This window comes from Oryctolagus cuniculus, chromosome 1 (genome assembly GCF_051225735.1).
Source record: "Oryctolagus cuniculus isolate XC-2025 breed Fujian yellow rabbit chromosome 1, ASM5122573v1, whole genome shotgun sequence".
NCBI classification, from domain to species: Eukaryota; Metazoa; Chordata; class Mammalia; order Lagomorpha; family Leporidae; genus Oryctolagus; species Oryctolagus cuniculus.
The window spans coordinates 233,209,696-233,483,864 of NC_142867.1; the positions used below are offsets into that span (position 1 = coordinate 233,209,696).

At 62.6% G+C, this 274,169-nt stretch overlaps 3 protein-coding genes across 5 annotated transcripts; all 3 read left to right on the forward strand.

Moving 5' to 3' along the window:
• The first annotated feature begins 482 nt into the window (after positions 1-482).
• Positions 483-51,089, forward strand: NCS1 (neuronal calcium sensor 1). The gene is made up of 8 exons (XM_070058088.2): positions 483-891; positions 24,137-24,161; positions 36,314-36,452; positions 37,633-37,711; positions 38,394-38,482; positions 38,766-38,843; positions 42,343-42,460; positions 48,201-51,089. The coding sequence occupies exons 1-7, from the start codon at positions 828-830 to the stop codon at positions 42,439-42,441; spliced, it is 573 nt and encodes a 190-aa protein (XP_069914189.1). The 5' UTR covers positions 483-827; the 3' UTR covers positions 42,442-42,460; positions 48,201-51,089.
• Positions 51,090-70,766: 19,677 nt separating this feature from the next.
• HMCN2 (hemicentin 2) lies at positions 70,767-212,255 on the forward strand. Its single transcript, XM_089306779.1, is given in 101 exon segments — positions 70,767-71,160; positions 86,834-86,904; positions 88,002-88,160; positions 88,929-89,051; positions 97,863-98,034; positions 98,462-98,568; positions 99,335-99,455; positions 102,198-102,461; positions 105,119-105,263; positions 105,723-105,844; positions 107,865-108,137; positions 109,066-109,207; positions 109,617-109,744; positions 110,128-110,241; positions 111,849-111,998; positions 118,751-118,936; positions 119,419-119,514; positions 119,768-119,895; positions 122,306-122,450; positions 124,238-124,350; positions 124,450-124,609; positions 125,542-125,707; positions 134,904-135,031; positions 137,025-137,279; positions 137,931-138,017; positions 140,223-140,417; positions 141,246-141,376; positions 141,598-141,724; positions 142,002-142,128; positions 142,586-142,740; positions 143,634-143,912; positions 145,075-145,356; positions 145,877-145,985; positions 146,159-146,328; positions 149,814-149,968; positions 150,375-150,471; positions 150,976-151,071; positions 151,863-152,039; positions 153,887-154,044; positions 154,596-154,719; positions 155,036-155,211; positions 155,806-155,902; positions 156,009-156,128; positions 158,554-158,715; positions 159,514-159,795; positions 160,654-160,821; positions 161,828-161,941; positions 162,298-162,384; positions 163,332-163,523; positions 164,240-164,413; positions 164,525-164,638; positions 165,049-165,191; positions 165,513-165,663; positions 166,286-166,501; positions 167,806-167,919; positions 168,243-168,430; positions 168,850-168,946; positions 169,898-170,059; positions 170,185-170,298; positions 170,874-171,076; positions 171,768-171,849; positions 173,701-173,832; positions 175,717-175,860; positions 175,934-176,093; positions 176,170-176,294; positions 176,613-176,796; positions 179,132-179,229; positions 179,652-179,918; positions 180,417-180,607; positions 181,011-181,092; positions 181,179-181,315; positions 181,729-181,870; positions 181,951-182,095; positions 182,956-183,083; positions 183,617-183,773; positions 184,483-184,604; positions 186,612-186,776; positions 189,125-189,232; positions 189,506-189,640; positions 189,982-190,116; positions 190,926-191,116; positions 192,359-192,572; positions 193,281-193,415; positions 194,232-194,422; positions 195,750-195,831; positions 199,673-199,942; positions 203,857-204,006; positions 205,347-205,484; positions 205,572-205,693; positions 206,032-206,269; positions 207,195-207,257; positions 207,314-207,386; positions 207,388-207,437; positions 207,727-207,761; positions 208,037-208,083; positions 208,085-208,167; positions 208,745-208,873; positions 209,451-209,771; positions 210,238-210,357; positions 210,858-210,984; positions 211,601-212,255. Coding segments are annotated over 101 exon segments (15,228 nt in total). The 5' UTR covers positions 70,767-70,907; the 3' UTR covers positions 211,947-212,255.
• Positions 212,256-223,582: 11,327 nt separating this feature from the next.
• On the forward strand, positions 223,583-264,420 carry ASS1 (argininosuccinate synthase 1). 3 transcript variants are annotated; one of them, XR_016225984.1, is made up of 16 exons: positions 223,583-223,618; positions 227,849-227,909; positions 228,904-229,013; positions 230,574-230,642; positions 233,080-233,268; positions 236,784-236,840; positions 238,387-238,461; positions 240,842-240,912; positions 241,243-241,273; positions 245,185-246,848; positions 247,538-247,622; positions 248,126-248,190; positions 256,090-256,221; positions 259,813-259,969; positions 263,084-263,149; positions 264,163-264,420. XR_016225984.1 is itself a non-coding variant. In XM_051840798.3 (16 exons), exons 3-16 carry the CDS (start codon positions 228,909-228,911, stop codon positions 264,206-264,208), a joined length of 1,239 nt encoding a protein of 412 aa, XP_051696758.2. In that variant the 5' UTR covers positions 223,583-223,618; positions 227,849-227,909; positions 228,904-228,908; the 3' UTR covers positions 264,209-264,420. The 3 variants fall into 3 exon arrangements, 2 of the variants coding, with proteins under 2 accessions (XP_051696758.2, XP_089177507.1); XM_051840798.3 differs by having other exon boundaries at positions 245,185-245,275; XM_089321381.1 differs by lacking the exon at positions 223,583-223,618 and adding an exon at positions 223,921-224,066 and having other exon boundaries at positions 245,185-245,275.
• Positions 264,421-274,169: the final 9,749 nt, after the last annotated feature.

Here is a 274,169-nt window from a genome sequence, read left to right on the forward strand (position 1 = left end):
CAGGCCCGGCTCCCGGGGTAAAGGTCCCCGGGCCTGCCCTCGGCCCTGCCCTCCTCCCAGGCCCGGGAGCTCGCCAGTACCGGCGCTGGAGCCTGGGCCCGCGAAGGCCCTCCCTCCGAGTCCCTTCCCACCCTGGGCTTGGAGGTCACCTTCCCCCAGGCCCCAGGCGACACCCGGCAGGGCAGTGCCCGCCCGCCCTCCGAGCCCCACAAATCCGTGTCGAATGAATGAACGGCGCCGGGCAGGGAGGCACCCGGCCTCCTTCACGCCGCATCCTCTCCCGGCCGGGGCGCGGCCACCCCCGCGCGGCCTGGCTCGGGGCGCGCGGAGGCCCGGGGCGGGCGGGTGCGGGGCGGGAGGTGGCGCCGGGCGCTGAGTGGCGGCTCCGGGCCCACCCCTGGCGCGCCGGTGCGGGCGGGAGGCGGGAGGCGGGGAGCGCAGGGGCGGCGGCGCGGGCGAGCGCGGCAGCGAGCATGTGCCGCGGAGCCCAGTAACCAGGGACGACCGCGGCCACAGCGGCGGCGGCGCCCGGCCCAGCGCAGCTCCGCGCCGCGGCGCCCGGACCGCCCGGGCCCGCGCTCCGGGAGCCCCGGCGCCGCCAGGCAGCCGCGCAGCCGCCCGAGCCCCGCGCCCCGGGCCCCGGGCCGCGCGGGCGCGGCGCAGACAAAGGCGCGGCTCCGGCCCGGCCCGGCCCGGCTCGGCTCGGCTCGGCCCGGCCCGGCCCGCCGGCCTCCGCGCGCCCCGCCCCGGCCCGCGCGGGTCCGGCCGCTCCCGCTGGGCGCCCCGGCCGGGTTCGGCCCGGGGGGCGGGGGCCGCGGCCGCCGAGGATGGGGAAATCCAACAGCAAGTTGAAGCCTGAAGTTGTGGAGGAGCTGACCAGGAAAACCTACTGTGAGTGCGCGCGCCGCGACCCCTGCCCCGCACCCCTCCCCCGCCGTCGCTCGGGGGCCTCGCCCCGCCGCCGCCTGCACGCCGCCACCTTCCCTCCGGCACTGCCTGCCCCGCCTGCGTCCCTGACCCGCAGCCGCGCCCCCGCCCCACACCTGGCCCTATTGTTCTGCACCCGCACCCCGGCCGGGCCCTGGGCGGGTGCCGCCTGTCAGCACGCGCAGGGGGGCCGCCCCCGGGCCGGGAGGGCTCCCCAGCCCACCCGCGACCCCCTCCGCTCGGTGCCATCGGCAAGGGCAGGGGGCGTGCGAGGGCGTGGGCGGTGGTCCCGGGAGGGGGCGCCGGGGCGCAGCGTGGCTGGGGCTGCGCGGAGCCGCCTGGCAGAGCGCGGCGGGTGGGTGATTCATGGATCACGCTGCGAGCTCGGCCCGTCGCCCCCTCCCTGGCCCCACCGCGTGTGTTGGGTGCGGGGTGGGGTGCAGACCTTGCAGAGAGCTGGTGGCGGGAGGCAAAGGGACCTTGTGGGTTGCAGCGTTTGTAGGCTGAGCCCTCCTCCGGCCCCGTCTGACCACCATCCTCTCTGTCTTCCGTCACCACCACACCGGGAAATGGGTTTACACTGGGTGCAGCCGTCTGTTTGATTCCCTGGGCGCGTGGGCAGGGGGAGGGTCTGCTCCTTCCCCCATCTCTGGGTGCATCCTGGGGCTGTTGTCTACCCGCCCCGCTTCCCAAAGCCCCTGCCTGTCCGCTGTCTGCACCAGGCACCCCCACGTGCCAGGAAGTCCTGGGCACTGGGTCCCGACTGCCCCGTGCTTCTCTGGGGACAGGGAGGGAGGGGTGGCTGTCTGGGATGGAGGGGCCTCTGTCTGGGGGTTTGACTTGGAAGGGGCTTGGGGCTCGGAAGCCGATGCCGTGAGGACCCAGCCCCTCTGCACCACCCTTGACCGCCCACCCCCTGTGCTGCTGGAGGCCCGGAGGCAGCCTCTCCTGGTGCATTGCACAACCTCTGCTCCCCCACCCCCCAACTCCATCCGTCTTCCGGGCTCGTTTGCAGGTCTGTCCGAGCCCACGCGTTGGCTCCCTGCCCCTCAGCCCTGCGTGTTTGAACAAAGGGGATTTCCTGAGTGGGCGCTGGGACTGGTGCTCCCGGCTGGGAGTGTGGCACGGAGACCCCACACCCGGGCGGTGCTCCCCGAGGGGCTGAAGCTGTCCGGCCTCAGCTGCTCTCGGCTGCTGCCGTTTGGTGAGATGCGGGGCTCTCCTTGAGCTGAGTCCAGGTGTGGCCCCCAGCCTGCGGGCGGGCAGGCTGCAGATGGGGCTCGCGGGGGCCTGGGCCTGGGGAGGCATGGAGCCAGGGCTCCTGGAACTCTTTGCCTGCGTGCGTGGTGGGCGCCCTCCCCATCTCCGCTTACAGATGAGGACGCCGAGACTCGGAGAAGCCGAGCGGCACGCGTGGTCCCCAGGCGGTGCCAGGACTCTCACTCGGATACATCCCGCTCCAAGGCCGTGCCAGAGAGAGACGGCGGAGCTCAGGCCGGGAGCCCTTCTGTGGGTTTCCTTCAAGCTGTGGTGGTGGGGCCTAGAGGGGAGGGCAGGGGGCCCGGCTGCTCCTTGTGTCCAGCCCCCTGGCCCTGCGCAGATCCGGCTGCTTGGAAGGAAGAAAGCCAACTGGGCTTTGCTAGGAGTGGCGTCCACTGCTGGCTGGGCTGCGCATAAAGGCCTTGGGAGACATGGAGCCGTCCTGGGCAGGAAGGGAGAAGGCCTGGGCACTGTCTTCCGGGCCGGTGTCATCAAGGACTTGGGTGCAGTGCCGGGCCCCGTGGCCGGCCGTCGCGTTCCCCGGGGTCACACGTAGTCCACCCCAGGTATAGCAGAGAGGGCCACCTGCGTAGACTTCCTGGGGATGGGGGGCGGAGTCACCTGCTGTTGTTCCCGGGGCGCCTGTGAGTGTGTTGGGGGGAGCGAGAACAAAGCGCCCAGGAAGTGCTTGCAGAGGGTGGACTCTCCAGAGAGCTTGTTAAATCGCAGGGTGCCTGGGCTGCTCGCCCACATCTCTGCTTCCTTAGGTCTGGGCTGGTGCCCAGGCATTTGCAGCCTTGACAGGTGTTTGTCGTGCAGAGCTTGGTGCTGGCACGAGCTGCGGGGGTTCCAGGCCACCTTGTGCTCAGCGGGGAGGAGGGCGTGGGGAGCCCCTGGTGTCCTCATGGGAGCTGTCAGCGCCCGGTGACTCCCGGTGGCAGGTGGCGAAGTAGGAGAAGGGATGAGGCTGCAGCGGTGTGGCCGTTGCCCCGCACGTGGGCATTTGGCTCCCAGCGGCTGGAACCCTCGGTCTCGCAGACCTTCCTTCTCCTTTGCAGATGAGATTATTACATTATCAGGGCCCCCTAGACCGGTCCCTGGCATGGTATGGTTCGTGCCCCGCCAAGACCTGGAGAGCAGTGGTCAGCATTGCCCAGTTTCCTGGAGGTCTGAGCCGCTGTCCTGCAGCTCAGGAGTGTCCCTGGGTGTCCCTGGGTGTCCAGGCTGCAGGACAGGCCATTCGTCTCTCATCTGTGAAATGGGTATGTTCACGGCCCCTGGCGCCAACAACGATAACTGTTGGTCCATAGTGTGTGATGAATGGTCATTAAATGTTAGGGGCATTATTATTTATTTCCTAAATTTTATTTATTGTGCTTGAAAGGGAGAGAGAAATAGAGACACAGAGATCTTCCGTACATTGGTTGACTCTCCAAATGCCCGCCACAGCTGGGCCAGGCTGAAGCCAGGAGCTAGGAGCTCCAACTGGGTGTCCCATGTGGGCGGCGGGGGCCCAAGCACGTGTGCACCCCCCAGTGCCTGGCAGGGTGCGCGTTGGCAGGGAGCTGGGTTGGAAGTGGAGCCGGGAGTGAACCCGGCCCTCCAACATGGGAGGTGCCCTAAGCGGTGTCTCCTTCGGCGCCAGTGCCCGCCCCGGGGGTGACGGGTCCTGCCGTTGCTGTGACCTGACAGCGCGGCTTCGACTCCACCTGGTCTTAAGTGTGGCTTGGATGGGGGGGCCTCTCCTGTCTCCCCACGCCCTGGCCTTTGTGGGGGCTTTGGTGTGCCCGGGTGGGCAGGGGCCTGCTTTGTGAAGTGGCCTCCTCCAGCCCCCATGCGTCGCGTTTTAGGCCACCCTGACCTGCTCAGGAGACAGAGAAGGGAACGAGGGACATCCCTCCTGCCCCCAGCGGAGACCTGCCAGGGAGCCCAAAAAACTGAGTCCTCCGCGGCGGTCAGAGCTGCGCCAGCGCCCGCAGCCCGGCCTGCCTCCCTGTGCAGACCTCACCCCGGAGTGCTAGCAGGCGCCCAGGGACCCTCCGTCCAGGGCAAGCGGGTGGTCGTCTCCTGTTCTTCGGCAGCGCTGGCTCTGCATTGACCTTGCCTGCTAACCTTGAGTCCTGATGCCCGCGATGGTGCCTGGCGCCCGTTGTAGCTTGTGGGGGAGGAGTTTGTGGAGGGAGGAGCAGCTTGTGGGGGAGGGAGCACTTGTGGGAGAGGGAGTAGCGGGGCGGGAGGAGCAGCCTGTGGGGGAGGGAGCAGCTTGTGAGAGAGGGAGCAGCTTGTAGGGGGAGCAGCTTAGAGGAAGGAGCATCTGGCTGGGGAGGAGTAGCTGGGTGGGGAGGAGCAGTGTGTGGGGGAGGAGCCAGTGAGCCGTCTGGGCAGGCAGCTGCGTGGCCTCTGTGACCCAGAGCAGGGAATGGGTCCCTGGCCCTGGGTTGGGTTCCAAGTTGGGAAGAGCAGATGTCGCCGCGTGTGGCTGTGCGGGGTCTGTGGGGTCTGTGGGGTCTCCCTGATCACACTCCCCCCTGCCGACTCTGCTCAACCTGGAGTGGGGGCTGGGCTGCATGAGGGCGCCTGGGCTGGGCAGGGGGAAGGCAGCAGGCGGCTTCTGCAGTGCCCATGCAGCCTGGGGGCTGGGGGCTGCCCAGGGAGCCCCTCCCATATCCCCCCCAACCGCGCAGTCACAGAGAAGCTGAGGTCGGACTTCGCAGCGGGTAGGCCTGGCAAGAGACATCACCTGTCTTACGAAGCAGGCGCTCAGATCCTGGAGAGCGGCTGTGTGACCTTGGGCACGCTGCTTACCCTCTCTGAGTACCGGTGGGCCCCTCGCTGATCGCTGACCACACCAGACTGATGGGCCCGAGAGGGCTCCCACACGGAGGGAAGCTGGCTCGGGGCCAGCCGGTCTGGGGTTCAGGCCTCTCTTGGCCCCAGCTCATGGAGCACCTCTTTCCTTCTCTGGCGAGCAGGTGTCCTGGGAGGCTCCGGTGGCGCACTGAAGGGTTTACCGTGGAGCCGTGGGGCAGGGGGAGCCTGCCCCCTTGTGCAGAGAGGAGGGGGCTGAGGCCCACCCTCTCCTCCCGGGACCACCCCCAGCCCAGAGGTGCTGGCTCCGTGCTCTGTCAGGAGACATCTTTCTCCTGGCCTAGGCCTCAGGGTTGGCCCCCCAGGCGTGGGGCAGTGGGCGATGCCAATGGCTTGCAGTCCAGGCTCCCGTCATGCCCTGAGGGCCACAGGCAGGGGTTAGAGACCCAGGCCTGGCTTGGGAAGAGCCTCCTTGGCTGCACTCCGAGGCGTGGATTGGGGGCCAGGGATAGAGCCTGGGGCCCCCCCGGAGGAAGGGGGCTCAGCAGGACCTGGTGAATTTGCCGTTGTCTGCTCTGGGTTTCCCAGCTTTTAAGCATTTGGGGCACTCAGATGCATAGTGTGGTGCAGCCTACAAGTGCAACATAGTGTCATCATCTGCTCTCCTCCCAGAAGTAGCCCTGTGGGGAACACCTTGGTTCCATTGTTTTATGTACAAGGTTGGTTATTTACCTGAAAGGCAGAGTGGTGGGGCGGGGTCCTCCATCCTCTGCAACAGCTAGGGCTGGACCAGGCCCAGGCCAGCTCCTGGAACTCCAACCTGGTGTCCCCCTTGGGTGGCAGGGAGCCACCTGCTGCCTCCCAGGAGCAGGGAGCTGGATTGGAAGCGGAGGTGGTTGGAGAAGCTGTGTCAACACCTGCCCTTGTATTTCATCTTTTTTTTTTTTTTAAAAAAGGATTTATTTTATATTTTATTTGAAAGGCAAAGAGAGAGGAACACACACACACACACACATCTTCCATCCACTGATTCACTCCCCAAATGACCACAACCACTGGGGCCGGGCCAGGCTGAAGCCAGGAGCCTGGAACTGCATCTGGGTCTCCCGCATAGGTGGCAGGAGCCCAAGCGCTTGGGCCATTTTCCACTGTTTTCCCACGTGCATTGGCAAGGGAGCTGGGTCAGAAGTAGAGCAGCTGGGACCTGAACCTGCGTTTCATAGGGTGCAGGCATCGCAGGCAGTGGCTTAACTCACCACGGGACAGCGCTGGCCCCTGCTGTGCGGCGTCCTTTGTAGAAACACCTCTGTTCCGAATGTTTGAACATGTTTCTCCTTGATGATGGTAACCAAAAAGGGGCTATGGGCTAGGGAAATTCTGAAAGGCTTTAAACATGTATGTATATTTTTAATTGTGTTTTTTTTTTTTAATTTTTTGACAGGCAGAGTGGACAGTGAGAGAGAGAGAGAGACAGAGAGAGAAAGGTCTTCCTTTGCCGTTGGTTCACCCTCCAATGGCCACCGAGGCCGGCGCACTGCGGCCGGCGCACCGCGCTGATCCGATGGCAGGAGCCAGGAGCCAGGTGCTTCTCCTGGTCTCCCATGGGGTGCAGGGCCCAAGCACCTGGGCCATCCTCCACTGCACTCCCGGGCCACAGCAGAGAGCTGGCCTGGAAGAGGGGCAACCGGGACAGAATCCGGCGCCCCGACCGGGACTAGAACCCGGTGTGCCAGCGCCGCAAGGCGGAGGATTAGCCTAGTGAGCCGCGGCGCCGGCCTAACTGTGTGTTTTAAAGGCAGAGGGAGAGAGAAAAAGAGAGAGAGAGAGAGAGAGAAGGAGAGAGGGAGAATCTCCTATCCACTGATTCTCTCCCCAAATGGCCTGCATCACTGGGGGACCCAAGCTGGGAACCCAGAACTCAGTCCGGGTCTCCCATGTGGTGGCAGCAGCCTACCAGTTCACCTCACCTGCTGCCTCCCAGGGTGCGGGTTTGCAGGAAGCGGGAATGGGGAGTGGAGCCGGGACTTGAGCCCTTGGACTCGCGATGGGATGCGCCCCAAGGGGTGTGTTGCTGCGGGGCTGTACTCCCGGCCAGGCCACTAGAGGGCTTTAGTCCCGGTCGGGGCTCCAGATTCTGTCCCGGTTGCCCCTCTTCCAGGCCAGCTCTCTGCTGTGGCCCGGGAGTGCAGTGGAGGATGGCCCAGGTGCTTGGGCCCTGCACCCCATGGGAGACCAGGAAAAGCACCTGGCTCCTGCCATCGGATGAGCGCGGTGCGCCGGCTGCAGCGCGCCGGCCGCGGCGGCCATTGGAGGGTGAACCAACGGCAAAGAAAGACCTTTCTCTCTCTCTCTGTCTCTCTCTCTCACTGTCCACTCTGCCTGTCAAAAAAAAAAAAAGTGGCTAAGCCGCTCTCCAGAAAGCGCGTTCCAGTGGACACTGCCAGCGAACGTGGCTGAGATGGCTGAGAGTGCGCCTGCTTCCTGGCAGTGCTGCCCGTGCGAGTATTGCTTTTCTCAACCAATGCCAATGTCGTGGGGAAGACGAGGGAGGCTCGCGGCTGCAGCGGCCGTGTCTTTGGTGGCTGCCCTGGGCGATCCTGGACGCTTTGAGCTGCAGGGGACTCTTGGGGTCATTTGATCCAATGCCCTCATTGTACAGATGGACAAACCAAGTACCAGCGACAGGAAGTGTCTCCCCCAAGGTCACAGGACAGCTTTATCCCAGAGATCTCTGCCTCTTGGGTATGGGTGCTCCTGGTGTGTGTGTGTGTGTATGTGTGTGTGTGTTTTAAAGATGTATTGATTTGGGGCCGGCGCCGTGGCTCAATAGGCTAATCCTCCGCCTTGCGGCGCCGGCACACCGGGTTCTAGTCCCGGTCGGGGCGCCGGATTCTGTCCCGGTTGCCCCTCTTCCAGGCCAGCCCTCTGCTGTGGCCAGGGAGTGCAGTGGAGGATGGCCCAGGTGCTTGGGCCCTGCACCCCATGGGAGACCAGGAAAAGCACCTGGCTCCTGGCTCCTGCCATCGGATCAGCGCGGTGCGCCGGCCGCAGCGCGCCGGCCGCGGTGGCCATTGGAGGGTGAACCAACGGCAAAGGAAGACCTTTCTCTCTGTCTCTCTCTCTCTCTCACTGTCCACTCTGCCTGTCAAAAAAAATTAATAAATAAATAAATTAAAAAAAAAAGATGTATTGATTTGGGGGCCGGCACCGTGGCTCACTTGGCTGATCCTCTGCCTGGGGCGCTTGCATCCCATATGGGCGCCAGGTTCTAGTCTTGGCTGCTCCTCTTCCAGTCCAGCTCTCTGCTGTGGCCCGGGAAGGCAGTGGAGGATGGCCCAGGTGCTTGGGCGCCTGCACCCGCGTGGGAGACCGGGGGGAGGCACCTGGCTTCTGGCTTCGGATCGGCATAGCTCCGGCCGTGGCGGCCATTTGGAGGGTGAACCAACGGAAGGAAGACCTTTAAAAAAAAAAAAAGATGTATTGATTTGGAAGGCAGAGTTGGGAGGGGCGGAAAGAGAGAGACTTGCATCTGCTAGTTCACTCTGCACATGGCTGCAATGGCCAGGGCTGGGCCAGGCTGAAGCCAGGAGCCAGGAGCTTCCTCCAGGTCTCCCACGTAGGTGCAGGGGCCCAGGGACTTGGGCCATCCTCCACTGCTTTCCCAGGCCATCAGGAGGGAGCTGGATAGGAAGTGGAGCAGCCGGGACTCGAGCCAGTGCCCATATGAGATGCTGGCATTGCAGGTGGCGGCTTAACCGTCTCCAATCACAGGGCCGGCCCCAGGATGCTCGTGTTGTGGTGTGGCAGGTGAAGCCACCGCTTGGGATGCCTGCATCCGGGTATCAGAGTGCTGGTTTGAGTCCCAGCTGTTCCACTTCCAACCCACCGTCCTGCTAATGCACCCTGGGAGGCATCAGATGATGGCTCAACTGCTTGAGCCCTGCCGCCCACGAGGGAGACCTGGATGGAGTTCCGGCTTCGGGCTTTGGCTTGGTCTAGCCCTGGCTGTGGCTGGCATTTGGGGAGTGAACCTGGATGGAAGATCTCCCTCTCCTGCCAAGAGCAGCAGAGTGCTGAGGGCTTGGGGGCCTGCTGCGTCCTGGCCGAGTGACCCTGGAGGCCACGCCCCTCTCTGAGGCCCAGGAACCTCCTGGGTGAGATGGGGATGACAATGACGCCTTTCCCGGGGCAGACCCAGGGCCAGGCACGTAGTAAGTGCTGAGCGCAGGCTTTCCCAGGAAGGAGGCGGCCTGGCTGGCTGCAGTGGGGGCCGGTGGTTCCTGGCCACTCCCCCGGGGCAGGCCCAGGGCCAAGGCCTCTGCTCGGGGGGAGTGAGTGCGAAGGGGGGGCGTCTGTGCGTTGAACCCAGCTGGCGAGGGCTGGTTCTGTGCCACCTTCCACTGTACCCTGGATCCCCAGGGACCTTGGGGCGGGCACGGCTCTTAGCTTCTGCGGGCTCACTTTCCTTTTTATATATATATAATATATATTATTTTATATATTTTATTTATATATATATTTTTTATTTGACAAATAGAGTTAGACAGTGAGAGAGACAGAGACAGAGACGAAGGTCCTCCCTCGTTGGTTCACTGTCCAAATGGCTGCTACGGCCGGAGCTATGCCGATCTGAAGCCCGGAGCCAGGTGCTTCCTCCTGGTCTCCCTTGCTGGCACAGGGGCCCAAGTTCATCCTCCACTGCACTCCTGGGCCACAGCAGAGAGCTGGACTGCAAGAGGAGCAACCAGGACTAGAACCTGGCACCCATATGAGAGGCCAGTGCTGCAGGCGGAGGATTAACCTAGTGAGCCACAGTGCCAGCCCCTGCAGCCTCGCTTTTCTAGGGGGAGATAAGAAGAGAGGTTTTCAAAAAGTTCACGGAAAACCCAGATGGTGCAGGAGCCGGGCAGGAGCTTCCAAGATTCTTTGCGCCCAAATCAACGGATCCTTTGTCTCCATTTTTCCCTATGAACTTTCTGTCGTACACTCACTGAACTTCGGGGCTCTGCTCTGCGCCCCGCTCCACTCTCCAGTGGCTGGGGCGGGGGATCTGCAAGGGACGGCACCTGGGGTCCAGCGCTCAGCTCCCCGTGACCCAGGCCCTGCTGGTGCCGCTGCCTGCTCCCAGGTGCCAGTGGAGGTCCCTGTTTTGCAGATGAGGCTGGGGCCCAGGCACAGTGGAAGCTGGCTCATGGCCTCTAGGCTGGCCAGGGTCCTGTCGTAGATCAGCCACTGACCTCTGTGACCCTGGAGCCCACACACCTAATCTCAGAGCCGTGGAGAGGGGCCTGGTGCCCAGGGGAGGTGCTTGGGCGCTGGTGTGGGTGCAGCAGGCACTGCCGATGGTGCTACCAATGGCGTGCAGCTCCCAGCCAGAGCAGCGGGTCCTGGCCTGTGCTGGCAGTGTGGGCGAGCCCCGTGGGGCTGTGCGTGAGGGCGGCGCCGGGCAGGTTGTAAATGTGAATGCGCCACAGACAGGCCAGGAACTCGCGTGGGAGCTCAGCTGCTGGCTCGGGGCCACACGACGCTGCTGCCACTTCGTGGTGCCCTCTGCCCTGGCCTGGGGGGTGGTGGTGGGCGGCCCTGGAGCCCCTTGGGTGGTGTCAGGAGCGACGGCAACACCGCCACTTGCCCAGTCTGTGGCCGTGAGTACAGAAACTGCACACCCGGAGTAGGGAGTGTCCTGCCCATTGCACAGACCGAGAAGAGGAGGCCTGGACAGGCTCAGGGTGTGCCCGAGGCCTCCCCGGTGGTCGCCCCCCCCCCCCCCAGGAAGGCCCAGGTCGTGGAGCTGCCAGAGCCGTGCCTCTCGTACCCTCTGTGAGCCTCGAAACCTGCTTCAGGTGGTGAGTGCTCTTTCCCTGGAGGCATCCAAGCACCCACAGGAGCTGTGCACTGACCAGGCAGCCGGCTCCCTGGGCTGGCTGTGAGGTTGCACGGTGGCTAGGGTCCTTTGTTTTCCTTAAAATTTATCTATTTGGAAAGGCGGAGTCAGAGAGAGAGGGTGAGACAGGGTGAGAGATCTTTTATCCACTGGTTCAGTCCCCAGATGGCCAGGCCCAGTCTCCCACGCGGGTGCAGGGCCCAAGCACGTGGGCCATCTTTGCTGCTTTCCCAGGCCACAGCAGAGCTGGACCGGAAGCGGAGCAGCCGGGACTCTACTTGGGCCCATCTGGGGTGCGGGTGCTGCAGGCTGCAGCTTTACCCACTGCACCACCGCGCTGGCCCCTGGTTCCAGGTGCTTTGCCCCCGAGAGGGGCCTGGGGGCTTCCTCCAGCAAGGGCAGGAGAAGCGCACTGACGGCACGGGCAGTGGGCAGCTGCCCCACCCCCCACCCCGCCGGCACCGTGCCCTGGAGGCTCTCAGCCTGAGCCAGCCTGGGGGAGGCCCCGGGCTGACCTTGTGGCTGGCACTGTGCCCGTGCGCTCAGGAGCAGCGTACCCCCTCTGACAGTACAGGTGCCTCCCCTGTTCTTGGGAACCTGCATGGGGGGCCGCAGAGCAGGGTGTAGCCCCAGGGGAGGTGGCAGCACCCTGGCTGCCCCAGGGGGTGTTCCATGAGCAAAGCGAGAGACCAGGTCCTCAGGGGTGCCAGGTGGGGGCCATGGGTTGTGCAGTGCACAGCGTGGAGCCACAGACAGGGCAGGCCTGGCCTGTGAGTGTCACCTCTGAGATGGGGTGGGGGTGGAGTTGCCGGGGAGCCTGGGGGTCCTGGGTGTGGCCCGCCCCTCTGTGGCCTTTGTGAGATGGGAGCCATCGCTTATCAGCCCCAGGGTGCCCTGAGCACGCTGCCTGCAGGGAGGCGCTCCTGGCCCGGGCAGGAGCTCCGGGCAGCTGCTGGCTTTGATCCTTCTGGGCGCTGGCAGAGGCCCCAGGAAGCTGGCAGGGCGGCTGGGCCACCGGGCTCTGGCCCCCGGCGGGAGGAATGTGGCTTTGAGGAATGCTGGGCACAGGGCAGAAATAGCTCTGTCCTGTTTCGCTCCCAGCCTGGGCTCTCAGCCGGGAGGGAGGTGGCCCGTGAGTGCCACCTCCTGTCCCAGCCTCGGGGCTCGGCCCCCGGCCCCCCTCAGCTCTGGCCTCTTTTTCTTTTTCTTTCTTTCCTTTAAACCAACAAGCTGATGCGGGCGCCGGAAAGCTCCGGGTGAGAGTTCAGGTCCCTCCCCTGCACCCCCAGGCCCCCGCAGAAGGAACCCAATTCGGCTCTGTGGGCTCCTACTCAGGGACCTGCCAGGCTTGGGTGGCCGGGGCCCGGCTCCTCCGCTCGGTGGCCTGGGACCTTGCCCAAGCCCTTTCCCGCCGAGCCTCCTGCCGTCACGTGTGCAATGGCAGATGATGGTGAGCCTGGCCCAGGAGTGGGTGGGTTCCTGTGAAGGCCAGGCTCGTGTGTGTGAAATGGGCAGTGGGCGGGGCCGGTGCTGGCGCGTGGTGGGTAAAGGGTGCTTGCATCCCTTATGGGTACCGGTTTGAGTCCCGGCTGCTCCACTTCCAATCCAGCTCTCTGCTGTGGCCTGGGAAAGCAGTGGGAGATGGCCCAAGTGTTTGGGCCCCTGCACCTGCATGGGAGACCTGGAAGAAGCTCCTGGCTCCTGCCCTTGGATGGGTGCAGCTCTAGCCGATGGCGGCTGTCTGGGAAGTGAATCAGAGGATGGAAGATTCTCTCTCTCTCTCTCTCTCTCTGTAGCCCTGCCTTTCAAATAAATAAATAAATATTTTAAAAATAAAAGTAATATGGGCAGTGGGCACCTCTCTCAGTTGGGGGGTACAGGTGGGGGAGGTCCGGTCCACGGCTCCCGGGCGGCTCCCGGGCAGCTCCCCGGTGACCCTGGGCACAGTCGGTGGAGGCGTGCGTCCCCAGGAAGGGTCCCCAGCCTAGCCAGTGTCACCCTCAGGCCTGAGGGCGATGGCCTATTTGTCCCTGCCACTCCCCTTCAGCAGTGGATGCTGGGAAGACGGGGCCACGTCGATGGCTCACCGCTGTGTCGCCGGCTCCTAGGGCAGAGCCCGGAATGAATGAAAAGACAGACAACTGTGGCACCTTGCTCTCGGGGTGAAGCTTCTCCTCGTCCCTCCCTGGGCCCCCTCTGCCCCTGGCCTGGGGCCCCTGGGCCTCTGTCACCTGCCGGGAAGCCGCGATGGGTCCGAGGCGCTAGCCCGTGAGGGAACCGGCCCCCCCTGCTCCCGGCTTTTCAGAGGAACCAGAAGCTCCGTGTTCAGAGGCAGCTGGGGCTATTTTTGGCGCCGTGGGGGAAAGCGGAAGCTCTCCTTCTGCTCCCCGCGATGCCGTGATGTGCGGAGCACAGGAGACGCCCAGCTGCGAGCCCGGGCTCCTGCCCGCCTCCCGCTCTGTGGGCCTTGGGGTCCCCAGCCTGCCCGGGCGGCTGTGACGAGAACGTGAGGCTCAGGGGCTTGGGCTGTGAGCCCCGATTCACTGGCTCCAGCCCCGTGAGAAATGTTCTGGGCTGGCTCAGCCACCGAGGCCCGGCGGCTCCGGGAGCCCTGGGGTCCTGTGCAAGGCACCTCTGGACCCGGGGGTGCCCAGGCCACCCCCTAGAAGCCCAGTTTGGTGGGGAGCACTTGTCAGGTCAACAGTCAGGTCCAGAGAGGTCAGTGCACGATGCGACGGGAGCCTGCTGGTCTGGGGTGCATGGGGGAGGGCTTCCTGGAGGAGGGGCTGTTTCACTTGAGTGTTGCCAGACCTCCCAAGTTCTTTGTTGTTTCTCTGAAATTCATAAATGACTGTTATTCATCCTGCAGGTTTTAAAAAAGTTTATTTATTTAGAGAGAGATCGCCCATTCATTGATTCACCCCACAATGTCCCCAACAGCCAGGGCTGGGCCAGGACCAAGCCAGGAGTCTGGAGCTCCATCCTGGTCTCCACATGGGCGACAGGGACCCAAGGACTCAGGCCATCCCCTGCTGCCCTCCCAGGGTGCGCACGAGCGAGAGGCTGGCATTGGGAGCGGAAGTGGGCCTCGAACCCAGGGCCTCCGATGTGGGCTGCAGGTGTCCTGAGTAGGACCTCAATGACTGCCTGCCCTGTCCTGCATTTTGTTTGCTAAATCTGCCCGGCCCCCCGCGGGAGGGGTCGTGAAGAAGGCTGGGGGCCCTGGCGCGCGTCGGTGGGGCGCTGGGAGTGTTGCAGGTCCAGGGACGCTGCCTCCCAGGCCTGGAGGCCCCGAGGCCCCGAGCCAGAGCCTGGGCCGTGCTGAGCCTCAGCTCCCGGAGGGAGGGGCCTGGCGAGTGCCAGGCCTGGGCGAGCTGCGGTTCCCCTGTGTGCTGCAGAGGTGCAGGGGGCGCAGGTGCAGAGGCGGGGAAGGGAGGTGGCCCCGAGCCTGCCCGCTGACCACTGCGGGGGCCGCCCCGGGGTCTCTCCCCACTTCTCCCCTGTGCTCTGCCTGGGCCTGTCTTAGGCTTCCCTGCCGTGTTAGCTGTGCCGGAGACCAGCCCAGCCCCTGCCAGCCCCTCGTACCCCGCCGTGGAGGGAACTGAGGCAGGAGTTGGGGTTGGGTGGGGGGAGGGGATGCTGGCCAGGAGACTCCAAGACAGTGGGGCGGGGGAGGAGGCAGCCTGGCCCCGGGAGGCCCGGCACAGCCACGCACCTGCTGCTGTGCCGCCTTTATTTATTTATTTTTAATTTTATTTTTAAAGATTTATGTATTTGAAGGTCAGAGTTACACAGAGAGAGGATATGCAGTGAGAGAGAGAGAGAGAGAGAGGTCTTCCATCTGATGCTTCACTCCCCAGTTGGCCACAATGGCAGGAGCTGCATGGATCCAAAGCCAGGAGCCAGGAGCTTCTTCTGGGTCTCCCACGCGGGTGCAGGGGCCCAAGCACTTGGGCCCCCTTCCACTGCTCTCCCAGGCCAGAGCAGAGAGCTGGATCGGAAGTGGAGCAGCCGGGACTGCAGGCCAGGGCCGTACCCGCTGCGCCACAGCGCCGGCCTCCCGGCTCCGTTCTTGATTCCAGCTTCCTGCTAACACAGATACTGGGGGGCAGCAGGGATGGCTCTCAGGGACTCGACAAGGCCCTGTGTCTGGGGCACTGCCCTGCCCCCGGTGCCCCGCCCAGGGCCTGGTCCCTTGACAGTGCTTGAGAATCAGTTGTTGGATGAGTGAAGGGGGGAAAAAAATCTGTTCCTTCCGCCGGCCTCTCTGCTCTTCCCACTTCACAGATCAGCAAGCTGAGGCTCAGGGAGAAGGACTCAGTAGAGAGGAGCTTTTCCGACGGGCAGGTGGGAGGCTTCCGTGTCTCCCGTGGTCTGACCTTGGCACGTGCACCAGGCCCCTGGCTGGGCCCCAGAATCTTCCCCGAGCTCTCGCAGGCCCCACGGAGGCAGCAGGTGTGGCTCACCCGTCTTGGGGTCCCCTCTCTTGGAAGATCCCGAAGCTGGCAGCAGCGGTGCCCGGGGCCCAGGGCAGTTCTCGGGGCCCCGCCTCGTGGGGGGGTGTGCGTCAGGGGTGGCGTCGGGGGCTCTGCTGGCCAGGAAACGATGCCGACCTTCAGAAAGGCTCAAAGTAGCTGCACCTGCTTCCGGCGTGAGCACCTGCTGTGTCGGGTCCCGCTGGGGCAGACGGGACGGCGCTGGCAAACACAGGCGACCACAGGGCCCAGGCCGCCCCCCGGGCCCCTGGCGCTCACGTCTTTACCTCGTTCCTGCGCGCACAGTTGTGGCCTGTGTCTGCCTCGACACCCGGGCTCGGAGAGGTTGAACCACTTGCCCAGCATTGCACAGCCGGGAACCGAGGGAGCCGGGGTGACCGGGCCCTGTAGTCGGAGCAGGCGGTGCCTCCCTGGGGAGTCACAGAGGCCAAAGATTCAGTACCTTTAAAAAAAAAAATAGAGAGGCAGAGAGACTGAGAAAAAAAAGAATGCCTGCCCACTGGGCCACTCCCTAAGTGCCTGCACCTGCCGAGGCTCGGCCAGGCTGCAGCCGGAGCCGGGAGCTCCCTCAGGTCTCCCACGTGGTGGCAGGGACCCGGCAGCCTCGCAGGGTGCACATTCGCAGGAAGCTGGAATCAGGAGTGGAGCCAGGACTCGAACCCCAGCGCTCTGGTGCGGGATGCGGGTGTCGCAAGCGCCAGGGCAACCACCCGCCCCCCATTTCGCACCTCTTTAAGGGGGCGTAGCAGCTGGGCGACCCCCAGAGAGTGTTTGTGTGATGGCACCACAAGCCTCTCCCCCAGACCCTGGCGCGGGGCCCGGCCGCGCCGCAGATGAGTTTTGGGCCGTGGGGAGGTGTCGCCACCTCTGGGAGCCTCAGTTTTCCAATCTGGGAAATGGAGATAAGCAAAGCCCCCCCACCCCACCCCTGCCTCGCCGAGCGAGATCCGCATAGGCCACAGGCTACGCCCAGGGCCAGCACACAGTAAGCGCCTACTAAGCGGCAGCTTTGTTCTCAGAAGCCTCTAGACAAAGTGCCTTTCCTGGAAAACTTGGGGGAAAATTGTTTAATGGATACAGAAATTAAAATCATTGCATCTGCTTTATTTTCAGAGTAAAAGACGCGCCTGTAGCGGTGAGGCAGGCCCCCCCCCCCCCGGGCCAGGGCATGGGCTGCAGCTAAGCCTCGCTCTTCATGCTGCTTGGATTCGGCCCTCGCCCCTCAGCGCTCCTGTGGGGGACCCCTGTGGGCAGCCCACCGACTCCCCAGCCGTGAATCCCGCCCGAGGTGGGGGCCATCACTTGCTTGTGAGCGAGATGCAGGGAGCATTCTCAGCCCCATTTCTCAGATGAGAAAACTGAGGCTCGGGCCCAGGAAATGGATGGCAGAGATTCAAGTCTGGTGACCCTGAAAGTGAGGAGCGGGGCGGGCGGGGGGCCTGTGGTTAAGCCGCCCACTGGGACGCCCGCATCAGAGTATTTGGGATGAGTCCTGGCTCCAGTCTTTTTTTTTTTTTTTTTTTTTTTGACAGGCAGAGTGGACTGTGAGAGAGAGAGACAGAGAGAAAGGTCTTCCTTTGCCGTTGGTTCACCCTCCAATGGCTGCCGCGGCTGGTGCACCATGCTGATCTGAAGCCAGGAGCCAAGTGCTTCTCCTGGTCTCCCATGGGGTGCAGGGGCCCAAGCACTTGGGCCATCCTCCACTGCACTCCCGGGCCACAGCAGAGAGCTGGCCTGGAAGAGGGGCAACCGGGACAGAATCCGGCGCCCTGACTGGGACTAGAACCCGGTGTGCCGGCACTGCAAGGAGGAGGATTAGCCTAGTGAGCCGCAGCGCTGGCCGGCTCCAGTCTTTTTAAAAATAAAAAAAAAAATTTTTAAGATTTACTTATTTATTTGAAAGTCAGTGTTACAGAGAGAGAGGACACACACACACACACAGAGAGAGAGAGAGAGAGATCTTCCACCTGCAGTGGCCAGCACTGGGCCAGCTGAGTCAGGACCCTGGAACTCTATCCGGGTCTCCCACGTGGGTGCAGGGGCCCAAGCACTCGGGCCATCTTCCGCAGCCGTCCCAGGCGCAGTAGCAGGGAGCTGGATTGGAAGTGGAGCAGCCGGGACTCGAACCAGTGCCCGTGTAGGATGTTGGCATCACAGGTGGTGGCTTTACCCGCTATGCCGCAGCGCCGCCCCCCCCCCCCCGGCTCTGTTCTTGGTTCCAGCTTCCTGCTAATGCAGACCCTGAGAGACAGCAAGGGATGGCTCTTGTCTTTGGGCCCCTGCCACCCACGTGGGAGACCCCAGCTTGAGTTCTGGGCTCCTGGCTTTGGCTTGACGCAGCCCAGCTGTGTGGACGTGTGGGGAGCGAACCAGTGGATGGGAGAATGTCCGTCACCTGACTCTTGCTGTCTCTCAAATAAAATAAAGAACAACAGAAAAGTGAAAGTGAGCAGGGTCAGTGCACCCAGGAGGAAGACGGAGGCAGGGCCTGGCTCTCGCGCCCGGGGAGGCACAAGGAAGGGGCACCTTGACGGGCAGAGCCGGGCACTCTCCCCCCACCCAGAGACGCGCATGCCAGGACCTTTGAGTCACGGGGACCAGGCTTCCGCCCCTGTTCCTCCACTGCTTCCGTTTCAGAGGGGGCAGTGCGTTGGCCGCGGCCACACAGTGACCAGGTAGACGTTGGGAGGGGCCCCAGCTCCTGGGGACCTTGGGCAGGTGGGACTGGGCCTGAGTTTTAGGGGGTGGTGAGCAGGTGTCAGAGCTGGCCCAGGCCTGGCCCGAGGCTGCCCGTAGAGTCGGGGCCCGCCGTCCCCTGCCGCGGGTCCCAGCCTGCCCGGCGGGTACAGTGTTGACAGCCCCACTGTGTGGGCAGGCGGGCCCGCCCGTCCCTCCTGCCGACATCCCGAGCCGTGCGCCAGCCCCAGCAGGAGTGTGGGCGGCAGCGGGCGGAAACAGCAGGCACCCGGAAGGCTGTGCTGCTGCCGCCTCGGCAGGGGGGTAAGGAGGGGGCCATAGAGCCCCCCCGGGCAGGGGCAGGGCTGAGCGGGCAGTGGGGGCTGGGGGCTTTGGGGAACCCGCGTTTCCTGGGTTGGGATGAGGGGCTCTGGCAGTGCCTGCCTTGGTGGGTGTGCCCCTGGGCATTCTGGGAAGGAGGCCAGGCCTGGCGTGGGGGCTGGGGGTGGCAGGGGTCCCAGGCTCTTCTCACTCCAGCAGAGGCACTGAGTGACAACCACAGCCACCGAGCCGGCGCACTGACCTCTCAGCGCCAGGCAGCACCCTTGGGTGCCCCCTTCCCACAGGGCTGCCCCTCGGGGTGGGGGTGGGGGACCTGGGACCCAGCCTGGGCTGTCCAGAGCCTTTACCCTGCTCTGCCCTTCCTGGGAGGTTCATAGCAAAAACTTTGCCCCCACATTTTCTTTTCTTTTTTTTTTTTTTAAGATTTATTTATTTATTTGAAAGTCAGAGTTTCACAGAGAGAGAATAGGCAGAGAGAGAGAGAGAGAGAGGTCTTCCATCCGCTGGTTCACTCCCCAATTGGCCGCAAACAGCCGGAGCTGCGACAATTTGAAGCCAGGGGCCGGGAGTTCCCTCCGGGTCTTCCACATGGGTGCAGGGCCCCAAGCACTTGGGCCATCTTCCACTTCTTTCCCAGGCCATAGCAGAGAGCTGGATTGGAAGTGGAGCAGCTGGGTCTTGAACTGGTGCCCATATGGGATGCCAGCACTGCAGGCAGTGGTTTTACCCGCTACACCACCGTGCTGAGCCCCCCTACATTTTCCTGCTGCCTGAAGATCCCTTTGTGGAGTGGGGAACCTGGAGATGGTGGGGGCCCGGCTCTGTGGACAGAGGGGAGAGGTGAGCTCCCGGCTGCTTCCCCGGCTGCAGCCCCGAACTCACCCGCTCTGCCAGGCCGCTCTGAGCTGCCGAATTCTCCACTCACTTCTCAAGAGCCAGTGGCCCTGCCTGCTCTGAGCTCCTGCCCCCTCCTACAGGAGCGGGTTCCAGCTTGGAGTAACCCAGCCCGCAAGTGGCTACCAAGGGACGATGGCCCGGAGCCTCTTCTGAGGCAGCTACCGCCTGGCGTATACATTTAGATTGGGAGGCAGAGAGACCTAGAGAGAGAGAGAGAGAGAGAGAGAGAAAGAGAGGAAGCGCTTCATCTGCCGGTCCATTTCCCAAGTGCCTGCGACGGCCAGGACTGGACTGAGCCGGAGCCGGGCGCTGGGAGCTGGGGGCAGGTCTCCCACGTGGGCGGCAGGGACCCGGTCACTTGAGTCACCACCTGCTGCCTCCCAGCGTCTGCCTAGCTAGGGAGCTGGAGTCCAGAGCTGGCCTGGGGCCTCACACCCAGGCCCTCCCCCGCGGGACGCGCCCCTCGGCCGCCCGCCCACCACCCACGTCCTGGGTCTCTGAGGAGCCTGGGCGTGCCGGCCCGAGGCAGGAGTGCAGGAGAAAGGCAGCTCGTTCTGAACGCTGGCCAAGGCCAGGCGTGATCCTGACGGCAGACAGGTGAGGAGCAAGCCCTGGGATGCTCTAAACCCGGCCCAGTGGGGTGATGACGGCCGCAGCCTCCCGGGGTTCATCCTCTGGCTCCTGCACGCAGCACACGGGCCGACTCCGCGGGTGACGCCGGGGGCTTAGCGTCCTGCTGGGAAGAGGAGGAAAAGTCTCCTATGGAGCCCTGGCACGTTCAGTCCATCCTTTGCAGGATTACAGCTGTTGTCCCGTCGTACAGATGAGCACACCAAGGCCCAGAGATGTGGCATTGCCCAGGACCAGTTAGGGCAGGGAGCCCGGCCTGGAGCCTGTTCTCTGAGCCACTGCGTCCCAGCCTGGTCAGGCTCCTGTCTGACTCCATGCTGGAGAGCAGGTGGGAAGGCCATGGGGGGCCAGGAGGGCTTCCTGGACAGGGACTGCCCGGCGGGGTGTTGCAGGTGCGCAGGTGAGCTAGGTGGGCGGAGATGAAGGGGCCAGTACCTGGGCACGAGGCTGGGGCCACCAGAGGGGCTTAGTTGGGTCACCAGCTGGGCGGTGCTCAGGGGACCCCGGGGGGCTGCCCGTGAGGATGGCCTGCTTTCCTGCCTGCCCTGGACCCCCACCGAGGGAGGCCGTGCCCTGTTAATTTCACACTGGGTGGAGGCTGGGGGGGGCGGTGGCCGGAGCCCAGGGTCCCGCATACCTGCCCCCTCCCCCCAGTCTCTGTCCATCCTCCCAGCACCTGTAGGGCAGGACCCCTGAACCCCTGGTGTCGTGGGGGGTGCACAGCAGTGAGGAGCGCAGATACCCCCAGGTCTTTATTTTGAAAAACTCAAGGCAATCGTTGGAATCAGTGTGGGATGGGTCCTGTGCCTCCACCCTCTGACCCATTCCCTGTGCCCCCTCCCTCTGGCCCATTCCCTGTGCCCCCTCCCTCTGTCCACACCCTGTGCCTCCTCCCTCTGGCCCGTACCCTGTGCCTCCGCCCTGTGCTTTGTCTCTCTGGCTGGTGCCCTGTGCCTCCTCCCTCTGTCCACACCCTTTGCCTCCTCCCTCTGGCCCGTACCCTGTGCCTCCGCCCTGTGCTTTGTCTCTCTGGCTGGTGCCCTGGGCCTCCTCCCTCTGTCCACACCCTGTGCCTCCTCCCTCTGTCCACACCCTGGGCCTCCTCCCTCTGTCCACACCCTGGGCCTCCTCCCTTTGGCCTGTACCCTGTGCCTCTGCCCTGTGCTTTGTCTCTCTGGCTGGTGCCCTGCGCCTCCTCCCTCTGGCCCATACCCTGTGCCTCCGCCCTATGCTTTGTCTCTCTGGCTGGTGCCCTGGGCCTCCTCCCTCTGTCCACACCCTGTGCCTCCTCCCTCTGTCCACACCCTGTGCCTCCTCTCTCTGTCCACACCCTGTGCCTCCTCCCTCTGTCCACACCCTGGGCCTCCTCTCTCTGTCCACACCCTTTGCCTCCTCCCTCTGTCCACACCCTGTGCCTCCTCCCTCTGTCCACACCCTGGGCCTCTTCTCTCTGTCCACATCCTTTGCCTCCTCCCTCTGGCCCGTACCCTGTGCCTCCGCCCTCTGGCCTGTGCCTGTGTGTGTGTGTTTCTGGGCCTCCCCACCTGCAGCCTCTTCAGCCTCCCAGAAGCTGCGGTGTCCTGGCCCTCGTCCGTGAGTCCTTGGGGGCGCATCTCCGGGGGAGAGGGGAGTGGCACCGTTGTGTGTGGCCTCAGCGCCGTGGTCACGCTGAGCACGTGGTCAGGAGCCCCTCCCACCTGTAGCCGGGTTTTCCCTCCTGACCCCATCCAGGCATCGCAGGGACATTTGGTGGCCTTGCTCTTCAGTCTCTTTCCAGAACATTCCTCTGGCTTGTTTGGTGCTGACGCCCGGCGACGCCCCGGCTCTGCCTGCACTCTGGGTTTGTCTGATTGTGTCCTCACGGTGGGACTCGTGGCAGGAGCGGTCCGTGCACAAGGCTCCCCCTGGCTGCGTCATGTTTAGGGCGTAGGGCGCCGAGTTGCCCGCCACGGGGGCATCACCTGGAGGGTTCAGCAGGTGCACGTGTGCCGTGCGTGAGGCGAGCGCTGGCAGCTGGACGGGTGTTGTTGCTTAGAGCGTGGCCAGGTTCAGCAGGAGAAGCAGGGTGAGATGATACAAAGAGTAAGTAAGCATGGCCCGTCGGACGGGAGCGTAAGGACCGCGGAAGGCGGCGTGGGAATGGCTCAGCTTCTGGAAAGCCAGACAGAGCGCTCGAGAACACGGGCCTCCGTGTTGGCCGTGACCTTGGGTTTGTTGCTTGGGTCACCTCCCCTGGGCTCAGGTTTCTCTGCGGAGCAGTGCTGACCTCCAGGTTGGGGAGGTGGCTGATAAGAAGGGCCGGGGTTTGGACACAAGCCCGCCTGACCCGGGCAGGCGGCAGGGCTGGGGACACATGGCCAGGCCCTCAGAGAGGCGCCGTGCTCTGCCTGTCTCCCCCGCCCTGGCCTGAGACCCTCCAAGGCTTCCGACAGTGGAGCCGTTAGGATGCTGGCCCTGGCATGGTGCCGGGGACACCTGCAGGCCTCCGCTGTCTCCCGAAGGTGGATCCACGGCTGGAGGCAGGGGTGGGGCGTCGGCCTCCCCGCCAGACGCCGGCTCATGCCACTGCCGACCACCCTGTTTTGGGGACAGTTTTGGTGGCAGATGGGGGCGGGCGGCAGACCAACCAGGGCCCCTCCTCCTGTCTCTGAAAGCTGCTGTCTCCTGGGCAGGGGGTGAGGAAGGAGAGGGAGGCTGAAGCAGGCCCTGGGGGAGGCTGGACGGAGATGTTCGGGGTGGGGGGGTCAAGGGGCAGTTGGGACTCCCAAGCTTGGGGATCCCAGGGAAGCCCCTCTGTGGCCCTGGGAGGCTGCCTGAGCTCAGCCCAGCTCCTGCTGCTGGTGTCATGCGATGCCACCCCGGGCCACGCAGCTGGGAAGCTGTGGTGTGGTCTGGCTCCAGGCCCGGGGCTCTGCGTTCCCGCCTGTGCCAGGATGGCCACCTGTGTCTCCGGGTTTGGGCTTCTCGCATCAGCCCCGGAGCCTGGGGCCCTCCACCGCCTGGCGTGGGTGGTCCCTCCAGCCCCACGCCTCAACCCCTGCCCACCCCGGGCCCTTTGCCAAAGCTGCCTCGTGGAAAATTGCATTCTTTTGCACCAGGGCTGGTCGTCCAGGTAACTGGCACCTGCCGCCTTCGCCTCGCTCCCTTTCTGCCTGCTCAAGTTCACGGCTCTTTCTCAGTCTCCGATTTGGGCTTGTGGGAGAGGAGGGGGCAGGTGTCTGACCCGGGTTCCGAGCCCTACACCTGCGTCAGGTCCTCCGCCTGCCACTTCCCGGCCTCTTTGTGCCTCAGTTTCCCCGTTTGGAGCCCAGCAGAGGGACACTCTCTCCCCTCAATGCTGAGCCGAAGCACAGCCCCCGGCTCGTGGGGGGCCCTCGGCGCTTGGCTCACGTGGTGAGATTCCCTTGCCGGCTATGCTGCTCCCACCTGGTCCGCACCAGCGATCCAGAGACCCCCCCGTGGTCTGCCTGGGCTTGTCCTGGGGAGAGACTCGGTCACTCGGCCTCCACCCAACACTGCTTTGTTCATCCATTCCTCATTGTGCAAGTCCACCCAGCCCAGCCGCATGCCTGGCCCCATGCGGGGTCATCCAGGAACTGTCCTGTGGTCCAGCAGGGCTGACTGTGGCCTCGGTGGCTTCCCACCGAGGTCGGTGACTTCGGAGAGAGCAGTGCATGGGTTCCGACTCCAACTGACTGAATACTTCCCAGAAACACCGTTTCGTTTGTTTCACGGTTCAGTAAGGAACAGCTATTTGGGCTTGGCTGGGGGTGCAGCCGCTTTCTCTGGCTCATTCCAGCTTTTGGTTCGGGCTCTGTTCACTGGTGACAGGCGCTGGGGTGGGGGTGGAGAGGGAGGGGAGGGCAGTGGGTCCGTGGGGTGGAGGAGGGGCTTGGTGGCGCCCCTGTATGTCCCCAGGACGGCCGAGTGCCTGCGGGGCCCAGGAGGAGACTTGGAAGAGGGTAGGCCAGGGTGGTGTCCCACAGGGAGAGGCGGGTCTGGGGGTCTTTGCTGCATCAGGAGGGGCCGGTGCTGTCCCCTGCTGGGCGGCCGGACACAGAGCCCTGACCGTGACTGTTGACCAAGGGCATATTTCCTTGTGCCAAGCAGGTAGTGTCGACCCTGTGCTGTGGGGCGGGGAGGGCAGCAGGAGGTCCCCAGGAAGTGCCCCCCCCGACGCCCCCTCTAACGGCCCCTCTTCTGTTTTCTCTTACAGTTACTGAGAAGGAGGTGCAGCAGTGGTAAGTGGCTCTGCCCAGAGCTTCGGGAGCGGGGTGCTTGCTTCGTGCTGATGGGGAACGGGGCAGGGGTGCAGTCCGGGTGGCTCAGCCACTGTCAGTGTCCTGGGGTCACCTGCTACCTACGTAGCTTCACTGAGCCAAGTTGGCGCTCTTGGTGATGACTTTTTTTTTTTTTAAAGATTTATTTGAAAGGCAGAATTACAGAGAGGGAGAGACAGTGAGAGAGAGAGAGAGAGAGAGAGAGAGAGAGAGGTCTTCCATCCATCCACTGGTTCACTCCTCAAATGACCACACGGCCAGGGCTGGGCCAGGCCGAAACCAGGAGCTTCTTCCGGGTCTCCCACGTGGGTGCAGGGCCCCGAGCACTCGGGCCGTCCTCTGTTGCTTTCCCAGGCCCCTTAGCAGGGAGCTGGATGGGAAGTGGAGCAGCCAGGACTCAAGCCCGTGTTGGGTGCCGGCACTGCAGGCTGTGCTACAGCGCCAGCCCCTGATGGTGGTCTCTTGCCTGGACGGGCTCTTTAAGGACCACCAGGCTCTGCTCCCCTGGGGGTCTGCATGAGAACCAGGGAGGAGCCTGGCAGGGGTTAAACCACCCCAGCCCCTCGCTCAGGGCTTGCCTGCTCGTCTGTAGCGTGATTGATGAGGCTGGGGCTTCCCTGGGGGTGCCAGCTCCCATCAGTCTGTGCTGCCTGGAGCACTGTGCTAAGAGGGTCCTGATGCTGTGTGTGGTGGAGCAATGAGAGGTGCAGCAGTGAGGGAGTGGCGGGGTCTGTTATGGATTAGTGATGTCTGCCCTGGCTGGGGAGGGGAGGATAGGGGCTGTTTGCTGTCATTGTGCATTGTGGAGCAGCCAGGAAGACCCCCCACCCCCCCGAAGGCAGGGGAGCGAGGATGCGAGCTTGGAGACCTCCCATGGCTGCCTGCACGGCTCTGCTGACCCCTTGCTGCACCCAGACCCTGGACGGGTCTGACCGCGTCCTAGGTGGAATGTATGGGCCCCACCTGCCTCCCGCCTCACTTCCCACTTCTCCGCTTCTTCCCCAGAAATATCCCCACTGCTAGGCCTTCACCCTTGCAGCTGCCCGGTCCTGGAATGCCCACCCTTCCGTCCTGGTCCCTCCGAGCTCCGTCCCTCTGCAGGCTCAGCCTGCTGGGGTCCACTCTGACCTCGTGCTTCCCTGGGACGCTCCGGGCGGCTGCAGACATGGCCTTCGCTCTCTGCCGGTCCCCTGCCTTGAGGCTGCTGGACCCCCGTTGGCCACAGCAGGCTCCCAGCACCCAGTCGGCACTGCCCTCGGTGTCTTGAATGCCGCAGCCAGTGACTCCTGGCAGCAGTCCTGGCCAGGCCCGGCTGACCGCCGCACGTGGCACGTGAGGAGGCCGAGCTCGGGTGGGGGTGCAGCGTGGGCTCTGGCCTCCCGTGTGATGGAGCAGGTGTAGCAACTCCTGAGGAGGCCCAGGGCCGGGGAGGGCAGTGGTTAGAGTCGCTGCCCAGCCGTTAAGAGCCCTCGTCCCCGCCGCTGCTCTGGCCGGGACTGTGACAGCTGCCCTGGGGACTTGGCATCTGGGAAGCAGGTGTAGACGGTTCCCTTCGTGGCCAGGGAGAAGGGCAAGGTTCTCCCTGGGGGAGACGGACGCCCCCGGGCACTGCCGCGCCCTCCGGCCTTTCCTGCCCCTGGGCTCCCGCGGAGTGGGTCCTGCTGCAGTGTCCGGGGACCAGGACAGCGAGACCTGCTCGAGCTGCCTGGGCACGCTCCCTGCCCGCGGCCGGCCTTGCCTCAAGGTCTCTCTCTCCCTTTCCCCCTCCCTCCCTCACCCCCCCCCCCCCCCCCGCTGACTGTGACAGAATGAGCTCCGCCCACTGTGGAGGGGAAACCCAGGCCCTGGGAGGTCCAGGTGATCCTCGTGGAAAAGGCCCCGTGCTTCTGTGCCAGAGAGAGAGCGAGAGCGAGAGAGCAAGAGAGAGAGAGAGAGAGAGATTGAGTGTGAGCGAGCTCCCCTCCTCTGGCTCACTCCCCAAATGACTGTAACAACTGGGGCGGGGCTGGGCTGAAGCCAGGCACCAGGAGCTTCTTCTGGGTGTCCCACCTGGGTGCAGGGGCCCAGGGACTTGGGCCATCCTCTCCTGCTCCGGCCCCAGGCCAGAGCTCCTGAGTGTGGCCTGGCTGTTCCCCGCCTGGGCCCTCGGATCCCCTCGCCTGCGCCCCTCTTGTCCTCGCCTTGGGCCAGACCCACAGTGGGCTCGGCAGGTGCTGCCTCCTGCCTGCCCCGCGGGTGGCACCCGGGAGCACCTGCGAGCAGAGGCGGGCAGGCTGCTGTCCTGCTCGCGGCCTCTTTGTGTCTTCCTCCTTGGCAGGAGCCCTGATCCCTGCTGGCCCCCACCCCGCCCCGCCCTGGGCTCCTCACCTGTCCACACCAGCACTCTCGACGCCTGCCGCCCCCTCCCCCGCCCCACCCCAGGCTCACTCCCTGCTCAGAGCCTCCGCCCTGGCTGTTCCCCCTTCTGTTCCCTGGGCCCCCCCGCCCCAGCGTGGCTGGCTCCCTCTCCTTAGGCACGACCTCCACTCCCGCGTCGTCCCTCTCACTCTGTGCTGTCTTGGCAGCTGCTGAACAGGACTCCCGTGTCAGTGTGTTCCGTCCCTGTCGCAGTGAGCACAAGTGGAGGCTGGGCCAGAATTCAGGCCCTGGGAGAGGGGATGTGACGCCTGGCTGGACCGTGTCGGGATACCCGCCGTGTACCCCGTGCAGTCCCCAGCTCCTCTCTGGTGCGGCTGTCGGAGGCGCAGGGGGAGGCGCAGGAGTCGAGGGGTGAGCAGCAGCTGTCGGTCCCCCAGGGCCCTCGCTCACACCCCAGGAGGTCAGGAGCCACCTTGGAGGCTGAGAAGGAACAGCAGCAGGTGCTGGGCCCCTGAGGGTGACTGCGACATTGCAGCCACCTGGGAAGTGATGGGGACGCCATCCGGGCCGGAAACAGCAGGGCACAGACTGGGAGACGCGCAGGAGGCCGAGGAGGAGGGAGGAAGCCGGCCGGTGGGTGGGGTGTGCGCTGGGCGGCAGGGCTGTGTGCGATGTTTCTGTAATACTTTCTTTTGCCCAAAGCATTTTGTTGGTTTGAGAGGCAGGGGCAGAGTGACAGAGCGAGAGAGGGCAAGTGTGCACCCCTACACTTGTTCATTCTCCAAGTGCCCATGGTGGCCAGGGCTGGGCTAAAGCCAGGAGCCGTGTGGCTGGCAGGGACCCGACTACACGGGCCATCACCGCAGCTGCCCAGGCTCTGATGCAGGCTGTGGGCTCCCAAGCAGCGTCTACACCTGCCCCTCTCCTAAAGTTTCTATTTCCAGATTCTCTGAAGGGTTTGATTGCTTTTGTAATAAACAAATATCCCAGTGTCGTAATAAAAATAGTGGCTGGTGGGGTGGGCGTTGTGGGTGGCAGCAGGTGGCCAGCAGGTGCGGCTCAGCAAGACCCCCTGCTCCCCTGGGCTGTGCCCCGCGGGCAGGGCTGGGGAGGTCCCCTGTGGGCCGCACTGCCCCGGCCCTGCAGCAGTGTCGCGAGAGGGAGTGGCCGCATTTCCCAGTTGAAGCTGAGGCTCAGAGGGCTGGAGACAGCTGCCCAGGCCACACATGGCTGTGTGCGTGAGTGTGCGTGCATGTGTGCGATGGAGTGTGCATGTGTGGGGAGTGTGTGCATGAGTGTGAGCACACGTGAGCTGGTGTGTACACGTGTGCACGGGGAGTGTGTGCATGTGAGAGTGTGCATTGGGAGTGTGCACAGGGAGTGTGTGAGCACATGTGAGCTGGTGTGCACACGTGTGCACGGGGAGTGTGTGCATGTGAGAGTGTACATTGGGAGTGTGCACAGGGTGTGTGTGCACACGTGAGCTGGTGTGTACATATGTGCACGGTGAGTGTGTGTACACTTGTGAGCTGGTGTGCACATGTGTGCACAGGGAGTGTGTGTGAGCACATGTGAGCTGGTGTGTACATGTGTGCACAGGGAGTGTGTGCATGTGAGAGTGTGCATTGGGAGTGTGCACAGGGAGTGTGTGTGTGCACATGTGAGCTGGTGTGTACATGTGTGCACGGGGAGTGTGTGTACAGTTGTGAGCTGGTGTGCACATGTGTGCACAGGGAGTGTGTGCATGTGAAAGTGCATGTGTGTGCACAGGAGTGTGTGTGAGCACACGTGAGCTGGTGTGTACACGTGTGCACGGGGAGTGTGTGCATGTGAGATTGTGCATTGGGAGTGTGCACAGGGAGTGTGTGTGAGCACACGTGAGCTGGTGTGCACATGTGTGCACGGGGAGTGTGTGCATGTGTGAGTGTACATTGGGAGTGTGCATGTGTGTGCACAGGGAGTGTGTGTGAGCACACGTGAGCTGGTGTGTACATGTGTGCACGGGGAGTGTGTGCATGTGTGAGTGTACATTGGGAGTGTGCATGTGTGTGCACAGGGAGTGTGTGTGCACACACGTGAGCTGGTGTGTACATGTGTGCACGGGGAGTGTGTGCATGTGAGTGTGTGCATTGGGAATGTGCATGTGTGTGCACAGGGAGTGTGTGTGCACACACGTGAGCTGGTGTGTACATGTGTACACGGGGAGTGTGTGCACATGTGTGCAGTCTGGCTCCAGCCCTCTGCCTCCATGGCTCAGGCTATTGGGCTTGAACCTGCCGGCTCCTTGCTCTGGGAAACCCGCAGGACTGAAAGCCACCGGGGAGCCCGGGAGGGGTCCTCCTCATGGTGTCTGGGGCCTGCCGCAGGCCCCCGGGAGGCCGTGCCTGGCTGCTCTGTGCTCTCTGAGTTCCCCGTCCCGCTGCTCGTGCCCTCCCTGGCACTGCACAGGGCAGCTGCCGTGTGTGGCCTGGAGGAGCCGTGGGCTGGGCTCCCAGGAGCACCCTGGACGGCAGGATTCTGTCAGAGCGAGAGCCGGGCTGCAGGGCCCTCCGAGGACTGGAGGCCAGGCCGCCGCGCGTTCGTTCCGCGCTGAGCAGTGGCTGTGCTGGGCCAGCACTGGTCCCGGGGGTGTCAGAGGTGAGGGAGAGGCTCCGGGGGCCTTCCCAGGCTGGCGCTGCTGACGGGGTCGGGAGAGCTTTGCAGTGGCCCAGTTCCTGTCCCCCTTCGCTCTGAAGGAAGCCCGGGCGGGGTGTGTGTGCCGTCATCCAGTCTGGCCTTCTCCAGCCTTGCCTGCCCGCCGGGGCCAAGAGCTGCTCCCACCCGCAGCCGAGCGCATCGCCCACGCCCACACGGCTGCAAACCGCACAGGGCCCTGGGGCTCGGTTCCCAGCCTTTCCCCGACTATGTCCAAGCCTGTTCCTGCCCGTTCCCCAGCACGGTTGTGGGGGCGTGGCCTCCGTGTAAATGCTCCGGCTGGGTTACAGGTTGAGGGGTGGGGCCCAGGTCAGGGAGTGTCGGGGAGAGCCTCCCTAAGGGATGGCTGGCAGGGTAGGGCAGGGCAGGCTGGGTCGTCCATGACATCCCTGGCCCTCGTGTGTGGAGGACCTGGTCCCAGGCTCGGCACGTGGCCAGTGCCCAAGACCCCGTGCTGCTGGCGCTCAGCTCTCGTCTCTCCAGGCTCGCTCAGGTGCCTTAACGGCAGGTGCCAGGTTGGTTCCCCTCTCACAGGTGAGGAGACAGGCCCCGGGGAATGGCACCTGCCCAGGGTCTCACACAGGCCAGGGGTGGAGCCGACCAAGCCAGGTCTGATTTGGAAGTCGAACTCTTCTGTTTTAAACTTTCAAAAAACTACATTCCAGCCATTTAGTACGGAAAATTTTTTAAAAAGTACATTCCGGGGCCGGTGTTGTGGACTAGCCGGTTAGGGCGCCGCCTGCAACACCAGCACATCAGCGCCTGTTCAAGTCCCGGCTGCTCCACCTCCGATCCTGCTCCCTGCCAATGGCGCAAGTGTCTGGGGGCACTGTCTGTCTGTCAGCCCCGGGGGAGACCTGGAAGAAGCTCCTGGCTCCTGGCGTAGGCCTGGCTCGGTCCTGGCCGTTGCAGCCATTGGGGGAGTGAGTTGAGCAGCGGATGGAGGCCCCCTCTCTCTCTGCCTCTGCCTCCCCCTCTGTATCCATGACTTTCAAATAAAATAAGTGCATCTTTTAAAGAAGCACATTCTTTGTTCTTATTTTTTTAAGAGAGACAGAGAAACCTCTCCTCTTCTGTTTCCCTTCCCAGATGCCTGCAGTGTCCAGGGCTGGGCTGGGAACGCCCGCCAGGGCTCCCACGTGGGAGGCAGGGGCCCAAGCACTTGGGTGCAGATGAGGGGGCTGGAGGGGAAGTGGGGGCGGGACCTGACCCCAGGCCCTCCACTGTGGGGTGTGGCACCCCCATGTCAGCCTCACCTGGCGCACCACAGCGCCCGCCCCTCCAACTCCCTTTTTACCTTGGGGAGTTCCTGCAGGCTGATGCAGCCAGTGGAGGATGATCGTAATGATGATGCATAACGGAGAGACCCCTGCCCCCACTCCTCTCCACCGCCTGCCTGAAGCCCTGGCCCGAAGGGAGGGGCCTGCCTGGGGGCGCCCGGGGCCATCTGTGCTGCTTGGAGAGTGGGGGACCCCGAGTGCCAGTCTGCAGTGACACTCACTCGTGGGCCTTCCCTGCCCCCTCCCCGGCGCCTGACCTCAGCCAGCGGTGATGGGAGAACTCCCGTCCCCCGACCTGGTGTCCAGAGTCAGCCGGCAGGTGCAGGGGAAGCCAGGCTCCCTGCGGGGCTTCGGGCCCCTGCTGGTGGCTCGGGGGTGCCAGGGAGGTGGGCAGATGCTGGGGACCAGCCCCCTCGGCCTGTCCTGCCTCCGTTCTGGAGTCTGGGATCCGGTTTAGCCACCCCGTATGCTAGCCTTGTGCTTCTGTTTGACTTTCACTGAGCACCTACTGTGTGCCGGGCACAGCGGAGGGCCCTGCAGGCCCGGGGGTGAGCTAGAGGCTGCGGTCCCTGTGTGCTGCCCCGTCCATCGCTGCACAAGTGCCACAGGCATTGGCCAGACACAGCTGTGGAGATGCCCCTGCCGCTGGGCCCGGGGAGAGGCGCTGAAGGCTGGTGGGAGTCAGCCGGGCAAGGTGGGCTGAGCAGAAGACGGCCCAGAGCCGGGGGAGGGGACACCCCCTTCAGGAGCCTCGACTTCCCCATCTGTAAAGTGGGCAGATCGTCCATTCCTGCTGGTCTCGTTGGGACAGTTTGGCGCAGTCGTACAGCTGATGGTCAGGGGTCCGGGGGCACTGGGAAGGCAGGGACCTGTGCAGCCCCCGTGCTTGCAGGGCCCTCAGCGGCCAGGCAGGGGCGCTGTCCCGCTGACTCGCAGTCTCCACAGACGGTTTTGCTTGTTGTAACTTGGAGGGGGTGGAGAGCGACTGGCGTCTGTTGGGCGGAGGCCGAGCATCCCACAGGCACGGGACAGGACCCGGGGGCTGGGCCCCTGTTGCCAAAAGTGCCAGGGTGGGGAGCCCTGACGTGGTCGGAGCCACTTCTCAGACCCGCAGGGAAAGGAAGGGCATTCATTGCCTGGGGGTTTGCTCAGGGCCCTCCCACGGTGACAGGTGCCGGCCAGGCCTGCGTCCCCAGGCGCCTGGCCAGTCTTCTGTCAGCAGCAGGTCTGCGGGAGAGACGGAGGAGCCGGGCCTGTTGCAGCCTGAGCCTGGGCCCCGGCTGGGCACGGCCCCGTCCCTGGACTTCCCGGGAACAATCTTCATCAGGAGGCAGGTGCGCCCCCAGGGGGCCCTATCGGGGAGCGGGGTGTGCACCCGGGCTGGGGTCCTGACGCAGCCAGCCAGCGGGTTAGCCCAGGGCCTGCGCTGCTGCCCTCAGAGCTGTGCCGTTCTGCAGGGTGACGCAGAGGGCTGGGGGCTCCCCCTGGGGGGTGTGTCTCGGAACGCTCAGACCCCGCCCCCTCTGCGGCAGCCGAGGCAGGCGCCTTCCTCCGCCCTCTCTGAGTGCCAACAACCCGGTTACGTAATATTTAGGTAGCAGCCGCTGTACCCAGGCAGGCGTCTGCGCCGGGGAGGTAGGATCTGAGCGCTGTTCTGTGGATGTGACCTTGGGCCAGTCTCGCCCCCTCTCTGGGGCTCCCAGCGCCCAGCCCCATGGGGCTCATGGGCTCCTGCCAGAGTCTCTGGGGGGTTCCGTTCCTGGGGGCTCAGGACCCCTGGGTGCTTCCTCCGACTCACCCGACATCCCCCCGGGCCCCAGCACTGCAGGGTGGGGGAGCTTGTGTTCCAGTGGGCGCCACACCCGGAGGCAGATGATACAGTGTGGCCGGTGCTGTAGCAGGAGGGACCCTCCGGGGCCTGGGCTACTTCCTGGAGGAGGCCCCGTGCGAGCTGGGGCCGTGCATGGGAAACGAGAGCTGGTGTGAAGGGAAAAGTGATTCTGACGCGTGTTAAAGGGGCAGGAGGGGCTCCTCCAGGGTGATGGCGCAGGTGGTGTGTTTCTGTTGCACGCGCCCTGGGCGACTCGGAAGAGAAGTTGGTTTTGGCTCTGGTCCAAGGTCAAGGAGTGGCCTCCAGGCTGGCAGGGTCCAGAGCCTGCCTCCCGTCTGCTCCCTCCACTTCTTAAAAAGCCCCCCACCCTGACGACCTTGATGGTCACATCAAGCCCCACCCCCACCCCCGCCTCCTTTCGCCCCAAGATTTAGTTATTTGAAAGGCAGAGCGACCAAGAGAGGGAGAGAAGACAGGTCTGCCACCCACTGGTTCCCTCCCCCGATGCCTGCTACAGTCGGGGCTGGGCCAGGCCGAAGCCAGGAGCCGGGAACTCCAGCCTGGTCTCCCACCTGGGTGGCAGGGGCCCAAGTGCTTGAGCCGTCTTCCTCCACTGCTTTCCCAGGCACATAAGCAGGGAGCTGGATCGGAAGTAGAGCAGCTGGGACTCGAACCGGCGCTCCCATACAGGCTGCTGGTGTTGCAGGTGGCGGCTTAACCCACTGCGCCAGAAGTCTGGCGCCATTTGCACCTGTTAATGCCCCGCAGAGGGAATTAGGCTTGGACAGGACGAGCAGGCACTGAGTTGAGTGATCTGGGTGCCCGCACCCCACCTCAGAGGCCGGGGTTCCTTTTCCAGTTCTGCCTCCTTCCCAGGGCCAAGTTCAAGGACAAGCCTCCAGGCCAGCCGGGGGTCCCTGGGCGGGCAGCGGGAACACGGGCAGCGCCAGGGCTTAGGGAGGCACTCGGACAGAAAACTAAAGGCTCCTAGAGGCAGCTTCTAGGGAACCCTGGCTTCTCGCAGGCCCAGCGGCAGCCCTGGGGCTGGCAGTGGGGGGCCTGCGGGGAGGCTGGCTCAGCGGGGAGCCCATGATGGAGCAGAGGTCACTGCAGGGGCCCCCCCCCGCCACCCCAGGAGGCACCTTGCGCCAGAAGCTGGAACGCAGACCCACCTGGGAGACCTGGCCCTGGCTTTGGTCAGATTCAGCCCCAGCTGGGAGTGGACGAGTGGATGGGGGTTCTCTCTGCGTTCTGTCTCTGCCTCTCGAACAGTGAGTTTCAGAGGGGACAAGAACATAGCAGGTGTCAGGACTGTCCCGGTAGGGGAGGGGGATGGGTCTCAACTCCGCTGAATCCAAGGGCGAGCAGAGGCTGTGGATGGAGTTACAGGTGGGGGTGGGGATGGGGGTGGGGCCTTGCTGTACTTGTTGGAGGTGGGACAAGGACTTACACGGGGTGGGGGGGTGATGAGGAACTCCACCAGCAGTGGGTGGGCCAAGCTGATCTAGTGGGTTCTTGCTGCTCTACGCTCAGCAGGTTTAGATTTTGGGGGGCTCAGCGCAAGGCCTGGAGGAGGAGGTGGGGAGGAGGCCGACAGGTGGATGGGGTATGGGCAGAAGGAGCTGCAGCCCGCTCTGTCCTGCTTGGCTTCCTCCTGGCGTGGCCCATCTGAGGCCCTGCCTGGGGGCTGAGCCAAGGCCAGTAGACCCCGGGGGTCCTGCCGGATTGGGAGGGGGTGGCAACAAGTGCAGTGGGCCTGGAGGCGCCGCGTGCCGTGCCTGTGCCGATGCTGGGGTCGCTGGCTGACCCCCAGGGCCAGCTGACTGTTCGCCTGCAGGCCCTGAGTCCCATGCGTTGCTGTGGCCGCACGCCTGAGCCCTGGGTGCTGCAGGGCCCGCAGCTGAGATGTGGCCCCCCTGGGACCTGCTGCTGCGGATGGAGGGAGCGAGGCACCAGCCCGGGAGGCTCAGCGCCGCGCCTGGTGTGGCCCGTGGTCGGGGCGCTGCTGGGCCTAGGTGGGGCAGGACGGGCTCAGACAGGCCCTGTTGAGGGCCTTGTGCTGGCTGTGGGCACGGCTGGCGCGGTCGGGTGCCTGCTCCCACCCAGGTGCCCCCAGCCTCACCCTCAGCCCACCCTCTCTCAGCCCGTGCATCTCCGCCATTCCGTTCCCATGTGTGGTGTGGCTAAGCCGCCACGTGGGATGCCACGGCCCATCTCCAGTGCCTGGGTTCGAGTCCTGCCTCTGCTGCCCATCCGGCTCCTTGCTAATGGGCCTGGGGAGGCAGCAGGTGCTTGGCCCCTGCCGCACACGTGAGCGACCCAGATGGAGCTCCAGGCTCCTGGCTTTGGCCTGGCCGAACCCTGGCTATTTGGGTGATTTGGGGAGTGGACCAGCAGATGGGAGTTTTCGCTTTCAGATAAATATGTAAGAAGTAAGAGGGGTTTCCTCTCCATACCTTGCTCCTGGGGCACGCGAGGAGAATCGGGAGATGGCCGGGAGGGGATCTGGGAGGCAGCCCTGGGGCTGGGGATAGCAGAGCCCTCCCCTTGGCTTCCCGCCGGGTGCCAGCCCCCTGGGGGAGGGCTCCCCGCTGCACGCAGGAGCGTGGTCAGCTGTATGAAGTTCGCGGTACTGATGGACAGACTGCGGTGGGCTCGTGCTAGGATGGGTGTGAGGACCGTCACTCTATGTAAGTGAGGAGGGTGAGGCTCAAAGAGGTGGGGGCATTGCCTGAGGTTGCACAGCACTGTATAGCAGAGCTTTAAACTGGGCAAAGCCACACCACCATCTGCCGCCCAGGGTTCAGGAGGGTCCCTGTGCTGGACAGCAGGACCCCAGGGTGGGCGAGCCTCCTGGAACAAACCAGGGTCCCCTCTGAGCCCCCTCTGCTGCCCCGTTATCTGTCTGGGAACAGGCGGGGCCGGGGAGAGGGTGTGCAAATGGGAGGAGCCAGCTGCTGGCCCCCCGCGGTGCCTCTTTGGGGCCTGGAGGGGCGCAGGGGTGGGTCTCATGCACGAGCGTGGCTCACGTTTCAGCCCCCTGTGGGGATCACAGACACGCGTGACTGGGTGCTCTGTGTGCAGAATCAGGGCCGTTCCCCATGTCGGCTCTCGTCCTCCCTATGCAGAAGGGGCTCAGGGAGGGGAAGTCACTTGTCCAAGGTCAGAGGTGGAGGTGGGAGTGACCCCAGGCCCGGTCAGTGGGGAAGTCACTTGTCCACGGTGAGAGGCGGAGGTGGGAGAGAGCCCAAGCCCGGTCAGTGGGGAAGTCACTTGTCCACGGTGAGAGGCGGAGGTGGGAGTGACCCCAGGCCTGGTCAGTGGGGAAGTCACTTGTCCACGGTGAGAGGCGGATGTGGGAGAGAGCCCAGGCCCAGTCAGTGGGGAAGTCACTTGTCCACGGTGAGAGGTGGAGGTGGGAGTGACCCCAGGCCTGGTCAGTGGGGAAGTCACTTGTCCACGGTCAGAGATGGAGGTGGGAGAGACCCCATGCCTGATCGGGAGGGGCAGTCACTTGTCCAAGGTCAGAGGTGGAGGTTGGGGAGAGCCCAGGCCTGGTCAGTGGGGAGGTCACTTGTCCACAGTCAGAGGTGGAGGTGGGAGTGACCCCAGGCCTGGTCAGTGGGGCAGTCACTTGTCCAAGGTCAGAGGTGGAGGTTGGGGAGAGCCCAGGCCTGGTCAGTGGGGAGGTCACTTGTCCACAGTCAGAGGTGGAGGTGGGAGAGAGCCCAGGCCCGGTCAGTGGGGAAGTCACTTGTCCAAGGTCAGAGGTGGAGGTGGGAGAGAGCCCAGGCCTGATCGGGAGGGGAAGTCACTTGTCCACGGTGAGAGGTGGAGGTGGAGTGACCCCAGGCCTGGTCTGTGCCCCCGGTCCCCGGGGAGCTGGGAGCTGCTGGCAGGTGGGTGAGCTCGGCACCTGCTCCCCGTCTCACCTGGTCTGCTTCCTGCAGGTACAAGGGCTTCATCAAGGACTGCCCCAGCGGGCAGCTGGATGCCGCCGGCTTCCAGAAGATCTACAAGCAGTTCTTCCCCTTCGGGGACCCCACCAAGTTTGCCACGTTTGTTTTCAACGTCTTTGATGAAAATAAGGTGAGCTGCGGGTGGGCGGGGCCGTGGCCAGGGGAGCCGCCTCCCCCCTGGGGGCAGCCGCGGGGTCGCCACACCCACTCTCCCATGCCAATGTTCCCTTCCGGAGAGGGAACACACACGCGTGTGCGCACTCCCGTGCACACAGACCCCAGCCGCTCACAGATGCGTGCGCATGTGCAGTGCAGATGCACACACAGATGTGTGCAACCCTACATATATGTGCTCAATGCACAGGAGACGAGGTCTACGGAGGCTTGTATATGCACACACACACTTACGCACACACTGCACACCCTGCACACACACACACAGGTATGGGCACACCACACGCAGGTCCACAAGGGCTCTGCAAACTGTCCGTGGATCATGTGTGTTATGGGAAGCTGTGTGTGGTTTCAAAGTTGTTTTGCCTCCAAACAAGCTTACCTTTCAATTCGGTTTTCCCGGGAAGTTTTGAAACCCCTTGTTCACGGTACACGCCTGCACACGTGTGCATGCGTGTGCACCCCGACTTTTCCAAGCACGAAAGGCGGATGCCTCCAGGGGTAACGTGGGCTTGGTCATCGTGACTGATGGACGCAGGACGCGCGGTCCCCGGGGCCTTCCCCAGGGAGCCCTCACAGCAGCCTGTGGGCGTCTGACCTTTAATGCCCCCACTCTGCAGATGGGAAAACTGACACCAAGACTCCGACCCTGTGGGGTCTCTAATGTCTGCCACTCGCGTTTCCAAAGCCGCTGCTCACTGCCACATGTGTCCTGTCCTGGCCACGGCCTTCTCATTGCTGGCCTGGCCACTGCCGGGGGGCTGCAGCCCTGCACATCCCCCTGTGACAGGTTTCCCAGCTCTGTGTCACTCATGGGTGGACCTGCTGATTCTCCCAGGGCCCCTGGGTGGGGCTGAGGTGTCTGGGCCCAGGCCCAGCGTTTGTGGCTGGCTCCTGATGAGCGAGGGTGGGGCTTCTGGCTCCGCCTCCTGACCCAAGGGGCTCAGCCTCACCCCTTTCTCCGTCCCCGCTCCCCACCCCCCTCTGCCTCCCCTTCCTCTCCTCCCCTCTCTCTGGTCCCCGCTGTCCATCAGTCATGGGTGTCTTTCCTGCTGCTGTCCTCTGTTCCCTGCCTCCAAGGTGCAGCCTGACCAGGTGGCCCAGTGCCCAGCACGGTCTCCTTTCTCTCCCATCAGGATGGGCGGATTGAATTCTCTGAGTTCATCCAGGCGCTGTCCGTGACCTCGAGGGGGACCCTGGATGAGAAGCTGCGTTGTAAGTCCTGCGCCCTCCCTCCCAGCCCCGGCCGGTGGGGTGCAGTTCTCTGCGCTCACCAGGCGGGGGCGCCAGACACCGTGGCAGTGACCACAGATGGCCAGGGACTGCTGCTCTGGGCGGGTGGGCCTGAAGACCCCGTTCCCCTGCTACCGTTTGGATGGCTGATTTCACCCACTCACTTATTCGCTAAGTCACTCAACACACGATCACGGCGGGGAAGGAGTAGACAGGTCCCGGAGCCACCCTTGGTGGAGTCCGGGGCTGAGCTGAGACAGGGAGAGTTGGGGGCAGGGTGGGGGTGGAGGGGGGGCAGGTGCTGGGCCCTGGGGCCTGAGGGCCTGGAGGGACAACAGAGCTCCCTCCGTGGGCAGAGACCCTGCGGATCTTTCTTTTGGAGATAAAGGAGGACTTTTTGTAGCAGCCCCCTCTGGAGGTGTTATTTCCCTAGGGAGACCTGGAACCCTTGTGGGAGGGGAGGGAGGGGACCAGAGGAGCAGAGGCTTTGGCTCTGGACTGGGTCCGAGGCCCCTGCCCGGCAGAGCCAGCGCCCGTCGTGGCTGTGGCCTGTGTGTCCCCGCCTGTGCTGCTGGCCTGGGGGGTAACAGGGCCATTGACCCCGGCTTCCAGTGGGGGTGCGGAGGGCAGGGGGTGTGGCCCAGCCTCTACCTGTCACTTCCAGGGGCCTTCAAGCTGTACGACCTGGACAACGACGGCTACATCACCAGGAACGAGATGCTGGATATCGTGGACGCCATTTACCAGATGGTGGTGAGGCCGAGAGGGCCAGGAGGGGGTCGGGGTCGGGGGGCCCTGCGCAGCCCTCTCCTGCCTTGGTCAAGAGTGGGCCAGGTGGGGGCCACTGGCCATCGCCAGCTGCCCTAGACAGGCGGGCGGGGCTGGGCGGATGTCGCCGAGCAGGATGGCGGAGATGGGGGGTGGGAGGGAGAGGCGGCCTTGTCTGGAGCCGGCCCTGCTCCAGGGCGCGTGTTTCTGGCTGAGCACCTGAAGCCCCCGGGCCAGGGCCCAGCCCCGCCTGGTCTGTCCCTGGCAGGGGAACACCGTGGAACTCCCCGAGGAGGAGAACACCCCGGAGAAGAGGGTGGACCGGATCTTCGCCATGATGGACAAGGTGAGCGGGCGCGGGGCTGGCCCTCCACCGGGGCGGCGACCCTGGCCCTGGGCTGCTGCTGGCCCTGGGCGGGGGGCACTGGCTCACAGCGGGCCCAGGCCTGGAGTCACCGCCGCACGTCGACAGCTCTCCGCACGAGACTGCTGGAGTTTCACGTTTGTCCCAGGGGTTTTCCTTCATCGACCTGGATCCCTTTGGAATTCTGGGCGAGTCTGGACTTCAGGGAATAACAGCTTCAAGTGCATTAAATAAAGTCCACGGAGTCCAAAAAAGAAAGCTCATTTTTTGGGCCGTAGCTACCGAGCCTGTCCAACAAAGGGCCCGTGATGAGTGCCCCGTGGGCTTCTGTGGACACACGTTCAGTAGTACGAGGAGGGGGCGGTGGGCTCCACCAGCCCGATCCCCGAGCCACGTGGCTGGGCCGTGCTGGGGGCGCCGGGGCCCCCGCCGTGCACAGTCGCAGGTGTCGCTGGTCTAGCTGGGGCTGGCCCTGGCTCATCGCTGAGGGGCTGGCGAAAAGGACTGAGTTCCTCCCCTTCCGGCTTCGCCCACTGCTCAGCTTGGCCCCCAGGCCCCAGGCTAATGAGCCCTGCTTCCTTCATGTTTTATTTAAGCACGGAGAGATCTCCCGTCTGCTGGTTCACGCCCCAGGTGCCCAGGGCCCCCAGCCAGGGCGCAGGACTGAGTCTGGGTCTCCCACGTCGGGGGCGGGGGTCCATCACTGCTGCCCCCGCCCGGTGCACATCGATAGGAAGCTGGACCTAAAGCAAAGGAGCAGGGACTCGAACTGGGAGATGTGGGCGCCCCAGGTGGCATCGGATGCTTGCCCGACCCTTCTTTTTTTTTTTTTTGGTCAGGCAGAGTGGACAGTGAGAGAGAGAGACAGAGAAAAAGGTCTTCCTTTGCCGTTGGTTCATCCTCCAATGGCCACCGCGGCCGGTGCACCGCACCTATCCGAAGGCAGGAGCCAGGTGCTTTTCCTGGTCTCCCATGGGGTGCAGGGCCCAAGCACTTGGGCCATCCTCCACTGCACTCCCGGGCCACAGCAGAGAGCTGGCCTGGAAGAGGGGCAACCGGGACAGAATCCGGCACCCTGACCGGGACTAGAACCAGGTGTGCCGGCACCGCAAGGCAGAGGATTAGCCTAGTGAGCACTGGCCCGAACCCTTCTTCAAGTCAAACCTTTTTCAAAAGCAAAAATTCCTTTGTTTTAAATGCAAATTGAGGGGCCAGCACTGTAGCTTGGCAGGTGAGGCCTCCGCCTGTGACACCCGCATCCCGGGGCGAGAATCAGCTGCTCCACTTCCCATCCAGCTCCCTGCTAAGGCGCCTGGGAAAGCAGCAGAGGGTGGCCCAGGTGCTTGGGCCCCTGCACCTGCATGGCAGACCCAGAGGAAGCTCCTGGCTCCTGGCTTTGGCCTGACCCAGCTCTGGCTGTTGCGGCCATTTGGGGAGTGGACCAGCAGGTGGAAGATCCCTCTGTCTCTTTCTCTCCCCTGTCTGCGGTTCTGCCTCTCAAATAGCTAAACAGATGGATCTTTGAAACAAAATGCAACATTGAGGCCATGAAGGCAGGAAACCCTTAAAAGCAGACAAGTGTCTGTGGCCCGGGGCGAGTCCTTGCTTCTCGCCAGCTGCAGGTGCTGGCCTGAGGCCCGCCCGCCGGAGATCAGGGCGTGTCGGGAGGACCCTCAGAAGGTGTGCTGGCCTCAGCGGAGCCTGACCGGGAGATTCACCAGCTGGGTGTGGAGCAGGGAGCAGCGCCTCCCTGTGCCCGAGGCCACACCTCCCTCGAGCCCCCAGTGTGTCCTGCCCTAATTTTAGGAAGCAGAGCAGACCCCAACCCTGGCCTCTGACTTCCCCGGTCTCCGTCTGGCGTCCTGCGAGGCGACCGTGCCTCAGTTTCCTCACTGAGACTGCCTGGGGCCAGCTCCTCCCCCACCATCTGAGGGCAGCCGGGCTGTGCCTGTCAGAGCCGTCCTCACTGCGCGCCCTCCCCAGGTGCCTGAGTGCAGCCGGGGGTCCCGGGCCTTTTCCTTGTGGTCCCGCAGTCTCCCTGGGAGACACCCTCTGGCCGCAGTTCCCCCTCCCCACTCAACACCCTGTGCCTTTATTTTATTTTATTTTTTAAGATTTATTTATTTGTTTGAAAGACAGTCACAGAGAGGCAGAGAGAGAGAGAGAGCGAGAGGTCTTCCATCTGCTGGTTCACTCCCCAAATGGCCGCAACAGCCAGAGCTGGGCCAGAGCCAGGAGCCAGGAGCTCCATCTCCCATGCAGGTGCAGGGGCCCAAGCACTCGGGCCATCTTCCACTGCTTTCCCAGGCCACAGCAGAGAGCTGGATGGGAAGTGGAGCAGCCGGGACTCAAACAGACGCCCATGTGGGGAGCCGGCACTGCAGGCGGCGGCTTTACCTGCTACGCCACAGCGCCGGCCCCTCCGCTGCCTCCGGGAGTCCAGGACAAGCAGCTCCAGGGGCGGGGTCTTCCATTCCTTCTTTTCTTCTTAAAGGTTAATCCACTTGGGGCTGGTGCTGTGGCATAGTAGGTTAATTGCCTGTGGCGCCAGCGTCTCATGTGGGCACTGGTTCTAGTCCTGGCTGCTCTGCTCTCTGTGTGGCCTGGGAGAACAGTGGAAGACGCCCGGTGCCGGGCCCCTGCACCCGTGTCGGGGACCTGGAGGAGGCTCCTGGCTCTTAACTTCAGATTGGTGCAGCTCCGGCCATTGTGGCCATCTGGGGAGTGAACCAGCGGACAGAAGATCTCTCTCTGTCTCTCCCTCTCACTGTCTGTAACTCTGCCTCTCAAATAAGTAAATAAAATCTTTTTTAAAAAAGATTAATTTATTTGTTTTGAATGGCAGAGTTGTAGAGAGAGGGAGACAGAGGTCTTCCATCTGCTGGTTCACTTCCCAAATGGCTGCAATGGCCGTGGCAGGGCCGGTCTGAGGCCAGGAGGCAGGAGCTCCATCCGGGTCTCCCACGTGGTGCAGGGGCCCAAGCACTCGGGCCATCCTCTGCTGTTTCCCAGGCTGTTAGCAGGGAGCCCGATCGGAAGTGGAGCAGCCGGGGCGTGAACCTGTGCTGCAACAGGGGGTGCCGGCGTCTCAGGTAGCGGGCTAATCGCTGCGCCACAGCGCCGGCCCCCAGGGGTGGTTTCAGTCCCTTCTCGAGTGACCCCAGAGGCATGCGGGAGGCCGTCAGCCCTGGGGGCTCCCTGCTGCTTGGGGACCTCAGCTGCAGCCGTGGAGCTGAGCATGGACTCCGGGCGGCTCCGGCCAGCTGGGGGAGCTCTCCTGGGTGCTGGAGGAAGCCGCACAGTGGCTCCCAGGCCTCAGGTGAGGGACTGGACCCAGCGATCGGGACGTGGGCCCTGCGCACCCACGCTCTGAGTGCTTCTGAACCTCGTGGCCTGGCCGGGGGCGTCTCCTGGGTGCAGCCCTGGGCCCCTCTCCTGGGGGGCTGGGGGGCTCCGCCTTCAGCCGCCTCTCTCTTCCCAGAACGCCGACGGGAAGCTGACGCTGCAGGAGTTCCAGGAAGGGTCCAAGGCGGACCCCTCCATCGTGCAGGCACTGTCCCTCTATGATGGGCTGGTATAGTCCAGGGCCCGGAGCTGCGGTGAGTGGGGGCCCCGGGGCGAGGGTGGCGGTGGGCGGGGCCCTGGGGCGGGGGTGGTGGTGAATGGGGGCCCTGGGACGGGGGTGGTGGTGAGTGGGGGGCCCAGGGTGGGGGATGGCGGTGAGTGGGGGCCCTGGGGCGGGGGTGGCGGTGAGTGGGGGCCCCGGGGCGGGGGTGGCGGTGAGTGGGGGACCCTGGGGTGGGGGTGGTGGTGAGCGGGGGCCCTGGGGCGGGGGTGGCGGTGAGTGGGGGCCCCGGGACGGGGGTGGTGGTGAGTGGGGGGCCCTGGGGTGGGGGATGGTGGTGAGTGGGGGCCCTGGGGCGGGGGTGGCGGTGAGTGGGGGACCCTGGGGTGGGGGTGGTGGTGAGCGGGGGCCCTGGGGCGGGGGTGGCGGTGAGTGGGGGCCCCGGGACGGGGGTGGTGGTGAGTGGGGGACCCAGGGTGGGGGATGGTGGTGAGTGGGGGCCCTGGGGCGGGGGTGGCGGTGAGTGGGGGACCCTGGGGTGGGGGTGGTGGTGAGTGGGGGACCCTGGGGTGGGGGTGGCGGTGAGCAGGGGTCCTGGGGCGGGGGTGGCGGTGAGTGGGGGGCCCTGGGGTGGGGGATGGCGGTGAGTGGGGGACCCTGGGGTGGTGGTGGTGGTGAGCGGGGGCCCTGGGGTGGGGGATGGCGGTGAGTGGGGGCCCCGGGGCGGGGATGGCGGTGAGTGGGGGCCCCGGGGCAGGGGGTGGTGGTGAGTGGGGGCCCCGGGGCGGGGGGTGGTGGTGGGGGACCCCAGTCACAAGTCACCAAGAACTGGCAGGGAGGCACCTGGGTTCCGCCCGGGGACCTGGTCTCCCCCGTGGGTGCAGAGCAGCTGTGTCTGTGCTTTCTGCAGACCAGACTCAGCCTGACTGCCGGTCTCCTGGGGCTGGAGACACGCGGAATTCCAGCCTCGGCCGGGGCCAGAGTCTCCCACCGGCTCTCTGAGCAGCCAGAGGAAGAGCTGTGTCGCCCCACAGCTCCCAGGGGCTTGGTCTCTGCCATGACTCTAAGTGCAGAGTAACAGTGGGGTGCAGGGCTGAGTGACAGCGGGGCCCAGGCTGAGTGACAGTAGGTACAGGGCTGAGTGACAGCAGGTGCAGGGCTGAGTGACAGTAGGTGCAGGGCTGAGTGACAGTGGGTACAGGGCTGACAGCGGGCACAGGGCTGAGTGACAGTGGGTATAGGGCTGAGTGACAGTGGGCGCAGGGCTGAGTGACAGTGGGTATAGGGCTGAGTGACAGTGGGCGCAGGGCTGAGTGACAGTGGGTGCAGGGCTGAGTGACAGCGGGCCCCTGTGCAGAGTTGCAGTGGGCCGTGTGCAGTCACAGCGGGCCGTGTGCACCGCCGGTGTCGCTGGTGGAGGCCTGGATTCCGTCCTCACTCTCCTGCCCCCTCTCTGTGTTCCGCGGGGTGGGCTGGGGGGATTGGCAGGGCCCACGCCCAGGCTGTGCTCCTCTGGTTGCTGGCCGCAGGCGGGGAGCGCCCCAGCCAGGGGCTCCGCCTGTTTCCCAGAGCGCTCACCGGTCCATCCTCGCAGCCCGAGCCCACGAGGGATCCGTCGCCCTGGTCCTTGCTGCGTACTTACGTGTCGGGTGCACGGTGTCACCCCCACGCGGCGGCTGGTAGAACAGACGTCAGGGGTGTGGGCACGGCTTGGCTGGGTGGCTGCCTCGAGTCCAGCTGTGGGGAGGGTGACTGCCCTCCCAGGCTGCCTGGGACCCTCCCCCGGCCCGCCAGACCCCTCAGTCCTGACCAGGTGGGGCGAGCGCCGACGCCGGCTGGGGCCCTGCTTTACCGGGCGGTTCCGCCGGGGGCTGATCCGCTTCCTGGCTCGCTCCTGCGGTTGGGCCACCTCTGCGTCCCCGTGTCCCCCCTGGCCCCGGGCTGGCATCTGCCTGACACAATCACTGTTGATGGCTACATAGTATTCCATTATAATTTAGCCAATCCTGTGGCTGGGCATCCTGGGGGCGGGGCTAGAGTCTTGTTTCTGCTGTGGGCAGATTCGTGTGCGGCGGTAGAGTGTGGCTCTGCGCCATCTCTGCCCTCCCGCACACCCTCACGCCGGGTTATCTGGAAGCAAATTCCAGACAGCCTGTCCTCTCACACGTCAGTATTCTAGGACTTCTTTCTTTTTAAGATTTTATTTGTTGGCCAGTACTGCGGCTCACTAGGCTAATCCTCCCCCTGTGACGCCGGCACACAGGGTTCTAGTCCCGGTCGGGGCACCGGATTCTGTCCCGGTTGCCCCTCTTCCAGTCCAGCTCTCTGCTGTGGCCCGGGAGTGCAGTGGAGGATGGCCCAGGTGCTTGGGCCCTGCACCCCATGGGAGACCAGGAAAAGCACCTGGCTCCTGGCTCCTGCCATCGGATCAGCGCGGTGCGCCGGCCGCAGCGCGTCAGCCGCGGCGGCCATTGGAAGGTGAACCAACGGCAAAGGAAGACCTTTCTCTCTGTCTCTCTCTTACTGTCCACTCTGCCTGTCAAAAAAAAAAAAAGATTTCTTTGTTTACTTGGAAGTCAGAATTACAGAGAAGCAGAGGGGGAGAGAGAGAGAGAGAGAAAGAGAGAGAGAGAGAGAGAGAGAGAGAGGTCTTCCATCCACTGGTTCACTCCTCAGATGGCCAGAGCTGCACCAGTTTGAAGCCAGGAGCCAGGAGCTTCCTCTGGGTCTCCCATGCGGGTGCAGGGGCCCAAGGACTTGGGCCATCTTCCGCTACTTTTCCAGGTCAGAGCAGAGATCTGGATCAGAAGTGGAGCAGCCGGGACTCCAGCCGGTGCCCATATGGGATGCCAGCACTGCAGGTGGCAGCTTTACCTGCTACGCCACAGCACCGGCCCCTCTACGATTTCTTTTGGAAAGATATTCTTCTAAAAATCTATGGAGCCAGCCGGCGCCGTGGCTCAATAGGCTAATCCTCCACCTTGCGGCGCCGGCACACCGGGTTCTAGTCCCGGTTGGGGCGCCGGATTCTGTCCCGGTTGCCCCTCTTCCAGGCCAGCTCTCTGCTATGGCCAGGGAGTACAGTGGAGGATGGCCCAGGTGCTTGGGCCCTGCACCCCATGGGAGACCAGGAAAAGCACCTGGATCCTGGCTCCTGCCATCGGATCAGCGCGGTGCGCCGGCTGCAGCGGCGGCCGTTGGAGGGTGAACCAATGGCAAAAGGAAGACCTTTCTCTGTCTCTCTCTCTCTCACTGTCCACTCTGCCTGTCAAAAAAAAAAAAAAAAATCTATGGAGCCAAGGATTCGGTGACCCCTCGTCCCCTGCAGCCTGGAGCTGCCGTCCTGGCTTCCTGTGAGCTCACCATTTTCCCCTGACTGCCTGCCGGGATCAGAGCCTGCAGCAGGCGCACGTGCGTGCGGGGGGCTGGCCCCTCGGCCCTGGTTTGACCTGTGCGTGTCCCCTTCCCTGCCTGCTCTGGCTGCTCGTTGAGAAGCACGCTCTGCAGTGCTCACCGTGGCAGCCGGCAAGCCGGCCGAGGACTCCCTGCATCGTGGTCAGCACGCGCCTCCTCTCCCGCTCTTCCGGGCCGTGACCTTGGATCTGCATTTGGGATTCAGTTCGGCCCATGCTGGGGAGGACAGCTCACGAGGGGTGTTCTGCTCTGCGCAGCCACCGGGAGGCCCTGGCTTGTGCCGTCGGTGGTCACCGCTTAGCTCCCGTCACTCGGGAGGGCGTGCGGCAGTGACACTGTGCTGATGACGTGTCTCCCTCCCTGGCGTCTGAGCTGGGTGAATTCTGCAGGGGAGACTCCCGTCGACTGCTTATTCCAAGGCTGGGTTTTCTTTTAATTTATTTATTTGAAAGGCAGAGTGAGAGAGAGAGAGAGAACGTCCATCCAGTAGTCTGTTCCCCAGATGGGCTGGGCCGGGACAAAGCCGGGAGCCTGGAGCTCCATCCGGGTCTCCCACGTGGACAGCAGGAACCCCAGGGCTTGAGCCACCACCTGCTGCCCTCCAGGCTGGGCGTCAGCAGGAAGCTGTGTCAGAAGCAGAGCCAGGGCTCGAGGCAGGCACTGCGACACGGGTCGCAGGCACCGCGCTGTGCCACACAGCAGCCCCAGCAAAGTTTATTTATTTTTTTTCAAATAGCATGAGTTTGTGGACTTAAGCGTGTCTGGTGAGCCTCATGTCCGCACAGCCGTGGGGTGCGGTGTGCCATCTCGATGCTTGCGAGCGGTGTTCAGCGATCAGGTTAGGGCAGCTGGCCTCTGTCACCAAGCATTCCGAAACCTCTCTGCGAGCTGGTTTGAACTAGTCAGTGCCTGGCTGTAGCCCCAGTCACCACACTGTGGGCAGTGACCAGGAAGTTCTTCCTCCCGTCTGTCTACTCCCGGCAGACACAAGGCTCTGGAACATTCTTTCATGTGAGCTTCAGATAAGCTCCCCGCACAGCAAGGGCCGAGACGCACTTTAGCTGTCGCAGGAGGAGCAGGGCACATCACGAAGGTTCGCGGGACACGTGGAGGGGTGGCCAGGGCTCCCGGTGCTGGCGTGGGCCTGAGTGGACCTGACTGTCCTTGCTGAGGGGTTCAGGTGCTCCCTGGGGGCACTCTGCCCCCACCCCGCCAGCACCTGTTCCCTCTTTCCCATGAGCCTCTCGGTTCCCTCCCTTTACACCGGGACCGCAGTGGCCACCCAGCCGTTGTTCTGCAGGGTTCTCCTGCTTCCTGCTCCTTCCAGGGGCGCTACCCTCCGGCCCCTTGCTTCCTGGGAGAGGAAGCTGGTTGCCCGGCTGATGTCTTCAAGTCTCTTACAAACTCAGCGGCTCTGGGATCAGCTGCCGGCACAGGTGGTCACATGGGGACGGTGCTGTTGGGCATTGCATCTTGGAGGTGTTGGGGACAGCTGGTGGCGGAGGACTGTCCAGGGTCAGGCCCCTGGATCTCTGTGTCTGCGAGTTCTGCCCGTCTGTCTCCCTCTGGGTCCGTGACAGGGAGCAGGTCGGGAGGCCATGGGGGAAGCTCGGCGTGTACCCAGAGTGCTTTAGAACAAACCTACCCAGGCGGGCGTTGTGCCCAGGGTGAAGCCCTCATCCCGTATCCGAGTGCCTGGTTCGAGCCCCCGCTCGGCTTCCCATCCACTCCTGCTAATGCACCTGGGAGGAGGCTGATGATGGCTCAAGTACTTGAGAGACCTGGAAGGAGCTCCTGGCTCCTGCCGTTGCGGCCATCTGGGGACGGGAGATCTGTCACTGCGTTTCACTCTCCCCATTTCCCCCTCACTGCTCCTGAGCCCCCGGCCCCTGTGCCGTGTTTTCTGTCTGCGTTGGCGGCCAGCAGGTGTCCCTGCCTCCTTCCTTTTCGTAACGGGGTGCTCGCGGATGTGTTGGTCTACTGCCTTCTGCTTAGCCATTTGTCTGCGAGGGACATTTGGGCTGTCTCTGTCCTTTTTTTTTTTTATGTTTATTTAATTATTTTTATTTCTTTGAAAAGCAGAGAGCTCTTCCATCCTCCCCAGAACAGCCGGGTCAGGCCAAAGCTGGGAGCCGAGAGCGCCGTTCTGATCTCCAGCATGGGTAGCAGTGGCCCCAATACTTGTGCCATCCTCTGCTATCCTCCTAGGTGCACTAGCAGGAAGCTGCATTGGAAGTGGAGCAGCCGGGACTCGAACCGGCGCCCACAGGGGACTCCGGCCCCTTGTGGGTTTCTCTAGGAGAAATCACAGTGCCCAGGGGTGGGCCAGCTCTGACCCCGCGCCCCCTTGTGTCTTGCAGATGTCTGGGGAGCCTCCTCTGTGCCCTGAGGCCGCCTCTGCCCCCACACCCCCGAGCCTCCCCGCCTCCCTCGGCCTCTGCACACAGCCAGCTGTCCTGGACGCGGGAGGCCCCGGCTGCCCTCCTCGCATCCCGCACCCACCTGCAGCCTGAAGCCACCGGCTCGGATCCATCGCCAACAACCTCTGCTTGTCCGGAAGACGACAGCACGCATCGAAGCCGCCCCAGCTCTCTCTCACCACCACGGCCCCGGCTCCGGCTCCTCCCGCTCTCCTGTGTGCACGTGCTCTCCTTGTTCATTCCAAATAGACGTTTTAAGGGGGATACCACCCCCTTCAGTGGGAGAAGACGCCGGCCGACAGCTGGGGAGGAGGCCTGGGGGGCCCCCACCCCGACTCCACCTCCGCCTCCTGGCCCGGGGGCCCCAGGGATGTCATTAGTCCTCCCGTCCTCGTGGGCGGCCAGCACGGCTCACCGCGCGGACGAGAACCTGCCGCCACAGCTGGTTGTGGGCCGCCTGAGGATTTTATATCGACGTATACAATGCAGACTTTTTATTTATTGGTTGGTAACCGTTGCTGCTGCCTCGCGTGTCCAGGGCCCCAGGGCCACGGGGCCCCCGCTGACATGTGCCCGCCCTCCCCACCTGCCCTGCTCGCTGGGGGCCGTGGTGGCCTGCAGCGGCTGAGAAGCCAAAAAACTTTTTTCTTTCTCCCCCGGATTCCGCACTTGATGTTTAGAGTGGGGAACGGCAGGCGCTCCTTGCTGCCGCCCGGGGGTCTCCGTCTGAACCCCTCCCTCCGCCTGCGACCCCCCCCACCCGAAAAATCACCTTTGCTTCCCCAGAGCAGGGGCGGGGGCAGGGTGGGCTTGCACTCAGCGCCTGCGTTCTCTCCCTCTCTGCTCCCCTGGCCCCCGTCTGCATTTTTCCCACGAGACCGAGCCCATCCGGCAGCCGGCACTGCTCCCTTCTCAGCTCAAATGCTGGCATAAGAGGAGGGAAGAAGGTTCCAGCCGCCCCCTGCCCTTCGGGGCCCTGGCCCCTGCACCCCCGCAGGAGGCTCCTGGCTCCGCCGGCTCCGCCTGCCGCTGACACAAGGCGACCCCAGAGCTGCTGCAGGCTTGAGGCCGGGGTCTGAGCTGCCCCCATCTGCAGAGCCGCGAGGCCAGGCCTGGGTGACCGGGACCTCCTGTGCCGGTGCTGCGTTGTTCTGAGGCTCCTGCCTGCGGCTGGGTTGCTGCTGCGGCCTGAGGCTGGGTCCGCAGCCCGGCCCGGTTCGCTCCTCGGCACAGGTCCCCAGACACAGCAGCCGAGGCTTGCTGGTGTGCGGGGTCTGTCCCAGGTGCCAGCTGTGTCCAGTGCCACACCTTATCCCTCCCTGCGGATTCCCCGGCCCCCGAGTTCCCTTTGAGCCCGGGTCTCATCCCGGCCAAGGGAAAGCCTGCGGGGGATGGGGAGGGGCGCCCTGGAGTAGCCCCGTTGCCTGTCGGGGGCTGGCCTGGGTCTCCTGTTCTTGCGTCCCCTTTGCAAAGTCACCGCCTGCCCCCGTCCCCGAGAGGAGAAAGCTGGTCCTGGGAACAGCCTTGGTCTCTACTCTGCCCGCTCGGAGGCTGGGTCTCCCCCGCTCATGAGCCCCTCACCGGAGGTGGTCCTCCACCGGGACAGTTGTGCCGGCTGGGGCTGGCGTGGCTGGTCCCTGTTCTCTGAGCTGCTCGGCCAGCCCCAGCAACGCCCCCTCCTGCATGGGCCGACCCTTTGCCGAGACCCCTGTCGGGAGGGCAGCAGCAAACCCTCCCCTCCCCCCCAGCCAGGATGCCTCACCTGTTCCTAGGCCAGCTCCAACCAGGGACATTAGGGCGGGGCGTGGACCTGGGGACCGAGGGTGGTGGGGGTGGGGGGCTTTCCCAGGTCAAATTACTTCTCTGTGGCCTCTGCTGGGCTTCGTGGTCAGATGGGGACGGTGCTGTTAGGCATTGCGTCTTGGAGGTGTTGGGGGCGACTGGTGGTGGAGGACTGACCCGGGTCAGGCCCACGGATCTCTCCTGTGGCCCAGGCCTTCGTCCCAGCCTCCCTCCCTTTGCTCGGTTTGGGGCCGTGGATGTGGCTCCCGGCCTTAGCAGTGTACCCTTGGGGCCTGCGGCCCAGTGTTCCTGGCTACACCCTGGCTACCACATTCACTTGAGGTTGCCTGGGAGAGACCCATTTCTGTGCCCTCGCACCAGGTCTTCGGCTGTGGCCACAGCCTCAGATCCTCTGCCTGGCTCCTCCGAGACCGCCCCAGCCCGAGGCCAGGCCCTGCGCCCTCTGCAAAACCTCTCTCCTGGACCAGTCTGCCATGGCCTGCCCACTTCCTCCCACTCTGTTGAGGGTGACCTGGGAGAGGGTGGCGGCGTGTGACACCTAGGCAAGGATGTGGGGTCCTCTGCACTGACATCGCCTCCCCTCGGCCAGCCGACGTCTAGGCAGGTGCACTGGGCATTGGGGGGCTTTGTCTCTTCTCTGGGGGGGGGCCTGGGATCCCTCCTGGACCCAGCAGCCTCTCTAGAGAAAGTCCTGCTCCCGCCAAGGGAAAGCCGCCCTGTTCCCAAGGTGGTTTCAAGTTTTTAAGGGAGCCAAGGAAGTGTGGGGCGCCCCCTAGTGGTTTGCATTTGGAAGTGTTCGGGGCCCCAGCTAAGAGGGAAGCTAGAGTTGGGGAGGTGTGGAGGGGCCCCGTGTTATGGGCAGTGTCCCCCACCTCTGCTAGGCTTTCCTGGGGGTAGGAGTTAATTATCTAAGGGCACTGTGATGGGACGTCTTGCCCCTCCCACTCCGTTTTTTTTTTTTTAAATATCTGCGGAATAAACCCGATGGTTAATTTTTGAATGAATAAAATGCTTTTGTTGAATAAACAGCTGGTCCCATCTTGTCTTGCCTCTAGGCTCAGGCTCTGTCTGCTGCCCAGGATGGGGGATACACAGGCCCCCTGCCCACACTCCCCCTGCAGCCTGGGCCTCTTCTCCAGGGAGGCCACCCCTGCCACCCAGTCTCTGGGGCCAGTGTCCTCGGGCTGTCCACGCCCCCTCCCTCCCCGAGAGTGTGGGCGTTGTAACCAAAGCCCCTCGTGGGGATGCCAGCTCCTGGAGGTGTCAGCTTCGGGAAGGCACTCGGGCTCTTTGCAAACACGCAGTGGAAGGCACCGGCTCCAGCTCTGGCTGTCTGTCTCCCCACCTGCTTACCCTGGCGGTGCCCCCCGCAGTCTCTATGGGGTGCCGTCCTGTCTGTGTCCCTGGCGTTGTGGGCTGGGTCAGGCCCAGGCCCAGGCCCCTCCGGTCCCCTGCTGTATGTCGTCCGTGTCACGCCAATTAAACAGCTTCCTGGACTTGTCCTCAGCTCCCCGTGTGGCCTGTGCTTTGTCTGTCTCTCCTCTCTGCCGTGCCGTTGTACCCTTGCTCCCCTCACGCCACCTCTCGCCTTGGGCACTGTATGCCGGTCCCCGCCAGAGTGCCCGTGCCCGTGGGGGCCCGGGGGAGGGTGGTGGTCCACCAGGGCTGCAGCCTGGGGTGAGGCACCTGCTTTCCTGCAGGGTTCACAGGTGGGGGGTCTGGAAAGGGCTTCCCTTGCTTAAAAATGGGTGGGAACATTGGCCTGGGCGTGGCTCTCGAAGCCGAGGCCACACCCCAATTCCTTGGGGACCTGCTGCGGCCCAGGAGGCCGGCCCCAGCCCTCGGTTGGGTGATGGAGGCTGGGGCCGCGGTGCCTACCTTTCTGACAGGTGCCTGGCCTGGCTGATGCCGTGGGTCTGGGGGCTGCACTTTGAGACCCTCTGGTGGGACCCTTGCTCTGCGGGGGTCCGGCCAGCCTGGCGGGCGGGGCGGCCCCTGCTCTGTCCCTGGGATTCAGGCTCATTACTCACCCAGCGGGATGTGGGGATGTGACTATGACTGTTCGCACCTGTGACTCACTGGTGCTGAAGGCCTGGGGAGGGGAGGTGCTGGGGGAGGCGCCCCACCGTGGGGGCTCTCAGGGGGGCGCCCGACATACGGCAGTCGCTGCCCTTCATAGGGGTTCCTCTTGGCCTGGACCCTGGGGGTCTCGTGGGGCCTCCTCCCCAGCTCTGCTGAAATAACCAAGCGTTGGCCCAGGGAGTGTGGCCCTGCCACGTCGCAGGAGGGGGGACGAGAGAGAAGGAGGTCGCAGCTTGCAGAGCGCGTGGAGCAAACACAGATTCAGAGCGCGGGGGAGGGCAGCGTTGGATGCAGGGCTTAGCTGCAGCTCAGAAGCCCGCTGCTGGGGGCGGGGGGTTAGCCTGGTGGGTAAGGGCCCACGGCCACTGTCACCGCCTGGGTTTCATTCCTGGCTCCGGCTGCCAGCTTCCTGCTGGTGTGCACCCTGGGAGGCAGCAGTCATGGCCCAAGTGCTTGGGTCCCTGGCACCCACGTGGGAGACCAGGTGGAGTCCCCAGCCTCTGCTTTGCTTGGCCTGGCCCAGCCCTGGTCGCTGCAGGCTGGGGGGGGGGTGAACCAGCGGATGGGGGCGCCCCCTCACCCGCCCCGTCTCTCAAATCTATAAATAAAAGTGCAGGAAGAAGAGAAACGCATTCCTCTTGGCCAAAGGCTGGTGCAGGTTGAGCAGGCCATGTGGCCTGCCTTCGCTGAGCCACCACCTCTGCTCCTCCCCCGCCACCTGGCCACCTCACCGACTGCTACCACAACACCAGGTCTTGGATTCAAATTCTGCCACACATCTGACTATCCACCAACGGGAGAACAGTCTTATCCCGTAGCTGCCCGTCCGAGGGGCGGGGGGCGGGGCCCATCCGGGGGCAGGGGCGGAGCCTGCCCAAGGATGCTGGGGCCCCGCCCTGTGGCTCAGTCTTGGGGCTCCCAGGAAGCCCTCCAGACGGCCCTTTGTCTTCCCCGCGCCACCCGCCACTCAGCTTGCTTTGTGCCTGAGCCACAGCTCTCTCCCCGTCCCAGCTTCCTGTTGAGGGCAGCCTGGAAGGCAGCGGATGACGGCCCAGTCCCTGCGCCCCGTCACTCAGTGGGAGAGCCGGCCGGTTCCAGGCTCCTGGCTGTGTCCTGGCCCAGCCCTGGCTGTCGTGTGCATGGGGGGGGGGGTGATCCGAGATGGAAGCTCCCTCTCCTCCTCTCTCTCTGTCTCTGTCTTTTACATCAACTGAAAAGAGAGAAAACATCTCACTAAATGGGATCCCACAGGCCCCGGCTCAGGGCACCACCAGGCACGCGGTGGAGCTGAGGGGGTGAGGAGAGCCGTGCAGACCCCTGCCCTGTGGTGCCACCCCTGCCTGCCACCTCCCTGGGTGGCCCCTGCAGCCTGCCCCGCCCCTCGGTACACCACACAGTGACAGCTCCCGGTGGTGTCCACCTGCTGCTGTCCACTCCTGCCCAGCAGGTGCGGGGGCAGAACCGCTTCTCCTCCAGGCTCCCTGGGCTGCAGAGCTGACCCGTGTGCTGCGCGTCCCTGGCTACCCCCCCGGGGGGCAGCTGGAGATGAAGGTGCAACGGGAAAGGAGCTGATCTCTGCCCGCCCCCCCCCCCACACCTGCGGCTCTGGGGGGGAGGTGTCTTCCTGCCCTTGAGTTGCCCTTGATGGACGGCAGGACCTAGATGAGTGAGCAGGAGAGGTTCCTGCATCCCAGCAGGGAACAGCAGGTGCAGAGGCAGATGACAGGAAATTGACAGACGGGGCAGCGGGGACGCAAACGGAGTTAACAGCAGGTGCCGCTGGGGCAGGGAACCGCCGGATCCTCCCTAGGGCGGAATCCACTCCACACCCAGACAAGACCGCACGCTGAACGCACAGCCCCGAAGGTGGGCTCGCCTCCGCGACCCCTTCGGGTAAGCACTCGCAAAGCAACGACAGCGCGGAGCGTGCGGATAGTAAGAGCCGCGCGCTGGACCGGACGCCTGCGCCGAGCTACGCGCACCTGCGCTCACATTCACGCCGTACAGCGGCGCCCCCTTGAGGTCAGTGCGGGTATCACCGCCCCACCTTCCACAGCGGGGCTGCTGCGGCCCCGCGAAGTGGCAGGTGCAGGTTTGCACTGGACAAGGGGCTTCCCGCGGATCGAACGATCTTGGGTCCGAGGCAGGGAGCTGGGGGAGGCAGCTCTTGTAAGTCTTCTTTTTCTAAGCCCAGCCCAGCCGGTGGCCCTGGTTTCCCAGTTGGGGGGGGGGGTGAGATCTGCAGGGGCCATGGGTGGGGAGGCAGGGACAGGGCCTGTGCCCAGGGAGGAGGCTCCACTCCCAACCTGCTTGCATCTGAGTCCTTGGGCCCTGTTCCCAGTTCTGCAGCTGTTGTGTGTGGGCCACAGGGGGCCAGGGGACATGCGGGCGCAGGGATGCAGGTGGCAGGTCTGGCAACGTCCCAGGGCCACTCCTGGGCACACCTGGAGCTGCCCATGAGGCTGAGCCCTTGGCGCACCCACAGCCACGGTGGTGACTATGGGCGTCCACAGCAGTCACTATGGCACCCACGGCGGTGACTATGGCACCCACGGCGGTGATTATGGGCGCCCACAGTGGTCACTATGGCACCCACGGTGGTGACTATGGGCACCCACGGCTGTGACTATGGGCGCCCATGGCGGTGACTATGGGCACCCACGGCTGTGACTATGGGCGCCCATGGCGGTGACCATGGGCACCCACGGTGGTGACTATGGCACCCACGGCTGTGACTATGGGTGCCCACAGCGGTCACTATGGCACCCACGGTGGTGACTATGGGCACCCATGGCGGTGACTATGGCACCCACGGCAGTGACTATGGCACCCACGGCTGCCTCCTCACTCCGCCTCGTGGTGGCTCTGCAGCCCTGCACCTGCGCGCTGGCCTCCGACACCCAGTCAGGGAGCTCCTGTCACTACCCCCACCTCCAGCTGAGAACAGGGTCCCCCGAGGTCTCGCCCATGCGGCCGCCCGACTGGCCCTGGGGTTCCTCGCCTTCCACCTGACATCCTCTCCCTGGGCTGGCCAAGAACCAGTGCTTTCAAGAGTCTGGAATTGGCTGGCGCCGCGGCTCACTAGGCTAATCCTCCGCCTGCGGCGCCGGCACACCGGGTTCTAGTCCCGGTCGGGGCGCCGGATTCTGTCCCGGTTGCCCCTCGTCCAGGCCAGCTCTCTGCTGTGGCCCAGGAGTGCAGTGGAGGATGGCCCAGGTGCTTGGGCCCTGCACCCCATGGGAGACCAGGAGAAGCACCTGGCTCCTGCCTTCAGATCAGCGCGGTGCGCCGGCCGCAGCGCGCCAGCCGCGGTGGCCATTGGAGGGTGAACCAACGGCAAAAGGAAGACCTTTCTCTCTGTCTCTCTCTCTCTCACTGTCCACTCTGCCTGTCAAAAAAAAAAAAAAAAAAAAAAGAGTCTGGAATTTTCCACTGGGCCCCAGGGCTGAGCCCTCCCACGAGGCAACATCAGCTTCTGCAGGCTGAGCGGGGCTGGCGTGGGTGCCCTCAGCCTCAGCCGCTCCCTGTCAGCCGCCGTGTGGATTCAGGACCCCAGCAGTCTCGGGGGGCGTGGAGGGCCTTCTCTCCACTCTCTCCGCCTTCTCGGCTGGTCTCCAGCCTTCTTGGGCCACCACCTTGCTGTGCTGTCGGCTGCGGAGTCAGTACTGGGAGGCAGGGGGTTTCTCCTCTCCCCAGGTGCTCCGTGCCGGCTGTGAGGTCGGGGGTAACACTGCACAGGAACCCCTGGGCCTCGGTGTCCCCCTCTGTGAAGTGGGGACAGGAGTCGCAGCTGTCAGGGAAACGCGAGGGCTGAAGGCCAGCACCAGGGAAGCCGCAGGTGCCGCTGTCCTTACCCAGTCCCCTCCTCTGCAGGTCCCACTTGGCCCCTCAGGGATGGCTCAGCTTTGATTCCGTAACCTGGGCCACCCAGATCCTGGCTCCAGTCCATAGTTCTGGGGAGGGAAGACACCAGAAATCGGAAGCCCCTGTGGACCAGTCAAGACCTGAGGGAGGCGCCCCAGGGCCAACGGGGCCTCTGCCCTGTGACTCCTGGCCCCCGGTCCCCACCCCAGGAGTAGCCCAAGCGCCTAAAATCCTCCAGGTGCAGAAGGTCACGCGGGGCCCAGGGCAGCCACGGAGCCGCGCTCAGGTGCGGGGCGGGGAGTGTGGGTGGTCCGTCCTCAGTCCTCAGAGCTGACCCCGCCCTGGCCTCCCCACCCTGACTCCGCCTTGAGGAGCCACGAGGACCCAGGCAGCACGAGGAAGTGGGCACCCTCAGTCCCTTCCAGACCACTGTCCCCACAGGAATCCCATCAGGGCCACGGCCAGCAGCCCAGGCTCAAACCCAGCAGGGGAGGCGCCAGCGGGTGGCCCCCAGAGGCGTCTGGTCCCCGCTCCTGTGTGTGCGGACAACGGGAAAACTCACCGAGGGGTGGCCTTGAGGCACCAATGAAGATGCCCACATCGCCTACCTGGGTGCCTGGGTTTGGTCCTGCGCCCGACCCCTGCTTCCAGCTTCCCGCTCACGCAGCTCTTGGCGGGGGGAGGGGCGCAGCAGGTGATGGCTGGCATTGGCAGGCGGAACACGAATCCAGGCTCTCCCAGACGGAATGTGGGCATCCCTGGCGGTGTCCTGACGGCTGCACCAAGCACTCTGCTTCCGACCCAGCCCCCTGCTCGTGTGCACCCTGGAGGCAGCAGGTGATGGCTCGAGTACTTGGGCTCCTGCCAGCCATGCAGGCACCCGGATGGAGCTCTGGTTCCTGGCTCCCATCAGGCCCAGCACGGGCTGCGGCAGGCATCTGGGGGAGTGAGCACCCTTGCCTTGCTTCCAGCCTCTGCCCAGCGCAGACGTGTCCTCTGCCTGTAGTTCTGTCTTTGGGAGAATGCTACGTCCATGAAAACACAGGGCACGAGCTCCCGGGAGTCACGCAGCCCGCGGGGGGGGGGGGCTGCCCCCACCCACAGTTCCTCGCTGTGTCTTGCTGAGCAGTGTGGCTGGGCCACAGTGTGTGCATTCAATAGTTGAATGGCATGTCCAGTTCCGGGCAGTGATGGACAGCGTCATCTTCCACTGCTTTCCCAGGCCACAGCAGAGAGCTGGATCAGAAGTGGAGCAGCCGGGACTAGAACTGGTGTCCATATGAGATGCTGGCGCTGCAGGCGGCGGCTTTACCCACTACGCCACAGCACCAGCCCCGTCTTTCTTTTTCTGCTCCTTCCTCGGCGTTTCGGGGTGCTCAGCACACGGATCCCACACAGGTTTCGGCAAAGCTGTGGTCGATGGGACAGTGCTATGGGATTTTGGCTGGCAGTTGCCCGTTAGTAACACATAGAAATAAGATTGGATGGCCGGCACTTGGCTTAATAGGCTAATCCTCCGCCTTGTGGCGCCGGCATACTGGGTTCTAGTCCTGGTCGGGGTGCCGGATTCTGTCCCGGTTGCCCCTCTTCCAGGCCAGCTCTCTGCTGTGGCCCGGGAGTGCAGTGGAGGATGGCCCAAGTGCTTGGGCCCTGCACCCCATGGGAGACCAGGAGAAGCACCTGGCTCCTGCCATCGGATCAGCGCAGTGCGCCGACCGCAGCACACCAGCCATGGCGGCCATTGGAGGGTGAACCAACGGCAAAGGAAGACCTTTCTCTCTGTCTCTCTCTCTCTCACTGTCCACTCTGCCTGTAAAAAAAAAAAAAAAAAAAAAAAAAAAAAAAAAAAAAAAAAGAAAGAAAGAAAGAAAGAAGATTGACTTTTCTGTGGTGACCTTGATCTTGTCACCTGGCTGAGTCTACTTCTGGGTAGTCACTGGAATTTTCTACGCCGACAGTCCTGCCATCTGAAGAGCAGTGCCGTTGCTTCTCTGTTCCAGTCTTCAAGCCTTTTGTTTTCCCTTGCCCTGCGGTACAGACTGGGGGTTCCTGTGTGATATCAGACAGCAGTGGCGAGAGTGGACAGCCCGGCCTCGCTCCCAGCCTCAGCCGTGGCTTCTCGATTCCCGTCCACTCTTATCTGCTGAGAGCTGTCTCGCGAGTGGATGCTGAACTTTGCCAAATGCTTTCTCTGAATCCATTGATCCAGTCCTGTGGTTTTCACAGTTGATTACACTGCTTGCTTTTTCTTGTAAAGATTTATTTATTTATTTGAAAGTCATAGTTACACAGAGATAGGAGAGGCAGAGAGAGAGAGAGAGAGAGAGAGAGAGAGAGAAAGAGAGAGAGAGAGAGGTCTTCCACCCGCTGGTTTGCTTCCCAAATGGCTGCAATGGCCGGAGCTGGGCCAATCCGAAGCCAGGAGCCAGGAGCTTCTTCCAGGTCTCTTAGGTGGGTGCAGCGGCCCAAGGGCCTGGGCCATCTTCCACTGCTTTCCCAGGCCACAGCAGAGAGCTGGGTCAGAAGTACAGCAGCCAGGACTCGAACTGGAGCCCACATGGGATGCCGGCACTGCACGCAGTGGCTTTACCAGCTATGCCTCATCACCGGCTCCTACACCGCTTGCTTTTGACCTTGAACAGGTCTTGTCCCCTAACCCCATTTGGCTTTGGTGTACTGTCCTTTTGATGTATTTATTTTTATTTTATTTTATTTTATTTTATTTTTATTTATTTATTTTTTGACAGGCAGAGTGGACAGTGAGAGAGACAGAGAGAAAGGTCTTCCTTTTGCCGTTGGTTCACCCTCCAATGGCCGCTGTGGCTGGTGCGCTGTGGCTGGTGCACCACGCTGATCCGATGGCAGGAGCCAGGTGCTTCTCCTGGTCTCCCATGGGGTGCAGGGCCCAAGGACTTGGGCCATCCTCCACTGCACTCCCGGGCCACAGCAGAGAGCTGGTCTGGAAGAGGGGCAACCAGGACAGAATCTGGTGCCCCGACCAGGACTAGAACCCGGTGTGCCGGCACCGCAAGGCGGAGGATTAGCCTAGTGAGCCGTGGCGCTGGCCTGATGTATTTCTAAATTTGATTTGCTATTATTTTGTTGAGGATTTTTGCATCTATGCTTGTGAGAAATGTTGGTCTGCAGTTTTCATCTATTGTGTGATTTTGGCTTGGTATCTGGGTAATACTAATTCTTAAATTCAGTTAGAAAGTGTTCCCTTATTTTTTTAAAAAACATTTTAAATATTTTATTTATTTGGAAGACAGAGTTACAGAGAAAAGTAGAGACAGAGAAAGAGATAGAGAGGACTCCCATCTGCTGGTTCACTCCCCACATGGCCGCAGTGGCTGGAGCTGGGCCCATATGAAGCCAGGAGCCTGGAGCTTCTTCCAGGTCTCTCAGGTGGGGGCAATGGGCCGTCTTCCGCTGCTTTCCTGGGCGCATTAGCAGGGAGCTGGGTTGGAAGTGAAGCAGCCGGGACTCGAATCCGGGCCCAAAGGGGATGCTGGTGCCGCAGGCTGGGGCTTTAACCAGCTGCACCACAGCGCCAGCCCCTCCCTTCTCTTTGCTGAAGGACTGTTTTCTTTTAATATTTGGGATAACTTGGTGGTTGGCCATGAGGCCGTGAAGTCTTTCTTTGTGGGAGATTTTGGAGCGACGAATCCGGTCCCTGAGCTGCAGGATGAGTCAGATGATTTATTTCATGCTGGGTGTAGTTTCAGTGGGCTCTGTCCACTTGGTCTGCCTGCTGGGGGGATGCAATGCGGTCATGTGGGCCGTTCCCCTCACACTGCTAACATCTGGGAGGCCCGCGGTGACAGCCCCGCTTCCAATCCCAGCGCGGATCATCACTCTCTTTCTTCCTTTGTCAGTTTTGCTGGAAACTCATCAATTTTATTAACCTTGTCAAAGAGCCAGCCTCCTGTTTCTCTGGGTTTTCTCCACGACTTTTCTCATTTCCACGTGATCGACTTCCGATGCCACCAACTTTCCCCCGAGCGCTGCTTTACCTGCGCCTGGAATATTTTCATTCATTGTACTTTCATTTTCATTATGGATTTCTGCTATAGTTGGAGAACATAATTTGTATATTTTACTTCTGGTCAATTCTTAAAGATTTGTTGTGACCCAGGACCAGGTCTAGCTGGTGTGACTGTTCTGGTCGCAATGACAAATGTGTATTCTGATGGTACTGGGTAGGAGGTTCTCAAAGTGCCAGTGAAATACAGGTGGTGCATGGTGTTCAGTCACTCTGGATTTTTGCTGCTTCTGTAGCTACTGGTTCTGTCGGTCACTGAGGGCAGCTGGGCCATCGAAGGCATGAGCCAACCAAGTAGAAGGGGCAAGGCGTGACTTCTGAAGGGGGGTTGGCGTGGTTACCCACGAGGCCGAGCCACAGCCTGGCGCTGGGTCCCCAGAGCAGCACTGGTGGCCTCACCTGCGTCATCGTGGAGGTGGACACACGGGCTCCCCCCGGTCTCCCAGCAGGGGTTCATGGCTGATTGATGGTTGCATGTCAGATGTCACCTCTGTACACCCAAACACTTGTGCGCCAGGAACTGGCTCATCGGCGGATTCGGGGTGACCCTGGGAGGACAGAGTGGCTGCAGCCTCTCCCCCTTAGCCTCCCAGTGGCTACTCTGTTTTCCCTGAAGCTTTGTGGGTGGGGAGAGGCAGTGGGTGCAGGAGCTGGGACAAGTGAAGGGAGCGAGTTTATCGGTATTTTGAGAAGAGCTCATCAGGGCCAGTGCTGTGGCAGAGCGGGTGAAGTTGCCGCTTGTGGCGCTGGCACCCCACGTGGGCACTGGCTTGGGTCCTGGCTGCTCTACTTCCCATCCAGCTCTCTGCTGTGGCCTGGGAAAGCTGCAGAAGACGGCCCAAGTCCTTGGGCCCCTGCACCCATGAAGGAGACCCAGAAGAAGCTCCTGGCTCCTGGCTTCTGACTGTGGCCATCTGGGGAGGGAACCAGCAGATGGAAGATGTCTGTGTCTCCCCCTCTCTCTTTTAAAAACTTAAAAAAAAAAAAAAAGGAAGCGCTCATCACTCTTAGGAGGTTAGGAGCACGAAAACTGGGAGGGAGAGCAGAGCTGCAGGGGGCGGGGGAGGCCAGTGGGAGCAGGGCCTGGGGAAGCGGAGTGGGGGCTGCGAGGCGAGGCCCCGCCTTGCTCATCTGAGCCTTGAGTCACACTTGCGCCTGCAGGTCAGACAGAGGCCACCCAGCCGTGCAGGGCGTTGGCCTGGGCACACCCTACAGGCGCCTGGCTGGGGGGCCGGGCTGTCTCTCTTTCCTGGCCTGGGAGGTATGGAACCTCGCTTGCCCCGCCAGCAGCGGGGACTTGGCGAGAGAACGAGACACAGGAACCCGGGGACTCGAGTGCTCAGGTCCTGCATTTGGAGCGGGCCGCTTGCTCCGGGAGCAGTCGGCAACCCCCTGGGTGGCACAGTTTTCTCCTCACATCAGAAGATGTGTCTTTTCCCTTCTTCAAGTCCACAGCGCTAGGAGCAGCCGCGCGGGGCGGGGCCTTACTCAGAGATGTTTGGAAAGAGAAGAAGCGGAGGGAAAACCCATCCCAAGCCCTGACCCGCCCTGTCCGTCCCTCTGCTCCGAGCTATAAATGGAAGGCAGCTGTGGCGCCGCAGTGACTGAGCGCCTGCTGGATGCCAGGTCACTTCACAGGTAGTGCTCGGGTCAGCACCTCCAGAGGAAGACGACCAACCACCGCTTGCTGGTCGGCGGCTAGGATTGGCTTGGCCTTTCTGTACTCTGGGGTTTTGCGCCTTTTAACAGTAAGTCAGCTGCCGTCAACAGAAAGACAGGGGGCCGGTGCTGTGGTGTAGCTGGTAAAGCCGCTGCCTGTGGTGCCAGCATCCCACATGGGAGTCCCCCCTGCTCCACTTCCCATCCAGCTCTCTGCTGTGGCCTGGGAAAGCAGTGGAGGATGGCCCAAGTCCCTGGGCCCCTGCACCCGCGTAGGAGACCTGGAGGAAGCTCCTGGCTTCAGGTCAGCACAGCTCCTGCCGTTGTGGCCATCTGGGGAGTGAGCCAGCGGATGGAAGCCCTCTCTCTCTCTCTCTGCTTCTGCCTCTCTGTAACTCTGCCTTTCAAATAAATACACAATTTTCTTTAACGAGAAAAGATCCGGAGGCAACTCCCAAATAAACACAACATACATCCACCACCACTATCTAGGATTTTTCTTACAAATGGACAAAATCCAACCTGAACGAGCCCAAGCAAGCAGGAACTCGGCCTCTCACAAGATCTCACCCCGCGTGTCGCAGCTTCCCTGTGGTCGCTCTCTCCTCCCGGGCTCTGCCGGCTTCCTTCTCTCCCACTGCACTCCGGCTCCTCCCCACGGAGCCGCTTCCCCTGAGGAAAATCCCAGGGAAAAACGTTGATTGGCTCTGTGTGGGTCACATGCCCATCTCTAGACCAATCACAGCCGCTGGCGGGGTGGGAGCGTGTGATTGGCTCTCCTGGGCCACGTGACCACTCTGTTGGGGGCGGAAGTCTGCCGGAGCCATTTCCGAGGGAATGGAGCCGAGGTCTCATTGGGTCCCTGGAAGCCCCGCTCTGCTGAGGTAGGCGGGGCATCTCTGCTCGCGCGTGCGCAGTTACTCCCTTTGCTGCCCGGCGGCGGGAGGCCGTGGCTCGGTGGCTCGCTCGCTCCGCTTCTGCTGACGTTCGATTTTGCTGTCGCTGCTGCTCTGGGGCTTCCTTGTGACTGGCTCGGGACGCAAAGGCCGGCTTGGCTGTGTGCGAGGAGTGGAGCCGCGGGCGCACCGGAGAGGCGGGGAAGCCAGCGCCTGGCCTCGGAGCCCCGCCAGGGCCCGTCTCCACCGCGTGCACCTGGCAGGCGCAGGGGAGCACGTGTTTCCCAGGAAGCGGGGGTCCCAAGCCCCCCGACGCTAGTGGGGAGAGGTCCACGCACGGGGGTCCCGGCGCCCCCGCGGCAGGGCCTGGGCTCGGCCTCTTGGCGGCAGAGGGAGGCCCCCGCTGGCCCCGCGGAGCCCTCGGTTGGCGGCACTCACGTTACCCGGCTTTTCCACTCTGCCCCCTTCAAAAACGTGGTGATGAAATTCGTAGAGCGCACTACTCACTGTTAATTACTTTCAAGTGTGGAGTTCGGCAGCGTTTAGGACATCCACAGTGTTGCGCAACCATCACCACCTCTAGTTCCAGAAACTTCTCATCACTCAAGGAACCCTAGATCCAGGCCCTGCCAGCCCCAGGCAGCCGCGGCTCTCCTGCGTCCCCCAGAGCTGGCCTCTTCTTGGTACCGACAGATTCCGCACTGCGATTCGGCGTGCGTGGGATCGTGCACTTGTCCGCAGGGGTCACCGAGTGGCCGGCCGGCTGGGCTCGCCCGGGTGCTGTTTGGTGCTGACGGACGCCCTGCTGTGTGGCGTGCGTCCGGTTCTGTTTGCACTCATCCCTGGCCCGGCACACGTTGGGGCTGTTTCCGTCTCTGCCCTGCTGGGAAGGCTGCCGCCCTGAGCGCCGGCCGCTGTGCGGGTTTTGGTTTGAACGCTGTTTCCGACCCTCCGGGGTGCAGACCTAGGCGTGGAGCTGCCAACCCCAGGGGCTGCCCATCTGTGTCCCTCTGCCCTGCCCTTTCTGGCCTGGCATTTTGAAGTGCTTTGGGCTGGGTTGTCCTCCCGGCCCTGCCCCTCTTCGGGTCCCTAGCGGGCAGCGCGCAGCCGCTGCTGGGTGACAGCTCTCTGCTGAGCGGTCCAAGGAGCCAAGTGCAGCGCACGGGGCCTCCTGCACCCAGTCCTCTGTCTTTGTTCAACACAGAGCCGGGGCTGCTCATGTCGGGCCGGGCGTGGAAGGAAGGAACCATGGCTGTCACGGGAGGGGTCCCAATCCTGGGGGCAGGTCAGGCCTTTTTGGAACTGCTGCCTTGAGTGGCCCTGTCCCTGACACGGGGAGTATCCAGTTCTAACCACATTCTTCAAACACAGGAGGGAATTGTTCAAATAATGGAAGAGTATAAATTAAGGATAACTTTTTAAAAATATTTATTCATTTATTTTTTATTTGAAAGGTAGAGAGAGAGAAAGAGGGAGGTCTTCCATTCGCTGGTCCACTCCCCAAATGGCTGCAACGGCTGGAGCTGGGCTGATCCGAAGCCAGGAGCCAGGAGCTTCTTCCCTGTCTTCCATGTGGGTGCAGGGGCCCAAGGACTTGGGCCATCTTCCACTGCTTCCCCAGGCCACAGCAGAGAGCTGGATTGGAAGTAGACTAGCTAGGTCTCGAACCAGTGTCCATATGGGATGCCAGCACTACAGGTGGCAGTTTTACCCAGCATGCCACAGCACCTGCCCAAAGGGTAACTTTTTAAAAAAGCTTTATTTTATTTATTTGACTGGGGAGGTGGAAGAGAGACAGACAGACAGACATCTTTCATCTGTTGGTTCACTCCCCAAATGGCCACAACAGGTGGGGCTGGGCCAGTTTGAAGCCAGGAGCCTACAGCTCCATCTGGGTCTCCCTCACGGGTGGCAGGGGTCCAAGCATTTGGGCCATCTTCTGCTGATGTCCCAGGCACATTAGCAGGCAGCTGGACCTATGGGATGCCAGGCGGGTGGAGGGGCCGGCCCTGTGGCACAGTGCGCTCATCCTGTATCTGCCGGCATCCCATATGGGCACTGGTTCTAGTCCCGGCTGCTCCTCTTCCAATCCAGCTCTCTGCTACGGCCTGGGATAGCAGTAGAAGATGGCCCAGGTCTTGGACCCCTGCACCTTGTGGGAGACCCAGAGGAGTCTCCTGGCTCCCGGCTTTGGATCGGCACAGCTCTGGCCATTGCGGCCATTTGGGGAGTGAACCAGTGGATGAAAGACCTTTCTCTCTGTCTTTCCCTCTCACTGTCTGTAACTCTACTTCTCAAATAAATAAATAAAATCTTAAAAAAAAAATAATGGATGGAAACTGGGCTTGGCTTTTTCTGGCTCTATCCACACCTACAACACTTAACTCACAGAACTTACCACGCGCCAGATGCTGGACCTGGACTCCGGGCTGTGGACGAGAATGTGTCACACGCGGTTTCTGTTCTCTGGGGACACTTCTCGTGGGTCACTTTCTGCAGTGGACCACCCCAGACCTTTCCACAGAGGGCCTCGGCACCTGTCCTGGGGTTTGTATTCCAAACTTGGCCCATAAGGAGAAACCTAGGGATAGACAGTTTTTAAATCCACATGAGGTCACTGTACGTGGTTTTGTGTTTATTGCCTGAATAGAAGGATTGGAAGGAAGAACAGGAGGAGGGCGTGGCCTGGTGAGAGTGCAGAACAATGTGGCTAACTAGGACGGGCATGCATGCCTTTTTTATTTGAAAGGGAGAGAGGGAGAGAAATATATCTTCCATCCTCTGGTTCATTCCCCAAAAGGCTGCAACAGCCAGGTTTGGGCCAGGATCCAGGAACTCCTTCGAGGTCTCCCGCGTGGGTGGCAGGGGCCCAGACATGTGAGCCGTCCTCTGTTGCCTCCCAGGTGCATTGGGAAACTAGATCTGACATGGAGCAGCTGGGACTTGAACCAGTTTAACCCACTGTGCCGCGACACTGGCCCTGGGAAATGCATTTTTACATAGCACGCAGGGCAGCTCCGACGCTTGCTCCCTGTGGCGCACTGTCTGCGCTGGCCGCCTCCTGGTGTCACCACGGCCGCAGATCCTGTGCAGGTCAGCCTGGCACTGAGTGGAAGAGAAGAGCCTCCTTCTCCCTTCGTCTTTTTTTCCTGGAAGCTTTCTGGTTCGGCGCCTGTGCATAAGCCTGTGCATCACCTCCAGTGCTGTGGTGGGTGGTGTGAGGTAGGGACCCAGGTTCCTGGCTTTGCTTCTTCCCGTACGGAGATGCGGCTGTTCTAGCACCACTGGTTGATAGGAGACTTTCTTTTTCTCTGTGCCACCTTGTGAGAAATCACTGACCATGCACGTGTGGACGCATTTCGGGACTCTGTTCTGTCTTAGTGACCTGTCTGTCTTTCCCTCTGCCTGTGCCACACACCTTAATTACTGTCCTTTAGAATGAGGCTCCAAATCCGCCAGTGGCTGTCCTCTGACCTTGCTCTAGTGTGTCTGTTCTGGGGACACACACCCCTCCATGTCTTCTCGGCCAGACCGCCATCAGATGCCGTCTCCCGGCCCAATCCCTGGCAAGGGGGAATGGGGCCACAGGTGACCTCACGGGGGAGTAGGACTACAGGTGACCTCATGGGGGAGTAGGACCACAGGTGACCTCATGGGGGATGGGACCACAGGTGAACTCACAGGGGAGTAGGACTACAGGTGACCTCATGGGGGAGTAGGACCACAGGTGACCTCACAGGGGGTGGGACCACAGGTGACCTCACAGGGGGTGGGACCACAGCTGACCTCATGGGGCTCCATCTGGGTCTCCCTCACGGGTGGCAGGGGTCCAAGCATTTGGGCCATCTTCTGCTGATGTCCCAGGCACATTAGCAGGCAGCTGGACCTATGGGATGCCAGACGGGTGGAGGGGCCGGCCCTGTGGCACAGTGTGTTCATCCTGTATCTACAGCACCATCATCCCATATGGGCACTGGTTCTAGTCCCGGCTGCTCCTCTTCCAATCCAGCTCTCTGCTATGGCCTGGGATCACGGGTGACCTCATGGGGGTGTAGGGGGCACCGGTGACGTTGTCCTTTGGAGTAGGGAAGAGGCCACCTTTCCTCAGGTCGCATGGAGGAAGTGTGGACGTCTGGACCAGAGGACCGGGATGGGGACAGCCTCTCCAGGAGGAAGTGGGCAGAGTTGAGGGTGGGAAGGCAGCAGTGCCTACCAGAGCTGACCGGAGAGGTCGTGGAGTTCCTGATGAGGGGGACAGGGCTGAAAGCCTGAACGGGACAGGTGGCAACCCTGAGCCCCTCGGCGACGTTCTTGCCGGGCACAGCGACAGTGATGAAGACGACGCAATGACCATCGTGACAGCAGGGCTCAGGACAGAGCGAGGCGGGCTCCTTCCCCCCGGTCGACAGCATCAAGGGCTCAGCGCTACACGCGAGCTCCGTCCAGGGCCCGGGGTCAGGCCTGGGTGGCGGGGAGTGAGTCTTGGCGCGGTTGGCTCTGCTGTAGCTTTCTCTTGTTTGTTCTGGAAAACATGGGGATGGGCGAGCGTTCTGTGTTTCTGGACTGCACAGATATTTCTTGGGATGGCCTCAAACCATTCCTATGCTCCATGTGACTTGGAGGCCAGCTCCGGAGAGGGCCTGGAGCAAGCAGTAAATCATCCATGTGCCTGGCCGCCGGCAGCACTCAGCAAGGCTGTGTGCAAACCCCCAGCGTCCTGCTTGTCCTCAGTAGCTCCGCTCTGAGTGTTTGTGGGTTCCTCCAACTTCTGCTCCCTGGCCCTCCCTCCGTGCTTCCTGGAGGCAAGAACCAAGCCTCCACCCTGTTTCTCCTCCTGGCCCCGCCGGGCAGAGCCACCTGCCCGGTCCCCACGGCTGCAGCTCTGTCCCCTCTGTGTCTTGGTGAACCTCTGACAGGTGCCGAGGGTCTGCAGTGCGCATGTGAGCAGGTGTTGGTTCTGGGAGCTCTGTTTGCCGGGACTGGGGGCGCTGGCACATCCGTCCACCCTGGCGCTCTTGCTCTTTCCAAGGAAGACAGCAGCTCCTTGGGGTCGAGGGCTGGGGTGGGACGGGGGCAGCAGGGCATGCTGGACTCACAGAGGGTGTGTGATATGGGCCAGACCTGAACACAGAGCTGGACATAGGGAAGCAAGGGAGGGGCCGTCAGTAGGGACCAGCCATTCTTTTCTGGCTGGCCAAGTGTCCAGAGCCCTGGGTTCAGATCCAGCCCTGGTGTAGGCACAGTGGACAAGACCGGATCCCTGGGCCTGGGAATAATTGCGCACGCTGCCTTTAAGTAGACGGGCCAGCGGGGCTGTCTGTGGCAAATATGTGGGGTTAGGAAACTAATAGCCCCGCTGAGGACGCTCCTTCTGGAAATAGAGGAAGAACGTGGATTATCTTGAGTGCAAAAATGTAGGGCTCCCAGGGGGCTCTGGAAACTGGCTGATGAGGTTCGCTCGTGTTTCCACAGCCCTCTTGCCATTCCCAGGAAGCCCTGAGCACCCATGGCTCCCATGGCCTGCGTGCCACCCCGGGGAAGGCAGGCAGCCTGGCCAGACACTGCTCCTTGATGGAGCCGTGGCGAGGCCGGGCGGCTCGAGAGCGTCCCTTGCAGGAGGCTGTGCCGAGCCGAGCTCGGATCTCCTCTCGCATCCCTCCAGTGTCTCCAAGAGCCCCAGGTGGTGGGGCTGCAGGGCCCCTCACTCCATCCCAAATCATTCTACAAGTGGGGAAACTGAGGCCTGGGAGGGGAGGACTTGGCTCAGGGCTGGGACTCCCTCACCGGTGAGGTCAGCTGGAGGAGAGCCGCGTGCTCCCCTTGGGGGCTGGCTGTGCTCCTCACAACTGCAGAGAGTGGATTTATGGGCTCCTGGCGTCTCCGAGGACTGCACTGCTGCCGCCGCGGCCCAAGATGCAGACTGGACCAGGCCGTGTCCCCACCCGATGGCCTTTAAAAGCACCCCTTTGGAAAAACTCAGGAGGGTCTGCAGGATATGTAGGGTCCTTTGCGGTCTGGCCTGTGTCCCCTCCGCTGCCGTCAGGCTCCGGGCACACTGGGCTGCCCGCTGGTGGGTGCCTCGTGGCTCCCTGCCTTGGCAGTGCTGTCCCTGCCCCCTGAATGCCCTTCCCTGTTGTTCATGACAGCGTCTCAGGCAGGCTCTGTGGCCTCCTCTGACCCTTCAGGCCAGCCCTGCCTTCTGCTAGCTCCCAGTGTCCTGACGATGCCCCTGGTAGCGCTTGTCTCGTGGACTTAGGGCTGCTGGAGGACACGCCTCGCCTCCCGGGGCCGGAAGTCTGTCTTCTGCAGGCCCCGCGAGTGCTTGTGGAGTGAAGGACCTGACTGTCCCCACAGGTCCCTGTGCAGAGCGTGAAATGTCACCGTCCGCCTCCTCCTTCCGGTACGCTTTGCTTCTCACAGCTGGGGCTTCTCCTCTGTCTCCAACAGCTGGCCTGGCCCTGCCCAGCCTCTGGGGCCAGTGGAGGCCTTGGCACAGGGAGCGTTAAAGAGCCAGGCACAGAAGTACAGGTGGCTCAGCTCCCGGTGAGCTGGGCTGCAGGTTCTACCCCACTGCTGGGTCTGTGCACTGACTTCAGCCATCGCCTTGGAGTCAAGTGGGGGTCCCTGGGGAGACCTCTCCCTGGGACCCCAGCCCTGGCCTGGAGCCGACTCTCTGCGGATGTGTGCGGCTCCCCTGTGGCCAGTGTCCTGCTGCCCAGCTCCTCTGGTGCCTGCTGTCCCACGCAGTGCCAGGGCACTGGGCTCCTGGTGCCGCAGAGCTCACTGTCAGGGCGGCAGCGGCAGAGCCACGGCCATGACCCTGGCAATGTGGTGTGAGCAGAGCTGGGACGGGGGTCAGGGCTGTGAGGCTGTGGGCAAGGTGCTGAGCCAAGATGAAGGGGAAGGAGATGTGGGGTGGGGCGGGGCTTCCTCCCGGCCAGAGCTCTGCTGCCCCTCTTCACAGACCCAGAGCCCTCGGCCATGTCCTCGGGGCTCTCTGTCCCCATGCCGGGAGAAGGGTGTTCTGGGCACAGGGATTGAGGGTGAGGGGGCGGGCTGCTCTGTCATGTGACGCTCACGCCAGGCACGCCCACAAACGCTGTCCCTATTTTATTACTCCGGTAACGTTTAGTGAGGCCCCATCAGGTGCCGCGGCCTGGACTGGGGACCGGGGAGGGGGGAGCCCTGGGAGACTCAAGACCCACCCTGCTCTCTAGGCCAGCAGGGAGTGAGGCCGGTGTCAGCCCTGGGGCTTGACACGAGGCTGATGGGACGGTGCAGGGCTGACTGCCGCCCAGTCAGATGGCGGAGGACAGGGTCAGGGAGGGGATGGCTGACCCCCCCCCCCCGGCAGCACTTCATGGGCATCCAGCACCTGCACGTGTACTCCCTCCATAGTATGAGTGTGTGTGCGTGTGTGTGTGCGTGTGCGTGTGTGTGTGTGGGGGGGCCTCCCTGAGCCCCAGGTTCACCAGCTGACCTGGGGCAATGTCTTTTAATACTTAATCGAAGTCTCAGGCCCAGGCGGTCTTTCTAGATCTGGCTTCTAATCCTGTCTTCACCACGTGGGAGCCAGGTGACATTAGGCAAGTGACTTCCTCTCTCCGGGCCTCTGTTTGCTCCTCTGTAAAATGGGCTCAGGGCTAGTATTTCCCTCCAGGGTTTCAGTGAGCATTCAAGGAACTAATAACTGAAAATGCTCAGCACATGGTAGGGGCTGATAAAATAATTTCAATAATTGGGAAGCAGCACCTCCTGTAAGAAAAGTTGTGTGCGCATGGGTTGGGGGAGTTTGGGGTGGGTGGGTGGGTAGAGCAAGCCACAAAGTCTAGGGCTAACTGGGGGGGGGCAGGGCTGCACTGTTGCGTCCTCCCCTTCCTGCCCCCGCAGCTGGTCGGCTCCAAGCCCGCCAGTCAGCGGGAGGCGCAGGTGTCCGGGATGTCCGGCAATCTCCATCTCTCGTCGCCTTGGCCAGGGCCCCGCGTCCTCCCCTAACCTCAGGGCTGGACTGGAGAGCAGTGGGGCTGGGAAAGTTTGAGTCACGGTGGGGGGGAGTGGAGGAGGCGGGCCCGTGACCCTGAACGGGGTGGGCTCTAGGACCCGCCTCGGGCTCCCAGCAGGGGGACCCCGCCGCGCGCCCCTGTCCTGTGCGCACCGGCCCGACGGCGCAGCGAGGCACTGAGGCACCGCGCGCTGCAGCGGCTGCCTCGCCGCGGCAGCTGCTGGGCGCACCCGGGCCGCCGCGCTCCTCCACCCGTGCGCCTGTATCGCGGCGGCCGCGGCCAATCGGCCACGCTCAGCATGAAGCCTCGAGCGCTGCTCCCGCGGCTGCTGCTGGCCGTCTCCGCGGCAGCGGCGCTGGCCGGCGCGCCCGCCACTGCGCTTCCCCCGGCCACGGGGGACGCCACCCTGGCTTTCGTCTTCGATGTCACTGGCTCCATGTGGGACGACCTGATGCAGGTGATCGATGGCGCCTCGCGCATTCTGGAGCGCAGCCTGAGCAGCCGCAGCCAGGCCATCGCCAACTACGTGCTGGTGCCCTTCCACGACCCAGGTAGCGCCCCGCGTCCCCTCCCGGGCGGGCGCGGCACCCCGCGCGGCCCTGAGCATCCGCTGCTGGGGCGGGGACGCCTTCTTGGGCACCTGGGGCAGGGCCTGACCTCACCCTTCCCTCCCCTCTCCCCTCCCGCACCTCGGGGAGGGCGCTGTCAGTGTGCGTGTGGCAGGTAGCTCAGCGCTTCAGTGCCACTCTGGGCCGAGACTCCAGCAAGTGACCCCACCTTCCTGACCTTATCTGTCCTCACCCAACAAACGGCGAGAACGCACCCTATCCAGGGCCCCGCATTTGCCTTTTGTTAATTAAAATGTACCCCGGTGTGGGACTGAGGCCAGAACAGCCCCAAGAGGCGGGCCTTGGGGACAGAAATGGGACCCCTGTGAAACCCAGCCCAGGAGCTGCGTGCTGCCTCCCTCACCTGTCTTCCCGCAGAGACGGGCAGTGCCCCTCCCGCCCCGCTGTCCGCCACCTGCTGCCGCAGCCCTGCTACCCCACCCCCCATTCCTGGCAGCTCAGCCTGGGGTCCCTGGGCAGGGGGTGGGGAGCCCTGCACTGCAGGACCAGGCCCCCAGCAGCCGGACTGCTTCTCCTCCAACGCTCTTGGGTCATTTTGAACTCACCGCAAAGCAAGGGGGGACGGACGGAACACAGCCGCCGGCTTGCCCCTGGACCCTGCGGCGTCTCTCTGCGTCTGTCTAGCCCTCGACCCAGAAGGGCCGCTAGAGAAAGCGCCCTGCAGAGGCAGATTCCTTGCAAAGTTGCCTGGCGATGGGTTTTTGAACTGAGAAAATACACGGTGAGCGGGCGAGTGCTGTCTGCTCATGAGCCCTTCTAGAATGAGCTGTGTTTAATACCACATCGCTGCAGGTCCTGGAGGGATGGGAGTGGTGGCCAGACACCTCCCTCGCAGGCCCGCACTGAGCTCGCTGTGCAGGGCCTTGGAGTTGGAGCTGCTTCCTGGAGTGGCGTGGTGGGGCAAGACGTGGCGGCTCACAGCACAGAAGCCAGGAGACCAGGAAGAGATTTATGGGAACGTGGAAAGGACAGGCTGGGGTCGGGAGCAGTGGGGAGGGGGCACTGCGAGGAGGTAGGGTGTGAAGTGTGTCCCGGGGCCCAGCTAGGACACGGGTATGCCTCTGTCTCCTATCCCCCCCTTCTCTGGATTGTTCTTGGGCTTCCAAAGACATCACCTGAAGCAGCCCACAGGTCACCTAACACACGCCTTCACCCTGCAGTTGGAGCAACTGCGACCCAGGACCCCAGTGAGACTCCCCAAAGGCCACCTGGCAGGGCGATGTCATTGCTGGTTCCTAACCCACATTCGTCTCTAACACGCTTGGCTCCCATCGCAGGGCGAGACAGCAGCCTGCTGGGGCCAGACCCAGCGTCCTCACCGCCCTGCTCCGGCCGTCAGCCGCTTGCAGGAAGCCCTCCTTCCAGCCCCCACCTGTCTTCTGTGGGTGAGGCTGGAGGTGCAGCTCCCCACCAGCCAGAAAGCTCAGCCCGTCACCCCGACTTCTGTGAAACAAGGCAGCCAGTCCTCTTCCAACATCCCCCGACCATCCTTTTTGGAGACACCTGCAGGTGCAGGCGTTGGAGCAGCCATGGAACCAGGAGGAGGCAGGGAGCCCACAGCCTGCGGGGGACAGGCTGCGGGGGTGCAAAGTGACACGCACTGGCTCCGGTCCCAGCTCCGGTCGCTGGTCAGTCCTCAAGGGAGGGGACGGACAAAAGGCTCTCCGAGGGGGGTGGCCTTGGAGCTGAGCTTCAGGAGCACAAATGAAGGTTTGCCTGGCAGATGCGAGGCGCTGGGGAGCCAGCAGGGATGGAGGACCCCCCCCGGGGGGGGGAGGTTCATAGAGCTTGCTGGGTAGTGGCAGGAAGATGGCCGGGTGGCTGACATGGAGGGACAGGTGTGCGTGGGAGCTGCAGCGGGGGAGTGAGGCCGGGAAGCCGGGAGGGGCAAGGCTGGATCCCGGCGGGCTCTGGGCTGAGCAGCTGAACGTGGATTTCCTTCTATGGCTGCGGGCAGCCGCTGCGGGCTTCTGCTGGAAGTCTTGAAGCAGCAAGTGGAGCTCGAGCCAAACAGCCCCCAAGGGCTGCCTCCTCCAGGAAGCCTTCTCCCAGCCCCCAGGCAGGCAGCAGTGGCCCCAGAGTGGACAGGCTGGGAGACCGACCAGAATCTGCTTTGGAAAGTTTTGTTAACGTTTCTACGTGGAAAAAAAAAAAAAAAGGGGACATGTTTCCAGATAGGAAAGTTAGGCGCTCGCTAATTGCTTCTTTCGGCTGAAAATTTCCTTTGTTTCTGGTTTTTCTCTAAGAAAACATTACAGAAAGCCCTCTTGTGGGTCAGTCCTTGTCCTCATCTTTGGTTGCTTTTTCCGTAGGATTGAAGTTCCTCGAAGTGGAATTCCTAGGCTGCTTTTAACGCGCCGAGTGGGTGGGCAGCTCTTCAAGTTGTTTTCTAGAATGTTCCAGGAGTTTAACCTGGGTCCAGAGGTCGGTTTTAGTGCTGCTGCCCCCAACCCTGGGAATTGGAATAAAACTTTTTTTGGTCCTAGTTCAAAAGATGCAATGTGTTATCTGCTGTTTAACGGCTAGGGAAGTTTGGTCCATTTTCAGATGTTCACTAGGGCGTGTGTGTGTGTGTGTGTGTGTGTGAATTTCTTTTCTTGTAAATTGCCCATTTCTTTGCTAATTTTTCCCGGGGGGGGGGGGCTTTCTGGTCTTTTCACTTGCTGTGAGGACTCCGTGCTGCTGACATTAGCTGTTTCTCGCTGTGTGGTTATTTTCTGCTGTTTCCTTGTTGGCGTTGCCTCCGCTGCTGTCTTGAAGTTTTCAGTGTTTAAGTGGGGGAATCTGTGGAGTCTGGTGGTTTCTTCATGTGCACGCTTAAAAGGGCTTTTTAAAATTTCCCTATCACAAAATCAGGGATATTCTTGATTTTTTTTTTGTTTTCTTTCTTGGCATTTAATTCTTTATCCTAGAACTTAAAAAAAGATCATGCTTGGTGTAAAAAAGAATCTGAGATACTCTAGAATGGGCTAGTCCGGTCTATCCAATAGTCCTTCCTTTCTTTCTTTTTTTTTCCTCAAGCCATGCCTCCAGTGCCTGTTTGAGACCTGGCTGTTTCACTTTTTTTTTTTTTTTTTTTTAAGATTTATTTATTTTTTTGAAAGAGTTACAGAGAGAGGTAGAGACAGAGAGAGAGCAGTCTTCCAACCACTGGTTCACTCCCCAAATGGCCGCAACGGCCAGAGCTGTGCGGATCCGAAGCCAGGAGCCAGGAGCTTCTTCGGGTTCTCCTATGCGGGTGCAGGGGCCCAAGCACCTGGGCCATCTTCTACTGCTTTCCCAGGCCACAGCAGAGAGCTGGATGGGAAGAGGAGCAGCCAGGACTGGAACTGGTGCCCACATGGGGTGCTGGCGCTTCAGGCCAGGGCTTTAACCCACTACACCACAGCGCTGGCTCTATGTCCTTTCTTTTTGTTCATTTGGAACCTGCCTTACGCCCGGTGGCTTGCTCCACTAGGAAACTCTCTGGCCTCCCACTCTGTCCTGTGGTGATTCAGTCCTCGTGCTGGGTGCACATTACGTTAACCATCGGCTTTATGCTATGTGCCAACAGACTGACTTCTTCCTCATATTATTCTTTTACAATGCTGAATCAGTCTTTAACTTTGGGTCTGTAAAATGGTTGTGAAGGTAGTACAGAAAGGTCCCACATGCCCAATAACCAGTTTCCCCTATGATTCAAAATTTACATTATGTCATACTCATCACAATGAATGAATGAATGTTGGTACACTGCTATTAACTACAGTGCATATTTTATTCAGATGTCCTTAGTTTTCCTTTATAGATTTTATTTACTTATTTTTATTTGCGAGACAGAGACCGATAGACAGCAAGAGATCTTCCTTTACTGGTTCATTCCTGAATGCCCTCAACAACCAGGGCTGGGCCAGGTGAAGCCAGGTGCCTGGAACTCTGTCCAGATCTCCCATGTGGGTGCAGGGTCCCTGCCATCAACATGACGAGCTTGCTGGCCAGCTCGGGCAGGACCTGCCAGGACTGCCCACTGGGAAGTTGCTGTCTCACTCTCTGCTCCCATCCTGGACTCTGGCAGGAAGTCCCTGTACAGCCCACCCACCTCCTGGGGTGGGCCTAGTGCCTATGGAAATCATCTGGGGTTCTTCTGCCAGGAGAGCTGTCTTCCCCATGTGTTTATTTATTATTCATTCACGTGTGTGTGTGTGAGCATGGCATCATGGGTATTTATTGTATCCTTGGGATTATCATCCAAAACCACTTGGTTTATTTTGTGGCTCAAATTTTTCTTACTTTGGTCATGGGGAACTCGCTCAGTTGGCTCCCATGTCCGGTTGGGACACCCTCATGGTTGTGTTCGTGGTGTTTAAAAAAATTTCCTTGATTAATTTTTATTTTTTGTGCTCTTTCTGGCTTTACGGCACGATAAGATGATCCGGGCATCATCTGTGTTTCCTGCCCCAGTCATAGAATCAACCATCTCTCAGCCCCAATTCCTTTAATGGGAAAGTGGTGTTAGATACCACAGTGTGGGTGTCAAGGGTGCTTGTGGCCACTGGGCTGTAGGTGCTTCTAGACTGTCTCTGGCTGATGGGACGAGGGGCGGCGTGCTGTGTTTGTAGCTGGTGTCTGCACCGGTAAGGGCTTCTACATGTAACTGTCTATACTGAGCTCCCCGTGAATTCCTGCTGGTGTCTCCAAGTCTCGGTTGTGACCACGTGGGTCCCTGTGGCCCCCTTCCCACTCACGCGTGGCTTACCTGCACCTGTCCCGACGGTGACGGCCCTGGCTTCCACCTCCCACCACCCCTTTGCTGAACTGTCGTTAGCACTTGCAGGTGCCTGCACTGTGTGGGAACAGCATCGAGGGCCTGAGGACAGCCCCCCGCCTTTGGCTTTGCAGACCCGCCACGTCCCAGGTCTCCGAGGCCAGCTCACGCCCTTTCATTCATATTCTTCATTTTCGGAATAGCCTCGTGCACTTATTCTTTCAGATGAAATATAGAAAAGCTTACTAACCCCCCCCCCCCCCCCCCGTAATTCCGCTTGGTGCTAAATCTTGATTTGGGGCAGAAGTCGCCTTTAAGAAATCCAGTTGTCCCCGAGCAGACGTGCCTGTGCCTCTGCTCATGTGTTTACTTCCCCTGGTAAAGATTTATAGGCTTTTTTCCTTAAAAGTTCCACCCATTGCTTTTAAAGATCATTTCTAAATATTTTGCTTTTTGTTACTATTTTGACTGGGAATTTTTTTTTCATGACATTTTTTGCCAGTGAGTATTGCTAGTATGTTGGAGAGCAGTTTGTTTTCATACATTTATTTGCTTTCCAGCCTTTTACGGCTGCCTTTGTAAGCTCGCTTTTGGGGTGTAATTTCTGAACCGTTCTGGGCTGCCAGGCATAGCCTGCCCAAGTCATCACACCGTCTCTTCTTCTCCAGCTCAGTATCTCGTGCATTTAACGTGTGCTGTGTACACAGGGTCTTGGGAAAGTTTGTGAAAAGCAGGTTTCATGTCAATTCATGTTTTAATTCCATTTCAAACAGACGTTTCGGAGGGCCCCTTCGGGGTGAGCGGCTGGAACACTCGGGACGGTGCCGGCTCCAGGCTGCACGCGCGCTCCTTTCGTCCCTGCGTCTGCCCCGCGCTGTGTGTGACGCTGGGTCCTGGATTGAGCTTCTTGTCATCAAGTGAAGGAAGATGGTTTCGTTCCTAATTTAAAAAAAAAAAAATTTTTTTTTGACAGGCAGAGTTAGACAGTGAGAGAGAGAGAGGCAGAGAGAAAGATCTTCCTTCCGTTGGTTCATCCCCCAAATGGCCACCAGGGCTGGCGCGCTGCGCCAATCCAAAGCCAGGAGCCAGGTGCTTCCTCCTGGTCTCCCATGGGGTGCAGGGCCCAAGCACTTGGGCCATCCTCCACTGCACTCCCGGGCCACAGCAGAGAGCTGGACTGGAAGAGGAGCAACCGGGATAGAACCGGCACCCCGACCAGGACTAGAACCTGGTGTGCCGGCGCCGCAGGCAGAGGATTAGCCTAGCCCTGCACCCACATGGGAGACCAGGAGAAGCACCTGGCTCCTGCCTTTGGATCAGCGCGGTGCGCCGGCCGCAGCGCGACAGCTGCAGCGGCCATTGGAGGGTGAACCAACGGCAAAGGAAGACCTTTCTCTCTGTCTCTCTCTCTCACTGTCCACTCTGCCTGTCAAAAAAAAATTTTTTTTAAAAAAATTTCACAAAACCCCAACCAGGGGCGAGTGGTGAGGATCCACAGGTGCCTCTTCTGGCTTTGACCAGCCGCTCTGGCACCTGGCTCCTGCCGGGAGAAATACGTTACTAACTGGGATCCGTTTGTGTGAGTGCGTTTCCTGTGTCGGTCCTGGCACGGCTGTGGACGGTGCCGTGAGGTCGGGGGATTCGGGCTGCCCGTGACGGTCTGAGAGCTCTGCCTCCCGCGCCTGGCGCTCCGGCTTCGCATTCCTCGTCACACGACAGCATCAGGGCTCAGTCCTGCCAGCTCATGGTGCTGGTCCGTTTCCTTCGAGGACGGCGAGATGACCACACGTTTAGAAAATAGCCTAGCACCACTACTGCCAGACACGCAGACGTGTTAGCATTCTGGTGGTGTTCCAGGGCTCGGGTCTGCGTGCACTGTGTGCGCTGGCTGTGCGGTGTGTGCTCTGTGTTGTGTGTATTTGTGATATGTGTATACTGTATAGTGTATGGTTTTTGTGTGTGCTGTGTGTATACTGTACACGCACCATGCGTGCTATTTGTGTGCTATATGTGTTTGCTGTGTGTACACCATGTGTGCCTTGTGTACTCTGTGTTATGTGTATGTGTTGTGTGTTGTGTTTTATGTGCATGCTAGTATGTGCCGCATGCATGTGCCATGTGTGCATTGCATGCACTGTGTGTGCTGTGTACACACATGTGCTGTTGTAGTGTGTGTCTGTGTATGTGCCATGTGTACACATGTGCTGTGTGTGTACTGTATGTACAGCATATGTATGTTATATGTGCCGAGTGTGCACTGTGTGTGCTGTCTGTACACGTGTGCTGTTGTACTGTGTGTCTGTGTGTACACGTGTGCTGTGTGTGTACTGTGTGTACAGCATATGTATATTGTATGTGCTGTGTGTGCACTGTGTGTGCTGTCTGCACACGTGTGCTATTGTACTGTGTGTACTGTATGTGCTGTGTGTACATGTGTGCTGTATGTGTTGTGTGTATACGTGTACTGATTGTATTGTGCATGTGCTGTGTGTGTACTGTGTGTACACCATGTGTATATTGTATGTGCTGAGTGCGCACTGTGTGTGCTGTCTACACGTGTGCTGTTGTACTGTGTGTACTGTATGTGCTGTGTGTACACCATGTGTGCTGTATGTGTTGTGTGTACATGTGTGCTGTGTGTGTACATGTGTACTGATTGTATTGTGCATGTGCTGTGTATTATGTGTGTATGTGCAGTGTGCATGCTGTGTGTATGTGTGTTCACTTGTATATGTACACACCCCTAATTTTTAAAGTCCCAGCACAGAGAGCTTTGTCGCCATGCCCCCCGTGTCATAAGTCATGGCTGTCCTTCAGCGTCAGGAGCGTGGACCCCCACTGCGCGGCCACCCGAGGCGCCCAAGCACTAGGGAGCGATCGTGTTTTCCAGGCGGCCCGTCACTGTCCAGTAAACGCGCAGCTTGCAGCGCTGTCTTGGGCGGATTCCCTGCCATGAACCACGCATCGGTTTCGGAGGTGCCCCGTTCCTGTGGTCCCGGCAAACTGCCCTCCAGTGCCGAGCCGCTCGGCCCTCCTGCAGCCAGCGCGAGCCTGGGCTGCGTCTTCCCACGTCCCTGCAGCCTCAGGGACCCCACTCTGCCCCTTCCTGGAAGTCTGACCCGTGGGAAGTGATGTTCTGCTTCAGTCTGCACGCGTGTGCGTGTTGGAGCGTTCACCGTCGCCTGCGGGTGGTGCCCCGCTGGCCCTGCCCAGGGCGGAGGGATCTGCGTCCCCCTGGGCGGAGCACACAGGCAGACAGCGTGTGTGAGTGGTCCGCACGCTCGCCCAGGGCAGCACGGCCTGGGCTCTGGGGGCGAGCTCCAGGTTGCCTGTGCGTGTGTGGGGTCCTCACTGTCACCCCCGAGTGCCACTGCCAGCGGCCAGCCTGTCACCGGGAGCTGGAATGAAGGGAGCACGCCCTCCCTTAGCCTGGCCCGGAACTGCTCGGAGGCGGGGCGGCGCATCCCTGTCCTGCCGCGGCCTTGTCAAGCATGTGCAGGGCAGGGGAGCCAGGCTTTGGGGGCTGCAAGAGGTGGGCAGAGGGTGGGGAAGGCTGGGGGGGCAGCATGTGTGGGGGGCTGGGTGGGGCTGGGTGGGTGGGGCTAGTGCACTCTGCTGTGTGACCCAGGCTGGTCGCAGGTGCACCGTACTCACCCACTCAGGCGGGGTCCTTGAGGGCTCGGCGAGGCCACACAGGCCCGCGACGAGCAGCCAAGCTGGGGTGGCGATCACGGCCCATGGTGCTCCTCAGGGAGTGACGTGGAGTTGCGGGGAGAGGAGCTGGGCGGCGGGGAAGGGTCAGGCCTGGGAACAGAGACGCAGTGGCCCTGAGGCGGGCGTCTCCTGGATGGGACCACAGCAGGTGGAGCCGGTGGGGGGGGGCACTCAGGCAAAGCGGGGCCCGGGGGCTCAGGGAGGGAGGGGAGGCCCGGGGAGGAGGCCCTGAGTAGGCTCAGCTTCTGGACTCCTGCAGAGCAAGGAGAGGACAGAGGAAGGTCCTGGGGCAGCTTCGGTCTGGGCAGAGCCTCCTGCCCAGCGGGTCCCTGTTCTGGGGAGGTCGCCATGGGAGCCACATCTGCCCGGACCCTGGCTCTGACACAGCAGAAATTCTAGGAGCTCCCAGTCCCTCTGCCCAGCCGCTGCCTTTGAGTGAGGGGGCGCCGTTTGCCCACAGTGTGGCCGAGTGGGACTCTGCCTGGGGTCCCTGCGGCCAGAGGAGGGGGCACACAGGCGCCAGGGATCGAGCCCTACTTTGAGAACGAAGGGGGGGAGGGCAGGCCCTGGGAAGTGTCCTCGTTGGAAGATCCGAGACTGGACTCGGTGCCTGGCCGCAGCCCTGACGCTCTTCACCCAGAGCTGTGTTTGTTGTGGGGCAGCGGCGAGTGGCCGACTTTCCGCGGGCGGAGGATGGCTGGGCGCGTTGCAGTCGCTCCTGCTCTGGGCCGGGGACTGGGCTCTTCAGGCCCGAGTGCTCCTCCATGTCCCGCAGAGTCCCCGGGGCTGGCCACGCACCCTCCTGGTGCTGCTCCCGGAGGTGTGGGCCAGGCTTCTGGGGCTCATATGCTGCCGGGCGCTGGAGGGGAGCCACGGGCAGGGGTTTGATCCTCTGTGCAGCCGACCGCACGCCACATCTGCCCAGCTGTTTGGCAAGTGGCCACCTTCAGTCACGAACCTCCTCCCTCCCCCTCAGGAGCAGCAGTGAGGGCCTGGGGGGTGCTTTTTGGGTGTCTGCAGCTTCGTGCTGGTTGGCAGCTTGGATCAGACCAATTCAGAGTTGAGTTCCTCTGAGTTGTAATTCCTCGGGCCTCAATTTTTTCCTCCGTCAAATGGGGACAATAAATAGTAGGTGCCCCTCTTGGCATCTGGGAAGCTGGTCCTGCCCTGAGAGTGACGGGATGGGTGGGCAGCGGCTGGGGCTCCAGGCAGGGAGGGGGAGAAGTCACACTTGTGTGTATAAACCTGCACTTTCCTGGGTTTGTTTTGAACTTGAGGTGATGATCCCAAAGCCTTACCTCTGGGCTTTGCTGCCCCTCTCCCCGCTCTGCCATCACCAGAGGAGTCAGGGCCACCTTGGTCAGTCTGGCTGCCCTGCCTGGGCCTTGTCCACCTCTCTGTGTGCCCCAAACGGTCGCATGCGGTTTCCAGCCCTTCGGATTGGTTCCTCTGAGTGACAGGCGCCAGTCTTTGGCCGTGCGAGGCCCAGAGACTTGGGCGGGTTCGGCACGTAGCAGTATCGGTTGAGTGTGAACCAGGTCGCCGGCCCTGCGCCAGGCACGGCCTCTAGAGGGAAACAAGGCCTGGGTCCTCCCTGGAGCCGCCCCAGCAGCCTGGACTCCACGGATGCGCTGACTCCCCCGCCCAGGTGAGCAGCACCGATGGCTCACTCTGCGCTGGGACCCTCTATGGTGTAGGAGCCAGAGGGGGTCACTGCCCGCACGAGGTTTCCCAGCAACTCCTGCGCTAAGCCTTCCCCGCCCCGGACCCCAAGGGGCTCAGTCTGCAGGAGCCTCAGTTCCCCCACCTTTTAAAGCGACAGGGAGGGTCGTCCTCGGCATCGTCGTGTCGGGCACCTGAGTTGGTGGTCTTGTTTGTTTTGTCCAAGTGCACTCTTGCTGGACACAGGAGGAGCAGCTGCGTGGGCAGAGGCCACGCCTTCCCAGCTGCACAGATCCTAACCCTCAGGACCTGCCGGGGGTCGGCCAGCGTGAAGGGGCCATGCAGGTGTGAGCCAGTGAGTGCTCTTGAGTGGGCGAGGGGCTGGGGTCACTCAGGTGGGGCCCATTGTAATCACAGGTGCCTTGTACAGGAGTGGGAATAGAGGAGGGCATGCGACTGGAGAGAGAGGGAGGAGGGGAGAGACAGAGTGAGAGAAAGTTGGAGAGGTTGGAAGATGCCCCTTGGCTGAAGATGGAGGAAGGCGCCGTGAGCCCAGGCAGCCGCCGCCCACCGAGGCCGGCAGAGACCAGGAATCGCGTCTCTGCTGGAGCGGCAGCAGGAGCCCGGCCTTGCCACGCCTCCGTGTCAGGCTCCGAGCTGCAGGGAGAAACCCGCATTCTTTGCAGGTGCTGCAGCGGGAGACTGAGCCAGAGGCCGCCGGGAAGCCTGCCCCGGCCTGGAGCCTAGGGGATCCCCTACCCTGGAAGCTCCCCAGGACAGGCGTTGGCCACACCCCCGGGGCAGGGGGCAGCTGTGCAGGGAGGCCTGAGCCTTGCTCAGGGGGAACCCGGTCTCCCTGAAGCACGCTGCTCGCTCCCAGAGGCAGGATCCCCAGGCCGTGCACGGGGATCTCCCCACCCTCAACCCAGCTGACCAGACTGGGTTCTCAGCCCTGCACAGTTGTTTACAGAGCAGTGAAAGTAAACTAAAAGAAAAGAAGAACACAGATGGCAGGGACTGACGCAGGTGGCCACCGTTTTCTCTTGGTGAGTAGACCCATGTAGATGCCCACCCCACCCTCCCCTCCTCTTCTCCAAAAAGATTTCTTTAAAAGGCAGAGCTGGAGAGAGAGAGAGAGGGAGAGAGAGAAAGAGAGAGAGAGAGAGGGAGAGGGAGAGGGAGAGGGAGAGGGAGAGGGAGAGAGGGAGGGAGGGAGGGAGGGAGGGAGGGAGATCTTCCATCTGCTGGTTCACTTTACAAGTGGCCTCAACAGCCAGGATTGGGCCAGTCCGAAACCAGGAGCTTCACCCAGGTCTCCCACGTGGGTGCAGGAGCCCAAGCACTCGGGCCAGCTCCTGTGCTTTCCCAGGCACGTTAGCAGGAAGCTGGATCAGAAGTGGGGCAGCCGGGACTCCAGCTGGTGCCCGTGTGGGACACTGGCATTGCAAGCAGTGGCTTAACCCACTATGCCGTGACGCTGGCCCTGGCCTTTGGCTGGCTGTCCACCAAAGAGCAGCCCCTGACCCTGGCCCGACCCCGTAGGGAGCACAGAGACCCCTGGCCGTGGCCCCTCTTCCCGCTGGAGCCGGTTCTCCTGTGATACCCACCTTCAGCAGCTTCCTCCTCCTCGCCGTCCTGGGAAGAGGGAGCGGGAGCTCGGCGAGCCCTGGGCCAGCTCCGGGGACTGCGGAGTGCGGGGGCCACGGCGTGGGCAGGACAGGGAGGGCTGAACTGACGCTTGCAGGACGGGGTCTCAGGCGAGAGGTGGTGGGGATGGATCTCTGAGCAGGGGCGCCCGGAGCTTCCTCTTCCGGCCCTGGAGTGGGGGCGGTTAGGGACAGGAGGCCACTTCTGAGGTCGCTGTGTTTGCGTCCAAAGCCTGCGGCGCCAGTGCCTTTGCCCAGGGCTGGGAACTCTGCTCTTGGGAATGAGGCCTGAGGGTGTGGCTGGGCGAGTCCTTGGACATAAAGATCGCGCTCTGTCCACTCTGGAAGCAGCAGACCGAACAGCAGGAGTCCGCAAGGTGGCTCTTAGGTATTTATACAAAGCTGCTTTTGCAGTTACTAAAAGTGATGTTGCACTGAGTAGCTAACCTGTTGTGCGGTGAAAAGAATCAGGTTAAAAGTCCTTGTCAGGGGTGGGGGCAGCTGAGTCCCACGTCAGAATCCTGGGGTTTGAAACCTGCCTCCGACTCCTGACTCCAGCTTCCCGCTAATGCAGACCCTGGGAGGCAGCAGTGTGGGTCAAGTTATGGGTTCCTGCCACCCATGTGGGAGACGCTGCTGGCTTTGGCCTGTCTCAGTCCCGGCTGTCGTGGGCATTTGGGAAGTAAACCGGTGAATGGAAGATTTATTCTTTCTCTCCGCCTCTCAAAATAGTATAGTTATACATCCAGACTTCCTGCGTATGCACTTTTGTATTTTGTGTTTACGTAACTACAGAGTTTGAAGGCCACAGGCGAAAATGGAAGTGACTCCCCGGGTGGCAGAAATACAGGGGCCTCTGGCCCTGCCTTCTGTTTTCTACACATCGGGAACTTCTCAGTGTACGGGCCCAGGGAACAGGGGCTCAGGGGGGTTCATGTCCTGGCCATCTCCCAGCTCTGCCACCTACTGCCTGTGTGTCCCTGGGCGACTTCCTGACCTCCCTGGGCTTCCATTCTGTCAGCGTGGGTAAGGCGCGGGCAGCACGTGGCCTGGCGCTCAGCAGGTGCTCAGTGAGAGTCGGGGCGTTAATGTCCCAACAGCGTTTCCCACGCACTGAATGCCGATGACTCCCTAGTAAGGAAATAGCCAACAGCGAGTGCGGCCGGTGCTCTTCACAGTTGAACTAGAACCCGAGGAGCTCGTGTTGATTTGACCATCTGTGTGGTGGGGAGCCCCGCTGGGGCACAGCCGGGCTCGCGTTCAGAGCCACAGTGCCGGGCCCTTGCTCTGAGCCAAGCTTACCTGCTGGCGTGCGTGGCTCGTAGGCAGCTGAGGTGGTGTTGGTATTGGCCTCATTTGACAGATGGGAACACTTAGGCTTGGGCCAGCGAACTGAGCTTGGAGAGGCCCCACAGCTGGTAGAGGATGGAGCCAGGAGGCCGGTTCCGTCCATCTGAGGTCAAAGGTTGAGGGCTGAGCTGGTGTGGCAGAGGTCAGAGGTCATGGGAAGGTCTGGTAGGTGGGGGCGGGGGCCAGGGGTTTCCAGATCCTTCCCTGGTAACTGAGGGTGAGAGTGAGAGGATTCCTTCTCGTTCTAAGACCCAAGGTCTGCTGAGGAGCTGGTGTGTGGGCAGTTTTCTAGGGCAGCTGGGATTGGGAACTCTTCGACTGAAAATAGTCGGTTGTGGCAGTCAGAACAAGGACGCACACGTTTTCCTGAGAAAGCTGATGTCCCCACGGCCTCGCAGAACCCCCACGGTGGATTCCAGCCCTGGTTTGTGCTGCAGGAGCCTTGGCTTATGTTGGCTATGGCTTTCCATGACTGCTTTTTTTTGAACCCATAAAAATTTTATTTATTTATTTTCGTTTTATTTGAAAAACACAGAGAGAGAGAGTCAGAGACAGATTTATAGAGAGATCTTCCATCTGCCGGTTCACTCCCCCAAACGCCTACCACAGCTGAGGTTGGGCCAGGCCAAAGCCAGGAGCCCAGAACTTAATCCGAGACTTGCGTGTGGGCGGCAGGGACTCAACTACTTGAGCCGTTGTCTGCTGCCTCCCAGGACGCACAGAGCAGCTGGCACTTGAACCCAGACATTCCAGTATGGGATGCAGGCGTCCCAAGTGCTGTCTTAACCACTGTACCGAGTGTGCGGCCAAAACAGTTTTTTTTTGAAAAAGATATATTTTTTATTTGAAAGTCAGAGTTATACAGAGAAGGACAGAGAGAGAGAGAGAGAGAGAGAGATGAGAGAGAGAGAGAGAGAATGAAGAGAGAGAGAGAGATCTTCTATCTGCTGGTTCATTCCCTAAATGGCCACAATGACAGGGACTGGGCCAGGCCAAAGCCAGGAACTTCACCTGGGTCTCTGACGCGGGCGCAGGGGCCCGGGTACTCGGGCCATCCTCAGCTGCTTTCCCAGGCACATGAGCAGGAAGCTGGATTGGCAGTGGAGCAGCCGGGACTTAAATAAGTGCCCACATAGGATGCAGGCACTGCAGGCTGTGGCTTAACCTGCTATGCCACAGCACTGGCTCCCGACCCCTGCTTTTAAAAAGTGTTTTATTAGAAAGCATTTCAGGTATATACAAAACAAGGGTAAGAATGTAACGAATCCTCATACAGCTATAACCCAGCAGCTCCAAATATACACATGAGAAAGGCGGCTTCGTCTCCTCCCACCAGCCTTCCTCCGTGGTTACCGGCTTGTCCAGCTCTCATTTCGTGGGCTGGATTGACACGCGTTGACATGCGCACGTGTTAGCAGTGCAGTTTGGACAAACCCTCCCCTGTGGAAGCCCCTCTCCCGGCACAGCACACAACATCTCTGCTCGGGCGGTCCCTGGCCTCTCTTCCAGCTCGAGTTCTCCTGGCCCCTGGGCCCTCTGATCTGACTGTTCTAGAACTTCCCACGAGCGGCACGATGTCCAGCGTGCTGTCTGGTGTCTGGGTTCCTTCGTGTCTCACTGTGGCACGGCCCGTCTGGGTAGCCGTGTCTGTGTTGCTGCTGGGTAGAACTTGGATATGTGCACACCCCACAGTTGCTTTTCCACACGTGGGTGGAAGGGCGCTGGGCTCAGTCTGTTTTGGCCTGGTGTGAACACGGCTGCTAGGAACGCTGGGTCATGCGGCTGGAGTGGACGCGGATGGTCGGTTCTCTTGGACTAGGGTTGGGCTGGGTGGATGACGTTGTAGACACTTATGTGTTTTTTTTTTTTTTCTATTTATTTATTTGACAGGTAGAGTTATAGACAGTGAGAGAGAGAGAGACAGAGAGAAAGGTCTTCCTTCCGTTGGTTCACCCCCCAAATGGCCACTACGGCCAGCGCTGCGCCGACCCGAAGCCAGGAGCCAGGTGCTTCCTCCTGGTCTCCCACGCGGGTGCAGGGGCCCAAGCGTGGTTTTCTAAAGTGGTTGCACTATTTTGCATTCCCACCGGCCGTGGGTGAACACTCCAGAGCCTCCAACTTCCTCGCCGACACGGAGGGAAGCACAGCCAGCCTTTGTCATTTTCACTGCCGACACCGTTACACGCCGGAGATCCTGGAGGTTTCGCTCTGATCTGTCAGCCTGGGGCTGGGTAGTTGCTGTGCGTGTTCTGAGATGCATCGGGTGTTTCTCAGAACTTCCTCCTCACCGAGAGTGGCTGGGGTGGCAGAGTGAGGGGCTCTCGGGGGGGCCCTGGTCCAACCTGAGGTCCCGGTTGGGATCTGCTCGTCAGGGTGGGGGCTGGGAGTTGCCTCCTGCCTCTTCTGTGGGCTCCCCTAGAGCTTGGAGCCTGGCCTGGGACTCAACCCATCCGGGCTTCCTTCTGTCTCTTCCCTGCAGACATCGGCCCCGTGACCCTCACTGCAGACCCAGCCGTGTTCCAGAGGGAGCTGAGAGAACTCTACGTGCAGGTGGGCTGCCCCTGGCCTTGGCCGCTGACCCTCTGAGCTGCTCTTCACCGTTCACGCCAGACTCCCAGGCCTTCGCCCCAGCAGGGGCTAGAATGGGGCTTTCTCCTCCTGCCCTAACTGGCCTCTTAGCCCTTCCTGTGGCCCGCACCCCGGCTCGGGGCCTGCGGGTCTCTCGTTGTTGGAGCCCTTGTGACTGTGCTTGTCCCTGGCACACAGTAGGTGCTTATTGTTAGTGGACGAATGAAGGAGGCGAAAGGAGGAAGCATCGATGCCCGTTTGCAGGTGGGGTGGTGGCCAGAGGAGCTGGGGCAGGCCGATTCCGACCCCAAAACCAGGGCAACACTGGGTCAGGTGCCCCACGGCCACCTGGGCTCCTTGGCCACCATACCAGATGCCCTGGCTCAGCACCTGTCCTGTCCCTGCCCACTGAGACCACCAGCTTCCGGAAGGCAGACTCCCAGGTGTGGGTCTAGTTCACGGCCATGGTGACAGGCCCCACATACGTGAGGGCTCACGCTCGTGGGCTGATGAGTGAAGTAGGAAAGGGGCAGCTCCCAGGGCCCAGCGCCTACCCCTGGACACTTCCTGCACGCACACCCCGCTGCTGGCTGTGCACGCCTGGCCGACGAGCTTGTGCTCCTGGGCGTGTCTGCTGGGCAGGAAGGGCGGGGTGGGTATCGTTTGGGGCCAGTGCTGGGGCAGATTCCAAAGAGGATTTGGGGAGGGGTCAGCGGCTTGGATGCTTCCCACACGGCACTGCCCCTTCTGGGGCCCCTCTACCCCGTCAGCCTTCGCTAACACGTGGCTGCTCTGGCCACCTGTGAGATGTCCCTGTGGCTCCCGTCCGCCCGCCGCATCCGTGGCGCTCATTACTGGTAACGTCTGCCCCCGGGGCCGGTTTGCACAGGGCTGGGGCTGAGGCACTCGCGTGGGTGCCGGCTGCGGGACGCTGCTTGCTCTGCTGCATCGCCTCTCTGAGCGGCTAGGACAGAGACGGTTTCAGCGGCCCCCAAATCCCATTGGTTTCTGAGGTCTCCCAGGGTGGGTCCTGGCTGGAGGAGGCGGGCAGCCGTCGCTGACATGCCCCCGTCCTCCAGGGAGGTGGCGACTGCCCGGAGATGAGCGTGGGGGCCATCAAGGCTGCCGTGGAGGTCGCCAACCCCGGCTCCTTCATCTACGTCTTCTCGGACGCCCGCGCCAAGGACCATCACAAGAAGGAGGAGTTGTTGCGGCTCTTGCAGCTTAAGCAGTCGCAGGTGAGTGCGCCGGCCTGGGGGGCTGGCGCGGGGTCACGCAGCGCCCCCAGAGGAGCCTGGTCTTTCTCTCTGGGAGCCTTGGAGCCAGCCTCTGGCAGCCACAGCCGCCACCTGTCAGGCCCTGGCTGGTCTGGTGGATTCCAAGTGTGTTCCCAGGCTCCGGGCCCTGGTGTCCTTGTTCTTGATAGAAACCACACTGCCCTACTCTGTTCACACCCTGTCACGTCCCTGCCATCCATCTTCATCCTGCGTTGCCTCTGCTTCTGCTCCCTGCGGCTCGCCGCCCCTCTCCGTGGCTCAGGCGTGGCTCAGGCGTGATGTGGCTCTCACAGCCAGGGCTGGGGGAAGGGATGTGAATGGGGACCTCAGGGCTGGGAGGCAGGCGCTGCTGTTTGTCTAGATCCCACTCAGTTCTTCAGGCGTCTTCTGATGCAGCCCCCAGGGCCAGGCCGAGCTCAGTTGACCAGCTGACCGCCATGCCTGTCTTTGTTGTAGATTTCGTAGTAGCCGCTACTGCGTTCTTGGCCCTGGCTGGTACTTGTCCTGAGTCATCTCCTGATCCCCGTGGGCTGGGTACTGTGGTTAATCCCTTCCTATGGTGGTGTCCCCGAGCCCAGAGAGAAGAAAGGGCCCACCTCAGGCCACTCCACCCTGTGGGGTTCCTGCCGCACACACACAGACACAGACGCACACACGCACGTGCATACACACACAGACACACACGCACACCTGGAGCAGCTGTGAGCCGGCTGCATGGCCGTCTTCCAGGTGGTGTTCGTGCTGACGGGGGACTGTGGTGACCGCACCCATCCTGGCTACCTGGCCTACGAGGAGATTGCTGCCACCAGCTCCGGGCAGGTGTTCCACCTGGACAAGCAGCAAGTGACCGAGGTGAGCCTGGGGCAGGAGCAGCTGCCGGAGACGGGGACCTGAGCAGCGCAGGTTGAGTGGCAGTGGTGGCTGAGCCGTGGCGAGCGCCGCCCCGTGGCGTCAGAACCCACGAGGCAGGTGTGTTGGGTTTTGCCGGTGCAGGTGAAGAGGCTGAGACCGGGGCAGCACCTGGGCTTGGGCCTGCGTCCGGCAGCTGCTCCGTGGGGCAGAAGTGTGGGGGGGTGTCTTCCGAGATGCTCCCAGGGCCCGCGAATGCAGGGTGGGCGGAAGGGCAGCAGGGACCAGCAGAGTCGGGCCTTGGCAGGAGGGGGCTTGCGTGGCTCTCTGGCTCGAGGTGCCCAGTGTCTGCCTCCAGGTCTGGCCTGTGGGCTGGGCGCCTGTGGGCTGGGCGTCCACTCCAGGCTCCATCGCGGTGGTCTGGCTTTCCCTCCCCCTCCTTGCCAGCAGCGATGGGACGTGGTTAGCAGCCACGCTCTGGTGTGAATACGTGGTGTAAATACGCTCAACGTGGCTGCTTTCACGCTGCTGTCCAGGGTCGCCGAGCAGAGCGGGGAAGCCACGGTGCCAGTCGGCTTTCTCAGTGCACCCCGGACCTGCCCAAAGCAAAGCTGACCAGCAGGCCCCTCCCCGCCTTCTCTGGAAACACCCAGGTCCCTGCTTCGTTGCCTGTGTTCTGTGTTCACAGCCTGGGTCCCCCCCTTGTCCACGACTCCCTTCCTGGCTCGTCTCTTTGCTGTTTCTTCACTGCCCCCACCCCGAGCCTTGGCACCTGCAGCACGTTCTTCCAGCCCCCCCCCCATCCCCCCGGCTCCTCATCTTCCCGGCCCCAGCAGCGCGTTCCCAGGGAGCCCTTCCGTGACCTCCTGTCGAGGCTCAGTCTCCTTCCTTACCCTCTCCCAGCTCCCTGTGCGGCTTACTTTGGGCGATTTTATGAGCGAGCAATCATCTCGTGCTGCTGGAGCGTGCGCGCCCCATGTGTGCCACATGGGTCCCATTTGCCACCGAATCCCCAGCACCTTGTGCAGAGAGCTGTGCGTAGCAGGTGCCGGGTAAGTGGTAGGCGTGGGCTCCGCCGCGCCAGAGGCCCTGGAAGGAGAGGAGCAGTGTCTCTGGAACCAGCCGTGGCCTCCGGCCAGCCCTGCTCTGCAGGGTTTTGTGTATTGTGTATTTATGAGCTGAAGAGAACGGTCTCCAGGGCCATGTTTAGATTAGCGTGCCCTAACTCCCTGCTGACAGATGGCGTTTACGGTTCTCTGCGACACATTCGGCTTTCTTTGCTGGCATGTCAGCCTCCCCAGGCACCGAGCCCCAGGCTAGCACGGGAGGCGCTTCAGAGCGGGAGGGATGCCTGTCCTCGCTTTGGGGAGACCTAGTGAGCAATGCCTGGGACTGGGTTCCTGCTTAGGCGTGAACCAGGCGCAGGGTAGCCAGGCAGGTTGGGGGAGGATGGCTTGCTCTGGGACAGGGCCTGGCTTGCCAGCCTCTCCCTCCAGGCAGGAAACGAACCCACTAGTTCCCGCCCATGGTACCCAGCTTTTGGCCGTGGGAGTCTGGCTGGATGAGTGTGTCTGACTTGGTGGGGACGTGGATGGCCAGGATCAGCTGCCCTTGACAGGAATGGGTCCCTCTGCTTCCTGAATGCAGAGCTCTGTCATGCATTAGCCTAATGCCTTGGACCCAGCCCTTTCCAGATGTTCTCAGACACTCGGCGAGCCTGGGAAAGCGACAGCGGCAGCCAGGGCTGTGGTCATCCCGCCCTGGGAGAGGCGTAGGACGCCTTCACCCAAGCCAAGGGGGCTCCAGCTGGGAGAAGGGCGGTCCATATGTTCGCTTGCACTCGTGTACTGAGCACCTGCTGTGCCAGATGCAGTGTAAGGTGTCGGCGGCGGGGAGAAGGCGACCGAGCACAGCTCAGGCTCTGCTCTGGGGTGGAGTCTTCCCACCTGTGGAGTGGCCTCCCCGGTTCCAGGAACCCCCGGTAGGGTCCTAGGGGAACCAAAGGAGGGAGAAGTCCCTCTCCTCGCAGTAAAGGAGGCAAGGTGGCCCAAGGGTGTGCACCTGTGGCCAAGACACAGCCAGGCCCAAGGGCCCCCTTGCCTGGGCACAGCATCCCACAGGCTCTCCACCTCCCACTCCCCATCCGCTCTCCTCTGCTTTGCCCCCTGTCCCCGGCACACGACACATACGCGCCAGCACAGCCAGGTACAAATGGCAAACTGCCCAGGTTGTATACATCAACTAGGGGGAGGGGGACTCGCCTTCCAGGGCAGGGAGGGCGGGGGCGGGGCGGTGAGCAGGTGGTTCCCATTAAGGGATGCAGAGGGGCCCAGAGATGACCTCATCCTTGACCCTCCCAGGGGGTAGTGGGGTGGGGGAGTGGCTAGAACTCAGAGGAGACACCTGGCTCTAGACTTCAGCACTGCCAGCTGCCTTCAGTGTGGCCTTGGCACGGTACTGAGTGGGTTAACAAAAGCCCTGTGGTGAGGACAAATGGTGGACAGTGCGTGGGAAGCTTGGGCTCCCAGAAAGCCCCCTGAAGACCTGGAGCCCAGTCTGCAGTGGCTTCTTAGCCAGGGATCCGGGAACCAGCCCTGGGGCATGGGGCTCTCGGTGCCCCCAGCCTGGTGTCCACAGCTGGCCCTCAGTTTTCTAATCTGTGGCTCTGAGGCTGCTGGGCCCCTGGCCTCGCTCTGTACTTCCTCAGCCACCCTGGCTGTCACGGGTCCTGGGGCCGATGTATCTGCCATGGAGGCCCCACCACAGCCATCTGGCAAGGGCAGCCAGAGCACTGCTGGCTCGCAGGCCCCCCCGCCCCCACATCTGGAAGCCATTGCCTTCACCAGATAAACATCGCGCTTGCTTAATGAGGTCTCTGAGCCCAGGAAGCTCCCCGGGTTCCGCTCTGAAGCCCCGGGGTGTCCAGGGGTCTGGAAGGCCTGGCCCTGCAGGGGGACAGCTCCCAGCAGTGAGATGCTTCCTGGACAGACCCCCCCACCTCCTGCTGGGGTCTCTGGACTTGTACTCTGGGCCCCAGCCCTCTCCATGATAGCCAGAGCCGTTGGGCGCCCTCCTTCCACCAGCATGTCCCAGAAGGAAGTAGGGATGCTGCTTGCGACACAGTAGCAGCTGTGACTTGCCGGGTGACTGTCAGCTGGTGCTGCCACCACCGCGCGGCGGCTTGCAGGGTCCTCGTTTCCTCCTGACCCCTGGCAAGGCCTGGGCCCCCAGAGAAGAGGCTGTGGTTACACCCAGAGCCGTCACGATGTCCGGGCAGTCGCCAGCTGCTGTCTGCCTCTCCGGGGGCCTCTGTGGCTGCTGCTCCCCATCTCCTACCCCTGCATGGACCAGGAGCCCTGACCCCCTTCTGTGGCCCAGCCAGGTGGGACTCTGTTGAGAGATACACGACTTAGAAAGCTGGGCAAAGCAGACGGCAGGAGCTCCCGTCTAAAAACAGATGCGTTTGCAGAACACAGAATTCTTCTCCTGTGGTAACTGAAAGCTTGCCACATATGTTCTAGCTGAGCAAAACATAGTCCGTTTCTTCCAGTTCCCTTCCTTTCCCTTCTGTGGGAGAGCAGCAGGAGAGGCGAGGGACCCTGACTTAGAGCAAGGACGCCCACGAGGTAGCACGAGAGACACCACTTTCTAATCCCCTGTCCAAGGCAGACATTGCTAATCCATCACAGAACTTTTCTAACGGAGGCTCCATGTGACTTCACGTTTCTTCCTTAAACAGCATTCCAGAGAGCCGTTTCCAGTTGATTGGAATTGGCAGGCGGGAGCTTCCTGCCATGCATGCTCAGGTATACGAGAGCTCTTCAAAAAGTTTGTAGAAAAATGGAATTAAAAGATGTGTTTATTTTGGTGCAAGAAATTAGAAATCCATGCATGGCTTTTTCATGATACACATTTTCTGTGAACTTCTGGAAGATCTCTCATCTATTAAAGTCGTGGCATACCTGCTGCTTTTAAATGATTTTCACTTAAAAAAATTACTGTGGGTTGGCTGTTTGACACAGCAGTTAATTTGTCACGTTGGATGCCTGGGTTCCTGTATTGGAGTGCCTGACCTGAGTCCTGGCTACTCTGCTTCCGAGCCAGCGTCCTGCTAGTGCACACTTTGGGAAACAACAGATGATGGCTCAAGTCCTCGGGTCCCTGCCACCCACCTGGGATTTCCTGGCTCCTGGCTTTGGCCTGGCTCAGCTCTGGCCATTGTGCACATTTGGGGAGTAAACCAGTGGATGGAAGATTCTCTCTCTCTCTCTCTCTCTCTGTCTGGCTGCCTTTCAAATAAAAATAAATTAAAAAACAATTTAAAATTAGATTACTATGAAAAAGTTCAAAGATATGGAAAAGCTACCTGGATTCAACAATTGTTAACTTTTTGCTTTGCTTGCTTTATCTGCCTTGTTATAGCTCTTGCTAAATCCTGACACCTTATCCATATAAATAATTTAGCATGGGGTTGTTTTTTTAAGACATAACCTATTCCAACATAACCTATTCTATTATTTTAAAAAGTAGTAATGATTCCCTGGTATCGTCTGCTAGTCCACATTCTGGTTTCCCTAACCGTCCTCACCACGTCCTCCGTCGCGGGTTTCGGGATGTCATGGTTGTGTGCAGTGGCCGCGTCTGCCGCGTCTCCTCGAATCTGGAGCTGTCTGCCCTTTCTGTGGACGCTACGTTGTGGAAGAGGCGTGGGCCTGTGCCACGTCCCCGGTTCTGCACGTGGCGGACTGTCCATGGCGTCACGGCAGGAGGCGGATGACGTCTGGTGGTCCCCCTGTCCGGCATGCTGAGTTTGGTGGGGTGAGTTGGTGACAGGCAGCCCCATGTGGGTTTCCCTTTTGGACCCCAGTGGTCTGCAGGGCGATGCTGTGGCTCTGGCTCTGGCGGCTGCTGGGTCTCCCATCATGCTCTGCAGGGATCCTTGCCTGGAGTGACGGCTCCCTGGTTGCACCGCCCCTCCCACACTCATCAGTGGGCTTCCTTCCAAGGACTTCTGTTCATGGGAAGGAATAAGTTGGCATTTAATTCTTTGTCCTAGAACTTAAAAAAGATTCATGCTTGGTGTAAAAAAGAATCTGAGATACTCTAGAATGGGCTAGGTCCGGTCTATCCAATACTCCTTTCTTTCTTTCTTTTTTTTTAAGCCACGCCTCCAGTGCCTGTTTGAGACCTGGCTGTTTCACCTTTTTTTTTTTTTTTTAAAGATTTATTTATTTATTTGACAGAGTTACAGAGAGAGGTAGAGACAGAGAGAGCAGTCTTCCAACCACTGGTTCACTCCCCAAATGGCCACAACGGCCGGAGCTGCGCGGATCCGAAGCCAGGAGCCAGGAGCTTCTTCCGGGTCTCCCACATGGGTGCAGGGGCCCAAGGACTTGGGCATCTTCTGCTGCTTTTCCTGGCCATAGCAGAGAGCTGGATGGGAAGAGGAGCAGCCGGGACTAGAACCAGCACCCATATGGGATGCCGGCACTTCAGGCCAGGGCGTCAACTCGCTGTGCCACAGCGCTGGCCCCGTGATTCCTGTTTAATTCTCTTGAATGCAGGAGTCACTGTTACTAGTGGCAGGTGGGGTTTTACTGGTTGAAATTTTGCTCTTTTTGGGGTCCCCTTGTGGACACGTGGATTATAGACCCCGATGTGCTCCGATTGACTATCAGTTACTCTTCCTTGAGAGAGGAATTACTCCTTTCTGGGCTCACGTTGCCCAGATGTAGCCCGCGGGGCCTCCTCAGGCTGCTTCCTGCACCCTTACGTGTGTCCCCTCTCTGCTCAACGAAGGCATCCTTGTACATTGCCTGCCAGGACCCGGGATCAGCCGTTTCTCCAGGGAACCCTAGTCGGGAAGGACATTTAGAAAACAAAATCGGTGGAATTTGGGGGCGTTATCTTTTCTGGACTTATCTGTCTTCCATCTTCTATCTATCCATTGCTCTATTTTTTTATACTGATGTTTCTTTCTTTCTTTCTTTCTTTTTTTTTTTTTTTAAAGATTCATTTATTTGAAAGGCAGAGTGACAGAGACACAGAGAGATCTTCCATCCTTGTTTCACGCCCCCAATGGCAGCAACAGCTGGAACAGGAGCCTGGAATCCATCCGGGTCTCCCACATGGATGCAGGGGCCCAAGCACGTGGGCCGTCTTCTGCTGCTTTCCCAGGGCGTTAGCAGGGAGCTGTATGGGATGTGGGGCAGCCGGGATTTGAACTTGTTTAACCAGGCAGTGGCTTAACCCGTTGCTCCACAGTGCCAGCCCTGATACTGATATTTCAATTCAAATTTCACATTGCAGATTTTTTAGCTTAGTTTATTTGATTTTATACTCATAGCTCTCCATTAACATTTGGTTGTAAGAGGAAGTCTTGGTTCAGAAAATACGGTCATCTTTCCTTATTTGCTTTATCCTACAGGATACGTAGCACAGTTTCTAAATCTCGGGGCTGGCAGTTTGGCCAGCCCCAGGATCCCTTTGCAGTTCATTTTGTCCTTGGCCCACCTCCCACGGAGACCAAGACGGTGGGCTCAGGGCTCTGCAGCTGTTCTCGGTGTGTGGGGGGGGGAGGGTGCTGATTTGCACAGTCAGCTTCGCTGGGCCCTTGCTGCCGTTGTGAGGTTTGCACGGGACACTTCTTGAGGTCACTGGGCCTGGAGTGAGATGACCCAGGCCAGGCGGTGGGCTCCTGTCTCTCCTTCCTGGTTTCCTTGCCAGTACCAGGGAGGCGGGAGGCGTGGCCATTGGGAAGGAGGGGGCATAGCTGAGGAGGGAGGAGGATGGAGCAGGGCGTCTGAGAGGTAACCCAGGGGAAGTGCAGTGTGCACTCTACCGCCCGCAGGCCGAGAGAGCTTCCCGGTGCCTCCCCTACATGGTGAGCTCAGGCCGGGATCCGCAGGGGCACGGCGAGTGCCCCTGGAGGACAGGCACCGTCTCCCACTGTTGTCTGTTGCTGCAACAGCGCGTCCTAGATGGGGTAACTTATAAGGGAAGTTCTGTGGCCATGGTCCTGAGGCCTGGGAGGTCGGGTCAAGTACAAGCACCTGCTGGGAGGTTTCTTGCTGGACCACCACACGGTGGGGGGCATCGCAGGTGCGGCAGGGCCCTGCCGCGTCCCCTTCCTCCTCTTAGAACGTCACTGAGGCCGGGCTGGAGGCCCCCCCTCCTGACCTCGTCCCTTCCCAGCGGCCCCCCACACCCCCTGCTTGCCACTGCCATGAGCGTCTGAACTTGGGCATCGCGTTTCTTGTTTCTTTTCTTTTTTAATAAGTAAATCATAATAGTTATCATTTACTTATTTAAGATTTATTTATTTATTTGAATGACAGAATTACAGAGAGGCAGAGAGAGAGAGAGAAAGAGAGAGAGAGAGAGAGTGTCTTCCATCCTCTAGTTCACTCCCCAAATGGTCACAATGGCTGGAGCTGAGCCAATCTGAAACCAGGAGCCAGGGGCGGCTTCTGGGTCTCACAATAGTGCAGGGACCCAAGCCCTTGGGCCATCTTCCACTGCTTTCCCAGGCCACAGCAGAGAGCTGGATCGGAAGAGGAGCAGCCGGGACTCAAACTGGTGCCCATATGGGATGCCAGCACTGCAGGCGGTGGCTTAGTCCACTATGCCACAGCACCGGCCCTGGGCATTGCTTTTCTAATCTGTGAACTTTTGGAGGGCGAAAATCTCATGGAAAAATGGAATTAAAAGATATGTTTATTTCGGTGCAAAAATAATTGAAATGCATGCATACAAGAGGTCTTCAGAATATTCCTGGAAAATGTGTGTTATGAAGAAAAAGCTGCATGGATTTCACATTTTTGGCATCCATAGAAACTTGTCTCCTAATTGCACTTTTCCGTGGATTGTTTTGAAGTTCTCTAGTTTTTAAACCTTAGCAGGCACAGATCCAATAAGTGGACGAGGGGGGTGCAAACTGCAGCCGAGCGGCGCACACAGGGAGCAGAGCCTGCTCCAGGCTGTGGAGGGGGAGACTGTGAAGGGGTGGAGCCTCTTGCAAGTGGGGGCTGGGGTCTCCTGGGGGTCCAGCCTAGCAGGCATGGAGGAAGTCGGGGATAGGGACCTTGGGTCAGCTGGGTGAGAGCCAGGACACAGACACGGGTCTGGGAGGTCATGGTAGGGATTTGGAGGGACTCAGCCGTCCCGCGTGCAGATGGGGCAAGGGTTGTTAACCTGGGGGCCTGTACTCAGGGGGGTCTTTGAGGAGGTTTGAGAGCCCCTGAAACTCGTGCCCCAAGCGTGTGCCCGAGAGCCTCCTTGCCTCTGTCTGCTCCTCCGTGGGACTTGTCTGATTTGAGAATGAGCAAGTAGTTGGAGCAATCAAGGGTTCAAGACTTCTCAGTACTGCTGGTTCTGCACCTCCACCTTGGGGAAGGGACTTGGGGCTGGGCCCTGGTGGGAACAGTCTGAAGCCTTTGGGGTGATTTCAATCTCCAGGGTTCATCTGTGTGTAAAAGCCACCAGGCAGGCTTCCTGGAGGAGGTGGCTGTAGAAGCATACCCAGCTATTCTTGCATATTCCCTCTGAGGTGAGTCCTCTGACTGCCTCGACTTAGATGTCCCAGCCCAGAGCCCACAGCAGCCAGGAAGGTACAAGTGTGAGAACTGGGCCTGGCGGAAGGCAGTGAGGAGCGGTGGCCTGGGGTGGCCTGGATGGTTTGCGTGCTGCCTGCAACCTGAGTAAGGAGCAGATTCTGCACACAGCTGGCAGCTGGTTAGGGACCTGCCTCGGGCCAGGCACAAGTAAGACATCACGGGCACCTGCTGTTAACAGCTTTTCCCACTCACCTCTTAGGTGCTGAAGTGGGTGGAGTCAGCGATTCAGGCCTCCAAGGTGCACCTGCTGTCCACAGACCACGAGGAGGAGGGCGAGCACACGTGGAGACTCCCCTTTGACCCCAGCCTGAAGGAGGTCACCGTCTCGTTGAGCGGGCCAGGGCCACAGATCGAAGTCCGGGACCCGCTGGGTATGAACTGCTGGGGTCTGGCCTCTGCCGGTGACGGGCTGCAGAGCGAGAGCCAGGGAGCAGGGGTTCAGAGAGAGACGCAGGCCCAGGGGTAAGGTGCACGAGGCAGCAGGAATTGGAGGAAAGACTCAGCGGGGTCCTGGAGTCTCCAAGGGCAACAGCCCGTGGTGTTTGGTCCTGGCCTGCTGGCCCACAAGGCTCGGCGAATGCCACGAATGGCTAGGTCTGGAGGCCAGGTGTGCAGCCTGTGCCCAGGGAGCCATGTGGCTGGGTGCAGAGTGAGACAGAGGTCCGGGCACTGCCCACGTCCCTCTAGTCCGGGCTGGGGAGACTGGTGCTGGTGGGCGGGGGCTCCGGGAGACAGGACGGGACCCCGGAACCCCCAAGAAAGGGTCGGGGACTGACTGGTGGCTTGGGGCTTGCACAGGGAGGATCTTGCAGAAGGATGAAGGCCTCAACGTCCTCCTCAACATCCCCGACTCGGCCAAGGTCGTGGCTTTTAAGCCTGAGCATCCTGGGCTGTGGTCCATCAAGGTAGGGGTGCCGGGTGCGGGGCCGGGGAGAGGCCGACTCTGCTGAACCGGAACCGTTCCTTTCTCCTCCGAGGGGAGCCTGGGCAGTGGTGTGGGCATATCAATAGGGGTAACGGGTCCAGAGCAGAGGAGAGGGCTCTGCTTTTCCTAGGGGAGCAAGTGGAACAGTTTGGGCTTGGTAAGCAGGGCTTGGAGAAATGACTTCAGGGTTCCCCTGACTTGGGGCTCAGAACCCTGCCCTGTGGAAAGCACAGGAAAGAAGCTGGGACAACTTTGGGGAGATGGCTCAGAGGCACAGAGCTGGCGGGGGACAGGGCCTGCTCAGTTCCGGGAACTAGAAGACGTGCTTGGGTGGAGCAGGCTGCCGCCCTGGGGAGCGGCATTTACAGAGCGCCTACGGGGTGAGGTACTGCAGGGGAAGTGGCAGCACCACCCGGCTGCATCTTTGAGCCGAGAGCTCTAACCCGGACGCGGACGGCGAGGTGGGGAGTTGGCCATGCAGGGAGCAGAGGGGGCTGCAGGGTGACAGGCAGGGCTGCTCCAAGAGGCCCACTCAGAGTAGGCTTGTGGCTGGGGCTCTGCTTCTCCCCTGGGGGAGCACCGTGCTGGGCCCCAGGGAGCCGGAAGTTCATCATGTTGTCTGCCAAGGCGGGAGAATCCCAGTTGCTGACCTGGGGCTGGGTCAGGTCCACGGCCTCCTGCCCTGCCTCTGGGGTGCTGAGGTGGGGTGGGGGATGCTGCGGTGACGTGGGCGGGGCCTCCGCTAGATCTACAGCAGCGGCCGCCACTCGGTGAGAATCACGGGCGTCAGCAACATCGACTTCCGAGCCGGCTTCTCCACGCAGCCCTCCCTGGACCTCAACCACACCATCGAGTGGCCCTTGCAAGGTACGGTGCTGCCCTGGGGCCATGCTAAGCTGCCTTCCTGTGCCATGGGCTTGGCTCTGGGCATGGTGGGCAGGTGGGGCCCGTGGCTGTGCGGCTGTGGGATGACATTGTCCCAGGTCAGGAGGATGCACACTGAGCCCAGGCCAGCACCTTGCCCTGGCCCTCAGCCCACGTGACGGGTGGCACACACCTTTAGGGAACCTCCTGGATGCCATGGGCCCCTCAGGTTGTCCCCTTTCTTGCTGAGCTCACCCCTTCTCTTTTCTTTTTGTCCAAACATGTCCCCCATCTTCACCTTTCCAGCAAATAGCAGGCTGGTCCAATCAAAGAAGGGGCACCAGGGAGCTGACATGATGGCTCAGGAAGAGGGGGTGGTGCCTCCCCATAGAACAGATGTCCTGGTGGGAGCTGGCTTGGCCTAGGGGGTGCCAAATGGAGTAGGAGGCGCAGGGCCACTTTCCTGATGGGGTCTCAGGTTGCCTGTGGATTCCCTGTGGCTCCACCCGGAGAAGTCGGGGCCACAGTACCAGCAGAGGTGTCTGGCTCAGGCTGCCTGAGCTCCGTGCCAGGAAATCCCATCTGGGAGCCAGGTTGGGGGTCTGGAAAACGTGGTCCCTTGCAATGGGGCTGGTTTTCGGATTTTGCTGGGACCAGCTCTGAAGAGAGACAGGTGGGGCGTGGGCCAGGTCAGGCTGAGTCGGGACGGGAAGCGCGACTCAGCACTGCTGTTGCAGCTGCGCCTCCTCTGACGTTTGTCGTTCTGGTTACAAGGATTGCTCCCCTCGCCAGGGCAGCCGTGATTTCCTGAGAGTGAAGCAGGGCCACCGCTTGTCCCCTGGTGGTTTTGCCAATGTTGTGAAGTGGGAAGAGCGGGGAAGCTGGCACTTCTCCACAGCTAGGAGGGGAGAGGAGTCCTACGGGGTGCTGTCCCCAGGGCCGGTTTCCAGACTGAGTGGGACAGGAGCCCACAAGGGACCCTCTGGGGTTTCTGCTTTTGCGAAGATGTGGGTCAGAGACAGAAAAATAAAGATTAGCAGCAGGGTAATGCAAATGATGACTAATGGTTGACACTTGGCCCCCGTGCTGTGGACTTTAGGGCACGGGGGAGACTGTGGCTTGGCAGATGGCGGATGCCTGAACTGTTGCTACGTTATGTTGGTTGGAGTCTGAACTCCTATATTTTTATGTGGGGCACTTCAAAAATTTGGGAAAAATGGAATGAAAAGCTAAGTTTGTTTTGGTGCAAAAAATTTTTCAGGGAGCAGGTGTTTAGTGTAGTGGATAAGATGTCTACATCTCTTTTGGAGTGCCTGGGTTTGATTCCTGGCTGTGACTCTCAAGTCTCGTTTCCTGCCAGTATAGATCCTGGGGGACAGCTGTGACGGCCCCAGTAGCTGGGCGTTTGTCACCTCTGTGGGAGACCTGGCTTGAGTTCCTGTCTCCTGGCTTTGGCACTGACACAGCCCTGGCCAATGCAGGCCTTTGAGGAGTGAACTGCTGGGTGGGAGCCCTGTCTCTCTCTGCCCCTCTATCTCCCTTTGTCCTTCTGCCCCAAATAAATAAAAATTTTAAGAAATTTTGAAATCCACGTGTAGCTTTTTAATCTGAATCTTTATGCGCTTTTTTGAAGACCATTTGTATGCATGGATTTCAAAATATTTTTGCACCAAAATAAGCTTGACTTTGAAGTCCATTTTCCTCAGACTTTGTGAAGTACCCCCGTGTGCCCTTTCCAGGTTATTCAATGCTCCTTCGAGAAGTTTAAGGCATTTCCTGGGCCACACCAGCCACAGCCACAGCCCCCAGCTGATGATCTCTGAAGGATAAAAATAGTCAGTCCCTGTGTGTAAAGGGAGAGACCTGATCAAAACTTCCAAGCCAGCTGAGGACGTAACAAAGCCCGAGCCCTGGCCAGCGCCGCGGCTCACTAGGCTAATCCTCCGCCTTGCTGTGCTGGCACACCGGGTTCTAGTCCTGGTCGGGGCGCTGGATTCTGTCCCGGTTGCTCCTCTTCCAGGCCAGCTCTCTGCTGTGGCCAGGGAGTGCAGTGGAGGATGGCCCAAGTGCTTGGGCCCTGCACCCCATGGGAGACCAGGATGAGTACCTGGCTCCTGCCATCAGATCAGCGAGGTGCGCCGGCTGCAGTGCGCCAGCTGTGGCGGCCATTGGAGGGTGAACCAACGGCAAAGGAAGACCTTTCTCTCTGTCTCTCTCTCTCACTGCCACTCTGCCTGTCAAAAACAAAAACAAAAACAAAAAAACAACAAAGCCCGAGCCCAGCCCTGTCCCTCCTGGGGCAGCGTGCAGAGCCCTGCATTTCCATGAAGGTGGAAAAGAGAACTGAGTACGCAGAGAGGTTGGGCCTGTGTCAGTCAGTCCCCAGGGTAGGCACATTGGCTGGGGCCACCCTCTGAAGCCTGTCTGATGACAGCTGACACTGGGATGTGGGGACAGAAGGCAGCCCCTTCCCAGCTCCGTCCCGAGGGTCCAGTCTACAGGGTGACCGAGGTGCCAGAGCTCCTGGAAGCATGCAGGGTGGACAGTGGCGTTTCAGGACCATGGACAGTAGCAGACCCCAGCGCCTTTCCCACCCCCAGCGTTAGTTGGCCCAGGAACAGGTGTAGAAGGTGGGGAGCAGGTAACAGAGGGCCGCGCAGTGGGGACCCTGAGGTGTGGTCCCAGGGCCCCTACTTGAGGAGGTTCACGGCGCCTGACCTTCACTCCTCACCCCCACCGCTGCAGGAGTGCCCATCTCCCTGGTGATCAACTCCACGGGCCTGCAGGCCCCTGGCCGCCTCGACTCGGTGGAGCTCTCCCACAGCTCAGGGCAGCCCCTCCTCACGCTGCCTACACAGCCCCTTGCCAACGGATCCACCCATCGGCTGTGGGCGGGGCCACCCTTCCACACCCCTCCAGAGCGCTTCTACCTCAAGGTGAAGGGCAAGGACCACAAGGGAAACCCCGTCCTCCGTGTCTCTGGAGTTTCCTACAGCGGGGTGGCCCCAGGTGAGTGGTTGGCTCTGTGGGCTCGCAGGCCCATTTCTTCCTGGAAGCCTTCTATGATTGGATCAGTTCAGTAAATGTGGGCAGCTGTCCCCTGTAAGGTGTCATACTGAAGACTGAGGTGCTTCCAACGTGGCCCCCAGGTCACGGATCTAGAGAAAGCTGACGCATCTTTCCGTCTGCCCACCGTACATCCACCACCTACCCAGTCACATATCAGCCTTATCCACCCATTCGTCCATCTCTGTTGACCTATTCGTCTGTCTATCCAGCCACCCATCCATCCATACACCCATTGATCCGCCCACCCTCCCACCTACCCACCCATCCATACATACATACATACACCCATTGATCCACCCACCCACCCATCCATACATACACCCATTGATCCACCCACCCACCAATCCATCCATACACCCATACACACATACACCCATTGATCCGCCCCCCCATCCATCCATCCATCCATACATACACCCATTGATCCGCCCCCCCATCCATCCATCCATACATACACCTATTGACCCGCCCCCCCATCCATCCATCCATCCATCCATACACCCATTGATCCACCCACCCTCCCACCCACCCACACATACATACACCCATTGATCCACCCACCCACCAATCCATCCATCCATCCATCCATACACCCATTGATCCACCCACCCCCGATCCATCCACCCATCCATACATACACCCATTGATCCGCCCACCCCCGATCCATCCACTCATCCATCCCTCCACTCACCCACATATCCGCCCATCCATCATCCATCCATCTGCCTATTTATCTCTCCATCTACCCCGTTGATCTGTCCATATACTCACCCAGATACCCATCAGTCTACACGTCCACCCATCTGCTCATCCATCCGCCCACCCTGCCGCCCATGCATCCATCCAACACTCATTCTGATCGTCCTCTCTGTACCATGGAGGCTACTGCATGTGCTGGGCACTGTAGCTGCAGCGGTGGGCAGGGCAGACGTGGGGATTTGCTCTTCCCTGTCGTGATCAGGATCCCAGTCAGCATCGTGCCAGTACTCCCTCTGCTCGCTGTGTTAGTACTCCGCATGCATGGCTGTTTGCAGTCCAAACACGTGCCGTGGGCTAGCTCACCGAGTGCTCACGCCGGTTCTGAGACACGCCCCTGTTTTATAGATGAGGGCACTGAGACCAGCTACCTCCAGGGTTGGTTATTGAGGGTTATGTGAGCCTCCCAAGCTTTCCAGGTCTCCCCATAGTCCTGGCAGGGGGTATTTGGGCTCCCTGGCCGCTCAGCCTCCTAACTGGGTGCCACTGCCTTCCTCCCACCTACTGGCCCCTTCCCCTGGAGGTGGCCTGGGAGGAGCTCCCGGGGTGGAGGATGTCATTCTTTGTGGGGACCTCTGGGAGACACAGCCCCCTCTGTGCACTTGTAGTGGGGTTGTAGGTGGGGGGGAGGGCCAGCTGCTGAGGGCGCCCTGAGGTACACGACGGTGGGCAGCCCTGGGCCTCTTCTTCCTGGCCCCTCCCCGCTTGGCCTTTACAGCTCTGAGGAGCAGCGTGCATCCGGGGGCTTTGCAGGCTGATGAACAGCCTCTTTCCCACGATCAGGCCGTTGGAGTCCGGCTCTGGCTCTGGTCTCCGTCTCAGCTTTGATTCACGTGGAGGCAGCGGGGGGGGAGGGGGAGGGGGTCTTCTCTTCTTTCCCCGCCGTTCCTGTCTGGAAGGCTGGGGCTTGGCCTGCCAGCAGGTGGCTTTGGATTTGGAGACGTGGGGGTGGGTCTGGGGTCCCTGGGCCCGTTCAGCTCCCAGGAGGGGGAGCCTGGGCCGGCTGGGGCGAGGCTTCCGCGTGGGCGAGCGGTGGCTGCTTGGCACGCAGCTGAGGACGTGGCTGGCTGGTCCAACAGCCCTCTCCCCCGGGACGTGGCAGGCAGCCTGGTGCATGATGTCACCCGCCGCCCTCCCCACTCCCAGCTCCGGGCTTCTGGGAGGTCTGGTGCATTGTGTCACCCTTGGAGCATCTCGCCCAGCTCCTCTCGGCTCCAACAGGGAAGGGGAGGGTTGAGTGCACCCCGAGATCCCCCAGAACCCGCTGATGGCCAAGCAAAGAAGAGGGCATCACCCCTAGGCCAGAATTGGCGTCTGATGCGGGCCCCAAGAGGCTCATCGTGAGCTGTGCGATTTCACCGAAGTCTCTCGTTTTGTCTCAGAAATGTGTGTGAATTTTGCATTCGCAGCCGCGCCCCAAGCGTGCTGATTTTTAAGTGGCAAGGCTTCCCCAGCAACCCAGGCAAAGGGACAAGTGCACGGCCCCAGCCACATTCCCGGGGTCAGGACTGCTCCCAGGCAGTGGGGGCTGTAGAGTCCTGAGTGAGCCTTAAAAGCAATGCCAGCCATGACGGATGGGGAGTGCCGTGTGCTCCCCACGCACCACTTACGCCAGCTCCTCAAACATGATGAAGTCATTGCCGTGACTCCATTTTACAGAGGTGGCAACTGAGGCTTTGAAAGATGAAGCCATGTGCTCTTGGGGACCACTGAATGGGGGAGCCAGGGATTGAACCCCGTCTGGCTTTCTGGCTCCCGATTCGTTTGTGGCCGGGTGTCTGTTGCTGGGTGTGGCCAGGGTGGGCGGTGGAGGAGTTCTGAAGGCTGGTCCTTGGCTCCAGGCGCCCCCCTGGTCAGCATGCCGCCCCGGATCCATGGCTACCTGCAGCAGCCCCTGCTGGTCTCCTGCTCTGTGCACAGCGCCCTCCCCTTCCGGCTGCAGCTGCGGCGGGACGGAGCCAGGCTGGGCGAGGAGCGGCACTTTGTGTGAGTGGCTCCCGAGACCCTTACGCCCTGCGGGGATCGCGGGGGAGTGGGGGGCAGGAGGGGGACCTTAGTCTTGGTTGTATCATCCCCGTGGACAACCCAGCTCAGGGATCGCCAGGGTGGCCGGGGATGTGGAGGGTGGTTCAGGGACTCCCACCTCTGCTGGGTCATCAGCCCGTGCAGGGCCTCCCCGGGGCTCATGCGGGACCCAGCTGCATGAGAGTCAGGGCAGGACGGACCCGCCCCATGCATGGGAGTCCAGGACACAGACGGGGCTTGACCAATGTCACACCGCGTACTGTGGAATGGGCACATCCTTGGCTGCTTACCTCTCGCTAAGGGGACTTGGGGCCTTCTCGGGGCAGGATTCAGGGGGCTGAGGCCCCCGAGGGCCAGACGAGGCTGGGGGCCCAGGCTGGGGCCAGCGTGATTGCGCGTCTTGCTGATCTTCGCTCACAGGGAGTCAGGAAACAGCAGCTGGGAGATCCCACGGGCCTCCAAGGCCGAGGAGGGGACGTACGAGTGCACAGCCGTGAGCAGGGCTGGGACCGGCCGAGCGAAGGCCCAGATCGTGGTCACAGGTCTGTGCCCGGGGCCCCTCGCAGCACCCCTCCCCACAGTCTTCCCTCCAGGACTTCCTCCCGCCGAGTCTCTGTCTTCCGGGCAGCATCAGAGGGAGCCCACCTGCACTGCCACCTGCCTGCATGCCTCTCTGGGAGTGGCCGTGGGTCCCAGCTGGGGGAAACTTGAGAGCCCTGGCTTGGGCCGTGCCCGCCCTGTCCAGCCTCAATCCCTTCTCTGACTTCTTGGCCCTGCCCCCGGGGCTTGGCCACACCCCCAGGTCCTTTCAGGAGCCCCTGTCCATCTTGTAGTCTTGATCCCAGAACACCTGCGGGGCTCTGCCTGGGAAGGCTGAGGACACCCCAGACAGTCTCGGAATAAAACTGGCTTTACTATTTTTTTTTTAAGGCTTATTTATTTGAAAGGCAGAGTTACAAAGAGAGAGAGGAAGGGAGGAAGAGAGATGGAGGGAGAGAGAGAGAGAGAGGGATCTTTCAATTGCTGATTCACTTCCCAAATGGCAGTAGCAGGCCAGGTTGAAGCCAGGAGCTTGGAACTCCATCCGGGTCTCCCACAAGGGAGACAGGGGCCCAAGGACTCGGGCCATCTTCCGCTGCTTGTCCAGGCCATCAGTAGGGAGCCGGATTGGAAGTGGAGCCGCCGGGACGCGAACCGGCACCCACATGGGATGCCGCTGCGGCAGGTGGCGGCTTAGCTCGCTGCGCTGCAACATCAGCGCCTGTGTTGACAATTTGGCACCTAAGCTGTCTGGTTGGGAAGGAACCCAGGGAGCGTGCAGTCGCAGGAGAGCAGGCTCGCTGCTGACTGCAAGGCTGGGAAACTCCGGAAGCAAGCAGGAGCCCGGGGCCCCCACCTGCCGTTGGATTCACTTCCGCACAGCCCTTTTCCTAGGTCCTACAGAGTCACAGATGCTTGTCACAGCCTGGCTTGTCGTCATGTCACCACGCAGCCAGTCGGCGCGTGCTTCTGCGGCAGTCACTGGTGACATTTCGCTTCCGATAAACAACGAGGACACGGGAAGGAGACATTTGGCCATCTTTGCTTTTTCTCTTATTTGGTTAAGAGCTGAAACTGACTTCGAGTCATTCTGACATTTCATAGAAACGGCTAGATTTTGGGGGCCAGCGTGGCAGCCCAGCGAGTAAAGCCTCTGCCGCTGCCCCTGCAGTGCCGGCGTCCCGGTGTCCCGGCTGCTTCGCTTCTGATCCAGCTCCCTGCTAATGGCCTGGGAAAGCAACTGCTTGGGCCCCTGCTACCCATGTGGGAGACCCAGAGGAAGCTCCTGGCTCCTGACTTCAGCCTGGCCCAGAACAGCTGATGTGGCCATCTGGGGAGTGAATCAGTGGGTGGGAGACCTCTCTCTGTCTCCCCTTCTCTGTAAGTCTGCCTTTCAAATAAACAATTTCTTTTTGAAAAGGTAGATTTTCCTGTGTAATCCCAGTCCATTACCAGGAAAACCCTCCTTCTGCTTAGGTTTGCCCAGAGCAGATGTCCCGACTTGCCCCAGGATGGGCAAGTCTCTCATGATTCCGGGTGGCCGCAGAGCCCAGCACGCGTGTGCATGGACATCACCGTCCCTGGAGCGTGTTGCCTGCTGGCTCCAGGGCCTTGTCCCTGTGCGAGGTGACCTCTGAGATGGTCCCTTCTGTGTCCAGGTGGCAGCGCTCTCAGCTCTGCTCCGCCCCCCACCCCCCCGCCCTGAATAACAGCTGGGCCGTGGGAATGGGGAGTGGCTCTCCCTGCTGGCTGCTGCTTTGCAAGGCTTTCATTCCTCAGGGTGGGACGGGGGGGTTGGTGACGTGTTAGATGCTGCGGCCGCTGCAGGACGCACGCACAGGCACGCGGCCCGGGAGGGTGCAGGAAGAGTGGGGGGTGTCCCGCCCAGGTGGTGAGCAGATGGCTGCGGAGGGCTCTGCTGGCTGGTGCTGGGGCAAGGGCGGGCCCTGAGAGCCTGGATACTCTCGGGCATCTGTGCCTCAGCCCTTGCGTCCCCCTCCACCCCGTGCCTGTGTCCCACAGACCCCCCGCCACAGCTGGTCCCTGCCCCCAACGTGACCGTGTCCCCCGGGGAGACCGCCATCCTCTCCTGCCGCGTCCTCGGAGAGGCTCCCTACAACCTGACGTGGGTTCGCGACTGGCGAGTCCTGCCAGCCGCCACCGGCCGGGTCACCCAGCTGGCCGACCTGTCCCTGGAGGTCGGCGCTGTCATCCCCAGCGATAGCGGGCGGTACCAGTGCATGGCCAGCAACGCCAATGGGGTCTCACGGGCTTCCGTCTGGCTCCTGGTGAGAGGTGAGGCCCTTCCTGCCACAGCTGTGCCCCCCCAGAAGCCCACCCATCCATCCCCCTGCTCCGACACAGTCTCTGGCAGGCAGCCACAGCACATTCAGTGCTTTCTGACCCCCTAGGGAAAGGGGCTTCTACAGCCTCCTAGCCAAAGCCAAGTGGTCCTCGTCGTTGGAAAGTTCTTCCTAGCATCTAGCCTAAGTTTCTACTGCTACAGGCCAAGCCAATTCCACGTGTCTTGTCCTTTTCTCATGCCATCTAGCTGTCCCCTTGTCTCCTCCTCCCCCTCCCCGTTCCCGCTGCATATCTAGGGCACTGGGTGAGAGGTCGGAGCTCAGGGTTCAGCAGAGATTGGGCAGCCCTGCAGGGTGGGAGCACAGGAGGCAGAACGCTCACCCTCTCTTGTGCCAGTGACTCTGCCTGGGGCGTGTTGAGCAGGATTCCAAGGCCAGGTCTGGGCTCTGCAGGTTGGAGATCTATTAGTCATGCCTGTCGCAGGTGTGTGTGGTGGGGTGCCTGCCGTTTCCAGATGAGCTGGGTTCAAGCCTCGCAGGCCTGTTGTCCTGGGAACTTTCCCAAGTTTAGGGCTGATATTAGGGCAGACCTAGGGGCCTCAGGATCACCACAGGGAAAGCTGTCCCCGGCTCCAGCAGCTGTCCCCTGAGGCGCTCAGCCCAGAGCAGAACCCTGGGAGCTCGATGCTTCCTGCCGGCAGGAGGTGGCTCCCATGTGGGGCGGCCAGCTGGTCTACCCCAGGCCCCAGAGGATTCTGGTCTATCCCAGAATCCAAGGGGAGTCGGGCCCTTTGGGACCCTGCTTCCCTGTCCTGCCCGTCTGTGGCTGCAGGGAGGGGGAGAGCCTGGGCCAGGTAGCGGATGGCACAGCCGCTCTGATGGGCTTGTCCCCACCTGTCCACTCTCCCTCTGGGCCACAGAGGCCCCGCAGGTCAGCATCCACACCAGGTCTCAGCACTTGCCCCAGGGCGTGGAGGTGAAGGTCAGCTGCTCAGCCTCGGGATACCCCACCCCCCACGTCTCCTGGAGCCGCGAGGGCCGCGCCCTGCAAGAGGACAGCAGGTAAGGGCCCCCCACACAGAGCTCTGGGGCTGGCACAGGCGGCCGAGGCTGGCTAGGCCTGGGCTTCTTGCCTGGGGTGGGGGGAGGGGGGCGGGGCACCCTTCTTCCTGTGGTCATTTGGGGGACAAGATTGCTTTGGAAATGCAGCAGTGGCCGTGGGGTCAGGGGCTCGGGCGCCAGGATCCAGCAGACCTGTGCGGGAACCTTGCTTCTCCCTTCAGGCTGCGTGGCCCTGGGCAAACACCCTTGCCTGTCCGCGTTTCGTGAACTAGAATTAAAGGCCCTGTAGGTAAAACGCCTGGGGCACAGCCCAGCTGCCGGCAAGCGCTCCGTGTGGGAGAGCGGTCGCTAGGGACGCTGCTGCTGGTTAATTCGTCGGTAGTGATGAACGTTTTTGTGGCTGACTCAGAATCCAGGTGGACGCCCAGGGTACGCTGATCATTCGGGGCCTAGCCCCTGAGGATGCTGGGAATTATAGTTGCCAGGCCACGAACGAGGCTGGGACGGACGAGGAGACGGTCACCCTCTACTACACAGGTACTGGGCCCAGCGCACCTGCAGGAGGAGGGCCTCCCGTGTCCACTGAGCGTCTGGGCTGGGTCAGGCCGGGGGCACAGCAGTGCACACGTGGCCCCCTGGCCGGGGGGAGCTGGCCCAAAGCCAACAAGCAGGGGGCTGCGGATGGTGCTTTCCTGGGATGTCAGGGTGATGGGGGAGGGGCCGCCACACGCAGGGCCCAGCACGACCCTCCGCAGAGGTGACCCCTCTGCTGGTCCACAGCATTCCAGGCAGGGGCGGCGGGAGGGCAGTGTGGAGTGAGGGGTGCTGGCGCGGATGGCGTGAGGGGCTCCCCAAGGCTGTGGACTCCTCACGCTGGGCCACATGCAGGCTGGTCCCCAGCGCCCCCCCCTCCCTTGCAGACCCCCCGTCCGTGTCTGCCGTCAGCGCCGTGGTGCTTGTAGCCGTTGGGGAGGAGGCCGTGTTGGGGTGCAAGGCATCGGGGGTCCCCCCACCCCGGGTCATCTGGTATCGAGGTACGAAGGTGGGAGAGGGGCCTGAGGGGGGTCGGCTTTCCAGAAAACGAGTAGGGGTCTGGGGGGGGGCAGCACGGGTCCAGCAGGCCCAGCTTCTCCCCAGCCCGGTTCTGCAGTCGATGCTTGAGTTAGGAGCGGGATGGAGTCAGACCCAGATTCGAATCTTGGCTCTCCGGGGTGACCTTGGCGTGACTTGGAGTGTCTGAGCCTCAGTTTCCTTCACTGTCGAATGGGGCATTCCAAGATGGATTTGGTTGTGTGACGTGTTTAGAAGGAGCCAGATGCACCACACCTGGTGGTGGTGCTGAGGCCAGCGTGAATTCTGGAGAAGCAGGAATGGGGTAACCGCGGTTCGGAGGGCTGAGCGAGAGCGTGTCCAGTGTCTGCACGCGGCCCTGGGCGGAGCTGCTGCTCGCTTGTCAGGGCTGGGGGCCACTGCTTCGGCCCCCCTGGACGTGTCCAGGGCTCCCTCCCAGGGATCAGTCAGGACCACCGATGAGGCCCCTCCCACCGGTGGGCTCTGCTCTTTGCAGCACCTGTCGGGGGTCCCGGCCCTGCAGACAGGCAGGGCAGGCGCTGTCAGCACGGGACTGCAGCATTTTGCCTGTGGCCTGCCTAGTGTTTATGACGCTGCCTGCTCTGGCCCCGGGCCCCCTCCTCCCAGCCCCTTTTGAAAGGGGGCTTGCAGCGGAGTGCCGTGCAGCCTGAGAAGGCCTGGCATCCGGACACGCTGCGGCGTGGGTGAGCCTCGAGGGCATGCTAGGTGACAGGAGCCAGTCCCCTGAGGACAGATCCGCCAGGCGTCTGCCAGTTCACAGGGACAGAGAGTGGAGTGCGGGTGCCGGAGGCTGGGGGCGGGCCCGGAGCTGGATGGAGGTGACGGGCACACAGTGTGGAGGTCCCTAATGCCACTGCAGTTAGGACAAGATGAGATGTTTTATGGGATGTATATTTTCCTGCAACGTAAAATACAAAATTAAATTGAATATAGGAAGGAGCGGGCAAGGGTCAGGGGGTGTGTGAGGCCCCGGGAAGACGGACATGTGGGGCTACGGCCACCTCAGCTCCCGTGTCTGGGTCTGACCCAGTGGGAGGCCCAGGCACGAGTTCCTGGGTGGTGAGCCTGACAAGCTGGGGGTTGGCTGGGCCTCCACTTTGGTCTACAAGGGGCTCAGGGAAGACCAGCCTCATGGGGTGCAAGAGCCTGGCATCTGGGAGGCTGGAATTACCGGCCTCTGTGCGACCAGGGGATGCCAGCTGATGCTCTTTTTTTTTTTTTAAAGACTTGTTTATTTGAGAGGCAGAGTTATAGACAGAGAGAGAGAGGTCTTCCATCCACTGGTTCACTCCCCAAATGGCCACAACGGCTGGAGCTGGGCTGATCTGAAGCCAGGAGCCAGGAGTTTCTTCTGGGTCTCCCACATGGGTGCAGGGGACCAAGCACTTGGGCCATCTTCCACTGCTTTCCCAGGCCATAGCAGAGAGCTGGATCGGAAGGGGAGCAGCTGGGACTAGAGCCGGTGCCCATATGGGATGCCAGAGCCCCAGGCCTAGCCCACAACCCCACAGAGCCGGCCCCGACTGACTCTCTTTCTTGTGTGGTCCAGGCGGCCTTGAGATGATTCTGGCTCCTGAGGGCTCCACGTCGGGGACGCTGCGGATCCCAGCGGCTCGCGAGAGGGATGCTGGGGTCTACACCTGTCGAGCCATCAACGAGCTGGGTGACGCCACCGCGGAAATCCAGCTGGAGGTCGGACGTGAGTGTGCCCCGCCCTGCGGCTCCTGCCCCTGGCTGCCATTGTGGCCTCGGGACAGGGTTGATGGAGAGAAGCTGGCGTGCGTGTCGCGGCTCCCTGCGTCGCACATCGCCACACCCTCTGCGGCTGGAGCCGTGAGCGTTTGTTCTTTCCCATTCGGAGGGCCAGGCATCAGGCGTGGCTCAGCTGGACGGTTCTGGTGCAGGGCCTGCCACGTGGCCACCATCGGAGTCCCCTCCAGGCTCACTCAAGTGGCTGTGGTGTGAGGCTTCCATCCCTTGCCACGTGGGCTTTCCCCAGGGCAAGAGTGTGGGCGGGCAGGATGGAGAGAGAGGGTCCAGGGTGGAAGCCACTGTCTGTCCCCACACACTGTTCCTTCTGCCCATTCTGCTGGTCACAGACCAGCCCCAGGGCCCTGTGATTGGGAGGGGTCACACAAGCCAGAGAGTCCAGAAGGGAGGGGTCTCTGGGGGCTGCTTGGAGGCGGCATCCCACAGAGCCAGCGTGGTTCAGGCTGGGGCTGACAGCCGAGTTCGTCTCTACTCTGTCACTTTCCGCCATTCTGCCCTGAGGGCCGGGTGTCGTTCCCTGAATGAGGCTTGGTGCAGGGTCTGGCCCCTCGACTGCTTGGCAAACAGAGGGGGGCGACTGTACTCGTTGTACATGGGGAGCGTGAGTCCTGTGTGTTCATGAGGTCTGAGTTCCAGGCCTGGCTCCCGGCACGGGACTGGCTGCAAAGCCACAGGCACAGCTCCTTGGCAGGCTGAGCCAGCACAGGTTGGGCTCCAAGGCTTTGCTGTGGCCACAGCGGGAGAGGCAGACGCTGGGGGCTCTGGGGAGGACGGAGAGCCGAGAGCGTGTGCGTCTAGGCTGGGTGGGCCAGGCTGGGCCGAGGCCGACAGTGGCTCAGGTAGCCAAGGGCTCCCCAAGGTGCCATCTTAGACTGGTGACCTTCCCGGCTTCGTGCCCTTAGCCTTCATCCGTTCATTTGTGCTATCATTCATTCCTCTAACAAGGGCCACCAGGTGCCCGTGTGCCAGGCCCTGTCACACGGGAACATGGCTGGGGAGACGTGGGGACTCCCTGTAAGCTGAGAGCAGAAAAACCAGGCATCTGGAAGTGCATCCTCAGGGTGTGGGGACCCGAGGAAGGGGGCCAAGCTAACACCGGGAGCTGGGAAGGCTTCCTGGGCGAGGTGTTATCCCAGCTGGAGCCAGAGCAGCCAGGCAGGCGTGGAGCTGGGGACAGTGTTCCAGGGAAAGGGAACAGCACGTGCAAGCTCCCGCCTCCCGGACACCATGGCCGGAGAAGTGAGGCAGGGAGCGAGTGACACAGGGCAGGAGAGGCGTGGAGGCCAAGGCAGCTGTCACCTGCTGCCGGTCACTTCCGGCCTGGGGTCCCTGAGAGGTTCTGGGAGAAGAGCTGTGTGTCCACACCTTCTGTGCTGTGTGGCCAGGCTCTCAGCTGGGCTGGGCCGGGGTGGAAAGTCATGGGCCCAGGAGCCTGAATGTGGCGGGAGTGGAGCCGAGAGCCACACTTCTGTGGCATCAGCCAGCTCTAAGCTGACACCTGTCGTCCTCAAAGCAATGCTGGGGGGTGGCAGCTGGCCTCGTCTCCTGCACAGGTGGGGAAACTGAGGCACGGGGAGATTCAGTGTCTTGCCTGAGACCATGCAGCTGGTGGGCGGCAGAGCTGGCACTGAGCCCTGGCCATGGTTGTGGTGCTGCCGGCATCCTTCTCTCTGGGCCCCGGGCTTCTGGTGGGCAGAAATGCTCCTGGGATGTGGTGCAAGTGAGAGGCGGAGGGGCCTGTGATGCAGTGGGCTCCGGTAAAGCCACTGCCGCAGGAGTCAGCCTGAAGGTCCCGGGAGAGTGGGGCACTGCTCCGGCGGGTGTGTGTGTGTGTGTGTGTGTGTGTGCTGCGGCCGTCATCCTGTGGGCCTCCTCTGGTCTCCAGCCAAGCTTTTCCTCTTCGGGGTCCAGGCTGATGTGCCCACCTCGCCCTGTTCCTTCCCTGTCTGCCGCTGGCCTTGGGGCTGTCTCTGCGCGCCAGAGGGAGGGTACGGCCGGCAGCCTGGAGGCAGAGCTGCGGAGGCACTGGCACCCTGTGGCCTTGGATCACAGACGGCGTGGAGGCTGGCCCAGCAGCTGTGGAGCTGGAGGGAGCCCGCTTGGCAGTGGCAGTGGGAAATGAAATTTTCTGCTCATCTGGGTGGCAGCTGTGCCTTGGCTCTCCCGGCCAAGCTGGCAGAGGCTGGGGATGGGTGGCACTGTGCCCACGTCCTGCTGTTGAGCTGGGAACAGGCTTCCTGCTGGTGTTCGGGGCACGAGAGGGGGGCGGCCTTCCCCTCCCGCCGCAGCTGTGCCTGCACTTGGGAGCAGCCCGAGGGCTCTTTGGTGTCCCCTGTGGGCGCAGGTGGGCTGAGAGGGGCGGCTGAGGCGGAGGGCTGGTCCCACAGCTGGTGATGTGGCTCTGCAGCGGGCACCCCCTGCCCGAATTCAGGGTCCTGATTACTTTGCTTGATTTCCTTTCCAAGGCTGCCCGCTGCCTGTCTGCCCTCTCACTCAGTCCTGGCTTCTCATTTGCTCCCAGCAGCGCTCAGTGCTGGATGGGTGAGCTGGGGAGTAGGGGCGGGCTCGTGTGGGCACTGCAGACCCTTGGCCAGCCTGGGGTGGGGGAGCAGAGAGAAGCGAGCGGGGGGCAGGCATGGCCCGTCCCGCGTAGCTTCTCCATCACGCTCCGTGGGCAGAAGCCCTGCGATATATTTAGGAGCCCAGGATGACGTTCTGATGTTAATTTCCTTTAGAGTCAGGATGAAAAATGAGTAATAGTGATGAGAGGAAGATGACCAGCTGGAGCTGTAGGTGTCTTTGTACTGAGGCATTTAAAAATCTGTCTGAAATATTTCTTTATGGAGGAAAATGCTCGTGAGCGTCATCTGTGGGCCTGGCCAGCGGGGCCGGGGCTGCAGGCTGGTCGCAGCCTCTCCGTATGGGGACAGCATCGTGGAGTGCGGGCCCCCTGCTCAGGCACCACTGCCCCCTCAGGCTCTCAAGGCAGGGCCTGGGCCCGGGCCTCCGCCTGGTGCACTCTAGCCCTCTGCACAGCACCCCTCCCTCCTCCTGCTTAAACCATGCAGGGGTCTCCCTGCCAGCCCCGCCCAGGGCCTGCAGGGGCTCCAGGCGGTCCCTGGAACTTTCAGGGGAAATAATAGAGCCCACTCTTTCCAGAGCGGGAAACTGAGGCCTGAGTGAGGGCCTGGGGCCGTCAGCCCAGTGTCTGTTGCTCTGGGGGTCAGGAGGCGGCCGAGAAGTCACCACCTGTGCCATCATCCCTTCACTATGGCCAGAGCTTCCATGGGTTCCTTCCCCTGGAAAACCCCTGGGAGGGCAGTGTGGCCCCTGCCTGGGTCCTTGCTGACCCCACCCGCGCCATTCTGAAGAGCAAGGAGCTTGCAAGGGTCCCTCCCTGCACCCGAGCTGCAGCCTCCTTCGCACAGAGAAGTCGCCCACCCTCTTGCTTGCAACCCTTGTTCCTGCCGGTCGCTCTCGTGGGGCGGCCATCTTCCCTCTCTCTTCCCTCCCCCCCACCCTTGCACTGACTCAGTCCTGCCTGCTGCTGGCCCAGTCCCTGTACCCCAGGCTGCCTCGCAGGAGGCACAAGGGAGCAGGTGCAGGGAGTGAGGCTGCCCCAGCAGGGACCTGAGGCTTTCAGGAGCCTGCACTTTGCTCCCTGCCCGTGGGAGCCGGGAGGGGACAGAGGCACAGTGACCTGGTCAGCTCGGGTGGCCAGGAACAGGCTCTCGTGGGCAGCAGTGCAACACAGAGATCTGTTTCTCACGGCTCCCACGGTGGATGTCGTGGCTTGGGGTGCCAGCATGGCTGGGCTCTGCCAGGGCTCTCTCGCGGTGGCCGCCCCCTTCCTGTGGCCTCCCCTGGGTGCATGTGAGTGGACGGGGGAGTAGCCAGCTGTCTGCGTCTCTGCACTAAGGGCACTAACCCCAGGTGGGGCTCCACCCCCATGACCTCATGCACACCTGATTCCTCCCAGAGGCCCCGCCTCCAGACCGCACTCCTCGGGGCCAGGGCTCCAGCCTGGGGATTTCCTGCGGTCACCGCTCAGCCCGGGGCTGAGCCCCCTCCTTGCCCCTCATGAGTCCTTGCTGCACACAGGCTCTGCCACCCTCAGCTGCAGAGGGGCCTCCCCGGGAGTGGCTCTGCCAACATCCACCTGTCCTGGCTCCTGCAGCTCCTGCCCCAACCTGTCAGAGGCCAAGGCACAGTGGGGGTTCCTGGGAAGTGAGGGCGCTGGGCGGCTGTGAGGAGGGGCTTGGCACCCCAGAGCAGAGATGAGCCCCTGAGAACAGCACCAGGTTGACATCCCGGTCCCCCTTCTCCCAACTTGGACTTGGGGCTTCAGTCTCCCCTCCACCCACTGAGGGGCCTGGCACGCCTGGAGGGTCCTGGGGTCCTGGTCGGCGAGACAGGCTTGGCAGCACAGCCCTGCTGATCCCAGTGCTCGGGGTGGGCCCCAGCTGGGTAGCTCAGGCTTGGGTCTGGCTGCTTTGGGAGTGACCCCTGCAGGAAGATGGAAGAGGCAGGCGCAGCCGTGGCTGGCACAGCACCCAGGGGTGAAGGGTGAAGGGTTGTGGGTCGGGAGTCTGGGCTTTGGTATTGGTCAGCCCTGGGCTCCGATCGCAGCTCTGCCCTTGACTTTGAGCTGTGACCCTGGGCGGGACTCTCCATGTCTCTGACTCAGTTTCTTCTTGTGTAGAATGAGGGCTGTGGTAGTAACACCCACTTTGCGAGTTCATGGAAACACTGGGTGACATCATGGTGCCCAGAGCACTCCTTTCGCTGCCTGTCACCCAGCGGGGTGCCGAGCGCCATCCTCTGCACCTGTCACTCGCACTTCTCGGCCGTGCACGTCAGGCCTAGGAAGGGGATGGAGAGGAGAGGGGGCTTCAGAGGGCTCCAAGGTTGGGGCACAAAGCTGGGCTGGCTGGGGCGAAGGAGGGGAGGGGGTGGAGGCGCACTCAGGGCCCGAGCAAGCCTGAGACCCGCTCGGGGGAGGCGAGGCGTGGAGGGGGCCCCAGTGTGGCCTGTGTACAGCTGGGATGGCAGACTTTTGGGTACCTGACCCTGGGCCTGAGCCCGGCTCCGCCTGGGGTGGTAGGGGGTGGCGGGGCTGTGCCGGAGCAAGGCCTGAGTGAAGGCTGGCTGCGAGCTTCGGCCTCGGTGGCTGCCGGGCCCGGGAACGGAGGGCGGCGTCTGAGGCTGGGTCCAAGACGTCTTCCTCCTCACAGTGATTTTCCAAGTTGTGTTTATTTCTCCTTGGAACTTCCCAAATCCCTGAGGCCAGGAGGGAATCTGATGTCATGGTTTGGACGGGAGAGGGAGGTTTCTGGAAAGGATGGAAAGAACAGAGAGGTGGAGGCTTGTCCGTGGTGCTGGGCGCCAACGGGTAGCAGGGGCCAGAGACCCCCCCGCCCCGCCCGGGGGGAGCGTAGGGGATGGGTCTGGAGACTCCGCTTTGGGAAGGGACTTGCTTCTGACTTCCTGATAATGAAGTGCAGACCAAGCGGAGAAGGAAAGGCGTGGACGCGACCCCGCAGGCCGTTAACAGTGCTTCCTTACCTCGGGGAAGGGCGGGTGTTGTGCGGATCAAGAATTGGGGGACTTTCCACCCTCCGTGGATTGTTGGAGCTTCCTACAGCCCCGGTGGCCAGGACAGCCCTTGTCCAGGCCTGCTGCCCGGGCGCAGTGTTTAGCACGGCCCCTTGTCACTCCTCAGTGTCCTGTGTATGCCATGAGGTGGCGTTTTATATGCTTCTTCCCAAGTCGGTGGCCCGTGATCCCCAGGGAGGCGGCTCTTTGTGGAGGCTACGACGCAGGTCAGGATGTCGGCATCCGGTTTCAGAGTGCTTGGGCTCCTGGCTCCAGCTCCCTGCTGATGCAGACCAAGTGACTGGGTTCCTGCCACCCACGTGGGGGCCTGGATTGGGTTTCCGGCTCCCAGCTTTGGCCCAGCCCTGACCTGGCTTTCGTGGGCACTTGGGAAGTAAACCAGCAGAGGGAGTGTACTCCCGTCTCTGTCTCTCTGTTTCTCAAATAAGTAAGTGAATACATAAAACTAAAAAATAGCAGAAACCCAGAAGGGGCCGTGGACTTGGCACCTGAGCCCAGCCGGCCTCTCTGGCCTGGTTCTCTGCACCCAGAGAGTGGCCTGGCCCAGGCCAGTGGGTTCGGCACTTCAGAGGCAAGTCTAGGACCCCTCCAAGGGGAAGCCCCCTGTGGCCCAGGGGGTGGGGGAGGGGAGGGAGGGGGTCTGAGAGGCAGTGGGGGCTCCCCTCCAGCCTCCCAGTGAGCCTCCACCCTGGCTGGCCATGGTCATAGTCAGACTCAGCAACGCACGCCTTCTTGAGGCCCAAGGGTGCCATGCAGCGGCTCAGAGGTGGACTTCCTGGGAGGGGTCACAGCCAGGAGCAGGCGTGTGGCTCCCCTGTGTGGCGGGGCTCCAGTGAGGGCCCTGAGACCCGATGTGGGGGTAGGAGGGGCAACGGTGGCCCCATCGCACTGCAGTCCATGCCTCCGCCTTGTCCCCAAGAGCTCTGTCCTGCAGCCTGCGCAGGAGTCAGCTGCCCGTTTGTAAGGGTGAAGCTGGAAGAGGGGGCTGCCAGGCATGGGGGGGAGGGGCAGAAGGGCACAGGCGGCTGGGCTGGATGGGCGTGGCTGACCTGTGCCTCCCCGTAGATGCACCTCGGCTGACAGAGCTGCCCCAGAACGTCACTGTGGAGCTGGGCACCAGCGCTTTCCTGGCCTGCCGGGCCACCGGCCGCCCACCCCCGAAGGTCACCTGGCGCCGGGCAGATGGCCAGCTGCTGGGGCCCCGGCAGGGCAGCAGGACCCGGCAGCCCTCGGGCGTGCTGTTCCTGGAAAGTAAGAGATCAGGGTGGGCTGTGGGTGGTCCTGGTCCCCCAGCACCGACCGCAGGTCACTCGGAACCTGACTGTGACCGTGACAGTGATAAAACCTGCGCGTGGGTTGACTGTCAGGCCTGCTCTGTAGAGCTGTGTGGGTGACGGGAAGTGGCAATACCGCTGAGTGTCACGGAGGGGTCAGTGGCTCTCACGGTCACATGACGGCTGCTGCACCGCTTTTTAGCCCATGCTGTGCGCTTTCTTCACCTCCTGTCGAGCCCTTCCAATCACAGTACAAGGTTCCGGTGTGCTCTGTTATCCTGTTCTACAGATGGGCAAGTTGAGGCCTCTTCCGCACCCTTTTCTCTCTGCCGTCCCAGCCTTCCTGTCTGATCCTCTGCAGGCCAGGCTGTGCTAAGGGCCTCCGGGCTCTGTGGAGCTGGGCCTGTGGGGCCGGAAGCCATGGGCCCTGGAGGTCAGCAGCCTCTTTCCTGTCCTCAGGTGTAGACCCTGAAGACCAGGCCCTGTACATCTGTGAAGCTCGAAATGTCTTTGGGAAGGTCCAGGCCGAAGCCCAGCTCACTGTCACAGGACACGGTTCGCTGGGGGCTTGGAGGGTCCTGGGGTTTGGGGAGGCAGATGCTCCCCGGGAACCCCCAGGGAGGCCCTGCACGGCCACCACATCCTCTGGGACAGAGGTGCCCATGGCCAGCGGTGTCCAGGGGCCCTTGGACCCTCTAGCACCCCCAATCTTGAGACACCTGTTCCCTGGGGAGGCAAGTGGGGCCTCTGTGCCCTGGGTGACCCACAGGGGCTGTGCTGTGGCCGATGCCGTCTCGTCTCCCTGCAGTAGCCCCGGAGATTGCCAGCAGTGCTTCCATGGTCCGCGTCCTGGAGGGGCAGCCCGTGTCCCTGTCTTGTATCATCCTGGCGGGGAGACCCCTCCCAGAGAGGCACTGGCTCAAGGACGGCCGGCCCGTGAGTGCTGGGCTCCTCCGGGCGCGGTGGGCGGGGGGCCTCGGGCATTGAGGGAGGGTGTCACGTGCACGTCCTGTTCACCTCTGCTTCGTGGCTCCCTTCTTTGGAATGGCCTCTCCTTCCTTCTCCTTCCTGCCTTATTCCAGAAGTTTCTCTGGAATCCCTACAAGCACAGGCAGGGCTGCTGGCCCCCAGGGCGGCTCAGCAGGAGGATCTAGGGAGCAGAGACTCAGCGGTGGCCCTGACTCGATGCCTTCGTCACCACTGCTCTGAGGGGCAGAGCTGCGGCCTGTGCGGTGTCCTGTCTGCCCCGAGCACCCATGCACTGATGGACACACGCGCTGCTTTATCAGTTCACACCGGCTGGATTTCCTGTTTCCTCTGTCCCTCCTGCTGGCTCTCTCCCCCCTTCTCTTCCCTGTCCTCAGTTCTCCTGTCCTGCCCTGGACACACCAGGGGTCCCAGTGCCTTCGAGGCTGTGAAGAGGGGCCCTCACCCCCTTACTTGTGAGTTAACTTTAAAAGTTGGATTTATTTGAAAGGCAGAGAGAGAGAGAGAGAGAGAGCGAGCGAGCGCTGTCCCATTTGGTTCACTCTCCAGATGCTTGCAACTGCTGGGCCAGGCCAGGCTGAAGCCTAGAGCCCAGAACTCACGCCAGGTCTCCCACGTGGGACGGGACCCATGTACGTGGGCTGTCACCTGCTGCCCCCCGAGGTGCGCCTTGGTAGGAAGCTGGATGCAGAGCTGGGCGTCCCAGGTGGCACCTTCCCTGCTGTGCCAGATGCCCACCACCCGTGTTTGTTTAAGCACCGACAGATGGGGGAGGAGGACACTTCAGGAGGCAGCGACCGCACGGCTGTGCTTTGTGTCCCTGCTGCCTGGCGTGGCCTCATGTCCTGACCCAGGCGAGGGGCGCAGCCCCCTCACAAGTGCTCCCTGCAGTCAGACAAGCCCCTCGGCTGCCTCGCCTGCCCCACCCCCCACGGCCCATCTGAACTCTTTCCCTACAGTCCTGCCAGGCTGGACAACTCTCCACCCCCTGGGAAACCGCTGCTGTGCCGCGTCTCAGCTCACGCTGGTCCCGCCCTCAGGACGCTGTCCTTGTCCTGCCGCCTGTCTCTCTCTTCCTGTCCTCGATTAGAGCAGCAGTGAGTGGCGTAGGGCAGAGCCAGCTGCCACTTGTGGTGTTAGCACCTTCGTTCCTCAAACCTAACCTGGAAGAAGGAGCTATTATTCTTGCCCATTTGACAGACAGGGAAACCGAGGCTTAGTGAGATCAAGTCAGACGGTTGAGATCACTTAGCTAGTAAGTGGCCAAGCGGGGCTGGAACCCAGGTGCCGGACCCCACAGCCCAAGCCTTAAAACCGAAGCCGAGAGTCTCGGACGACTGCCCCTGGGCCCATCTGGCCGTGGCCGCTTATCAGGTTTTGGTGGAACCCAGCTGTGCTCACTCGGTTTGTCTGTGGCTGCTCTAGTGCCGCACCGCAGAGGGGGATGGTTGAGCTGTTTATCCTGGTCTCGGTGGACCTCTGGCTGACCCTGCTCTGAGCCCCAGGTTAAGTGTCAGCTCCTCCAAGGCCTCTGCTCATCCCCTGTGGGCCCCCAAGTTCCTTCTGTGCACCCCTCCTGGCTCTCAACCTGCGTGTTTCAGAACCCCCGGGGGAGTTTGCCGACACCTTGCTGCTCCCGCCTGGAGCGCATCGACTGGGCCAGCGCTCCTGGTGGAGCCCGCGTCACTGTCAGGGAAAGTCTGCCTGGTACATCTTACAGACGGCCCCGGCGTTTCCCCACGCGCCACCAAGTTTGAGCACAGCCACGCTCGGCGCTCCTCTGTTAATGTTGCTTCTGGAGGCCAAGAGCACGACCCCCTCATGGCTCCTCCCCAGATAGCCCCCTGCCGCACGCCTGCCCTGGGCCCCACTCCCTCGCCTGGGGCCCCTCGCTAGGCACAGGGCATGGCTGGGCCTTTCCAGGGGTTGCCCAGGCCTGGCTCTGGAGCTGCGCTCTCCTTCCCTAACTCTGGTCCTGCCGGGCGGCCCTGGGGCGCCACCTGGAGCTGCGCTCTGCATCTTGGCGTGGCCGTGCCCTGCTCAGCCCCTGGACGGGGCCTCCCTGCAGCCCTGAGCTCCAGCCCCTCCTCACTAAAGGCTAACATTCTCAGAGACCCCCAGGGGCCCAGCTTGTCTCCGAGTCCTGCCGTGGTCCAGTTGACAGAGTGGCAGTGGGGTTGAGATGTGCAGGGGTCCGCCTACCTCACCAGCTCGGGTCCGTGGGGGTGCATGAGTCTCAGAGAAGAGGTGGGGGCAGGGCGGCCGGGCTGTCACCCCCACTAAGGTCCTCCACTCCCAAAGTGCCGTCCGACAGCTCTGTCTCGGCTGCCCTGAGCCACTGCTTCCGCTCTCTCCCCAGCTCCCACCTGGCCGCCGGCCCTCTGTCCGGGCGGATGGCAGCCTCCACCTGGACCGTGTGCTGCAGGAGGACGCGGGCAGCTACAGCTGCGTGGTCACCAACACAGCTGGCTCTCGGCACCGGGATGTGATGCTGGTGGTCCAGGGTGAGCCCCGGGCCCCCGGTGGCAGGAGGGGGAGGGGCAGGGGCCAGGACAGGCTGGGGAGGGTGACCGGTCTTGAATACCCATGTTTAGAAAAACTGCCCAAAGAACACATACTTGCTGTAGGAAAATTAGGGATCTGACATGTTTAAAAAAACACAGCGCATTCCAGTAGCTAAGAATAACCAGATGTTACATTTTGCTGTGTATCTTTGCACATTCTGCACACGCACGTTCCCGACACAACCGTCCACAGCCATCCTCGTCCCGTGGTGTCTGAGGGCAGGGCTTCCAGGACCCGCCGTGGATACCAGAGTCTCCCGGTGTGCAGGGCCCTAACATGGTGTCAGATCCGACTGCACACAGCCTCCCACTCCCTGACGGTCATCTCTGGGTGACTTAGGGTGCCTAATTCAACATCAGTGCTTTCTAAGTACTCAGACTGTAGTGGATAGGGAACAGTGACGAGACGAAAAGTCTGCATCTGTTAGCGGGGCTGCAATTTAAAAAATTATTTATATTTTAAAGATTCATTTATTTATTTGAAAGGCACAGTTGCAGAGAGATAGAGAGAGAGGCAGAGAGAGAGACAATCGTCCATCTGTTGGTTCACTCCCCAGATGGCCATAACATCCAGCACTGAGCCAGGGTGAAGCCAGGAGCTTCTTCCAGTCTCCCACACGGGTGCAGGGGCCCAAGGACTTGGACCATCTTCTACCGATTTCCCAGGCACATTAGCAGGGAGCTGGATCAGAAGTGGAGCAGCCAGGACCTAACTGGCATTCATATGAGATGCCAGTGTCACAGGTGGTGGCTTAACCCACTGCACCACAATGCTGGCCTGGCCACCGGCTTCTGGCTTGTCCTCCCCACCATCCTGCTCCTAGTTGCCTGGCCCCTGCTCCTCTTCAAGACCACCCTTTGTAAGCTGGGGGCCCAGGTGGTGCCGAGGACGGGTGTGGCACCTGTTGCTAAGCCCACTTTGCCCAGCAGACACCAGTTTCTGCCGCTTGTCACCTGTACGTCCCTCCAGGGCTGAGCAGAGGGAGCTGGGGCTGGGTCAGCTTCTAGGCTGTTCCGGACAAGCCAGCCCCCAGCAGACGGCCAGGCTCACTCCCACGCCGGCCGCTCGGTCTGGGGGAGGAGTTGGTGATACTCGGGTGGCGATAGCCCTGGATGCCATGCCGTTTCAATTTTCCTTTGGACGGTTTTTAGGTGGTAGAACACACATCCCATAAGCCTCGTCCCTTTAGCCATTTGTACTCGCACTGCTCACCTCCCTGAGGTGGTTATGGGGTGGCTGTGGCTCTAGAACTTCCCACGGCTGACCCGGCAGCCGGCCCCCCCGCCCGGGAGCTCTGGAGTAAGTGGCTTACGTCACTCAGTGTTCCCCACGTGGCAGCGGCATTGCCTCCCCCCCCCCGCCCCAGCACCCGGTTTTTCAGAGCAGTTCCACTGACAGAGCTGGCGGAGGCACAGAGCTCTCCCCGCCCCCTCATGCCTGCAGCCCCACCCACCCACCCACCCATCTGTGCTCCTGCACTTGAGGCTGGGGCGGCTGTAGGGGGCAGCGACGTGCACCTGGCGCCACCCCTGCCCCGGTGTCCTGGGAGCTCCGCCCGTCCGTCCCTCGTGCTCCCGGCTTCAGCCTTTCCCAGAATGCCGTGAGGCGGGAATGGGTTCCGCTGGCCTCTGAGGCAGAGCGGTGCCATGACCTGAGTGCATGTGGGCTACAGTAGGGGGGCTGCTGTGGGTGTTCCCGGCTGATGGAATCGGTTTGTTTGTCCAAGTGCCGCCCAGGATCCACCCCACGGCCACGCACCATGTCACCAACGAAGGGGTGCCAGCCTCCCTCCCCTGCCTGGCCTCTGGAGTCCCCACCCCCACCATCACCTGGACCAAGGTAGGCGGAGCCTGTTGCTGGGAGAGTCCCCGAGGGTGGGCCCTGTGCACCCTGGGGAGGGTATGGGCTCCGGCCACGTCACCTGTGGCCCTGTCCTAGGAAACCAAGGCTCTGACCTCAAGGGGCACCCACTACAACGTGAGCAAGGACGGCACCCTGGTCATCGCTCAGCCGTCAGCCCGGGATGCCGGGGCCTACGTCTGCACGGCCACTAACGCCGTGGGCTTCTCCAGCCAGGAGATGCGGCTGTCTGTCAACAGTGAGTGACCGCGGGCCCTGGTGAGAGGGGGTTGCAGCTGGTGTGGGGGCAGAGTGGCTCCAACTCCGCCTTTGTAAGTCCCCGGGAACCAGGTCTGCCAGGAGGCCGGGCCCTGCCCACCTCCTCACACATTTCTGCAATGGCCCATCCTGCCACGGGGCCTTTGCACGGGCTGTCCTTCTGTTTGGAAGCCCAGCTGGCTCCTGCCCCTGGCTGGACTGTCCTCTTTGTAGCATGGGTCACGACAGTGGTTAAGTCATTATTTGCACGGTGAAGGGTTCGATGCCGCTATGGCCTGCAGACCCTCACTGCTGTGAGGAGGCGGGGTGGGCCCATCTCCCAGCCGTCAGGGCAGAGCAGGGCACCCCGTAACCGGGTGGGGGTTGATGAGTGAATGTCAGCCCGCCGGGTCCTCCCAGAGCCAAATTTTTCTATTGAAAAAAAAAAAAAAAAAAGTTCAAAGGGGGTGGCATTTCTTCTCTGAACTAATGATGTGGGGGGACAAAGTGGGCTGGGGGGCTTTCTGTGCCCCACTGGATGGCGGCGTCATTCTTGTCGCTCAGATGTGCACTTGTCGCTCAGATGTGCCCTGGGTGCCTCCAGCACGGAGCACGGGGTGGGGGGGCAGAGGAAGGATGGGACAGAGTCCTCTCTGTCCTCAGGGGCTCCTCGGGCTTGAGAGGAAGACCCCAGGGGAATCTGCGTGGTGGGGGGGTGTCGAGAGGGGAGAGGACAGACTGGGAATGTTGTCCTCAGGGAAGGTGGGGGAGGGGAGGGAAACCGCCAGCGCTCTCCAGCCACGCCCACATCCTGGGCCTCCCCAAGGTCCAGGTCACAGCACCAGCTCTGCTTCCCGGGGGAGCCGTCCAGCAGGCCCCGCTGCCCTCCCGGCCTTGCTCACGGGTCTGCTTGCTCCCCCCCCCCCGCCCCAGCCAAGCCCAGGGTCCATGGGAATGGGTCCCTCGACACTGACGCGCCTCTGAGGGTCGTGGTGAAGGCTGGAGAAGAGGTGACCCTGGACTGCGAGGCCCGGGGCTCCCCGCCCCCACTGGTCACCTGGACAAAGGACTCCCACCCCGTGCTGCCCGGCGCTGACAGGTGAGCCCAATCCGTGGCCTCCAGGTGGCCAGAGACCCAGCAGATGTGTGCGACTCTGTGGACGCCCCAGGGCGTGCCCACCGCCTTCTGCACAGGAGGCTTCTCTATGGGGCCCCTGCGCCCATGCACATTAGCAGGGAGCTGGATCGGAAGCCGAGCAGCTGCTCAGATGTGGGCTGCCAGAGTCCCAGGCGGTGGCTTCACCTGCTGTGCCCCCGCCCCAGCCCCAGCCCTGAACTGCACAGGGACCCTGGGGATCACCACGCAGGGTCTCCCGGCTAACACGGGGCAAAGCCAGGGCTGAGACCTCACCCTGGACCTCGGCATATGCCGCCTCCCGGCCTGTGTGGGCGCCTACGTGTCTGGCATCTGGGGCCCTGGCTCCCTGCTTCTGCCTGGGACGCTGGGACCCTTCAGAACCAGGCTGTCCCCCTCCATCCTCCAAGGCAGGAGGGGTGGGGGGAGCCTGGAAACTCCTGGGACCTTTGACCCTGGGGGGAGGAGCTGCGGCTCAGGCCAGTGACATCAGCCCTGGCGAGGTCTTTGAGATCTTCCAGAGACGGTCCCTGAGCAGCCTGCTCTGCACACTGTCCCCAGCCGCTGCGTGTGTCTTTGCATCTCTGCACTTCTGTCTGATGAACTGTTCCTGACCTGGAGGCTGTGCACCACTAAATGTGGCTGGGGGCCAGGGGTCCTTCCCCGGGCTGTGTCTGCAGGGGCCCCAGCCCCTTGGCTCTGTGGGTGTCACCCCAGGAGGCCCTGTCCTAGCTGCTGAGTGGGGCTGGGGGTGGCCGAGTGCCTGCGCGCGTGCGGCTTGCTCCTGCAGTGGGAGCGGCGTTGTCACTCGCTGACTTCTCCTTGCCGTGCGGCGTTGATGGGTCAGCCGGGAGCTGTACAGTTGCAGGCGTTTTGCAGTCTGCCGTCGGTGGCCAGTCTGTTCTGTCCCGCCGCCGCTTCCTCCTCTTTGCTTCTTGCTGTTTGACTGTTTCTCGTAGATTTATGGGATGCTGGGAGTTTATGGAAGAGGGGAAAATGTGCTCGAGGGGTGACTCCCTGGGGTTCTTCGGCCCCGAGCTCGCCTCGGCTGCTCCCTGCTCGGGTGTGGACCTGGGTGGCCCCCGGCCGCCGTTGGCCGCCTTTCTCCATGGGTGAAGTGGACATTACTGAAATTCGCTTGGACAAGGACGGCTGGGGATGTCGTCAGGGCTGAAACGTCTCGCCTTTGATCTCATGTTCCCGCTGCTCTTCAGAAACGAGGGCAGCATTTGCGGCTTTTAAGAGATGATCATCCTGCACATTTCTGCTGTTTCTCGCCCGCGTCCTGCACAGAGCAGCTGCCTGGGGCTGGAGTTCGCGCACTGGACAATTCGCGTATTTAAAGTGCATGCTTCCGCGGGCTCACCGCAGTCGCAGAGCTGGGCGGCCATCACCGCCGTCAACTTGAAAGCATCGTCACACCCCCCGCCCCCACAGCCCCCTGGGAAACTCCGGACCCACCAGCAGCCGCCCCCGTTCCCGCACCGTCCCTGCCCCAGCCCCTGGCAACCGCGAATCTGCTTTCTGTCTCTTAGGACTTAGCTCTTCTGGGGGTTTCTCATCAGTGGAGTTGTACATGGACCTTCACGGAGCCTGAGGTTGCGGGGTTCACCCGTGTTGTAACGTGGTGCAGAACTCGTTCCTCTTTGTGGCTGGGCGGCTTTGCAGCTTGTGGCCACACCCCCCATTGTCCATCCACTCCCTGGTGGATGGATCTCAGGTTGTTCCTGCCGTTGAAGACTGTGAACACTCTCACTGCTGATTGTATTCCTTCCTTCCTTTTTTTTAAAAAAAGTTTTTTTTATAGATTTATTTTATTTAATTGGAAGGCACAGTTAGAGAGAGGGAGAGACAGAGAGACCTTCCATCCGCCGCTGCATTCCCCAGTTGGCTGCAGGGGCCAGGGCTGGGCCAGACCAAAGCCAGGAGCTTCTCCTGGGTCTCCCACGTGAGTGCAGGGGCCCAAGCACTTGGGCCACCTTCTGCTGCTTTCCCAGGCCATAGCAGAGAGCTGGATCAGAAGTGGAGCAGCTGGGATTCTAACTGGCACCCATATGGGATGCTGGCACCGCAGGCAGGGGCTTTACCCACTGAGCCACAGCGCTGGTGCCCACTGATTGTATTTTAACTACTCCTGTAGGCTCTGGGTCCTCAGAGCTCTTTGGGCCTCCCTGCCACCCAGAGATGCACACACAGAACAAAGCTCCATCTCTCCCAGACCCCTGGGCTGCTCCCCTTGAGTGCCCCCTGAACTTGGCCTGAAAATGAGGACTTGTGAGGCTCCATGGGGCAGGCGTTTGGCCCTGATGGTAAGACGCCCGCGCCTCCTACTGCAGCATCTGTGGCTGCTGATTCCAGCTTTTTGCTGATTCACATACCAGGAGACAGCAGTGACTGGGCCCCTGCCACTCGTGTGGGAGACCCGGATGGAGTTAGCTCCAGGTTCCCGGCCCCCACCGGCCCCCACCGGCCCAGCCCTGGTCACTGTAGGCATTTGCGGTATGCAGCAGATGAGGCATCTCTTTTCCTCTTTCCCTACCTCGCAGACAACAACCTCCATGGAAAATGCACAGCGCGTGGTGGGGGGACAGGTGCTGGCTGTCTGCTGCCCCTGCCTCCTCTCCCCCCGCCCCTTCCCTTCCCTTCCTCTTCCTCCTCTTCCTTCTCCAAGGGTGCCCCAAGGGTTGGCATCCGAGCCGCCATTGTGGAAGCTGGAAACTCACTTCCGCGAACCCTAGTTGCCCTCTGCCTCCCCTCCCCTCTCCTTGCTCCTCGTCCTCTCCTCCTCTTCCTCCTGTGTGCCCTCATGCTCCTCCCACCTTTGTGAGCTCTGCCGTGCCCCTCCCTCTGTCCCTGGTTTTGTCCCTCCACCCTGCGTGACCCCAGCCGGGTGCTCAGCCGGGCAGCTGGGGTCCTGCACAGCTCCAGAACCCGGGGCTGCAGGTAGCCTGCGGCATAGTCAGGGTTGACAGCAAAGGTATGCGAGCCTCCGAGGACTCCTCTATCTGTGTTTGGCCAGGGGTGGCCTCTTTCTCAGCCTAGAAGTGGGTGGTCTGAATGGTACCAGGCCTAGGACATGGAGGAGCAAACAGAACATGTGTGTGACGGAACCAAACCCTGACTTTCTGACTGCCAGAGCGGGGCCCTGGTCAAACACAAGCATGATCACATGTGGACACGCCAGGCATGGACACACGGACATGCACAGACATGGACACCCTCAGACACATGCAGATACACGCAAACACAAGCACACAGATATACCAGGCCTGCATAGACATGGACACAATCAGACACATGCAGATACACACAGACATGACAGACATGAGCACACGCAGACACACCAGGCATGGACAGACTTGGACACACTCAGACACATGCAGATACATGCAGACTGAGCACACGCAGACACACCAGGTGTGGACACACATGCACAGACTCATGCACACGCAGACACACCAGGCGTGCACACACAGACATGCACACACATGCACACACAGACACACCAGGCGTGCACACATAGTCATGCACACACATGCACACGCAGACACACCAGGCGTGCACACACAGACATGCACACACGTGCACACACAGACACACCAGGCGTGCACACGCAGACATGCACACACCTGGTGTCTGGGCGGGGTCAGCTGGGTCACGTCACTGCCCTGCCTGGAGGACACACTGAGCTGACCTCTCTGGGTGTCTCCTGCCCCTGAGTGAGCAAGTCCTAAGTGAGGGGAACACAGCGGGGGTCTGAGAAGCGGTGAGTGCTGCCCCGGCCCGCCCGCGGCGGCGTGCCCAGTCCCTCTCGCTGCCGCGCCATGCACGTGCTGTCACAGAGTGACGTGGCGCCTCTTCTGCTCTGCCCTCAGTGATTCTCCCGCGCCTTCTCCCTGGCCCACGCCACTTGCTTCGCTTTCAAGAGCAAAGCGACGTCCGGATGGACTCTCCTTGCGGCTGAGCTGTCGTGGGTGGGGGAGGGGCGCAGCAGTCCACGGCGGGGCAGCTGAGGGTCCTTGAACAGACGCTGCCCTTCTCTCTGGGGTCATTTCCATGGCGCTGAACCCTGCAAGTGGACGGCCGAGGGCAAGGGCGGGATGTGCTCCTTATCTCCCGGGCTGCTCTTGATGGAGACGGCGCCGTGAGTCCAGCATTGTGTCGACAGCAGCAGTGGCGGAGCAACACCGCGTGCCCGGGACTGTGCCAAGGCCGAACCAGGGAACGCAGACCGGGGTCTCCCCCTGGCAGCATCCCGGCTGGCTCGGTGACCATGAACAAGACCCTGCCCTCCCCAGGCCTCAGTCTTCCCATCTGAGCGATGAAAGGGTTGGGCAGGTGCTGATAGCCAGACAGCATCCCTTGGCTCTGGTCCTGGGACTCGGCCCCGGGATGCTGGGGCGAGGCACGGTTTCCAGGCAACGGTGTTTGTTTGTGATTCTGTTGTGGAGCTGAGACAGCTGTGAGCCGCCCTGGCTCGGGCTGTGGCTCCCGGAGGCAGCAGGCCAGGGTCCCATGCGGGCCAAGACCCAAGTCCCGAAGAGGCGGGGGCAGCGAGAGGATGGAGTGCCTGCGTCTGCTTCCCCCAGGTTTTCTCAGTGCCATACTCCCACCCACCCTGCAAGGGGGCCGCTGGCCCGGTCACCAGGAGCCCAGGCGTGGGGTCTCCACCTGTCTCCAGCAGGTTGCCCGCTGGAGGTTCAGTGGGAGGCCAGTGTCTCTGTCTTTCTGGAGAACATTCCAGCTAAGGAGACCCCAGAGTGGAACATCTAGGTCACCGGGGTTGGGGGCATCGTTGCAGATTGTGAGGGTCAGGACCCCTGAGCGGCTGGGTGGCCGTGGTCCCAGGAGCTGGGTCTCTCTCACCCATCTTCTGTTATGCAAAGGCAGTGAGGTAATGAGTAGGCCTTAGAGTCTGGCTGCTGGACGTGTGTGAGGGAATATGTCTGGCAGGTGCTTAGCTGTGTGGTGTACCCGGGAGTAGCTGAGACCGCGCAGTGTACCCGGGAGTAGCTGAGAGCCATGTGGTGTACCCGGGAGTAGCTGAGAGCTGCGTGGTGTACCCGGGAGTAGCTGAGACCGCGCGGTGTACCCGGGAGTAGTTCAGACTGCGCGGTGTACCCGGGAGTAGCTGAGACCGCGCAGTGTACCCGGGAGTAGCTGAGAGCCATGTGGTGTACCCAGGAGAGGCTGAGAGCCATGCGGTGTACCCGGGAGTAGCTGAGAGCCATGCGGTGTACCCGGGAGTAGCTGAGACCGCGCGGTGTACCCGGGAGTAGCTGAGAGCCATGTGGTGTACCCGGGAGTAGCTGAGAGCCGCGTGGTGTACCCGGGAGTAGCTGAGAGCCATGTGGTGTACCCGGGAGTAGCTGAGAGCCATGTGGTGTACCCGGGAGTAGCTGAGAGCCGCGCGGTGTACCCGGGAGTAGCTGAGACCGCGCGGTGTACCCGGGAGTAGCCGAGAGCCATGTGGTGTACCCGGGAGTAGCTGAGAGCCGCGCGGTGTACCTGGGAGTAGCTGAGAGCCGCGTGGTGTACCCGGGAGTAGCTGAGACCGCGCGGTGTACCCGGGAGTAGCTGAGAGCCATGTGGTGTACCCGGGAGTAGCTGAGACCGCGCGGTGTACCCGGGAGTAGCTGAGAGCTGTGTGGTGTACCCGGGAGTAGCTGAGACCGCACGGTGTACCCAGGAGGCACTGGATAGCTGAGAGCTGTTCTGGCACGGGCGCCGTGCCTGTTGGCGATGCCGCACTGGTGGGTTCGTCATATCCAGGCTCATGGCGTGCCTCCCCCCTCCCCCCACCCCCCAGCTCCCAGCACATCACGCTGACCTTGGAGAATATCGGGCTCTTTTTCCTCAATTTTCCCAGCATGGCTTTGCCATCTGAGCTTTTCTGACCAGGGTCTGTGGCGCCAGTGCAGGCATGGTGTGCAGGTGAGGGTCGCGGTGACCCTCCAGGCTAGCCTGCCTCCCCCTCCCCACTGCCACCGTGGACACGGGTCCTGGCGCATGCCTAGTGTGCAGCAGGCTCCTGCTGAGGGCTGCCTGGCTGTGTGGGCACCCATGGGAAGTGCAGCCAGGGACCCCAGTTCCGGAAGGCCCTCTGTTGCAGGGGGAGCAGGAGGGACTGAGGCAGACAGGCAGCCCAGACCCTGGGGAACCTGAGGATAGGCGTACTCCTGCCCAACTCCAGCCCCGGGCAGCCCTGTTTATGCATATGAATATGAATGACTGAAGGAATGAATGGCTGCACTGGGCCCAGGGCCACTCAGCAGGGGGAGTTCCAGCTTCCTGGGGTCATCAGGGAGGGCTTCCTGGAGGAGCTGCAGCCTGTGTTGCCTTGAACATGGGTCCAGGGAAAGCTGGACAGCACTGAGATGGGGGAGGGGGGGAGGGAGTGGAAGTGTGCGGGCAGGGGACAGCTGGAATCCACCATCCCATGGTCATAGAGCACCTAGGAGGGGCCAGGCCTGTGCCAAGGGCTGGGACACTCCGGGGACCTGGGCACACCTGACTTCTCCTCTGGAGCCAATAGACAGCGACAGGTGGTGACGGTGTCAGGAGCAGGGCCCAGCGGTGGCTGCAGAGGGGAGCCCAGCGGGCTGCGCTCAGGTGTGTCCTGGGGACCGTGTGTGACTGTGGCCAGGCTCTGCACTGCTCGAGCCCTGGCGGATGCCCCTGGTCTCTGGGGACAGGTCTGGAGCTCACGGGCAGGGTGGGGGGCCCCTCCTGGATCCCGCCCCCGCCTCTGACATCTGCTCGTGCCTCGCCCCCACAGTGTGGCCCGAGCCAGCTGGGTGTCATAAACAGGAAATTCCCCAGCACCTCGTCGCGTCCTCATCTGGGCGCCGCATGGAGCCATCTGGCTGCACCCGTGAGCAGGCGCTCCTGCTAATGACACCGCCACCGTGTCCTCCGCATTTCCTCCTGCCCCTCCCCTGCCCCGAGCCTCCAGCCGAGCCTCTGGGACAGCGGATGGACAAACAGTGGCCTGGCGCAGCCGCGTGGGCTTCGGGGGAGGCAGAAGTGGGGGCCGGGGCTGGTTCCCGCGGGTCCCCGCAGGCTGTGCTGGGGTTCTGTCCAGGGAGCAGCAGTTGGTCACAGCATGGTTTAAAGCAGGCAGGGGTGTGACCGGACCGGCGTTTCGTGCAGCACAGCTCTGCTGGAGGCACGAGGAACTTCTTTTGGGCTCCGCAGGCCTCAGCCTGTCCATCTATAAAATGGGTTCTGTCCTCGAGGAGGACGAGGTGCCCGCTTCTACTGCTGGGAGCACTTGGCACCCCCGCTTTGAGGGTGTCCTTTGTTGCTTATCTGTGTGTGTGTGTTAGTAGCTCCCACTTCCTGTCATTTCAAGGGGTTGGAAAGGGAGAGAGCAAGGGGTTCTGTGGTCCCTGAAGTCACCAGAAGAATTTCGAGGCCACCCTGAGGTGCCGGAGTTGGGATTTGGGGCTCAGAGATGTCGACGCCCCTGCCTGAGGCTGCACAGCCCGTTTGGATCCAGAACGGCAGTTCCCAGCCCTCGTGGTCCCGGCTCGCGGTGGGGGGCTGGGGGGCTGCTATGCAGTCTGGGTAGGACCTGCGCCGGCCTCACACCCGCTCCTGAGCCCTCGAGCCTCGCTGCGGCGGTGGCAGCAACACGCCAGCATTGCCGCCTCGTCGTCCACGCCTTACCCATCGTGCGCCCTGCCTGGTCCGGCCCGTTGGAGACTGGGCCAGGGCCAGGTCGGACGAGGTCCCCTTGGAAGGGCAGCCCCAGTGCAGGGGAGGCACACGCAGCGTGGGAAAGAGGGGGGAGGAGCCAGGTGCTGGAATGTCCACCCAGAAGCCGTGAGGGAGTACCGTGCCGTGACGAGGGGGGACTTGGCGACACGTGGACACTGCGCGTGTCTGTGAGGTAGTGAAGAAGCGAGCAGCCCCGCGTGGCGTTCACGGGTGCAGAAGCAGCCGGCCCTGCGGGTGCCTCTCTGCTCCAGGTCTGTGCTGTGCGGGAGGTCACGCTGTCCTGACACATTCTGGGAAGGCTGAGTGACCCCGACCTCACATGGCAGGCATGTGGCCGTGCAGGTCGCCCCCTCAGCCACGCACCAGGCCAGCACCCAAGGGGGCTGTTGGGGGGGCAGTGATTGTGCCACTCTGTGGACGGGGAGGGTTTCTGTGGTACAGACCTGGTGGAGGCCTGTGCCCAGCGCTTGGCTGGCAGCTGCCCAGGGTGGGTGGGGCAGGGACTGCGAGGGTCTCCGAGGGTCCTGTGGGTGACTCTGTGAGCTCCATTTCGTGGAGGACACTGAGACAGAGCAGAAAGGGGGGCGGGGGCCAAGTCCAGAGCCCCCAGGGCTGTTGGCTTCTAGAACCCAGCTGGCGACCCCCACTGAGGGCAAGGCTGGGGACCGGCCCTTGGGGTCCCCCACCCCGGCACCGGCCACGTGCTCTCGGGGCCAGCTGGGGCCAGTGGCCGCAGCTGCCCTCCCTGTTTTACGGGGGCAGGGGATTCCACAGCCAGCACATGTGGCTGGTGACATCATGTCTGCAGGGGCCCTGGGGGCCGGCCCAGCTGCAGGAGCCTGGCTGGGGGTCCAGGACCTTGTGGGAGGAGTCAGGTGACTTCAGAAAGGTGGGTGGATTTGGAAGGCGAGGACGGGAGTCTCAGCTTCCCCCGAGGGTCCTCGGTACAGCTCTGGAGGAAGGGCCCCCCAAAGGGGGCAGTCGGGGGGCCTGGCACTTAGATGTGGGGGGCTTGGGATCAGAGGTTCCTCTCGCAAAGCTGAGGAGAGGCCTCCCAAAGGGGCCTCATCTTTGGGGGGGCAGGTGTGTGGTGTGGGAGGGAGCAAGCACTGGGTGTGACGGGGCCAGGACCTGGGCAGAGCCAGCCTCTGACGTCAGCCCTTTGAGTCCCATTTTACAGATGAGGTATGTAGACTCCAGGAGGTGCAGCAGCTGCCCCAAGTCACACGGCTGGGAAGGGTTCAGACTCTGGACTCCTATAGGGTTGGGGCTTGGCCCAGGCCAGGTGGTTTGGGACATGGAGGTAGTTCAGGGGTGGAGTCAAAGTGGGCAGTCCCAGCAGGCTTCCTGGGGGAGGCGGTTGCTGCAGGTGGGGTCCTGAAGTCTTTCTGTTGGGTAGGGTTGGTTGGGGTCTCACTGGTGGCCGTCCTTCTCGCAGGCATGGCCTCCTCCCCTCGGGCTCCCTGCGTCTGGCCCAGGCCCAGGCAGGTGACAGTGGCCACTATGAGTGCACGGCAAGTAACCCGGCAGGGTCCGCCTCCCGGCGCTACATCCTCAGGGTGCAAGGTAGGGCTGGCTGGTGGGCTCGGGGTCTCCCTGGGTCCCTGCTCCCTGCCCCCCCCCCCCCGCCTCTGTGCCAGGCCTCAGACCCCTTCCCTCCCCACACCCAGCTTCTCTCAGGTCCCGCCCCCTTCCTCACGCCTCCTGCTTGCTGTCCACCGCTGGCTCCACCTCTCCCATAGCCCTCAGCCAGGGGCAGGAGACGCTGAGCAGAGGCCCAGTGGGGACCTAGTGTGGGGTGCACCTGTGGGTGGGGAACCCATGGATGTGGGTCTCAGGGATGCCCTGTCCAGTTCCCGGCCCCGCCCAGCTGTGCAGGAACCCGGGCATATGGCAGTGTCCACTGAACGCCGGGCTCCCCGCAGCCCCTGGGGCACAACCTTCCCCTGGGCCGGGGTCCTGAACACCCCGTTCTGGTTGTGGCCCCTGGCCTGATGGGGTCCTGGGAGTGGCCGTTCTCTGTGGTGCCCGGTCCCGTTCAGAGGAAGCCAGCTGGTGCAAGCCAGGGGCCTTGTCTCAGATAGCCAAGGAGGCGGTCAGGACGGGAAGGCCTGTGCGAGCCGCCCCTTGTGCACGGGGGCTGTAAGCAAAGAGCGGCTTCTGCATATTGAAACCACTGGCCCTGTGACCAGATCGTCTTCATGACATCGGTCAGTTATCTGGAATCTCAGCGTCCATTCACATGGGTCTTCCTGGACGTAGCTATCCACGTCCGTCTACGCGTCGTCCGGGATGGCCTTGACTCCGTACGAGCTGAGCCACGTGGCCGAGACAGACCCTCTGGCCTGCAAACCTGGACCTGCTGGCGTTCCATTTCACAGATGGGCAGGCTGAGGTCCAGGGAGTGAAGGGCTGGAAGGTTTGCTGCAGGCTTGGGTGGGGGCATCAGCAGGAGGCAGGGGGACGAGCAGGGCCCTGCAGCGGGCAGAGCTGGGCTTTGTGGCCTTAGGTCACTTGCTTGGCCTCTCTGAGCCTTGGTTGTAAGGTGGAGCCATGATAGTGCCCATCCTGTCGTGGTCAGAGGGGTCGGTGAGCCCAGCAGGTGCGCGCGAGGGAAGGGCAGGCAGCTGAGCCTGCTCCCGGAGCTCCTGGGCGGCGAGGCCCGGCGCAGGGGCCAGCCTTGACCCAGCATCAGCGTATCTCCAGATACGACCTCGAGATGGTCACACCTCCCGGCTCCTCAGAAACAGGAACAGGCTGGGTGTGCCTCAGCTTCCCCCGAGGGCCCAGGACACTTGTCCCAGATCCCCGGGAAGTCCCGGAGCAGGGTGGCCCCCGGGTCCTATAAACTCCCATGAGTGCCCTGGGGCTGAGCTGCGGGGACCAGGGTGGTGGTGGCTGCAGCTCCTGTCAGCCGAGGGGCAGGAGTGACCCCGGCCAAGTCCAGTAACCTTCCCAAACCTCAGTTTCCCCGTCGTATGACGGGCATGGCCTTGGCCAGCCTGCAGGAAGGGCCTCTGAGATGCGAGAGGAGAAAATGCATGGAGACCCGACTCTGAGGGGGTGGGGCCCACTGTCCTTGTCACAGCCAGGGGAGGGAGGGGGAGGGAGCAAGGGTGCCTGTGCCGGCCTGGCAGCCATGGTCAGCGGCCTCGCGGCGGGCACGCTGTGGCCAGCCCTAGGTCAGCGGTGTTAATGCTGCTCCCATTCCCTCCTCGTGTGGCTTGGTGACAAGGGGGCCCTGTGGCTGTGAGGATGTCAGTCCCTGCACCCCCTGGGCCTCAGTTTCCCCATATGGAGCATCCAAGGGGTGCTTCTCAAATGGTGGGTGGGGGCGGGGTCAGCAAGCTACACGCAGGGAGCAGGTGTTGGGATGGAAGGCCAGGGGTTCTCATGGTGGGGGGCGGTCCCCATGGGGTGTCCTAAAATCTTATCCTGCATGCCAACAAGAGTCGCCAGACTTTATGGGTCTGTGATTCAGAGGTGTGGTGGGGATCTAGGCGCCGTGACCTCTCACCTGGGCCTCTCGACCTTGACCCCCTCCCCGGGACGCTGTCAGTGCCCCCTCAGGTGCAGCCGGGCCCTCGGGTCCTGAAGGTGCTGGCAGGAGAAGCCCTGGACCTGAACTGTGTGGCCGAGGGCCAGCCAGAGCCCCAGCTGAGCTGGTCCAAGGACGGAGCGGCCCTGCGGGGCAGGGGGCCCGAGGGCTCTATCCAGTTCACTGCTGTGGAGACCTCAGACGCCGGGCGGTACCGCTGTGAGGCCTCCAACAGCGCTGGGGTGGATGCGTGGGAGCTGGAGCTCAGGGTGCTGGGTGAGTGTCCCCGAGCGGCACGGCCTTCGGAGGGGCTGGGCTCTGTGCCAGGCTCGGCCACGCCCGGCCCTTGTTCTCTGGGACTTCCGGGGCCCTGCCTGCGTCGGGAGCTTTGGTGAGCCCTCTGCTGGTGAGCAGGTCCCCAGACACTCCCCCCACGCTCCTGCCAGGGCTGTGACCTGTGGTCCCTGAGCACCTGCGTGGACAGAGGCTCTGGGGTGGGGTTGGGGCCGGAGCAGGCAGCAGGGGCTTGGGCCAGGGTCAGAGTTCCCACTCCCAGCTGCACTTCGTCCGCGCTCTCGGACTCTCAGACTTTTCACCTGCAGAAGGGAGGCAGAGAGAGAGAGTGGCACGTGGGAAGCTCTGGGTCATGGGCGTTTTCATCACTGGGAATTTAGAACACGCTTGGGCAGCTGCTGCTGGGAGGAGACGGGAGGACAGGAGCCGGCTCAGTGCCTGTGTCTGAGGGCACGGAGCCTCCTGGGCCAGTGGGCGGGGCTGCAGTGGCTGCTGCGTGGGGCTGCCCTGCAGGAGGTGGGCGTGCGCTCCCTGGGAGGCCGAGGGCTGGGAAATTCTAGCAGGGGATGTCCTGGCCCTGGGTGACCAGACTCGGCCTCAGGGGGTGAGTGTGGCTGTGTTGCCTCCCGCCAGAGCCGCCATACTGGGGGGCAGAGGAGACGCGTGACCTGCTGGAGCGAGTGGCGGGGGAGAACGCCAGCCTGCCGTGCCCGGCCAGAGGTGAGGCTGGGCCCGCGGGTCGGGGAGGAGGCCCCTGCCCTGTGGGATGGGCAGAAGCCTTGACTCTCTTGTTAGGGGTGGTGCAGGCCCGGGGAGGGGTGGCGCTCTGGGTTGACCCCAGCCCTGGCTGCCCATCAGGCCCGAAGCCCCTCAGCAGGTGGGGGCGTGACTGCTGGGCCGGAGTGGCCCCGGGTCCTTGGGTCGGGGCCCCAGACTTCCTCGCGGAGTGCGGATGCGTGGGGTCCTGGGCACAGCAGCTGTCCTAGGCCCCCTGTGGTCCGCGGTGCAGCGTGGAGCCCAGCTCAGCCCTTCCTGGCCGCGTGATACTGGCAGCTCGCTCCCCTTTCCCGGGCTTCAGTCTCCTGCTCTGACCCGTGGACTCACAGAGTGCTGGGCCCCAGCAGCTGCCTGGCGCCTGGAGGGGCTCAGGGGCTGGGGTGGGCTCAGGTGATTCCCCCTCTCCGAGGACCTCACCGCGCCCCCAGCCCACCCCACCTGATGCTTCTCTCGGCGCTGGGCTCTTCTGTGACTGCTGCTGCTGCCCAGAGCGGCCGGGGGTCTCTGAAGGGTGGTCTCTGGTGCAGGGGAGCGCGGGGCCGGTTCCCTAAGCAGCAGCCCAGAGAGCCTCCTCTGTCTCAGCTTCTCCTCCTCAGGCCCGGGTGCCGGGGAAGTCCCTGGACAGGACCGGGGAGAGGTGGGGAGGGCAGGGAGTGGGGAGCGGCACCTGCGGGCTCACCCTCACGGAGCTGCCCACCTGGAGGGCCTCTGAGGTCCCGGGCCTGGGCCGTGGTGCCGTCTTGTGTGCATCTGTGGTACCAGTGAGAGGCTGGTCTGCACTGGGGGTGGGGGTGGGGAAGTGACCCACCCGACCCCAGCTCCTGCCCTCTGGTGCCCCATCCCTGGCAAGTCTTGTCCTTGGGCTGGACTTCACCTGCCTGGCTGCCAGCCCGGAGGCCTTGAACCCTGAGGGAGGAAGGGACTGGCACCTGGCCCAGCTCCCGGCACCTGCAGCCGTGCCCTTCACCTCCTTGTGAGGGTGGGACGGGAAGGCCCGGAGCCCAGACCCCCACTTCCTGGTGGTTTGGGACCTCCCTTCCCTGCCTCTGCGAATTGGGAGGTGTGGGGGGCAAAGTGAGTGATTTGCAGGGACAGCCCCGGCCTCAGCCGCCGGACTCTTCCCTCCTCGGCTTCAGGGCAGCCCTGCCGTAAGGGCTCCTTGCTGGGTTAAAGTTTGTGCATTAAAACCATTTAAATAGATAGTTTTAAATACAAATAAAGACAACCCAGGGGTGGGGGGGCAGGGGCAGGGGTCAGAGGGTAGTGAGGGAGCTAGGAGGGGTGTGTGTGTGCGTGCTGTGTGTGTGTGAGTGTGCTGTGTGTGTGCTGTGGTGTGTGTGCTGTGGTGTGGTGTGTGAGGTGTGTGTGTGTGTATGTGTGAGTGTACTGTGGTGTGTGTGTGTGTGAGTGTGCTGTGGTGTGTGAGGTGTGTGTGTATGTGTGAGTGTGCTGTGGGATGTGTGTGTGTATGTGTGAGTGTGCTGTGGGATGTGTGTGTGAGGTGTGTGTGTGAGTGCTGTGGGGTGTGTGTGTGTGTGCTGTGGTGTGGTGTGTGAGGTGTGTGTGTGTATGTGTGAGTGTGCTGTGGTGTGTGTGTGCTGTGGTGTGTGTGAGGTGTATGTGTGAGGTGTGTGTGTGAGGTGTGTGTGTGAGTGCTGTGCTGTGGTGAGGTGTGTGTGTATGTGTGAGTGTGCTGTGGGGTGTGCGTGTGTGCGCTGTGGTGTGTGGGTGGTGACAGTCTGATGGCAGAGGGGATACTGGGGTGTGGCAGGCTGGGGTCCCCCCGCCTGTGCCCTGATCTGACGGCACAGTGCAGAGTGAGCGCCAGGCTCGCCCGTCCACTTAGCACCTACTGTGTGCTGGGCACTGTGCTAGTGGCGAGGAGCCGGACCTGCCCTCGGGACAAAAGTGACAGCAGCGGTGTGGGTGCGTCTCTGTGGAGCACTGGGGAGCTGGTGGGGCGGGCGGAGTGGAAGTGGGGGGCGGAACCAGAAAGCAGGATGTGGCCCTGGGCCCGGGGCCCCTCAGTAGGGAAGCATATGGGCACCTGCACCCCTGGGGGCCAGAGTGAGCTGCAGGTGCCGGGGGAGACACGTCGGGGACAGAACGTGACAGACGGTGCTGATGGCTCCCTGCGCCTTCCCCCAGGGACGCCCCAGCCGCAGGTCACATGGCGCAAGGGGCCATCCTCGGAGCCCCTGGGCGGCCAGCCGGGTGTGGAGGTGCTGGCTGAGGGCTCTCTGTTCCTGGCCTCGGTCTCGCCCAGCGACAGTGGTGACTACGAGTGCCAGGCTACCAACGAGGCGGGCTCTGCGTCCAGGAGAGCCAAGCTGGTGGTCTATGGTGAGCAGGGACCCCAGGGCTGGGGGCTGGGAGCTGCAGGGGCCCCTTCTGATGGAGGCCCATAGCGATGCCAGCATCTGATGGATGCCACCAGATGTGGGCGTGCCAGAACTCACCGCAGGGGAGGCCACCGGTCTCTCGGGATGCCGGGGAGGGTGAGGGCATGAGGGTGCTGGCAGAGTGGCTGGTTGTCGGGCACCCCACTTCCCCAGAGCCACACCTGGCTTTTCAGATGGCCCAGCAGGTGAGTCCGTAAATGAGCCGTGGGGGCAGTGGAGTTCCTCCCCTCACCCCTGGGTCCTCGTCACCTGCGGGGAGAGCCCCCTGCCCCTGCAGTCATGCTGCGTGTCCTGGGTTGGGGGAGCACTTCCTGCTGACGGATGGACACGGCCAGTGTTAGCGGCCCCTGTGGCCACCTGCCGAGGCAGCTCCCATTGCGCCGGCGAGCCTAGGTCGTCTGTTGCAAAGACGTGCCCAGGCCCTGCCTCTGGAGGTTCTGGCTGCAAAGACCCTCCCAGGGCAGGCTGAGCCAAGCACCGTGTAGATGCGGGGGCATCTTGCAGTGCTCAGTGTCAGAGAGACCCTGGCCTGGGCGCACGGGGCGCAGCTCCCAGGGTGAGGCTGCTGGGGCCGTTCCCAGTCTGCAGGGCCCCTTGTGGCCAGGTCAGGGGCTGGGGCAGAGAGACCTCCTGGGACCCCAGTGACAGCCATGACAGGCCCCACAGGTCTCTGAAGGATCAGGAATCGGGGCCTGAGCAGCTCAGATGGGGCCCCAGCATCTGTGGCTCTGAGGGGAGGGGCCAGCGTCTCTACGTCTTGCCCCCCAAGTGCCCCCCAGTATCCGTGAGGATGGGCGCAAGGCCAACGTGTCGGGCATGGCCGGGCAGTCCCTGACACTAGAATGCGACGCAAACGGCTCTCCAGCCCCCGAGATCGTGTGGCTCAAGGATGGGCAGCTGGTAGGTGGCCCCTTGGGGTGGACGGGCTGTGGGTGGGATTTAGGTGGGGCTCGGGCTTTCTGGGGGGGTGCTCCTGCAGGTGGGGAAGTGGGGTGGGTTTCCCTGGGGAGGCAGTGGAGGACTGTGGTCTCCGGACAAAGCCTGAGGGGCTGCCTGGTGGAGAGAGCACAGCGGCCAGCTCTCACTGCTGTTGTCCACCCACTCCCTCGGCCTCTGCCCAGATCCCAGAGGAGGGCAGCCACCGCCTCCACTTCCCCAGGATCCGAGAGGCCGACTCCGGCCTCTACTCCTGCAGGGCAGAGAACCAGGCTGGGACCGCCCAGAGGGACTTCCATCTGCATGTACTCGGTGAGTGAGCCCCCAGCTGCCACGTGTGTGCCTGCAGAGAGCGGGACAGAGAGGCCCACGGCCAGCTTAGTCCCCGTCCTCGTGGAGCCCTGGGGGTGGGGGTGAGGAGGGCCAACTTCAGTCTTGTGATCACCCCAGTGAGGCAGAGTGATCCCAGGAAGCTCAGGTGGACAAGGCAAGGGTGTGCCCACTGCGGGACCTGCATGGGCAAAGGCCCTGTGGTTGGCAAAGGCTTACAGAGCCTGTGCCATGTCCGCCACCCCTTCTTGTTCCCCAGTCCCTCCTTCTGTGCTTGGAGCTGGGGCCGCCCAGGAGGTGCTGGGCCTGGCCGGTGCAGATGTGGAGCTGGAGTGTCGAACCTCAGGGGTCCCCACGCCCCAGGTGGAGTGGACCAAGGACGGGCAGTGAGTGACCCCTAGGAGGATGGTGTGGCGGTGGTGCCAGGTGGGGCGGGCTGGCTGGCTGGGGGAGTGGGGAGGTTGACGGGCATGGTGAGTGCTACCCGAAACAGACCCCTTACCGTTAGCAGTCAGTCTCCCCCCTCCACCCTCCCAGCCCCGGCAACCACTGGTGGAGTCAGACAACAGGTGGCCTTTTGGGTCTCGCTCCCTGCACTCTGCCCCTTGTTCTCGGGGGCTCCCAAGCTGGATGGAGCATGTGTCAGAATCCTGTTCCTTCCTGCTGTGTGCACGGGCCACATGCCGTGTGTCCGTCCCGGGGTCAGGGGACACTGGGCTGCTTCCGCCCCAGGTGACCGTGACCGTGCAGCACTTTCCAGGCCGCGAGCCCCACTCTGCACAGCCTGCCTACCTGGCCAGCACCTTGGCCCGACTGGCAGCTTCCCTGTGACCATCTCTGCAGGCCTGTCCCCCCCGGAGACCCTCGTGTCCAGCTTCAGCATGACGGCCAGGTCCTCAGGATCACCAGCAGCCACCTGGGTGACGAGGGACACTACCAGTGCGTGGCCTTCAGCCCAGCCGGCCAGCAGACCAAGGACTTCCGGCTCAGAGTCCAGTGTGAGCCCCGACCCCGCCCGGGACCCCAGCTGCTCCGCGGCTTCCAGCTCAGCTGCCTGCTGCGGGGGAGGGAGGATGAGGGCAGCAATGGGGGCTCCGGAGTGCAGAGCCCCCAGGCAGGGCAGGGCAGGGCAGACGGAGGCACCAGAGGCGTCTGGTCGGCATCCCCCAAGTTCCGTCCCAGGCTCCCAGGTTTCCTGTTTCTGCTACACGATTGGCTGTTAGTTTTCCATTTACATGAGACCATTGCCTTCACACTCACTGACAAGGCTTTTTGGCTCAGCTCTGAGTGCGAAGCCAGGGCCACACGGCTGTAGTGGGAGGAAGTGGAGAAGACCCCGACCACCAGAGGGTTGCTGCGGACGCTCGCGAGTGGGCAGAGGCGCCCGCCTGCACCTGCTCGCTCCATGCTCAAAAGCAGTGGAAAATGCTAGAAAAACGAAGGAGCCTGTGGTGCCAGACCGTGCCTTCTCTTGCTACGGCCAGGGCAGCAGGAGCTGCGGCTGCCTCCCCCCGGGTGGGGCCTGTCCTGGAGGAAGCCGTGACCTAGCCAAGCCCCTCATTTCACAGATGGGGAGACTGAGGTCCAGAGAGGGGACGGGACCCACCCGGGGTCATACAGTGAGTCAGAGGCAGGGTGGGGCCCAGCGCCCAGGCCTGGGACCCCCTCCCCCGACTGGGGCACCTCCCGTGAGGAGCGGGCTGCTTCTCCCTCCAGCACACCCCCGGGCTGGCCTCTGCCCTCTGTCCCCACGTGCCCCGAGCCCCACGCCTTGCCAGCCTCACAGTAGACGCCTGGGACGCCTGTGTGCACTGCTTGTGGCCCGAGGGCATGTGCATGCCACTCTGGGGAAGGTAGCCTGTGACCAGCCTCACCCCACTGTCCTTCTCAGCACCCCCCACCATCCGGGGCTCCAACGAGACCGGCCAGGTGGCTGTCATGGAGGGCCACCCGGCGCAGCTGCTGTGCGAGGCCCGGGGAGCGCCTGCCCCTGACATCGCCTGGTTCAGGGACGGGGCCCTGCTCCCACCCAGCGCCGAGGCGCTCTACGCCAGGGGCGGGCGGCAGCTGCAGCTGAGGAGCGCCCAGGCCGCAGATGCGGGGCTGTACACCTGCCAGGCCAGCAACGCGGGCGGCGTCACCGAGAAGGCCACCCGGCTGCAGGTGTATGGTGAGCGAGCGGGGGTGGGGGCGGGGCAGTGGGCGGGACTCAGGTGTGGTGGCCACTTGGAGTAGTCACGGGCAAGCAAGTTAATGGGACAAAAAGTTCTGCAAGGAGAGGAGTCCTCTCAGCTCAGCCAACACAGCTCACATAGGCAAGGGCCTGGGGGGAGGGGGGAGGCGAGGGCCTAGAGGGGGAGGCGAGGCAGGGTTGGGTCTGGACTCAGCTCCCCCAGGGCGTGGGCTCCTCCCCAGCCTGCGCCCAGGCAGTAGGCACACACGTGCGCTCCTCTGTGAGCTTGCTCCTGGGGCACTTCCTGCCCCTGCTGCTGTCACCAGGTGCCGAAAGGGCTGGGACTCCCTGTGCCCCACTTGGGGATAGCACAGGAGGGTGTGGGGGCAGAGGCTTGCCCAGGGTCCCGCTGCTGGGAGGGCTGCCTCGGAATCGCACACTGTTCACGTGCGCGTCCGCCAGCTCTGCAGGGCTCGCCTCTGAGGATGCGCGGAGGACGAGGCGGGTGGACCGGGTGGGATCTGAGCGGGAGCCCCAGTGCCGTGTGAGGGACACCGCGTAGGCCCATGGGGGTCAAACCGGCCCCCGTGAGGAGTCCGCGGGGGAGTGTAGGGCCTGAAGCAAGGTGACCGTGTGGAGCCCTCGGGCAGCCCCTGAGGCCTTGGACGAGGGGTCAGAAATGTGTGAGACCCCAGCAAGGCGAGAAGCCCACCGTGGCCCATGGTGCCCTGTGTCCTCCGTGACGGCCCGTCAACTCAGGTGCTTGGGGCACCCTCAGAGGAGAGAGGGAGACTCCCTGCTCTGGCTTGGCAACACTGGGCTCAGAGCACAACTCAGATCCCGACTCCTTGGCCGCCCCGAGTCACGCTCTCCTCTGGCCAGGGAGGGAGGGGACTTCCTGGAGAAGTGGCTCTGGCCCTGGGCAGTGCCTTGCTTTGAGCTTAGTGGATGAGACCTACTGTGTGCAGATACCGGGGACCACACAGACAGGCCATGGTTGTATTCCTGGCGAGCTCAGGGCAGGGGGTGGCAGTGGGGACAGACGATGCGAACAGTGCCCTCGTTGATGGGGGACACAAGGGGTTGAGGGGGGCTGGGAGAGGCTTCCTGGAGGAGGTGGTATCTGGCAGGGGCCTAAGCAGCTCCTCCTTTCCCCCAGTGCCCCCAACCATCGAAGGTGCTGCCGGAGGGCCATACGTGGTGAAGGCTGTGGCCGGGAGGCCCCTGGCACTGGAGTGTGTGGCTGGAGGCCACCCACCCCCCAGCCTCTCCTGGCACCACGAGGGGCTGCCCGTGGCCGAGAGCAATGGGACGTGGCTGGAGCCGGGTGGCATGGCGCTGCGGCTGGAGAGCCCGGGGGAGGCGTCTGGAGGCCTGTACAGCTGCGTGGCCAGCAGCCCCGCGGGCGAGGCCGTGCTGCAGTACTCTGTGGAGGTGCAGGGTGAGTGCGGCCGCGTGCCTGGGGCCCTCGTCCCATGCAGCCCTGCGGGGAGGTGCCAGCGGCCCTGTCCTGCAGGTAGATCAGGGCGCTGGGGGCCATCACGGTGAGCCCCAGGATCCTGCCCAAGGCCCAGGCGAGGCCCTGTATGACAGGACACTGTTCTGCCTCTGTGCGAGGGTGTGAGCAGTTGCTGAGCCCTCCCTGGGCCCGGAGCTGGGTGCGGGTGCTGGTCCCCCACGTGGCTCTCGAGCTGTCACTGAGCCACCCATGTGCCGCTGGAGAGGAAGCAGGGAGTAAGACTGGCCAGCAACCTGGGCCCCGGGTCTGCTGGGAGCAGATGTTCATACAGCGGCCCAAGCTGCAGGGAGACCCGAGGCGGCCCCTTGCCCAGCCTGGAGGTGGCTCTGGCAGGGGGAGCCTCTTAAGGGGAGGCTTGGAGGCAGGGCTCTGAGGGGTGTGGGGGTGCCTGAGGCCAGCACGTGCTGAGCTCCCGACACCTAACAGAGGGTCCTGCCCATAGTGCCCCCTCAGCTCCTGGTGGCCGAAGGCTTGGGCCAGGTGACCACCGTCGTGGGACAGCCCCTAGACCTTCCCTGCCAGGCCTCGGGCTCCCCGATGCCCACCGTCCAGTGCGTACGGGGCTGCAGAGGTTGGGGCTGGTGTGGGGTTAGGTGGGGAAGGAGGCCACGAACCCAGGGAAGAGCAGAGCAGGCGGGCGGGGCCTCCAGGCCTCCCGCTCTGTCCTGCCTGGCGCGGCCTGCCCTGCTCTCAGGCTGGCCTGTCCCCTCCCTGCCGGCCGTAGGTGGCTGCAGAACGGCCGCCCCGCCCAGGAGCTGCCTGGGGTGCAGGTGGCCTCGCTGGGGAGCACGCTGCGCATCGACCACGTGGAGCTGGGCCACGCCGGCCTCTTCGCCTGCCAGGCCACCAACGAGGCGGGCACTGCCGGAGCCGAGGTGGAGGTGTCTGTGCATGGTGAGCGGGCACCTGGGGCTCTGGGGCCGTGGGCAGCCTGAGATGCCGGGGGTGGGTGGAGCCAGAGGCCGTGGCAGGCCACGGAAGGGCGTGCGCTGGTCTCTGGGTGGCGTTTGTAGCCTGGCTGCCCCAGTTCCCCAGAGAGAGGCAGGAGTGAGAGGCTGGCCTCAGTGGCTTGTCACATTTATCGTCTGTCCTGTGCATCCCCTGGGCTCTTGCTGTCCTCCCCAGCTCCCTCTCACCACTCGCTCACTTCACACCGACCACGCTGAGCTTTGTTCCGCTCCTTACCGGTCAGCACAGGCCCTCTGTCACCTCCCAGTCTGCACAAGCTGTGCCCTCACCCGGAGCATTCTTCCTCCTCTTTGCCTGCCTACCCGCTCCCTATCTTCCTGCCTACCCGCTCCCTATCTTCCTGCCTACCCGCTCCCTATCTTCCCGCCTACCCGCTCCCTATCTTCAAGGTCTCTGCAGCACCCCTTCCTCCAGGAGGCCGTCTTTGATTCCGCCATGTTCTAATCTGCGCTGCTCAGCCTTATGGCCATACTAACTGTATAAACTGCTTGTTTATCTCTGCTGTCCAGTTCTGTGGCTTCTGAGAGGACAACATGGTGACCAGCTTTCTCTGCTGTCTGGGGGCCTGGAACATTCTGGGTGCAGGGTGGATGCTCAACTCACTTATAGGTGGTGGGTCAGTGGGTGGATGGGGAGATGAGTAGGTGCATGGGTGGACTGGTGGGTGGGGGGGTGGATGGATGGATGGGTGGGGGGTGGATGGATGAATGGATGGATAGGTAGGTGGGTGGGTGGGTGGATGGGTAGGAGAACGGATGAGTATATGAGCGATAAGAGGGTAGATGGGTGGGGGGGTAGATGGATGAATGGATGGATAGGTAGGTGGGTGGGTGGATGAATAGGTTGGTGGGTGGGTGGGGGGATAGGTTCGTGGGCGGGTGGATGGGTAGGAGAACGGATGAGTGTATGAGCGATAAGAGGGTAGATGGGTGGAGGGGTGGATGGATAATGGATGGATAGGTAGGTGGGTGGGTGGATAGGTTCATGGGTGGATGGATAATGGATGGATAGGTAGGTGGGCCGGTGGATGGGTGGGTGGATGGATAGGTAGGTGGGTGGATGGATAGGTAGGTAGGTGGGTGGATGGGTAGGTAGGTAGGTGAGTGGATGGGTAGGTAGGTGGGCGGGTGGATGGGTAGGTAGGTAGGTGGGTGGATGGATAGGTAGGTGGGCCGGTGGATGGGTAGGTAGGTAGGTGGGTGGATGGATAGGTAGGTAGGTGGGTGGATGGGTAGGTAGGTGGGCGGGTGGATAGGTGGGTGGGTGGATGGGTGGGTGGGTGGATAGGTAGGTAGGTGGGTGGATGGGTAGGTGGGCGGGTGGATGGGTAGGTAGGTGGGTGAGTGGATGGGTAGGTGGGCGGGTGGATGGGTAGGTAGGTAGGTGGGTGGGTAGGTAGGTAGGTGGGTGGGTAGGTAGGTAGGTGGGTGGATGGATAGGTAGGTGGGCCGGTGGATGGGTAGGTAGGTAGGTGGGTGGATGGGTAGGTAGGTGGGTGGATGGGTAGGTAGGTGGGCCGGTGGATGGGTAGGTAGGTAGGTGAGTGGATGGGTAGGTAGGTGGGTGGATAGGTAGGTAGGTGGGTGGATAGGTAGGTAGGTGAGTGGATGGATAAGTAGGTGGGCCGGTGGATGGGTAGGTAGGTAGGTGGGTGGATGAATAGGTGGGTGGGTGGATGGGTGGGTGGGTGGATAGGTAGGTGGGTGGATGGATAGGTAGGTGGGCAGGTGGGTGGATGGGTAGGTAGGTAGGTGGGTGGATGGGTAGGTAGGTAGGTGGGCCGGTGGATGGGTGGATGGATAATGGATGGATAGGTAGGTGGGCCGGTGGATGGGTAGGTAGGTAGGTGAGTGGATGGGTAGGTAGGTGGGCGGGTGGATGGGTAGGTAGGTGGGCCGGTGGATGGGTAGGTAGGTAGGTAGGTGGGTGGATGGATAGGTAGGTGGGCGGGTAGATGGGTAGGTGGATAGGTAGGTAGGTGGGTGGATGGGTAGGTAGGTGGGCAGGTGGATGGGTGGGCGGGTGGATGGGTAGGTAGGTGGATGGGTAGGTAGGTGGGCCGGTGGATGGATAGGTAGGTGGGTGGATGGGTAGGTTCATGGGCGGGTGGATGGGTAGGTAGGTGGGTGGATGGGTAGGTAGGTGGGTGGATGAATAGGTGGGTGGGTGGATGGGTGGGTGGGTGGATAGGTAGGTGGGTGGATGGATAGGTTCGTGGGCCGGTGGATGGGTAGGTAGGTAGGTGGGTGGATGGATAGGTAGGTAGGTGGGTGGATGGGTGGATGGATAATGGATGGGTAGGTTTGTGGGCAGGTGGATGGGTAGGTAGGTGGGCCGGTGGATGGGTAGGTGGGCCGGTGGATGGGTAGGTTCGTGGGCGGGTGGATGGGTAGGTGGGTGGATGGATAGGTGGGCCGGTGGATGGGTAGGTAGGTGGGTGAGTGGATGGATAGGTAGGTGGGTGGATGGGTAGGTTCATGGGTGGATGGATAATGGATGGATAGGTTCGTGGGCCGGTGGATGGGTGGGTGGGTTGATAGGTAGGTGGGTGGGTGGATAGGTAGGTAGGTGGGTGGATAGGTAGGTGGGTGGATAGGTAGGTAGGTAGGTTGGTGGATGGGTGGATGGATAATGGATGGATAGGTTCGTGGGCGGGTGGATGGGTAGGTAGGTAGGTGGGTGGATGAATAGGTGGGTGGGTGGATGGGTGGGTGGGTGGATAGGTAGGTGGGTGGATGGGTAGGTAGGTGGGTGGATGGGTAGGTTCGTGGGCCGGTGGATGGGTAGGTAGGTAGGTGGGCCGGTGGATGGGTGGATGGATAATGGATGGATAGGTTCGTGGGCGGGTGGATGGGTAGGTAGGTGGGCGGGTGGATGAATAGGTGGGTGGGTGGATGGGTGGGTGGGTGGATAGGTAGGTAGGTGGGCCGGTGGATGGATAGGTAGGTAGGTAGGTGGGTGGATAGGTAGGTGGGTGGGTGGATGGGTGGGTGGGCCGGTGGATGGGTAGGTAGGTGGATGGATAGGTTCGTGGGCAGGTGGATGGGTAGGTGGGCGGGTGGGTGGGTAGGTAGGTGGGTGGATGGATAGGTGGGTGGGTGGATGGGTAGGTGGGTGGATGGATAATGGATGGGTAGGTAGGTGGGTGGGTGGGTAGGTTCGTGGGCGGGTGGGTGGGTAGGAGAATTTGTAAAGGAAAAGCCTGCTCTGCTGGCTCCTGGCTGGAACTCTGCCCTAAGCCGGGTGCCTGGGGGTAGGGGCAGGTGGTTAGGGGGGAGGGAAGCTAGAGGCCAGTCTGGCTGTGCCCAGCAAGGCCACTTCCTCACCCCCAGACCTTGAGGGGAGTTTTGGGTGCCCGCTGGGGCCCTCCTGGCTCTGACCTGGGCCCTCCCCACTTGCCCGCTCTCCAGAGCTCCCATCAGTCGACGTCATCGGAGGTGAGAACGTCACAGCCCCCTTCCTGCAGCCTGTGAGCCTCCAGTGCGTGGGGGCTGGCGTGCCTGCCCCAAGCCTCCGCTGGTGGAAGGATGGGGCGGCCCTGGCGACCTCAGGAGGGAGCCTGCAGGTACGTGCTGGGCAGGGCCTCGGCCTTGGCAGCCTGCGGGCAGGATGGACGCAGAGCCCGTCGGCTGGGGATGCTCGGGGACTCTGGGACACTGGGCATAAAGGAGAGAGCCACCCTTGGCCTAGTCCACGTCCCGGGAGCTTCAGCTCTAAGAACATGGGGATGGGGTGGGAGTGGAGAAACATGGCCAGCGATCAGAGGGACCCTATGGAGTCTGGGTGCTTGGCTCGGCACTGCAGCCATAGCCAGACTTGTGCCCATGCCTCGTTGGTTCTGACCGTGGGGGTCAGCACCAGCCTGGCCACTCACATGACCCGTCGTCCTCTGACTGCCCTCCTGTCCTGGGCCCTGTGGTTCCCCACGCACACAGCCCATGGCACACACCCTCCCCTCCTGTCCCTGCCAGATTGAGAAAGTGGACTTGAGGGATGAAGGCGTCTACACCTGTGTTGCCACCAACCTGGCTGGGGAGAGCAAGAGGGATGTGGTGCTGAAGGTGTTGGGTGAGGAGGAGGGTGAAGTGGGGCTGGGGGCCCGGGGTGGTGGGGGGTCCCCGAGGGCCTCGGCTGGGGCGCATGGTCGTTGTGCCCTTACTTAGGAGACATAGAAAGTCCCAGGAGGAAAGCAGCAATGTCGCTCTGTGGTCATTTGCAGCGGCATGTCCAGGGGCAGGCCTCGTGCCTGTCCTGTTTTATTCACTCTGCGGTCCCTCCTGGGCACGTCCCTGTCTTGTCACTGTCCCTGGCTACGAGGGACTCCGCCCTGCTGTTGTACCAGTTGAGGCTCTTCCTGGGGGGCTGGGGGCTGGGCAGTCCTTACATGATTGCAGCAGGGCTGTGGCCGCTGCTCCGCGTTCTTGGTTTTGGTTCCAGGGGTGGGGTTCCTGGGCCCCTGTCACCTGGGACGTTTGGGGAAGGTTGGGTGGGGTGGGTATAGGGAATGGCTGGGGTGGGAGCTGCCCAGAGCACCCAGCCACGTGAGCTGGATCTCTCCTGGGTCCCCTCTAGTGCCCCCCAACATTGAGCCAGGCCCAGTTAACAAGGCAGTGCTGGAGAATGCCTCAGTGACCTTGGAGTGTCTGGCTTCGGGCGTGCCCCCACCTGGTAAGACCCCTCCTCCCGCCAGCCTGGTCCCATCTGACGAGGTGGGGAGCGCCCCGGGCACTGCTCTGGCTGTGGACTGTGGGGAGAAGCCGTTAAGAAGCCTGCTCTGTTCTCTTCTTCCCCTCTCTGCCTCCTGGACGGCTGTCAGGGCACTGTCAGAGCCCCAAGCGTTTTGCTGGTGGCTGAAGCAAAGCCGCAGGGCTTCTGCTGGACTTTGTAAAATCACAGGGCTGCCCCTCGGCTGGGGGAGGGGTCAGGCCCTCCGAGTTCTGTCTGTGACAGCCTCTGGTCTAGAGCGGCAGTGACGACAGGGCAGGGTGCTTGGGCTGCGTTCAGGGGTGCTGGGGTGTGGCTTAGGGAGGCCTGTCTTCTGCCCCCTTGGCCCCGGGCGGGTCAGCCCCTCCCACAAGGGCACCCTGGCAAGTTCTGAACGGGTCTGCTGGGGTGTGAGGAAGCTGAAGACCCCAGCCATGCCTGTGACAGGTGGCTGCTGTTTGGGGTGCCCCATCCTTCCCCAGGGATCTCCCTGCTGAGAGGTCTCCTGGGGTGTGGGAGGAGGGGGTGCCAGCCTGGGCCCCACTCTCCCTGCTGTGGGTGCTCCAGCCCACAGCCATGGGCCTCTTCTCAACCCTTGGCCCTGTCTCAGCACTGCCCTCTTCCCTCTACTTCCTTTCCTAAAGAATTCTGGCTTTTTCCCAAAACAAATGGAAGCTCCTCCTCTTAGAAGCCTTCTGTGCCGGCACAGCCTGCAGGTCTGGCAGGACCCCAGCATCTGTCTCCTCCTTCCCCAGACATCTCCTGGTTCAAGGGCCGCCAGCCTATCTCTGCCTGGCCGGGAGTGACGGTGTCAGCTGATGGGCGAGTTCTCCACATTGAGCAAACCCGGCTTTCTGATGCCGGGAGCTACCGCTGTGTGGCATCCAATGTGGCAGGCAGCACAGAGCTGCAGTTTGGTCTGCGCGTCAATGGTGAGCTTGGGCTGTGGGGGCCCCAGTCTGAAAAGTTGTCTTCCCACCTGTTTGTTTGCCTGACCATCACCCACCCACCTGTCCATGCACCAATCCGCCCATCCATCCACCCATCAGTCCATTCTTCCATCCATTTGTCCATCCATCCAACCATCCATGCACCCATTCATCCTTCCATCTAAATGTGTAAACATCCAACTATCTATTGATTGATCCAACCATCTGTCCATTCCAGTCCTCTGCCCACCCACCCATCCATCCACCCCTCCATCCAGCCACCCAACCATCACCCACCCCTCCATCCAATCACCTAGCCATCATCTACCCATCCACCCATCTGCCTGCTCACCCACCCACCCATCCATCCACCCCTCCATCCAGCCACCCAACCATCATCCACCCTCCACCCCTCCATCCAGCCACCCAGCCATTGTCCACCCATCCACCCATCCTCTTGCTCACCCACTCATCCATCCATCCACCCCTCCATCCAACCACCCAGCCATCATCCACCCCTCCATCCAACCACCCAACCATTATCCACCCCTCCATCCAACCACCCAGCCATCGTCCACCCATCCTCTTGCTCACCCACTCATCCATCCATCCACCCCTCCATCCAACCACCCAACCATCATCCACCCCTCCATCCAACCACCCAACCATCATCCACCCCTCCATCCAGCCACCCAGCCATCGTCCACCCATCCTCTTGCTCACCCACTCATCCATCCATCCACCCCTCCATCCAACCACCCAACCATCATCCACCCCTCCATCCAGCCACCCAGCCATCGTCCACCCCTCCATCCAGCCACCCAGCCATCATCCACCCATCCACCCACCCACTCATCCTTCCACTATCTATTGATTGATCCAACCGCATGACCTTCCAATCCGCTGCCCACCCACCCACCTATCCAACCATCCACTACCCATCCATCTGTCCATCCATCCGCCCACTCGTCCTTCCAGTCACTCAACCATCATCCATCCACCCATCCACCCGCCCACCCATCCACGCATCCATCAAACACCCATCCCTGCAAATAGCCGTCTTCTGTCCAACCACACTTACTGAGTTCATGCTCTCGGCAGACTCTGGGCTGCAGTCCTACACCAGACAGACCCAGGAGCGTTCAGTCTAGTGTCAGAGACAGGAACTCAATCGTTATCCCTAATGTGAGGTGCAACCGAGTGCCTATCACTGGGGTACTGAGCTGGGTACCCCGAGCTGAGACCTCCACCGGGGCCTGCGGCTGCCGAGACCTGGGGACTTAGAGGCTGGAAGGAGGCTGGGGCGTGGAGCTCACAGAACAAGAGGAGGGCCAGAGTGCTGCTGGTGGCCATGGGGAGGCTGGGCAGTCGGGCCACAGGAGAGGTCAGGTCCTCGTCTGAAATTCAAGGGTAGCGGGCAGGGGCCTGGGCCTCAGGGCAGCATGGCTCATGCCCGCCGCCGCAGTGGGGTCTCCTGACCACTTCCTGCCCAGTACGGGCTGTCTTTGAGTTGATGATTTTTTCTGACCTCTGGGTTGAGAGGGCCCTCGGCACTTCCTCCCTGTAATCTGCTGACTCGAGGCCCAAGTTCAAGTGCTGTCTCTGTTGCTTCCTAGCTGGCCCACGCTGGGCAGGTGACCGCCCCTCGGTGAGCCTGTTTCCCAAACCTCGTGGCAATGTTGGGCGAATGATATGAGTAGCCTGTGAAGTGTGCAGTGGCTACCTGTGTCAGGATGGCTGGTCCTGCACGTGGCTCTCTGACTGCACTCCTGGGGGCTTGCCCAGCCAGGGGTCCTGCCTGCTTTGCCCACTGAGGCTGAGCCTGTGCCCCGTGCCTCCCCACCCTGCAGTGCCTCCGCGAATCACCCTGCCGCCCAGCCTGCCAGGCCCCGTGCTGCTCAACACCCCCGTGCGGCTGACCTGCGACGCCACCGGTGCCCCCAGCCCCACACTGATGTGGTTGAAGGATGGAAACCCTGTGTCCACTGCAGGGACCCCTGGCCTCCAGGTCAGTTGGCTCACCTCCCTGCTGCCTCCTGCAGGTGTGCTGGGAGAGAGGTCAGGGCCTGGGAGCTAAGGGTGTGGGAGAAGCAGAGACGGCCTGGGACCGTGGGCGGGGGCGGGGTGGGGCGGGCAGAAGAGCCGCCCAGCCCCAGTGCCAGCCAGGAGCATCATAGCCACATTAGAGCAAGTGGGGAAATGGCGAAATCCATTCAGTAACACACGTTAGTTAATCCAGTGTAGCCAAAGTCGTTTATTTCATCACACGATCAATTAAAAATGATTAGTGAGACTTTTACGTTCTGTGGGGCTCACTCATTGAAATAAGTAGTGTGTTTTACACCTTGGGCCTGCGACTGTGCAGGCTGGCCACGTTTCGCCACTCACTGGCCCCGTGTCGTGGCCCCGTGGTGGACGGGTCTCGCCCTGTGCAGCTCACGGCTCTTCTGCCTCGTGGGGGGCACGGGGGCTCTGGAACAGTTGTGGAGGGTGCTGTCCCCTGTGGTGTGCTATGAGGGACATTCCGTCTAAGGGAAGGGGCTTCCGTCTGGGGCACAGGTCTTCCCAGGGGGCCGAGTCCTCACCTTGGCCAGCGCCCGGGCCTCTGACTCTGGCAGCTACTCCTGCGTGGCTGTGAGCGCCGTGGGCGAGGACCGCCGAGATGTCACGCTGCAAGTCCACGGTGAGCGCCAGGCGGGGAAGCCTCCCTGCCAATGTGTACCCTACCTACTCCCGAGGGTGCCTGAGCTCCTGCCCCTGTCACCCCTAGGACGACATCTGTCAGAGCTCTGGGACGGTGCCCCCCCAGGGCGTGCGGACTCATTTTTGGGGGTCTCCTGTTGAAGCAGGACTGTGGAGGTTGAGCGGTGGGAAGGGGGTGGAGGCCCTGGGGCGGCCCCCATCTTCAAGGCGACTCCTCACCGCTGGTGTCTGCTCCCAGGCGGTCCCGCTGCCCCTACCCCCATGCCTGAGAGAGCCCTTCCTGCCCCTTCCCACAGTGCCCCCGAGCATCCTGGGAGAAGAGCTGAACGTGTCGGTCATGGCTGGCGAGTCGGTAGTCCTGGCGTGCCGGAGCCGCGCCGTGCCCCCACCCGTGCTGAGCTGGTGGAAAGACGGGCGGCCCCTGGCACTGCGACCCGGCATCCGCCTCCTGGAGGACCAGGCCTTGCTGGAGGTATGCGGCCACCCAGCCGGCTCATGGGGCAGAGCTGCCCTGGCCTGTGGCTCCCCCAGGAGCATCCGGTCTGTGACCTGCAAGCTCTCCCCTTTGACCAGGAGCAGAGCCCCCAGACAGAGCCCTCGGGGCCCCTGACGACAGCCCAGCGTCACCTCCTTCCCCACCCCGCCACACCTTGTGGTGTGACTCCTGACCGGGGCGTGGCCACGCAGCTTCCCCTCCCCTCCCTTCAGTCACAGCCCAGCCCTGCCGCCCTGCGCCTCCATCTGCCCCCTGCACCCCACTGTCTCCCTCTATTTTCCCCCCTGGCCTGGCCTGGCCTGGCCTGCTGTGCTGTACAGAGACTGAGAGCAGGCCGAGGCCAATTGGTGCTGACCTGGCCACGTGGCCACCCTTGGGAAGGTCTGGGCTGTGGTGTGACTGCGTCCCATGCCAGGCCCGTGGCAGGTGCCGCCTCTGGAAACCTCCTGGTGTGGTTAGTGGGGGAGGCGCTCAGCGGGGCTGTGGGGCAACCTGGGGACCCCAGGGTCTGTCCTGGGCAATCCCTTCTCTGCACTGCCCCCGCCGACGGCTGCCTTTGCTCTTGGCCAGGTGGACGCAGCGCAGGTGGGGGACGCAGGCCGCTACACCTGTGAGGCTCTGAACCAGGCAGGCCGCTCAGAGAAGCACTTCAACCTGAACGTCTGGGGTGAGCCCTCCCAGGGGCCCTGGGCTGCCCTGCCTGGGCCGGCCCTCACACCCAGAGGCTGGGGACCCCGCTCCATCCTCACCACCCCTCCTCTGCTCTGACGCAGTGGCTCCTGTGTTCCCCTCCCGCGAGCCGCTGACCCTGACCGTGAGCGAGGGGCACCCCGCCAGGCTGTCCTGCGAGTGTTGGGGCGTCCCCTTCCCCAAGATCTCCTGGAGGAAGGACGGTAGGATTTTGCCCTCACCCACCTGCCTTACCCCCAGCTGGAGGGGGCTGCTCCCACCCCCAAGTCCCTCTGAGCCAGGTGGGCTCGTGGCCGTAGGGGTGAGGGTGCTGCCCACAGAGTGCTTTCCTCGGTCCTCTCTGCTTGGGGCCCTACCTGCAGGACCCCTCCCAGTCAGCAGGAGCTGCAGGCCTCCCTTCAGAGGACCCCCCCCCCCCCGCCGAAGCCCTCCCTGACTCCAGGCTGGGGCAGGACCTCGCTGTGTCACCCAGCGTAGTCCTCCATGTGTCTGTGAGCCCCGCTCACTTCCAGTTCAGTGCTGGTACAAAGCAGGCACTCAATTAATCTTACGAATCCACCGAACCCAGATTTAGCGAGAGCCTTCTGTGTGGGGCCCTGTTCTCGGCACTGGGAGTGCAGCAGGGGGCAAAGCAGTGTGACGCCAGCACTCAGAGTTGGGGGCGAGACGACAGACAAAGTGAGTTGGCGACTCGGCCTCTGGGGGAAAGTAAAACCAGCGCGGGGAAGGCCCGCTGGGTGGCCGTGTGGTTTCGAGGTGGGCGGCCACCATGTGCGGCCAGGCAGTCTCAGAGGACAGGGATGGACGTGAGAATGTTGCAGGTGTGGTGTGGGGATGGTAGGTGCAAAGGCCCTGGGACAGGAATGAGCCAAGCACGAGTGAGGCAGAGCAGAGGCCATGGGACGGGAGCAAGGGGGACAGAAGGGGGAGGGGTCAGCAGAGGGAAGGGGGCTGGACCAGAGACTGTTGTAAGGATTTGGGCTTTTTTTTTTTTTCTCCAAAGATTTTATTTGAGAGGCAGGGTTACAGACAGAGAGGGGGAGATAGAGAGAGAGAGAGAGAGAGAGAGAGAGAGAGAGAGAGAGAATGTTCCATCTGCTGGCTCACGCCCCTAGTGGCTGCAATGGCCAGGGCTGGGCCAATCTGAATCCAGAGCCAGGAGCTTCTTCCAGGTCTCCCACGTGGGTGCAGGGTCCTAAGGACTTGGGCCATCTTCTACTGCTTTCCTATGCCATAAGCAGAGAACTGGATTAGAAGAGGAGCAGCCGGGACTCGAACTGGTGCCCACATGGGATGCCAGTGCTGCAGGCAGAGGCTTCGTCTCCTATGCCACAGCGCCAGCCTCTTGGCTCTTTTTTTTTTTTTTTTTTTTTTTTTTTTTTTTACAGGCAGAGTGGACAGTGAGAAAGAGAGAGACAGAGAGAAAGGTCTTCCTTTTGCCGTTGGTTCACCCTCCAATGGCCACTGCGGCTGGCGTGCTGCGGCCGGCGCACCGCGCTGATCTGAAGGCAGGAGCCAGGTGCTTATCCTGGTCTCCCTTGGGGTGCAGGGCCCAAGCACTTGGGCCATCCTCCACTGCACTCCTGGGCCACAGCAGAGAGCTGGCCTGAAAGAGGGGCAACCAGGACAGAATCTCGTGCCCCGACCGGGACTAGAACCGGGTGTGCTGGTGCCGCAGGCAGAGGATTAGCCTAGTGAGCCTGGCTTTTATCTGGAATAAGACGGGGCCACTGGTGGGTCCAGGCCCCAGGAGGGCACAGTCCAGCTCATGCTCTAGCAGGACCAGCTGTGCTGAGAATAGGCCATGGGCAGCAGCCAGAGAGGGGCTCGTGCGGGACCTCCGCGAGAGATGCTGGCTGCCTGGCCTGGGGGGTGGGGAGGGGGTGCCAGGAGGTGGTGAGAGGGGCGGGACCTGGAAGTCACTCCAGGTGGGGCCGGCAGGATGTCCTGACCTGTGGGGTGGGGGAGTGGGAGAAGCCAAGGGCCAGGGACGCCTTGGAGATGAGGGCCTGCCAGGGAGGGATGGGAGGCTCTAGGGGCATTGCACTGAGTTCTGTTGGGGGCCCCCTGAGGGGCAGGAGGGGCCGAGTGTGGCACACAGAGGCGAGGGCCGGGCAGGCTGAGGGCAGAGAGGAGAGGGTGGAGGGCAGGCCCATTGTCAGATGGCCCCAAGCCCTCCTCTGCCGTTCTGTTCCTTGGTGAGCAGGTGCAGGCGTCAGTCACCCCCGCCACAGGCTCTTCCAGCTGCCAGGTGCTCCTGCGGTCTGATCTCCCTCAGGCCGCCATTGCAGGGAGAGACCAGTGAGTCATTAACTGCCACCAAGCCCTGGGGAGCCTCTGAGGACCCCAGGGAGAGCTGCGGCAGAGGCTGGTGCCCAAGGCCCAGGCCGCGGGGGGGGCAGACGGTGTACCTGCAGGCAGGACTGAGATGGGAGAGGCTCGGGGTGAAGGTGGGTGGGGGCTCAGAGGGTGCCAGGATCAGCTGTGGCACTTGGGGGAGGCTTCCTGGAGGAGGTGATGTCCAGATGGATGCCTGACAGCTGAGCAGGAGCTGGCAAAGAATGGGTAGGAGGCCCTCGAGCCCCTGCAAGCGCCCTGGACCAGGGGCTTCTTTCTCAACGCCCCCAGGTCAGCTGCTGCCTGGGGAGGGGCCTGGCCTCGAGCAGGTGTCTGCTGTGGGGAGGCTGCTGTACCTGGGGCAGGTCCAGCAAGACCAGGAGGGGACCTACACCTGTGAGTGCAGCAACGTGGCCGGGAACAGCAGCCGGGACCTGCAGGTGGAGGTGCACGGTGAGCAGGGCTGGGGCAGGAGGGCAGGCGAGGGTGGGCCGGCCGGGCAGACCCCCCCCCCCAGACCTGAGCAAGGCAGGGAAGCCGAGGCTGAGTGCCCTTCCTGTTCCCTGGTGGCAACTGCCCCTCCCTATCAGCTTCTCGTGGCTCCTCCCCCAGGCAGGGCGAGGGGACCCACGCCAGGTGTCCGCGTACCCCAGTGGCCCTGGAGATGCAAGAAGTGTCCATCATGCGACTGCACTTCAAAAACTTGCATAACAATGAAATTAGAAGGTCAGCTTATTTTGGTGCAAAACAAATTAAAATCCACACATAAGCAAGGAACGCAAAAAGTTCATGGAAAATAGGTGTTGTGAGAGCACTGTGTCTGGATTTCAATCTTTTTTGCACCAAAAGAAACTTCTAGTTCCCCTTCGCGGGAAGTTCGGAGTGCCTCGTGTCCAGTGGGGGCTTGCATCTCCACCTGCTGCGCCTGCAGTGGTGAAGTCCAGCGTCTTGGCTGGTAAAGATGGTGCTAGGAAACAAAGCTGAGCGAACACGGTCAAGTCCCCCCGGGGACAGTCCCCACCCCCAGCCGGGGCTGTGCCGGGTGCCTGCTCCCCACATGCAGGGCCAGGACTCCCGGCAGAGGGCCCTGTCACCAGCTGGGGAAAGGCCCAGAGCGTGAGGTCACCTGGCCAGGTCACACAGCCAGCAACACAGGCCTCTGGGGATGCCGGCCCGGCACCGGGCGCCCAGAGCGTGCGTGGTACCCGCAGCCCCGGCCTCTCTCCCTGATGCGCTTCTCCCCCTGCCCAGTTCCCCCTCGGATCGCTGCCCCCCAGGAGCTGCACGCGCAGGTCTCCGTGGTCCAGGACGGGGAGGCCACGCTGGAATGCAACGCCACCGGGAAACCCCCGCCCACGGTCACATGGGAGCGGGCCGGCCAGCCTGTGGGGGCTGAGCCTGGCCTGCAGCTTCGGAACCAGGGTCAGAGCCTGCACGTGGCGCGGGCACAGGCCGCCCATGCCGGACACTACACCTGCGTGGCTGAGAACACGGCCGGGAGGGCCGAGAGGAGGTTCACGCTCTCTGTGCTGGGTGAGGACCGGCAGTGCTGCGGCGGGCAGGGCCTGTTCAGTCTCCAGACGCCGCCCCTTGTTCCACCCGGAGCCAAGGCTCAAGGAGAGCTGCTGCCCTGGGAAGCCACCAACACTGCTCTCAAGTCAGGACTGGCCCAGATAGCCCGAATGCCCCCACCGCTTTCTCCCTACTCCCTCCCATGTTTTCTGTTCCCCTCTCTGTTCCTGACAGTCTCTGTTCTTCATGGCTGGCAATGTGCTGGGCCTGAGAGACCAGAGTGACCTTGAACACTGTCATGAGAGATCAGGGCAGCCTCCTGGAGGAGGTGGCCTTTGAGCAGAACTGCCAAGGCTGGGCGGGAGTTAGATGGCTGCAGAGTGTGCCAGGCAGAGTGGGGGCTGCAGAGTGTCACCCAGGTGGAGGCAGAGGGTGGGGAGAGAGAGGGTGGGATGGGCGGGCAGGGGTCTGTTTAGGGAGGCCCGCCTCCCAGGGGTCCCCAGCCTTGCCCCGTCGTCCCACTGGGTGGGGTGTGGCCCCTTTCTGACCAGGGGCCCTCACACCTGTGGCGTGGCCACTGTGTGCCACGTGTGGACTCCTGGCTGAATCCGGGCCCCTCTGCTCCACACTTGCTCACAGGCACTGGGCTGAGTGCTTCCTGTGCGCTCGTGTCGCGTCTTCCCAGCCTCCCGCCGAAGGTTTAGGGAAACTGAGGCCCAGCCTGTGGCCACCCTTCTGGCCTCCTAGGGGCCACCGCTTCCGTGGGGCAGCTCTGATCAGAGACCCGGCTCCTGAGACCCTGCCCCGGGGGAGGTGGGGGCCCGGGAGGGAGCACACAGCCCCGGTTGGTCCTGACTGCTGATTCCTCCCTGTGCCCAGTGCCCCCCGAGCTCGTGGGAGACGCGGACCCTCTGACCAACGTCACCACAGCCTTGCACAGTCCCTTGACGCTGCTCTGTGAGGCCGCGGGGGTCCCGCCCCCTGTGGTCCGCTGGTTCCGAGAGGAGGAGCCCCTCAGCCCTGGGGGGGACACCTACCTGCTGGCAGGTGAGGTGGCAGCCGGGGCTGCGTCCTGGGAGTCAGGCACGCACTGGCCAGGAGAGGTGCTCCCTGAGGGGAGGGGTGGCGGAATGGACTGAGGCTTCCTGCTGGGGTGCCCTCCTAGAGACCCGCGGTGAACGTTTGCTTGGTAAAGGTCTGACAAGTCCTGCACCAGAAAAAAAGTCCCCTTGGCATCTGTGCACTGAGCAGTCAAGAAGCTTGGAAATGCTGACCTCAGCAGATTCTGTGAATTGTCATCCTCCTCACAAGATTGGTTTGGGATGGTTCCTGCTGGTACCCACATAGGGAAACTAGGCCCAAACTAGGATCTCAGAGGCCCTCAAGGCCCCGCAAGGCTCATGGATAATGGATAGGTGGTGGGCGGGTGGGCGGGAGGGTGCATGGGAGGGCTGATGAATGGAGGTTGTTCCCATGGCCCGTGGTGGGTGGCAACCACATGTCCCCGTGTGCATCACTTCGGAGCACTCACCAGGGGCTGCCAGGTGCATATGCAGACGCAGATTCAGAGACTGCATTTGGGTCCAGCAGAAAGGAGCGTGGCAATCGATTAGTGATGTCTGTCCTGGGAGCAGGAGCAACAGTGAGGGTGTGTCCTGTGTGTCTGCCCTCCCCAAGTGATCTTAGGTGACCTTGGTTCTTCTGAGGGAAGGACTTTGACCATCAGAGAGAGTGGAGGTCTGAACTGGGCAGGACTGCCTTGCTCACTGCTGTCCCTTTAGATCCAGCCAATCCTGAGAGCCGGTGAGGTCGTCGGTCTTTCTTGCTAGGACAGGGTCCTCAAGTTCTCTCTGGTGCGTGTCCCATGTCCAGATGGTTCCATCCATTTGTTTACCCTCCTCGGCCTCAGTTTGCCTAGCTGAGGAATGGGACATTGAGAGGCAGACATGGACACATCCGCTATAGTGCACGTTGTGCTCTGCCTGGCGGCAGCCTGGGCTCCACGTGGGCCCAGGGGCTGCCTACAGCTGTGCCCACACCGCTCTGTCCCCAGGTGGCTGGATGCTGAGGGTGGCTCAGGCCCAGGAGCAAGACGGAGGCCTCTACTCGTGCCTGGCCAGCAACGAAGTGGGGGAGGCGCGGAGGAACTTCAGCGTGGAGGTGCTGGGTGCGTGACAGCCCCTTCTCTAGGGAGCCCCACGAGTTTTGCCCTCCTGCCTGGCAGCTCCTGGGGGCAGGGCCATCACAGGGGTCCTGGCACAGGGAGGGGGAGGGGGAGGCCAGGACTTCTTGGCCTCATCAGAAACCCCAGGTCTGAGGCTGCCATAGAACTTCCCAGAAACACTGGGGACTCAGCCAGAGTGGAAGGAGGGAGGTAATTTTCAACCCCCTCCACACTGCCTCCCACTCACGAGGAGAGGGAGACGGAGGCACATGAGATGGAAATGAGGAGCCCTGGGCCTTCGGCTCCTTGCCCTGTGACGGTGCAACCTGGTCAGTGCCATCCGTCTCCTGCTTCCCCAGTGCCTCCCAGCATTGAGAACGAGGGCCAGGAGGAAGTGATCAGGGTCCCCGAGGGACAGCCTGCCCACCTGGCGTGCAACGCCTCAGGTAAGAGCCACCCAGTGCGGTGGCCGGAGCGGGGGGGCCTCGGAACCCAGCGCACCTGCCCCAGCCCCACTGCTCCCTGCTGCTCCCCGCTGAGGGCCCTTTCCCTTGGATGTGATACCTCCCAGCTCATCTTCACACTTCCCCGTCCTCCCCTAACTGTGGATCCACAGGGAATCTCTGGCTGTCCCCTCAGGCCCAGTGGGCGACCCCCACTCACCCCCACAGGGGATCTGACCAAGGGGACCAGAGTGGCCTTATGAGGTCTGAACCCCTTGAGGACCCAGGGGATACCTTGTCACCATAGTTCCCCCAGTGCTTGGTGGAGTACACACCCATTCATGCTGGTAGGCTGAAGGATGGCGGCTGGGCGGGTGGTGGGTAAGTGGGTAGATGAATGAACAGGGCAATAGACGGGAAGATGGTGGGTGGATGGATGGGTGCATGCATGGATGGATGGGTGGATAGATGAATAGGTGAGTGGACGGATGGGTGAATGGATGGATGGTTAGGTGGATGGGTGGATAGGTGATCGGAGTTGGGTGGGTGGATGGAGGGGTTGATGAATGGATAGGTGGGTGGATGGGTGAGTGGGTAGATGGATAAGTGGATGGATGGGTGGGTGGGTGGATGGATGAATAAATGAATGGGGGAGCAGATGGGTGGATGAACATATGGATAGATGATGGGTGGGTGAGTGGAAGAGTTGATGGGTGGGTGGGTGAAGGGATGACTTGCCTCTCCTTCTTGCCTGTTCGTTGCCCACTCAGTGAAGAGAAGGCAATCAGATCACAGATACAGGGCCCAGGCCATGCCTGGTGGCTGCTGCTGCGTCCTGCTCTGCGTGGACCAGATGGAAAATGCATATCCCCACCCTGTCTGTGAGCCACCTCTGACCCCTGGGCTGGCCAGGTCAGAGCTGCTGAGCTGTCTCCTGGTCTCTGCCACAGGCTTCCCCCAGCCCACAATCACGTGGTTCAAAGACGGCCGGCCCCTGGCTAGTGGAGACGCCCAGCACATCTCCCCAGATGGAGCCCTCCTACAGGTGCCCCAGGCCAACCTGTCCAGTGCCGGCCACTACTCCTGTGTCGCAGCCAATGCTGTGGGGGAGAAGACCAGGCACATCCAGCTTAGCGTCCTGGGTGAGTCTGGGGCTCCGCCGGCCACTCGGGTGCTGCGGGCAGGGAGAGCCAAGGTGACGGTGACTTGCAGGTGCACCTGCTCTTCCCCCTCCACTTCCGCGAGGGCCAGGACAGCCACCGCCGTCCCTGCACCTGTGTCCTGCACGGGCCTCGCGTTTGGCCGCGGGAGTGGGGAGATGTGCTCGTCCCCATGTCACCCGTGACATTCTGAGGCTCAGAGGATGTGCCTCGGGCTGGGCCACACATACGCGCCATGGGCTGTCTCGCGAGAACCCATCCTGTAAGGCGAGTGCGGGCAGTTTGTGAAACTTTATTTCTGAAGATGCTGGCGCTAGCAGTGGGGGGGAGGGGGGGCTGCAGGGACTCAGGGAGACCTTGGAAGCCCCGCCCCTCGCCCCAGCTCAGGGTGGCTCGCTAAGGGGACTGTCAGAAATGAGAAGGCTCCGGTGGCCCGAGAGAAAGGCCAGGTGCGGGGCAGCTGCTGGGGGGAGGGAGGCAGAAACGACTCTGCTTCCCCTCACGGCGTTGCTCGTGGTGGGCAAGGCGGGCCCTGGGTCACCCAGGCCTGAATTCCGGTCTGACCGTACGGGGCGTAGGCCTCTCTGAGCCTCAAATCACAGCAGCACTGAGGCTGAGCGCCGCGTTCCGGGGCTCGCCTGGTCCTTGGGACCAGGGTTGGGAATCTGTGTACACGAGGGCCCCCCTGCCCGCCACAGTGGTTCCCACCATCCTGGGAGTGACCGAGGACGGCGCAGACGAGGAGGTGACCGTGACCGTCAACAACCCCATCTCTCTGATCTGCGAGGCGCTGGCCTTCCCTGCCCCCAACATCACCTGGATGAAGGACGGGGCCCCTTTCGAGGCCTCCAAGAACATCCAGCTGCTCCCAGGTGACGCGCTCAGGTCGGGGGAGTGGCGCGGGTCACTGCACTGGGTCAGAGGTCGGGGCCGGTGAGTGTGAGGCTGCGCTGCGGGCTGACTGTGGCTGCTGCCCCAAGCAGGGACCCAGGGCCTGCAGATCCTGAATGCCCAGAAGGAGCACGCCGGCCAGTACACCTGCGTGGTCACCAACGAGCTCGGGGAGGCCGTGAAGAACTACCACGTGGAGGTCCTCAGTGAGTGGGGGCCCCGGGACACCCCCGGGCTGGTCTCCGGGATGGCCGCCAGGCAGCTGGGTGGGCTCGGTCACGCCCATTGCGGCACTGAGAACTCTAAGAGGGGAGGTGGTGAGCCAGGCCTCGGGCCACAGGGGCTCCGCTGCCCCCCCACCCCGCCGTGATGAGGCTCCTCTGCTCGAGACCCGGGAGACCCCAAGAACGCCTTCAGGGTCACCCGGGAACTCCCCCGCCTCGCACCTGCCCTGGCCATAACCACCGCAGACAGACCCTTCCCCAAACTGAACCAGAGGCTGGGGGCTCACAGGGTCCCCGTCCCTCCACTCTCGGAGCCACCCCCACTCCTGGGACTGCCCCCAGGACCAGGGTACCACCCCCAGCCTGCTCCTCAGACCACTGGTACTTTTCAGTCCCCCCTTCCATCTCCAAAGACGACCCCTTGGGGGACGTGGGCGTGAAGGAAGTGAAGACCAAGGTCAACAGCACCTTGACCCTGGAGTGCGAGTGCTGGGCCGTGCCCCCACCCACCATCAGCTGGTACAAGGATGGGCAGGTGAGCTTAGGTCCCTGGGCCACCCTCCAGCTCTGACCTCTTGGGGCTTGTTGGTTCTTAGAACCTTCCAGAAAAGAAAGCTCTTCCAGAAAGGGCTGGTTGAGGCTATGCCTACCTTTTATTTATTTATTTTTTTAAGAAGAAACCAAATTCTGTAGGGAACAGGTGTCCTAACACTAGCCTGCTGTCTCTGCCCATTTTCTTTATGTTCCGTGGTTTGGTTTTACAATGCTGCCACGGGTTCCTATCGCTGAAACATAACTCCCTTAGTCTTGGTGCTGTCTGACCTCTGTCCCCACCCTCTATTCCCCCTGCCCCCAGCCTGTGACCCCCAACCAGAGGCTCCACCTCCTGGGGGAAGGGAGGCTGCTGCAGATCCAGCCCACGCAGGTGTCCGACTCGGGGCGGTACCTGTGTGTGGCCACCAACGTGGCGGGCGAGGACGACCAGGACTTCAACGTGCTCATCCAGGGTGCGCTTGGCAGTGGGCGGCGGGCAAGGAGAGGTCAAGTGGCCAAGGCGGGAGGGAGGGTTTGGCCTGCATCCTGCGTGGCCGACAGGGGGCGCTCTTCACCAGCCTCACACAGGCATTTTCCCTCCACCCTCACCACAGCCCAGGGGGAGCTGGGGCTGTGGGCTCCTGCTGCTGGGGCGGGGGGGGGGGGGAGTGCTGGAGGAGGTTGAGGGTTCTCGCCCCCCAACCACCCACAGCATGAAATGTGGAAGAAGGAGGGGCAGTAGGAGGAGGCAGGTGGCCAAGTCGCGCTCTGTGCTTTGGGGGCACCTGGCAGGTGCCATGCCCATTCTCATTGCTGGCACCTCTGGCTCTGCAGTGGAGTGGCTGTGTGACCGGGGCAGTGGTGTCCCTCTGGGTCTGCTTCCCGTTCTAGCCGAGGACAAGCGCTGGCCTAAGCTGAGTAGCTGGCCTGTGCCCCTAAGGAAGGTGCCGGTGTTACAAGGAGACTTTTGGGCCTGGGGCGGGGGTGGAGGACGATATCCCTCCGGCACCCCCGATGGGCAGGGTTCTTGCTTGGAGCAGAGCAGCACTCCCCCTGCCCGAGGTGCTTCCTGACAGCCTCCTCTCCCCCGCCCAGTGCCCCCCATGTTCCAGAAGGTGGGCGACGATGAAGCCCTGTCCCGGGAGCTGGAGGAGCTGGAGGCCCGGGGTGGGGTGACGGAGTATCGGGAGATCGTGGAGAACAACCCAGCCTACTTGTACTGCGACACCAACGCCGTCCCGCCCCCGGAGCTCACCTGGTACAAGGAGGACCAGCGCCTCTCGGCCACGGAGGGGGTGTCCTTGCTGCAAGGTGGGCGCGGTGCGGGAGGAGCCGGGTCTGCTTTCTCGTGTGCTGCTGGCTGTGTGGCCTCGCACGGGGCGCACAGCACTCAGGACCTAGCGGTGATGCTGACGGGGCCCGGGCTTTCTCTGCCGCTCGAAGGCAGAGTGGGCCCTCCCCCCCCCCCCCCCCCCCAGTTTTCAGAGCAGAGCTTGGTGCTCCATACTGCGCTGACCTCTGGGCAAGAGCTGCCCCCACCCCACCCCTGCTCGTGACCCCAGGGCAGGAAGGCCTCCCTCAGGCCGGGGCTCAAGGCTTCCGGGGCTTTTTTTTTTTTTTTTTTTTCTTTTTACCACTTGGAGCATTCCCTCATTTAAAGTTATCTGAGTCTTTCATTCATAGTGTTGGTGGATGATTCTGCATGCAGAGGCTCCGGGGGTGGGGCTTGGAAATGCCTGGCTCCTTGGGCAGCTCAGCCAGCTCCCCTGATGGGCCAGGGCCCAGCTGCTGTGTGGCACAGTGCCCTGCAGCCTGCTGAGGGCAGATCCTGGTGGAGGATCTGCACCGAGGCCCGCCAGGGTCCAGCAGCCGGAGCGCTGGTCGGCACAGGTGCTCCTGCTTGTCCCAGGCTCCTGCGAGCAGAGTCTACCAGGGCTGGCACTTGGTGCTTGGGAAAAGGAGGCGTCTGGGGGATCCGGGAGAGGCAGCCCTCACGGCGGGTGTCTGTTCCTGTTGACGCCACCAGGCCACTCCTTCCCCTGGCCGCTGACCTCTGATCCCAAGTACAGTGACAGCAGGCACGAGCTGACCTGAACTCTGACCCCAGCCATAGATTCACCTCAAACAGTAACCGGCCCAGGCTAGTGAGCCCCTGGTTCTGACCCCACTCAAGCCTCTCTCCCCAGATGCCACGACCTGGCCTGGCCGGCTCTTGGTCACAGAGGGCCCTGGTGACAGCCCCTAGCACCCTCACCTCACTCCCCGCCCCCGCCCACCACACCACAGACCTGGAGCTGCCTCTGTGCCTCCCAGGAGCCTCTGCTTCTCCTTCTGCCCTCCCCTGCAGCCCGGCCAGCACGCAGCAGACCTGAGCCTGCAACTGCTGTCTGTCGCTGGGCGGGCGCTGGTGGGAAGCCTCTGGTTTTCCATCTGTAAATGGGGTCTCAACAGCACACGGCCCGCAGAGTTGCTGGGTGAGGCTGTGCTGGACTTGGTTCCCCCTTGCAGGCCCACACTCTGCATTTCACGGGCGATGTGTCTCAGGTCCCACGCAGGGGGAGGAGCAGTCTGTGAGCCCTGGGGGAGGCTCAGGCCTCGGCTCTGTGTCCCTGCAGGAGGCCGGGTGCTGCAGATCCCCCTGGTACAGGCAGAGGATGCTGGGAGGTACTCGTGCAAGGCCACCAACGAGGTGGGCGAGGCCTGGCTGCACTATGAGCTGCTGGTGTTGAGTGAGTAGCGGGGCTGGGGCAGGCTCAGGGCCTCTGTCTGCAGCGGAGCGAGGCCACGTGTGTCTGTCTGGCCGTTCTCAGGGGTTGATGGGGGCGTGGGGCTTGGGCACTGACACCAGGCAGAACTGGGTTCCAGTTCCGGGCGAGCTGCTCCCTAGTGATGTGACTTGGGCCGATGACAGCCCTCTGTGTGCCTCAGGCTCCCGAGCTGGATTAGGGGTTGGGAGCATTTGGTGAGCAGGGCCCGGGGAGCCCAGCCAGCCCGGGCACCTGGTGCCTCTCTCGCCTCCATGCCAGCCCTCCCTCTCCTGTCCCCACGCCAGCCCCACCTGTGATCCTGGGCGACACAGAGGAGCTGGTGGAGGAGGTGACCATCAATGCCAGCAGCACCGTCAGCCTGCGATGCCCAGCCCTGGGCAACCCCGTGCCCACCATCTCGTGGCTCCAGAACGGGCTGCCTTTCTCCCCGAGTCCACGGCTGCAGGTCCTGGAGGACGGGCAAGTCTTGCAGGTCAGTGCGGCCCTCGTCTGGGCGACAGGCAGAGGCTGCCGCCACCCAGCCCAGCTTGCCTGGGAGCCAGGGAGCAGGCACTGTCCGCCAAGTGGGGCTCTTGCCGGATCCCCCGGCCCTGAGAGCTGACACAGCCCTGCAGATCATCTCGTGGGAGGAGCCACGTGGTGCCTAGAGGGCCAGGTGACACCTGGAAGGAATGCACGGGCCACGTCTGGAGCCTTCTCCAGGGGTGCCCCTGATGCTCAGAGCGGCTCTCCATGGGGTTGGGGGAGGGGGCTGTAGTCACGCCCTCTCCCCACAGTGTCCCACAAAGCCCTCCACCGGTGCCGTGAGCTACATGTCCGGCGTGGAGTGGAAGGGGAGTCCATACCTGGGTTGCTGGAGCCCCTCCCAGCACCGGCCCCCTGCACCCGCAGGTCTCCACGGCCGAGGTGGCTGACGCTGCCAGCTACATGTGTGTGGCTGAGAACCAGGCCGGCTCCGCCGAGAAGCTGTTTACCCTCAGGGTCCAAGGTGAGCTGCACTGAGCAGGGCCTCTTCCTGTTCCTCGGTGCTTCCGGGACCCTGGGCTGTAGGCTGGGCTGTAGGCCCCAGCTCCAAGTTCCTGGGGCCTTGCCTGGGGCCAGCCGCATCCCCCACAGAGAGCACGGGGGTCCTGGTCACCACTGGAATGGCCTCGGGTGGTTTTTAGCTGCTTCGGAGGCAGCCAGGGCGGGGCTCTTCTGAGGCCTTTTGGCACCGTTACTGGGCACTTGCTGTATACCTGGTGTGGGCTCAGGCTTTCCCTGCACCGACTCCTTCCAGCAGAGCCGGAAGCCGGGCCTGACTTCCTCGGAGAGCCTGCCCGGGGGGCCTCACGGCCCGGAGTCTGCGCCTTTGTTTCTTTTTAAGATTTATTTACTTATTTCCCAGAGAGAGGGAAAGGGAGCGAGATCTTCTATCCACTGGTTCACTCCTCCCCGCCCCCCCAAATGGCCACAACAGCCAGGGCTGGGTCCGGCCAAAGCCAGGAGCCTGGAGCTCCATCCTGGTCTCCCATGTGGGTGCAGGGGCCCAAACACTCGGGCCACCCTCTGCTGCTTCCCCGGCGTATTAGGGAGCAGCCAGGACTCAAATGGCACTCTGCTATGGATGCTGGAGTCTCAGACAGAGGCTTAAACCTCTGCACAATGCCAGCCCTGTCTGCTCTTGGTCTCTGCCGCCCCCGGTGGGGACAGCTGTGGCCTTGGGGAGAGAAGGTGTAGTGTGGAGCACTCCAGGTTGTGGACTGAACCCTAAATTCCTATTTCAGCTGTGTGGCCTTGGAAAAGGGGCTCTCCCTTTCTGGTCTCTGGGCAGGCTTACTTGCAGTGCACCGAGGTGGAGCCCCAGGGGCTGGGAAGAGCTCTCGGTGTTTCACCGCGCGGTCCGTTGCTCCCTGCTAGCAGTCTCACATCTCTCTCTGTCCTGGTGGCCATGGGACAGTCCCACCGCGAATCACAGGCCAGCACTCGGGGCAGGTCACTGCCACCCTCAACAGCAGCGTCTCCCTGCCCTGTGAGGCCCACGCTCACCCCAGCCCCGAGGTCACGTGGTACAAGGACGGCCAGGCCCTCTCCCTGGGTGAGGAGCTGTTCCTCCTGCCCGGTGAGTAGACTGAGGGTCGGGGCCCAGCCTGGAGGCCACGAGGGGAGGCAGCTGTTCCCCCAAGCCCGGGGGTGTGGCCTGGGGGCGGCGGGGCTGCTGGTGCGAGGGCTGGGTCTCCCTGGCAGGCACCCACACTCTGCAGCTGGCGCGGGCACAGCGCTCAGACTCCGGGACCTACGTGTGTGAAGCCCTCAACGCTGCTGGCCGGGACCAGAGGCGGGTGCAGCTTAGCGTGCTGGGTACGGCGCCTCGGTCCCCACCCTCCCAATCAGCCCCACTCCCCTTGAGCGGCACGGCCAGGAGAGGGGCTGCCTGCGTGGGGGAGGCTGGGACAGCCGTGCCTTAAGCTCTGAGGTTTAGGAAGCTGGAGAGGGACCCGGGAGACAGATCCCAGGGGCCTGGGCCTGGGGGGCCTTTCCTACGCCTGTCTGAGCACGGGCGTCACCGCCGTGGTCCTGGGGAAAAGCTGGTCCGAGGTGTCCTGAGCCGGGACTCACTGGAAGGTTCTTTCCAGTCCCCGCCCAGTCCCCACGGCTTGCGTCTGTGCCAGGGGCTCCTCTCTTGGTTTGCTCGGGCATCTGGGGCTGACCCTTAGGCAAGAGGCTGAGGTCCAGGGTGGGAGCCTGGCCCTGGCCCCCAGCAGGGTGTGGTGTGCTGGCCGGTGTGCTCCCCTCCGGCTCCCCCTGCCCCAGCCCCTGGGGTTAGAGCTAATGTGTGACCCTGGGGGCTCCACAGGCTGCTCACCTGCCGCTGGGCGGGGGTCTGGGGGGTGCGATGAAGCTGCCTCACTCACTGGGCTGTCTCCTGCCCTCAGTCCCTCCCACCCTCCGGCAGCCTCCCAGAGGTTCCCAGGAGACGGTCCCGGTGCGGGCCGGGGACAAGGCCGTCCTGAGCTGTGAGACAGACGCGCTCCCTGAGCCAACTGTGACCTGGTACAGAGACGGACAGCCCCTGGTGCTGGCACAGCGGACCCAGGCTCTGCAGGGTGGGCAGAGGCTGGAGATCCTGGACTCCCAGGTGAGTGGCCCGGGGACATGGGCAGTGTGGGCAATGTAGGTGGTGTAGACGGTGTGGGCCATGTGGGCACTGTGGGTATTGTAGGTCGTGTGGATGGTATGGGTTTTGTGGGCACTGTGGACGTCATTGGCAGCGTGGGCATGGGTGGCATGGGTGGTGTGGGTGTTGTGAGTGGTGTGGGTGCTGTAGGTATTGCGGGCAGCATGGGTGGTGTAGGTATTATGGGTGGGGTGGGCAGTGTAGGTGCTGCAGGAGGCGTGAGTACTATGGGTGGTGTGGGCAGCATGGAGAGACGGTGTGTGGCAGGGTGTGGGGGCTGCTGCCTGCTTAGCCTGTGGGACCCCAGACAGAGCCCACCAGCCTCTGGGGCAGGAGACAAGGGAAGCCACAGGGCTCCAGAGAGCTGGGTTCCAGGTCTGTGTGCGGGACTCACAGGATGAGCTCGAGCAGGTCCCTGCCTGCCTCAGTGTCCCCAGGGCCCACGTGCTAGGCCCTCTGGCTGCCCTCCCTCTCCGGGGTTTGAGGCCGAGTTCCCTGTCCCTCTGGAGTCCTGGGCCCCCTCTCCTGGCTCAGCGCCATCCCCGCAGGCCTGAGACTCTGCCTGACGTGGACTCCCCAGGCAGGGGTCCCTGCCCTGGAGACTTCGGGGAGCCCTGGTGTCCCACCCAGCCCCGCGCTGTCCCTGCCGCAGGTGTCAGACAAGGGTGTGTACAGCTGCAGAGTCCGCAACACCGCCGGGGAGGCCGCGAAGACCTTCAGCCTCACTGTCCAGGGTAAGCCGGGCCGGCCTGGCCGCCGTGGCCAGCGAGCTCTCGCGGCACACGGGGCTGCCCAGGAGGAGAAGGGTGTGGCTGGGAAGAGGCGGGGTTGCCAGGGGTAAGGTGTGCAAGGTCTGGGATTTAGGATCAGTGGGTGACACACAGGGCTGTGTGCGATGCCCGCTCTGGGGGCCGAGGAGAACGCTCTGTCCCTCAGGCTGTGCTTCTCAGGCACTGTTTGAGGTTCCTCCTGACCACATCATGACTGAGCAGGAGTGTTGGGATTGATTAGTGATGTCTGCTTTGGCATAGGTTTATTGTATTTGAAAAGGAGAGGGTCAGACCAAGATCTTCCATCCACTGGTTCACTCCTCAAATGCCCACAACAACCAGGGCTGGGCCAGGCTGAAGCCAGGAGCTGGAACTCAGGTTGGGTCTCCCACATGGGTGGCAGCAGCACAGGAACCTGGGCCATCACCTGCTGCCTCCCACAGTGTGCGTTAGCAGGAAGCTGGATTGGAAGCAGAGTAGCCAGGACTCAAACCAGACACTCTGATACAGGCCGTGGACATCTCACTGCACCACGGGCCTGCGCCTGAGCCTCAGGTTTATCTTCCACAAAGGAGATGAGAGCAGACCTGCCTGTGGGCACATCGGAGGTACCCGGCCCACTGCAGAGAGTAGGCAGAGCCCGGCACCCGGCCCTGGGATGCCGGAGCCTGGAGATGAGCCACTTGGAGGCCAGGGACTGCTGAACCCTGAGGAGTTGCGACCCCAGAGCCTGGGGGTGGAGCAGAGAGACTTGATGGGATGTGCAGCTCGTGCTGGGGTGGGGGCAGCCTGCCTGAGCATTTAGAGAGCGTGGACGGGCCTTCCTGGGGTTGGATGTCATGTCAGTTAGGACACGGACTTAGCTGTGTGAGAGGCCCCGAAATGTGGTGGATTCGTCTAGGCTGGTGGGGAGCTTGGTCCACGTGGTAATCCAGGAACCCAGGGCCCTTCCACCTGCCGCTCCTCCACCTCTGGGGGTGCTGGATCCTGTTCCTGCCCGCGGCCAGCAGGGGGCAGCAGGTGTGGGAGGCAGCATTGATCTAAGCAGATGTTGTACCGGCCCCCTCTGCTCATGCTCCACGCGTGAGAATCTGGGCAGCAGGCACGGCAGGCCGCAAGGGGCGCTGGGAGATGGAGTTCCTCCCAGAGTGACCACATGCCCAGCTGAGCAGGCTGGGGGACACAGCTGAGTGCACGGGTGGCCACGCTGAAGCCAGGCTCCTCTTCTGGGTCTCCCACATGGGTGGCAGAGGCAGAAGCACTTGGGCATCTTCCACTGCTTTCCCAGGCCACTGTCAGGGAGCTGGATCGGCAGTGGAGCAGCTGGGGCTCCAGCCAACGCCCTCAAATGCTGATGCCAGTGTCGCAGGTGGCAGCGTTACTGGCCATGCCACAGTGCCGGTCCCCAAACACAGTTGTCCTAAATGGCAGATGGCAGGATTATTGCTCCCATCTCCTAGCTCCTTCTGACAGCTCCCTCCATGAGCCATGAGAGAGGGCCATGTCTGGTCCCCAGGGGCAAAGACCTCACCTCTCGAGCTCAGCCATTTGCATGCCAGTGGTAGTGGCTGTTTGAGGTTCCTGACTTCGTCCTGGATGAGCAGGAGTGCTAGGATCCATTAGTCATGTCTGCCCTGCCGTAGGTGAAGAGCTGCCTGTGCATAAGCCCTGTGTTCACCATCCGTGGGCTGAGTGGACCCCTGTTGGGCTCGGCTTTGTAAATGCAGCCAAGTAGCTCCAGGACAGGACCTCCCCGACCTGCCCGAGGAATCCGGGGAGGTTGAGGGTTCTGGGAGTCTGCCTTCTCTCCCGCAGTGCCCCCAGCGTTTGAGAGTCCTGAGACGGAGATGGTGAGCCAGGTGGCCGGGAGCCCACTGGTCCTGGCCTGTGACGTGTCTGGGGTCCCTGCACCTACCGTTACATGGCTGAAAGACAGAACACCCGTGGGTGAGCACACCTGTCCTTTGTACTAGGCAAGGTCAAAGCCTGGCAGTGCCTGTCGGCCCAGCCTGCTTGTCTTGTCATGTCACTCTTGGGCCGGTGGCACCCACACAGTGGGAGCCATTCCTGTGACCCTGGTCGGTCAGCTTCTGGGAGACAGAGGACACGGGCTCTGTCTTGCTGAGAGCCCTGCACAGCCCAGCTGGCTGAGCCTGGACTTGGCATTGGCCCAGAGCTGCTCTGCCTGCTCCCCCCAGAGTGTCTGGTCACCCCCATGCAGGCCTCTGTCCTCACTCTCACCCTCCCCGCACCGCAGCTGTCGGTCAGCAGACCCCCTCATCCTGTCACCTGGTCCACACCTGGGGTGCCTGCCCACTCTTCTCCTGCCGCAGCCTCCCTTTCTGGCCACCACTGTGCCCTGGTGAAGGCGGTGGCCCCTGCACTGGCCTCCTGGGCCCTCTCCGTGCCTCTGGAGCAAGCGCCAGATCTGACAGCACAGCTCTGAGCAGGTGCCCTGCCTAGGCACAGCCTAGCCCGCGGGAGCACCTGTGGTGCCAGGCAGCCCGCCTCTCCCTGGCCCCCCACGCCCAGGTGGGCCCCACTGTTTCAGATTCTCTCCCCGCATCTCTCACTCTGTCTCTCTCAGTAATGATACGGAGATAGAACTCACACAGTATACAGCGCGCCCATTGAAGCTCAGTGATTCTAGCACACTCTGGAGCTGTGCGCCCCTCTCCACAGCCGTTTTCAAACTGTTCCTCTCACCAGCGAGAAGCTCGGCACCCGTTAGCCTTCTCTCCCACCCCTTGCCCCCAGCTCCCCCTCCCCAGCCCCCCCCCCCCCCCGCAGCCCCTGAGCTGCTCTGGGCCCTGCAGATCTCTCTCCGCAGCATTTCACACGGTGGTGCCGCCTTGCCCGCCCGTGCCGCTCGCGCCTGGCTTCCCCACTGGCCTCTTCATTCTTCGTTCTTCTGTGTTTGTGTGGCTGGATGCCCTCTGCTGCGTGACGTGTCACATTCTGATTACCTGGCCCTTGGTCGTTCCTCCCTCTGAGCCGCCGTGATGTGACCCTCATCACCTCTGCTGGTCCGGGAGTGGAGCTGCCGCCTCTCTGGCCTCAGCTCCTGCACTGCTGTTCCCTGCCTGGAATTCCCACCCGGCTTCCCCAGCCTGCTCCACGTGCACCTGGCTGCTTCCTGCTCACGTTCCCGTCTTGGCTGGCACTTCTCCTGCCCCGGGAGCCTGTCTGACCGCTGCCATGCGCAGGCCGCCCGCTCTGTGAGGGCCCGCGGGGCTGGCACTACACCGCGGTCGTACCTGGGCAGCTCTTGGCCTACAGGGGCTGTAGTGCGTGCATCCTGGGCTCCCAAGTTCACGGTCAGCGTAGGGCAGCTGCTCGGTGCAGCTTGTGCAGAAAGACGGGGCTGATGAGGCTCAGGGAGGGCGGCCAGGCTGGGCTGGTGCAGTTAGAGGCCGGCAGGGAGAGGTGCGGCTTCAGGGGGGAGGCGGCTGGCGAGCAAGGCCCTGGGGGAGCCGCAGGGTGACCCGCATGGGGTAGTGCGGGCCTGGTTCTCCTTGATCAGAAGCCTCGAGATGGGGGGAGGGGGCAGAGCTGGGGGTGTGGGAGGTGAGGGCTGGGCCGGAGCGAGTCCTGAGGGGAGAGATGGAAGTAGGGCCGTCTTCCAGAACAGAGCAGCCCGAGGCTGGGCAGGGGAAGGCAGTGATGGACAGGAAGGATCTCTGCCCCGCCCCCAGGAGCACAGGTAGGGGGTGGGGGTGTTCAGGGAACCCGGCCTGGGAGTCCCGTGGGCTTTGTGTTCAGGCCCTGTGGTCGTGCCTGGGGTGGTGGCACCCCACAAGTGAAAGCCCGTCCCGTCCCCGTGTCCCACAGAGAGCAGCACGGCCCACGGCGTCATCTCTCGGGGCGGCCGCCTGCACCTGAGTCGCCTGCAGCCGGCCCAGGCGGGCACCTACACGTGTGTGGCCCAGAACGCCCAGGGCGAGACCCGCAAGGACTTTGTGGTGGCCGTGCTGGGTAGGTGTGCGCCCCGCCCCGCGGCAGCCCCTGCCGCCCCCCTCTCCCAGCCTCACCGCAGCCCCTGCCGCAGAGGCCCCCCGGATCCGGAGCTCAGGCGCCGCACAGGAGCACAACGTCCTGCAGGGCCAGGAGGTGCGGCTGGACTGCGAGGCCGAGGGGCAGCCGCCGCCCGCTGTGGCCTGGCTGAAGGACGGCGGCCCGCTGGACAGAGGCGTGGGTCCCCACCTCCGGTAAGGTCCTGCCCGTCCCCCCGCCCAGGCGGCAGGGCCTCCTGAGCCTCACGCACCTGCCCCCGGCCCGTTCCAGGTTCTACCTGGATGGCAGCTCCCTGGTGCTGAAGGGCCTGCGTGCCTCAGATGCTGGCGCCTACACCTGCGTGGCCCACAACGCGGCCGGTGAAGACGCCAGGCTGCACACCGTCAGCGTGCTGGGTGAGGAGCTGACAGCCAGCCTGGGACCCGGGCGGGGTCTCTGCAGGGCCCCCGGAGGGTACTGGAGACCTGGGTTCCAGGCCCACAACGCCCATGCTGTGACCCAGGCCTTGGGTCTGACTACTCTAGGCCCCCAGCCTCATCCTCCCCTCGGCCCAGTGGAGAGTCCAGGGTGGGGTGGTGGCCTTGCCCCTCCCGTGGGGGCGGGGCTATCAGGGCCCCTACCCTGGTGGCTGCTGGTCTTGGCAACATCTCCCTGGGAGGAGCCCACCCTCCGCCCAGCCCCCAACCAGCCCTCTTCTCTCTGCCCACGGCTAGTTCCTCCCACCATCGAGCAGGCAGCGGACGGCGGGGAGAGCCTGGTGAGCAGGCTTGGGGAGCTGGTGACCATGGCCTGTCCCGTGCGGGGCTCCCCCCCCATCCACGTGAGCTGGCTCAAGGACGGCCTGCCCCTTCCGCTGTCCCAGCGCACCCGCCTGCACAGCTCTGGCCGCAGCCTCAGGTAGGGGAGGGCTCCGGGCCCCCAGCCTGCGAAGCCAAGGCCCCGGACAACTCTAGACAGCTGGGGCTCGAAAACATTCTAAATGGGTTTTAGAGTAAAAACTCTGTGATGGGCAGAGCGATGGGACCCCAGCCCCACAGAGAGGGGCCTCTGCCCTCAGGCACTCTCACAGTCTGGTGGGGGAGGCGCAGAACCAGGTGAAGAAACCTGATTGAACCTGACTCAGCCTGGCTGAAGGTGGGAAAAGTCAGGAGGGCTTCCTGGAAGAAGGTGCCTGAGCCGAGCCGTCTTCATGCATCCAGCCGCATGCGCTGAACAGTGCTTACTGGCCCGGGCCCGGGCCCAGCAGTGAGCCTGCAGCTCTGGGTCCTGGGGAGGGGAGGGGGTGGAGATAAACAGAAATGAAATGTCCCGGGGGTGGTGGGTCCTGGAGAAGGAGCAGGGAGGGGAGTAAGAGGGAGGGGGCAGAGGCGGCTGCCGGGGACAGGGGCTTAGCAGGGCCGGGGTGGTGGGGGAGTGGGCTCCGTGGGGAGGAGCGTGCAGGCAGAGGGAGGGGCAAGGCCAGAGGTCCCGAGGGAGGGCGGGGTCCTATGTGATTAAAGAGCAGAGTAGGGCCTGGGGGAGACCGGGGAGGGTCAGGTAATGGGGGCGGGACCTTGGGGGTCCTGGGAGAGACTTGTATTTTCCTTGGAGGAGATGGGAGACCCTGGAGGGCTTTCCCAGGGGCGCTTGCTGACTTGGAGTATTTCCCCGTGGGAACCGTTACTAAGTGTCCAGTCCAGTGGCACTAAGCGCACTCACGCCGTGGTGTGCCCAGCCAGTGGCACTAAGCGCACTCATGCCGTGGCGCAACCATCACCACCATCCCTCTCAGACTGACACTCTGCCCATCAGACCCCGCCTCCCTGCTCCCCCTCCCCCACCCCGGGCGACCACCCGTCTGCTGTGCTCTCCCGGCCTCACGGGAGTGGGACCCTCAGGTTCGCCCTTTGGCGCGTGCAGCTGGCTTCACCAAGCGTCGAGTCCTCACAGTCTGCCTGAGCCACGGCGTCAGACTCCTGCGTGCTCAGCGCTGGGCGCTGCGCCGCCGTGGGGCTGGACCGCATTTTATCTGTGCGCTCAGCTGTTGATGGACGTTTGGTAACTGCTGCAGACGTGGGCGTGCAGACACGTGCGCAGACTCCACTCGCAGTTCTCTGGGGCCGGGACTTGGGTTTCTCAAAAGATCCTTCTGGCCTCCGTGCGGACAGCAGGACGGTGAGGCGCTGTCGCGACACTCGGGGAAACTGATGTGGCCTGGAGCAGGGCCGCCATGAGGGGCGGCCGCATCCTAGAGGTTGATCGATGGATCTTAACATGCGGGCCGGTGTCGTGGCACAGTGAGTTGAGCTGTCGCTGGCAACGCCAGCATCCCATAGCAGAGTGCCCGTTCAGGTCCCAGCTGCTCCACGTATGATCCAGCTCCCTGCTGGTGCGCCTGGGAAGGCAGCAGAAGACGGCCCTGGTGCTTGAACCTATGTGGGAGACACAGATGGAGCCCTACATTCCTGGCTTCAACCTGGCCCAGCCCTGACTGCTATGGCCAGTTGGGGAGTAGACCAGTGGATGGAAGATCTCTCTCCTTTATCTTTCAAATAAACAAATATGTATAGGAAACAGAGCTCTCCTATCCACTGGTTCACTTCCCAAATGCCTGCAACAGCCAGGGCTGGGTCAGGCTAAAGCCAGGAGCCTAGAACTCCGTGCAGGTCTCCCACATGGATGGCAGGGGCTCGAGTCCCTGAGCCGTCACCTGCTGGGAGCTGGAGCGGGGAGAGGGGCCGGGACGTGAGCTCAGGCACTCCTGTGTGGGAGACAGCTATCTAACAGTAGCAGCACGCTGGATGGATTTGGAGGGGAGCTGATGGTGTTTGTAAAGAGGTGAGAGAGAAGGGGGTTACCCAGCCTGCCTGGAGGCAGAGGTGCCACTGTGGGCGGAGCCGGTGGGAGAGGAAGCCTGGAGTTCTGGTTGACCGCGCTGGGCTGTGTCACCCCAGCTCGCCGTCAGAGGGTCTCTGAAGAGAGGTGTGTAGGAACGCACACAGGGAGTGTAGCCAGGAGGCTGAGCAGGGGGGAAGGTTTAAAAGCGAACCGAGCAGCACGAGATCAGATATTTGGATGAAACAACCCCAGGCCTCTGGGTCAGTGATGAAGGGTGGTGCCCACTGAGGGGGGACAGATGCCCCACAGACTCTGCTGTGGCCCTGATGCAGTGTGTGTGACTGTCACTGTCGGGCAGTCTCGTGAGAGCCCTTCTCTCTCCTCCCCACCCCCGTCTCTGTCTCTGGGCGTTCAGGATCTCCCAGGTGCAGCTGGCAGATTCTGGCGTCTTCACCTGTGTGGCCTCGAGCCCTGCTGGTGTGGCCGACAGGAACTTCACCTTGCAGGTGCAAGGTACGGAGCAGGGGCTGGGCTGAGCGGGTCCTTCCGCCTTGCTGGGTGAGAACCAAGGCCTTTGCCCCCTTCCCACCTGGTGCCAAGGGCAGAACCAAGGGCTGGCCCTTGTGGTGCCGAGGCAGGGCAAATCCAAGCTCCGTCTTGGGTTCATTGGGTGGGTCACTGCTTTATCGCCAAGTGGTCATTGGGCACTCCCGTGCGCCTGGGATACAGCAGTGGGCAGGGTGGCTGCTCTCCCAGGGGAAGGAGAGGACTGTAGGAACATGGATGAGGGGGCATCTCGCCTTGGGGACCCTGGGGAGGCTTCCTGGAGGAGGTGAGGTCAAAGCCGAGTACTGGGGACGAGCAGGATTCTCTGGCCTGTGCAGAGGTCCCGGCGTGGGGTGAGACGGCTCCCGCCCGTCCTGTGTCTTCCACAGTGCCCCCCTTCCTGGAGCCTGCAGAGTTCCAGGAGGACATGGTGGTGGTCCGCGGCTCTACGGTGGTCCTCCCGTGCGAGGCCCGGGGCAGCCCCCTGCCGCTTGTGTCATGGGTGAAGGACGGGGAGCCCTGGTTGGCCCAGAGCCTGGAGCAGGGGCCGGGGCTGCAGCTGGAGGCCGTGGGAACTGAAGACTCGGGGACCTACTCCTGCGTGGCCGTGAGCGAAGCGGGCGAAGCCAGGCGGTATTTCCAGCTGACCGTGATGGGTGGGTCCCCAGTCCTGGGGGGTAGGGGATGATGGGAAGGCGGTGAGGGAGACGAGTCCACCCCGAGTCTCCTGGGAGTGGGGCTCAGAGACGGGCTTGGTCCTGGACAGAACCCCGCGCTGGCCTGGCCTGCAGGGGCGGGCGGCCGGATGCTTGATGTCCCCGGGGCTGGGCTCGTCTGCCTTGCCCACCAAACCTTGGTAGCAGACGGAAGAGCAAGAGTCACCCCAATCAGGGGGCGGAGCCCTAAGACGCGGCACGAAATCCTGCGCGTGTGGTGCTGCGTGGGAAACTATCTCCCCTCCCCATACCGTGTCCTCGCTGGTTTGAAAGCACAAGTAACTGTCCCTGGGAGATGATCCTGATGCCTCCAGGCCTCCCCACCCGTCGCGAGCCTCTGTTCGGGCTCTGAGTACCATCAGCATCTGGACTGGGGCTGGGCGGTGGGGAGAGGCTCCAGTATCCAGGTCCTGGCTGACACGGTGGTGTGGCTGGCAGATCCCCCCCACATCGAGGACTCGGGCCAGCCTGCAGAGCTACTGCTGACCCCCGGCACCCCCATGGAGCTCCTGTGTGATGCCCGGGGCTCCCCCCCACCCAACATCACCTGGCATAAGGACGGGCAGGCCCTAACCGGGCTGGAGAACGGCGGCCAAGCTCCACGGGCGCTCCAGGTGCAGGCTGTGCAGGTGCTGTGCCTGTCCGGGGGTGAGGGGGGCTGCACTTCCCCCAGGGTGATGGCCAGAGCTCCTCCTAGGGCGGGGCCTGAGGTTGTGGAGGTGCCCGGGCCGTGCCCTCAGGATCTCCCAGCCAGATCAGAGCCACCGCTGGTGCCAAAGCCAGATAACTCCCCATCTAGGCAGAAGGGGGCTGGTGCAGTCAGGGGGACTTCTGGGAAGAGGCGGGCCTCGCACCAGGGATGAGATGGAGGTGGAGAGATCCAGAGAGAGGGGCAGAGATTGGCTGAGGAGGGAGAAGGGCCGCCCCAGCAGCCTAGGAGCAAATCCTGAGTCCCTAACAGCGTGGGAAGGGGCCAGAGAGGGGGATGGGCAGGCTGGGGCCGGGGCAGCTGCTCACCCTGCTCGTCCCCAGGTACGTGACGCTGGGCTGTACACCTGCCTGGCCGAGAACCCAGCAGGTGAAGTTGAGAGGAGCTTCCGGGTCAGGGTTCAAGGTAGGGGGTTTAGGGTGGCAGGAGTGGGAGGCAGGATGGACCCCGAGGGGATGGGTCGGTCTCTCACGCTCTCTCATGCTCCTCAGGTCCCCCAAATGTTGTTGGGCCCCAGGGCCTCCGCTCTGTGGTCGGCCTGGCCCCAGGGCAGCTGGTCCTAGAGTGCTCGGTGGAGGCAGAGCCAGCGCCCGAGATCCAGTGGCACCGAGATGGCATCTTGCTGCAGGTGAGCACCAGGGCCCAGCCTTCTGCCCCTCACGGCAATGGCCCTCGCCACACTGTGTCCCGGGTCCCAGCGCTGCCCTGGGCGGCTCCATGGGTAACTGCCCCTCGCCATCCTATCCTCAGGCTGGGACAGGCACACCCCAGCATTCTCCCCAAGCCACCTTCGCGCTGCGCGGCCTGGCTGTGTGTCCTGGGGCCAGGAACTGAAGCTCTCTGCGCTCACCCGCCGGTGGCGCCAGTTTGCAGCCGTGGACTCACGGGTCACAGTCTTTGGACAGGAGCTCTCTTCCTCCAGGGGGTCAGGGCCCGCGGCCAGCCTGGAGTGGGGCAGAGACCATCGTCTGAGACCCTGGTCCCCCTTGCCTGGCCCAGCCAGGCACTGCTGAGGGTCTGTCTCTTGTGGGGACCCTGCAGGCGGACGCCCACACCCAGCTCCCCGAGCAGGGCAGGTTCCTCCAGCTGCAGGCCCTGAGCACCGCCGACAGCGGCAACTACAGCTGCACAGCCCGCAACGCGGCGGGCAGCACCAGTGTGGCCTTCCGTGTGGACATCCACAGTGAGTGTGGCCTGCCCCGCCCTGCCCACGCTCCTCGGAGTGACAGGTGCCCAACCCACTCCCTCTGTGCCCCTCCCCAGTGGCGCCCACCATCCAGCAGGGACCACCCAGCGTGAACACCTCGGTGAACCAGACGGTCCTGCTGCCCTGCCGGGTGGACGGTGCACCCTTGCCCCTCGTGACCTGGAGGAAGGACGGGGCCCCTCTGGATCCTGGGAACCCCAGGTGGGAGCTGGAATGGGAGTGCATCCGGGAGGGTCTTTGTGGGCTGTAAACAGAAACCGACTTGGGCAGGTGGAGCAGAAAAGTGAGTTTATCGCCAGGTCATGGGGCACCTCTCCAAAGCCAGGGACAGGGAGGCCACTGCTAAGTGATGGAGTGGCCAGGGGTTTCTCCTAGTGTCTCTGGTTGTGTGTGGCTTGTGTGTGCTCTTTCTCTCTCCCCACCCCCACCAATGAGCAGGCAGAAACACACCCTGACCCACCCAGGGACCCCTAGTTGTTGGCTCCTCGGCTCCAAGGCAGAGTGAGCTCCCTGTGAATCACACATCCCAGAGCGGAGAACGTCATTGGCTCAGTCTGAAGGAGGGATCTGTCCATCCTGGTCCAATCAACTGGGGCTGGGGGCGGGATTATACAGTCCAGCCAGGTACTTGGGGAGGAGCCATTCCCAGACACCACGGACATGGTGCTGCCTGTGGGCTCCTGGGGAGAGGCAGGGGCCAGAAGGAGACTGGGGAACCAGAAGCAGCCCCTCTCTAGACCTGTCTAATGCTGGGCTGAGGGCGGGGTGCCGCTCATGCTGTCACCCTGACCTTGACCTCACAGGTGCAGGACTCAGCCCCAAGTTGGTGTCTTCTTACTGAAGGGGTGGGGAACATCCGGCCCTGCCAAGGCACCTGGCTGCAGGAGAGGCTAGAAATTCAGTGAATGAATAGCAGGCTGATTCTTGAGTGGAGAATTTTGCAGGGCCCGCGAATGATGCTATGGATAGCCAGTGGCCCTTGGCAGGAAAAAAGGTCCCCACCCCTGTCTTACTGGGGAAGGGCCCCGCGGTCTCCATGGAGACCCCTCTGTCCACTCCAGATTGGAGCTGCTGCCCGGGGGTTCCCTGCGGATCCAGCCAGCCCTCGCCCAGGACGCCGGCCACTACGTGTGCGTGGCATCCAACTCCGCCGGCTCTGACCGGCAGAGCCGCCATCTCCGCGTCTTTGGTGAGTGCCGTGGGGAGGGCTGGCTCCTGCCTTGAGTGCCCAGTCCCTGCCAGGACCCGGTCCTGCTTAGCTTCCGGGTCGGGAACCAGGGCAGTGGTTCCCAAAGGTTTCTGACTGCAGCGCCCATTAGTACAAAGTGTTGATTCCTGTGCACAAATCACGCAGCCCTGGGACGATACCGTCCTGCTAAATGCATGTGAAGTGTGTGCCGAAGGGAAATGCAGGCAAACAAGTGACGCAGTCACCGGGATCTGTGGCCTTGCGGGAGGCCCCTCTGCTGGGCCCTGGCCTCAAGCAGGGGCTGATGGGTAGTTGAGCGCTGCAGGTCTCGCTCAGGGAAGCCAGGCCCAGCCTTGGCTGTTGGATGTTCTCCCCCCGGGGTCTCTCCTGACCCTGCCTTTGCCATCTCAGGATGGGTTGCGGGTGGTTTGAACACCCCCTCTCCCGGGCTCCACCTCGGGGCACAGCCTTAAGAGAGCCCACAGCCCTGCCCCCACCCGCACCTGTCTCCTGACAACTTGTCCTCTCCCCAGAGCCGCCAGCCATCAGCCCCAGCCCCTCCAACGTGACCCTGACAGCCCACGTCCCGGCCTCGCTGCCCTGCGAGGCTAGCGGCTCCCCCAAGCCCCTGGTGGCCTGGTGGAAGGATGGACAGAAGCTGGACTTCCGCCCACAGCCAGGCGCCTACCGGTAACACCTGCCCTTCCTGGGGCTTCCTGAGATGCACGGGGTGGGGGGGAGGGGTGCCCACCTCACACTCGGGGCCAGGCCAGGAACAAGGCGGGGACCAGAGCTTGTGTTGCAGCCTTGGGGGACTCCGGGGGTCTTTGCACTGAGACAGACGGGGACTCCCGGCAGGGGACGAGGGCGTTTGGGACACACAGCCCGACAGTTACACTCGTTATAGTCACCGTAAAAGAACAAACTGTGAGGTCTGAGTTCATTCTGGCTGAGCCTGGACATGCCGACTGCTCCCCCGGCTCTGTCTCCCCATTGCTCAAGGCAGCTCGTGTTAAATGATCGTGGGGCGCACTGAGGGACCTGACCCCCCCAGTGCCTCGCCCAGCATCTGCCTTGCAGGGTGCCGGGTCGCCATGGGTGCTCCATCCACCTGCTTTCTGGACAGGGGCTTGAGCGTGGCTGTTATTACAGAAGTTATCCCTGTGCGACTGCAGGCACACACAGGGCGGGAGATAAAGACACACCTAAACCCAACTGCTAGACCTTTGGTGGGAGAAACTTCTAGAAGAAATACTACAGTCAGGGCTGGGAGCCCGAATAGAGGGAGGGGCAATGGTTGTGAGACCACGCCCATCCAGACGCCTGGGCAGGAAGGCCCTGGCGGCCTCGTCTCAGCCCAGCCTGGCCAGTCCCTCAGCCACCCGTCTGCCTCTCCCAGGCTCCTGCCATCCAATGCCCTGCTCCTCATGGCCCCCGGGCCCCAGGACTCAGCCCAGTTTGAGTGTGTGGTGAGCAACGAGGTGGGTGAGGCCCGCAGGCTCTACCAGGTGACCGTCCTCGGTGAGTCGGGGTGCGAGGTGGACCAGGAAGCCTGGGTTGGGGCAGCCCCTGTCCCCTGTCTACTTGCAGGACTTGCCCTGGTTTCCTGCCAGTCTTCCTGCGCTTCCCACAATACCTCCTCCAGGAAGCCCTCTTGGATCCTGCCTCCTCCCCACCGCCCACCAACTCCAGCGCCAGCATAGTTGCTGGTGTATGGGACAGGCAGAAGGCCCCTCCCGATCCTGGATGTTCTAAACCCAGGTCGTACCTTGTCCTCATCTGGTTGAAATCGGCCCCTCTGGGGTGGGGTTTGGCCTAGTGGTTAGGACACTGGTTAGGACACTGGGTTCTAGTCCCGGCTCTGGCTCCTGTCTCCAGCATCCTGCTCATGCCATAACCACTTGTCAGAAAGAAGTGTTTGAACACCACAGGGGTGGGCACTCACCTTATCAGACACCTACACTCCACATCAGAGCACTGGGTTCGGTCCCCGGCTCCGGCTCCGGCTCCCGGCTCCAGCTTCTCGCTAATGCAGCCCCCAGGAGGCAGTGGAGATGGCTCCAGTGGTCGACGCCTGGATGGAGGGCCTGGCTCCCAGCTCTGGCCCCAGTCCAGCTACCAGAGGCAGTGAACAGGCAGCTGAGATCTCTGTCTGTCAGTCTGTCTGTCTCTGTCTCTCTGTGTGTGTCTGCCTCTCAAAGAAAAAAAAAGAAAAATTAACATTATGAAAACTGCATGGATTTCAAGGGGATTTTTGCCTCAAAATTAACTTACCTTGCAATTCCATCTCTCCGTGAACTTTTTTTTTTTTTTAAGATTTTATATATGTATTTGAGAGGTAGGTTAGTCAGTGAGAGGGAGAGACAGAAAGGTCTTCCATCCACTGGCTTATCCTCCAAATGGCTGCAATGGCTGGATCTGAGCCGATCTGAAGCCAGGAGCCAGGAGCTTCCTCCAGGTCTCCCACGAGGGTGCAGGGGCCCAAGGACTTGGGCCATCTTCTACTGCTTTCCCAGGCCACAGCAGAGAGCTGGATCGGAAGAGGAGCAGCCGGGACTAGAACTGGTGCCCACATGGGATGCTGGCACCACAGGTGGAAGATTAACCCACTGCGCCACAGCGCTGGCCCCCATGAACTTTATTTTTAAAGATAGATAGATAGATAGATAGATAGATAGATAGATAGATAGATTTTATTTATTTATTTTATTTATTTATTTATTGACATGCAGAGTGGACAGTGAGAGAGAAAGACAGAGAGAAAGGTCTTCCTTTGCCGTTAGTTCGCCCTCCAATGGCCGCCACGGCCGGTGCGCTGCGGCCGGCGCACCACGCTAATCCAATGGCAGGAGCCAGGTACTTCTCCTGGTCTCCCATGGGGTGCAGGGCCCAAGCACTTGGGCCATCCTCCACTGCACTCCCGGGCCACAGCAGAGAGCTGGCCTGGAAGAGGGGCAGCCGGGACAGAATCCGGCACCCCGACCGGGACTAGAACCCAGTGTGCCGGGGCCGCAAGGCGGAGGATTAGCCTAGTGAGCTGCGGCGCTGGCCAGATTGATAGATTTAAAAGGCAGAGTTAGAGAGGGAGAGGGAGAGGGAGAGGGAGAGGCAGAGAGATCCGTCCCCTGGTGATGGGCCAGGCCAAAGCCAGGAGCTTCATTCGGATCTCCCACGCGGGTGCAGGGGCCCAAGCCTTTGGGCGTCCTCTGCTGCTTTCCCAGATGCATTAGCAGGGAGCTGGATCGGAAGCGGAACAGCTGGGCCTCCCGCTGGAGCCCGTGTGGGATGCTGGCGCTGCAGGCAGAGGCTTAACCTTCTACACAGCACCGGCCCTTCTCCATGAACTGATTAAAGTCCTACCGTGTCCCTGAGCCCCCAGACACTTGCTGAATGAGCGAAGGAGACAGCCCAAGTCTGTTGTCCCTGCCCATCTCCCCACCCCCCCATGTCACCCTGCCCCCCAGCCTCTGCTTAGGGTCCCCAGCCAGTGTCCCTGTGCCCTCAGCAAGGCTTTGTCTCGGGTTTCAGTACCTCCCACCATCGCGGACGACCAGACGGACTTCACCGTGACCAGGATGGCGCCTGTGGTCCTCACGTGCCACAGCACAGGTGTGCCGGCCCCCGAAGTTTCCTGGAGCAAGGCGGGCGCCCAGCTCGGGGCGCGGGGGAGCGGCTACCGCGTCTTGCCTTCAGGTAAGTGAGGGCGGACCCCAGAGACACAGAGAATGGGCACAGAGCCCCTAGGTAGAGCCAGGTGGACAGCCCTGGCCTGGCTCTGCTGCCCTGGCTGGGTGGCCGGGGGCGCCCTCTTTCCCTCCCTGAGCCTCTGTGGCCTCCAGCTGAGCCCGCAGTGGTTCCCGGATGCTCGCTGGCAGCTCAGTGCTGTTTCAAGGCAAAACGAGGGGAATAGCTGTGAGTTGAGCGCTTTGCGGGGGCGGGGGGGGGATTTATCCCTGATTCGGCGACGCCGCGCTCCCCCTTTGGTGTGGAAGTCTCTCTTCCTCTGATGAAGTCAAGCTTGGTGTGATGGCAGCTTTCCAAACACCTTTGCTTGTCAAAGTAGAAAGGTAGCAACTTCGGGGGACTCTCCACGCTCAGCCGACTTGTCCTGAAGTGTGTGCACCACAGCCCAGAGCTAAGGGGTTCTTACTTAAGAGACAGAGGGGCCGGTGCCACGGCTCACTAGGCTAATCCTCCACCTGCGGTGCTGGTACTCCGAGTTCTAGTCCCAGTTGGGGCGCTGGTTCTGTCCTGGTTGCTCCTCTTCCAGTCCAGCTCTCTGCTGTGGCCCGGGAGGGCAGTGGAGGATGGCCCAAGTGCTTGGGCCCTGCACCCTCATGGGAGACCAGGAGGAAGCACCTGGCTCCTGGCTCCGGATTGGCACAGTGCACTGGACATAGTGGCCATTTGAGGGGTGAACCAACGGAAGGAAGACCTTTCTCTCTGTCTCTTTCTCTCTCTCTCTCTCTCTCTCTCACGTCTAACTCTGCCTGTCAAAAAGAGAGAGAGAGAGACAGAGAGGGCCCTGGTGCTGTGTCATAGCGGGTGAAGCTGCCACCTGCAACACCAGCTTCCCATATGGGTTCTAGTTTGTGTCTTGGTTGCTCCACTTCTGACCCAGCTCCCTGCTAATGACCTGGGAAAAGCAATGGAGGATGGCCCAAGGGTTTTAGCCCCTGACACCCATGTGGGAGACCCAGATGAAGCTCCTGGCTCGACCCCGGCTGTTGCAACCATCTGGGGAATGAATCAACAGATGGAAGATCTCTCTCTCTCTCTGTCTCTCCCTCTCTCTCTCTCTTTGACTTTCAAATAAATAAATCTGTTTTTTGAAAGATTTATTTTATTTATTTGAAAGGTGGAGTTACAGAGAGAGGGCGAGAGAGAGAGAGAGAGAGAGAGCTGCTATCCACTGGTTCACTGCCCAGTTGGCTGCAATGGCCAGGGCTGGGCCAGGCTGAAGCCAGGAGCCAGGAGCTTCTGGGCCTCCCACAGGGGCACTGCTTTCCCAGATGAATTAGCAGAGAGCTGGATCAGAAACGGAGCAACTGGGACTCGAAGTGGTGCCCAGTTGGGTGCCAGGGCTGTGGGCTGTGTCTTAACCTGCTGTGCCACAGTGCTGGCCCCAGTAAATAAATGTTTAAAAAAAAAAGAGAGAGATAAAAAAACAAAGAGAGACCTCCCATCTCCTGGCTCGCTCCCCAAATACCCACCCTGGCTGGGGGTGGGCTGAGCCAAAGCCAGGAGCCAGAAACCCCACCCAGATCCGTCCAGTGAGTGGCAGGGACCCAGTTCCGTGGGCCATCAGCATCTGCCTGGCAGGAAGCTGGAACCAGGAGCAGGGGCAGGTGTCACACCCAGGCAGCCCGATGTGGGACGCGCGCATCTTCACCGCTGGGCCAAACGCCCGCCCCCATGGTGTTCAGGCCCTTCGGGAGCCATGGGCCACTCCTTCTGACCTGTGGCTATGGCAAAGCCCCCACGCAGTCAGCCACGGTTCTGGTTCCGTCTGGGGCCGGGGCGGGGGCTGCAGGGAGTTGCAGAGTCCTGTGGGTCTTGCTCCCCGCCCCCCAGCCAGTGCCCAGAGGTGCAGGAGGATGATGCTGAAACCCCCCCACTCCCTGGCCGAGGCGCAGCCTGCAGTCTGGGGAGACAGACGGTGTTTATCGGGCAGCCGAGGCCGAGGGCGGGTGGGCAAGAGGCAGACAGAGGCGGCAGTAACCCCGGGAGGCCCCGTAGGATCAAGTCCTCTGGCATCACATGGCGAGAGCGGCAGGGTGTGGGCCCGTGAGCCAGGGGCTGCAGGCAGGGCAGTGGCAGATCCTGGAGCGTCTGAGCCCGTCGTGTCTGATTCTTGTACACGTGGGGAAACAGACACCAGGAGACTGGCTCTGCTCCGGCCCACACCAGGTTCCCCATCTGACCCCCTGTGCTGTGTACCGCGGGTAGGGAAGCAGGTGAGTGTCCAGGGCCAGAGCACCAGGCCAGGGGCGCGTCAGAGCCCAGCCACCTCCATCGCCGGGGCCCCCTCTCCCCCTCAGGTGCCCTGGACATTGGGCAGGCCCTTCCCATCCACTCTGGCCGCTACACCTGCACAGCCCGCAACTCTGCCGGCATAGCCCGCAAGCACGTGGTCCTCACTGTGCAAGGTAAGAGGCAGAGGCCTGGGGCAGGGGAGCTAGAGAGAGGGGTGGGCTGTGGGGGAGGCAAGGCCTTGGGTCCCGGATGCCCGGCTCTGCCTCTGATCTGACTCCCTGGTGGGATCTTAAGAGAAAAGGGCAGCGCCTTGCATCACTGCTGCTGCAGCTGAGGCTTCCAGAACCTTCTGTCTCTTTAGAGACTGCTGGGTGGAGGGGCTGGCGTTAATGGCACCCGAGGGACCTCTGCCACCCCACCCCCACCACCTCTCTGTGCCTTCGCAGCCTCCCCCGTGGTGAAGCCACTGCCCAGCGTGGTTCGGGCAGTCGAGGAAGAGGAAGTGCGGCTGTCCTGTGAGGCCCTGGGCATCCCCCGGCCCACGGTCACCTGGCAGAAGGAGGGGTTCAGCGTGCCCGCAGGTGAGACCCACAGCAGCCAGCCCTAATGACCCGGGAAAGCAGTGGAGGACGGCCCAAGGGTTTGAGCCTCCCCGGGTTCCCCTGCCTGCCCCAGGGGACCCCACGGCCTTGCTCCGCCCAGGCACGTCCCCGCCCCTGCTCGGTGTCCCCACAGCCTGAGTGGTCAGGGACACGTGGCTCAGCTGGTCTCAGGGCTGGGTTTCCGCTCGCTCCATCACTCGGCCGCCGGGACCAGTCTGTCATCTGCTGCTTGGCAGGCAGCATGGCTCACGCCGCTCTCCTCCCCTCCCCGGGGGTCCCCTGCCCCAGCTACCACCCCTCAATTTCTCTGCCACACCCAGCGGCCAGGACCCAGGTCCTCCCCAGCGGCCAGCTGCGGATTCTCCGTGCCAGCCCGGAGGACACCGGCAACTACTTTTGCATCGCGCAGAACAGCGTGGGGAGCGCCATGGGGAAGACGCGGCTGGTGGTACAAGGTGGGCCGAGGAGGGGCTGGGGGCCCTGCTGACCAGGGGGCTTTGAGGCTCCGGGAGCCCCTCCCCTCGCTACCCAGCTCTGGGTCCCGGCAGGACACACCCCTGCACCCCACCCCACCCCCACGCCAGCACTGATGGTTCTAGAAGGAATTACAGGGAATTGTCTTCTCCTCTTGACCTGGCCTCAGACAACTCCACCCCCCATGCTCTCGGCCTTCCCCCACTCCCTGCTGGACACCAGCGTGGCCATCATGTGGCTTTGCAGGAACACATACAGGATTAACCTATTAACCTCACCCTCCTCTTTGACCGTTCATCTCCCCGAAGACAAAGGGGACCTCACCAGCCACACCCTGGGGAGTCTGCCGGGAGTGGCCGACATGGCACTCCTGCCTTGGCCCCATGGCCTGCTCGGTGGGCATCTCGGGCTGTGCTGGCGGGCTGCTGGAGAGGGACTTCAGCTATGACCTCAGGGGGTCTCCTGGCCCCACGTCACCTTTGCCTAGCTGGCTCACCCACCCTGTGTGATGTGGAGCTGTCAGACAGGAGGCGTCTGCCCAGGGACAGTCTGCTGGGCCTCTGTGCTGAGCTCCTATCACCATGCGTGTGCACAGGTGCAATGGGTCACCCATCACAGCTTCGCCAAGTTCAGGGAGTCCTCGGTGACCATGGGCAAGGACCTTGGACCAGAGTTAGCAGGGGCAGCCGATAGGGTAGGGCTGAGGGGCCATGCCAAGGTCAAGGGCCCTAGGGCAGAGGCGGCCCACCCAACACCGGTCCAGTTTCCAAGTGGGCCTTTTCTGCCACAGTCCCGCCTGTGATCGAGCCCACCCTCCCCGACCTGTCCACCGCCGAAGGCTCCCACGCCCTGTTGCCCTGCACGGCCAGGGGCAGTCCCCAGCCTGACATCACCTGGGAAAAGGACGGCCAGCCTCTGTCTGGGAGCCAGGGGAAGTTCACCCTCCAACCTTCTGGGGAGCTGCTGGTCAAGAACTTGGAGGTGAGGCCCAGTCCACGGGTTCAAAGGGTAAAAAACCATAGCAGCTTGGGAACAGTGACTGCCTACTGAGCCCCAGTCCACTGAGCCCTGGTCCTGCACTCTGAGCTGAGCCCTGGTCCCTCTGTGCTGAGTTCCCGTCCTCTACTCCGCACTGAATCTGGTCCCACACTCTGAGCTGAGCCTGGATCCTGCATTCTGTGCTGAGCCCTGGTCCCCCGCTCTGAGCTAAGCCCTGATCCCCCACTTTGAGCTGAGCCCTGATCCCCCACTCTGAGCTGAACCCTAACCCTGCATTTTGTGCTGAGTCCTGGTCCCTCACTCTGAGCTGAGCCCAGGTCCCACATGCTGGGCTGAGCCCCAGTCCATACTCTGAGCTGAGCCCTGGTCCCCCACTCTGGGCTGAGCCTCAGTCTCTCACTCTGAGCTGAACCCTAACCCTGCATTCTGTGCTTAGTCCTGGTCCCCCATGCTATACTGAACCCTGGTCCCCCACTCTGTGCTGAGTCTGATCCCACACTCTGTGCTGAGCCCTGGGCAGCCTAGGAGCCTGGAACTTGAGGCACACAGGTGCTACCATCCCACACACAGCTGACAAAGCCGAGGCCCAAAGCGTCCCTGGTGGTCCTGGGATAACACTGGGGCCAAGAGACAGAACCGCTGTTTGAACCTGGGCCTCCACAGTCAGCTCTGGGGGCAGGAGCTCCGTTGGGAGCCGCTGGGACATGGTGATGACTTTGTGTCTCCAAAGCAAAAACACATGTTGACGTGAAGCATTCTCCATGCCTGGGGGAAGTGTTGAGCCAGGGGTGCAGGTGGGACCCCAACTTCCATCAGATTCTGTCATTGCAACATGGCAGCCCCTGCCCCACAAGGGAGCAGGTAGTGCTGTGTCGAGTGCCCAGCCCTGCAGTGCGCCCGGGAACCTCCCCCTCAGGGTCTCGGCCAGGCCCTGTCTGTGGAGACCTTCCTCACAGGAGAGTCAGGCGTGGGTCAGCTGGTGCAGGCCAGGACCTGAGCACAGGATGCTCCCATCATGCCCCTGGCTCTGGGCTCCTCCAGCTGCAGGAATGCGCTGGAGCCAAGGTGGAGCTGGCCCGGTTGCCGCTGTGTGACCTTGAACACGTCGCTTCACTTCCCCGGGCCAGGTGCTCCCGGGGATCAGCGGGAGTGGGTCCCCTGGAACATTCCAGCCCGTTACCAGGGTGGGGCCAGTTCTGAGCCCCTGCCTCCCTCTGCCCACAGGCCCAGGACGCTGGCACCTACACATGTACCGCAGAGAACGCCGTGGGCCTGGCTCGCCGCCGCGTGCACCTCACCATCCTGGCGCTGCCCACACTCACCACCATGCCCGGGGACCGCAGCCTGCGCCTCGGGGACCGGCTGTGGCTCCGCTGTGCGGCCCGGGGCAGCCCGACCCCCCGCATCGGCTGGACCCACAACGACCGGCCGGTCACAGGTCTGGGCCTGCAGTGGGTGGCCGGGACAGAGACCCAGGACCCCGGGGGTGCTGAGGAGGGCAGGAGGATGCACAGACCAACTCAGTGGACAGGAGGTGGAAGAGACCATCGGCCAGCCTTGGGCGGCGGGTCTGCCGACTTGGCCCTGGGCAGGGTGCGGGGCAGCCCAGCACGTGACCAGCCACACCTGTCAGAGCCCACCTGCAGGGCCAGAAGGAGGTGGGCTCCAGCCCAGAGCTGCAGCTCCCATGTGGCACCCTCTGCAAACCCTGCTCCCTGGGCCCCTCCTTACATTAGAGGATGCTTCTCGTGTTCCTAAACCCAGGGCTGGGTACTGGGAAACCCCCGTGCACACCTGCAGTCGGGCTTAGCGGGGACCACGGCTCCTGGTCGGGCCTGCGCGAGCCCAGCCTTCCTGCCACACGCAGACAACGAGGGGTCCCAAGGACGCAGGCAGGAGCCACGCCCACAGCTCGGTCGTTAACAGGCTCTGCCGCCCCAGGTGTCATGGTGGTGTTTCCACTCGGGTCGTGTGAGGCTCACAGCATGCCCCGTAAGGCAGTAAGGGCCAGCTCTTCATCCAGGGCCTACAGGGCCTGTGCCCCCCGGCCAGGGAGAAGGGCCACCCCCTACCATGTCCGGGTCTTTACTCAGCACATGCAAGGGTCCCTGACTCGGGTCCCGGGACCTCTTGCTCTCTGCTGCAGAGGGCGTGTCCGAGCAGGACGGGGGCAGCACGCTGCAGCGGGAAGCGGTCACTAGAGAGGACAGCGGGACCTACGTCTGCTGGGCTGAGAACAGCGTGGGCCGCGTGCAGACCGCCAGCTTTGTCCACGTGAAGGGTAAGCCGTGTGCCCCAGGCCTCGGGAAGAGCCCAGCTGTTGCTTTCTAAGAAACAGGCCCCTGACCTCCAAGCTGCTGGCCCCTCACCCTGGCGCGCGGCCATCCCCTGGAGGGCTTTACAGAGTGCTGAGGCCCAGGCCGCACCCGTGATTCAGTAAACAGCCTCTCCAGGGTGGGGCTGGGTGTCAGTACTTGTTACACTCCCCAGATGAGCCGGGTGCAGGTGGAGTTGGACTGGCATCTGCCACCGGACAGTGAAGCTCCCGGCCTGCCAGTCGTCCCCAGTGTTCTTGCTCCCCTGGGAGCGGCCCCATGGCCCTCAGTGACCTCATGACGTCACTTGCTCAACCTTAGCGGGGGTGGGGTTGGATAGAGGGAAGAGCAGCCCAGGACACCAAGTCATAGCTGCAGCTTTGGGGAGACTCAGCCTCAGGAAACCAGGAAGAATGGGGACCCGCACGGGACAGCCAGGAGTGGTTTGAGAGCCACACTGAGTGCAGCAGCTGCCCTGATGCTCATGTTTTCCAAAATGCCTCTGCAGCAAGTGTAATGCGTCTCTGAGAGCAAGGTTACGACACACGTAGCACTGCATTCCCTCCTGTGCCCGTCTCAGGCATCACTAATCAATCACTAGACTCAGTTTCAAATCCTCAGCACAGTTCCTGGTGACTCTGCCATCCTGTGAGATTTGACCCATGACGTGGAAGCTGTTTGTCTTAGCTGATGCATTGAGCACACACAGCCTTGCTGGGCTAGCAGGAGCCTGGTTGAACCCGAAGGGAACCTGACTATTCCCTTGCTGTCGCCCCACACAGAGGCTCCCACCCTGCATGGGGAGGCCTTCTCCTACCTGGTGGAACCTGTGGGAGGCAGCATCCGGCTGGACTGTGTGGTCCATGGGGACCCAGCGCCCAACATCCACTGGACCAAAGATGGCCTCCCGCTGCGGGGCAGCCGCCTCCGGCGCCGGCTGCAGAATGGCTCGCTGACCATCCACAGGACCGAGGCAAGGCGGGGCCTGGCGCCCTGGGGCGGGGCCAGGCACCAGCACAGCCCTGTGCTTCCTCTGACCCTCTGCAGGCTCCTGAGCACTCCCTGCCTGTTCCCCAGGGTCCCGGTGACCCCGCAGGGGCATTGAATTTTCCCGTTGTCAATCAAGCCCGCCCTCCAGCAGGGCTGATGGTTGTCCCAGCCTCCCGGGTTGATAGCGAGGACCAGGGACGTGATCCATACCAGGTCTTTGGGCGTGGTCTGTGGGTAACGCCCCCAGCATAGGATGAGTAAAGCCCCGTGGGGCCTCACTCTACAGGGGAAGACACTGAAGTTCAGAGCAGCCCGTGCCCAGTAAATGCAGCAGGCAGGAGCCCACCCAGGTCCCTGACACCTGTTCCCTGCTGTTCCCAGGGCCTCCGGCCTGGGCAGCCCCTGTCCCCCTCCACCCATGCCCTACGCTCCAGTGGTTGCTCCGAAGCCCTCAAGCCAGTCCTGGCTCCAGTTTGTCTGGGAGGCCTTGACCGCCGCAGATCAGGGCAGAGGTGGTGACCGCAGCGGTGGCGCCGGTACCGAGCGCTGACCACGTGCCAGGCACCGCGCTTCGCACTTGAAGAGCGCGTTTCGCCGACAGGCGGGGAAGCGAGGCTCGGGGCCGTGGTGGTGGCTGGCAGTGGCTCCAGCAGAGTCTGCCGTGGGGTGGAGCCTGCTCTCCTGTGGTTCCCACAGCCGAGTCTACGCTCTCAGCTTTGTGCTCCCGCCTGTCACTCCCTGGGCCGGCCCAGCCGCACCTCCCTGGGGTGCTGCCTGCCTCTCAGAAGGGATTCTGAGCCGGGCGGTTCCCGGCCGTCCCCTGCCCGTGGCCCCCGAGGCAGGGCAGGCTGCAGCTGCCCCCCTTCCAGGAGACTCCCACTGCGTGGGAAACGCTCTGAGAGCTCCTGCAGTCCAGAAACACGGTGGGAGGCCCAGTGTTTCCCAAACTTCGTGAACCATGGAACCCTTTCTGTCCAAGGAACCCCAAATAACTTGCCGTGGCGCAAGAATACTTCCCCGTGCACAATTTGGGGCAGGTGGATCAAAAGCCCGCCTTTCCCGGCCGGTGGCCCCACGCAGAGCAGCAACTCCAGGGCTGTGGTCTTTGCCCCGCCCGGTTCCAGACGAGAAAGGGGCTGGGGTCTCTCGGAGTCTCTGCAGGGCTGGCCGGGGCTCGGGGTCCCTGGCCGGCTGGTGTTCCTGCTCCTTGCTGGTCAGAGGGGTCTCGGCCCTGTGGCCCTCTCAGTGCCCATCTGTTCCCAGCTGCTTGCTCCCTGAGCACCTGCTCCACTCTCCCGTGCCACCTGCAGATGGACGACGCGGGGCAGTACCAGTGCGTGGCGGAGAACGAGGTGGGCACCGTGAAGAAAGTGGTGATCGTCCTGCTTCAGAGTGAGTGTCCCCCACCCCGTCCCTGGCCTCACCTCCTCCGTGGAGTGGGAGCCCGGGGGCAGCCGTGGCTGGGAACCAGTCTCCCAGGTGGAGGGGGAGGCCCGGGACCTAGCATCCAGGCCTGGGGCCAGCCTGGAAACCCAGACTCCTATGGAGCTCATCACAGTGGCTCCTGGCCCCTGCCAAGCCTCAGAGAGTTCAGAAAGCAGGCCTGAACCTCACAGGAACCCGTGGGGCCATCTGGGTGGGGACCACGTGGAGAGCATGTGTGCCGGAGAGCCCGCGTCACAGTGTCCGTCCACCTGCACCAGCACCCGGCTCAGAAAACACAGCAGGGGGCATTTGGCCTGGTGGTTAAGAGGCCACTCGGGATGCCACATTCCACGTCAGAGCGCCTGGGCCCAGCTTCTGGGGACACACGCCCTGGGAGGCAGCAGATGGGGGTCCCTGCCACCCATGTGGGACACCTGATTTGAGTTTTCAGCTCCTGGCTTGGGCCTGGCCCAGCCCTGGCTGTTGCAGGCATTCAGAGAATTAACCAGTAGTTGAGGCTTCTCTCTCTCTCTCTCTCTCTCTCTCTCTGTCTCTCTCGCTCTCTCTCTGTCTCGTCTCTCTCTCTTCCTCTGATTTTCCAATAAATAAAATTTAAGAAGTGCAACAGTAGTATCAGCTCCCAGGCCCTCCAGCAAGTCCTCCGCCCAGCCATTGCCCCCACCCCAGTAATCACTGTCCCCACTTTTGCCAGTTTTTATTTTTTACAAAAGCTTTATTAAGTTATAATTTACATTCCATAAAATTCACCCATTCATATAGCTTAATATTATTCAACCTTGAAAAGAAAGGGGTTTCTTTTTATAAAGTTTATTATTATTATTATTATTTGAAAGGCAGAGTTACAGAGGGAGAGGGAGAAAGAGAGAGAGGTCTTCATCCACTGGTTCACTCCCCCAGTGGCCGCAGTGGCCAGGGCTGGTTAGCTGAAGCCAGGAGTTCCATGCGGGTCTCTGCAATGTGGAGAAAGGAGGGAGGATGGGGGCAGGTCTTGGCGCCCAGGAGCAGCGTGGTGCTGAGTTCCCTGTGTTTCTTCTGCCGGGGCCCCGGGTGCTGGAGAAGCCGCGGCCCTGACCGAAGCCTCTGTGCTAAGGGGGTGGAGGGGACAGCATCTCTGGGAAGGAAGTGTCTAGACAGGAGCTGCCCCACGCCAGCCAAACGCCCTCCCCCGCCCCGTCAACAAAGGCCCCCCGAGGGAGCCAACACCTGTCCCTCACCTGCCCCGTGTGCTGAGGGAGAGGGACACAGGCCCCGCCCACCTCTGCCCCTTCTCCATAGTGTCTGTGGGGGCCACACAGGAGCCCTGTGAGGGGCGCCTCCCCAGCGGTAGTGAGGCCCCCTCCCTGCTCTGGGTGGCTCTGTGGGGGCCGAGCAGGGGACGGACCTGGTGCCCTGCCGTGGGAGGGGCCACCTCTTCTGCCCTGGCGGCATCCGAAGACGGGCGCTGAGCTGGAGGCTGAAGGAGACCCAGGGGCTCGAGCACTGCACGCCCAGGACAAGGATGACCAGAGCTCTGAACCGTGGGCCAAGGGTTCTCAGGTTGTGAGAGCAGGCCCAGCCTCTCCACTGTCCAGGCTCGCCCGGTCCACAGGGCCCCCAGCCAGGCCAGCCAGGGCTTCTCCACTCATTCGCTGCCAGTTTAGCTGCTTCTCCTGACCACGATTCTCCTCCCCTACTGCAGGTCAGCTCCACCCCCGGGGCCAGCCCTGCCCAAACAAAGCCCTGGTGATGGCCAGGTGCGGTGGGCTGGGGTGGACACAGTCCCGGCAACCATAGACTTTCTCTGCTCTCGTGCAAAACTCTAGAAGCTTCCTGTGGGTGAATGAGTCTCGGTTCGGATGGGCTGTGGTTGAATTTAGTCGTTGGGGACGGCAGCTTCGGCTGCCTGTGCACCCAGCCACGGCCGGCGCGCCTGCTCCGGCTGGTCTGCGGACTTGCCCAGAAAGCCGCCAGGTCACAGGCGCTCTTGCGGCAGGGTTCACATACAGCCAGCCCTGTCTGTGACGTCGTCCGCATTGTCCGTGTGGGATAGGTTTCCTTTGTCTTCACCGCTCTGTGGTTTCCCACTATTTGGGTGGGCGCCGTTTGGGCGCGTGCTCTGTGGAGGTTCATGTCCACATTCATGGCTCTGGGAGAACGCACACTCGCACGGCCATGAAGATCCTTCTGTTTTTAATGATTTCTGTTTGTTTGTTTCAAGAGTCGGAGTTACGGAGAGAAGGGGATATGGGGGTTGGGAGCGACAGGGAGAGAGCAGTCTTCTGTCCGCTGGGTCACCCCCAGATGGCCACCGTGGCTGTGGCAGGCTCCTAAATGGCTCCCTAGGGTACACCCACATCCCAACCCCCAGGCCCTGTGGAGAAAGGGTCTCGGGGGGTGGGATGAAGTTAAAGCTCTCGAGACGATCAGTGATGGTCTGAGCGTGCCCTGAGTCACAAGCCGGCTTACACAAGAGAGGCGGAGGGAGCTCCCACACGCCCATGCGTGTGCACAGCCACGGACACACGCACAGACACACACCCCGGAGGCAGAGGACAGAGCGCTGCCGCCCAAGCCCACCAGGGGCTGGCAGAGCAGGGCCTCTGAAGGGACCGGGACCCTCGCTCGGAGGCGCTGGTCTTCACAGGCGCGTGGCAAGCGCTGCTCTGTGGTGTCTGGTGGAGCAGCCCCCCACCCCACCCCAGCGGCCCCTGGCTCTCCCGCCCGCAGTGCGTGCAGCACCGGGCGTCCCACGTGAACCGTCCTGGGGGTCAGGAATCCTAAGTGGACAGGAAGTCCCATCCTGTCTTTCAGAGGAGAAAACAGGGGCAGGCAGTGACGTGATGCGTGTCCTCCCGCTTTGTGGGACAGAGTAGAGCAGGGGGAGCCTCGTCACCGGGAACAGCCTCCGTGTCTAGAACAGAGCTTGCTTTAGCAGATCACAGCACGCCGTCTGTGCCCGCAGAGTGCACACTCACGCATGCAGCCAACCTCATTTGAGAGGCAGAGAGAGAGAATGAGATCCCTGGTTCACGCCCCAAATGCCTCCAATGGTCAGGTCTGGGCTGGGCCAAAGCTGGAAGCCAGGGACTCAATCCAGGTCTCCCACGCGGGTGGCAGGGGCCCGACCCCCTGGCCATCACTGCTGCCTCCCGGGGTCTGCATCTGCGGGAGCTGGAACGAGGCGCAGAGCCAGGGCTCAAAGCCGGGAGCTGCAGTGTGGCTGTGAGGGCCCAGCTGGCAACCTCATCTCCACCCCACACACCTGCAGCCCTCGAACCGATTGTACAATTGCACCTGCAGTAGACATTCAGGCTTCTCCCTTGTCATTCTCTGAGCAACACAGCCCGGCCACTAGTTACGTAGCATTTACCTGCGATAGACGTTCTAAGTCACCCAGAAATGATTGGTGGTGCACGGTGGGGATGTGCGTGGGGTCCATGGAAGCCCTGCATGGTTGATGGCAGGTCTTGAGGATCCGTGGGGTTTGGAATCCGTTAGGGTTCCTGGGACAGTCCCCAGCAGATACTGAGGGGTGACTGCAGATCTAACAATGGGTACCACGTACCCACTAAAAATGAATGGTTAATGGCATGGGAAGATAGGTATGCCTGGGCGTGGCGGGGCAGGGGAAGCCGCTGTTTGCAGTGTGACCCAGTATTCATGGGGAACAAGGGCTCGGAGGGCCGGGCCGGCAGGGTCACGGGCTGGCGGGGTCCGTGTGCAACTTGCTTGCTGCCGCCCCGTGTTCCTAACGTGGAATACACACAAACGCTGCAACGTTCCTAAAAGCTGCCTGGGCCGCCCGCAGGTGCCCCGGTGTTGGAGGTGGAGCCCCAGGACATGACAGTGCGATCAGGGGATGACGTGGCACTGCAGTGCCAGGCCACCGGGGAGCCGGCACCTACCATCGAGTGGCTGCGGGCGGGCCGAACCCTGCGGGCCAGCCGGCGACTGCGGACCCTGCCGGATGGGAGCCTGTGGCTGAAACGCGTGGAGGCGGGGGACGCGGGGGTCTACGAGTGCATTGCCCACAACCTGCTGGGCTCCGCCAAGGCCCGGGCACTCCTGGTCGTGAGAGGTAGGGGGCGTCCCAGCCCAGACCTGCAGGGACAGAGGGGGGCTGCCCTGCACAGGGGCTTGTCATGCATCTTGCTCACTGGGGACCTGGCCTGCTGCCCTGTCCGTCCCTGATCCCCTCTCTGAGTCACAGACAGCATGAACCAGCCTGGAGGCCCTTGTGTGTCATCCTGCCCAGCCTGTCTGTTTACAGTGGGGGAGACTGAGTCTCAGGGGGGCTGTCTGCCGCCTCTTGGACAGGGGACCCTGGGTATTCCAGCTTTGCTGCCACAGACGCGTGTCCTCTGCACCCTTCGCAAGCCCATGAATCAGGCAATGAGGCAGGGGCGGCCGGTGTGCTCCCGATGGGGGTCGCTGTGACCTTGCACTTGACCTGTGCCCTGCCTGCGGCCTGCCAGGGGTGGGGGGATGCGGTCAGAAAGGGCATTGCTTGCTGGCGTAACTAAGCCTGCCTTCCTGGGGCTCCTTGGTCAGTCCCCTTTACCCTCAGCTCAGACGACTTCAGAAGGGGGGAGAGGACCAGGAAACCGCAGTGAGATGATTCTGAATGGCCTCCTCATTCAGAAAAAGTTCAGCTGTTTGAGACATTTTTGCTTTTTAGTGGTGTTTGAAGGTGAGATCTTTGGGGTTTGGAAGAGATCATGACGTCAGGGCCACCGTGATATATTTGTAGCTTCAAAAGGAGAGGAAAGGCCAGCGCTGCGGCTCACTAGGCTAATCCTCTGCCTTGCGGCGCCAGCACACCGGGTTCTAGTCCTGGTCGGGGTGCCGGAGTCTGTCCCGGTTGCTCCTCTTCCAGGCCAGCTCTCTGCTGTGGCCCAGGAGTGCAGTGGAGGATGGCCCAAGTGCTTGGGCCCTGCACCCCATGGGAGACCAGGAGAAGCACCTGGCTCCTGGATTCAGATCAGTGCTGGCAGCCATTGGAGGGTGAACCAACGGCAAAGGAAGACCTTTCTCTCTCTCTCTCTCACTGTCCACTCTGCCTGTCAAAAAAAAAAAAAAAAAAAAAAAAAAAAAAAAAAGAGATGAGCCGGTGCACCTGCTGTGTTCCTCTGTGACCCCGGGTGGTGCACCTGCTGTGTTCCTCTGTGTGATGGCCTCACCCATTCAGACTCAACAGAATGCCGGCACCATGCTCTTGCTGTTCCCAGCCTCTAACTGGGAGCTGCATAAACCTCTATGCTCTATGAATTGCCTCTTTGCTCTATGAATTAGTACCCGTTGGTAGTACTGAGTCATAGCAACAAAAAGTCAACTAAAACCCAGCTGCATAAAGGGGAGTTGGAGACTGAGACTTCTGGGTGGTCAGCACAAAGACCTCCTCTGTGTGGCTTTGGTCTCCTGCCCTGCCCAGGGCAGACGTCACCAACCTATCGCCACACACACGGTGTCAGCACCTTTCCCCAGAGAGCCCTTGTCCGTCAGCTGCAGGTGGGGCCCCTCCTGGCACCTGGTCTCATCTGCTGCAGGCCAGGCAGGACACCAGCAAGTGGGGCTCTGAGGGGCCAGCGGTTCTCTGACCCCTGTCCTGGGTCGCTGTCTTGGGGGAGAGCTGTGGTCTGAGCACACCCTCCCCTATTCCAGACCTTGATTCTGGTTCTTCCCCTTGCCTGTGTGCAGCCCCCAGCCCCGCCCAGCGCCGTGCACATGCCCTGTGTGTTTGATCCTAGTGTTGCTGTGGCCCCGTGCCCCATGCCTGGGCTTACGTAGCAGACACTGTCATGCTGCTCCAGAGACTGGAGATTTAAGACCACGGCGGGGCTGCCCACCTCTGAGGCCATGTGGGGGAATCTGCTCCGGCCTGGCCGTCCCTGGTTTGTGGACGTGTCCGTCACCCTGAGCCCTGCCTTGGTCCTCAAGGGATGCTCTGGGTGTCTGTGTCCGGATCACCCTTTCCTAAGGACACCTGTCACGTTGGATTTGGGCCTGCCCTGATGACCTCATTTTAATTTGGTTTCAGATAAAGTCGCATTCGGCAGTCCTGGGGATTGGGACTTCAGCATACAAATCGGGGTGGGGGAGACCCGGTTCGATCCATAACAGCCCCCCTTATTTATTTATTTTTTGACAGGCAGAGTGGACAGTGAGAGAGAGAGAGAGAGAGAGAGAAAGGTCTTCCTTTGCCGTTGGTTCACCCTCCAATGGCTGCCGCGGCCGGCGCGCTGCGGCTGCCGCACCACGCTGATCCAAAGGCAGGAGCCAGGTGCTTCTCCTGGTCTCCCATGGGGTGCAGGGCCCAAGCACTTGGGCCATCCTACACTGCACTCCCGGGCCACAGCAGAGAGCTGGCCTGGAAGAGGGACAACCAGGACAGAATCTGGCACCCCGACCGGGACTAGAACCCAGTGTGCCGGCGCCGCAAGGCGGAGGATTAGCCTAGTGAGCCACAGTGCCGCCCCCCCCCCCCTTATTCTTTAAATGGAAGCAGCAAGACTTCCTCCCTCCTTAAGCTCAGTATAGGCAGCCCAGATAACACAGAACTCTGAAGAGAAACGCGATCATCTCCCATAATTCCACGACCGGCAGTAGCTCAGGCGGCTCCTGGGGGCTCAGCTCCCAGGCGTTTCCCTCTGCGGGTACAGATGCCTCTTTGCTTCCCAGAGGTGAGGTGGCAGCCCCAGCTTGGCCCTGCAGCCTGCTCCTGTGCTTCCTCCACTGTGCGTGACACCCACCGTAACCCACCCAGGTGCTAGTCTTTCATCCGGTGGGTGTGGTTTTGGTCCCAAAGTCGCTGGCCTGGTTCAATGAGCAACGTAGTTTCTTCCAGTTTCCCCTCTCAAATCCATGCAGGGGGGCCATCTTTGCACAGTGGACTGGGTGCCTCCACAGACAGCACAGTCTCTTCAAGGGGCATGGCTAGGTGTCGGGGTGGGGGGTGGGGGGCAAGTCCCAAGTATCAGCGTGTCCTCCCTCCCTGCCTGGAAGGGTCCCAGCCTGGCCTTGTGGGGGACACGGGGCCGCCGAGAGCCCCTGCCTCTGGGAAATGGCTGCCGGTCCCGGGCTCTGTCTCCTTCCCTCCCAAGGCAGCTCCTGCCTCCTCCCTGTCTGCGGCCCCAGGCTTCCTCACCCCCTCCCTAGAGGCCAAGGGCAGGTGCACCCCAGATGGGCGTCAAATCTCATCAGACCCCAGACACAGGCTGTAGGACGCAGCTTCCTGGAATCTGGTATCAGCCCCCCCTCCCCAATTTGCCCATTTGGATCCTGGCAGCTGAATGATTTATGTAATTTTTCGACAGATCATGGGCAATTTGTCGTTCATTTCCCCTGCGAGCCGGGGCAGGGAGAAGCAGGCTCGCGTCTGTCTCTTGCCCCTGGAATGTCATCTGTCCCTGGGAGCCAGCTGGCCCATTACTCAGAGGAAGCGCCCCCGTGCCCGCAGCGTCTATTAGATTAGCGCTAAGGAGCCTCTGCTCACACAGCGCCTCCCCCCCCCACCCCCCCCCCCAGCCAGGCCAGCTGCAGGGCGGCTGGAGCCAGCCACTGAAGGAATGGGGAATGTTCGGACGACAGTGCACGCCCTGGCTTGGTGCCCCTGCCCCTCCAGTGGGCCAGCCCCCACCCTCATGGGCTCCTGGCCTAAGCCAGTGGGTCTTTGCGAGTCTGTGCCCTCAACCCCAGCTTTGCAGTTGATAGCCATCTCTGGTGTAGCTTAGGGCACCAAGGGCAGAGCTAGACATAGCAGCTGTCCATCATCTCGACCCGCCCAGGTCCCCCTCCCACGGGAGCCTGGGTCCCTTGGGCGTTCGGCTTTGCCACTTACTTGCTGTGTGTCCTTGGGCATTGCTTCACGGCCCTGGGCCTCCGTTCACTCCCGCACGCGGTGGGAACGCCCTCGGCTCCTGCTTGCACTGGGGGCATGGGGAGTGGATAGTGCACCTGTCACAGCGTCACTGTCATCCTTCTCCTTCCACACAGGGGAGCCCCGGGGCAGCCGGGGCAGCATGATCGGGGTGATCAATGGCCAGGAATTTGGGGTGGCCACTCTCAACACCAGCGTGCACCAGGAGGCGGGTTCCGGGGTCACCACCATCCAGAGCAGCATCAGCCACATCCCGACTAAAGTGGGTAAGCGGGCGCCTCTGCCCCCTGGGCCCCTCCCACCCACGCTGGGCCCTGCAGGAGGCAGAGTGCCTGCTTTGAGGCTGGCGCAGGGCCTGGTGCCTGGGGGACGTGTGATGTCGCTCACAGCTAAAGACAAGCCAAAGTGGACATAGGTGGGGGCAGCTCCCCTGCACCCCATAAGCTCCTCAACAAAGCATCTTCATTTCACACCAGACTGAGGGGTGCTGGTCAGCGCAGCCATTAAGATCCCTCTTGGGACCCTGACGTCCCAGGTTGGGGTGCCAGGGTTTGAGTCCCGTCTCTGCAGCTCCTGCTTCCTGTTGGCGCGCACCCTGGGTGGTAGCAGTGACGGCCTCAAGCGCTTTCGGAGCTGCTGGCTGCTTTGGGGGTGGGGATTCCCACTGGTGGCGGGGGCTGACGGCAGAGTGACAAGTCGTAGTTACAAGGGAGGGCTGTGTGCTTCAGGGACACGAGAGGGAAATGGGGGGGGATTAGCCAGAAAACCTCACCAACCGAGAGAGGTCCACTTGTTCGCAGATTCGTCAAACAGTGGGTCCTGCACACGTGGAGTGTTCTGGAGAGACCTGCAGATCTGGCTGTGTCTCCCTCACAGGGGTCCAGGGCAGGGGAGGCCAGGGCAGACAGGGTCCTCAGTGAAAGTCCTGGCCACTGTGCCGTGCGCACAGTGCGGGGCCGGGGGATCTCTGGCCGGGGTCCCTCTGAGCTGGCTGGCAGCGGAGAGGGAAGCCGGCGGCTGCTTTTCCAGCTGTGACAGCCGCAGAGAAACATCTGGCCCCAGGTCCGTGGGCCAGGCTCTGTTCCCTGGAGGCAGATGCCCTCGCTGGGGGCTCCAGCTTCTCTCCATTAACATGAGTGACCCTGAGCCCGCGGGGTGTGGGCGGGGCTCCCCTGGCCCAGCCTGAGGCCTCACATGAAGGTCTGAGAGCCCACATCCGGGCACTGTGCGGGCTGTCTGCTCAGAGGCAGTGGCTTGGGGCAGTCCTGCCTCTGCCGGGCCCTTTGAGGAGACGGCTGCAGGTGTAGAAACTTGAATGGTTTTCAGCTGTGTCCAGCAGAACCGTGAACCGGCTCTGCACGTCCCCCGCTTCGTGGTGACGCGGGGGGGCCTCCCTGCGTCTGCTGAATTGGGTTGGGCATCAGTATGGGACGTGCACCTCCTGGTGTGCAGCCACCTTACTCCTCGTGGAGGGAGCACCGTTTCCCGGGTGCTGGTTGAGTAGCTGGTGCAGGCGTCCGTGAGGCTGGGTGCAGGCCAGGAGGGCAGGGGCAGTGGGGAGCCACGGAGGGCCCAGCCTGACCTGGCCTCGGGCGCTGCCCCCCAGGGCCCCTGATGCGGGTGCTCGTGGTCACCATTGCCCCCATCTACTGGGCCCTGAGCGGAGAGGGCGGGGAAGCCCTCAATGGCCAGTCCCTGACGGGCGGCAGCTTCCGGCAGGAGTCACACGTGGAGTTCGACACAGGTGAGCAGGGTCCCTTCCAGGTGGGCCGGGTGGGGCTGTGGGTGGGGCCCAGGGCCTGTCCCCGAGGTGACCCTGGACTGCCTGCAGGAGAGCGGCTGACAATGACCCAAGTGGCCCGGGGCCTGGACCCTGCCGGCCTCCTACTCCTGGACGTGGTCGTCAACGGTGTTGTCCCTGCGGACCTGGCCGATGCGGAGCTACACATGCAGGTGGGGGGGGGGGGCTGAGCATGGGCGGGGCCTGAGCACGGGCGGGGCCTAGTGTGGGTGGGGCCTGAGCGTGGGCGGGGCCTGAGCGTGGGCAGGCTGTGTGGGAACGGGGACTCCTTCCCAGCCACGACAGAGCAGCAGGCCCCTTTTGCTTGCTGACACTCCAGCAGGGGCTGGATCAGGGTCACGCGGGGGATCACGGGGCAGGGCTGGGGGCCCAGGGCGGGGGCACTCAGCCCAGCTTCCCAGTGACAGAGGGGCTCCCCCAGGGCTGAGTGGGTGCCGAGGGTCCCAGGCTGCCTGGGGGTTACAGTGCCAGCCCCGTCCTCCTCCCCCAGGACTTCGAGGAGCGCTACGTGCAGACGGGGCCCGGCCGGCTGTCTGTGGGCTCCACGCAGCGCTTCCTGCACGGCGGCCTGCCGGCCTGGCTGCACTGCAACCACAGCATCCGGTACGACGCGGCCCGGGGCGCCCAGCCCCAGCTGGTGCAGCACCTGCGGGCCTCAGCCGTCAGCACGGCCTTCGACCCCGAGGCCCAGGCCCTGCGCTTCCAGCTCACCACGGCCCTGCGAGCCGGTGAGGCCGCCGCCCTGGGTCCCGCCCCCACCCCCCTGCCAGGGGCCCAGAGCACCTGGCTGCGCACAGCCCCCCATCCCCTGGCCAGGCCTGGGGGCTGAGAGCGCGCACCTCTGGGTCAGGCCACCTCCTGTGAGTTCTTCAGGCCACTCCTGGTCACGTGTCCAGAGCCTCCCCCAGGCCCCAAGGTGAAGAAGGCCCCAGCCCCACCCCAGGCTGTTCCCGACTCAAGCCACGCCCTCTTTTCCCAAGGGTGCCTGCTCCCGAGGCGCCAGCAGGGGGCGGGACCACCGCGGGGACCCCGGTGCCTTATCGTCTCGGCCAAGGACCATTCAAGATGCACAGGTGGTCAGGGTCTGAACGTTGAACAAGGGGCAGTCATGAGAGTTTAGCTCTGAGGTCAGGCAGGCCTGGTGCAGACTCCGCCGCCGCCCCCCTCAGCTGCGGACCCCAGCGGGCAACGCCCCGCCTTCCCTGAGCCTCAGCGTTCCCATCTGCGCAAGGGGCGGGGCGTGGAGCAAGCACCCAGCGACCCCTTGGCCCTTAGGCTTGCTTGGGCGTCTGGTCTGCTTCCTGTGTGCCAGCTCTGGTCACGGGCTCCCACCCGGCCTGCTGCACACCCTCCACCTGCAGGCACGGCCGCGCCGGCCTCCAGCTCTCTGCCTGTTCCCTGAGTGCTCTCTCCTGGCCCCTGCCTCCGCCCAGCCCTCCCAGGGGCCCCCAGGTCGCACTTGCACGGCTGGGCACGCCGCACAGCCCTCACCTCCAACAGGCCCGGGCGAGGCACCAGCTTGCTGCCTCCCTGGCACGGCCTGGCTCAGGACAGGGGCTGAGCCCCCAGCCAGCAGGAGGGAGCTGGGAGCCTGGGCCGGGGTGCCTGGGGGGGCTCCTGCAGCTCCTCAGCGGGGGCCTCTTTGCCTTGCAGAGGACAAGGATGCCGGCTGCCCTGAGGGCTTTGAGCTGGACCCCCAAGGAGCGTTCTGTGCGGGTGAGCCGTTCCCTGAGCCCCGAGGGTGGGAGAGGGCCTGGAAGCCACGCCCCCAGATCCCTTCCCACCTCGAGGGCCCTGCCCCAGCCCCTGCCCCCACGCCTGCCACACTGCACTAGGCCGCTTCTCCGTCCTGCCCAGCCGGCTTTGCCCTGGCCTGGGATCACAGGAACTGGCGAGGTGAGTGGTCCCTGCGGGAGAGCCCTGGGCCCAGAACACTGGCCGGGGCACCGCACCTGGGGACAGCCTGTTCCTGAGGGTTCTAACACCCTGTCCCCAGGGTCCCTTCCTGACGTGAGGGTACAGACAGGAGAGGTTGTGACACACACCTGTCACCTGCGCTCAAGGCTCCACCCCGACTGAGCGTGCCCAAGGAAGCTTTCCTACCGCCCAGGCCTCCTGTCCAGCCCCTTGGGGTCGGCAAGTGAGCGGCCACCACTGGCCCCGCGTGCTCTGCCCGTCCCCTCAGCGAAGCTGCTGGGTGACAAATCGCACCCGGAGACAGTCGGGCGCCGACCTCAGCCAGCACCCTCCGCCATGTTGGGGCCAGGTGCCACCAAGCCCCCTCAGGGCCTTGAGCCAGGTGCCAGTGGCATCCGCGTCTCCCAAGCTGCAGGCTGGGGCTCCCGGGTCCCCAGGGGTGGGCTCTGTGTCCAGTGCACGGGAGCAGGATGATGGACAGAGCTAGCAGGGCTGGGGGCCTTCATTCCAGCGGCTGCTGGCCCCGGGCAGGGGAGGTCCGGGGGGGGGGTGTTCCCTCAGCCACCTGACCCCCAAAGGTGGATGAGTGTGCGTGGGATGCCCACCTGTCCGAGAGGGACAGACCGCCAGAACCCGCCCGGCTCCTACCGCTGCCTGCCTGCCTGCGGGCCTGGCTTCCGGGTGGCTACTGGGGGGGCCGGCTGTGAAGGTGATGGGGCGGGCACGGGGCGCACCCTCCAGGGTTCAGCTGACAGGGCTGTGCGTCCCCAGGATGCTGGGTGCTGGGGAACTCTCTTGGCAGAAGGAGCACAGGAGGCCAGGGACGACGGCCAGGCCGCGGCTCCCGGGGCCTGGATCCCGGCCAGCCCAGGGACGGGTGTCCGACGTTCCTGCCTGGGCCTCGGGCGTCTGCTGGGTCGGGAAGCCAGACAGCAGCTGCCTCTGCTGCCCCCGCCTCGTGGGTCACGGCCCACCCTGGGCAGCCTCGGAGTCTCGGCACAGCGCCCCACAACACCCACCCCCGCCCCAACCCTCCTGGCAGATGAGGAAACTGAGGCTGAGAGAGGAAGAGCTCCTTGCCCGGGATGGAGCTTGGCAGAGCGCGGCTGGGACCCCGACCCTGGAGCCCCTCACCCCCTCCAACTTGGATCGTTCTTTGCCTCCGGCCCGGCAGGGGTGGTCTAAGCACTGCTGCCAGACAAGAGACTGGCCCAGGCCCGGATGTACATCCTTGGGGGAGGGGCTCCAGGCTCAGCCCCGCCCTGACCATGCCCCCACCTCCCCAGATGTGGACGAGTGCCTGGAGCAGCTGGACGAGTGTCACTACAACCAGATCTGTGAGAACACCCTGGGCGGCCACCGCTGCAGCTGCCCCAGGGGCTACCGGTCCCAGGGCCCCGCCCTGCCCTGCCTAGGTACAGGGACCCCCACCCCTCCCGGGGCCCCGCCCTGCCCTGCCTAGGTACAGGGACCCCCACCCCTCCCGGGGCCCCGCCCCGCCCTGCCTAGATACAGGGACCCCCACCCCTCCGGGGCCCTGGACAGTAGCCCGGGCTCTGGGCTCTGGGCTCTGGGCTCTGGGCTAGGGTGTTGCAGCGCTCTGAGGATGACCAGGCTAGCAGCCGGCACACTCCCCGGGGCCGGATCACTGCTGTGCTGGTGTCACTCCCGACATCCCCCGGGGGAGTAGGCGATGGAGAGACGAGGGCACGGGTCTCAGAGACGCTCGGGGGTAGAATGGACCCGAGAACGGGCTGTGCAGCTGGGCCAGGGTCGGAGGACAGGAGCCTGGGACGATGCTGAGAGCCGGGGCGGCCAGGCCCCCTTGAGCCAGAGACCCCAGGGTGGAGAGGAGGCACAGTGGTGCAGGGCGGCTTACGGGGCAGGCCCAGGCAGTGCAAGGGTGCTGGGCCCTGGGGAGCCAGGTGGGGGCACCGCAGCGTGCGGGAGCCCTGGCCACTCCCCACGCCTGGCCTGACCTCCCCTCTGCAGATATCAACGAGTGCCTGCGGCGGCCCGGGCCCTGCGCCTACCAGTGCCACAACCTCCAGGGCGGCTTCCGCTGCCTGTGTCCCCCAGGCCAGGCCCTCCTCCGCGACGGCAAGACCTGCGCCCCCCTGGAGCAGAGCGGACCCAATGTGACCACCGTTAGCCACCGGGGCCCCTTTGCGTCCTGGCCGCGGCCCCGGGCCCCCGTCCCCAGTGGCTCCTATCATGCCTGGGTTTCCCTCCGGCGGGGGCCGGGGTCCCTGAGCAGTGTGGGCCGGGCCTGGTGTCCCCCTGGCTTCATCAGGCAGAGCGGCGTGTGCACAGGTAACCGTCCTGTGGGGACACGCCACTGCGGGCGTCTCCGAGCCTTGCCCGGGCCAGGGCTCCCAGGGGGCAGTGGGGACCCTGCCCAGAGGGAGGCATCTGTGGGCAAGTGTTCCCAGGACCCATTTGAGAAGCACTGTGCCCCAGGCAGCCATGCGAGTGTGGAGAGGGTGGGGGTCTGGCACAGCCCCTGGACCTGCAGAGGCTGGGCTGGGCTGGGCTGGGCTGCACAGGGGGCCAAGGGGAGCTCTCCCACCTGGGCAGAGGGCTCTGTAGTGGGAGTCGCGCCCGCTGTACCCCTGCCTGGCTGAGCCTGGGAGGGGCATGGGGTTCACCCACCCCCGAATCAGGGGTTCCGGGGAGGGGGAGCGGTGGGCCGCCCCGGGGGGCCCTTTCCTGGCTGGCCCCACAGCCACCTGGACGCCTGTGACTCAGCAAATCTGCCCCCTCCCCATGCCCGGGCCAGACCTGGACGAGTGCCGGGTGCGGAGCCTGTGCCAGCACGCCTGCCGCAACACTGAGGGCAGCTACCAGTGCCTGTGCCCCGCCGGCTACCGCCTCCTCCCCAGCGGGAAGAACTGCCAGGGTGAGCCAGGGCCAGGGCGGGCGGGGGGGCGGGGGACGCCCCTTCCCCAGACCGCCCCAGCCGGGCTGGGAGCAGGGGAGCATCCGCGGGCAGGCTCAGAGCTCAGCCCTGCAGGGCCAGGCCACGTCCGCCTCCAGCCCCCAGGCTGGGCCCACTTGGCTGACGTGGGCTGGGCAGGGGAATCGGGCCTGCCCTGCCTGTCTGCACCCCCACTCGCTGTCACAGGGCTCGTGAGTGTCCTGAGACGCGGGGGCACCCACTGAGGGAGGCAGGATCGGGCGCTCTGCCCACGCGTGGGGGCCTCTGAGTCAGGGGTGAAGTTGCTGCCCGGCTGCCTCCTTTCCCAGGCCGCCAGCCTGGCACCAGGCTCAGGAAGTCGCCGAGGTGCCCCCGCCATGGCCTGGGAAGAGCTGGGCCCTGGGGGGAGACAGGCAGGTGCCAGGCTGCCGCAGCCGGGCCCTCCAAGGCCTTGGTCCCCACTCACCGCCCCCTCCCCCCAGACATCAACGAGTGCGAGCAGGAGGGCATCGAGTGTGGGCCTGGCCAGCTGTGCTTCAACACCCGCGGCAGCTACCAGTGTGTGGACACGCCCTGTCCCCCCGCCTACCGCCAGGGCTCCAGCCCCGGGTGAGAGCCGCCGCCCCCCCCCCCCCCGGGCGAGGGCTGGGGGCTGCAGCCCTACCTCCAGGGAGGCCTCCGGGCCCAGAGGCCACCCTCTCAGAAGCCCCAGGCAGGGCCACACAGGTGCAGGCTCCCTGGTGCGGGGTGCGGGCTGGCGTGCACGCAGCACTGGGGCGGCAGGAACGCATGGGCACAGCGGCCCCCCACAACCCCGGGACCCAGGCGCGCAAGCATCGCACCCACACTGCTCGGGGCAGACACCGGGGCCTGGGGTGAGGAGCCCGAGTGGTTGGGAACGCTCCCTGGGGCGCGTGCCTTGCCCTGCACCTTCGAGAACCCGGGAACCTGGGCTGGGGGCGGCAGTGCGTGCCCCGGCCCCGGCCTTTGAGCCCCGACCCACGCACTGCAAGCCCGGCTGAGCCGCCCGGGCGCGGGCACGGGAAAGGCCGCTGGCGGGAACCTGTTCCGACGGGAAGCAGCACGTCCCGGGCTGCTTCAACCTCAGTTTGTTGAGCTCTAAAATGGGCTATCGGAGGCGCCTGTAGACAGCCCCAGGGCTGGGGTGGGTCGGTTCCCGCGGCCCAGCGCGCGGGCGCTGACCCGGAGCCGGTCCGGTCTGCAGGACTTGCTTCCGGCGCTGCTCGCGGGACTGCAGCGCGGGCGGCGCCTCCACGCTGCAGTACCGGCTGCTGCCGCTGCCCCTGGGCGTGCGCGCCCACCACGACGTGGCGCGCCTCGCCGCCTTCTCCGAGGCCGGCGTCCCCGCCAACCGCACGGAGCTCAGCGTGCTCGAGCCTGACCCGCACAGCCCCTTCGCGCTGCGCTCGCTCCGCGCCGGCCACGGCGCCGTCTACACCCGCCGCGCGCTCACCCACGCCGGCCTCTACCGGCTCACCGTGCGCGCCACGGCACCGCGCCACCAAAGCGTCTTCATCCTGCTCATTGCCGTGTCGCCCTACCCCTACTGAGCCTGCAGCTCTGGGGCCAGTGACCCCCGCGGCCGGGGTGGGGGGTGGGGTGGGCGGAGGGAGCCCTGCCCATGCCACCTGCCGTGTCGGACAGGCCGTCCTCTCCTCCCGCCCGGTGCGTCAGCGACACCTTCCGCAAACACGACCCTGCGCGCGGCCTTGAGCCCAGGACAGCGAGGCCGCCCCAAGCCCCAGGAGGCTGGACAGGGACACCGGGCACCGGGAGGTTGGGGTGGGGGTGGCGGAAGCGGTCACCCGGTCACACCTGGGCTGTGTGAGAGAGAGAGAATATGGAAGCAGTTGTTTTTACCCACCTTGGTGTCTCTGTCCAGTTATTTTGCTGCATAAGGAGAGGTTGGGGCTGGGAGGGGGACCACCACCCTCGGGCTGTGATCCGGGAGCACCGGGCCGGAATCCTGCAGCTGAGTGGCCTCTGGCTCTCCCGGCCCGGCTTCCTCACCCCTAAAACCTCAGTACTGCGGTCGGGGCTCCCCTGGGCCGTGGGGAGAGTCGGTGGGAATTAAGCCTGGGTCGCCGACAGCAGGGCCCATGGTTGTAAGGAAATGGGCACAGAACAGAGAGGAGACAGGATTCGAACTCACAGCCAAAACAGGTTTATTCAGGGGAAATAAAATTGCAGAGGTGGGTGACCAGCTGGCAGCGAGCACACAGACCCAGCACGTGCCGGAGGGCCCAGACCCCAGCAGGCCGGGCCTTTGTATATCTCAGGTGGGCCGGGGGTCGGGAGGGGAGGTGCGGGCCGAGAGACAGGGGTGAGTTCCTCCATCTAGGTTCGGCACTGGCTTTTGGGCCTGGAAAAGAATGCAGGGGTGGTGTGGGGAGGGGAGCCCCACGGGGTGGAACTGGGCGGCCTCTTTGCAGGGACTTAAAGGATGCAGGGGTGAGAGGTGAATTCCGATTTTGTCTCCCTTCCGGCGTGGAGCGCGAATGGCCGAGGCTTGCGCCCTAGCCCCATCGGTACGCTCAGATGCAGATAAGCGCTGGGCGCCAGTCTCTTTCTGGCTACTTCTGCTGATACCGGGTGTTGACACGGGCCCAGGTAGCTGTACTCTGTCGGGTTCATTGAAGAAGAGCGTCTTGTGTTGTTCCTGTGTGATGGCTTGGGAGATAGCCGTCATTGTTCCTTTAAGAACATCAGACACGTGTTCATTAGAGCCCATGCTGTGGCAAAGTAGGTTAAGGCATCCCCCATGGGCACCGGTTCAAGTCCCAGCTGCTCCACTTCCGGTCCAGCTCTCTGCTGTGGCCTGGGAAAGCAGTGGAAGGTGGCCCAAGTCCTTGGGCCCCTGCACCCGCGTGGGAGACCTGGAAGAAGCTCCTGGCTCCTGGCTTCGGATCGGTGCAGCTCCAACCATTGCAGCCATCTGGGGAGTGAACCAGCGGATGGAAGACCTCTCTCGCTCTGTCTCTCCCTCTCTCTGTAACTCTGCCTCTCAAATAAATAAATACATTATTTATTTATTTATTTTTTTTTAGAAAAGAAGTGTGTTGATTATACATGGTAGGAATAGGGGCGCTATGATTATGAGGAGAAAGGAGAGACGTTTCCATGGTGGAATAGGTGGCCGGAACGAGGCCGACCACGGAGCCCAGGACCCTGTGCAGTTGGTGGGAAGGCAGGCGCCCGCCTGGCTGCACGGGGATGCCCCGTTCCTTAGTGCGTGTTGTGCTGGCAGGGAGCTGTGGGGCGGAGTCAGCCCCATGAGCTTCTAGTCCAGGGCTCCCTCGCCGCCTCCCCCTGCCCACGGGAACCCTGGCTGCTGTCGGGGGTCAGGGCGAGCACTGCTCTGACTTCTTCAAGCTGAGTAGGGACGAAGTAGGGGCCGGAGGTCAAGACAGGGCTCCAGCAGGGGGTGGCCTCTCCCGGGGCCGCAGTGCCGGCTCACAGAAGCAGTCTCCGCTCGAGGTTTGCTGTGCACAGCCATCTAGAATTCCGCTGCTTCGGGTCTGGAGGAGAAAGATCTAACAAGCAGGCTGACTACACAGGGTCTAAAACGGAGGGCGGAGGCATGTGAGAGGCGCTAAGAAAGGCGCTGTCCAAACCCGGAGGGAGTTTTCCCGTTGGGAGGCAAAGAGAAACTGACAGGAGGGGCTTGATAGGGCCCTGGTATGCGTGAGGGCCAGACCTGTGCCTCTGCACCGGGCACTGGAAGAAACGTCGTAAGGGAGGGGTGAGCCTCCTTGTGGAAGACCCTGTGGGCTCCTGTTACCTGGCTGGCCTGGGAGGAGGGCTGGCCTGAACAGGAGGTCACTATCGGACAGGCGACATCTCTAAAAGGAATCTATGGCTCTGCCCGCAATGTTACTGAGCCCAGGCTGAACCCCCAGTGGCAGTGGGTCCTTTGGAGGCTGGGCAGCCTAGGGAGGGCCAGCGGGGGCTGCAGCTCTGGCCTGGGGGGTCCTTCGATCCGGGGGCAGTTCCGTTTGCAGCGGCCCAGGTCTTGGCAGAGCCACAGGACTCTCCTGAGCCTGGCTTCTGTGGGTCCGAAGCCCTGGCTTCCCACGTCAGAGACCAGTGCTGTTTGGGGTGGACCGGCCTTGGTGGGTCTCCTTGGTGGCAGATCGCTGAGTAGAGCCGCCCGTCCTTACCTGGCTCCTGCTGCCCGGCTCACTCCTCCTCCTCCCGGTCTCTCTGAAGGAACCACAGGCCTGCAGGATGTCAGCTCCATCCCGCCCCGAATCTTTGGTGGCCTGAGCTAGAAATCTGCGGCCATGGGGATGTCCTGGCAGTGTTCATCCTACAAGATGAGACGGTGCCCACTGGGGCCGGCGCTGTGGCGCAGCGGGTTAATGCCCTGGCCTGAAGTGCTGACATCCCATATGGGCACCGGTTCAAGACCCGGCTGCTCCACTTCTGATCCAGCTCTCTGCTATGGCCTGGGAAAGCAGTGGAAGATGCCCCAAGTCCTTGGGCCCCTGCACCCACGTGGGAGACCCGGAAGAAGCTCCTGGCTCCTGGCTTCAGATGTTAATTCAGTCGCATTTAGCAGTGTAAATTGACATGAGCGCTTTTATCTAAAAGCCAATTAAAACGAGGGCTTGGGGGCTGGCACCATGGCTCACTTGGTTAATCCTCCACCTGTGGCGCCGGCATCCCATATGGGTGCCGGGTTCCAGTCCCGGCTGCTCCTCTTCCAGGCCAGCTCTCTGCTGTGGCCCGGGAGGGCAGTGGAGGATGGCCCAAGTGCTTGGGCCCTGCACCCCATGGGAGACCAGGAGAAGCACCTGGCTCCTGGCTTCGGATTGGCGCAGCGCCGGCCATAGCGGATTTGCGGGGGTGAACCAACGGAAGGAAGACCTTTCTCTCTGCCTCTCTCTCTCACTGTCTAACTCTGCCTGTCAAATAAATAAAACAAGGCCGGCGCCGCGGCTCACTAGGCTAATCCTCCGCCTAGCGGCGCCGGCACACCGGGTTCTAGTCCCGGTTGGGGCGCCGGATTCTGTCCCGGTTGCCCCTCTTCCAGGCCAGCTCTCTGCTGTGGCCAGGGAGTGCAGTGGAGGATGGCCCAGGTGCTTGGGCCCTGCACCCCATGGGAGACCAGGAAAAGCACCTGGCTCCTGGCTCCTGCCATCGGATCAGCGCGGTGCGCCGGCCGCAGCGCGCCGGCCGCGGCGGCCATTGGAGGGTGAACCAACGGCAAAGGAAGACCTTTCTCTCTGTCTCTCTCTCTCACTGTCCACTCTGCCTGTCAAAAAAAAAATAAATAAAAATAAAAATAAATAAATAAATAAATAAATAAATAAAACAAACAAATGAGGGCTTGGGAAAGTCGCCCTTGGAGGAGAACAAAGGCTTGGAGGCAGGGGCGCCAGGTGGGGCGGCCAGATGGGGGCTCCGGAGGGTTCTGGGGTGGGTAGGACGAGCGGCACCTGCTGGGCTAGGAGCCCAGAGGGGATGGGATGAGGGAGGGGCCGTCCTCTGAGGGGAGAGCAGGCTGGGGCGGGGGGTGGATGAGCGGGCGAAGGGCCACGCTCCTGAGACCCTGGCTTCTCGGACGTCCTTGTCCCAAAAACCCCTCGTATTTCAGTCCCGGGGATAATCCTGTAGACAACAAGTGAGTTCTGATCCAAGGCTCACCCCAGGACCCCCAGGGGGCTGGGGCTGGGACCCCTGCAGGCTGTTCAAGTTCCTTATAGAAAATGGTGGTGGGTCAGCCACTTGCTGCGCCGGCGTCCCACATCTGAGCACCGGGTTCAGTCCCGGCTGCTCCACTTCCGATCCAGCTCTCTACTAATGTCCTGGGGAAGCAGCAGAAGATGGCCCGGGTGCTCAGGCCCCCGCACCCACAGGGGAGACCCGGATGGAGTTCCTGGCTCCTGGCTTCAGCCTGGCCCAGCCCTGGCCATTACAGACATCTGGGGAGTGAGCCAGCCGAAGGAAGATTCTCTGCCTCTGTCTCCCTCTCCCTCTCCCTCTCCCTTTGCCTCTCCCTCTCCCTCTCTCTGTAACTGTTTCAAAACAAATCAGTGTTTCAGAAAAATGTTTTCTTGTAGGAATCCCCAATAGGAGACTCCTAACTCCCCTTGTTGGACGTCAGAGCCCCGGGCTCATCCGCCCCGAACCCTGCAGCTCCGTCTCCGCCGAGCCTAGCCTGTCCGCCCCGCCGCCGCCCAAGGGAGCCGGCGCTTCGCTCTCTGTCCCCGTTCTCAGCTTTTTTCTTTTGACTCAGATTCCACAGGTAACTGAGGCCGTGCAGCCTTGTTTCTCTCGATCCTTATTAATGAATTATTTGTAATGAGCTAATTACATTCATTTCCTCATTTTCCAAACTTCCATTGAGTCCCACTTCTGTGCCCAACAGCGACCACGAAACACGGGGCTCAGGGACCCACGTTCTGGTGGCTTCTCCCATCCCCCTTGCTCAGTGCACAGGTGTCTCCCATCCAGGACCCCCTCTCTGCCCTCTGAGCTACTCCCCTGAGGCGAAGAACAATGGGACGGGAAACTCAGCCAGAACCAGCACAGCCGCAGGAGGCCGGAACAGGCCCTGGTGCTGTCTGTTTGGCAAGGGAGGCCGGGGGAGGGGAGAGACCCGGCCCCTCACATGATGGACACTGGTTAATGGCTAGAGGGGCCACTGCCTCCTGCCTGGCACCCCCGCAGACCCTTCCTCCCCAGGAGTCTCCCCTTCAAAGCCGGCTTCCACCAGGCCAGAGCTCGGCGGGCGTTCTGCAAAGGGCCAGCAAGGCAGTGTTCCTCTCCGGGCTGGACCTGCCGTCCCTGCGGCCACACCCTACATGGATGGGCATGGCTGGCTTCCAATAAAACTTTATTTGCAGACACTTGCATTTCAAGTTCATCTGGGTTCTCGAGTCGTGCAGTTGTGTCCTTTTCCTAGCAATTCTCGGATGCAACGGCCGTTCTTACCCGGACGCGGAAACACATTTGGGTCTCGGTTTGCGACCCCCAGATGCACTCACAGTGGAATTCCAGGGCCAGGGTCCACCCGGGAGGCTGCTCTGTGCAGCCCCAGGGGCCACGGGGCTGAAGGGGAGCCCTGCTCCTGGCTGGGACCCGAGGCCTGATCTGTGTCTCCAAGCCATCGTGTGTGAAGTCCTGTGTCAGTGTCCTGTGGAAGGGAAAGGGCGAGGGGAGACGGAATGCGAACTCACAGCCAAACCGAATTTATTCAAAGAAAATAAATAAATTCAGAGTGGGGGGTGACCCAGTGCCAGCTGCGCACAGACCGAGCGCGTGGCCGGGGCCCAGTCCTCCGGGCGGCCGGGGGTGGGCTGGGGGGTGGGGGGAGCAGCACGCAGAGGTGAGTTTCTCCAGGCCGGTTTGGAAAAGAATGCAGGGGGTGGGGGTGGCGGAACCACACCGGGCACAAGGCTGAGTTGGGACATAGGGATAAGGGGTAAATTCCAGACTTCAAGGAATGTAGGGATAAAGGGTGAATTCCAATTTTATCTATGTTCCGGCAAGGAGCTGGAATGGCTGAGGCTCTGTCCGCTCCATCCGCGTGGTCGCCTCCCACGGACGGGGGCTCAGAGCAGGCCAGCCGCTTAGCTGAGCTCACACAGCCCGGAGGGGAAGAGGACTCGACCCGGGCCCTTCTGACCCCGAGCCGAGGAAGGAGGCCGGGAAAGAACGGGTGCTTTGGAAGCAAGGAGCCCACGGTCACACAGTAAGCCCGCGGCCTCGCCCCCCACCCCAGTGCCAGCCGCGAACGTGGTCGCCAAGGGAGGAGAGGTGTTTTCCACTTCTGCTTCCCAGGCTGCCGGCGTCATTGGCCAACGCCCTGTCCAGCGGCCCTGCCCCCAGGAGCTGTGTGAGCGGGCTGCAGCACCAGCAGTGCAAAACAGCCCCGCGGGTCACTCATTAAACTCCGGGAGGCAGCTTTTGCAAGAACCCGACAACTGGACTCCGTGTTCCCCCCGGGCGGGGCCTGGAAACTTGGGACGCAGCCTGGAGGTCATTCGCTCTTTCTGAGGCCGGCGGCCAATCTAGCCAGGACGTGGTCGCAGGGTGAGGTCCCTGGAGTCCCGACACAGCCAAGCTCCTCTGTGTCCAGCAGGTGCAAGGTGGGGGCCTCCTCCCTGCTCACGTGCCAGCCCCTGCCCACTCCCCCATAGCCGGGGAGCCCCCTCCCACCCCGGGAGCACTCATCCCCCCCACTGTGAAGTGATCTAGTGGTCAAAGCCCCAGCCCTGAGCCGGCTGCAAAGCAAGCAAGGATCAGAGGGCGTGGCCGGTGCAGGGGCAGCAGGCTCCTGCCGAGCTAAGGACAATGGCTGTGGGGGAGGGGGAGAGAGCGCCCCTCCGCTGCTGCTGGACACTTCAGGCCCCTGCGGTGGGGGCGGGCAGGGGGAGAGCGACTGACCAGGGGCGGGTTCCCTGGGGCAAGAGCAGGGAGCAGAGACGCTTCGCTCCCTCTGCAGTCCTGGCTCCAAGCACGGGCGCTCAGCGCAGTGGCAGAGGGCGGAGGGCGGAGGGTGGTGGGCGGTGCAGGCCTCCAGCTTTGGTCCTGAGTCAAATGATTTTATAACATCCTTACCAATCCTTCAGTGTGTATTTCCGAACCCCACATTTTATTTCATTTATTTGAAAGGCAGAGAAAGAGAAAAAGAGAAAGAGAGGTCTCCATCTGCTGGTTCACTCCCTAGATGTCTGCAATGGCCAGAGCTGAGCCAGGCTGAAGCCAGGAGCCAGGAGCTTCATCCAGGTCTCCCGCGTGGGTCAGGGGCCCAAGCACTTGGGCCGTCTTCCACTGCTTTCCCATGAGCATTAGCAGGGAGCTGGATGGGCATTGGAGCAGCCGGGATTTGAACTGGTGCACACATGGGATGCCAACCCCAACTTATATCCTATTTTAAAAATCATAACTATAATATCACTATTATTACAGTTTTTTAAAAGACAAATTTCTTTTTATCATCCATTATCCTGTCAGAGTTCAAATTTCCAGTGACTCAGAGATGACTATTTCTTTTTTATACTTAAAAAAAAAAATCAAGTCTGGGGGCTGGTGCTGTGGTATAGCAGCTAAAGCCGCCGCCTGCAGTGCGGGATCCCATGGGGCACCAGTTTGAGTCCCGGCTGCTCCACTTCCGATCCAGCTCTCTGCTGTGGCCTGGGAAGGCAGTAGAGGATGGCCCAAGTCCTTAGGCCCCTGCACCTGTGTGGGAGACCTGGAAGAGACTCCTGGCTCCTGGCTTCGGATCTGCACAGCTCCGACCATTGCGGCCATCTGGGGAGTGAGCTTTCTTCGGGGGAGGCTGGGGCCACCTGTCCGTTAGCAGCGGGCAGGACTGTGACTGGGAGTGCTGGGCTGCTCCCCTGGGGCGATTCCCAGACTTTGCTCCCCACAGGGGTTCTGTTCTTCCCCGGGCTCCTCACACAGAAGCCACGTTCTGACTTCTTCCAAGGGGTGTCCGGGGCGTGAACAGCAGATGGCAGGACCCTCCCCACCCCCCCGTCTCCCCACCCCACCCCATCACTCTGCCTTATAAATAAATAAATCCTGCTTTGAAAAATCAGATCCACATGAGGTCTGCAGACTGTGATTGAGTCACTTCTGTTTCCTGTAACCAAAAGTCCCCCCCCCCGCCGCCTCCCCGTTTCTTAAACATTGTAAACCCTACAACCAATTCGACCCAGCAGCTTCAAGGCTGAAGAAGAAAAACCGTGTATTCATTCTAGTCGACGCAGAAGAGGCATTTGACAGAACTCAGCACCGACTCATGATAAACTCCCAACAGAGTCATCACCACCTTAAAAAAAAAACTGGAAACGTAAAGTCAACATCGCACTCAACGGTGGAAATCTGAGTGTGTTAGCGTTATGCCAGGACGTGGAACAAGGCAAGGAGAGCCGCGCTCGCAGTTCACGGCAGCATCGCACTGGGGGCTGTGTGGTCGCAGTTAGGCAGGAAAAAACATTTTTACAAAGGCACTAAGGAGGTAAAGGGGGAGGGGGAGCAGCCGCAGCCACAGACAGCTTCGGTGTCTACAGAGAAAATCCTCCGGAGCCACAGAAATCGGATACTGTTAGCGAGTTTTACAAGGTTGCAAGTGCAAGCCCAGTATGCAAAACACAACTGTACAGACTCCATCCCCTGGAAAACGAGGCACCATTCCTCACTTAGGAAGGGTTTGAGGAGGGAGAGCCGCACCTGTAGGCTGAGAGCTGCAAACGCTGTTCAGACGTCTGAGCCCGTGCGGGACCTTTGTCCCCTCCACGGAAACCCAGGGCCTCCCTCCCACCTGGCGAAGACGCCCAGCTGCCCAGGGCTTCCTCTCTCTGGATGGAAGGCTCGGACCGCGGTGTCCAGGAAAACACGGGGCCCTGGGGTGGCCTCACCTGTGACCCTGAGAAACTCCATCTCTCCAGCACGGGGTGGTGGCCTCCGCCACACCGATGCCACTGACTGTGGACCTGTCCCATGACGGTCACCTCGTGTCTCCCTCCCTGGTCCACCTGGAGCCCTTGCCTGGGAAACGCTGGCTCCTCTAGTCCATACATATTTTTTAAAGATTTATTTATTTGAGAGGCAGAGGCATAGGTAGAGGCAGAGAGAAAGAGAGAGGGAGAGAGAGAGAGGTCTCCCATCCGCTGGTTCATTCCCCAAATGACCGCAATGGCCAGAGCTGAGCAGATCCAAAGCCAGGAGCCAGGAGCTTCCTCCGGGTCTCCCATGCAGGTGCAGGGGCCCAAGCACTTGGGCCATCTTCTACTGCCTTCCCAGGCCATAGCAGAGAGCTGGATCAGAAGAGGAGCAGCCGGGACTCGAACTGGCACCCATGCGGGATTCCGGCACTGCAGGCGGTAGCTTTACCAGCTACACCACAGTGCCAGCCCCTAGTCCATATGTTCTAAAGATGCTCCAAACGAAGGAGCAGCCTGCTGAGACTCGGGGTTTGGGCTGCAGCCCAACCTCGGAGGTACACCACTGCTTGACACCAAGCCCTGAATTCACACAACAGAGGATTCTCTCACCACGTCGCTGGCTGTTTTAGCTCCTTTCCTACTGCTCATCAAATGTTTTATGTGTTTCTTTCTAATGCTAGGGGATTTAGGAAGACAAATATATATGGAGAGATATACCATGTTCATGAATTGATTGTCTTAAAGGGTTTATTGGTTTATTTGAAAGGCAGAGTTACAGAGAGAGAGGGAGAGGCAGAGAGACAGATCTTCCATCCACTGGTTCACTCCTTAAATGGCTGCAACAGCTGGGGCAGGACCAGGCCACAGCCAGGAGTTCATCCGGGTTTCCCACATGGGTGGCAGGGACCCAAGCACTTGGGCCATCTTCTGCTGATCTTTCCAGGAGCTGGACTGGAAGTGGAGCAGCCAGGGCTCAAACTGGAGCCTGCAGGGGAGCCAGCTCTACCTGCTGTGCCCAATGCCAGGCCCCCGCAAAGTTTGCAGAGGGGTGTGGCCTGTTCCGGTTTGAGTTTTTAAGCCCTCTCTGGCTGCTGGGGGCACAAGGGTTGGAGGGTAACTGGGGTAGGGGAGCCAGGAGCCGGGAGATATGACAGGCGCTGGCCGGCTGGAGGGGCCTGGAGATGGGGGTGGGGGCAGACTGGGTTTATTTAGATGAGACTGTCTCGGAGGCCTGTGCCTCAGTTTCCCTGCCTGCTTAGCTGCGTTTCCTGAGACGCCAGCCAGGAGATGTGTCTGCTCTTGGCCTGGGCTCCCCCAGGTCAGGGAGCCCCGGTTCCACACCCCACTCTGGCCCCAGGCACTGTTCCACAGGGGCCAGCAGGAGGGACAGTGCGGGCAGCGCTGGGCTGCTCCAGGGGCCCGGCCAGTCCGCCTTCGCCTGGCCCCCGCGAGCCGCACACCCCAGGCTCGGGGGCGGAGCTCCTGCTGGCATTTCTGGTCTGTTTTCTCTCAGCTATGACCTCACTGCCCTCGGTGACCAGGGCCTGTGCGTCAGTCGGGCAGGAACAGATCCCAGGGCTGCAGCCTGTGCGGCTGGGGCTGGGACCTGGGCCCTTCCACCAGCCCAGCTCTCGCTGGGGCCTCAGAGACTGGAGCCCAGAGTGCTGTGTGGCCTCGGGACAGACACACACCCTCTCTGTGCTGCCAGCTCCTGCCTGCACACTGAGGGCCCTGACAGCTGCTGTGGTAGGGCTTTCACGAAGACAACACTGCAAGCGCTCCCTCCCCTGCACCCGCCCGGCGGAGCTGCGGCAGGCGACCACCAAGCCCATGCCACGGTGGCTGCTGGGTCCTTTCATGGCTGCTCCTCGCATGCCGCCTGCTGATGTGGGCCCAGAGCTGGGCCGAAGCCGGCAGCGGTCACGCAGCTCAGGCCCCCTCTGGCACCCGGCTCCACGTGGGTCCCCCTGCCATCGTGGGCCACACCCTGGCTTTGGGGACCCCAGGGGGACAGGCTCAGGAAGCTTGGAACTGCCCTGCCTGCTGCTTCTGGGGCCTGCAGACCACTGCGGGAAGATCCGGGCGTCCAGGACCCTCCCACGGCCAGACTGAGGTCACACCCCCAATTTCTTTTTACAAGCCTCAGTCTTCCCGGCTGTTCAGTGGGTCAGTAGCCAGCCAGTCTTATTCACTGGATGCCCTCGGGAGTTTGGGCCGGCGCCAGGCTCTGGGGAGAAGGTGAGGACCCGTACCGGGGTGTTTTAGTGCCGGCTCCACCCAGCTCTCCTCGCCTGCACGATGGGTTCAGGGGTAGGGGAGCCAGCGTGGGAGGAAGGGAGAGGCTTTGAAGGCTGAAACGCGTCCTCATTCCCACCCCGAAGACTTTGAACGCGTCCCAGGGGCGGGCAGCCAAGCCCCTGGAAGGAGCTGAGGTCAGCCCGCAGGTACCACGACTCCAGCCACCGCCCCAACGACCCCACAACGAGGCACAGTCCGCCCGCGGGCCGGAGCCCCGCGCCGTGTGCGCCCACACCCGCCGGTGCGCCCCGACGGCGGCCCGCCCAGCGGGGACGGAGTGGGGGTGGGGACGGCTGGGGCACGGGGCGGAGCGAGCGCCGGGCCCCGCCCACCGCAGGTGGCCGCGAGCGCTGAGCGGCTGCCGGAGGGGGCCGGGTCCCGGGGCGGAGCCTGTCGCGCGCGCGCGCGCGCTTGTCCCCACGTGTCCCCTCTCCCCGGCCCTGCCCTCGGCCCCGTGTTTATAACCCGGGATGCGCGCCCCTGCCGGCCCTGCTCTGCCGCCAGCTGCCAGCGCCTTGGCCCTGGTAAGGAGCCCGCAGCCTCTCGCGCCCCCCACTCCCCAGCCTAGCACCCTCTCCCCGGGTCCCCGCGAGAGCGAACCCCGCGGGCGGAGGGGACGCCCCGGGCCGGGGCAGAGGCGGACCCCGCGTCGCTGAGCGCCCGAGGCTCTGTCCCGGAGCAAGGCGCCAGAGGCCGAATCCCTGGCCCCTCGGGCCTGGGGAGCTGCGGGGACAGGAGCCCAGGGACGCGGGGAGCAATCGGGTTATTTGTGGCTTGTGCGGGCCGGGGTCCCTTCTGGATTTTCCTCCTGAGACCCGACTTCCAGGGCTCTGAGGGCCCCAGCGGCTCAGATGCGCGGTCCCGTGACCCCCGGCCACTCGCCCGTCTCAGCCGTGTGTATCGTTTTCACCTTAGCCTCAGCGCGTCTTGAGTCGATGGGTCTACCCCGGCCGGCCGCCCCCCAGGTCCTGGGCATGCCTAGGCTCCCCTCCGTGCAGGGGGCGGCAGTGGCTGGCCTCTGTCCAGGGCGGGCAGTGGCCTCCCTGCCTGGCTTCCTGGGGCCCTGGCTGGCCTGTGGGAGGGACCCGCTGCAGGAAATGCCCGCCCTCGGGCTGACTCTCGTCTTTGGCCCCTCGTGCCGGCGGCCCAGCCCGAGGAAACTCCTCCCTGTCCTGCTTCTCCGAGCCCAGGCCAGCCCGAGCTCTGCAGTCCTCCCTGCGAAGCAGGCCCCCCGGCTGCAGGCACCCCCGGTGGGAGTGGACCTATCCCTTCCCCGCGGCCTTGAGCTTTGAGCCCTCCCCTCCCAGCTCACACCCAGGGACAGGTGGGGGCGGAGGAGCCCCCAGGTCAGTCTCCCAGGTCCGCAAGCTGCAGCCGCTCCCCTGTGGGAGCTGGCACCGGCTCAGGGGCCATCCCCGGAGGGCTGCCTTGCCGCACCAGGCAGGAGATGCGGTGGGGAGGTGAGCGGGCCCTGCCCTCTTAGGTCTGGTGTGGGAGGGAGACGGTCGTGAAGGGAGCTGGGTGCCGGGTGGGGGCTCCAGCTCCCCGGCGTCTCCTCCATCTTCCAGCCAGGGTGGAGGAGCCTGGGGTGGACAGGGTTCCTGGCCCTGGAGGAGCGCCCTGTGCACCCGCTGCCAGAGTGAATCACTGGTGATGCCTGGACTGGGCCAGGCACGGGCGTGGGGGAGGGGAGGACACCCCCCCCCCGGCAAGGATCAGCACCCCAAGCTCCCACAGTGTCCCCAGCAGCTTGGGGTCTGTGGGGTCAGTGGATGCACCTTGTGCTGGAGCCACCTGCTGCGCCAGCACTTCTCCACGGCTGGCTCAGCTCATCTTGGCCCCTCAGGGTCTGGGAGGACAGCCAGGTGCCTTCCCGTGTGCCCTGGGGGACTCCTCGCTGGAATTCAGGGTGGGGGCTCCGACCGCCTGGACAGAGCTGATCTTCCAGGGCCTGGCCCCTGTCTCCTGCGCAGCTGACCTTGGCAGGAGTGCGGTGGACGGATGAGCGAGCTCTTCTTTCCCGCATAGCCAAGCGTTCCCAGGAGAGAGCTTATCGGGGTGTCTCTTAGTGGCCATAACCGTCTACTGGCGCCCCCTGATGGTCAAAGTCTGGAACTGCAGCTCAGCTCTATGGAACTCATAGAAGGGCAGGTGTATAGGGGGGAAATCTTAGCGCAAATCCCAAAGCAGGGGAGAATCTTTCTGCTCAGCTGCAGCCAGGTGTGGTTTTTTTTTAAAGTATAATAAACTCCGCTCTGCTGAGTCAGGCCATCAGGGAGGAGCTCCGGTGGAACATTCCGCACAGGTGTAGCCTTGAGCCTGCTCTGTAGGGCGACAGGAGCTGTAAGTTCGTTGGGGTGGCGCGACAGGATGTTCCTTGCCTGGAAGATGCACGACGTGAAAGGAGGTGGAGCGCAGTGGGGTGCACCCAGCAGGCGGCGGCCGTGAGCAGGGGGCGTGGCCATCTGCACCCCAAAATGCCACACACGTGGCCCCAAACAAAACAGCTGCTCCTGCCTTTGCTACAGCGCTGACCTCACAGAGCCACGCACGCTCTCCGTGGCGCTGAGGGAGTGCCCGGGCTGCCTGGCACCCCCCCACACAGACAGTGCCCCCTGTCCTGCCAACAAGGGCCCCTCCCCTTCCGGCCTCCTGGCAGGTGTCTGGCTGCTGGTGAGGGAGTGTGGGCCGGCCTGGGAGGGGTGGCTGGGAACTCCCGCCCTGGCCCTTCCTGGGGGTGGGGGCGTGACGGGACGGGGGTGGGGGGCAGCTGAGTGCCCTCCGCCCAGGAAGGAAGCTGTGTTTCCTGAAGTGGCAGAACCAGAAAGGGCTTTTAGAGTCGTGTGCAGTCGGGAAAACCGAGGCTGAGGCTACGAGGCTTGGCTGCTGTCAGCCGTCCGTGGCCGTGGTCCAGAGTATTCGGTGGGCCCAGCCCTGGGCTCCATGCCCAGCCTCTCCCTGAGCCCCTACAGTGGCCCTGCGGGGCCATGGGCGCAGGGGAAGGGGTGAGAACAGGCCATTCCCGGTCCCCAGCCAGGCTGGAGAGCTCGGGCACCTCGAACCCGGGGCTGATGGGCTCAGGGGTGCCGGGCCTGCAGTGGGTTCTCGCTCACCAGGTGCAGCTGCGGGTCCTTCGCCCCTCTCCGCCCCCCAAGCAGCTCAGCTCTGGGGCCCTGGTGGCTGGGGGGAGGGGCAGGCAGTGAGAAAGATGCCAGAGTCCCCTGTATCATTTCCCCGCCCACCTGCCTGCCAAGCTCTGGGTGCACACCAGCACATACGTGCCAGCCCAGCGTGCCACCAACACACACGTGTGCACACACACGTGCACTGTCTTAGGTGACACAGGCACATGAGCACTGTGCAGGCGCACACGCATGTGAACACCCCCAGGGGCACACAGGCACACACACACACACACGCTCGAATGCACACACTCAATGCACACACACTTGAGTGCACACACACACACACACTAGAGCGTACACATTCCTTCCCACCCCTCCCCCAGCCCCGGGCACAGCCCAGCAGGCTGCAGGACCCAGCCCCCCTTTGTCTGCAGACCTAGCATCGCTGAGTGCCCCCCACGTGTGTCCGGGAGACGTCCCCTCCCTCACAGCGCCCGCCATGGTGGGGACACGAGAAGGCAGTGTGCCGTGTGCCCCTAGGGCTCGGCACTAACCACTCACCAGCCGGCACGGCAGGCATTGAGGCAGGGCAGGGGCAGGTGGGCCAGCTGTCTGTCTGTCCGTCTGTCTGGCTCCAAGAAGCTGCCCCTGCTCCTGGCTCCTGTCCCCACCCTCTGGGCTCCAGGAGCCTTTGGGAGTGGAGAAGCAGCAGTAGCCCTAAGAACTGCGTAACCTGGCCCCTGCGGCTCCCAGACCACGCCTGGCCCCGCACTTCCCTTCCCTGGGCCTCTGAGGAAGGTGTGGCTTTGTACTGTGAGCAGGGATCGCGGAGCCCAACCGATCAGGGTTTAACTCCTGGCTCTGACCACGCACCTGCCGAGCAAGGCCTTGGGCAAGCTCCTTTGCCCAAGTCTTGGTTTCCTTGTCTATGAAATGGGAGCGGCCCCAGTGGAGGGGCGTGGCCTGAGCGGCGGGTGCCCCTTACCGGGTCGGCAGGATGGTTTCCCAGGGGCGCTCGAGGGCCAGGGCCTGCTACGCTGGGCCCTCAAGAGTGCGCGCCTTTTACTGCGTGATAGTGCTACCTTAACAGAGCAGCTTTAAAAGTGCACCATGGGGGCCGGCGCCGCGGCTCACTAGGCTAATCCTCCACCTAGCGGTGCCGGCACACCGGGTTCTAGTCCCGGTCGGGGCGCCGGATTCTGTCCCGGTTGCCTCTCTTCCAGGCCAGCTCTCTGCTGTGGCCCGGGAGTGCACTGGAGGATGGCCCAAGTCCTTGGGCCCTACACCCCATGGGAGACCAGGAGAAGTACCTGGCTCCTGCTGTCGGATCAGCGCGGTGCGCCGGCCGCAGCGGCCATTGGAGGGTGAACCAACGGCAAAAGGAAGACCTTTCTCTCTGTCTCTCTCTCTCACTGTCCACTCTGCCTGTCAAAAAAAAAAAAAAAGTGCACCATGGGATACTCCCCCAGCACCGTCACGCCCCACACACAGCCTGCAGGCACCTGCGTTCCCCGAGTGCAGCCCAGGTAGCTCCCAGGGGACCTGGATGGCGGCAGAGGCCAAGTCCAGGGCCCCTGCCATTGCCCGGGCTGCCACGCCCAGCGGCTGACGTCAGCTTTGCTTCTGCAGCGTGCTTGGCCGAGCAGTGAAAACAGATTCTAGACTCGAGGAACCCGTACGTCTAACTCAGGTATGTCCCCGCGGAGTCCTTGCCATCGTTGGAGGCCAGTGGCCCAGCTACGGTTGCCATGGGTACTGCCTGCTGGCTCCAGGGTCAAGGCCTGCTGAGTCACCAGCAGTCCAGCCCTGCATCCAGGGACAGGGCCTGGTGGCTGGTTGAGTGCCCCATGGAGAGGAGAGCAGTGGGCACCGGTCATGGCCGGCCCCTGCCCCGGCTGCTCTGTCCCAGGAGCTGCTTCTCTCAGAGGTCATGTGACAGTAGCGGCCTGGCGCACCTGTCAGACGCACGGGGGTGGCACACTGGGGCCAGGTGTCCACAGAGGCGGGCATTGGGTCCAAGTCTGGCCCTGCTGCCTGCTGACCCACGTCTTTCCCCTCTGCCCTGCGGGGTTGCAGCGACACCTGCACTCAGGACCACGCGACAGAGCTGGCGGGGCGGGCAAGAGGGCTGGGGAGAGCCTCCAGGGGCGGTGGCCACAGGGGCCGGGGGCGGGCTCCTCGGGCCTTCCAGAAGCTCCCCAGTAGCTGGGAAGGGGGGTACAGAGCTAGGCACCTGCTTCTGAGAAAGGACCCATGGGTGACACAGAGGCCCCGCCTCCTTCCCTTCTGGGGACAGGGGGACAGGGGATGGCTCTGTCTGTGTGTGGCCATGAAAGGGGCGTGTCAGCTGCCAGAGGCTCAGCGCCCAGGCCTCCACATTGCCTGCCCTCCGCACACCTCAAAGGTCCTCTCTAGGGGCGGGGCACTGGCTTCAAGCCACGCCCTCCCCTGCAGGCCCTAACTCTGCTGTGAGCTCCTGCCCTGGCCCAGGCTCTGGGGTGGGACGAGAGTACAGAGCGTGCAGGGTCAGGGTCCCTGGGCAGGGTGGGAGGGTGCTGGTCACATCCCCCCGCAGGCTGAGGCCGCCCAAGGCCAAAGCCGTGCAGCGGGGCAGGTCACTGTTGGCAGGGGGGGCAGGCAGGGACCCTGGCCTGGGTCTCACGGGCTCCTTCCACTCCCTGCAGACAAGATGGCTAGCAAAGGCTCCGTGGTCCTGGCCTACAGCGGCGGCCTGGACACCTCCTGCATCCTGGTGTGGCTGAAGGAGCAAGGCTATGATGTCATCGCCTACCTGGTGAGGAGGTGCCTGCGCGTCCCACTGCCTGCCAGCCTGTGCCGGGTGGCTCGCCTCACTCTCTGTGAGATGGCCGACCTGGAGATGCCTCCGGAGCTGGCGACAGCAGAGGGCGGGAGGCACGGAGGTGACCTTGGCCAGGTTGCTTGTCCGGCTGAAGGCTGTGGGCAGGCACACAACTCCCTGTCCAGAGTCCCCCACCAGCAAAGACTGTGGAGTCCTGGGCTGGCAGGGCCTGGGAGAGCCCTGGTTCCAGGATGGCCAATAGATCAGCGGTGGCAGGGCAGGTGCACTGCCCCCCATCCAGGGTCGCTGGCCGTGACCCCTAACCAAAGCAGCCCTGCTTCCCATGACCCTGGACACGGTCCCTGGATCTTTCTCCAGGGCTGTGCTCTTCCGGAAACACTGTTGCAAACCCCAGAAGTGAAGGCAAGCCAGCTTCAGCGGAAACAGCCCAGCGGTTCTCAGCTCACTCCCGGCAGAAGTCCGGGGCTGTGAGGGCCTCGGGCGAGCCTGGTGTGGGAGCTCACCCACGCCTGTGCCCAGTGCCCTCTGGCTTCCTTCATGGCCTCTGGGCAGGGCAGGCAAGACTGGCAGCAGGTCCACACTGGCCACCGTAGCCTGGCAGTCCCAGGGCTCTGCCGGCAGGGCCAGGGAGATGTCTCTGGCCTGAGCCCCTGCCCACGCTGCAGGAGCCGTTGTGGCCGTGTGAAGGCAGTAGGTGTGGGTCACCGGCTGCTCCTACGGCGAGCAGAAGGCGTGGTCTGCTCCCCTGCACCTCCGTGCAAAGAAGGTTCTGTGCCCAGAACTCAGCGTCCAGTCTCCTCGTCCAGGCCTGGGCGGGGGGCGCGGGGGTGAGTGCTTTGCTCCCAGTCACCTGGCGTGCGAGAGGCACAGCTCTGAGCCCCCATCTGGAGGGGCGGCCCCGGCCATGCAGACCTGGAAGATTTGAAAGCCGGGTACGGCCTCGGGCAAACACCTGCTGCCGGGCTCTGGGAAGATTCCAGTCTGGTGAGCAGAATGAAAGAAATAAGGGCCGTGGCCAGGGGCAGAGAGCATGCCAGCGTCCAGACAGGGCCTCTCTGCCCCCGCCCGCTCACATGCCCAGCCGGGGCCACGCCCCCCCCCGCTCCCCCGGCTGGGAAGCCAGCTGGAAGCAGTTGATTCGGGCTGACCTTTGCACTGGCTCAGGAGAATTTGCTGGAAGACATAGCTGGGGGCAGGAGACCTTAGACCTGCAGTCAGTGAGGGAAACCGCTCGTCCCGTAGCCTGTGTGCCTGGGAAGCGGCCGGGCCAGCCCTTCCGCCCAGGGAAGCAGGACCCGCAGTCCAGCCCCAGGTGGGAGCTGGTGCAGGCACCCCGCCTCGCCAGACCCCCTCTGCCCTGCCTCCTCCTCTCTGGGCGCTGAGCAGCAAACAGAAGGCACGTCCGTCCCTTGGAGCTGCTGTGTGTGCAGGGCCTGGCCCAGGGCTCCCCCCAGGGGCCCACTTCCCCGCGAGCCCCGCTCTGTGCCCTCCCCGCCCCCGCGGCTGACGGGCCTCTCTGCTTCTGCTCCTCAGGCCAACATCGGCCAGAAGGAAGACTTCGAGGAAGCCAGGAAGAAGGCCCTGAAGCTCGGGGCCAAGAAGGTACCAAGTGGGCGGCAGGGTTGGGGCCAGACGCAGGCCTGGATCTGCAAGGGGCTCCGGGGCTCCTGTGTCGCCCACCGCAGCCTCCTGCCCCCAGTGTGACCCAGCCCTGCAGATGTGCATCGCCATCCTCTCCCTGCCCTCCTGGCCACTCTGCTACCCACTCCCCACCCACCTATCCCATCCCCATCCATCCACCCATTCACCCACCCATCTATCCCTCCATGTATCCATCTACCTGTCCACTCACCCATCCACCCACCCATCCATGTGTCCATCTGTCTGTCCATCCACTCATCCATCACCCACTCATCAATTGGTGCATTCATATCTATCATCCCTCCCCCTCTTCATTTACCCATCCATCTGTCCATCTACCTACCCGTCCCTCCACCTGTTCACCCACCCAGCCATCTGTCCACTCACCCACCCGTTCATCTAGCCGCCCACCCCTCCGTCCGTCCATCACCACTCAACGGAAGCAAACAGCTCCAGCTGAGCTCCGCGCACGGGTCGGGTTCTGCGCCAGCCCTGTGCTGGGTATGGCCCGGGAAATAGGATGGAGGGAGCCGACAAGGCCCCACAGTGAAGCGTGTGACGTCCCCCTGGGGAAGTCACTGCCGCTCGTACCCCTCCCCACGGAGGAGTGAGCAGAGGCCACGGCAGGAGAGGGGGAAGGGCCCGCAGCCCCGCCTGGCCAGTCCCCGGAACTGACCAGTCCTCTGCGAGCTCGCCAGGCCCGACAGCGTGCCGGGACAGGTCAGCGCTCAGTGAGCCCTGGGAGTGGACGTGGGTCCCAAGTCACCCGCTGGCCGTTGGCCTGGAATGAGCGGGTCCCCACCCAGTCTGGCGGTGGGGTGGGGGTGTGGTCTGAGCCCAGGAGGCAGGAAAGGCACCCTGAGTGGTGGAGGCAGGGGCGCTTCGTTCTGATCCGGCCGGATACGCAGGCCTCTGTGTGCTTAGTGACCCAGTGGTCATTTAAAAAGCATTTATGTGAGAGACAGGGGGGCAGAAAGAGCTGCCCTCGGCTGGTTCACCCCCCGAAGGCCCACCGCAGCCGGGGCGGGGCCAGCAGAAGCCCCGAGCCGGGAGCCCCGCCCAGGTCTCCCACGTGGGGGGGGGGGGGCCCAGTCCTTGCACCAACGCTGCCACTCCCAGGGTCTGCATTGGCAGGAAGCTGGTGTCGGAGCCGGGCTGGGGGGAAGCCCAGGCGCCCCCCTATGGGACGCAGGCATCTTACTGGGGTCTTAACCACCAGGCCAAACCCCCGCCCCTACTTGCAGTTTTTAGATTTATTTTTGTACGTGTAGCGCTAGAATAGAGTCCCTATTGCTTTATTTTTAAATATCACCTTACATTTTTTATAATCTTAAAAAAGAATTATAATGGACTCTCAAGAAGTTGCAGAAAGAAACCAAAAAAAAAAAAAAAAAAAATTCCCTGTCTTAAAAATGCCCGAGGCCTCGTGAGAGCTGCTGGAATTCTATCCGCTGCTCCTGGTCACAGCCGAAGTCGCGGCTGAAAATCTTAAAAATATCAACTCACTTGAACAATGTGAGGGCACTTGGGAAAGTGTGTGGAGATTCATACTTAAGGATTTATTCATTTATTTGAAAGACAGAGTTACAGAGAGAGAGAGAGAGAGAGAGGTCTTCCATCTGCTGGTTCACTCCCCAGATGGCCACAACGGCCAAAGCTGGGCCAGACCAAAGCCAGGAGCCAGGAGCTTCTTCCGGGTCTCCCACGTGGGTGCAGGGGCCCAAGGCCTTGGGCCGTCACCTGCTGCTTCCCAGGTGCATTGGCAGAGAGCTGGATTGGAGCTGGAGCAGCCGGGACTCGAACCTGCGCTCTGATCTGGGATGCAGGCGTGGGAAGCCACAGCTCAGCCCATCACACCAGCCCCCGGCCACGGCCACCCTGAGTGTGGCAGGCGCCGTGCGGGTGCGACGTGAAGCATCCGTGGCCGAGCCCAGCGTGGTTGTCTGCTCTGGGGTTGCAGGGGCACCGTCCCCACTGCCCCCTTGCTTTCGTGCCACGGTCGATGTGAAGGTCGATGTGAAGGTCGGCAGTGAGAGGCCGAGTGTCAGAGGACCCCTCCCTGAGGGGCCGCGGGAGCCCCGGCCTCTGCATGTTGAGGACGCTGCTTGAGGTCGGGGCTGCCGGCCTCAGCACTGGCCCTCCCCCCACAAGATGCCAGCACCACGTCCCCCAGCCTGGCAGGTAGGACGGCCCAAAGTGTCTCCAGATTTGGCCAAATGGAGTGTATCAGGATTGATTGGTAATGTCTAACGTGAGTGCAGGGGGAGAGTAACAGTGCGGTGTGCTGGAATCAACTAGCGATGGCTGCTGCAGTGGCAGGCAGAAGGGGAATGGGGGCGCCTGGCCTGAGCCCCGAGCCCCGCCCGGCCGAGACCCGCTCACGGCCTCGTCCCCCCAGGTGTTCATCGAGGACGTCAGCAGGGAGTTCGTGGAGGAGTTTATCTGGCCGGCTGTGCAGGCCGGCGCCATGTACGAGGACCGCTACCTGCTGGGCACGTCCCTGGCCAGGCCCTGCATTGCCCGCAAGCAGGTGGAGATCGCCCAGCGCGAGGGCGCCAAGTACGTGTCTCACGGTGCCACTGGCAAGGTGAGGACAAGGACAAGGGGCGGGGCCTGGGCAGAGGGAGAGGGGGCGGGGCCTGTGAACGGATGGAGGCAGCCAGGGGGGCGGCCCTGGCGGTTCCAGGCTGGGGCCAAGATCCCAGCAGGAGGCTGGCGACAGCGACCCCAGCCCTCCACTGAGAGTCGCTAAGACTCAGACCTGTCTTTGGGGGTGCAGTGCAGCCCGAGGGAAAGCTGTGGGTGCGCCGCCCGCCAGGCCGTCCGTCCTCGGGGCCCTGAGTTGTGAGTGCTTGGTTAGGGGGCTGGAACAGGACCTGGCTGCCAAGCCCTGCAGCAGTGCCGGGGGGGGTGGGGTGGAAGTGGTGAGGGGGGCCCAGGCCCTGGTGGAGGAGGTGCGTGATCTGGCAGCTGGGGGCCCGCAGACAGGAGCCGTGGGCAAGGGACCAAGGCAAGAGTGTGGACAGGGAACAGTGTGCCAGGCGGAGGGAACAGCCTGTGCAAAGGCCTAAAGACGAGAGGCCCTGAGCAGGCTAGGAGCAGGAGCTGTGGCCGTGGGAGAAGCGGTGGGGCCAGGGCGAGGCTGGGGCCAGCAGGGGGGTTAGGGAGTGAGGCTGGACTGCAAAGCTGGCTCCTTTGGAAGGAAGGAAGATCCGGCCAGGAGAGCAGGATCCCAGATGGGAAAGGCACAGTCAGGGTTCAACGAGGCGCTGTCAGGGCTGGTGGAGGGAGTGGGTGGGTCTGGCGCTGGCCAGGGAGGCAGCCCCCCTGCACCCTATGCCAACCCCCCGCCCCCGGAGGGCTGGGAGTAGCAGCCAGCGGTGGCCACCAGAGGGCGCCAGAGGCCTGGGTTTGAGGCTTTCCTTGGGGAGGAGGTGGCTGGGCTGCCATGGTGCCAGTCCTGGCTCTGCAGGGCTAGGGTGCAGAGAACCCTTCTGCCAAGATCCCGCGGCCACTTGGGGCCCTGGGCTCATCCCGGAAGTTCACAGTCAGAGGCCCTTGAAGGAGGAAGTCTGACCTGAGACACAGTGAGGGATCTCTGAGAGCAGCGGGGGTGCCAGGCGCACTCCCGTGCCTCAGTTTCCCCTTATGACTGAACGCTGGAAGGCCCGGCAGCCCATGGAGACAATTTCCAAGAACCGGGGGTGCCTGTGGGGGAGCACCGGGACCGCCTTGCCGAGTGGGTTCAGTGTCTGGTGGGCCGAGGGTTGGGCGCCAGTGGTCGCGGGTGGTGGGTGTCCTTTGTGTGGGTTCCATGATCAAGCAAGAGGGAGGCTGTGGGGCTGCAGGAGTCATGACCAGGGCTGGGCAGGCAGGAGGAGGGGCTGGGGCGTAAGCAGGTGACGGGGGGGTGCGCCGGGGGCGGTTCTAGCCGGGGGGCCGGCCCTTCTGAGCATCTCGCCCGGCTCCTGATGCAGGCTGTGGGGGTCCTTGTTCCAGTCTCACTGACCTGCTGGCCCGGTAGAGGCGTGGGGCGGGGCCGAGGCCCAGGAGCCCAGCAGGGGCTCAGGGGGTAGATGGGGGGGAGTGCTGTAGGGGGAGGGGCGTGGGGCGGCCGGAGCAGCCCACGCAGACAGACACCAGCTGCGTTCAGCCCCTGCTGCCAGCCTGCTCCCTGCCCGCCCAGAAGCCGGGCTGAGCCCAGGTTTGGAAGAGGGGCCTGGAAACCCGGCACTGGTGCGGGGAGGCGGGGCTTATGTCAGTGACGCCATCTGTATGGCTGTCCCGGGGGCAGATGGGAGACCGGGGGTGCTGCTCCACTGCTGGGGGTCCCGGGGTTGGGGGAGAGCCACACGGGCCCCCGGCTCTGCCCCGGACAGGCTGAGCGTGGGGGACCTGTGTGTGTGGCTTCTCAGAGGAGCTCCAGCTCCTGAACAGATGGGGGGTCCCCGTGGCAGCCTGGATGCCTTTGTGCTGGGGAAACCTGAAGCCGTGGTGGGGAGGAGAGGGGCTGACAGGACCCCGGGCGGTAAGTGAGTCTGCCAGTGAGAGCCGCTTGCTCCGGGCGTGGTGCGGCCCCTCCCCCCTGGTCCCCTTGTCCCCACGGCCGGCCGGGTGGTAGAAGGACTCCTGAGCTCATCGGGGCAGTCGGCCAGCTGCCCGCGCGTGAACGGTCAGGATGGCCGTGTTTGCTGTGTGACCCCAGGCAAGTGGCCTCGCCTCTCTGAACTTCACCTTGTCGTCTGCAAAGCAGCTGGAAGTCCTGCGGCCCAAGGGGCAGCAGGCTTTGCTGTGTGCTCACGGAGGCGCCGTGTGCAGGGCGCAGGAGCTGGCTGACGAGGGACCCCCCACCCAGGCCCCAGGCGGCATCCGTGGGGCAGCCCGGACCCCCCCCCCCCGCCCCCTCCGAGGCCCCCGGCTGCGCGGCGAGAGCCTGGAGCTGGGTTTCCGCGCCACCTGACAAGCTCTGGAAAATAACATGTTATTCTGCAGCCGCTGCCTGCGCCGCTCGCCCGTGCAGTTTTCACAGTAGGCGAAAGGTCGCTCTGTTATTTCCGCGCGGGGCCCCGCGCCGCCAGCCCGTGGGGAAGCGGGCAGGACGCGGCAGCAGCCTGGGCTGGGCTGGCCGGAGCCAGCAGCCTGCCTCCCCCTCCCGCTCCTCCTCCTCCTCAGCCCACGGCGGGGGGGTGCCTGGGGCCCGGGGATGAGCCCCCTCCTGCTCTGAGCTGAGACGCAAGGGGCCCCCTGCGGACTCCCGGCTCCATCTCCTCCCCCAGCTTGGCGGAGATGAGGCCGCCCCGGGACCAGGACCCCCAACCCGGTCTGTGGTGTGGGCGGCTCAGGGGCTGCCTGGAGGGGGCCCCCCAGGCCTCTCCCAGCTGGAGTCTCGGCTGTGGCCCCTGGGCAGACGTCCCCTGCACTGCCCGCAACACACGTGTGGCACTTGAACACACGGTGCACACACGTGATGGGACTCACATGCACACTCTGCATGGTGGACACACGTGCTGGCACACACCCACACACTGCACAGTGCACACACGTGATGACATGCGTGCACGCACATGATGGGACTCCCCGAGCAGTGCACACACATGATGGCACACGTACACTCCGCACAGTGCACACATATGATGACACACATGCACACATGTGATGGGGCCCACACAGGTTGCACTGTGCACACATATAACACACATGCACACTGCACTGCACACGTGTGGTGACGCGCACACACACTGTGTACTTGGCCACATGCCCACATACATGATCCTACTGCACACACCCCTCTGTGTGCCAGCCCCGCCGAGGGGTCGCACCCCTGCACTCAGATGTGCTAACATCCTGGGCCCCCCCAGCTCACACCCCACCCTGGACCGCACAGCAGTCAGGACACCCACAGCCTGGCACACGCGCTGGGCGCGTGGGGTCCTGCACGTGCCGCGTGCTCACGGGGATCGAGTCTTGGGGGCACTGCCGGGCAGGAGCTGGGCCCTCAGCCTCCACCGGAGCCCCGGCTGGAGCTGCCCGGCGGCAGCGGGGTCCCTGGGGGTGCTAGAGCAGCCTCAGCCCCGCGGCCCTGACCGGCCCCGTCTGTTGCAGGGGAATGACCAGGTCCGCTTCGAGCTCACCTGCTACTCGCTGGCGCCCCAGATCAAGGTGAGACGCAGCTGCCTCCCTGGGGAGGGGTCGGGGGGCGGCCCCGGGAGGAGCCACCGCGGGTTCTAGGAGGATCTACAGGACAGGGACGGTGCCCACGGTGCCCGTGGACAGCGCGGGCTCCGATCTACGGGGCTCCTACATCTCACACCAGCCCTGGGGCGGCCACGTCCTGCCTGCCCTTTCGTTCTTCCTGGAGGTGTGGTCCAGGGGCCTGCCCTTGGCCTTCCTGGCCGCAGGCTGGCACGGCGCTGGCACTGGCCACCGATTTCTGAGCCCCTCGCAGCCACCAAGCTGTGCCCTGGATCCTGCCTGGCTGCCCCGTCTCACACCGGGTCCTGGACAGGGAATCACCCACGGCCCTGTCCTGCCAGCCACCGCCCCGCCCCTGCGCCTGCCCGTGGGCCTGGGCCTGGTCCACCCAGCCGGCCAGCCACTCCTCCAGTGTCTACTGTGGGGGCGTCAGGCCGGGGCTCCTGGGCCAGAGTGGAGTGAAGCGAGGAAAGGCCAGCCCTGTGGGCCATTTCTGATTCCTCTGATAGCCACGTCTCAGTCCCTGCGTCTCTTACTCAACACCTGCGCCCAAGATGCACCCGTCCACCTAGGGAGCCCGAGTGAGGCCACGCCCCCCAGCCTCCTGCCCGCCCAGACTCTGGTGGGCGCCTGGCGGGGGGGGTCTCCACAGTGGCAGCCAGCGCAGGCCTGGATTCGATCCTCTTTGCAGCCACTTTGGCTAAAGCTGCCGAGGGTCTGCTCCCTCGCGGAACCCCAGGGGGCTCTGGGGGTCTCCATTTTTCCCCTTTAAGCGGACGATCTGTCGGTGCCTGGGGGTGTGCGTGGCTGAGCTCTGAGGTCTGTCGGGACCCTGCCCACCAGGCCGCTGGGAGGCGCTGCAGAGCGGCCGCTTGGCGACTGGCCCCCGGGCCTGCCCTCCTCTGGTTCCCACCGCAGCGTTGGGGACCAGAGTGTCCAGTTTCTGGGCCTTTGTCTGCACCCGCCAAGCCCCGAGGGCTGAGAGGGGCTGGGGGCAGGAGCTGGCAGAGGGGACAGGGACAGGGACAGGGTGTGCCCAGCGCTGAGCCTGGCCTGGGGGCTGAACACCGCCCCCACCCCGGGGTGCCCTACCCCAGCCCGCCTGCCTACTGCTGGGGCCTGCCTGTCTCCCTGGGTGGGGGCGGGCGTGGGGGCTCCTCTCAGGGACCCATCCCCGCCCCTCTCTGGCCAGCTGGCCCCAAGTGGAGTGAGTGCGGTCCCTGCCAGGCTCTGTCCGACTCCCTGGGGTAGCTGGGGCGGGGGCGGGGTGGGTCACCTCTGGACCCCACCGCCCACCAGCAGTGGCCTTGAGGCCCGAAGGGGACACAGCCGCTCTGCCCGGGAGCGCCGCCCCCACGGGACAGGCTCCATTCTCCCCCGTGTAACGGGGACTCCAGGCCGCACGTCATGGACCCCATCCTCTCGGAGGGACAGGGGCCAGCTGTGCCGTGAAAGGTCCAGGGGGAGCCAGCAGCTCTGCCCGCCCCGGTCCTGACCTCTGCCCTGTGCCTAGGTCATTGCTCCCTGGAGGATGCCCGAGTTTTACAACCGGTTCCAGGGCCGCAGCGACCTGATGGACTACGCCAAGGTAGGCCACGCCTTCCCCCACCCTGCCCGCGTCCTGGGCTGGGCACTCCCGGGGGGGGGTCCCGCTCCTCCAGCCCCTGTTCCCTGGTGGGGGTGGGGTTCCCCGCACTCCCCCGTGCCCGCCCAGTTGCTTTCCGGGGAGCAGGTAGGCGCTCGGAGGGGCCTGCAGTGGACAAAGCCGTCGGTGGCGGCAGCCCCTGTTGAGGTACAAGTTGCAATAAAACACATTAGAAGTTTTGCATCAAGAGTCGGAGCCGCTCCCCGGGGCACCTTTCTTTTTAGCGACTCCATGGCAGCTCTTGACAAACAGCCTCAATCAATCAGACGGAGGAAGGCGGCCCGGTGCACACACCAGAAAATTGCTCAGGTTTCTAAATAGCAGGCGCCGCGGCTGGCTGTGCGCGCGCTCGCGGCCGGCCGAGAGGTGCCGCGTGGTGGGGGACGCGCCCTGCCCCTGCAGCCAGCATCCCATTAGGGCCGGGAGCGCTGGGAGGAAGGACTTTCTCCACCATCTGTTGTTTGATTATTAAGGGGGGAATTTACAAGGGCAAGACCATATGTTGCCAAACAAATTGTCAAGGAGCAGAGCTATTAAGGGAGCTGGGGCTGGCTAGCCCCCCACCCCCACCCGACGTCTCCTCGATGACACGGAATGGGGCGTGCGTCTCGTTTTTAAGAAAAATGGTTCGTGAGCGCTGCCCCGTCCACCCTCACGCCTCCAGTCGGGCCGCCACGCCTTGGTCTCCACTCGGTTCCACGGCGCTGGCTTTCCCAGCAGCCACCACTGCCTTGTGGCCTGCCCCGCCCTGATCTGGGGGACAAGCGCTTAGCTGTCCCCAGGAATAACCTGTCCAGCAGGGAGCGCTGCCCCCTGGGCTGCCCTCCCTCTTTCTGGAGGTGGGGCAGGGGGAGGTCCAGAATGAGTTGTGGGCGATCCTACACGTTCTGGGGAGGGAGGGGTGGCAGGGCACCCAGGACATGTCCAGGATACCAGAGCAGCCTCAGGCTTTGTCCCACGTTCAGAGCCCCGCGGGGGCTGAGACAGGAGGCAGAACCCAACAAGGCTCGCAGAACCCTGCTCTCGACACCCAGAGGTGGCCGAAGCCAAAGGCCGCTCGGGCAGGTGCCATGTTACCCCCAAACCCTTCGCCCAAGGCAGGCACACTCAGAACCTTTCCCTCCTGTTGCCCCTGGAAGTCATTTTTAAAAAAACAAAACAAACCAAGCCGGAACCCCAAGGCGAGGCCAGGCGCGGGGACCAGAGCACCCTCCGTGCGTGCAGGGCGGGGGGTCCCGGGCACAGGGGCTTGGCCACCTCTTCAGGCTGAGGACTGTCCCTGCCGCTGTCCCATTTGCCCCGCCCCTCCCCTCCTCACCTCTCCATGCCACTAGGTGGGCAGAGAGAGGGCAGAACTGACCCCACACTGCCCCCAAATCAGAGGCAGCTGCGGGGAACCTGGCGGGCTCTCGACCCCCACACCAAGCCCCTCCCCTGGAAATTCCGTGTCCGGATTTGCCCACGAGGTTCAAGTGGAAGCGTGGACAAATTATAGAGTGGACAGCGACTTACGAGTCAGGTCTCCTGGCAAAGCCTAAAGACCACAGTTCCATGCCGACATGGAACTGGAGCCCAGGCCGGCCCAGGTGCTCCACCCCCTGCCGAGTGCAGTGAGTGGCCCGCCCCCCGCTGGCAGCATCTCCCAGGCCAGCCTCCTCTCTCCGGCTCCAGCGCTCACTCCCAGAACCATTAGGACCCCGGGGTGGGGGGCCTCCTCCTAAGATTGCATGAAGAGACCACGGTGGCTTCCTGGAGGCTGAGTAGGGGGCCTCCGATGACAGCGTCCACCGGCCTGTAGCCCGAGGTCATGGTGGAAACCTGTGTTCCCCCTCAACGGAGCAGTGGTCCCTCTGGGACTCAGAGTGCCACTGGGCCCCAAGCCACTGGGGCTGGGGCTGCCTGGGGTGCTCCTGCCGCAGGGTATGTGAGTGACGCCAGGCCCAGGGAGGGGCGGCTCCCGGGGCTGCCAGCCACGTGATGCTGGACAGCGTGGCGGGGGCCCCTGCCGTCACCTGGCCCTGGGTCCTCGGTGGGAGCTCAGGCCGTCCTAGCGTCCAGCTGACGGGCTCGTGGTAGGAGTTAGTGAGCTGGTTCAGGGACACGCTCAGCACTGTGTGCACTCGTAGAATGTTCTAGAAGGAACCTCTGAGAGCGCTGTCCTCCAGATGCATGATCTTACAGTTTCTACATGCTTATGTCCGTCAGTGAGACCCTCACTCCCTCCCCGGGGCAGGCTAGCCAGGGGCAGGAGTGGGGCGGAGTCTGGGGCAGTCGCCACCTTGAGAGCCCCTCACGGCTGCCCTGTGTTGTCTCTCACCTGCAGCAACACGGAATCCCCATCCCGGTCACCCCCAAGAACCCGTGGAGCATGGATGAGAACCTCATGCACATCAGGTGGGTCAGCCCCACGAGTGCACCCCCGCCGCGGCCCCGCCCTGTGGGGGCGGAGAGGCCCCCAGCTCCGTCTGCCCTCACTGCCCCTCTGCCTGGTGGCGTGAGGGGCCTCAGCCAGGCCACGGGGAGCAGGCGCCCCACGGGTGGAGCCCCGGGGTGGACGGCTTCTGCCGTAGCCAGCAGGATGGGCAGGAAAGGGCTGGTGGCAGTCGCTTGGGCAAAGAGGAAAAAACCACTGAGACCGCGGGCCCAGCAGGACGTGGCGGGGGTGGGTGGCCTGGCTGTGGCCCCCATATACTGACCCCCGCCCCCTTCCTTCTCCCGACATAGCTACGAGGCTGGAATCCTGGAGAACCCCAAGGTAACTGCGCGTCCCCCTCCGTCTTTGCTGGTAGCTGCTCCCTGCCAACGCTGTCCGAGGCACTGGGAGCCTAATTTGAAATTTCACGGGGCGGGCTCAGAGCTGGGTGGGAGCCCTGCCTGTATCCCGCCCCTCCCCACCCAGCCCCCTCTTTTCCTAATTGCTGCTGGATGAAGGGGAAGGAGGTTTTTTGAGGGCAGCAGAGAGAGAGTGTGTGTGTGATTGTGAGACAATAAAGAAGTAATTAGGCAGATGAGACACTTGTGGGTGGGCCTGGCCTGCGATGGGGGGCGGGGGAGGGAGTCAGAGCCCCAGGACCCGAGCTGGGCCCTCAGCCCTGTTTGAAGTTTAGGGTTTCTCTCTCCGGGGGGTTTCTTTGTGTCTCCCCCTGCCCACCGTGAGTGGGGGAGCGAAATCTATCACCGAAGAGAAAAATCTCTTTGTCCCCGAGGGAGGGACTGTGTCCCCCTGGCCCAGCCCTACCCACCCCGGGGTGGCTGGTTCTGGGGATCCCAGAAGAGCAGCTGGATAGGAGGAGGCGCGGGGGTGCGGGCGAGGGTAGAGCAGGCCGGAGCCCTGCACGGGACCCCAGGTTGGTCCCCCGGGGTCTGGTGCCTCAGACTTTCACCGACGTGGGCGGCCCAGGCCGTGCCAGCCTGAGTTCCAGCCAGCGCTTCTGGGGGGCTTGGCCTTGGGTGTGGGCTGCGGGGGGCGGGGACCAGTGCCCAGCCCAGGGTGCCGGCTGCCCTGCACTGCCCTGCGGGGTCCAAGCGAGCGACCGTGGAACGTGGCACTCGGGACAGCGGCACCCTTGCCCCCCGGGGGCTGCCGCCTGCTGGCCACAGGTTTTTCCAGTTCACGCTCTGCTGACCCCGAGACACTTAGGCCAGCCCCTCCTAATTAGCCAGTCAGTCAGCACCGAGGGGGGCCGCGCGGCCAGGCAGGGGGCCCACTCCCCACGCCTCTCCAGGCAGCCAAGGCCCTCCCGTCACCAGACAGAAGGAACCCCGGGAAGGGGCAGGCCGGGGAGCCGAGCAGAGTGGAGGCGGGAGGACATCCTGAGACTGCTGTGGGCAGGTCCGGCCCCTCCAAGGCCTCCTGCCTGATGAGGGCCCGGGCTGGCCCACACCCTCTGTCCATCTTGCTTCCTGTTGCTGTGCAAGCTTGGGCACGTTACTCAGCCCCTCTGAGCCTTGTGTGCCAGGTGGCAAGGCCCCCTCCTCAGGCTGAGATCCTTAGAGGACCCCTCAAGGACCCCGCTCCTTCTCAGACAGGCTGGGCGGGGCTGGGTGCGAGTGGAGGGGGCACCCAGGGCCCAGCCGCCCTGGCAAGCCTGGCCACAGGGACCCTCGGGGGGGGCCCAAGCTGGGGGCTGCACGCCAGGACCCCCCGGCCGCCGTGGCCACAGCAACATCTCTGCCCTGCTCTCGTGTGCGTGGACCCATCCAGTGGAGCCGGTGCCCCTCCCCCTCTCCCAAAAAAGCCCCCCGGCCTGCGGAAGGGAGGGCTTCAAGGCAGATGGCTGGGCCATTTTCTGCCTCCATGAGGGCTGATTGAAGGGCAATGAGGCAGCTAATGCGAAGAAAGATAGACATTTACTTGCTTTAACTTCATACGGCCGCAGTGAAAGAGTTCATTCAGGCGCCGGCCCGCCAGAGATGCTGGGTGAATGAGCCCCGCGCGGCATCGATCATGCCTGCACATCATGGTTTAGCGCATGGGCCATTTGCTGCCAATTTCTCCTTCTCCGGCCCTGTTTCATGCTTTCTTTTGCCCTCCCCCCCCCACTCTCTCTCTCTCTCTCTCTCTCTCTCTCTCTTTCTTCGCTCGCCCCTCCCTGCGGCAGCGCCGCCCCCCCCCCCAATGACATTGGAAGTGAGCCCTCCTGCTGGGAGGGAAAAATAGATGGCATTGATACTCACCAACAAACTATTTGTCATTTGAACTGGGCTTTTAGGAGAGAGAGTAAAAAAGAAGGCAGGCGCCCAGGCCACCTCGGAATGCAAAGCAAATGTCATTTTATTTTTATTTAGTTATGTTATTTAATCGCTGCCGCAAGGTGCCCACCACCCAGCCGGGGAGGGGGGGCTGTCTTCCCAATGCACACCTCCTCCTGCTTGGCTCTGCAGGTGGAGGTGGGCCTGGGTGAGGTGAGGGCGGGGACCCCAGCGCTGGGGCCCTGGCTTGAGTGAGACCTGGGCTGGGGCAGTCCCGGGTGGGTCGGGAGAGGACGGTGGCAGCGTTGTCCCCAGCCTGCTGGAGGCCCACCCCTGCTCTTTTTGCCCTCTGTCTGTGCCCGGGGAAAGTGGCTTCCCAGAGCCCATGAGACCAGAGGAGCCTGCTGTTTCCCAGAAACCAGCCCAGATGCCCACCCCAAGCTTACGGTGCCACCTCTCTCCCACCCCAAGCCTCTCACTGGCCCCCAGCCTGGGCTCCATAGCAGCTGAGACAGGAAGGGGTCGGGAAGAGGACCGAGTCGGACCTCTGCCCAGTGCCTTGGTTTTCCTCCTGGTACACAGGGCCATCAGGCCTGGGATCAGTAAGACCTCTGCTGGCCCACGGCCGCAGGAAGCAGGTGGCCCAGCCGCACAGCTGTTGGAGGTGAGGCTCACCTGCGGGCCCTGTCTGAGCTCAGCAGAGCTCCAGGCACCTGCTGTCCCGGGCGCCAGCACAGCCCCACACTGCGTGCACCCTGCCTGGCGTTTTCACATCCAGAAACAAACTGCCTGTGCACTTACACTCTAAGCCCGTCAAGGGCAAGTCTCAAGTCCCCCATTTCACAGGTGGGAAAACTGAGGCTCGAGGAGGTAAGGCAGCCTGCCCAAAGCCCCACCGGCTGAGACCCTGACTCCTGGCTCGGGGGTATTTTCCTTCACACCCAAAGTCCCACACCTCCGAGGGCACTTTAAAAAGTGTGTAAAAAATGAAATTGAAAGATAACACCAGTGAAATCCTCGCGTGGTTTCTTCAGTAGCATTATTCTCCCGTGAGCTTTTTGAAAACCCTGCCCACGTGTCCCGGCGCTGGGCGACAGACGGGGAGTAAGACACACAGATCCCGGCCTACAGGGAACTTGCGCCTTGCAAGCCAGCCCACTCCTCAGCCTCGACTTCCTCATCTGTAGATGGGGCTCAAGGCGCTCGGGCCGCCGAGAACCCAGAAGCAGCTGTGGGGGAAAGTGAGGTGGTGACGTGCCCACCAAGGGACGATTTCAGGGCCTGCGGTTCCCAGGGTGTCGGCAGGTGGACGGAACAGCTGGCCTCGGGATGCCCGCAGCAGGGACCCGAGCAGTCAGGCCCCAGAGGCCCCCAGCCCCACGGTGGCAAGTGTCCAAGCCACAGCCTGGGGGAGCGGGGGAGGCGCACAGCAGCCCCCCGCCACCGCGCCGAGGCGAGAGGCCCATTTCCCAACACGCTCCAGAAAGAAAATGTGCATAAAGGTTGATGTGTTTTCAAATGGGTTTTTGCTTTCCTCTTCTCTTTTCTTCCTGTGAGTATTAACCTCGGACACCCGGGGGACGGCTCTGCTCGCCAGAGCACCTGCTGGGGTCACGCGCAGTCATTAGCTTTGCAGAATAAACCCCAATTCCCGGCGCGGGCGAGAGCGAGCGGGCCTCCCTCGCCCCTCCAAAGTCCCACTTCCTCCTGCCTGACTTGTTCCTCTCCCGCTATTCTACCCCCAGCTGTGGGGGCGTCGAAGAGAAAGATGAGATCAAGTTGAGGGGAAAAATTGTCTGATTTCTCCAGCCCTTTGTTTCCCAGGGCCCTGGCAAGCGGGGGCCGGCTCCGGGCTGGGGGCTGGTGGGGAGGCGCCCGCCGCCGTGGCTGGGTCCTGCGGGGCCGAGGGGTGCGGGGCGTCCTGGCCCAGCTCTGGACACCCCGCGCTGCTAACCTCCTGCCATCTCTCCACAGAACCAAGCACCTCCAGGGCTCTACACCAAGACCGAGGACCCAGCTAAAGCCCCCAACAGCCCCGACGTCCTTGAGATCGAGTTCAAGAAAGGTACGTGCCCGCCTCGCAGCCCCCGGCGTCCTGCCTGGGAGCCTCGGGCCTCTGGAGCCCAGACCCGGGCAGGGGCTGCACGGGCCCCCAGGAACCCGCTTGCCCGGAGCGCTCAGCGCCGAGCGAGGCGCACGCTCTCGGCTGCCCGACGTGCGGGCCCGGGCACCAGGTCTGGACTGCAGGTGCACCAGTCCTCTGAGCAGCCAGCAGGGAGTCATTCCACTTTCTCAAGCCTCCATCTCCTCCGTCGAATTGGGGTGAGGGTCGAGGACCTGCTGTGTTTCCGGTGCAGAGTGAGGTGTGCCTGGGAAGACCCAGCCCCAGTAACCCCCTCTGATCCACATCCGGGACCTTAGCTGCCTCGCCGCCCCCACCCTCCAGTCCAAAGCTGCCCCCTCTCCTCTCCTTGGTGCTGGGGAGCACCCTGGTCTCCCCCCATCCTCACTGCTCTCAACATGAAGTATTTGCAGGCCTGGCCCGCGTGCCCAGCTGTCTCTCATCCCAGGGGAAGGTGGGAAGGCGCCTGCCTGGTCGGAGTTGAGGGCCCTGGGGACCCAGGAAGGCTACAGAGATCAGGGAGGCTTCCTGGAGGAGGAGGTGTTGGGCAGGAGCTGGAGGAGCTGAGAAGGAGGCACAAGGGCATCGCAGGCCTGGACATCCACAAAGCAGTTTCCTGCACGGGTGCAGGGAGACAGCGGGAGGGCCCTGCAGTGTGGCCTTCCCAGGATGCCCAGGGCGAGAGCAGGCCGGTGTGGGACGCAGAGGCTGGAACCCCTCTCCCCCTGGCCGGGGCGACCTCGACAGCACCTTCGCCCCTGGAGCTCCTAAAACAGGTGCCGGCTCTCCGAGCTTCACCAACGCGCCTCTTCCAGGCCTTCCCAGGAGCCCGGCCAAGCCAGCGGGCATCCCCACCGTGCCCCTCGATCGGCTGCCCCCCTCGGGTTTCCTGCCAGCCAGGGGCAGCTGGAGCCCCAAGCCCAGCTCATGCCCACTCTGCCCTGCGCGCCCCAGAGAGAGAGGGACCAAGCGAGCAGCCCCTCCCCGCCTCCCGGGCAGGCAGAGCCGGGCGGGTAGGGGAGGGGGCCACAGGCGGCGGAGGGTCCCGGGCACAAGGCTGCAGCAGCCTTCTCCGGGGACCGGGCAGAAGAGGCGTCCATTGTGATGATCCGGGGATTGTGTGGAAGGGAAAAGACGGGCGGCCCCTCCCCTGCCTAGCCCCCCCATTCACTCTCTAGTTAATTTATTTGAAGTTTTAATCTAATTATTAACTATTTTAAAGGCTAAGAGGCTTTCTCCGGGCAGGCCCCGTCCGAGGCCCATAATAGGGGCCGGGCAGGGAGAGAGAAAGGGAGCGGGCAGGGGCGGGGGGGTGGCGAGAGGGGCTTAAGGTTCATTATTGGGCAGACTTACATTTAATAGCAATTTACAACCAAGTTATAAAACCCCTGGAAATGGGGGTTAAGAATGGCGCGGCTGACAGCACCTTCAGCACAGCCCTCCGAGCGGCGCCCGGCTAATAAAGACTGGAAGGCGGCTATTGAAGCCTGATTGGCACCCGGTGGCTCCCTACATGGTAATGAGCCGGGCAGATGGGTGGGGATTAGTCTCCAACTTTGAACAGCTTTTCTTTGTCACTGTTACGGCTCTCTTGTTAGCCCCTAATACATTTATTGCTCATTTCACACCGCTCCCTATTCAAAGTCAGCCCCGAACCCACCCACCAGCCCCCCCCACCGCGCTGCCACCCCCTCATCCCGCCCCCCCCAGTGCCTCCCCGGGCCCTGCTGCCACCCCAGACCCCGCTTCTCAGGATCCACGCCCGGCCCGGGGCTGCGTGTGGAGCCGGGGTTTGGGGTGCACCTGACAGACGTGGGGGGGGCGGGGCTGAGTGTGCGCGCGCGCCCCGGCCAGGCGGCCCGGGCGACTGGTGGACAGAAGGTATTCCTGCCTAAGACAATGGTGGAGCGTGAAATTGAATTAGTTCAGGGCCTGGTTCCAATTTCACAGCCCCTAAATGCAAAGGGGGCCAGGAGAATGGGAGGGTGGGGGAGAGCGTTTTTATTGCATTTCCCCTTTCATTCTGCGGGCTCGCTCGCCCCTTCCCTCCCCCCAGCAGGCCTCAACCTGCTCCGGGCTTTTGAAGGAGTCCCAGCGACTCCATATCTGTCACATCCATTTAAGGCATTGCGGGGCGGTGGGAGAGGGCGGGGCGGGGCGGTGGGAGCCCAGCCCGAGGCCCAGCGCCCTCTCCTCCTGCCCTAGGGGTCCCCGTGAAGGTGACCAACGTCAAGGACGGCACCACACACCGGACCTCCCTGGAGCTCTTCACCTACTTGAACGAAGTCGCGTGAGTGCCCGCGGCACTGCTGGGCCTCCCGGGTGGGCGCTCCTGCACCCCTGCCATCCAGGGTGCCCGCCCCCTAGACCCTGACCCCCTGGGCTGAGGCCTCAGCTCTGCAGGAGGGGCCCTGGGGTCCTTGTCAGCCTTGGAAGAGAATAACTCCAGGAGCTTGGCCGCCTCCCCGGGCAGAGCTGGGCGACCCAGAGAAAAGGGAGGAGGAACGTGGCTGGGGCCAGGCAAGGCCCCAGGACAGAGCTAACCGAAGGGAGCAAACCAGGAAATCCTTTCTCTAGCTGGGCCTCAGTGTCCCCACCTGTACAATGGGTACACGGTGCAGGTGACCTGGCTTGGATGTCCTCTCAGAGTTGGAGCCCGAGGTGGAACCTAGCGCCCTGCTCTGTGGCTCTGGGAGGGGCGCAGCCTGCAGCCAGGAGCCCAGCTGGGTGGGTGGCGGCTGTGACCCCAAGCCTGGTGGCAACGCCTGAACCTCAGTGACCGTTTGTCCTTAGGGGCAAGCATGGCGTGGGCCGTATCGACATCGTGGAGAACCGCTTCATCGGGATGAAGTCCCGAGGTGAGTGGGCTCAGCCCCGCCCCGGTCGCCCGGGACCCCCAACCTGCTCACACACTGCGTGCTGCGTGCAGGGCCTCGGGCGAGGCCTGTTCCCCCACCAGACTGCTGTGTCCTCTCCATGACGGGAGAGACCACGACCTGGCCGCTGGCTTGTGAGGTTTCACAAGGGGGGCTGTGGCAGGGTCGGGGCTCTGAGAGGGACTCGGGAGCGGGAGCCAGGGCCAGGCTAGAGGACACTGGGTGGCTTCTGCTGGGTTTGGAGGCAGAGCAGGGACAGATGGGTGAGTGGATGGATGGGCTGACGGACAGACGGACACATGGATAGATGGATAGACGGATGGGTGGATGGATGGATGGGATGGGTGGGTGGATGGGTGAGTGGACAGATGGATGAGTGGATGGATGGGCTGATGGACAGACGGATACATGGAGGGATGGATAGACAGATGGGTGGATGGATGGACGGGATGGGTGGGTGGATGGATGGACAGACGGACACATGGATAGATGGATGGGTGGATGGATGGGCTGATGGACAGATGGATACATGGAGGGATGGATAGACGGATGGGTGGATGGATGGGCTGATGGACAGATGGATACATGGAGGGATGGATAGACGGATGGGTGGATGGATGGATGGATGGGTGGGTGGATGGGTGGATGGATGGATGGATGGATGGACAGACGGACACATGGATAGATGGATGGGTGGATGGATGGGTGGGTGAATGGGTGGATGGGTTGATGGACAGATGGATACATGGAGGGATGGATGGGTGGATGGACAGAGAGATAAAAGAGGAATGGGCAGATGGGAGAAGGGAGGCGGATGGATGGGGATGGGATAGGTGGGTGGGGAGTGGGTAGCAGAGTGGCCAGGAGGGCAGGGAGAGGATGGCGATGCACATCTGCAGGGCTGGGTCACACTGGGGGCAGGAGGCTGCGGTGGGCGACACAGGAGCCCCGGAGCCCCTTGCAGATCCAGGCCTGCGTCTGGCCCCAACCCCGCCGCCCACTTGGTACCTTCTTGGCCCCGAGCTTCAGGGCCTTCTTCCTGGCCTCCTCGAAGTCTTCCTTCTGGCCGATGTTGGCCTGAGGAGCAGAAGCAGAGAGCCCCGTCAGCCGCGGGGGCGGGGAGGGCACAGAGCGGGGCTCGCGGGGAAGTGGGCCCCTGGGGGGAGCCCTGGGCCAGGCCCTGCACACACAGCAGCTCCAAGGGACGGACGTGCCTTCTGTTTGCTGCTCAGCGCCCAGAGAGGAGGAGGCAGGGCAAAGCGGGGATCTGGTCGGGGGTGCACCCTGTGTGCCGGCGGGGCCTTGGGCACAGGCCCTTTCTCCAGGGACAGCTGGGACCTTCCTCTGCCGTGTCCTGTAGGCCACCTGGCCCTGTACCCACCTCTGCTGGGCCTGGGGCGGGGAAACGGGGGCCGGTCCCCAGGCAGGCACCTCCGTCTTCTCCGGGCAACCGGTCCCTCAGCCACACCACGCTCTGGGCCTCGGTTTCCCTGCCTGGCCTACAAGGGAACCTCAGGAGTCCAAGGGTCTTGCAGCGTGGGAAAAGCAAGGCTGGGTTCTTGGCGGGTGGTGGTGGGGTGCAGGGAGGGAGAGGGCAAGGTCCCTGCAGTGAGAGCCCCTGGGTCGGGCCCTTGAACTTCTGAACTCTGGTGCTCCGGGCGGGGTCTCTGCCCTGCTTTGGGCCGATTTGGAGCGACAGCCCAATACAGCTCAGCCGAGTGTAGCTCAGCCCTTGGTCCTAGAGGAGAGTTTCGCTTTAAGATTTGTGTATTTAAGTGGCAGAGGGAAGGGACGGACATACTTCTATCTGCTGGTTCAGTCCCCAGATGGCTATAACGGGAGCTCCGTCCCCATCTCCCACAGGGCACTGGGGCCGCCTTCTGCTGCCTCCCGGGCACATTAGTAGGAGCTGGACCGGAAGTGGAGCAGCCGGGACTAGAATGGGCGCTCCGATCTGGGAGTGTGGGCGCCTGCTGCATCCTCTGTCCCACAACCCCGGCCCCTTCCCGGTGTTTTTATGAAGATTCTGAAATCCAAGGTCACCAGATGTCACCTGTTGGTCTGGGAGGTCTGCTCTGCTGGGCCTCGCGACCTTGGACTTGTCACCTGTGTCCCCAGGTGTGATGTGATGTGGCCTCTTTGGAATTATCTGGATATGGGGGGGGGGGGGGCTTGCAGCCGCTCTGCCTCCTTCCTGGGGCTCTTTCCTCCTCCGCTATTGTCCTGACTAACAACAGGACTGAAAGCCCGGGAAGGCCTCTCGGAGAACAATAATGCTAATTACCTTCCCTTTATCCCGGCCTACCTCTGTCTCTTACCTACACCAAGGTCTGACTCAATGCGCCTTTGTCCCCTGCCCTTGGGAGTCAGCACAATGAGCCCTCCCAGACTGGGAGGCAGGGCCTGGACGGAGGGCCTGGAGAGGAGGCCAAGAGCGGGGTCTCCGGAGAGGGCTGACCCCAGGTGTGCACCCCCCACCCCCAGGAGGCAGCCTGCTGGTCCAGCGCTTGTCCAGCCTTCTCCCCGTCCAGGCAGACAGTGCTAGGTGATTGCGGCTGGCTGCTGGCAGGCATTCCCAGTCGATCAGGGCGGCTGGTGTGGTGAATGTCAAGTGCTTGCCTCTTCTGCAAAGAGCAGGGTCAGCGTGGGAAAGAGCACCCCGCTGGGCGGGCAGGTAGTGATGAAGGCCTGGCCTGCGCTGTCTGGGTGGACATCCTGGAAGAGGTGGCGGCCTCACATGGAACAGAGAGGGTAGGGTGGGACCATTCTGTGGGGCGGGGCAGAACGGTAGGGGGCACCCCAGGCGACCTATTGGATCTGGAGGAGGCTGGCCCTGGGGGCACTGGGGAGGAGCTGGCGTCAGGGTCCAGGCTTTGCCCGCCCTGAGCCTCAACAGCCCCACCTGTGAAATGGGTGGTTGTGTGGATCGAATGCTAAGTCTGCATGGTGGACTTGCTGCCTGTGTCTCAGTCCCGAGCTGAGAAAGGCAGAGCCATGACAGCCCCACCTGCTCCGATCCCGTGGCCTCCCCGCCCCGCAGGATGAGGCTGCTGGAGCCCCTCTTCTCTGTGCCCAGTGCTGTGTGTGCCTCCAGGTGCTGTCCCTAAAGACCTGGAGTTTAGTTGGAGTTCCGCAGTCTTTGGGAAAGGACTTGCTGTGGGTCATCAGGTGGGCTCTTTTCCCTCTCTGGGCACCAGCTGTTCCAACTGCTCGTTCTGCCGCCTGGGCTGGGTGGTGAGGGGAGAAAGTAGCCCGGTGAATTGCCCTACTCCAAATATCCGGCTGTGAGAGGGAGGGCGGAGGTCGGGGGTGCTCTGGTCCGCCTCCGTCACTTGCACTGATTTTACAGAGCTCGTAATTGGACGGCAAGGAGGGCTTGTTGCTGTCTGGGGAGGGGGGGAGGGGACAGGGCGTTGGGCAGCGTCGGGCAGGGCCCTGGGTCCAGAGTGGCCTGGTCGGGGGCACCGGGGGCCGTGGGGTCAGGGTCCGGGGCTGCAGAAGCTGCAGATGGAGTGGCTTTTGCGGTATTGTGGCTGTTGCCGCATTGTCATTATCACATTATCTTTTTAACGCTGGAGGGGGGCTAATTAAGTGGAGTAAATGAACTCAGTGGGAGGAGAAGGGGGGCTGCTCGGCTCCCGCGCGCGTCCTTGTCCTTCCACTCACCTTCCCTCTCGGCCCCACACTGGCCAGCTCTCCTCCCTCCCTGCCCGCCTCACCTCTGCCTCCTCCGGCCTTGCTCCCTGCTCCTCTCTGTTTCTCCGCCCCCTCCCCATCTCTCCCTTCCTCCTCCACTTTCTTAGGAGTTAGGAACCGGGGCTGCCCGTCACCACCTGTCCTACCTGCCCACACACCTGGCCAGTCCTGCCAAACCTCTGTTCAGATGGAACCTTCCAGATGGAGACCCATGTAGCGGAGGGGCCCTCAGGCCCGCAGGCCTGGGGTGGCAGCTCCGAGGTCCTCTCTGACTTCCCGGGACAGGGCCTGCTGGGCTGAGGATGGCGAGAGGCCGGCCCTGACTCGCCTCCCCATCACCATGGCAACCGCCTCCAGCCTTGGCCCTGGTACCTAAGACGGGAGCCTTTGGGCTCCGGCCAACCTCCCTCCTGCAGGTTCTTTCTCTGGTTCCTGCCTTCCTGGAGGCCCAGAGCCACCGGTCCAGGCGGCCCCCCGGCCGAGTTGGCGGATCCCACCCGGTTCCCACTCGGTTCAGGTCGCCGGGGAACAAGATGAGAAGAATTTAAGCCATCACAGCTGTGGGCCCCACCCCTTCCTCCGCGGTCCTCGCCCGCTCCCGCGGTAATTGCGGTGTGATTGAAGCGGCTCGTGGAGCCCTGGCTGACACGCTGTCTTTTTCCTGTAAACACGAGGAGATGAAAATAGACACTCGGAGCTGCTGTGCGTGTCACTCGGAGATGTCTTGTCTCCTCCACAGCGGCACAGAGACGCAGCTGTCACCTCCTCCTTCTCTTGGCTCAGTGGTTTGTGTGCCGACTGTCAAAAGCCCTGAATCCAGTCTTTCAGCATCAGGTTTCTGTCATCCGCTTCTTTTAAGTCCTCTACTCAAGAGGAGATACACAGAAACCCTCTACCCCTACCCTGTGGAGAGAGGGAGGATCCTTAAAACACACGCATACACGCACACACACGGACACATGTGTGGGCACACACCTGCCTGCATGTGTGCACCACGCCCATGTACAATATGGGTGTGTGTATTCCTGCACGTGTGTGAACACACATGCCCTGCACCCTATGCACATGGTGCAAAAACACACGTTTGCACGCCTGTGCGCATGCACAGACACATGGCAGCAGCGACATGAACACAGCTTTACGTTCCAACACAACCTTAACTCTCGTGAGAACAGGATCAGGGGCTGTAGATGTGGGCTGTGTTTCGTGGCTTTTCTTCTTACTGGGGAACCTTCTGCAGTGCCCAGAGGGTGGACAACCACGAGGCGGTTCCCTGCCCCGGGAACTGAGGCCTGGGCCTTGTTTGTGCGTGAACCTGGAGGCGGTGGGGGGACATTCTCCTCTCGGAGCCACACTGAGGACAACAGCCATACCTCGTTCCAGGTGACTGTGCCAAAGCCCTCGAGTGGCAAGCTGGGGCTGCGACAGAGGCCCGGGGATTGGCCGCGTCCCCCTTCTAGTTGGTGGGGTGACCTTGGGCAAGCCGATCCCTTCCACAGGTCTCAGTCTTGCCGTCTGTAAAATCGGCGTGTTGGTATTGAAGGACTGCTCGGTAGAGCCCAGGGTTTGCCTCGGCTCTCTCCTCGGTGCAGGGCTCCCGTCTGTCTGAGGGTCAGGCTTGCAGCTAAAAGGGCAGAGCACTGTGTCCAGGGCGCTTCCCACGGGCGCTAACGCGGCTGCGTCCCAGACTTGCAGATCCAAGCCTGGAGGGGTTCCCAGAGGAGGAGGCCCCTGGTGAATGACAGACTTCACCTACCCCGGGTCTCGGTGGGGCTACAGGGCCAAAAGCAATCTCCATTCTGGTTTGGGTTTTTAGAGCTTTTTTTTTTTTTTTTGATAGGCAGAGTGGACAGTGAGAGAGAGAGACAGAGAGAAAGGTCTTCCTTTTGCCGTTGGTTCACCCTCCAATGGCTGCCGCGGCCGGCGCGCTGCGGCCAGCGCACCGCGCCGATCCGATGGCAGGAGCCAAGTGCTTCTCCTGGTCTCCCATGGGGTGCAGGGCCCAAGCACTTGGGCCATCCTCCACTGCACTCCCGGGCCACAGCAGAGAGCTGGCCTGGAAGAGGGGCAACCGGGACAGAATCCGGCACTGTGACCGGGACTAGAACCTGGTGTGCCGGTGCCGCAGGCGGAGGATTAGCCTAGTGAGCCGCGACGCCGGCCTAGAGCATTTTTTTTTTAATTGTGGTCAAAGATATTGTGATGTACACATCGTCACCGTGGCTAAGTGTGCCGTTCGGTGGCACTCAAAAGATGGTCATTGCAGGGAGGCCGTCGCCACCACCCGGCCACAAAGCATTTTCATCTTGCAAAACTGAAACTGCACCCCCTCAGAGTGCTTGTCCCCCCCCAGCCCCGGCACCCTCTCCTCTATCTCCGACTCTGAATCTAACTACTCAGGGGACCTACAGAAGTCCCTTTAAAATTTTTTTAAACTTTTTTGAGAGGCAGAGTTACCAAGATGGAGATCTTCCAGCCGCTGGTTCACTCCCCCAAATGGCTGCAATGGCCAGAGCAGGGCCAGGCTGAAGCCAGGAGCCAGGAGCTTCTTCCAGGTCTCCCATGTGGGTGCAGGGGCCCAAGCACTTGAGCCATCTTCCACTGCTTTCCCAGGTGCCTTAGCAGGAAATTGGATCAAAAGTGAGGCAGCCAGGAATCGACTGGTGCCCATGTGGGATGTGGTGTTGCAGGCAATGGCTTAACCCGATTCGCCACAGCGCTGGCCCCACCCAGTCCCTTTTGTGACCAGCTTCCCCCACACAGCAAGTCCTCAAGGTCCACCACATTGTGATGTCTTCATGTATCTTCGTGGTTTTTTTTTTAATTATTTTTATTTCATTTGAGAGGCAGAGACAGAGCCCGTATCCACTGATTCACTCCCCAGACGCCCACAGCAGCCAGGGCTAGGTCAGGGCCAGGGCCAGGAGCAGAACCGAGGTCTCCCCGTGAGTGGCAGGAACCCACTCGTTTGCGCCACCCTGCTGCCTCCAGGGCCCGGCGCAGCAGGGAGCTGGAATCGGGCGCAGAGATGGAAGTTGAATCCACAGGCTCCTGGTGTGGGTCTTAAGCGCTCGTGGCTCCACCCACCTCAAGGCCGGGTAACAGTCCACTATGGCGGGTGCCCACGTCCTGCACCAGGCCCCTCTGGATGGACACGTGGGTCGCTTCACCTTTTGGCTCTTGCGGATGGTGCCCTGGAGACACAGGTGTGCTTTCTGATCTGTTGGTTTCTTAGCTGCCAGCATGGAAAGACAGTCCTGGTCTGTTTTCAGGATCACAGGAAGAGAACCAAAAACCTGCCAGCTGACACTCAGCGTTCCCTCGTTCCAGCTGCAGGCTGGGGCACGCGGGGGCCGGGCCCGGGTGGGCGTGGGCACCCTCCCTCCTGGCCCTTCAGCACCCTCGCCTGCCGGTCCTCTGAGAGGGACCAGGCTTGGCCCAGGGCCGGCATCTCTCCAACACCAGCCGGTCTGAGCAGATTGTTTGCGGGGGGGCGGGGGGGTAGCAAAAGCCCCTCCTTCACCTTCTGGGTTTGGGCCTCCGTGGGCTGCAGACAGCACTGGTCAGCGACTCAGCGGGCTTGGGGCAGTTCCCAGCATCCCCTGGGACACATCCCCATCCCTGAGATGCTCCCAGCGTCAGCCCAGGTGATGACCCAACCCCAGCCCCACCCTGCGCGGTCTCTGCAGAGACACGGCTGCCGGTGGGGCAGGGAGGGACCACCGCCAAAGGCAGCACGCGTGCACACACGTGTACACCCATGTGCATGTGTGTGCACGGCCGCCCCCTCCCCCAGCTCCCCGGAGGGAGGGAGGAAGGGATATTTGGGGCCTGGGATCCACCGAAGTCGGTTTAATTACAGGTTTTCAGCCGCGGGCCGGTGGGCATGCACCGGGGAGGGGCGGGCCGCTCGGAAACCCTGTCATTTTCCGGCGTTGGAGGGCCTCTTCAAAGGGGGCATCTAGACATTTTCCCCGCAAGCCGCAGAGTGGACTGTCGTGGCCCCAGCGTGAACATAATGACAGATGCATTTTGCAGCAAGCTGGGAGTGAATGGGTCCGACCGGCTTGTCTCCTGTCAGACGAGTCATTATTATTTTTTTTTTTTTTGTCATTTGCTGACAGTTTGGGTCTCATGCGTTTCTCTCTTTTTTCTCCCTTTCCCCCTGCCTGGAAAAATGGCTAGGTATCTACGAGACCCCAGCAGGGACCATCCTGTACCACGCTCATTTAGACATTGAGGCCTTCACCATGGACCGCGAAGTGCGCAGAATCAAACAGGGCCTGGGCCTGAAATTCGCCGAGCTGGTGTACACCGGTGCGTGAGACCCTCCTGCCTCCCCCCCACCCCCGCCGCCGCATTCCATCCCTGGCCGGTCTCTGTGAGGTCCCCACCCACCCCCGCCAAGATGCAGGCTGAAGGTGTCGTCCCACTGCATATGGCCTGGGGTGGTCGTCCCGAAGCCCGCTCCAGCCCCGCACCTGCCAGGGCTGGCTGCTTGGTGGTGCTGTGCGCCATCCCTCGGGGTCCCCCCACAACCTCCTAGGGGCCCCGCAGCTCATTTCACAGATGAGAAGACTGAGGCTCAGAGGAGAAGAGCCCAGCAGGGTCTGACTCGGGATTGGGCTGTCTCCCAGTGCGTGAACCCAGCCCCGCCCCTGAGCCTGGCATGAGCCAGATGTTGGCCGTGAGACCACCAGGCGAGCACAGGGCCTGAGCCCAGCCGCGTGCCCAGTGCACCACGAGGAGCAGTTGGCAGGTGGCGTGAGGACCCTGGTGGGCGGCTGCTCATCTTCCAGGCGTGGAGACCGAGCCTGCGCACCACCACGTGTTGTCACAGAGATGGCGTCCAGACCTCCTGACCACATGCAGCTGTCACCTGTGGGCCCCCACACGGCAGGCCCCGAGCCCGGTCTAGCCTCTCGCCTCTTTGCCTTCAGCTTGCCGTGAGCTAAGAATCATTCTTAGACTTTTAAAAAGATTGCAGAAGGAAAACAAAATTGTGACATGCGAAAATTATAGGAAATATCAGACAGCCCCTCCGACTGTGGGGGGAGGGGCAGCAGCTGCCCAAGGACACCCCGACACCTCTGGGGGTCTGGAGGCCGAGGCTCTTTCCTCCCATCAAACCCCCTCCCCTCTAACTCCTCTGAGGGCTTCCAGAGGCTGGGTGGTTCCTCGCTGCCGCCTTTGTTGCTGGCAGCTTTGGAGAGCCGAGCCCCCTTCCCACGTACAGACAGGTGTTTAAATACCATTGTCCCCCGCGGGCCGGGAGCGCGGCGGGATCTCGCGCTGAAAGCTGGATTTGGGTTACAGAGTGGGAGCATCGCTAAGGCAGAGCAGGCTGCCGCGCAGAGGGAGCACCTGGCCGGCGGCTCGGCACCAGGCGTCGGGGTAGAGGCCGCCGCCTCCCCTGCTCCCTCGCTGCCAGGCCCAGAGCCTGCACCTGGCCCGCGTCCTCCATCTCAGCTGCCCGTGCGGGTGGAGATGCTCATCCAGGATTTCGTGGCTGGTGAGAGGCAGCTTCGAGCCCAGGACGGGGGTGCCCTGGGGGCGCTGGGTGTCCTGGCTGCTGGAGCTGTGTCCTCCGGTCCCAAGTGAGAAACAGGGCTTGGGCAACTTCAGAGGGATTCCAACCTCAGGGAGAGGGAGGCAGTGAGGCGTGGGCAGAGCTGTGGCTCCGTTAACCTGGCCAGGCCCCTGGACAGCAGCTGCCTGTCCCTGACAGATGCGACTTGTCACCCAAGGGAGACCTGACCGTGCCCTGCCCTCAGCACTTTATGTAGCCCCCTGTGCCTCAGTTTTCTCATCTGAAGACTGGGGACAGCAACAACCTGCCCCTCGGTGGGGACTGAGTGAGCGGACGCTGGCCGAGCTCCTGGGAGGGGGCTTGGCGCAGAGAGCCGTCTCCCAGAGAGGGCTACCCACCTGCAGGGTCCCCAGGGCGGGTCAGGAGCGGGGGTCTCGCCTTGGCTGAGCCTCAGTCTCCCCCTCCTGTCAGTGGCAGGGCCCAGGCTCGGGTCCACCCAGTGCCATGTGGCTCTTCTGGTTCAGAGCTCTCCACTAGGCTGCAGTGCCTGGGGGCCCCAGGGCACAGCTGGGGAGACTGAGGCACGAGGAAGCCCCCCCCCGACCTGCACCCTGCTGCCCTGGCTTCCTCCTCTCTCCCCTTCCTGCATGCCCACATGTCCGGGTCTGGCTGAATGGGGGTCAGACACACCCCTCCTCCAGGAGCAGCCTGGTGGGACCCTGATTGCAGGACCCTATAGGGGCTCCATGGAGTGGCTCCTATGGGGCCGCAGTTCTGCTTGGTCCCCGCCCAGTTTGTCCAGCAGTAATGCAAGCCTGGAGCACAGATCCCAAGGAGATTGTCTGAAAGGATGGGTGCAGAGTGCCCCGCCAGCCTTGCAGCATGGGTGGGGGGCGGGGCGTCCCTCTAGCTCCGCCCTGGGCCCTGCCCACTGCACCTCTGCAGCAGCCTGGGGACCTGCGGGGGCCTACCCCCCACAGTCAGGTGGGCTTCCTGTCCCCTGGCCAGGCCGGGCCCACTGGGAAAAGAAACCTGAGCAGAAGACCGCAGAGGGGGCAGCAGATCCGGAGATAAAGCTCAGGTCCCGGCATCCCTGTCCTTATCGCTACCTCCATCTCCCAGCCTGGGAACTTAATGGGCTCATTATCCCAACTTCCGAAGATGGCCAAGCCCAGGATGCTGGGGGCTGGGGGTCGAAGAGGGACGTCAGTGTCCCCGCCCGGGGTGGGGATGGGGTCTCCGTTGTGTGCCGGGAGAAGCCCTGGGCTGAGTTAGGAGCACTCCACCCTGGGGTCTTCCGAGACCCCGCTGTGTGACTTCGGATAGGCTCTTTCCCTCTCTGACGGTGAGAGCCGGCATCCAAGCTGCAGACGCAAGGCACGCCGCACGGCCTGCCGGGAAAGCTGCCGGTGCCGTGAGCTCCTCAGGCAAATGGAGGGGCTGGGAGATTCTGCCACTGTCAGGGCTGGGGTAGCAACTCACGTGGTGGGATGCTGAAGAGGGAGGATCCAACCTCTCCTCTCCCTGCCCGGCCCTCCCCGCCCCTGCAAGCCCAGGACCCCGGGCTGTCTCCTTTCCCACGGGCAGCCTCAGCAGGTGTCCCCGGAGGCCTGGGCCGCCAACAATAGCCGCGACCCTGCCCTTTATCAGGGCAAGGGATCGAGCACCATCTGGCCCTGCAGCTGCCCAGGTGGGCTCACCTTCCCGGCTCCGTTTCACAGAAACCCTATGCCGGGCGCTGCCCCTCCCCCAGCCCTGGCTGCGGCCTCCTTCAGCAGAGACCGGAGAGGAAGGCGACAGCTGTCCCTTGTCTCCAAGGCCCTGAGCAGCCTGGGGACTGGGCACCTACCCCCTCCTGGCCTTTAGGGCTCTGGGGGACAAGGGTGAGGGGAGAAGGGATGAGCACGTTTCCCAGGCTCTTCCAGCCGCCCACCTGCGGCGTCCCAGCCCCACTGAGGGTGAAGCACGGAGGTTGCCGTGGGAAGCTGAGGTCCAGGGCAGGCCACTCTCCCACTGCCCATCCCGGGCACCCACACTGCTCAGCCCCGGGCACTTTGCGTCTCAGTCCTTCCTGCCTCCCCCCCATATCAGTGTCTCCCCCTCCCTGGGCCAGGGAGGGGCCCCTTCATTGCTGTGTCCTCTGACCTGTGGCACCACCCCCCCCGCTGAAGCAGTGGGCCCGTCCCCTCCTCCTGGCCCACAGGCCCCCTGCAAGGCTGCAGGACGGATCGTTTGCGAGTGCGTGTGTGCGGGAGCTCATGCGGGAACGAGCCCTTCCAGAGGCCCCGGCTCGGGGGAGGCAGGACGTTCCACTGTAACCCGGGTGCTGGGGGTGGGGTGGGGAAGCCTTCCCACACCCTCACCTTTCCTCCCCACAGGCTTCTGGCACAGCCCCGAGTGTGAGTTCGTCCGCTACTGCATCGCCAAGTCCCAGGAGCGGGTGGAAGGCAAAGTGCAGGTGTCTGTCTTCAAGGGCCAGGTGTACATCCTTGGCCGCGAGTCCCCCCTGTCTCTCTACAACGAGGAGCTGGTGAGGTAGGTGCCCCTGCCCCTCGTCCTGTCCTCCAGCTCGGCCCGCGCCTCACAGCCAGTCTTCTGACTGAGCACCTGTCGGGCCCATCGTGGGGAGACAGTCATGGAGAGTTTGGCTATCTGGGGAGAAAGATACGCCTCCAGTGCCCCCGGGACGTGGGTTAGGAAAGGTGGCAACAGTACGTGGGGGAGGGCCGAGGGCGGATACTCCAGCTGGGTATAATAATCAGGGGATGGAGGAGGCACTGCTTTGCATCGGACCTTGGTAGGAGGCGTGAATGGGTGGGGAGGAGGCACGGGAGAGGCTGGCACATCCCAGGCACTGCAGAGGGTGGGGGTGGGGAGGAGGGCCCAGCCTTAAAGGACAGGACAAGACCCCGTGTGCGTTTTCAGTCCTGAGGTCGGGCTGGGTCAGGGTGGGAGCCGGCAGGGTGGGACGCAGGGCGCCCAGTGGGAGCAGGCTGCAGGTTCTGGGACTCAAGCAGGCAGATTTGACAAACGGGAGGACTTGGGAGGGCTCAGGTGTGGGAGGGGGAGACAGGCCCTGAATCACCCTGGGCTTGGGGGCGTGGGCACGGCCGCTGTGTTCGGGAGCGTCCTCTGGGTTTTCCCAGGAGAGCCGTCCAATCGGCCGTTGAGCTCACGAGTGGAGGAGCGCCCAGGGTTGAAGGTGCTAGAGAGGCACAGGTGGGGACAGCCTGGGGGGGGGGGGGATGCAGAGGGCGTGTGCGGGGCCGTATGAGTGCCCGGTGAGCGTGGAGGGCCCCGCCCCTGTGGGTGGGGTCAAGGTCGCGGTCGCGGTTGCGTATCAGCCTCACCTGGGTCTACATCGGAGACAGTGCAGTGGGGTGTCTCCTGGGGAGGTTACCTGACCCCACAAGAGGTGGGGGCAGGGGGCCTGGGCCCGGCCTCGCTCAGGCCGAGACCAGCTGGGAATTCAAGTACGAGTTTTGTTTGGCAGTCAATATTATTTTTTTTCCTTTGCCTTCTCTCGGCGCTTCCATCTTTCCAAACACTTTCTAAGCCATAAATATCACCGAATCAGTTTAGATCAGTCGGGGTAAATGTCAAATTATCTTCTCTCTTTCTCTCTCTGGCTCTCCCTGCCCTCCCCCTCCAAATCAGCAGCCTCTAATAATCCGTCCAACCCTTCATTAAGCCTCGCAGTCTCCCTCGGGGAGATTAAATGAATAAAGTAAAAAGGGAATGGGGGGAAAGGAGAGAAAAGCGGGAGCATTTATTCTCACTGCGTCTCCGACCATTTCCCTTTCTTTCTGATTTCTACATCGCTGACTTGAAAGCCCTTGAGTGGCAGCGTCACAGGGACCAGCGAGGAAGCCTCTCGAGGTGGCAGAACTGGAAATGCCGTGGCACAGTAGGTAGAAAGTAACGTAATTATAGAGCAGGTCAGAGCCACTCGAATGAGCAAAAATAAAAGCACAGAGTTCTCTGCAGACCGTCAGGGGAGGTAAAAAAAAAAATCATTGTGAGCTCGGTACCCACCTTCTCCCCCACCCCAGAGCTCACTTTTAAAACCACCTTTTCCGCTTCCTGAGAAAGCCCCTCGCGCCGCTCGCCGGCCTCGGGGCGCTCGTCTGTGCCTTGGCTGGCGTCGGCAGGCGCTGCTGGGGCAGCTGCAAGGGCCGACCTGGAGGACAGCCCGGGGGAGCCGGCTCTGACGGTGACACCCGGGATGGGGGCGGGGGGCGCACCTGCCTTCTCCCTGGGCCAGGACGGGGCCCTTGCAAGCCGGGGGGTGAGGCTGGGTTCCAAAGCCTGTTGGATGGTTTGTGTGGGGGTCATGTTAAGCCTTATGTCCCCCCCAACTCTGCCGCCCACAGCAAGTTCTGTTAGACCCAGCCTTCCCTAAGCGCCTGCTGTACCTGGAGGAAGTCGCTGGCGCTTGGCTATGGGTGGCCGGAGTGCCTGAGCCCTGGAGGGGGAGGAGCAGCGGGGGCTGGGGGTGGCTGCACGCTCAGCTTCAAGGCCAGATGAAGGTCAGGGCCAGGCCGTGGGGGCAGGGGCCAAGACCCCATTATTCTTGTGAGAAGTCCAGAGTCTGTGAAAGCACAGGCAGAGGCCAGCCTCGGGGCCAGGGAAAGAGCAGCCCCGCCCTGCCCCATCTCACCTCTCTGGGGAGGGCTCCGGGGGACAGGCCAGCTCTTTGTCATGGAGAACCTCGAGACTGCTTTGTCCCCAGGCTGGACGAAGACAAGGGGCTGATTGAGAGCAGGATGTGATGAGGGACCCCTCCTCACACTCAGAGGCCCAGAGTGAGGGCACCTGCAACCACAGGCCCTGGGTGCTGGCACCCGCAGCAGCAGCAGAGCCAGTGGGCTGTGGCCTGCTTGTCTGGTCTTGTCCCTGCTCCCCTCTGCACCTGCTAGGGCCTGGGCGGCAGGTAGCAGGCGCTTGGCACATGCCGGAATAAATGATGAATGGATGATGCGGGTGGAGCCAATGATGACCTCAGAGCCCTGGTCCCCAGAGGTCAGACGGATGTCCTGGGCATGCCCACTCACCCCCTAGGCGCTGCAATGGGGAAGGCCGAGCTCAGACCCAAGGCTTGAGGGATTGCAGGGGTGGGGCAGCTCAGTGGGAAGAGCCCAGCAGGCGAAGGCTGCGGTGCCTGGAGAGTGGGAGTGATTGTCCTGCTGGGGGCAGCAGCAGCTGCCCCGGAGACGGCTCCTGGTGACCCTGTGGGGCACTCGTGCACTGGGAGCTGGGGCTGCTGTGCGGGTGGACAGCGCCATCTGGCCACTGCAACCCACGCGCCTGGTGCCTCTCGACCCTCCAGGCCAGGGCACTCAGAAGGGCTGGTCCTGGACCCTCCTCTCTGAGCCCACCACAGGCCCGAGGGCAGAACTGGTCCAGATGGCACGTGCTGGCTTGTGCCAACTGAGCCAGGGCCAACCTGGGCACCAACTGCAGATTGCTGGGGATTCCCGTGGGGCCGTCCCGGTCCAGTGCTCCTGAGCTGGACAGAAACGCAAGGCCAAGTGTGGGCGGGGCTCGGTGGCGCCCCGTGTGGGGCTGTAGGGGATGGCCTGGGCGGCTGCGAGGGCACTGTCCCCAGCCTCGGGGCTCCTTCCCACGCCCGCCCGTCTCTCCTCACAGCATGAACGTGCAGGGAGATTATGAGCCCATCGATGCCACCGGCTTCATCAACATCAACTCACTCAGGTGAGAAGCCCGGGGCCCCCGGGGTGGCACACAGGCTCTGATGCCACCTGGACCTCTGCCGCCACCCTGCCCTCGCTGAGCCGTGTGCCTGTCCCTCTGCCTGCCCATCCCCCGCCCCTGCTCTGCACCCTCGGCAGCACCACGGAGGGTCCTGAGCATTTGGGCCCGCGTCCCCAGGGCTGACCCTCACTCACCTCCGTGCCCTCCAGCTGTAGGGGCTCCGGGCAGGTGTTCGGGTCACGTCCCTGAGCTGTAGGTCCCACGTGGCCCTGGGGGTGGCTCATGCTGTCTGTCCGCTCTCAGTCCTGGGGTCAAGTCCTACTTCTGACGACCCCTCCCAGGCTCCCAGAGTAGCCCTGCACCTGCTCACAGGGGCAGTAAATGCTTCGTGGGAGCCTGTCGGGGCTCCTGCCTGCAGCCTGAGCTAGGGTGGCCATTCGTCAGCAGTGACCACCAGAACCAGGCCCAGAGTGGTTAAGTGACTTGCCCAGGGTCACACAGCTGGGAAGTGGTGGAGCTGAGTCAGAGAGCCTCTCCTTCCAGCTCATCCGCAGGCCCCCTCTCTTGGGGTGTGCAAGAAGAAGCAAGCCTGTTTCCTTGTCCTTGGCACAGATCCATCCCTTTTCCCAGAGCCAGTCTCCATCCCTGGAGCCTCCTCGGACCCCAGCCCGACTGCCTGCCCCCCCACCTGGCCCCCTGTTTGTGTTTTACGACTCTCTAAACCCTTTTAAATGGCCCAGGACACACTGGGTTTTCATAATGGTTTCTCCATTGGTCCCATTGCCAGTTAAATGCTTTGTCTGCAACAATGGCAAACAATGCCCCCCCCCCAAGGTAAATTAATTACATTATCCTGATTGGAGGGCGGGAGGGGCCCGGCCGGAGAGCGAAGAGAGAAAGGCAGAGGCAGACATCGCCGGAGCAGCTGCCCCGCTTGCGCCAGAATTAATTGAACAGAGTGCGTGTCGCTATTGTTCATTCGCATTTTCCTTTGTTTTGAATCTGGTTCACAGACTGAAGGAGTATCACCGTCTTCAGAGCAAGGTCACCGCCAAATAGAGGGGCTGACAATGCGGGGCCAGGGCCTCCGCCGGCCGCCCGCACCCATTGTCCCGGTGGCAGTGACGGCGTCGACGGTGACGCGCTCTCCCCGCCCGCAGCGTCGTGGGGCTGCCTGGCTCCGGCTCTGTTCCTTGGTCCCCCGTAGGCTGCGAAAGTGGTCATGGGGGGCTGCTGCCGTGGGAAGCCATAAAATGACAGCTAAGAAAAGACACATTAGTCTGTTGTTTCTTTATTCCCCTGAGGGGTGTGTGTGTGTGCACATGTGTGCACGTGTGTGCATGTGTGTGCATGCATGTGCATGTGTATATAGTATATGCATGTGTGTATTGTGAGTGCATTGCACGTGTGTGTGAACACATGTGTGTATGTGTGAATGCACACGTGTGTATTGCCTGGGGGGTGTCAATCACGCTTTCCCTAGCCTGATCCTTGTGTTTTCTGATTTCAGGCTTGCCAAAGACCCCGTTGGCCAGAGAACCTAGGGACTGACCCCTCTCCCTCCATCCCAAACTAGCAATCTAGAGGTGCCCCTGGGGACCCTGGCTCAGAGCCTGGGGTTTTGTCACCAGCTGTGTGTCCCCGTGGCCTGCGCCAGGGAACCAGGGAGAGTTGAGGTGGCAAGCTGCGAGAATGTTCAACCTGCAGACCTGTCTCTGGGAACCACCTTACCAAGGCCCTGCCAGAGACAGAGCCCAGCTTGACCAACCCCCTACGCTGGGTGTGTGTGTGTCACCATTGTGAAACTACAGGCTTTTTTTTTTTTTTCAAAGATTTGTTTATGTGTTTATTTGAAAGTCAGAGTTACACAGAGGAGAGGCAGAGGTGGGGGGGGGGGGGAGAGAGGTCTTCCATCCACTGGCTCACTCCCCAGTTGGCTGCAATGGCCGGAGCTGTGCCAATCCGAAGCCAGGAGCCGGGAGCTTCCTTCCAATCTCCCACAGGTGCAGGGGCCTGAGGACTTGGGCATCTTCCACTGCTTTCCCAGGCCACAGCAGACAGCTGGATCGGAAGAGGAACAGCTGGGACTTGAACAAGCACCTATATGGGAAGCTGGCACTGCACGTGGTGGCTTTATCCGCTTCGCCACAGCGCTGGCCCTGCTAAATACCATTTTTGAAAGATTAAAAACAGGAATGTGGGGTGCGTGTCACGGTGCGTGGGCCAGGTCATTGCTTGGTCTGCCCTTCATGCTCATCCAGTCCCGGCACCTCTGCTCCCGATCCGGCTCCCTGCTGAGGCACCTGGGAGGCAGCAGATGATGGCCCAAGTGCTTGAACCCACATGGGAGCCCTTCAACTCGATGAAAATCACTAAATAAGCTGGCGCCGCGGCTCAACAGGTTAATCCTCCGCCTAGTGGCACCGGCACACCGGGTTCTAGTCCCGGTCGGGGTGCCGGATTCTGTCCCAGTTGCCCCTCTTCCAGGCCAGCTCTCTGCTGTGGCCAGGGAGTGCAGTGAAGGATGGCCCAAGTGCTTGGGCCCTGCACCCCATGGGAGACCAGGAGAAGCACCTGGCTCCTGCCTTCGGATAGGTGCGGTGCACCGGCTGCGGCGGCCATTGGAGAGTGAACCACCGGCAAAGGAAGACCTTTCTCTCTATCTCTCTCTCTCACTGTCCACTCTGCCTGTCAAAAAAAAAAAAATCACTAAAGAAATGTCTTTTTAAAGAATGTGTTTTATACATATATGTGTGTGTGTGTGTGTCCATATATTTCATTCCACTGCACAAATGGAAGTCTCTATCATTTTCCTTTTATGGAAGAACTTATTTATTTATTTATTTTTGATAGGCAAAGTTAGACAGTGAGAGAGACAGAGAAAAAGGTCTTCCTTTTTCCATTAATTCACCCCCCCAAATGGCCGCTACGGCCGGTGCTGCGCTGATCCGAAGCCAGGAGCCAGGTACTTCTCCTGGTCTCCCATGGGGTGCAGGGCCCAAGCACTTGGGCCATCCTCCACTGCACTCCAGGGCCACAGCAGAGAGTTGGCCTGGAGGAGGAGCAACTGGGACAGAATCCAGCACCCTGATCGGGACTAGAACCTGGGGTGCCGGTGCCTCAGGCAGAGGATTAGCCTAGTGAGCCTCGGCGCCAGCCTATGGAAGAACTTTTAAAAATACTATATATAGCTATATATATAGTATATATATATAGATAGATAGATAGATAGATAGATAGATATAGCTATGCCACCAGACGCCCACGTCCCATATCAGAGGGGCTGGGAGCAAGTCCGCCCTCTGCCCCCTGATCCAGCTCCCTGCTGAAGCACCTGGGAGGCAGCAGATGAGGGTCCAAGTGCCTGGAGACCTGGCTGGAGTTCCTGGCCCAGCTCCAAGTATTGAGGCGATTGGGGAGTAGACCAGATGGATCGATCTCATCACTCTGCCTCTTAAGTAAACAAATGCAATCAGATTCATGGTCCATTCCTCCGATGGGGGGGTTGTAGGTTTGTGACTAAGGGTCGAAGTTCATTTTTTAGACTGATGTTTAGTTATTCCAGTACGTTTGTTGAAAAATCTGTCTCTTCCCATTGACTCCCGGCAGCATTTGCATGCAGACCGACTTCTCGTCTGAGAATGGGCTGTTTTGGACTGTATTCCACTTCATTGCTCTTCTTGTCTGTCGTACCCCCAGAACACACCCTGCCGTGACTCCCACAGCCTTTGGGAGCCGTGAAGTGGCAGGCGAGCCCAGCCTCACTCTCCTCCAGAGCTGCCGTGGTGGTCCGGGCGCTGAGCCTCCCCACGTAGACGTCGAAGACATCGTCGGTCTCTGCACAGTCTGCTCGGGCTCTTCACCGGGACTGCATCCAGGCGACAGATCAGTTTGAGAACTGTCGTCTTGCAATTCAGGAACACAGCACAGCTCACCAGTGGTTTAGGTTTCATTTGATTTCCCATTAAAATGTGCTATAGGGTCAGGCGCTGGGGCGCAGCAGGTTAATGCCCTGGCCTGAAGCGCCAGCATCCCATATGGGCGCCGGTTGGAGACTCGGCTGCTCCACTTCTGATCCAGCTCCCTGCTGTGGCCCCGGAAGGCAGTGGAGGATGGCCCAAGTGCTTGGGCCCCTGTACCCGCGTGGGAGACCCGGAAGAAGCTCCTGGCTCCTGGCTTCGGATCAGCGCAGCTTCAGCCATTGTGGCCAACTGGGGAGTGAACCAGTGGATGGAAGACTCTCTCTCTCTCTCTCTCTCTCTCTCTCTCTCATTTGAGAGACAGGGAGACAAAGAGACAGACAGAGAGAGCTGTCAACCACTGGTTTATTCCCCAGATGGCCACAGCAGCCAGGGCTGGACCAGGACAAAGCCATAATCCAGGACCCCGTCCAGGCCCGTGGTGTGGGTGGCAGGCGCTGCATCATGGCCGCATCTAGGGTCTGCCTTGGAAGGAAGCTGGAGCCAGCAGCTGGCGCCCACAGCCACGCCCAGGCGCTCTGATGTGGGGAGCGGGCACCGCACTTTAACCTCCAGGCCAGCACCCGCCCGAGCCTCCCTCGCGCTGCCGCCGACCCAGCCGTCAGGTGCGCTCACTCCGGGCGTCGTCTTCTCCCGACTACTCTGTTCATGGTTTGTGGAGTTGGGACTGTGGGTTTTTATTGGATTTGGAACATTTTCTGGCAGAATGGTCTCTGACTCCCCTCCCCGTTGCTGGCACCTGAATTCCACAGTGCCACAGGCCCCTTGCACTGTCCTGGGAGTCAGAGGCTCAGTCCTTCATCCTTCCTCCTCCTCTCTCGTGTGGTCTGTTCTCGGTCTGAGCTTTATTTCCTTAAAAAATGTATTTGCTTTATTTGAAAGTCAGAGTTACAGAGAGAGATATATATATATATAGAGAGAGAGAGAGAGGTTTTCTTTTTTCTTTTTTTTTTTTTTTGACAGGCAGAGTGGACAGTGAGAGAGAGAGAGACAGAGAGAAAGGTCTTCCTTTGCCGTTGGTTCACCCTCCAATGGCCGCCGCGGCCAGCGCGATGCGACCGGCGCACCGCGCTGATCCGATGGCAGGAGCCAGGAGCCAGGTGCTTTTCCTGGTCTCCCATGGGGTGCAGGGCCCAACCACTTGGGCCATCCTCCACTGCACTCCCTGGCCACAGCAGAGAGCTGGCCTGGAAGAGGGGCAACCGGGACAGAATCCGGCGCCCCGACCGGGACTAGAACCCGGTGTGCCGGCGCCACAAGGCGGAGGATTAGCCTAGTGAGCCGCGGCGCCGGCCGAGAGAGAGGTTTTCCATCCGCTGGTTCACGCCCCAACCGGCCACAATGGCCAGAGCTGGGCCAGGCTGAAGCCAGGAGCCAGAAGCTCTGTCTGGGTCTCCCTGGGTTGGAAGTGGAGCAGCAGGACTTAAACTGGCGCCCATAACGGTTGCCGGAGCTGCAGGTGGTGGCTTAGCCCACTGTGCCACAGCGCCAGCCCTCAGCCTTCTCTTGGGAGGCAGTTCAGTCACTTATATATTAGTTCAGTCTTTCTGAGATTTTTTTTTTAAGATTTATTTATTTATTTGAGAGGCAGAGTTACAGCGAGAGAGAGAGAGAGAGAGAGAGAAAGAAAATCTTTTATCTGCTGGTTCACTCCCCAAATGGCCACAATGGCTGGAGCTGTGCTGATCTGAAGCCAGGAGCTTCCTCTGGGTCTCCCACGCGAGTGCAGGGGCCCAAGCACTTGGGTCATCTTCCACTGCTTTCCCAGGCTCATTAGCAGGGAGCTGGATCGGAAGTGGAGCAGCCAGGACACAAACAGGTGCCCCTATGGGCGCCGCAGCCAGAGGCTTAGCCCAGTACACCACAGTGCTGCCCCCTTGAGATTTATTTTTAACTCCTTAGGGCCGTGCTGTCTTTATTCTAGATGGACTGTCACTCCGCGTCTCGGCTGTGATCAGCTGGGCGTTATCTCGATGCTGGCTGTGCTAAGCCAGGTCTCCCCTCTCTGGGTGGCAAACACAAGGTCCCCAGCCTTGCAGGGGCTCCCAGGCATTTCCTGTCCTTGGGATCTGTCCGTGTTGGCCCCCAGGACGTCCTCTCTGTGCAGGACCAGATCGCGCCCCCAGAGCCTCAGCCGGACGCGTACGAAGATGCTCACGTCACGTCACAGTAGCGGTTCGAGTCCCGGCTGCTCCACTTCCCATCCAGCTCCCTGGGAAAGCAGGGGAAGATGGCCCAAGTGCTTGGGCCCCTGCACCATGTGGGAGGCCCAGAAGGAGCTCCTGGCTCCTGGCTTCGGCCTGGCCCAGCCCTGGGCATTGCGGCCATCTGGGGAGTGACCCAGTGGATGAAAGACCTTGGTCTGTCTCTCTATGTGCCTGTCTGTCTCTCTCCCTCTCTGTCACTCTGCTTTTCAAATAAACAAATAAATCTTTAAAAAAAAAAAAAAAAAAAAGATGGCCGGAATTCTTTCTCCAGTTCCAGCTGCCTCGGCCTCCCTGGCCCCATCTCTGTCTCCTTTGCTCTGCGGGGCCCCGGGTACTGCTTCGCCCAGGGACGAGGGGGCTGGGGGAGTTGGGGGATGGGGGGGGCGAAGCTGCCCAGGGCGGGGCTTGCTGTGTCTGAGCGCTGCTCCCAGGCATCCGCTGTCGCCTGTGTTTTGTGCAGTCTCCTGTTGCTTACAGCAGGAGCATAATTGTGGAGCGGAGGTATACGTTGTCCAGTACAGCCGTAATGTGATCCAACTGGCCCGGCGCGTCTCACCCATGTCACAGAGCGTCTCACCCTTGCTGAAGCAACACCCCCCACCCCGGCTCCTGCCTCACTCAGCTTAGGCTCCAAAGCCCCAGGGACAGCCAGCACCACCCGGCCCCCGGACAGCCGGCACCAACCGGCCCCCGCGCAGGGCCGCCCTGACGGACTCAAGAGAAAGAATGAAGTTTGGCTCCAGCGCACTACGTTGGGGGGCTGTAACGGGTAATTAACGCACTTACCGTGGCCTGACCCCAGCCGCCTTCCCATTCCCTGTCTCGGATCCAGTCCACTGCCTTCTGTGCAGCCGGGCCGGGGGCGCCTCCTCCAAACAGCCACAGGCTCACCCACTGCAGCCCCAGCTGGCACTTGCGATGCTCCCGGCCCGCCTCTTTCTCCAGCGGAGCACCCAGCACCCTGGCAGTCCATGTCGCACGTCCTGTCTGTGGCTAGTCACCTTCTATTGCCTGCTGGGGATTGTGGGCGCCCCTCCCCCTAGAGGGCGCCCCGCGGGAGGAGGGGCTGTGTCTGTCTTGCTCACAGCTGTGTGCCCCGCCCATCAGAGGTGCTCAGTCCGTATTTGCAGAACGGGTAACTAGCCATCCGGTCTTTGTTAGTTCAGGGACACCTACTTCCCTCCCACCGCGGGCTTGTCCCTGCCTGGGAGCCCCTGGAGGGACCCCTAAAGACTTCAGAGCTGCTCCAGGCCAGTCCTCACGCCACAGCCCAGGACCTGCCTTCCCTCCGTCCTCGCCCCTCCTGCCACTCTGCCTAAGCCCTGCCCCACCATGGACACCGCCTGCTCCGGCTCTGACCCCAGCTCCAAGGAGTGTGGCGGGGCGGGGGAGGGGGGGAAGGCCACCTCCAGGGTCTGGAGCGTGGTCGCTGGGACAACGAGATGTCAGAGCTCAGCTCTTCCTGTTCCTGGACACACAGTGTGGCCGCAGGTCCTCCGCCAGCCCTGCTGCCCCAGGGACCACCCGGCCTCCCGGCTCTCAACCCCACTGCAGGGCTCAGCTCCTCAGTGGGGACTCTGCCTTCTCTCAGGGTCGCTCCCAACCTCAGGAGAACCCAGACCCCCTGCCCGCAGGCTAAGATTTATTTCAAAAGGAGAGAGACAGAGAGAGACAGAGGTCTTCCGTCCGCTGGGTCACTCCCCAAACGGCCATGACAGCTGGGGCTGGGTCAGGCTGAAGCCAGGAGCCAGGAGCTTCTTCCGGGTCTCCCACGCAGGTGCAGGGGCCTGAGCACTTGGGCCATATTCTACTGCTTTCCCAGGAGCATGAGCGGGGAGTTGAATCAGAAGTGGAGCAGCCAGGACCCAAACGGGCGCTCAGATGTGGGAAGCTGGCGTCGCCCGTGATGGCTAACACCCCTGGGAAAGCGGAAGATGGCCCAGGTGCTTGGAGCTGTGGGCCCCTGCACCCACAGGGAGAAGAAGTAGGAGGGAATTGGTCCCATCAAGGAGGAGGCCCCGAAAGTCCCGGCTCCCAGCACCTGCCCGGGCCCCTCCTGGGGAGCAGGGAGTTGGCGAGGGGCTGGGCAGCACCAGGCTGCCTGCGCTCACGGTGCGACCACGCACGGGGCCTCGTGAAAAGCCCCGTCCTAGGCCTGAGCTGACCGGTGGGTCGCGCCACTTGGCTTTGCCCCCTTCCTGCCTCGTTGTCCCTGCCTGGGCTCCCTGGACCCTGTCCCCAGAGCACTGTCCATGCCAGGTTCTGTCTCAGGGTCAGCTTTGGGGGGAGGGACAAATTAAAACCAATGCTTACCAAGGAGTGAAAATGCCGGGCCCCAGGCTGTCGGGGATGGGAGGAAGCTGGGAGCTCCTGGCCCCACAGCAGGGCAGCAACGCCTAAACGGGGGCTCCCAGGTGCTGGGGGCTGTCACTGGGCCCCTCCCCCCCCTCCTCCTGCCTCTCCCCTTCCCCCTCTTCCCTCCAGATACACCTCTGCTGCCTGGGGGGGTGGTACAGACTCTGTCCCATGTTGGGGGCACAGCTGGGAACCACTGGGTCAGCTCCCTGCCTCCTGGAGCTGGTGTTTCAGTGGGGCCGGGCGGGGGAGGGGAGCTGCAGGAGCACCTGTGCTGCAGCCAGAAAGGCCCAGGAGTGCCTTGTGTGAGCTGTCAGGACAGATAGCTCGTGCAAAGGTCCTGGGGCAGAAGTGCCAGGGCCTCCCTGAGCAGCCAACACAAGGTTGGTGTGTCCAAAGGGGAGGCACCGGTCAGCTTGGCCAGGTTTGGGACGGCAATCAACGAACTACAGGTGGGTTGCAAGAGATAAAGATAAGATCTGGTTTGTGTTTTTGAAAAGACCCCTGTGTGCCAAGGGTGTCAGGGGACAAGAGAGGAGACGGGGAGACAGCTGGGGGGCCATGGTGGCCTGGCCCGGGGTGGTGGTGCTGGGTCGTGTCTGGGGCAGGTGAGGGAACCAAAACATCTGGACGGCTATTGAACTGAACTGGGGGGCAGTAACAGACACAGAACTGGGTGAAGTCCAGGACAAGGCTTGAGCTCTGGGGCGAGGGGGCTGGGGGAGGGGCAGGGAAGCTGCTCCCCGGGACACCGGGCCAGCTCCGGCTGGGTGCATCTCCCGGTTCAGGCCTCTGTGCATTCTCCCCGGTGGTCCCACAGGAGCTGCGGCGAGCGCCCCAGTACCCCCCCCCCGCCGGCACTGGAAGCAGTGGGAAGTCCAGACTCCTCTGGGGTGGGGTGCTGACCCCTGAAGCTGCAACCATGGCAGGGGCCGGCCTCAGCCACGCCCCCGGGGAGACTCATTTGCCACGGAGTTTACCTTTGCTGGTTAATATCCTTTATCTCATCGGCAACAGCTCTGACTGATTATGCACTAATCATTGTCATTAGGAGGAACTTTATTTCCGTGAAAATGAGACAACATTTGCGGCAATTAGGCGCCCGTGGGTGTCACAGGGCGAGGTGGTGGGTACGACTTCTCATTGCAATCACAGGCATTCGAGTGCCGCTCTGGGAGGGGAAGAGTCAGATGGAAATATGGGGGGAGGAATAAGAGCGTTCAGTCGCCAACTGTTAGGAAGAGAGGGGCCGGGCTGACCCCCAGAGTGCTGTGGTCTGGTGGGACAGCGTCAGGGGCCACCCTTGCTGGAGCCTGAGCCCCTCCTCCCACCAAGAACACAGCGGGGGGCAGAGGCGCCCCCCACCCAGCCAGGAAGGAAGCCAGGGCAGAAGGAGCTCGGGCCGGCGCCGCGGCTCACTAGGCTAATCCTCCGCCTTGTGGCGCCGGCACACCGGGTTCTAGTCCCAGTCAGGGCGCCGGATTCTGTCCCGGTTACCCCTCTTCCAGGCCAGCTCTCTGCTGTGGCCAGGGAGTGCAGTGGAGGATGGCCCAAGTGCTTGGGCCCTGCACCCCATGGGAGACCAGGAGAAGCACTTGGCTCCTGCCATCGGATCAGCGCGGTGCACTGGCCACAGTGCACCGGCCGCAGCGGCCATTGGAGGATGAACCAACGGCAAAGGAAGACCTTTCTCTCTGTCTCTCTCACTGTCCACTCTGCCTGTCCAAAAAAAAAAAAAAAAGGAGCTCGGGACCTGTGTGTGGGACCTGGGCTCCCGTCTCAGTCCGCTTTGCCTTGCTGAGGCTGGGCACTGAGGCTGGGCAGTGGGCAAAAGACAGGTGGTTGCAGGGGCCCCGTCGGCCGGGTGCCCTGGCTGCCTCACAGTGTGGCAGGTGGCATCAAGTAGCGGGGGGGGGGGGAGAAAGAAGAGAGGGAGAGAAGAGGGGGAGAGAGAAGAGGGGGAGAGAGCAGAAGCAGGAGTGGGGGGCTGGAGGCGTGGCCTTGGGTAAGCGCCCAGTCCTGCCCCACCCAGCAGCACTGATGCCCCACAAGGGAGGGCAGCCCCGCCTCTTACAGGTCCACCCCCTCTTGACAAGCACTGCTGCACCGCCCCTGGTGGATGGAAGACCTCTCTCTCTGTTTCTCCCCCTCTGTCTGTAACCCTGACTTTCAAATGAATAACAATAAATCTCTTAAAGAAAGGCAGAGCAACAGAGAAAGAAGGGGGAGAGAGATCTCTCATCCGCTGGTTCACTCTCCCAAATGCCCGCAACAGCCAGGGCTGAGCCAGGCCAAAGCCAGGAGCCAGGAACCCCACCCGGGTCTCCCACTTGGGTGGCAGGGGCCCAGGTACTTGGGCCCGCACCTGCTGTCTCCCAGGTGCATTAGCAGGGAGCTGGATCAGAAGTGGGGGTGGGGCCGGCGCCGCGGCTCACTAGGCTAATCCTCCGCCTTGTGGCGCCGGCACACCGGGTTCTA

Coding starts and splice junctions, on each gene's coding strand:
- NCS1 (XM_070058088.2), top strand. CDS start 828: ATGGGGAAATCCAACAGCAAGTTGAAGCCTGAAGTTGTGGAGGAGCTG. Junction 38,483..38,765: donor ACGCCATTTACCAGATGGTG/GTGAGGCCGAGA, acceptor TGTCCCTGGCAG/GGGAACACCGTGGAACTCCC. Junction 38,844..42,342: donor TCTTCGCCATGATGGACAAG/GTGAGCGGGCGC, acceptor CTCTCTTCCCAG/AACGCCGACGGGAAGCTGAC.
- ASS1 (XM_051840798.3), top strand. CDS start 228,909: ATGGCTAGCAAAGGCTCCGTGGTCCTGGCCTACAGCGGCGGCCTGGAC. Junction 247,623..248,125: donor ACCTACTTGAACGAAGTCGC/GTGAGTGCCCGC, acceptor GTTTGTCCTTAG/GGGCAAGCATGGCGTGGGCC. Junction 263,150..264,162: donor ATCAACATCAACTCACTCAG/GTGAGAAGCCCG, acceptor TCTGGTTCACAG/ACTGAAGGAGTATCACCGTC.